At 48.4% G+C, this 241,222-nt stretch overlaps 15 protein-coding genes across 29 annotated transcripts; 6 read left to right on the forward strand and 9 right to left on the reverse strand.

Moving 5' to 3' along the window:
- Positions 1-11,841: 11,841 nt before the first annotated feature.
- On the reverse strand, positions 11,842-15,652 carry NEU1 (neuraminidase 1). The gene is made up of 6 exons (XM_081294152.1): positions 15,409-15,652; positions 14,790-14,982; positions 13,826-14,088; positions 13,091-13,273; positions 12,687-12,909; positions 11,842-12,584 (listed from the first exon to the last, which is right to left on the reverse strand). The coding sequence occupies exons 1-6, from the start codon at positions 15,568-15,570 to the stop codon at positions 12,358-12,360; spliced, it is 1,251 nt and encodes a 416-aa protein (XP_081150278.1). The 5' UTR covers positions 15,571-15,652; the 3' UTR covers positions 11,842-12,357.
- Positions 15,653-16,036: 384 nt separating this feature from the next.
- SLC44A4 (solute carrier family 44 member 4) lies at positions 16,037-35,833 on the reverse strand. Its single transcript, XM_081294126.1, has 21 exons — positions 35,662-35,833; positions 33,781-33,829; positions 33,025-33,098; positions 32,822-32,900; positions 31,913-32,012; positions 31,706-31,831; positions 31,415-31,475; positions 23,975-24,065; positions 23,807-23,890; positions 23,310-23,545; positions 23,115-23,214; positions 22,368-22,460; positions 21,997-22,099; positions 18,548-18,801; positions 18,365-18,459; positions 18,167-18,270; positions 17,984-18,057; positions 17,691-17,761; positions 17,491-17,585; positions 17,327-17,411; positions 16,037-16,227 (listed from the first exon to the last, which is right to left on the reverse strand). Exons 1-21 carry the CDS (start codon positions 35,693-35,695, stop codon positions 16,106-16,108), a joined length of 2,130 nt encoding a protein of 709 aa, XP_081150252.1. The 5' UTR covers positions 35,696-35,833; the 3' UTR covers positions 16,037-16,105.
- A 324-nt stretch (positions 35,834-36,157) lies between these two features.
- EHMT2 (euchromatic histone lysine methyltransferase 2) lies at positions 36,158-51,254 on the reverse strand. 5 transcript variants are annotated; one of them, XM_081294089.1, is made up of 28 exons: positions 51,180-51,254; positions 50,467-50,533; positions 50,166-50,372; positions 49,817-50,070; positions 47,739-47,823; positions 47,602-47,642; positions 47,190-47,345; positions 45,371-45,508; positions 45,166-45,280; positions 44,907-45,008; positions 44,547-44,695; positions 44,312-44,455; positions 43,993-44,228; positions 43,731-43,913; positions 43,537-43,619; positions 43,011-43,117; positions 42,791-42,913; positions 42,604-42,705; positions 41,511-41,615; positions 41,231-41,385; positions 40,973-41,140; positions 40,139-40,283; positions 39,772-39,849; positions 39,284-39,399; positions 39,082-39,168; positions 37,578-37,656; positions 37,241-37,416; positions 36,158-36,662 (listed from the first exon to the last, which is right to left on the reverse strand). In XM_081294089.1, the coding sequence occupies exons 1-28, from the start codon at positions 51,219-51,221 to the stop codon at positions 36,482-36,484; spliced, it is 3,624 nt and encodes a 1,207-aa protein (XP_081150215.1). In that variant the 5' UTR covers positions 51,222-51,254; the 3' UTR covers positions 36,158-36,481. The 5 variants fall into 5 exon arrangements, 4 of the variants coding, with proteins under 4 accessions (XP_081150215.1, XP_081150214.1, XP_081150212.1 ...); XM_081294088.1 differs by lacking the exon at positions 44,907-45,008 and having other exon boundaries at positions 51,180-51,250; XM_081294086.1 differs by lacking the exon at positions 51,180-51,254 and having other exon boundaries at positions 50,467-51,116.
- A 1,756-nt stretch (positions 51,255-53,010) lies between these two features.
- Positions 53,011-55,516, reverse strand: ZBTB12 (zinc finger and BTB domain containing 12). The gene is made up of 2 exons (XM_081294138.1): positions 55,230-55,516; positions 53,011-54,741 (listed from the first exon to the last, which is right to left on the reverse strand). The coding sequence occupies exon 2, from the start codon at positions 54,719-54,721 to the stop codon at positions 53,342-53,344; it is 1,380 nt and encodes a 459-aa protein (XP_081150264.1). The 5' UTR covers positions 54,722-54,741; positions 55,230-55,516; the 3' UTR covers positions 53,011-53,341.
- A 25,306-nt stretch (positions 55,517-80,822) lies between these two features.
- Positions 80,823-94,531, forward strand: C2 (complement C2). Its single transcript, XM_081294121.1, has 18 exons — positions 80,823-80,945; positions 81,108-81,323; positions 82,172-82,357; positions 83,932-84,105; positions 84,205-84,303; positions 84,472-84,605; positions 86,540-86,678; positions 87,240-87,380; positions 88,839-88,928; positions 92,141-92,281; positions 92,407-92,501; positions 92,596-92,707; positions 92,825-92,990; positions 93,092-93,168; positions 93,313-93,404; positions 93,596-93,722; positions 93,845-93,894; positions 94,061-94,531. Exons 1-18 carry the CDS (start codon positions 80,849-80,851, stop codon positions 94,235-94,237), a joined length of 2,313 nt encoding a protein of 770 aa, XP_081150247.1. The 5' UTR covers positions 80,823-80,848; the 3' UTR covers positions 94,238-94,531.
- Positions 94,532-94,895: 364 nt separating this feature from the next.
- Positions 94,896-100,741, forward strand: CFB (complement factor B). Of its 2 annotated transcripts, XM_081294122.1 has the most exons (18): positions 94,897-95,108; positions 95,197-95,427; positions 95,796-95,981; positions 96,089-96,262; positions 96,492-96,593; positions 96,686-96,822; positions 97,120-97,258; positions 97,563-97,694; positions 97,969-98,070; positions 98,146-98,283; positions 98,824-98,921; positions 99,042-99,159; positions 99,320-99,473; positions 99,583-99,659; positions 99,832-99,932; positions 100,021-100,153; positions 100,224-100,273; positions 100,572-100,741. In XM_081294122.1, exons 1-18 carry the CDS (start codon positions 95,045-95,047, stop codon positions 100,725-100,727), a joined length of 2,292 nt encoding a protein of 763 aa, XP_081150248.1. In that variant the 5' UTR covers positions 94,897-95,044; the 3' UTR covers positions 100,728-100,741. The 2 variants fall into 2 exon arrangements, with proteins under 2 accessions (XP_081150249.1, XP_081150248.1); XM_081294123.1 differs by lacking the exon at positions 95,197-95,427 and having other exon boundaries at positions 94,896-95,108.
- Positions 100,742-100,861: 120 nt separating this feature from the next.
- NELFE (negative elongation factor complex member E) lies at positions 100,862-106,852 on the reverse strand. Its single transcript, XM_081294160.1, has 11 exons — positions 106,796-106,852; positions 106,279-106,361; positions 104,761-104,830; positions 104,521-104,666; positions 103,800-103,874; positions 103,677-103,714; positions 103,180-103,499; positions 102,926-103,070; positions 102,718-102,772; positions 102,370-102,472; positions 100,862-101,092 (listed from the first exon to the last, which is right to left on the reverse strand). Exons 2-11 carry the CDS (start codon positions 106,351-106,353, stop codon positions 100,995-100,997), a joined length of 1,125 nt encoding a protein of 374 aa, XP_081150286.1. The 5' UTR covers positions 106,354-106,361; positions 106,796-106,852; the 3' UTR covers positions 100,862-100,994.
- Positions 106,853-106,998: 146 nt separating this feature from the next.
- SKIC2 (SKI2 subunit of superkiller complex) lies at positions 106,999-117,725 on the forward strand. 2 transcript variants are annotated; one of them, XM_081294094.1, is made up of 28 exons: positions 106,999-107,116; positions 107,195-107,298; positions 108,381-108,490; positions 108,589-108,706; positions 108,797-108,911; positions 109,026-109,100; positions 109,389-109,442; positions 109,528-109,718; positions 109,889-110,017; positions 110,245-110,390; positions 110,907-111,053; positions 111,168-111,252; positions 111,854-111,960; positions 112,232-112,378; positions 112,449-112,545; positions 112,725-112,937; positions 113,017-113,127; positions 114,097-114,327; positions 114,858-114,995; positions 115,148-115,285; positions 115,413-115,517; positions 115,829-115,976; positions 116,069-116,195; positions 116,365-116,575; positions 116,663-116,773; positions 116,853-117,071; positions 117,241-117,381; positions 117,476-117,725. In XM_081294094.1, exons 1-28 carry the CDS (start codon positions 107,095-107,097, stop codon positions 117,674-117,676), a joined length of 3,741 nt encoding a protein of 1,246 aa, XP_081150220.1. In that variant the 5' UTR covers positions 106,999-107,094; the 3' UTR covers positions 117,677-117,725. The 2 variants fall into 2 exon arrangements, with proteins under 2 accessions (XP_081150220.1, XP_081150221.1); XM_081294095.1 differs by lacking the exons at positions 106,999-107,116; positions 107,195-107,298; positions 108,381-108,490; positions 108,797-108,911.
- A 46-nt stretch (positions 117,726-117,771) lies between these two features.
- On the reverse strand, positions 117,772-120,130 carry DXO (decapping exoribonuclease). Of its 2 annotated transcripts, none has more exons than XM_081294154.1 (7): positions 119,727-120,130; positions 119,266-119,627; positions 118,877-119,112; positions 118,568-118,787; positions 118,310-118,445; positions 118,063-118,157; positions 117,772-117,978 (listed from the first exon to the last, which is right to left on the reverse strand). In XM_081294154.1, the coding sequence occupies exons 2-7, from the start codon at positions 119,619-119,621 to the stop codon at positions 117,828-117,830; spliced, it is 1,194 nt and encodes a 397-aa protein (XP_081150280.1). In that variant the 5' UTR covers positions 119,622-119,627; positions 119,727-120,130; the 3' UTR covers positions 117,772-117,827. The 2 variants fall into 2 exon arrangements, with proteins under 2 accessions (XP_081150280.1, XP_081150279.1); XM_081294153.1 differs by having other exon boundaries at positions 119,810-120,127.
- A 91-nt stretch (positions 120,131-120,221) lies between these two features.
- WHR1 (winged helix repair factor 1) lies at positions 120,222-126,450 on the forward strand. The gene is made up of 7 exons (XM_081294224.1): positions 120,222-120,407; positions 120,557-120,693; positions 124,451-124,546; positions 124,828-124,967; positions 125,519-125,616; positions 125,727-125,874; positions 126,074-126,450. Exons 1-7 carry the CDS (start codon positions 120,308-120,310, stop codon positions 126,117-126,119), a joined length of 765 nt encoding a protein of 254 aa, XP_081150350.1. The 5' UTR covers positions 120,222-120,307; the 3' UTR covers positions 126,120-126,450.
- Positions 126,451-127,075: 625 nt separating this feature from the next.
- On the forward strand, positions 127,076-140,705 carry LOC308648910 (complement C4-A). Its single transcript, XM_081294085.1, has 41 exons — positions 127,076-127,220; positions 127,348-127,546; positions 127,748-127,949; positions 128,126-128,196; positions 128,275-128,363; positions 128,586-128,668; positions 128,850-128,946; positions 129,083-129,188; positions 129,277-129,409; positions 130,193-130,308; positions 130,413-130,589; positions 130,713-130,898; positions 131,029-131,214; positions 131,375-131,533; positions 131,826-131,952; positions 132,105-132,179; positions 132,450-132,647; positions 132,736-132,847; positions 132,936-133,006; positions 133,220-133,359; positions 133,475-133,684; positions 133,930-133,981; positions 134,082-134,171; positions 134,280-134,489; positions 134,650-134,725; positions 134,836-134,992; positions 135,093-135,209; positions 135,304-135,475; positions 135,718-135,950; positions 136,028-136,195; positions 136,543-136,602; positions 137,565-137,658; positions 137,752-137,938; positions 138,075-138,165; positions 138,302-138,376; positions 139,126-139,228; positions 139,390-139,479; positions 139,561-139,659; positions 139,806-139,889; positions 140,140-140,272; positions 140,439-140,705. The coding sequence occupies exons 1-41, from the start codon at positions 127,156-127,158 to the stop codon at positions 140,578-140,580; spliced, it is 5,235 nt and encodes a 1,744-aa protein (XP_081150211.1). The 5' UTR covers positions 127,076-127,155; the 3' UTR covers positions 140,581-140,705.
- A 2,616-nt stretch (positions 140,706-143,321) lies between these two features.
- Positions 143,322-146,158, forward strand: CYP21A2 (cytochrome P450 family 21 subfamily A member 2; the record flags this gene model as incomplete). Its single annotated transcript, XM_081294139.1, has 10 exons — positions 143,322-143,801; positions 143,883-143,972; positions 144,086-144,240; positions 144,351-144,446; positions 144,543-144,644; positions 144,741-144,827; positions 144,977-145,177; positions 145,412-145,590; positions 145,669-145,772; positions 145,896-146,158. The coding sequence occupies exons 1-10, from the start codon at positions 143,600-143,602 to the stop codon at positions 146,156-146,158; spliced, it is 1,479 nt and encodes a 492-aa protein (XP_081150265.1). The 5' UTR covers positions 143,322-143,599.
- A 21-nt stretch (positions 146,159-146,179) lies between these two features.
- Positions 146,180-203,930, reverse strand: TNXB (tenascin XB). Of its 3 annotated transcripts, XM_081294077.1 has the most exons (43): positions 203,772-203,930; positions 196,035-196,424; positions 193,847-195,685; positions 193,293-193,408; positions 188,260-188,416; positions 187,813-188,076; positions 186,325-187,065; positions 184,848-185,216; positions 183,713-184,006; positions 181,723-182,013; positions 181,062-181,367; positions 179,133-179,465; positions 178,402-178,749; positions 172,177-172,485; positions 170,466-170,753; positions 169,919-170,215; positions 169,056-169,370; positions 168,615-168,938; positions 167,872-168,195; positions 165,928-166,224; positions 163,756-164,088; positions 163,013-163,336; positions 160,166-160,498; positions 157,873-158,190; positions 157,351-157,659; positions 155,072-155,389; positions 154,388-154,738; positions 153,540-153,827; positions 152,865-153,143; positions 151,161-151,448; positions 149,943-150,251; positions 149,352-149,687; positions 149,016-149,138; positions 148,752-148,895; positions 148,441-148,560; positions 148,207-148,350; positions 147,983-148,113; positions 147,732-147,864; positions 147,504-147,655; positions 147,296-147,392; positions 147,045-147,206; positions 146,807-146,970; positions 146,180-146,477 (listed from the first exon to the last, which is right to left on the reverse strand). In XM_081294077.1, the coding sequence occupies exons 2-43, from the start codon at positions 196,411-196,413 to the stop codon at positions 146,376-146,378; spliced, it is 12,849 nt and encodes a 4,282-aa protein (XP_081150203.1). In that variant the 5' UTR covers positions 196,414-196,424; positions 203,772-203,930; the 3' UTR covers positions 146,180-146,375. The 3 variants fall into 3 exon arrangements, with proteins under 3 accessions (XP_081150203.1, XP_081150204.1, XP_081150205.1); XM_081294078.1 differs by lacking the exon at positions 186,325-187,065; XM_081294079.1 differs by lacking the exons at positions 184,848-185,216; positions 186,325-187,065.
- On the reverse strand, positions 203,925-220,604 carry ATF6B (activating transcription factor 6 beta). 5 transcript variants are annotated; one of them, XM_081294131.1, is made up of 18 exons: positions 220,485-220,604; positions 220,025-220,104; positions 219,818-219,896; positions 219,458-219,549; positions 218,819-218,954; positions 215,100-215,185; positions 214,821-214,956; positions 214,603-214,734; positions 214,320-214,453; positions 213,382-213,567; positions 213,200-213,291; positions 211,819-211,998; positions 211,540-211,647; positions 211,265-211,346; positions 211,049-211,119; positions 210,741-210,803; positions 210,518-210,602; positions 203,925-203,949 (listed from the first exon to the last, which is right to left on the reverse strand). In XM_081294131.1, exons 1-17 carry the CDS (start codon positions 220,588-220,590, stop codon positions 210,539-210,541), a joined length of 1,827 nt encoding a protein of 608 aa, XP_081150257.1. In that variant the 5' UTR covers positions 220,591-220,604; the 3' UTR covers positions 203,925-203,949; positions 210,518-210,538. The 5 variants fall into 5 exon arrangements, with proteins under 5 accessions (XP_081150257.1, XP_081150256.1, XP_081150254.1 ...); XM_081294130.1 differs by lacking the exon at positions 203,925-203,949 and adding an exon at positions 203,960-203,978; XM_081294128.1 differs by lacking the exon at positions 203,925-203,949 and adding an exon at positions 209,224-209,987 and having other exon boundaries at positions 210,741-210,852; positions 220,428-220,486.
- A 462-nt stretch (positions 220,605-221,066) lies between these two features.
- Positions 221,067-222,602, reverse strand: FKBPL (FKBP prolyl isomerase like). 2 transcript variants are annotated; one of them, XM_081294172.1, is made up of 2 exons: positions 222,458-222,602; positions 221,067-222,171 (listed from the first exon to the last, which is right to left on the reverse strand). In XM_081294172.1, exons 1-2 carry the CDS (start codon positions 222,463-222,465, stop codon positions 221,085-221,087), a joined length of 1,095 nt encoding a protein of 364 aa, XP_081150298.1. In that variant the 5' UTR covers positions 222,466-222,602; the 3' UTR covers positions 221,067-221,084. The 2 variants fall into 2 exon arrangements, with proteins under 2 accessions (XP_081150298.1, XP_081150299.1); XM_081294173.1 differs by having other exon boundaries at positions 221,067-222,208.
- Positions 222,603-241,222: the final 18,620 nt, after the last annotated feature.

Genomic DNA, 241,222 nt, shown 5'->3' on the forward strand with positions numbered 1-241,222 from the left:
GGGAGAGAGAGCAGAGGGGGAGAGAGGAGAGAGGAGAGGAGGAGAAGGGGAGAGGGGAGAGTCTTATTTTTATTTTTTTAATGATGGAGATGGGCACAGTGGTGGACACCTGTAATCCCAGCAATGCAGGAGGCTAAGTCAGGAAAATCCTAAATTCAAGGCCAGCCTCAATAATTTATTGAGGCGCTGAGCAACTTGGTAAGACCCTGTATAAAAAATAAAAAGGGGAGGGGATGTAGCTCAGTGGGTAAAGTGTCTCTGGGTTCAATCCCCAGTACCATAAACAAACAAACAAATAAATAAATAGTGATGGGTCAGGAGCAGTGGGGCACACCTGTAACCCCATAACCCCAACAACTGAGAGGAAGATTGTCAATTTGAGACCAGCCGCAGTAATTCTTTTTTTAAATATTTTTTTAATTGTAGTTGGACTCAATATTTATTTATTTTATTTTTTATGGTGTTCAGGATCAAACCCAGCATCCTGCACCTGTCAGGTGAGTTGCTTTACCAGTAAGCCACAACCCCAGCTCTCAGCCTTAGTAATTTAAAAAGGCCTTAAGCAATTTAGGAAGACTTTGTCTAAAAAAAAAAAAAAGGCTGGAGATGTAATTTGGTGGTAAAGTGCCACTGGGTTAATTCCCCAGTATTAAAAATAAAGCAAAAGATAGTTGTCCAATTTATAGAGTTTGTCTTTACTGATCATGGGACAATATATCAGCCTTAAATAAATCTTCCACTGGATTTTCCTTAACATTGTCCTATTAAAAACAAACAAACAAATAAACAAACAAACAACCCAAGTCCTCCTAAAAACTCTCCATAAGGAAGGCCATTGTATTCTCACTATTAAAAAGAAAGAAAAGAACCAGAAAGAACCAGACATGGTGGCACAGACCTGTAATTCCACTGACTCAGGAGGCTGAGGCGGGAGGATGGTGAGTTCAAAGCCAGTCTTATGAATTTAACAAGACTCTGTCTCAAAATAAAATATAAAAAGGGCTAGGGATGTGGTTCAGTGGTTAAGCATCCTGGGTTCAATCCCTGGTATCAAAAAAGTAAATAAATAAATTCTCAAGCAAATATAGATTATTTAAGATTTCACAGATATTATTTTCATAAAGGGTTAAAGGACCCAAACTCTGTTTGTCTTTCCTTGCCTTTTGGGTATGTGATAAGAGTGGGCCTCTTGGGAAAGGATTGTGGCTCAGTGGTAGAGTACTTGCCTAGCATGCGTGAGGCACTGGATTCGATCCCTGGCACCATAAAGAAAATAAAATAAAAACAAGAAAATAAAGGTATGGTGTCCATCTACAACTAAAAATTTATATATATTTAAAAAAAAGACTGAGTTTATCTATGTGAGGAACCCTCAGAAGGAAAAAAAAAAAAAAGACTGAAAGGCTTCAGGGATCCCTAGAAGCAAGAATACCTCTCCTTATCAGAGGCTGGGAGGATGCTTCAACTACTGTTAATTTGTCAAGGAATGAGCCAGTTTATTCCTGCTAAGAGTAGACTGCCTCAGGAGTTAGGGAACCTCTCATGTAGATGGCAAAGTGTGGCCAATGCTGCCTAATCCAAGTTTAGTATGTTAATGTATAAATATCCTGAAAACCATAACATAAGTATTCTGATATGACAATATCTAAATCCAGGTTTAGGGACTCATGGAGTATCCAGTAAGAATTTTTAAAAAGTATCCTATTTTTTCTTTCTTTTCAGAAAGATTAAAGGGGAAGCTTTAAATTGTGTTTTTTTCAAGATTATGTATAATTCAATTCTATCCCTCCAAACTCACTCTTTGGGTGCATATTAAATAACTGGAATTATTTTAAGGAAAGGATTTGAAGAAAAAGAACTCGACTTTTCTCCATAATATGGCAAGACCCCAGTATAAATTAGAGAGTAGAGCTAGATGCACACTTGTAATCCCAGCAGCTCAGGAGGCAGAGGTGTGGGAAGCCATTCTAACACGTGATTGGGTGACTCCTGTTAAGGGCCTGAGGCGCTTTGGCTCTGTCGAAGCTTTCCCGACCCTTTCCTGATGAGAGAGCCCATCCGTGTGGGGGTGTGCCTGACCACTGACCCCGGGGACCCAATCACTGACCCTGACCTTGGAGTGCAGCCCCCCCTCAACCTTCATTGGATGGAATTCTCCCCTGAATCTCTTGTTCCCCAATAAAAGGCTACTCCCCGGCTTGTTCGCTGTCTCTCTCCTGCTAGCCCTGAGTAATCCTCGCTGCCCTGCTGGGCGGCTAGAGGTGGGAACCAGAGAGGTGAGCCGTCTCGGACCTAGCAATATAAATAAGGTAACTGGTCTGTGTGTTTTATTTCGATCTCTTCTAACTAACTTTATGCCTAGAACCTCATTAATGAAACCACTGCGCAGGCCGTGTGGTAGACAGAGGCAGGAAGATTGCATGTTTGAGGCCACCATCATCAAATTTAGTGAGACCCTCAGCAATTTAGTGAAACCCAGTCTCAAAATTAAAAATAAAAAACCCTTAGGGCTGGGGTCATAGTTCAGTGGTACAGCACTTGCCTAGCTTGTACGGGGCACTAGATTCGATTCTCAGCACTGCAGAAAAATAAATTTAAAAGATCCATTGACAACTAAAAAAATAAAAAAGGGCTGAGGGCCAGATGTGGTGGTCCATGCCTATAATCCCAATAGCCTCAGGATGTTGAGGCAGGAGTTCAAGTTCAAGGCCAGCCTCAACAATTTAGCAAGGCCCTAATGACTTAGTAAGACCCTGTCTCAAAAATTAAAAAATGAAAAGGGCTGGGGATGTGGCCAGTGATAAAGTGCCCCTGGGTTCAATCCCTAATACCAAACAATTTTTTAAAAATTAGATTGGAAAAACATGAAGACCCAAAAGAGGTAAAAATTTAGGCTTGAGAACAATTCCAGATATTTGCCTTAGCATTAGGCAACAGGCCTCTGCCCCTTCAGAGATTCCCAAAGGCTCCAAATGAAAAAGGGGGAAAAACTCAAGATCTTGAGGCAGATACCATTTCAGAGTACCTGAGCATGGACGGGATCAAGTCCTGTCCCAAACAGAGTTCACCCACACCTAGGTTATGGCCTCTCTGCATAAAAGGAAACCATTGGAGACATGATGGGCTGTCTGCTCCTATTATGGCTGCCCTGAAAGATTTAAAATCCTTGAAGTTTCTCAAAGCCCTATTTATTTGATCAACTGTTTATCACCTCAGAAGAACCTTGGGTAATTCTTTTTTTTTTTTTTTTTTTTTGGTGTGGGGGGAGGGGGTACTGGGGATTGAACTCAGGGGCATTTGACCACTGAGCCACATCCCCAGCCCTGTTTTATATTTGATTTAGAGACAGGGTCTTACTGAGTTGCTCAGCATCTTGCTTTTGCTGAGGTTGGCTCTGAACTTGTGATCCTCCTGCCTCAGTCTCCCAAGCTGCTGGGATTGCTGGGATTACAGGCATGTGTCACCACACCTGGCCAGCCTTGGGTAATTCTTGAGCTGGCAAGGATGTTAACTTGTTTTGGACACAGGAAATTTCTTTTCTGCCTTGTCTGAACCTCTTGGACGTCTTTCTAATCAAACTTGTAATTGGTGTTGACAGGATCCCTAAGGCCAAAAAATCAATATGGTAACAAGGTCCTTTTGGCTCCTGATAAACCAGCTCATACAACAAAAGTTCAATCTGGTGATAATGTCCTACTTAAAACTTAAAAAATGGACTTCTCCTTAATCAGCTCCTTCCAAAATGGAGCACTGCTAAGCAAGTTATTTTAAATGCACTCACTGCTATTAAATTATAAGGACATATTACATGGACTCATATGTCTAAAATTAAACCTATTCCTCTTAAGAATTTACAGGATCAGGAACTTAACAAGGTCTATAGTCGATATTTGTATGTCTGGAGGATCTATAGGTCCTATTCAAAAGGGAGAATGATCATGTTTAAATTCTTTTTTTTTTTTTGTACCAGGGATTGAACTCAGGGGCAGTTAACTACTGAGCCATATCCCCAGCCTTTTTTGTATTTTGTGTAAATACAGGGTCTTGCTGAGTTGCTTAGTGCCTCACAGTTGCTGAGGCTGGCTTTGAACTCTCTATCCTTCTGTCTCAGCCTCCCAAGCCACTGGAATTACGTATAAACAATGCATATCCAAGAGTTAAGGCCCCTAGATGCCTTCTTAATCTTTTGATAAAATTTGTGTCTTCCAGATTACAACACTTACATATTAAGATGATGGCAGTGCAAGGATTCCAACCCATCTCAACAATTGAATCCGCCTTTCCTATTACTCCTTTAGATGAGTCAGGTGGAGGCCTTTAATCCCTGGCTAGGCAGGGCCAACATTCCCTGTTAATGGACACAATACCTTTATTTTATTTGCTTTTTTTTTTTTTTAATGTGGTTCTGAGGATTGAACCCAGTGCCTCACACATGCTAGGCAAGTGCTCTACCACTGAGTCACAACCCCAGCTCACCCCTGTCATCTTGAAGCAGTTCTGGAATGTGGATCTTTGATCCTCATCCACCATTAAGAATTAAGAGATTAGGGGCTGGGGTTGTGGCTCAGTGGTAGAGCGCTTGCCTTGCACACATGAAGCACTGGGTTCAATCCTCAGCACCACATTAAAAAAAAAGTAAGTAAATAATTAAAACCAAATTATTAAAAAAATAAGAGTTCAAAGTGGAAGTGGGTGGCAATGAGGTAAAATAGAAGAAATGGTAGGCAGACAGGAGACAGGGAAGGAAAGGACTGTAACTTTAAATCTAAAAAGTCCATGGATGCTGAGAGCCACAGCCAAGTAGGAATGATGCATGGCATTTTTGGTTGAAAGGTGACGCCAGCAAGCCATTGAGATGATATGATTATGTTAAGATCTGCATTCAATTGAATATTAGACCCCTGCTGTCCGCCTCGGCCTGCTACTTTAGAGCTCTAGCAGGACTCCCGGAGAGTTCCCATTGGTTGGGGAAGTGCGGTAGGAGGGAATTCCGGAGGAGGGATTTCCTGTTGGAGTAGTGTGGCCCAGGAGAACGCCTCATGTGTGTGGTTCGGCATATTTCCCCAGAGTGTGCGTGGCATTGGCCGGAATTTCAGAAATAAAGTTTGTTCCTGCTTGAGTGGCTCATGATTTTGTGCCCAGCCAGACTGCAGCACATGGACATTCTCATCTTCACTCCACAGGACTGTTTAACTCCAGGCCTTTAGAGAGATTGTTATCTGGGTCCAGTCCAAGTGTTATTAAGCAGATGGCATCATCTTGAAGATTGAAAAGAATCAAACCACTGAGACCCGTTTTTGTGCTCCATGACCAAAAAGAGTGAGCTCATTAAACTGATGCCTCCCCACATACCTCTCATGCTCAGCATTTACAAAGTTTCCTTTAAAAGCAGGAGCCTGAGATCCCCAAAATACTTCTCCCTCTGGAACATGCACACTCCCTCTCCCTTTGACTGTGTTTCCTGTTCTATTGCTTGCTCTCCTGAATAAATCTCCTTATTTCCTAAATAACTATCTGCATGTTCCTCTGTGCCTCTTTTGACTCGTCCTGAAATTCCTTTTTTTTTTTTTTTTTTTTTAACCAGGGATTAAATTCAGCGGCACTCAACCACTGAGCCACATTCCCAGCCTTACTTTGTGTTTAATTTAGAGACAGGGTCTTACTGAGTTGCTTAGCAACTCAGAGTTGCTGAGGCTGGCTTTGAACTCCCTGTCCTTCTGTCTCAGCCTCCTGAACCACTGGGATTACAGGTATGAGCCACTGCGTCTGGCCTGGAATTTATTTCTGTGAATTTACCAGGCCAAGTTGAGGTCCCCTTCTCTCTTCTGGGGAACTTCGTGGACCACTAAGCTTTTGACTCATAGATTTGGTCTCAAATCTATAAGAAATGTGATTTCTGGTCCTTACACCAAGGGCCAGAAGTGTGAACCTGGACCAAGAATTTTCCAGACACTTTTCTTTGTTTTATCTGCTCCATCCAGAACAAAGACTGAGGCTAGTTCACCCACTGAGAATTTGGCCTTCTGATTTTATTTACATAAATAGTCAGACTGTGGGCTGTAGTTTGCCCATTACAGTTTTAGAAATATTGCATTAAAACATTATTTATATAGGTTCCTGAATTTTTGTTATCCTCTTAAATTCTGCACATGAGGCAGGCTTCTCTCTCAGTCCTGCTTTCTTAGGGGTAAAAGGGGTCCATTATCTTTATCTTCAAACTTATCTCAGGCCCCTGGCTCTGTGACATGACTGCAAATGTGATCTACTGGAACTCTGACCTAGCAGCCTCAGAGCTGGGCATTCTGTGAAACTGAGGCAGTACAAAGGCCCCTCTTTGAATCTGGATTCTTGTAAGTATGCCAGAAAGATTTCAGACATCATTCAGAGTAACAGGCATAAGTTTATCAGAAGGGACTGGAAAGGGGAAAGGGGGACACTCTCAAGGAAGAGAGTGGGTCATCTCAAAGAGAGGAAGGATGGCATGCCTCTCCTGACCTTCCCTTTTACTGGGGGCACCAGGAAAGTTTCTAGAGAGTCCCACCCAGTTCCACTTGACTTTTTATTTTATTTTAATTTTTAGTTGTAGATGGACACAATATCTTTATTTTGATTTATTTATATTTTTAATGTGGTGCTGAGGATCAAACCCAGTACCTCATGCTTGAGAGGCAAGTGCTCTACCACTGAGCTACAACCCCAGCCCCACTTCTTGACTTTTCACTGACATCAGGATGACATCAGTCTCTCAAGTCCCCACTGCCATGACAACTCTAGGTCACTTTGGCCCATGCTGACAAAGTGAAACCTGTTCTTATGGATTTTATGGTTAGGGGGAATTACCCGCCTCTCCCCAAGTTCTGGAATTTGGTCTATGGAATCTGGTCTATGGAATCTGGTCTACCCCTTTAGGGTAACTTTTGTTTTTCTTATTGGAACTTTGGGGCCTACATTTCTCCTTCGGACATAGGTAGTTTATTGAGGAATGTAATCTATCCTGTCAACATAAGTCAGATAGGGCTGCAGGTAATTTTTTTTTTTTTTTTTTTTTGGTATTGATAGTAAAAGCAAATGTGTCTCCATTTTTGTTTTGTGACTCCATTCTGTAAAACAACCATGCCAAGTACAAGTGTCATGACCGGGTCAAGATGTTCTTTTCCTTTTTCTATGTAAACCTTTAAGAACATGGAACTACCTAATGGGGCATTGTTTCTGTAATTAGGGTAACAGGACTCTGTTTCTGTAACTGGGGTGATTGGGCTAACTGTGATTGGTTAGGCTTCCCACCACTTGACTGCACTCTCCTGCTTCTGTAACCTGGCTTTGCTTGCATTGGCTAGACGCCGAACATCTCTTTTGTGGTTTTCAGGCTTATAAGGATCACCCTTGCAATTGTTCGGGGCTGATCAGGGGAACAGCTTTATGTTCTGGTCATTTGCCACTGGTGTGCTTCAATAAAGGCTTGATTCAATTATATGTGAGTGGTTTGGAAGTCAGTTTATGAAACCCTGGGACAAAGATTTAACTATAACAGTACTGGGGATTTAACGCAGAGGCACTTTACCACTGAGCTACATCCCAGCTCTTTTTATTTTTTAAGACAGGATGTCATTCAAGTTTTTGGGGCCTCACTAAATAGTTGGGCTGACTTCAACCTTGTGAGCTACTGGGATTATAGACATGCACCACCACATCCAAATTGGTAAATTGCTTTTTATTTATTTTTTATTTTTTTTTAAAGAGAGAGTGAGAGAGGGGGGAGAGAGAGAGAGAGAGAGAGAGAGAGAGAGAGAGAGAGAGAGAGAGAGATAATTTTTTTTAATATTTATTTTTCAGTTCTCGGTGGACACAACATGTTTGTTGGTATGTGGTGCTGAGGATCGAACCCCGGCCGCACGCATGCGCGCTACCACTTGAGCCACATCCCCAGCCCCGGTAAATTGCTTTTTAAAAGAGAAAGCATGTGAGGGTCAGCCCAATTGGTCCATTTCATGAAATTTTCCCTGTAACCTCATGTTTCCATTGCTCATGTCTGTTCCCCATCATAGGCGTCTCAGCTTGTCTGATGCCACAGAGCAAATGCCACTGGCTGCTCTGGGGCTTACCTGATTTTCTGGATTCTATTATTTATTGTTTTTGAGAATTTCCCTTATTTTTCTACTAGCTAAGCCTTGCATTAGAAATGGGTTTCGGGCTGGTGTTGTAGCTCAGCAGTAGAGCACTCGCTTAGCGCATGCAAGGCCCTGGGTTTGATCCTCAGCACCACATAAAAATAAATAAATAAAGATATTGAGTCCAACTACAACTAAAAAATAAATATTAAAAAAAGGGCGGGGCTGGAATTGTGGCTCAGCGGCAGCGCGCTTGCCTGGCACGTGTAAGGCACTGGGTTCAATTCTTAGCACCACAAATAAATAAATAAAGGTCTATCAACAATTAAAATAAATAAATAAAGAAATTAGAAAGAAAGAAAGAAAAGTTTTAAGGGGAGAAAAAAAAAAAAGAAATGGGTTTCTATTGTTTGTAATGGGTCATGTTATGTTGCCCAGGCTGTCCCTGAAGTAAGTCTCAATCCTCTTGCCTCAGCCTCACAAGTAGTTGGTACAAGAAATATATATATATATATTTGTTTTTGTACCAGGGATTGAACTCGGGGCATTTGATCACTGAGCCACATCCCCAGCCCTGTTTTTTTTTTTTTTTTTTTTTTTTTTCAAAGAGAGAGGTGAGAGAGAGAGAGACAGACAGAATTTCTAATATTTACCTTTTAGTTTTTTGGCGGACACAACATCTTTGTTTGTATGTGGTGCTAAGGATCGAACCCGGGCCGCACGCATGCCAGGCCAGCGCGCTACCGCTTGAGCCACATCCCCAGCCCCCCAGCCCTGTTTTGTATTTGATTTAGAGACAGAGTCTCACTGAATTGCTTAGCGCCTCACTTTTGCTGAGGCTGGCTTTGAACTCACAATCCTCCTGCTTCAGCTTCCTAAGTGGCTGAGATTATAAGCATTTGCCACCATGCCCACAAGAAATGTATTTTTAAAAAACATATCAGCTGGTCTCAGTGGCACACACTTGTAATCTCAGTGACTCCAGAAGCTGAGACAGGAGAATCACAAGTTTGAGCCTCAGCAACTTAGTGAGACCCTGTTTCAAATTAAAAGTAGTTTTTAAAAAAATACCACTTTTAGTGGTATTAGACATCTACGGTACTCCATCTTAGGTATGTTGATCTCCCATTCATATTCCCTCAGATTCTCTCCCTACTTCTTACAGGCCCATAGATAGGCCTGTGTGTGTGTGTCCTGTTGGGTAACTGTGGTTTACCGAACAAGTCAATGTATTACATCACTTTACCTTGAGAATGGTAATTTAAGGGTAAACTTTTGCATGTATCCTGCCTTTCCTATACAAACTATATTACAGGAACCAAAGCATTTGATGAGAGAAAGCTCCTTTTTTTGCTGAAAATTCAGCTAATAAATGAGGAAGAAACAACAGAATTTTAAAATCACCATTTTGCAACTCCTTTTGAAATAACTGAATTAGGCAACACTCATCTGTGGATGAAACTGATAGTTAGAACGTTGATGGTGGAAACTTACAAGGGAGGGGATCAGGCAATGGACATCTGAATCCACTGTTCCATCTCAGTTTATTCAGAGAGGGACAAACAGAGAGTGAATGTCCCATGGGGTACAGTAGGAAGCACACAGTACTTGGAAAGTCATCTTGCTCCTCTAAAATAGAATCTGAATCCAACCAAATCTTTGAAGGTTGAATAATTGGAAATACACAGGGCAGTGGAAGAAGTTAAATGACATTAAAAAAAAAAAAAAGACAAATTAGCCAGGTGCAGTGGCACATGCCTGTAATCCCAGAATTTGGGAGGCTAAGGCAGGAGGAACTTGAGTTCAAAGCCAGCCTCAGCAATTTAGTGAGGCCCTAAGCAACTCATTGAGACCCTGTCTCTAAATAAAATATTTTTTTTTAAAAGGCTGGGGGTTCTGGGGCTGTAGCTCAGTGGCAGAGCACTTGTCTCACACATGTGAGGTACTGGGTTTGATCCTCAGAACCACATAAAAATAAATAAAATAAAGGCATGCTGTCATCTACAACTATATATAAATAAATAACAAAACTAAACAAAACAAACAAAACCCCCCACAAATCCAGAGAATGGATTTTTTTTAAAGAAAGAGAGAGAGAGAGAGAGAGAGAGAATCTTTCAATATTTATTATTATTTTTTTTAGTTCTCGGCGGACACAATGTCATTGTTTGTATGTGGTGTTGAGGATCGAACCCGGGCCGCACGCATGCCAGGCGAGTGCACTACCGCTTGAGCCACATCCCCAGCCCCAAGAATGGATTTTTCTATAGGAGAAATAACTGTATGTCTAAATGGCATTTAAAAGAAATTAATAAGGAAAAAAGAGGAGAGGAAGAGGACTGCTGTAGATTAAAAGAGACTTAAGATTTGACATCAAAATATAATATCCAGCTAGGCACAGTGTCTCACACCTGTAATCCCAGTGGCTCAGGAGGCTGAGGCAGGAGGATTACGAGTTCAAAGCCAGCCTCAGCAATAGTGAGGCACTAAGCAACTCAGTGAAACCCTGTCTCTAAATAAAATATAAAATAGGGCTGGGGATGTGCCTCAGTGGTCAAGTGTCCCTGAGTTCAATCTCCAGTACCCCCCCAAAAAAAAACCCATATTTTGAGACATTTGATGAGATTTAAATATTTTCTGGGTATTAGATAATACCAGAGTTATTGTTAATTTTGGGGTGTGAAATGGCATCATGATTATGCAGTAAAATTTTCATTTTCAAAGAATGAAATGAATACCTAGTAATGTAGGGGTGAATGTCATGAAGTCTAGGCTTTGTTTTAAAATATTCAGCAAAGGAAAAGAAAATAGGAACATAAGAAGCAGAAACACAGAAGCAAATGTGGCAACATCTTGATAACTGTTAAAGCTAGACGCTGGCCAGGCATGGTGGCATATGCCCATAAACATAGCTACTCAGGAGGCTGACGCAGGAGGATCACCTAATCCTAAGAGTTTAAGACATGACTGGGTAACGTAGTAAGAACTTGTCTTAAAGTTTTGTGACATGGGAACTATTCCCACTCCATCCCCTGTCCCCCACTTTTGTTTTAAAAATGTTTATGAATTAAAAAAAATCTTAATATTAGTTAATATTATTATTTGCAGAGCTAGAGATTCAACTCTGCCACTGAACTAAGTTCTCAGCCTCTTAATATTGTTTTAAATTATTAATATTATTTATGGTGCTGGGAATTAAACCCTGGGTTTGGTCTTCCACTGACTACACTCCCAGCCCCCTCTGAACACTCTTAACATCCCACTGAGGTGTTGTATTTTCATTCCTCATGGAGTAAAGCTGTGGCTCTACCATTTACCAGAAGGCTGCTCTGCTCTTTCTGTAGTATCTGCCTCAGAATAAAGGTGCGATTTTGTCGAATAATTTGTTAAGGAAGTGCTTACTTCTCATCATGCTGGCCTGGAACAGTCTTCCCATCTGATTTTATAGACCTGCTCCCTATTTCATGGAGGAAAGTATTCCACCTCATCTTAGGAATACGAAACAGAGCAGGTTTTAAAATATCTTATGGAGTTCTCTCTCCTACTCCTCATTGCACCTATTAAGATCAACCTGTTTTCTGTGATGAGAGGGAATGTCAGAGGGAAAGGAAGGTTTGATTTGCCAAATTCAGGTTTTTCCAAGCAATAAGCACACTAGCTCCCTCCCCAAAATACTTCCCCAGTCTCACAATTGTACATGAGGATGTGCACTGAGAGAAACCAGACACTCTACAAATGTTCATTTTCTTTCATTAAAAATGTTAAGTTACAAAGATTTTCATTCATAAATAGTCAAAGGGTGGGGTACACCTGGTCCCTTACCCCGAAACCAAGTATCTTGCCCTCTAGGGACTTTCATAATCCTCTTTATCCCAACCCCTAAAAGAAAGCTCAGCCTTCTCCTAGTTCCCTGAGTTCACATTTGTTCAAATCTATGGGCCAACCCAGCCCTGCCCACAAAAAGAACCAGTCACTATCCTGGAAGGGCAGAAAGGGTAAGGGGACACCATACCCAGCGATATATAAAAGAAGTGCCCCCAGGTAAGGGCAGAACTTCCTGTGTGGGAGAGGAAGCTGGGCTTTTAGTCCTAACGGAGTGATTTCCCTGTCAAAAAGAATTTGATTTTGTAAAAAAGGCTAGAATCCAAAGGAAGATGGAACTGTCTTTTAGGTACTCCCAGCAGACTCTCTTAGATCCATGGTTCTGCAGGCAGAGTTAGGACCTTCTACCCCTGGGGTAGAGCACAGCTCAGAGTGTCCCATAGACACTGACTTTGGCCATGGAGATGCTCTCTGTGTAGTGATTCAGGCCTTTCTCATACAGGACATAGAGCTGGGGGGCCTGCTCCTCTCCATCAGCACTGCTCTCCAGGGCCGCCAAAGATGAGTAGCCACTGGGCCCTGGCCATAGCTGGACAGTCTTTTTCTGCCATGAAGTACCATTGCTGAAGCTCCAGCGCAGGGTCAGGTTCACTCCTGAGGAGAGTGACAAAGAGTCAGGGGGAGGAGGGTCTCTGCTCTGCAGGCCTTATCTAAATGCAGGTGCTCCCCCTGCTGAGCCCACCCTCAGGTACTCACGGAACTCTGGATGGGCTGGATTGGAGAAGAAGATAATGCCAGAGTTGGTAGCTATTGCTCCTGCAGCTACCACAGGGTCCACCAGTTCAGGGTCAAAGGTCACATCCCGTGGCCTTAGTGTATCACAGGCATCATAGCTGCGGAGGACAATCCGGCAGTGGCAGTGGTAGTTGTTCTGGTTCCGGGCATTAATGATGACTGAACCATCTGGGAGCTCATAGGGCTAAGAGGAGAGAACAGGGCCTCAGAAGGACCAGGGGAGGGGGCAGGGCAAATGCCTTTGTTTCTGAAGGGAGTAAGTTCAGGTGGCAGAGTTGGGCAGGCAGTCTTGGCTCTGTGGAGGGAATGGTGCTCTGGAGGATAGGGCAGGTTGAATGATGGGGAACTTCCCATGGACTCCTGACCTGGCATTCATCAGGGTTGAAATCATTTTCCCGCTTGGGCTGGCCATAGGGGATGCCGCTGACCCCACTCCCGTAGCGCCAGGAAGCGCCATGGTCATCACTAAGCAGACAGAAGACACCATCTCGCTCCAGTGTGCCATGGCCACACACGATAAGCCGGCCCTTCCGAGGCTCACGCTGTTTCTGTGGGAAGCAGAACTGGGTGTCTACAAAGGGGGACTCTGCAGGGGCTCAGAGGCACGGATAGGAGTTCACTACCTCACGGTGTGAGGACATGCTTGTCCCTTCAGTATGTCTTTCACTGACAGTTCCAGAATTCCACAAGCATAGACTAACGGAACCGAGAAGCCCTTCTTGGGTCATCAGGTCTACTGCTGGATATGTTGTGCATACTGGGGCCCCTGCTATGGAAGCTTAAACCCAAAATGAGCTCATTCACCAAGCTGTGAACTAACACAGGCTTAAGTCTGCCATAAGGAAGGGAATCCTTTTCTCTTTTGCATAAAGGTATCACATAGACTAGGGCAGTCCTATTCTCCAAGTGGGAAGCCAGAGGTAAAGTCCCGCCTTCCCTGGGCAGGATGTTCTTCCCAGGATGACCTTGTTACCTAAGAATCCCATCTGAGACAAAAAATCTGATTTCACAGGGTATTCCCTTTGGGAAAAAATCCACTTGGGGTCATCAGCTAGACTCTCCAATAGGCAGCCCCCTCCACCATATCCCAGGATGGATACCTGAATGCCAGAGCCTGGTCCAGGGGCAAACATTTCAGTGCCAATATCCAGGGAGAGATTCCGGGGTGGGCTCCAGGAAATGCCATCATCCTTGCTCCATATCAACATGGTGGAGGCCACCTGACAGTGGACCTTGTGAGCACAGAGAGTGTAGAAAAGAAACACTACTCCTGTCTCAACATCGCTCACCACTGCCCCCAGGTTCAGCCCATCAGCTGTTTCCCCATCATCCATAATGAATTTTGTGGAAGACCATGTGCTACCTATTAAAAAAAAAAAAAAAAAAGGAAGAAATGCAGAGTGAGTGCTCTGGACATACCTTTTCTATCACTTGTGTGTGTGTGTGTGTGTGTGTTGGGGGGTGGGGGTGTGCTGGGATTTAACTCAAGGGTACTCTACCACTGAGCCACATCCCCAGTCCTTTTTATTTTTTATTTTGAGACTGAGTGTTGCTAAGTTGTCCAGGCTGGCCTCAAAATTGCAAACTCCTGCCTCAGCATCCAGAGTAGACTGGTTTACAGGGGTGCACCACTAAGCCTGGCTTCATCACCATGCCTTTGCCCCATTTTTTCTCCATTGCTTTGATCACCTTTCCCCACATAAGAAACAAATTTATTTAATTATTATGTTTATTGCCTATCTCTTGCCAATAGAACGTAAGTCCTACGAAGATAGGGATTTTAGGTTGGTTTTGTTCATGGCTATATTCACAGAACCTAGACTAATGCCTGGTATACAGCCAGTGCTCAAACAAATGTTCACACTGGACAAATGTTCAACTCCTTGATAATCCCAACACCCAGATTACTGCCATGGGCACTTTTCCTCCTTAGGTTTCCCCCATCCCTGAGGAACTCCGACCTCATCCCTCCAAGTTCCCCTATCCTCAGGGGTCTTGGGATGAAAGGATCCTTCCAATCCACCCAACATAGCACCAGCTCTTTGGACTCAGACATCTTTATACCCTGGTCCGTGGACCTTCGCAGAGCAATGAACTTGGCCCCCTCATCAGATGCAGACTTTTTTCTGGCCTCAGCAAAAGCGAGAAGAGTCCCCTGAGGAGTGGCTGTGATGAGCGGAATGCGGAAGGTGTCCACTGAGCCGATCTGCCTCCCACTCACCCATAACAGCTGTTCCATTGTCACTATTGGTTGTACCTGCAAGGGAGGAGGAAGAGGCAAAAGAGACAAGCTTAACTTGTGGTTTTAGGACAGGTGGGTGGCAGCTTCAACTCAGGTTCCGACTAGAGGGAGAGTATTGGGGATCCTGAAAAGGGGTGGGGGACCAGAACAAGAAAGGGTAACCCGAAGGAGAGTTTGGAGTGAAGCTGATGGTTCGGAACAGGGAAGTGGAGATGGAACCCTTAGGTAAGGATGGAGACCCCCAAAAGGGAAGAGGCTCGAATGAGGAGGACAGAGACCCAGAGAGGACAAGAGTCTGGAAGCGGATTGAGAGAACAAGGTCTAGGAAAGGGGAAAAAGTCCCGCCGCGAAGAAGCGGCTCAGCAAACCGCCTCCCGGTGGACATGGGGTAGGGATCACCCGCGCGTGTCGAGGCCGGAGCTACGGAAAGCGGCGACTCACCAGACTGAAGTCATTCTTAGCCCCAGCCTCCAATACTGTCAGGGACAACAGCAGCTGGAAGAACCCGGCAAACAGCCGAAACCCACAACCTTCTCTGGAGCCCGGCATACGCGGTGTCCCGGGTCTGCCCCGGATCTCTGTGTCCGGTTGTTCCCTTGTCATAGCTCTCCACAGCAGCGGAGACCCTAGTCACAAATCAGCCCCGGCTCCAGTCTGTCAGCTGACCCCGGCTCTTTAAACACTCAGACCTCTCCTCCAAACCCGCCCCACACCGAGCGGCCCCGCGGCGCTTCCATGATTCTAATTGGTCCTCAGGCACTCTGACCCCTCTGTCAAGCCGCGCGCCTTGGAACTTGCCCTTCCGATTGGTCCGCTATGAAGGGCGTTAGCGCGTGACCCGGATGGGAAGTCCTTTTGGCCCTCGTGAGGAAGGCGGACTCACACCGTATCAACCTTGTGATTGGCTGAAGTTTAGGGAGGTGTAACAGGGACGGGGCCTAATTTAAAGGTACCGGCGGTGGGTGGGATGCGAGAGGCACCGTGTGGTCTTGGAGGGAATAAAAATAACAGAGTTATTGAGAAAAAAATAATCAATCTTTTAATAAAATCATTTAGCTACAAAATCGGGGTCTGTAAGGCATAATGTGACTGGGCGTCTGTGCAGGCGTGGTGCAGTACTGGGTCAGGGCCTGGTCTCTCATTTCTTCCTCTTCTTGTCGCCAGGGGGCGCCTGGTTCTTCTTGCCCAGAATCTTGAGGAGGCCCTTGGACATGTAGTAGGGACGGTCCAGGGAGCCATCGTTCCGTTCCAGGTCTTCCACTAGCCATAACATAGCGTTGTTAGAGTGAACCCTGGTGGGGCCATGCCCTGGGGGGAAATAATCTGGGACTGCTGGGACTGCGAAACTAGCCGCTTATTTCCAGTCCCGGGGGTATCACCGCCTGCTGATGTTTTTCAGGCAGATTTTGTGATCTATAGGGCAGGTTATGTAATCTCAGGAATGTATTTCATAGAGTCATAAAGATTAACCAGCATGTCACCTGCTTAGCGCATGGGTAGGGGTGTAGTTTAGTGGTAGAGCATGTGCTTTGTGTGCACAAGGCCCTGGATCCTATCTGCAGCAGATGCACACATGAATTGCTTAGGCATGTATCATCCCCGAAATAAACAAACAAACAAAAAAACCAAATAATACAAAAAATTAATAAAATGGATGTACTTTGTAGGATGAAAATACCCTCTCATTACAGCCACCTGCTGGGAAGTCTCTCTTGTGACTCCCCTGTCCTCCAACACTGGGGAATGAACCCAGGGTGTTCTACCATTGAGCTACATCATCCAGCCCTTTTTACTTATTATTATTTTTTAGTTGTTGATGGACCTTTATTTTATTCATTTATTTATATGTGGTGCTGAGAATCGGAATTGAACCCAGTGCCTCATGTGAGGCAAGCACTCTACCTACCACTGAGCCACAACCCCAACCCTTTATTTTTTATTTTGAGGCAAGTTTCCCAGACTGACCTGGATTTTTTTTTTTTTTTTTGTATTGGGGATTGAACCCCTAGGGGCACTTAACCACTGAGCCACATGCCCACCTTTTTAAATTTTTATTTTGAGTCAGGGTCTCTCTAAATTGCTGAGACTGACCTTAAATTTGCCGTTCTCCTACCTTAGCCTTCTGAGTTGCTGGGATTACAGGTGTGTGCCACCATGCGTGCCACATGGGAGAGCCCACCAGCCTGGGGATTCACTCTCTCCTTTGTTTCCCAAACCCCTGGCCTTAGGATTTCAGAAGAGGTTCCCTCTGGCTTCTTTAACTCACAAATTGCTGTTTCTAGAAGCACCAAATCTCCAAAAAAGCCTGGCAGTGGGTTACTGTTAGGTTGGGGAGAAGGTAGCTAGGGGTATCACTCACGAAAACAGAGGAAGAGCGTGTCCACACACATGCTGAAAACACTGAAGAAGCCACTGGCAATGACGTAGGCCCCCAGGATGGAGGTCTGGAAGACACAAGGCTGGTTGGAGCTACTGGGATTTTTTGGGAAGTTGGGTGTTGAGTCACAGAGGAGAGTCACTCACCATAATGGGTAGCCAGTAGTAGTTGAGGTGGGGGCTTTCGAAGTCTTTACCCAGCCCCTGAATTCGGCCAGAGAAGAAAAAGAAAGACAGGACCCCTGTGGGAGAGTTCCCAAGATCAGTGCTGCTCCTCTGAGGTCACCTTTCCAGCTCCCCAGCACGCCTCCAACCCCCACTCTGCAAATCCCAATCTTGGTCCTTACCAACACCTCCAACCACCAGCAGCTTCCCAAAGAACAACAGCAGGTCTGTGACTTTATCCAGGACAATCACCCTGTACCAGCAATTAGGGTAGGTTGTGGATGAGAGGCCTAGAAGAACAGCTGACTACATAATTTGCAGGGACTTGTTTGAAATCAAAGTTATTCCCATTTCAAAATGGCTATAACAAAGCATTAAACCAAGTTCGGGTCCTTCTGAATGCAGTGTGCTTAGGAAGCCAGACTAGGGTGGGAGACCTGAGAGGGAGCCACATGGCAGTGCAGGACAGCCTGACCTGACAATGTTCCTCATGAGCAGCATGAAGGCATTTTTGGCTGAGACACAGAAATTCTTCCCGTAGATGGCAATCTGAGGGGGTAGGAAGGTCAGTCACATGTGGTGGGCTTTCTTAGATTTGGCTTGGGGGCCTAGGCCAAGGGGTACCAGACCAAGGAGTTGCTTGCCCCTGGTAGCTCACCATGATATATGCATTGCGGTTCAGGAACTTGATGAACTTTTCCAGACACCAGAGGCAACACTTGAAGCAGCACATGATACAGCGGGCCATAGGGTTCTGGGCTCCTGGGAAGAAGGGAAACTCCTGTTTGGTCAATGCTTTTCCCCAAGGATCCAGCTGCTCAGCCCAGCCTTCCCCAGCTCTGGACTACAGGCTCACCTCTCAGTTTGTGGTCGATGTACTCCAAGATGATCCGAGCTATCTGCACAATGGTTAAGATGAGGGCTCCAAATGCCAATGAACCAGTGTGGTAACTGTAGAAGGAATTAGGAAATTAGTGGCAGCCCCAGGACTCCTGAGTCTCTATTGCTCATAGTTCCCAGGGTCCTTCCTCTAGCTCACCGGAGTGTGCGTATGAAGGCGGAGCTCAGGGGGAAGGTGGGGATGTCCCGGGGCTTGTGGAAGGCCCAGTAGAAGGAGGCAAAGGCCCCAGCCAAGACGCACTGGCCCAGGGCCAGTACCCAATTAAGGGTCCAGAAGAGCCCCAGGACCCCATAGATTTGCAGGTTGAAGAGAGAACGTTGTGCTAGGCCTGTGGATGCGTAGCTCTGGAAGACGCACATCAGCCCTGGGCAGGAGTAGTTCATGGACTGGTCCTGGGGGTGGTGAGGAGGACAGGTTGGTTCAGGTCCAGCTTTAGAGACTTCAATGCATAGCCCTGACCTCCACCAGTTCCCAGTAGCCTCCCTCAGTTAGGGAGACAGTTCCTTCTAGGAATCTTATCTCCAGGCTCAGACTGCATTCAGTCTGTTGTTTGGGTGTTAATTAGCTTCCTTGTCTCTGGACTGGCCCAAGAACATCCAGGTCTCTTGGGCCAAGCTAGTGGTGTGTGTGAAGTCCACATCTGTGTGAATTGAATATTCTGGGTATTTTGATATTAAGCAATTAGTTTTAATTCTGTTGGGTGTGATATTGACAGTGGTTATGCTTTTTTTTACTTTGAGACAGGATCTCACTAAATTGCTGAAGCTGGCCTTGCAATCCTTCTGCTCAGCCTCTTAAATTGGTGGGATTATAGGTGTGTATTACCACAACTGGTGTGGTTATGCTTTTTTTTTTTTTTGGTATTGGGGATTGAACCCAGGGATGCTTAACCACTGAGCAATATCCCCAGCCCTTTAAAAAAATATTTTTAGGGGCTGGGATTGTGGCTCAGTGGTAGAGCGCTTGCCTAGCACGGGTGGGACCCGGGTTCGATCCTCAGCACCACTTAAGAATAAAGGCATTGTGTTGTGTCCATCTACACCTAAAAAATAAAATAGAATATTAAAAAATATATTTTTAGGGCTGGAGCTATATAGCTCAGTGGCAGAGCTCTGCTTGCCTAGCATGCGTGAGGCACTGGGTTCGATCCTCAGCACCATATAAATAAAATAAAATAAAAGCATTCTGTCCATCTGCAACTACAATTTTTTTTAAATATATATTTTTATTTAGAGACAGGGTCTCACTGAGTTGCTTAGAGCCTCACTAAGTTGCTGAGAGTGGCTTTGAACTCTCAATCCTCCTGCCTCAGCCTCCCCAGCTGCTGGGATTATAGGCATGCACCACTACACCCAGATGTGGTTATGCTTTTTTAACAAAAAAAAATTTTTATATTGCTGGGGATAGAATTCAGGGCCTTGTGCATGCTAGGCAAACACTCTAGCCCTGAGCTACAGTCTTCATTATGTTTTTTATTTTTTGTTTATTTGGTACTCAAGATTGAACCCAGGAGCGCTTAACTACTGAGCCGCATCCCCAGCCCTTCTTATTTTTTATTTTGAGACAGAGTCTCACTAAGTTGCTAGGGCTGGCCTTGAATTTACAGTCCTGTCTTAGCCTCCTGAGTTGCTGAGATTACAGGGGTGAGCCTCCATACTAAAGTTATGCTTTTAAAACTCATCCTGACATATTTACATGATGTCCAGAATTTGCATTTATAAACTCCCTAAAGGTCTGGGGTGTAGTTAAGTGGTAGAGCACTTGCCCAGCAAGTGAAGGCCTTAGGTTTGCACTGCTAAACAACCAAAAAACAAAAGTTAGGGGAAAAAAATGTCATGAGGGCAGTGAGACAGGTAAAGTAAGAAGAGCAGAAAACAGGGTGGTGGACTCTGGGTAAAGGGATTCACCACTCTACTGTGAACCTACTTTGCATGCATTTGAAAATGTCCATAATGAAAAGTAAATGCATATATAAAAACTAAATCAGTCCAGCAAATGTGATCAAGAAAATATTGATAATTTCTGAAACTGGGTTTATGTTTGAAATTTTGTAATAAGAAAAAAATAATAATAATTCTGGGTACAGTGGCATATACCTGTAACCGTAGCAACTTGGGAGGCTGAGTAGGAGGATTGAAAATTTGAGGCCAGCCTCAACAATTTAGAGAAACCCTAAGCAATTTATCAAGAACTTGTCTTAAAATAAAAAATAAAAAGGGCTGGGTAATGTGGCTCACTGGTTAAGTGCTCCTGGATTCAACCCCCAGTATCAAAAAACAAACAAACAAAAAACATCCCCTACCCGCAAAGAACCAGAAAACAATTTTCCACTTTGTAGGTTACCAGGTTTGCGTCAGTTTTCACTGTAGATAGTAAGCAAGTTGCAAAGAGAAACCAGGGCATTCTGGGCTTTACATACCCAGTGCCCAGTGTGTCTTCTGCAAGTATAGCTGAGTTTTTTTTTTTTTTTTTTTTGTTTTTGTTTTTGTTTTTTGCTTGTTTTGGATTGAACCCATTGATGTTCTACCACTGAGTTACATCTCCAGGACTTCTTAAAAAAATTTTTTTTTTGAGACAGGGTCTTAAAATTGTTGGGTCTGGCCTTGACCTTGTGGTCCTCCTGTCTCAGCCTCTTAGGTTGCTTAGGATTACATGCATGTGTGAACCTGCCTGTTTTAATTTTTTTTTTTTTTTAATAGAATGGGCCCAAGGGCTGGGGATATAGCTCAGTTGGTAGTTCAGTCCCCAGCACCAAAAAATAAGTAAGTAAGTAAGTAAGTAAGTAAAATAAAAAGAGTGGGCCCAGTACCTTAAACTTGCAATCCTCCTGCCTCAGCCTCCAGAGTTGCTGGGATTACAGGTGTGCACTACTGTGTCTTGCTCCTTTTAAAATCCTTTATTTTGAGACAGGGTCTCACTAATTTGCCTAGGCTGGCCTGGATTTATGATTCTCCTGGCTCAGCTTTCAGAGTCTCTGGGATTACAGGTGTGCACCACCACACCCAGCTATGACGTGAAAGCTTTGAGGATAGTAAATTCCCAGCAGTGTAGTGCCATGCCCTAGAATCTCACAGGATAGTTTAAGGAAGTAGCTTCTCTTCCAGGCCCACCTCCAAGAATCTCACCTGTGAACAGCCTAGGACAGTGTTCAAGGGAAGTAGACTTAAATAGCAAAACAAAACAACCCCATCGCTTATAAGATCTCATCAGGTGCCAGGCATTGTACCAAGTACTTTAAGTTTCCAATGTCACTTAACCTTCTCAGCCACCCAGAAGGACAGGGTGAAGGACAGAGCTGAAGTGAGGTGAAGTAGTTAATAACCCTCGAGGCAGAGGAATATCCTGCTACCCAGCCCTCCCCTCTTCCACCTTTAGGCCATGATGTCTGTCATAGCCTCACTTTTTCATTATGTATAATGGGTGAGTCAGCATGAGGAATAGAGGGTGGTGGTAGATTATGTGAACTTGAGAGAGCCCCCTGCCCTCTCTGGCCTTAGTCACCTCTGCCCAATGAGGATCTGGGCTAATTAGTTCCTAAGGTCCCCTCAGCCCTCTTGAAGCCCCCTCCATGGTCCACCTTTCCTCACCATGGGGTCACACGATGTATTCACTGGCACGTTCTCACAGCCGGGTGCACTGACATTGGACACCCAGTATACGTACTGGGGTTGCCCAGACGTGGCCAGGTATCCAGAGGGGAGTCAAGGAAAGCATGGTTGCATGGTGCCTCCATAGGCCACTCCTCAGGGACTGTTCCTGGGGGCTGGTGCAGGTTGTATACAGTACAAAGGGGGCTAGAATTCAGCCTGTGCTCCCTTACCCAGTGCTGTCTAGCCACAGGGCTGTTGCTGCACAGAGAAAAGGGTACATCTGCCAAATGCTCTCTGACAGTATATGGGCAAGTACTTCTTTGCCCCTCAGCCCCGCACCCCAAGGCTTTACTGTGGACAAAGGATACAGAGCAGTCATGGCCCAGTAGGCAATGCAAATGACAAGGAGGACAAAGGTGACCAGTGGGTAGAACATGGTTGACATCATCTGACCCACAGCCCTGTGGAGAGACAAGAGCTGTCCACCAACCTGCCCCTAGCCCCACCCATCCTCTGAGAGGGCTGACTCTAGCATGGGCCCCTCAGCTGCCACAGCCAGAGTCGGCCTGGTGTCCCTGGGGTGGCAGCAGTAGGGCAGAAATTTCATCTTTCCTAGCACCAGTGCTTGGTGTGGGTGGGTACAAATCAGGTGCTCACTGAATGAACTGAAGGCAATATATCTTGCTTCTAGGGACCCTTAAAGGGGACTAGAATCACAGAAGCCACTTGAGCAAGCAAAGAGAAACACCAAAGTGTGGTCTCCTTGACAAGTTTGGTGGTTCCTGGTTGGCAGGAAGCTGCCGCTTCTCCTCCCTGCCTGGTCTCCTGCTGTTCCATCCACCACGGCCACTCCCACCCTTCTAGAGGCCTGCTAGTTTTAGGTACTTGGCATTCACCAATCCATTTAATCCTTATCACAACCCCCTAAGTAGCAACTGCTGATTCACCTATTTTACAGGTGGGAAACTGAGGCTCTGAGATCCTGTCATCCAGCAGTGTTACCCACTGCCCTAATACCCTTCTCCTCTGGAGCTCCCTACCACTTCCCTGGCATCCCCACCCCCAGGCCTGCACCCCAACCCTCAGCCCCATCTCCCTCCTAGACAGGCTCTGACTTGCTGGCCTCCTTCAGGAGGGCAATGGCGATGCGAATCCGTTGGCGCAGGAAGATGAGCAGGAGCAGCAGGATGCCTTCAAGCACAGCCAGCACAATCACTGCGGGAGATGGGGGAGACAGTGGGCATAGGGCTAGGGTCAGGCCAGGGCCAGGCTCTGATGGCTGGCAGCTGGAGAGCGGGTAGGGTACTTACCAGCAGCCAGCCAGGTCTCCTTCACACTCTGGTAGGCACTGAGGTTGGTGGTGAAGCCCAGCTGGGAGATAGAGGCGCCCTTGTCCCGCAGCACTCGGTACTCCTCCCAGCAGTGGTAGATGCCGTAGGCCATCACTCCAAGTACCCCTAGGATCAGCACCAGCACTAGGGGCCCAGCCACCAGACGCAGAAGCAGGATAAATAGCAGGCTCAGGATCAGAGCCACACCTAGGGCACTGTAGGCATAGTAACATAGGTGAGGGTCACTTCTGGCTCCCGAAATTGTTTTCCTTTCAGAGGTTTCCAAATACCTTTCCTTATGCCATCCAATGTCCCCAGATTTGACCCCCTTATAAATCCTGATGGGCATGGAGTCTATTCTGAGTTCTGGCTCTTTCTCTTCTCTCTTCCCTCTGTTTCTGACATGGGACTAGCAGGTAGAGAATCAGGGAGGGGAGAAGGGAAGGACAAGAGAGGAGGAGAGTGTGGTGACTCACACAAGAATCCAATACCAGGATTGGGCAAAATCTTCAAAGATCTTAACAGTGATGTCACGGGCATTGAGGCTGTCAAGAAAACCACTGTTGGGGAGAGACCAAATCAGATGGGGCTGCGGGCTGGAAAGTGGTGTGGGATAGATGCCGGTGGGGGGAAGCGATGCCTACCTGATTCCCTGAGTAATGGTGGTGTTGCTGATCCAGGGGAATTCAGGTAGTGTAAAGTTAGTATTGGGCAATGGAAAGCAGCGCCCCAGAGCTGGAAGAGAACAGGGATTGCCGGGTGTAAAGACTGTTCCCCCCACTAGCCCATAATGCCTCAGGGGATGGACTCTCCTCTCCTGGGACTAGGGGTGGGGGGTGCAGGTGCTGCTCTGGATTCCACAGCCAAGAGGGGGCTCTTGCCCTGTGGTGTCAAGGCTACCATCCATTCCTCTCTGCTGCTGCCCTGGTTCAGATCTCCTCTCCCCTGGATGGACCCCTGTGATACCCCAGTCTCAACTTCCATCCACCCTCTGTTAGGTTGGTGGTGGCAACTTGGCGACTTGGTGGCAACTTAGTGGTGACTTAGAACAAAGCAGCCCTCGAGGGAAAGGAACATCAATCAGATGCCTGCAGAAATGCCTGTCAATCAGCCAGATCTCCTGAATAATGCCTGTCAATCAGCAGGACTCCCTGGCCAATCCTGGAGTTCTGCCAACTCCCCTGACCAACTCCAAAGGGGCAAGGGACCCTAAAAACACCTTTTCCTGTCCCAAGCCCTTCCCTTCCTGCTGTAAGCCCCATAAAGGTCCAGTCCTGTCGAGCTTCCACACAGTTTCTCCTCAGACCCTTCCCCTGTCCCCTCTGTGGGTCTGATCGAGTTCCACCCAGGAGTGATATCTCAATAAAGCCTAGTTCAGCGGCCCTTTTAAATCTGCCTCCTTTGGTTGCTGCCCGCCTCACCCGATCTGACATCTTGGTGCCGAAACCCGGGAAGGGATCTTTGGGTTTCTCCCTCAGGGGATTGAAACCCATCCCTTCCCCCTTAAAACGAACCGGGAAATTTCTAAGCAGCTCTTTCCCTCTCCCTTTATCCAGGCCGACAGGAGTGGGGTAAGTTCCCATTTCTCCTGACCTTCCAAACCCTTTCTTTCTGTCTTTCCGCGGGGTCTATCCTTAAGTCACGCATGCTATAGGCCCTTCCCGTTCTGCTCAGGGCTCCAGGGAATGTGGAGACATCCCAGTCCTCCTGAGAACCGTGCACCCAACCAGGTTGGCCAACCGCTGGGGCGCGCGGAGGCTGTAGGGAACGCCTCAACCTCTGCCCTGGCCCGTATCTGTTCCGTAGGTGAGTGCAGACAGAATTTGGGATGCCTTCTTCTGCTCCCACTCACCCCCCCCCAGGATGCCAGAAGGTCATGGGAAACACAGAGTCCTCTCCTTAGACCCCAAAGTCCTTGGGTATCTATATTCAAATCCTGCCAAGTTAGGGCTCATTCAAGAACTGCCTGGTATTTTACTGCAGTTATACAATTGGTCACAATGGCCCCCAGAAGGAACTGTTGATTTTAAACCCTCACTGAATTGGACAATTTCTGTCACCAGACAGATTCGCTCCCGTCCTTCCCTCTGCTTTCCGCTCCCAATCTTCTCTCTGCTTTTTGCTCCTGTCCTTCTGTCTGCTCTCCCTCCCAGCGGTACCATGTCCCCTCCCCCTCCCTGCCGCTGCCGTGGCCCTGTCTGCACGCTTCCAGTCTGCCTGGCCACCAGACACATGTGCCCTTTCTCCCTCCCTCGCTGGCTCCTCTCGCAGGCCTCCCTTTGCCACCTGGTTCCAACGGGCAGGTAGGATGGATCCCACCTGGCTGCAATGGGTGGGATCTCTGGATCCCTCTGACCCTCCTCCTCTGCTATGCTCACCTCTTCTACTGACAAGCCCTTTCCCCTCCCCCCACTCATGCCTCTCTTCTCCTGTCAGTTCCGGCACCCAGTCCCACCAGGCCCTCCCACCAGCTAACCCATAGCTCCTTTGTCTTCTCAAGGAAATGGCTGCTGCTGAAGGGAACATTCGAATACACATCCCATTCTTACTTTAGGATCTTTCCCAGAATCCAGATGAAAATCCATCCTTATTTCTCAACTGCCTTACAGAGGCCCTAACCAAATACACTAGGCTGGATCTTGAGTCTCCCACCGGGGCTACAGTGTTAACAATCCATTTCATTACTCAGTCAGCTCATGATATTAGAAAAAGCTCAAATGAGCTGAGGAGGACCCTCAGACCCCTATCTGATATCTGGTGAAAATGGCCTTTAAAGCAGGCTCCATTGCAGAAAAAGGTAACACCCCAAACCCAGGCCTTGGCAGCGGCCCTGAGGCCTATGTCTCTAGCAAAAGCTTTCACGGGGAAAACCAGCATTCCTCTCTGCCAGGAGCTTGCCTCAAATGTGGATGCAAAGGTCACTGGGCTCGCTAATGCCCAAACCCATGGCCTCCTCCCAGGCTATCCCCCACCTGTAAGCAGACAGGACATTGGAAGATTGCCCCATGGCTGGCCCTTCCTAGGCGCCTCTATGCAGGAGTATGACCAGTCAGGCGGTCCCTTCTCTTGAACTATTGGGGTTTGCAGAAGACTGAAGAAGCCCAGATTCAAAGACCCCCGTCACCCTCTCTGAGCCCAGGGTAATGATGCTCCATGCAATGGGTAAGTCCCTAAGCTTCCTTGTGGACACGGGGGCTACCTATTCTGTCTTGCCTGCCCACTCTAGGCCTGTTTCATTCCCAGGTCTCAGTTATGGGGATTGATGACAAAGCCTCCTCCCCAAACCGAACTGCTAAGCTGGCCTGTGCCCTGGAGGGACACCCTTTCACACACTCTTTTCTGGTTATTCCATCCTGTCTAGTTCCTCTCCTAGGCAGAGATGTTTTCCAATTACTAGGAGCCACCCTCCAACTACACCCCAAGAATACTACTACCCATATCCTTCTGCCTCTAATTCTTATCCTCTCTAATGACCTGACCTAGTTGTCCCCAGATCTGGGACATCTCTACGCTGGTCATAGCCTCCCACCACAAGCCAGTCCCAACCCAGCTGAAACCCCAAACTAAATTTCCCTGAGTCCCTAAGACTCCCCCGCAACACTCCCATATTTTTGGTACGCAAACCCTCAGGCACCTATCACTTAGTCTAGGAACTCCACCTAATTAACGAGGCCATTATTCCCATCCACCCGGTGGTTTCCAACCCTCACGCTTTTCTTTCTCATATCCCCCCTTTGACCACTCACTTTACTATCCTGGATCTTAAAGCTGCCTTCTTTACAGTGCCTCTGCGTCCTGACTCTTATTACCTCTTTGCCTTCACACGGGAAGACCCTACATCTTTTAGGTCTCAACAGCTGACATGGACAGGCCTACCCCAAGGCTTCAGGGACAGTCCCTACCTCTTTGGTTAGGCCTTGACACAGGATTTAACTGTTTGTGGTTTGGGGATAGCACTCTCTTACAGTTTCCCTACCTCAAGGGAAACTGCTAACACCGTCCCCTCCATCCTCATTGAGCAGATCATTTCCAGATTTGGACTTCCTACCTCCATCCAGTCAGATAACGGTTCGACCTTCACTTCTCGGGTTGTTCAACTAGTCTCCAAAGGCCTCAACATTACTTGGAGGCTCCACATCTCCCAACGACCCCATACAGTCATACTTCCATGCTGGGGCCCACCAAACTGGAAGTTTCTTGCCAACCCTCTCCTTCTTTTACTAATCTTTAATCTCTCTAAAGCTTCTATCCCAACCCACAGATGGCGCTTCTACATCCAAGCGACATGGCAACAGGATGGCACCACCCGCTCTCAGTTTATGGGCCAAGGCGATTGCCCTTTCACTGGCTGTAATTGGGCCGTCACCCTTAATGTTACTGGATTCAACAAGGCCACCTCATCCCACTTATGTTCAGCAATGCTATGCTTCATATCAGACCAAACTGAGGAATTCTGTAAGCACTGGCCTGACACCTATGGCGGGTGCCCTTATAATTCATGAAAAAAACGCTTTCTAGATAAGCCTTGCTATGAGAATCTTGCATACACCAAATTGACTATTTGGGACCCATGGAGCCCAAAATGGGCTTCTGGTGTTGATGGTAAATTCTATTCGTGGGGTTTTGCCAAACAACCCTCAGCCTCTATCAGAATATGGAGAACTTATATACAAGTGCTCCCTCAAATTCACATAACCATCCAGGAGCAAGAGAAGGAACTCCAACACCAGCTGGATGCAGTTGCCCATCCTAAAGCTGACCCTTTCTCATAGGTGGCCCTAATATGTCAGGCCTTCAGCTTCTCAATTTGTCCAAAGTGAATAACATTTCAGACTATTTCCTTTGAGCAGGTTTGGATCATACTCCATTAACTGCGATTCCCATTGATTTTCCACTCAATACCTCAATTAGATCCCAAGGACCCCCCCTCCAGCCTTTGAGGAAGTACCTCTTTTTCGTAACTCATCAGGGAACTTCTCTTGCTGCTACGCTTCCTCAGGTTCTGCACCCTGTGACCAGATTGTTCGAATTTCTTAACCTTTGCTCCACCTGAGTTCTTTTTCTGGTGCAATGGTACCCTAACAAAAAATCTAAGCCTCAACATGCCATTTGCTTTTTGTGTTCCTTCCACCTTGCTCCCCCAATTAACTCTGTACAGTGAGGCTGAATTAACATAGCTTGTCACCACCTCCCTTTCCAGGACAAGAAGGGCCGTCTTTCTGCCAGTGGTAGTTGGACTCTCCCTGGCCTCCTCCCTTGCTGCCTCTGGACTTGGGGCAGGAGGACTTGGTTATGTAGTAACCGCTACTCAGAAGCTTGAACAACAACTTTGGGAAGCAGTAGAGGCATCAGCCGCTTATCTCGCTTCCCTACAAAGACAAATAACATCTCTTGCCCAAGTCCATTGCAGAACCATGGAGCCCTAGATCTTCTGATGACAGACAAAGGAAGAACCTGTCTGTTCCTAAAAGAAGAATGCTGCTACTATATCAATGAAACTGAATTGTTCGAAGAGAATGTTGACACCCTCCGTCGTTTGGGTGAAAGGCTTAAACTGCAACCATCGAACGACCCTTGGCCAGGCTGGCTAAACTCAACCCTCATTGCGTGGCTGACTCCCATTCTCACTCCTATATTAGTAATAGGTGCAATGGTACCCTAACAAAAAATCTAAGCCTCAACATGCCGTTTGCTTTTTGTGTCCCTTCCACCTTGGTCCCCCAATTAACCCTATACAGTGAAGCTGAATTAACATGGCTTGTCACCACCTCCCTTTCCAGGACAAGAAAGGCCGTCTTTCTACCAGTAGTAGTTGGACTCTCCATGGCCTCCTCGTGGTGCCTCTGGACTCGGGGCAGGAGGACTTGGTTATGCAGTAACTGCTACTCAGAAGCTTGAACAACTTCGGGAAGCAGTAGAGGCATCAGCCGCTTATCTCGCTTCCCTACAAAGGCAAATAACATCTCTTGCCCAAGTCTCATTGCAGAACCGTTGAGCTCTAAATCTTTTGACAGCAGATAAAGGAGGAACCTGTGTGTTCCTAAAAGAAGAATGCTGCTATTATATCAATGAAACTGGATTGGTCGAAGAGAATGCTGACACCCTACATCGTTTGGGTGCTTTCACTTAACCATCAAATGACCCTTGGCCAGGCTGGCTAAACTCAACTCTCATTGCGTGACTGACTCCCATTCTCACTCCTATATTAGTAATAGGACTTCTATTAATGATTGCTCCCTGCCTCCTCAGGTTCGTTCGAAAGCGAATGAGTGAAATTGCCAGCGTGACCTACAACCAGATGCTCCTACACCCCTACAGTTGCCTTCCCACAGAACCTAAACCCGAGCCACTCCCTTCTCATGATACCCCTAAACAAGCAGGAAGTAGCTAGATGAAATTCACAGCCCTGTATCTCCAAAAAGGCTGGAATGTTAGGTTGGTGGTGACAACTTAGAACAAAGCAGCTCGCGGGAAAGGAACATCAATCAGATGCCTGCAGAAATGCCTGTCAATCAGCCAGATCTCCTGACTAACACCTGTCAATCAGCAGGACTCCCTGGCCAATCCTGGAGTTCAGCCAACTCCCCTGACCAACTCCAAAGGGGCAAGGGACCCTAAAAACACCTTTTCCTGTCCCAAGCCCTTCCCTTCCTGCTGTAAGCCCCATAAAGGTCCAGTCCTGTAGAGCTTCCATGCGGTTTCTCCTCAGACCCTTCCCCTGTCCCCTCTGTGGGTCTGATCGAGTTCCACCAGGGAGTGACATCTCAATAAAGCCTAGTTCAGCGGCCCTTTTAAATCTGCTTCCTTTGCCTGACTCGCTTGACCTGACACCCTCTGCCTGTCTGTGGGCCAGGAAGACCAGGGCACAGCACGACCTCATCATTCCGGGCTCTATGTCCTTTGGCTTCTCAGATACCTTCAGAGGCTCTGCCTGGAAACCATCCAGGTTCCCTGGCCCAGCTTCTGGACTCTGCCTTCCATTGTCCCCTCACTCTACACCTACCTTCTTTGAAGTCCCCCCCCTCCTCTGGAACAGCTTTTGCTCAGTCTCACCTCCGCAGGAAGCTTTCTCACCCATCCCCATCTCCTGTGGTACTTGTTATGTACATGCAGAGCCATTTAATTCACCCTCACAATCTTGCCAGGAAGAGGCATTCTGTTATTTACATTACAAAGAAGAGGAAACCAGGTGCAGGGAGGTTAAGTAGCCCAGATCACTCAGCGGGGAAAGTGCTAGAATTTAAATCCAGATCTGACTTTGGAGCAATCTTTTGACACACTTCTTATTGTACTTACATTAAAAACTGTTTATCTTTACTCATGCTACAATTTAAGAAAATGTTTTACATTAAAAAAATGTATTAGGAGCTAGGCATGGTGAGGCATGCCTGTAATCCCAGCTACAGGGGAAGGCTGAGGCGGCAGGAAGATTGCAAGTTCAAGGCCAGCCTGAGCATCTTAGTGAGACTTTGTCTCAAAATGTAGTTTAAAAAGGGGCTGGGGGTAGCTTAGTGGTAGAGTGCCACTGGGCTCAAGCCCCAGTACTCCCTCCCTCCCCTATCACACGCACGTGTGTGTGTGTGTGTGTGTGTGTGTGTGTGTGTGTGTGTGTGTGTGTATTTGAGGTTGCAAAGGAAAACATACATGATAAAGGCCAATTGCAACCCCACCACCCACTCACATTCATTTGTAACAGCTGGGTGGATATCCTTCTAGTCTTTTCCCCTATTCAAAGGGGTAGCATGTATGTATAGATTCTTCCATGGGGTTTTCATGGGGTTCTCATACAGTCTCTATGACCATCTCTGATCTCTCCACCTACAATGTAGCTCAGGCCCAGAGCAATTTCTACCTTCCCCACATTTATCCCCAGTGCCTGGTACATAGTAGGTGCCCGAAAAACACTGATGGTCTGACTGTGGGGTCACATGGCAGAGAGAGAAATGGAGACCTGTTGCTCATTCCACTTGTGCCACTGACAAGCTGTGTGGTTTTACTCTCTTTACTCTCTGGTTTCCTCATTTGAGAAATAAAAAAAAAATATTGGAGGAGATGATGCCTGAGGAGGGAACTATGTTTCTCACCTGGAGTGGAGGGCAGGAGGAAACTGGGGCAGAATTCCTGTTGCAGGCTTTGGAGTACCGTCTGTGGGGTGGGGAAGGGAGAACAGACACACACACAGACATAGAACAGGATGGAGAAGTTGGGTCCCCTCACCGCCACTGCCACTGTTGCCACCACCACTACCACAGGGCTCAGCCGGTCCACCCTTCCCAGGAACGCCAATCAGTGATCCTCTACCCAACTTCCCCTGCTACTCCATCCTATTGTGGGCCCTCCTGAGTGACAATGATGATGTCGGGGGCAGTACTCACCATATTCCCAGGCACCCCTGGCAGACAAAAGTTCTTTTTTTCTTTATAGAAGACCTCTCCGACTGTCAGCGAGAACTGATCTTTTTCCACTGTCCATACAGCCTCCGGGCAGGAGGACACACATACCTGGGGAGCAGAGAATATACTAAGGGGCTAGTACCTGGGGCCCTGGGGACATGTGAGGCAGAGGCAGCCCTGGGCTCTGACCTGGGGCGTAGGGCACTGTAGTCCCTTCTGGGCGACTGTGATGATGTTGTTGGCCACTATGCAGCTGAAGATGTTGAAGTACAGGACATAGGGTTTATCTCTGCAGAAAGAGAGGAAGAGTGGGCTCAGGGCCTCATCTGGTGTTAGGGGAGGGGAGGATCTACTGAGGTCACTCCCCTAGAGTACAGTGGACCCCCTGTGGCCTAGAGGAGTCACATCCAGCACCTGGTCCTAGCTCCTCTGGGGAGGTAAGGGAGACACCTACATGATTTCCCAGAACAACTCCCATCACAACAGCTAAGGAATGGCTGAGGGCATCAATTCTGTAGCTTAATCCTTTCCTACTAGCTTTATGACTTTGAGCAAGTCACTAAACATCTCTCTGACTCAGATCTATCATCTATAAAATGATAGTATCTACATCATGAGGCGTTAAAGAGAGCATGTGTAAAGTATACTGCCTGCCTGGAACATAGTCAACACTATGTAAATGCTGGAGGGTTGATTATTTATTAAACATTTCCTGCCTGTGGAGACTGACAGCATCACTTCTATAATCATCCTTGTGTTTCAGATGAGGAAATCAAGCTCAGAGAAGTTAAGTAAGTTGTCGAAGGATATACAACCAAAACTTAAGCCAAATCTAAACAGCCATCTCTGAACTCTAAAACCATGCAATTTACCACGTTCTGGCTAAGTCCTCTCAGTTCTGGGGGACTCAAACTAAATGTCCAGCAAAGGGAGGGCTCTGGTGTGATCAGATTCAGAGAGGGTGGGGCTGGGGTGGGAACAACAGGGGAAGAGTGTAGAAGAGCATGATGGTTCTCTTGCCTGAGCTGGAGGATGGGAGGCTGTTGCCATCTCCTGCCCTTACCTCCCTCCTTTTACTCTTTCTATCTTTGTACTTACTTGTTCTGCCCCAACCCGCAGTAGGCACCTGTGGAGTTCCTGGGGTAGAGCACTTGCCGGGGGTCTCCATACACCCAAGCTGAAGACAGACATACACAGATGGATCATGGGAGGGCAGGAGCTTGCAGGGAGCAGCTATGGGGTGGTACCTCTGGGTTATCGCCCCCACCCACCATTCCAACGCTGCACAGATGGAAACTCACCCACGATCCCCACCACGATATAACCCAAAATAAAGAGCAAGAAGATGACACAGCAGATGACATCCGTGCAGCTCCTGGGAAAGAAATGAAGTCTGACTGGGGAGGCTTTGGGGAGGTATAATGGAGGGAGTTGGTGAGGGGAAGGGGACAGTCCCCAAGGGTCTGCTGGTGAGTTGGGAAAAGCTGGAGTGGGTATTAGCAGGTTTCATGTATTGTTTGAAGTACTGGTGATGAAACACAGGGACACTCTGCGGTTGAACTCCATCCCTGGCTCATTTTATTTTATATAATGAGATGAGCTCTGGCTGAATAGATGAGGCTGCCCCGGAATGTGCAATCCTTCTGCCTCTTTCTTGGGATTACAGGAATTCACCACTGTGCCCAGCTTATTTATTTATTTATTTTAAAAGAAAACCTCTTTGTGGGTATTTTTCTTCTAAAGTATGACAGAGAAAAGCACAACTCAGGGGCTGTGGGTATAGCTCAGGGGTAGAACATGAGCTGGGTTCAGTCCCCTGTACTGCACACAAAAAGGACAAGTCCTAAGTACTCAACTGGGTGAATTTCCCCCAAATGTACACCCCTGTATCACCAGTACCAGGAAGCTCCCTGCTGACCAGACACAACAAATACCCTGGGGTAGCATTTTTTCTTTCTTCTTCTTTTTTTTTCTTTATTTTTTTTTTACTGATATTTTAGCAAATACAAAATAAAGACCAGACTCCCCTGCCCCCCAGGGCAATGACCAGAACTCACCTGTTTTTGATGGGGCCTCGAAAGGAGGGGTCATATTTGGCAGGTTTCCCTGCGGGGCATGGAGAAAAGTGTGGAGAATGAGGCCCTGAAGGGGTTTCTCCTTTAGTCTGTTCCTCTGGAGTCCCTCCTGACCCTAGGATCCTGTCCAGGGCAGGGCTGGCAGGAGGGGAAATCTAGGGAGCAGGAACTGCAGAATCCAGGAATCCACGCCTGGTCAGCAGCTCAACTGCTCGCCTTAAACTCCACCCAGATGACAGGCAGGGGTGGGGAGGGGGACTTTCTGTTTCCAGATCAAGGCTCACACCTCAAGGCTGCCTGTCTGGGAAATAGCCTTGGTCCCCTGGCCCCATTTCTCTCAAGGCTCCCTCTAGCTGGTGGGAGGTGGGACACTTTGTCTCAAGGGCTCTCAGTCCCCACTCTTATCCTTCTCCTCTCTCTACATTCTGCTATGGACTTCCCAGGTCCAGAGCCCCTCAGGGAGGTGTCCCAGCCCCTTATACAGCTGCCCCAGAACCAATGCCTATCTTCACTCTCTGACCTGAAGCCATGGACAAAAAAAAAAATTGAGCCGAGGGTGTCAACCCCTGCAAGGGCCCGGGGATTGGAAAAAGAGGACCCCTATAGAGGGGACCCCACTTCAAAGGGACCTCAGTTCTCAGGCAGCCACCACAGAGCTCTGGGTGCCAGTCAGGGTGACACCTGAGCTGACTGGCTGTTGAGATTGTGGCCACGTCCTGTTCCTGGTCCTCCCTGAGTACACACATGGAGGAGGTGGGGCCAGGCAGCCAGGGTCTCACTGTGGGCACCAGGAGGGAGGGCAGAAGGCTGGGCCAGAGTCTGGGAAGGGGTGGGATCCTCTCTGCCCAGGTGCTCTGGACTCTGTCCCACCTTGGCTTATGGGCATGAGGTCAATGATTGATCCAAAGCTGCTCCAGGAAGTTTTCTGGGGAGTGTCCTGGGCCCCTTCCCCCACCTCTCTAGGGAACACCTGGTCCTCCAGGCTTCTCACTCAGGATTGTCTCCCCTCCAGACCTAAGGGGATCTCTGTGGGCAGGCTACAGCCCTTGCTGCTCACAGGAATCCTGGAGGCTGGTCCCCAGCTCCCTCCCTACTCCTAGCCCTTTTTCCTCGCAGATTCTGGAAGCCAGCTCCTGGCTCCTTCTCCCCTTGGCCCTTACTCTTCACAGGAATCCCAGTCCTGGTCCTACTCCTCAAAGTACTCCAGACAGACTCCCACTCCTTACTCCTAACAGAGACGCCAAGGCAGGTCACAGCGCCATTTCCATTAAGACCCTTATGCCCAACTATTCACAGGGATCCTAGCAGAACCCACTTCTCTTGCCATTCCTTGCAGAGATCTGCAAGTAGGTAGACCCCAGCCCACTCAACATCACATGCTCCCACTCCTCAGAGACTGCCTGGCAGGCCTTGGCACCTTTCGGCTTCAGAGACCCAGAGTCCACACTGACTCCTGGGCTCTTCCTCACAGAGGCTCCAGCCTCACCCACCAGGTTCAATAGCACATGACATTGCACCCCAAGCCCTGTTGTCTTGCTCATGACCCCAACCCTGCCACTTTTCATCTGGGCTTTGTTTGCCCATCCCTTCCCGACCCTCAGAGCCCAGAGTGCAAGCCTGAAATCCTGTCACCTCCTCCAGCTTCACTCCACAAATGCTCCCCAGCAATGGCCCTCAGGCTCTGAGCCCTATTCTCTCCCCAGGACCCTGATTCTACCTCCTTCCACCTGCTCCTGTTTCCAGGGCTCTTTCCTCAGGGACCCAGGACTTTCCTTAGTTCCTCTCCCTGGAGCCAGTCTCAGCCACTGTGTCCTGCCAGTTTCCCTCCCTCCACAGAGCCCCGGCTTCTCCCCTCAGTCTCACCATAGGCCTCGTCCTCATCCTGCTTTCCTCCCATGGCTCAGTCTCCCGGAGTGATTGCAGCCCAGGAGACCAGGCGTCTCACCTGCCGCCAGCCCCGCCTTCCCACACGTCACAGCTCCACCCCCGGCTGTGGTCCCCGACACACTCTAGTTCCTCCTTCGGAATCCACAATTCTGTGACCAGTGGGGCCAGGACGCTTGAGCCTGGAACCAGAGGATCAGAGGCTGCTTGCTCAGTGTCAAAGACAAGAGTGGGAAGGAACTGGCACGCGCCAATAAGAAATTTTGCAGTACCATAACTGGGGTATACCTGGGCCGACACCCTCCTAAGGATTAAATGTTAAGAATTGTCTTTATTTAAGTCCTTGACTAGACCAGTTATTCCTCCAGTCCCCCCCTCCCCTCCCGCTGCCTAGCTTGCTTCTCACCCTGCTCTGCCCCTTGGACCCACCATCCTTCTGGCTGAGTGCTTCAGATCCTTACAACAATCACCCAGTTTATTACCAAACCCAAAGTTTATTGAGAACAACAAAAAACCCAGTTGGCATAGAGGCCATATTTCAATTCATCAAACTTCAGCTGAGGATGGGAGATGGGGGTGCCCAGCCCTGAAGTCATGCTCCCAGGGAGGAACCAGCTCTGGGAGAGGGGCCATCAGACCTCCAGGGCCTGGCTGAAGTCTCTGGTTAAGGAATGTGTGAAGGGGAGTCGGCAGGAAAGGTGGCAGTGCCCCAGGTTTGGGCTGTGGGCAGCAGGTGGCAGAAGCAGCTGCTGAGCTGATGGCAATTGGGGCAGGGGAGAAACAAGGGTGTGGTCCATTTTCAGGAGTTGACAGGGGGCAAGGAGCCAAGCTCGGGCAGCAGCTCAGGGTGGGGATCCAGGCGGGCCAGGCGGCTCTGCTCTAGGGCGATGGCCTCGGCTGAGTGCTTACACTTCTCAGAGCCACACTGGCAGGTGAAATATTTGCTTTTGATGTCCCAGAAGCGGTCACCGTAATCAAACCTGTCAGAGGAGCACAGATGCTTGTATAATCTGGACTCGGGCACCCAGAGCCTTACTCTAAAGACTCTGAGGATGCCACTTCCCATGAAGGATTCAGGTCCCCAGCCCCATTTTGCCAGATACATTCTAAATCTTTTTAAGTTCTATGGACTTGCAGCTTTAGCACTGCCTTGGAACTGGTTAGAAATGTAGGCTCCTGGGGCCCCTCCCAAATCTAGTGAATCAGAATCTTGCTGATGCTCAGGACAGTTTTAACAAGCCCCCCAGTGCCAGGCACAGTGGAGCACACCTATAATCCTAGCAGCCCAGGAGACTGAAGCAGGAGGATTGAAAGTTCAAAGCAATTCAGCAAGGCCCTAAGCAACTTAGTGAGACCCCATCTCAAAAATAAAAAATAAAATAAGGGCTGGGGATGTGGCTCAGAGGTTAAGCTCAGGGTTCAATCCCTGGTACCAAACAAACAAATAAAAACCACAAGCAAGCTCTCTAGGGGACACTTTGTATGATAAAGTCTGAGAAGCTCCCTTCAATCCCTGCCTGATCCCCAACATTCCTGGCAGAGCCCAGAGATGCCTCACCCTAGCTCTTCCCCGGTCCGGATGTCTCGGGAACTGAAGAAGGCGATGCGTGGGAATCGCAGGTCTTGGTGAAGCATGAAGACCCGGACAGGGATGATGTTGGGGTCACATAGGTGGTTGATAAAGCGGCTGATGTTGCCATAGTAACGGGCATCAATGCAGTATACCTCTCCATCCTGAGGGGAAGGACATCACTCTTCATATCCATCCCCACCTTGCCTGCCCGGTCATCCCCTCTGCATTGACCATTCAGTCCTTCCTTCCCAGGTTTCCCTTTCCTAGGGGGCTCCAGAAACCTAGCCACTAGGAGCAGGGCTTTTAGAAGCTGCCTGCCTACCTTGTTGTCTAAATCGAAGAGGTAAGAATCATCCTCTCTCACATCAGCCTCAGCGTCAGAGATCAGTTCCCCAACATACCTGTTGCACAGGAAACAGTGATTCTAAAGGTGAGCAGGGCGGTCTCTCCTTACAACCTCACAGAATCCTCTTCTTTCATTCCTCAGATTCCCCATTACTATCTTTGGACCTCACAGATCAACACCGCTGGGGCTGTGGTGGGTGACCCAAGGCACAGCAGGTACACAGAGAAGCACACATTGCCTGGGACGGGTAGTGGGCAGTCCCCGGCTCTGGGGTGGGTGTTAAGAAGAGGAAGGGGGATATAGATAGGTATGTGAGGGCACAACCCAAGATACAATTCTGCCAGTTGGGGTCCCCACTGGAGAGCTGGAACAATAGGCAGGTAGGAGGGAAATCCCAGAAGCCTGTGGGCCCCAGAAGACCTGGAGAAACAGTGGTGGGAGGTGAGAAAAGGGCTAGAGCCTAGAGAGTGTGGAGACAGAGCTGGGCCTCTGTGGCTAAGGGCATTAGCACCCAGGGACAGCAGGCTCAGATGGGGAAGTTTATCTGGGTTTAGACACTGGGAGGTTTGTGTCCTAGAACCACAGGGCAGGTGGTGGGCGATGCAGGGCTGTGTGACAGAAGAGGGACTGGGCTGCAGGAAGAGAAGAAGCAATGAGGAACTTTGGGAGTGGCTTGGGGGTGAGAATGCCCACATTTGGACAGCAGGAGGAAATGGTAGATAGCAATTTTGGATGGGCTGGGCAGAGGTGAGGGCAGCATCACGGGATCAGGTAGTCTAATAGGAATGGGCAAATGCCAGAATAAGGACTGGGACACATATTGGGGGGAAGAGTGCAGCAGAATGACTGTGAGGTGGCTTCGGCTGCAGCAGAAGGTGAGGGTAAGAGCAGATTTTGGCAGGGACAGGCAGTGAGCAGATGGTGGGGGAGGATGGTCCAGGAGGAAGGGGAAGGGGCTACTTGTTTGAGAATTTGACAGAAGACATAATGGAGAGAAGCTCAATGGTCCCTTGAATAGGCAAACAAGGGTTCCCCCTACCAGGCCAAAGGAATAAGTTTGAGGGCCAGGGTATAGGGAGCCAGCTGGTAGAAGGCAGAGAAAGAAGCCATGGAGATAAACAGGCCCTTAAGTAGGTGGCAGGCTGCTGTTATCACTTCCATTTTACAGATAAGAAAATTAAAGCTCAGAGAGATTAAGCAACTTGCCCAAGGACATACAGAGACAGGGCAGGGAGAAGATGTGTGAGGTATGGAAATACACTGAGGTGGAGGGAAGGGAAAACAGGACAGTAGGGATGGATGGCCCTGCAGTGTGGGCAGAGTGGAGGTAGGCTCCGTCCTTAGCTGTGGGGTGGAGGTCAAAGATGGCTGGCTGAAGTGGGCAGAAGAGATGTGATCCATCAGGGAGGAGGGCAGAGGGAGGCTTGGAGTCAGAAGTGACTGTGCCCCACAGGTGCCAAGGTACCCCCAGCTGACTCACTCGCAGATAAAGGTCCCCTGGGGGATGGTCTGCAGGGCGCGAACACCCCAGCCCATCTTGGCTGTTCGGTAGAGCTGCAGTCGTACCCTAGGGGTGGGAGAGAGGGAGATACTAGGTGCAAGGACCTGGAAAAGCCCCAGGAGAGGAGATGGGGCAGTGAGTGGTAGGTGAGACCGGGTGATGGGGGCTGCAGGGGTATTACTTGATGCCGCTCTGCACCACTCGGTTCTTGCAGTTTCTCCAGCAGGAGCAGGCTTGGTTACACTCAAAGATCAGGGGGGGCTCGATCTTGTTAAATTCCTGGAGCAACCGCCCATCCTGGGGAGTAGACCCGAGGCGAGAACAGTGGTTTTTGTGTGGGACCCATCTTAGCTGCCCAAGACCCCCAACAAACACTACATAGAAAAACCCACTGCTGATCTCAACCCAGAGGCAGGGAGGTGTCGAGCAGGCCGCAGCATTGCTGAGGTCAGAGACCAGGAAACACAGGCATCACCCTTGATTTGCATATACCTAGGCAGAGGCCCAGATCTGCCCTGGAAGTGTCCCAGGAATCCTCAGCCTTGCCCTGCCCTCTCTATCACTTCCCTGACAGGTTGGGTGAAGAACAAGATCCCAGGGAATTGGTGCTATCAGCCAGCTCCTCTGGAACAATGGCAGAGCGTCTGGGTCCAGGTGAGGGGTATGTACCTTGTCATACCAGCAGCGGATGCTGAGCTGGCCGCATAGGCAGTTAGAACTGGAGCAGTCATCCACACACGTGCAGTGCTGGGGTGGGAGGCAGAAGGTCAACTTAACCCCGGATCGGCAATGGCCCAGCTCCCAGTGCTGTCTGCACCCCAGCACTGTTCTTTCTCTGGGACCCCATGTTTTAGGACAATGGTTTGTGATGGTCTCAGGTTGAGAGAAAATTAAGATATTACTAATAGGGGTGTCCCCAAAGCCACCATGAACTCCTATTTATGATACCTTCATGTAACCTAGAAAAGCACCCTACTTGCCCAACTGTACTTGGTGGCTCTGGTGGCTCTGTGGTGGACCCAGGGCTCTCACTTACCTGTAGATGGGTTATGTTGCGGTCAATGTTCATGGTAGATGTCTCACAGTTCTCTGAGATGTACTTATAATCCTCGGGGCAGGGCTCCCCATCCACACCATTAACACAGGGAATGGGCACATTCTCGTAGCCCCGTGCTACATCCCTGCAGAAGTGGGAGAGACAGGATAAGGACCAGGGGTGAAGAGCTCCCATAGATGCAAGAGGGGTAAAGAGGTTCCTTATGCATGGGGAAGGGGAGGTTCTGGGAGTAAGGATGCCAGATACAATCCAAGATACTCAGTTAAACTAGAATTTCAGATTAACAGGAATAACACTTTAGTATAATTTAGTCCCAAATATTTCATGGCACATTCTTTTTTTTTATATCAGGGATTGAACCCAGGGGTATGTAACCACTGAGCCATATCCCCAGACCCTTTTAATATTTTATTTAGAGACAGGGTCTCACTGAGTTGCTTAGGGCCTTGCTAAACTGCTGAGCTGAGGCTGGCTTTGAACTTGTGATCCCCTTGCCTCAGCCTCCTGAGCCACTGAGATTACAAGTGTGCGCCACCATGCCCAGCTGGGACATTCTCATGCTAAAAAAAAAAAAAAAAAAAGTATGCTACCTGGATTATAGGAGCTGCCCAGCTCCCATCTGAAATTCTAATCCAATCAGATTTTTTTTTTCTCTTTCTATTTGCTGTATTTGTCAACCCTAACAAGAGACCAACTAGAGTGAATATAAGGCTCGATGGGGGATGGGGAGGATTTGGGGGATGTTATAAGGGTGTAATGGGGCCTGGGAGAGGGCACACTGGTTGTTCAGGGTGCAGAGGGACTTAAGCTCACCGACAGATGATCTTCTCAGTGCGAATAGCCCGGTTTCCCACTCCAAGTCGGAGCTTGCGGTTGAGCTGGAGTGCAAACCACACGTCAGAGCGCTCAGGGGTCAGGTCCCATGCTGTGTCCCCCTCCTTGTTCCTCAGCTCAGGGTTGGCGCCACGTGACAGAAACAACCTAGGGAGGGAAAGGGAGCCTATGCATGGTATCCCTAGCTGTTGGAGGAGGGGCAGGAGTGTCAGGGGCCTGGGGTGGGCAGGTTCTCACAGCACGCAGTCGTGATAGCTCTCCCGAGCTGCAATGTGCAGGGGTGTGTCCCCATGGTAGTTGACAGCATGGAGGTCACAACGAGCATTCAGGAGAACCTCAGCGATGGCAGCACTGCCGGTGAAGGAAGCCCAGTGCAGGCAGATGTTTTCCTCCTATGGGTGAAAGAAAAGATGTGGTATGGGAGGCTGAATCCCTGAATGCAGCCTCCAATTTGCTCAGGGGCTTGAGGGTGTACCTGCTCCTGCCTTCTCCCAACCCTGACCAAATCCTTACTCACATTGTCAGTGAGAGTGACATCAGCTCCTCGTGTCAGCAGCATTCGGATCACATCAATGTGCTTGTGTTCTGCAGCCCAGATGATAGGCGTCCACCCGCCACTATCCTGTGGGTGAGAGGGAGTAAGAAGCGGGCCACTGTCCCTGCTCACCAGAGTACATATGGTCAAGAACACAAACTAAGAGGCCAGTCTGTGAATCCCAGCTCTACCCACAAGCTTGGAGAACATGGACAAGTCTCTTATCATGTGTGGGCCTCCTTGTCTATAAAATGGAATTAACAGTGCCTGTTGCCTAAGGCTGCAGAGAATTAAGTGATTTTTCTCCCTCAAAAACACACTATTAGCTGGGTGTGGTGGTGCATGCCTATAATCCCAGCAATTTGAGCGGCTGAGGCAGGATTTAGAATTCAAAGCCAGCCTTAGCAATGGCGAAGTGCTAAGCAACTCAGGCCTTGTCTCTAAATAAAATACAAAATAGGGCTGGGTATGTGGCTCCGTGGTTGAGTACCCTTGAGTTCAATCCCCAGTACCCCTCGAAAACAAACAAAAACATGCAATTTCAAGCTGGCCATGGAGGTGCATGCCTGTAATCCCCAGTGGTTTGGGAGGCTGAGGCAGGAAGACTGTGAGTTCAAAGCAAGCTTCCCCAATTTAACTTAGCCTCTAAGCAACTCAGTGAGACCCTATTTCTAAATAAAATACAAAAGGGAAGGGGATGTGGCCTGGTGGTTAAGTGTGTCCTGGATTCAATCCATGATACAAGCCCCCCCCCCAAAAAAAAACCCATCCACACTATTTCCTAGATCTGCCCATTACAAAGTCTTAGAAGTTGTGACAATTCAGCAGCAATAAACACCCCTAGGAAAACAGATTGTAATTACTACAAATTATTTCCCATGTAAAAAACAAAAGAATTTTTAGAGAAATTGAGTCTGGACAGGAAATGTGCTGAGAGGCCAAAAAGCTCTCAAAGGCTATGGGCCACATCAGAGAACATAGGAGCCTACTTCAAAGGGCTTTTCCTGGACAAAGCTGAAACATTTAGAGATGAACCCAGAGGGGCTGGGCAGGGTGTGCAGCCCAGGCTGCTGACCTGGGCGTTGACGTCCACCTGTCCTGTGCTGAGCAGCAGGCTGACCATCTCCAAGTTCCCAATTTTGGCAGCATGGTGGAGGCAGGTGGAACCATCCTCCTCCTGAGGGAGACATGGGCAGATAAGTCCTCTGGTTGGCACTCTGAGCCCAACCCTGGCTCCTAGAGGCCACTCCTTGCTGCTGCACCTTGCTGTAGACACAGCCACCACGCTGCACCATGTAGCGTGCCACCTCCAGGTGGTTGTTCACCACGGCTTCCATCAGCGGTGTCCGCTGCTGCTTGTCCACTGCATTAATGTTAGCTCCAGCCTGCGAGGAGGTGTAGTAGGGCTGGCACCATGCAAGGCTGGGCAGGGGAAGGGGTCCAAGACCTGGTCAATGAGGCAGAGGGCTGGGCTCTGCTAACCTGCAGCAGCACATGGCAGATCTCCACGGAGCCCTTCTGGGCGGCTGCGTGCAAGGGCGTGCGCTTGCTCTGCTGGTCACTCTGGAAGTTGGGGTCTAGGTTGTCCACTGCATGGAGAGCCCGCCATACCAGAAGAGGGAGGAACAAGTGGTAAGCAAGCTAGGAGGCAATGGTACCTCCTGTAGGAAGGCTCCTTAAGGCCCCCTGCTGGGCATCCTGTGTTTGCCTCTGTCAGGGCACTCAGCAGAGAGCCAGAGTTCCCTCAGGCTGGCCCTGCCCCTTGGTACTGCTGCACAATGGGTAAGGTACTTTGCTTCTGTGCCTTGATACTGGGAAGGTTTGAGTTAACATGTATAAACACGCAAAAGAGAACTTAGCACCCATGTCCCCACTTTCCTGGGTTATGGTCCTTCCCCAACCATGCTAAGTCCTTCAGGGTAAGGACTGAGCTTTGTGGCTGTCCTCCTGGCCCTGAGCCCAGGGCCTGATATAAAGGCGGTGTTCAGTGAGTAAGTGGCACACTCACATAGCATCAGGATCACCTTCTGCAACTCCCCCTGCTTCACTGACAGGTACAATTGCCGGGGGTGGAATCGGAGCTTCTTCCGCCTGCCGGAAGGAGGAGGGGGACAAGGTGGGTTGCTTAGAATTCAACATCAGCTGCAGTACCTGCTCCTCTGGTCCCAGCCCTGGCTGTCCTCAGAGTTAACACCCACTCACCTCTCTGATTCCTGGATGACCAGAGCCTTCTCCAGGGCCTCACGACCTGGCCCTGGTGGCAGTCCCACTGCCGAGAGACACCCCCCATTGGGCAGGGTCAGGGAAGGCCCTGAGCTGTCGATGGTGTCAGCCAGGGGATCACAGGGTGGGCGTCGGGGCTCCCCATGCCCTCGCATCCGGGCACTGTGAGAGGAGGTTTTAATGTCTAAGGGGCAGGAGGGATGGGGTAGGGAACAGGCAGAGGGAAGAGGGAGGCCAGTACCTGGGCTGGGAAGTATCAGCTCTTCCTGGGGCATCTTGGGCCAGGGGTGGGGGTGCAGGGGCTGCAGTACCAGCTGGTGGGGTTCCCCCATCACCCCGGGGGATAGTCACCTCCTGGGCCTCAGAAGCGTCTTCCCCACAGTGGGGACAGAAGACCATCCCATTGAGCTGGGACACACAGGCCTTGTGGAAGCGGTGGGCCACACGGAAATCTGGGTGGCATTCTAGGAAGGTACCCTGGGGCAGGCAGAGGACACAGTCAGGCTCCGAGAGCCCTCTCCCATGGGGCAGGCTGCCTGTCTGCACCACCGGTCACTCACCGCCGTACAGAAGTAGCCGCAGCCTGGGCAGCAGTGGTGTTTGACCATGCGGGCACGGTGGGTCTCACAGAGCACCATTAGTGCCACACGACTAGATGGCCTCATGGTCTCCCGCTTGAGGATGGCAGCATTGCAGCCAGACAACTGGGGTAGTGAAGATGGGTGAGAACAAAAGGTGAGTCTGGGGTTTGTTGCTGGCTCTCCAAGGACCTCTCCCACCAGCCCATGGGCCCACCTCTCCATCTATACTCTCGGTGGCCATGCACTTGTGCCCTGCTCGCTCACTGATTCGGTCAATCTTAGGTGCCTCCATGCGACAGCTGCAGAGGGGCAGCTCCTCAAAGCCTCGCTCAGTCTCCAGTGAAGATGTGTCATTGGACACCCCTTGGACAGAGGAAAAAGGAAGCTGAGGGAGGCCCTGTCCCTCACCCACTTTGAGGGTTCTCTCTTACCCACCCTACCTCTCCCTCCTTGCTCCAGAACCCCAAAGTCTGCCATGGATACCCCAGCGCTGGCAGGGGACCCCCCTCCTCCCCGTCCCTCCAGCCCTGTGGGCGCCCCCTAGTGGCTCCTTGTCCGGGCAATTGGCAATTACCAGCGTGGTTGGGGGACAGAGTCCCCTCGCTGGGCAGCTCCAGGGACCCCAGAGGGACCTCCATGTACTCACTGGGGCCTGAGGAGCCCACACCATTCACTCCTGACACAGAGACAGAGAGAGTGAGAGTGCGAGCTCACAGTGCCTGGACGTGTGGGTACATGCAGGTATACATGCATGAGCGTGTGCGTACGTGCGTGCTCTCTGGGGACGGGAGGGGGGCTGGAGGAGGGGATCCAAAGCAGAGGAGCCCCCTCACCTCGTGGCTCCTTGGCCCGGGCTGGCTCCCGCTTCCGACGTTTCCGAGATGGCTTCACCCACGGGCTGTCCTTCCGCCATTTCTTTTTGGCCTTGCGCCGGCCACTGGAGCCACTCTGTGAAGGAGGAAGGGTTAGGGGATCTGGCCCCAACCTTACACCCTGCTCCTCTGGCCCCACAGGCCTCCATTCCACATCTACTCTTACCCTGTCTGACTGATTGCCTGATTCCTCATCTTCCTCCTCTTCCTCTTCTTCTTCCTCCTCCTCCTCTTCTTCTTCCTCTTCTTCCTCCTCTTCTTCCTCCTCTTCACTCAGTTGTTCAGCCAGAGCTTCAACTTCAGACTGAGAGAGAAAAGTGGGGCTGGGGAAACATTGACCTCCAGGTCCTAGCCCTCCCCTGGGGAGAACTGGGCAGAGGTAGAACCCCAGGACTAAAGATGATACGGTAGGGTAAAGAAAAACACCACTATCACCGCATTACTCAAGATGGCTCCTTGGAAAAGGCAAATGTAGGCAGAAGAGAAGGGAAAGGGCTGGATAAAGATGGGAACATGGAATACTATACAGAAGGTAAAGGGTGCCATAGTTGCAAGTAAAAATGTAGTGTGAATTCTGGCAACATAATAGGAAATACAAAAAGGGAATTTCAGGAAACAAATACCATGTGATACTGCTTTTATGAAATTGGTACAACTGGTACAACTGTTAATGGCTGCTGAAAATTGGTACAATTGCTAATGGCTGCTGAAAACACTAGATGAAGAGTTAATCAATGTATAACTAATTAAAACAAATAAAAAAATTAAAAAAGTTAATGAGGTGCTCTATAATGAAGGAGTCAGGTTGACATCACCTGAACCTGCCACTGGTCAATGATAACGTCACTAATGTGAGGAAACAGGAAGAACCTGGGTGCACTATCAAAAGTCTTCTTACCAAAAAAAAAAAAAAAAAAAAAAAAAGTACAATCATGCTTCTAGAACTATCAGCTTAATCTGTTCACACAAAATAATAAGCCACTCCAAGTGTGAGGAATTCTGCTGGACAACTGATCTAGTTTCAACAAATAAATAGTGAAAAAATGAGGAACACAGCCAGATGTGGTGGAACATGTCTATAATCCTAGTTACTCAGGAGGCTGAGGCAGGAGGATTCCAAGATTGAGGCCAGCCTCAGCAACTTAGTGAGGCCCTGTCTCAAATAAAAAAAAAATAAAAAGGGCTGGGGATATAGCTGAATGGTAAAGGGCCCCTGGGTTCAATCCCCAGTACCAACATAAATAACAGTAAATAAATAACAGATGAGGAAATCTGTATCAAAAGAAATCTAAGACAAATGTCAATCAAATCAACATGTGGTCTACATTTGGATCTTGCCAAAAGCCCACTTTGAAACAACCAAATAAACTCAAACACTGACAGGATGTCTAATGGTGTTAAGATATTACTGCTAAGTTTTTTGGGGTGTGAAAATAGTAATTTTGTAATGTTAAAAAAATAAAAAGAGACTCTATACTTAGAGATACATGTGGAAACATTTCTACATGAAACAATATGATGCCTGAGACTTACTTTGAAACAATCCAGCCAGTGTGTGTATTGGGAGAGGTATAGATGAGCAGCTGTGTGTTGATAGCCACTGGAGTTGATGATGGGGGTTCCCTATTCTCCACTTTGTATATACTTGAAAGTTTCCATGATAAAATGTTAAATAAAAAGCAAAACCACATATAAACATGTGAGATAAAACTGAATAAAGAGCTAGAGAATAAGTAAACCACCAACAAACCACAAAATGGGATGTTAAAGCTGAAGTACAGGATGGGGGGGCATCTTGGTGGAGAGAGCAAGGGATAAAATGGGTTGGAGGAACACATTGGAAACAGAGGGAGATAGCATGGGGTCATGGATTAGCAGGTGTTGAGAAGATAAAAAGAAAGAAAAGGGGGAACAGGAAAAGACTGGAGAGCGAGCCCCGGACCAGGGGACTCCCTGGCTGCAGAGGGCAGGCTGCTCTGGCTCACCTTGCTGTCAGAGTCTACGCGCTCATCCACAGAGTAGGAGTCATAGTAGAGACTGAAGTCGTCGCCTACCACTGTCTCCCACTCCTCCAGGGACCTGGGGTTCCCCTTCTCCAGGGTCACTTCTCCTGAACCCCGGGCAGAACCCAATTCCTCTGACTAGAAAAAGATCAAAAAACTTGAGGCTACAGGCATCTTCCATCAATCCCCCACTTCTCTTTTCCCTCCTTTTTTTCTTTGCAGTGCTGGGGATCGAACTCAGGGCCTTGTGCATGCTAGGCAAGTGCTCTACCACTGAGCTACATTCCAACCCTTCACCCCCATTTCTCTTGAGGACAGGCTATAGCCCCAATTTCTAGGATCCTTTGGAACAGCCCCCCAGATGGAGAGACCCTGCTCCCTCCCTCTAGCTCACCAGGCCATTTCCAGAGTTCAGCTTCCTTCTTTTGGCCACATCTGTAATGAGAAAAAGAGTAAAACCTGTACTGTACACCCCAGGGATGGGCCACATCAAATCACGGAGGTGGGGGGGGGGTCAGGAAGGGCACTGACCTGAAGTCACCTTCCCCAGAGAGTGCACGTCATCACTCATACGAAAATGTTGTACTTCAGGAGGCCGTTTCTCGGGGACTGGGGGCTGGGGCGAGAGGAAACAGGCTTAGGATTGGAGTGAACCTGCAGTTTTGCCTGAGTTAGCTTGGAGCTCAAGTTCAGTGGGGCATGGTGAACCACTCCTCCAAAATTAAGCTCCAGAAACCAATAAGTGGCAAAAACAAGAACTGCTGTTTTCCAAGAGGAGGTGTGTGAAAACACAAACTCAGGAGGTTAAAAGGTCTCTGCCCACCTACAGTCACAGCAGCAGTATCCATAATAACTAAGATGTGAAAGCAACACAGGTGTCCATTTTTTGGGGGGTGGGGGTGCCAGGGATTAAACTCAAGGACACTCAAACACTTAGCTACATCCCCAGACCTTTTTTTGTATTTTTTTATTTAGAAACAGGGTCTCACTGTGTTGCTTAGCGCCTCGCTTTTGCTGAAGCTGGCTTTGAACTTGCGCTTCTCCTGCCTCAGCCTCCTAAGCCAATAGGATTATAGGCATGTACCACCAGGCCTGGCCTCAGGTGTCCACCGAATGATAAATGGACAAAGTAAAATGTGGTTCACAAAGTCAGCCTTCTGTATCTTCAAGTTCCACAAACTGAAGCCAAAAGATATTTAAAAAAAAATTTGCCTATACCGGACATGCAGTTTTTTTTTGTCATTACATTATAATGTAATAACTATTTATGAAGCACTTAAGTTGTACTAAAAATAACCCAGAGCTGACTTAAAGGATGATATGTGTACCTTAGAAGCAAATACTAAATTGTTTTATGTAAAGGACCTAAGCATTCAGGGACTTTTGCATCAATAAGGGGGCTTGGAATAAATCCCCCTTGGGATATCGAGGGATAATATGTATGAACAATGGAATATTATTCAGTCTTAAAAAGGGAGGAAATTCTGACACATATGACAACATGGAGGAATCTTGGAAACATTATGCTAAATGAAATGAGCCAGTCACAAAAAGAAAAATACTGAATAAGTGTACGGTATAAGGTAGTTAAGAGACACTCTTAGAATAGTGATTGCCAAGGGCTGGGGGAGGAGGGAATGGGGAGTTATTGTTTAATGGACATGTAGTTTTAAGTTTTACAGGGTAAAAAGGGTTATGAAGATTGATGGTTACACATTATGAATATTAACACCATTAAATTGTCCACTTAAAATGGATTATAAGGCAATTTTTATGTTATTTTTGGAATTCCGGGAGTCCTTAACCTTGTCATAGCCAGGCATGGGGCACACACCTATAATCACAACTACTCAAGAGGCGGAAGCAGGAGGATCACAAGTTTGAGACCAGCCTGGGCAATTTAGCAAGCCTCTGTCTCAAAATTTAAAAAATGGATAGGCATATAGCTCTGAGCTAGAATGTTATTGGGTTTAATCTTGAGTAACACAAAAACAAACAAGACCACCCCCCCCCAAAAAAATAATACCCCCAATCCAAAAAGCCCACCTTGTTGTAAATCTTCTAGGATTTGGGGACCCTTTTCACTTTCCTCTTCTGACATTTCTGTGGCCCTCATCTCCTTCTCAGGATAGATTCCCAGTAAAGACTTTATAAATAAACAGAGCTTGTGTATGTATGTATGTATGTGTATGTGTTTGTGTGTGTGGGGGTATAGAACAGGCAGTTCCAAGAAGGGATGAAAAATTTCCTGCAGGACTTGCTTTCAAGTAGAAAAGTAGAGAGGTTGGAACTTCCTTTACATAGTCATTATCATAAAAAGTAACTAGGATATAAACTATATAAATAAATCTTCAACATGCCTCTTTTCTATTCTTACCACCCTTCCCCCAAGAATACAAACTCCAGGAAGAGAGAATCAGTCAGATTAAGCCCAGCCCAACCTAATATTTAACACATAGCAGCCCTTTGGTAAATCTGTGAAAACCCGAAGGGGCCTGAAGCTAAACTATATTAACAACAAGAACAACAACAACAAAAAAAACCAAAACACACCTCTACCATGGATAACCTCATTTCCTCCCACTTCCACTCCATCCCCTCATCCTTACCTGTCCATTTCCTGGTTTGGACATGGTTTTCCTGGCCCGGTGTACCTTGGGCTGTCCCTCTGGGCTGGTGGTGGCTGGAGGGGGTTCAGGCCCTGCTGCTGCAGTTCCCTGGGCCCCTGGCATACTCAGTAGCCTCATAGCCAAGCTCTGGACTGATGGGGGCGATTTCCCTGCCCCTGTCATTGACATTTTGGCCCGACTGGGACAAGCACCTCCCTTGCTGGGGGATGAGGGGAATGACTTTGTGGCATGGCCTAGAAAAAGAGACAGGGAGATAGGCAGAGGCAAGATAAGAAGGCAGCAGAGTCATAGAACCCCACCCTCACTCCCTGACTCTCCTTCCTCTCACCCAGCAGAATTCGGCCCCCATCTCCCTCCAGGTTCTCGGGTTCATCCCCAATGAGTGGTGTAGCTCCTACAGGGGTGTCAGCCCCCTCATCACCAACAGTAACAGTGACAGAGGCCGGAGATGAGGGGCCAGCAGGTTCCAGGGAGTCGGTGTTGGCCTTGGGCAGGGTGTCCTCACTATGAGAGGTGTCCCCCAAAGAGCCATGAACTGTAGGGAAGAGAAAAAGTTCAGGGCTGAGGACTCTGGGGATCCTCTGTCAGTAAAGTGAAGGGCTAATTGGGCCCTTTTCCACCCCACTCACCTCTTTCGGTGGCTCCTCTAGGCTCCTTCTCCAGCAGCAGTGCCCCCATCTCAGCGGGGGCCTCCCCCTGGGAGGGGAGACAAGGGACAGGGGGGCTGGTCAGCCCGGTAGGGTGTTGGGGGGCCCAGGACGCCTGGGCCCTGGGAAGAGAGAGTAGGCTCCGGGGCCTACCTCTTCCTCTATGGGGGCCCCCTCTTCCTCGGCCTCGGCTGCCCGGAGGGGCCGCACGACCCCTCCCCCGGGCCCGCATCAGCCCCCGCCCTCTCGGTAGACCCCGCATCTCTGGGGCCGAGAGGAGAGGAGGGGGAGGGGGCGGGGCCTCAGCGCCCCGGCCCCGCCCCCTCCTCCCGGCTGCACGCGCCGCTCCCCCTTTGTCCCCCAGGCCGCGGGGACCCCGGGCACCAACCCCTCCAGCGCCCGCTGCCCCCCAGCCCGGTGGACGGCCCCTCGTGCCCCTCGCGCGTGCTCCCGGAGCCCCGGCGCCCGCCGCCCACTCAGGGGCAGCCGGCGGCTGCACGCGCGCCTCCGTGCCCACTCCCCCCACCTCCCACCCCCTGGTCCCCTCATCCGCCCCCGGTGTTGGCCCCCTGGATTGCTGCAAGTCCCGCCCGGGCCCCCCGGCCCCGTTGCACCCCCGGAGCATTGCACGGGCGCGCGCTTCCCCCGGGCGCGCGCGCGGGCATGCACCCGCCTCTCCCCCTCCCCTTCCGCACCTCGGCGGCTGCCGCCGCTGCAGCTCCCGCCGCCGCCGCCATCGCCGCTTGCGCGGGGGGCCGAGCCGGCGCGCGGCCGCCCCGGGTCACGTGGGCGAGGGAGGGGGGGCGAGGAGGAGGCTTAAAGGAGCCGCTACGAGCATTCTAGCCATTTTCCCCTGAGAGCGGCCTCGGAGATGGCAGTGGCTGTCCTAAACTGGGGACTGCGGGTCTGAATTCCTGTCTTTCCCAGCCTCAGCTCTGCAGAGAACTAAGGGTGAGGCAAGTCTGGATCCAGGTGTGGCTTCTCTATCCTCACTTGTAAAAGCAGAGTGTCTGTCCCTCCTGGCTTTCGGATTCTCTTGTGCTTCTCCTGACTCTGATTGCTTTTCTGTATTTTCTAGTTCTGGGCGACCTGATAGAAGGCTCGGCCTCATTTGGTCCTCGCCTGTCTATCGAGCAAGAAGGGAGCGTTAGGGACATGCGGAGGACACCTATACTATTGGCTGGCTCTAGCAGGCTGCTTCATGCCCCTTGGAGCGGCGTTCCCTTTTGAAAACCTGGGGCTAAATGTCTCTTCTGCTTATGCCAGGCGTGTTCCGCCACCATATGCGCTAGAGATCCAGGTAAACCCGGCGGCCCGAGAGAGTGACTACTGTAAGTAATCATTTTTCCTAAAGAATAGAGGCACTCCGTGGGTCATAGCTTAACTGACAGTTTATGTATGAATTGCACACATCAAGATACACAACTCTGATTTAGAGTGCCATCCCGGAAGGCATTACATCTTAGTCAAAGTTTGGAAATAAATGTATGGTTTCAAACAGTATTTGACACAGGCAGGTAGTTAAGGTATGGGGTATCTGAGGCCAATTCCAGGCCTTCTGGGAACTGTAGTTCTCTGGTTAAGAACTTTCCAGAGCTTTCTGGGAAATGTAGTTTTCCCCACATCCTATGCAAGTTTAGTGGGTTTTTAGTTTTCCCCAAGACATGAACCATTTCCCCCAGACAAAAATGCCAAAACACAGATGTGTATTTGCAATTTCAGTGGGTATAGCCACCTGCAGCCCATTATTGGTACTGATACCAAATCCAGCAGGTCGGGGAACAACTTGTGTATCACTACAGATGACAGTCACTTGTGCTATGAGGTATCTGGCTATAAGTTGAGGTTGCAGAACTGGAGGAGTGTATCTTCCTGGCCAGAGGTGCTCATTTGTCACAATCTATGTCCTGTGTAAAACTGGGATCCTTTGGGCATGGGACCTGTGTGAATTTGTGACTTTTGGTTACTGAGCACACAACATCAAAGAGAGAGGCTGTCTAGGGTGGACAGTTATATACACGCAGTTGCCAGAGTATAAAGAAAAAAAAATTTATTTCGTGGAAAACAAAGCAGAAAAACTAAAACCCCAACTCCAGAAAAAATCCTAAAAAATACGTTTTTTCTTAAAAAATACTGTATGTCTCTACTCCTCTTCCTCCCCGCTAACAGCCCTCCTTGTGTCCTTTTCCTATGTGCCCTGCCCCCCACCCCCTCCACTATTCGTTGTTCTTGCTATTGTACCCCCACTTCCCAATATCTACCCAGGATGCTCACCTTAGTTTTTTTACCTGGCACCTTACTTTGTTCTTCAATTTTGGTGAGCCTTGTACCCACAGTCCCATTTCCCCAGCATGCAAGAACTGTCTCCCCCGTTCCTTTTCTGGATTCAGTAACCGTTTCCCCTTACCACTCCCTCTCCCAAGATCTATTCTAAACAGGAGCAAGTAAATTGCCTCCTGCCAAATACCCTCCCAATTCCCACCCACCCACCCCTACCTCAACGAATGTTGGAACCTTCTCCTGGGCAGCCTTAGCCAGGAAAAAACATTTTCCAGTCTTTGCTTTTCCTTATTGTATAGGACCCTTCCCCTCCCTCCACATATCCATGCACCTCTACAAGAAGAAATCTTTCTTTGGGACCCTATATTCCCTTGGTGTTGTCAAAGAACCCTGTCCCCAGCTCCATCCTTTTCTTCTGCTGACAGGCAGGGTCTTCTTTCCAAGGAATCTCCTCCCTCCCTCCCTAGGGATGTGTCTGCCCCAGATTCCCCACCCCCCAATTCTCCTGGGCGTAAAACCCCTCTTCCCACCCAGCCCAGGGACCCCAGCCTCCTGGCCTCCACGCTGGCTCCGCTAGTTAGCGGATGAGGACGTTGATCTCAGCCACGCTGGCCTCCAGCACGTTCTCCGCAGTGGTCTTGCCGTGCTGTTCCTTGAGGTGCCGCCTAATGGCAGGCTTGTGGGCAAAGCGCACATCGCAGTAGGAGCAGCGATAGGGCCGCGCTCCCGAGTGCAGATTGAGGTGGTCGTGCAGTGTAGACTTCTGTGTGAAGCACTTGCCGCAGATGCCGCACGAGTGCGACTTGACGCCACGGTGCACGTTCATGTGGCGGTTGAGGTTGCTGCTGTGGTTGAACTGCTTGCCGCAGCGCGGGCACATGAAGATGAAGTGCTGCGCACGCATGTGGAAGACCAGCTTCTCCACGCCCTGGAACACTTCCGGGCACTTGGTGCACTTGATGTTCTTCAAGGGGTTTCCACCTGAGAAACCCCCTGGCAAGGGACCCCGGCTGCCCCCTGCCCCAAGGCTGCCCCCCGCCCCCCGGGCAGCCATGGCCACCGCTGCCGCTTCCACTAGGCCTGAGGTGGCCCCCACACTGGCCCGGCCTCCTGGGATCAACAGCAGGCCCTCCCCTTCTGCGTCCTCCGACAGGCTGTAGCAGGCTTTCACCACACCTTGTGGTGGGGCTACAGTGCTGGGGGCCACGCTACTCTGGGCCAACTCCCCAAGGTGGCTGCTTACAGAGCTCCCAATACCCAGACCCCCTCCCAGGCCTCCAGGGGGTTTGAGCCGGTGCGCCACCTCGAGGGCAGACTCCACCTTGACGATGCAGATGTCTGACACGTCCTCATCTTCGTCCTCATCCTCCTCTTCGGCCTTCAGCTCCAGGTCTTCATCAAGAGGGAACTCCAGCTTCACTGGCCGCAGGAGCGGAGGGGGTAGAGGAGGTGGGGGTGGGGGCTTAGGGGCTGGCTTTGGGGTCCTGGCTGGAGGGAGGAGGGACTTGGTGGCACTGACACTGCTCACGAGGCTAGCCTCACTGACCCCATCCTCTTTAAGGCCTATTTTGGGCTCAATAAACTGGCTGAGGGCGTTCCGGCATTTCTCCACCACGTGCTCCATTTGTAGGTAGGAGGCAGCCGTTAGGTAGTTGACGATGTCCCTGACTGCGAACTCGAGGGCACCAGTGTAGCAGGAAAGGAGCAGATCGGCTACGATGCGTGCACTGTGCATCAAGGAGACCTGCAGCTCAGAGCTGGGATTCAGTAAGAACTGGTCTCGTAGGAATGGCGAGCAGGCAGCCAGGATGACCTTGTGGCCACGGAACTTGAGGCTGTCGGCCACAATGGTCACGTCGCAGAACCGCTCCTCTGCGCGGAGCTGGTTCATGTTCCGTAGCGTAGCAGCCTCGTGGCCCGGCAGCTGGAAGCGCAGGACTTCCACCCCAGAGGCCATTGTGGCGGGAGTGGGCAACCCTGGTTGGGAAGGAAACCGGTCAGAGACAAAGGTCTCTGGCTCTCCGAAGCCAGGGGTCCAGGCCTCTCGCTCCCATTCTTGCTCGGCACCCCCAGCATCCAATCTCCCAGTCTTCAAGCCTTTTCCTCAGTTTCCCCGAACCCCCGGGAGGCGCTGGCCCTGGGAGAGGAGGGAGGCGTGGTTCCTGGGGGCGGGGCAGCGGTCCACACCCCCAGACCGGCGGCCCGCGACCCAGGGGCTAGCCCACGCGCCCAAGGGGAAGGAGGAAGAAAGGGGGACAGAATCCTGGGGCTCTGGACTCTAGGGTGACCAGGGTTGCACGCTCTTCTCACCCCGCCCCCTTTATCCGTTGCTTCCTTCCCTCTATCCCCCTTTACACGTCCTTCCCCGCCGCCTGCACGCGTCGTGCACGCCCCCCTCCCACGCTCAGAGCTCCGTGGCACGCCCCCCCCACCAGCCCACGACCCTGAGTGCACGCGTCTCTCACCTGGCCGAGTTCCGCGCGCTGTTTTTTTTCCCCCCTATTTCCCCCACCCCCCCGGGGCCGGCAGCGCCCCCCACACACACGGGCAGGGCCTGGGCAGCGCGCAGGCGCGGGGGGTGAACGGGGCGCGCGCGCGGGGCCGGCTCCGCGTGGGCGTAAGGGGGGAGGGGCGGGGGCAGCTCGTGCCGTGTGTTCCAGGCCCCGCGCTCGGCGGCGTCGGCGAGGACTCAGGGAGGAGGAAGAGGGGAGGGAATTAAAGGAGCAGGATCCCCCCCTTCCCGACCCCCCTTTCTCCACTGGCACCCCCACGCGGTTAAAGGGCCGGACAGCCGTGCCTCCCCTTTGGCCAGGATTATTTGTCCGCCAGAGCGGAAATACGTTCCACACCCCCCTCTTTTCTTGCTCCCCCTCCTCTCTGCCTCTGGGGCCCGCGGCCCATCTGCGCGTGCGTGCCAAGTGCCGCGCAGAGGCCCGCTTGTTCGGGCCCGCCCCCCGCTCCCGGCGGCCCGCGCTCGCTCCGCGCCCCCGCGCGCCCCTCCTGCTCCGCGCCCCCCCAGAGCGCGCGCTTGTGTCCCGGCTCTTCCTGGGCGGCTCTGCCACCTGCTCCCTAGGGGTGGTACACTCCCGTCCAGCTGTGCAGAGTGAGGCCCCGGGTACAGCTACAACTCCTCCCAGAGGTTCAGGCCAGCCCACGGCTATCAGTGCTTTTGGGTCGCTGTTGCCCTGTGTGCATCATGAGTATGTGCATAGTTCTCCCAATCACACTTCCAGACTTTTCCAAGTCTTCTGAAGCTAGTAATCATCTCAGCCTTCCTGGCCTAAAAGATGATTTCATTTCCCACAAAGCCAGATAATCCAGTACTCTCAGCTTTTCCCCATTTCAGGTCACAGATCACACCCGTCCTCCCCTCCATTTTCATAACTGAAATTATCTCCGTGCTGTCGACGACCTTGCCCAGTTCACCTTTACTATATAGGCAACCATAGAGGACTAATTCTTCTAATTATGCTATTATTTATATTAGTATGAATCTACTGTCGTTCCTCTGCACGAGTTCCTCCGATCCTTAGCCTCTTCTCCAGATGCTCCACTGCCTTAAACAAAACCTCCTCTCAGTTCTGCAGCTGGCCTTCTCTTTCTTTGGCACAGCTTCACCATCAGCACATTTTGTTCCTTTATTTAATTGTAGACGGACACAATATCTTTATTTTTATATTTATTTTTTTGTGGTGCTGAGGACTGAGCCCACGACCTCACGCGTGTGAGGCAAGCGCTCTACCACTGAGCTACAACCCCGTTTGTTTAAATATTTTTTAGTTGTCAGTGGACCTTTATTTTATTTATATGTGATGTCCAGAATCGAACGCAGTGCCTTACACATGCTAAGCTAGCAGTCTACCACTGAGCTACAACTCCAGCCCCCACCGTCAACACTTATCAGTGCTTTGAAAGCTGTCCTCAACCTCCCCTCTTTCTTATATCCACAATACCTACACTCACTTTCTCAACTAACTCCATGTGAAGACTTCTTACCAATTGCATTTATTACATCATCCAGGAGTTTAGCCGGCGGCCAGCACAGGCTTCATAGGTGAAGGGAGAAATCCAAAGGGAGTTTGAATTACCTTTAAACCAGCTCCAGGACTGCTTCTGTACCCCCAGCCTCAAGCTACCTATTAGAGTAGCGAGGTTTACTGAAGAGGCTAGCAAGAGAGAGAACACGACAGGGAGTGGACTTTTATTGGGTAACAAAAATTCTGGGGAAAATCCCTTCCAATGAAGATTAAGGGGGCCAGTGTCCCAAGGTCACGTGAGACCATTGGGTTTTCAGGGGTTGTGGTCAGGCACGCCTTTACACAGACAAGCCCTCGACCTGAGAGGGGTGGGGAAAGTTCTGGACACAAAGATGTGTCTAAGGGCCTCTCGCCTCTCGCCCAGCCAGGGAGGTAACTCACGTTGCCTCCCACATAGGAGAGAAGCACATTTTCCTTACAACTTAATTCTGATGTTTTTACATAAAGTACTCAATATGTGGTTTCCCCATGAGATGGTAAACTTCTTGATTATGAAAATTATGTTGTGAGTTATGTTTTGCAAATAAAAGTCATGCAATAAATGACTGGCTGTTGAAGTCATTCCTCTTCAGCTCAGCCAGCATCCACCCAAAGAAAGTTTATTCTTGATTTAAACTGCACACCCAAATTTAAGGGATGCTGTTTGAAGGTGTAGGCAGTGTTCAGATAATGTCTTGGCTTTTTGCCCTTTAAAATTCTCTGCCTTTTATGCCCCTGCCCAGTTCTCTCTATTCTAAAATAACCCCTTTGCAGAAATCTTATTTGTAGTCAGGTTAGTGGATTAAAGGAAGAACATATGCTTATAAACCTTGGCTCAAAGCCATATTCCACTCTGTACTATACAAGGGCTCTGGGCAAGTTACTTTATGCTCTCACAGTATCTTTATTTTTGAACTGAAGGTCCTAATTGCTCACAGGGCCAATGTAAAGTTTAAGTAAGCCTGGCATACAGTAGGTGCTGAATCAACAGTAGCTCTTTTCCGCTTTGCTACTTGGGAAACAGACTAACATTTTCTTTTTTGTGGTACTAGGGATTAAACCCAGGGCCTCAGGCACTTTAGCCAAGTTCTCTACCATTGCACTATATTCCAAGTCACCTCCCCTGCCTTTTTTTTTTTTTTTTTTTTGAGACATGGTCTGTCACTGGATTGGGTCCAAGGAGCTACCCTGGAAGGGGAAAAGGGAACCTCAAGTGAGCCCTGGCAGGTTCTTGACAGAAAGGAACTTCAGGACAAGTTAAAAAAGGCATAAGCAAAGACTTATTAAGAAAGTAAGAGGATTTATTTAGGACAACACACAATAGAGCAGGCTACACAGTCAAAGGGAGAGGGAGTCAAAAACAAAAGGAAGAGAGTGTGGACGCTTGAGATTGAGATGTGTTTTGGGGTTTTAGGCTTCTTATTTTCCTTCTACTCTATACCCCCCCCCCCACTAGGGAACTGAACCCAGAGGCGCTTTACCACAGAGCTATATCCCAGATCTTTTTATTTTTTCTTTTAAGACAGTATCTCATCAAATTGCTCAGTCTGGCTTTGAACTTGTCATCCTTCTACTTCAGCCTTTTGAGTTACTGGGAATACAGACCTGCTACTGTGCCCTGGTGGGGGCTGCTTCTTTTAAACTTTGTAAATAATGAGAATGGGAAGCATGCAGTGGCAGTGTCAGCCTAATGAACACGGTTCTCCTTCCTTCCTTCCTTCCTTCCTTCCTTCCTTCCTTCCTTCCTTCCTTCCTTCCTTCTCCCCCTCCCTCCTCCTCCTCCTCCCCCCCTCCCTCCTCCTCCTCCCCCCCTCCCTCCTCCTCCTCCCCCCCCTCCTCCTCCCCCCTCCTCCTCCTCCCCCCCCCTCCTCCTCCTCCTCCCCCTCCCCCTCAACCTCAACAATTTAGCAAGGCCCTAAGCAACTTAGTGTGACCTTGCCTTGGGAAAAATAAAAGGACTGGGGATGTGGCTCAGTGTTTAAAAAGCACCTTGGATCCAACCCCCAGTACACCCTGTCCCTCCATCCCCCCAAAAATATGCCAGCATGCCATTCTCCAAGTAGCCCACAGATTGCACCCTTGGGGTGACACATGTACCTGCTCACCACTCAGGGGCCTGGAATCCCCCGCTGTGCCTTTTCTGTCAGCCTCTCCCTACTTCCTCCTTCCCTATAGAGCAAGGCTGCCTGAGCCCTTTTCCCCACCAAGGGTCTTTCCTACCTTGTCTGCTCTTCTGAGAGTCGGGATTTACCACACTCCGATCTTATCTCTTGGTAGATGGCTATGCCTTCTCACTGAGCCTCCTTCAGCCCCCCTCTAATACTCATTTTTATTAAATTGCCCAGTTAAACCCAATTATCTTTGTAGCTGAGAAGTGACATCCTCCTTACAATAATATGTAGGTAATGAACATATGTATTTTTTTAGTGGAGCTGGGGATCGAACCCAGGACCTTGTGCATACTAAGCACATGCTCTACCACTGAGCTGCATCCCCAGCCTCCCCTTTCTTGACTACTTCTCAGATTCAGAGCTTGCTGAAAATCAGTCATTCCTACATCTCACTCCCAACTTTGCTCCATATCCCCATTACTGGTTCTGACTTTAGGTCTATAAACCCAGACAAGTATTTGCTGTATTTTTTATTTTTAATTCTTTGTCAATCTCAGCCCCTCTCTGCTGAGTCACATCTTACCTCCCCCTTGCCAGCTCAGCACTCTCCCCTCACACTCATCCTCCCTCCTAAAAATAGTGTGAGTAGACTGTACCCAAAGAAGAATGTATCAAATCAGCATGCAGAGGGAAAGGTGAATGGGGTACCTGACCCCAGTTTAAGAACTAAATTCCCAGGACCTTAGAGTGCCTTTGCAAAGACACCCCCCCACAAACAGGTGTCTTTGCTTCTGAATTTCTTACATAGACTTCCTTTGCTCATGGCCACAGCTTCACTCTCTATGTGCGCTGCAGGTGTTCCCAAACAGTATACTGTGCAGTGTTGCCCATTTGGTGTGTAGGCATGGATATCCCTGTAGTGCCAGAGGAATGTCCCAAGGCTACATGAACTTGGGTAGATTTAAGGGGATCGTTCTCAGATCTAACACTTCCCGTTGGATGTGGAGGGCCCCGAGAGAGAGATCCCTGTGAAGCTGGCACAGGTATCCCCTCCTCTTCCCCCACTCAGGCTTCCTTACCACGGAAAGAAGGCCCAAGACAGAATTTAGGAGGGTGGCAACATCCAGGGCACCAAAGGGGACAGTTTGAAAAATCTGTGTTAGTTTTGAGAAAGTGAATGCCTTTGTTATCAGGGAATAGGTACTTTCATTCTGTTTCCTTTCTACAAGTTGAAGGAGGATTCGTTATTATTATTTTTTAACTATTTTGGTTAAACAAAATTTCACAGAACATAAAATGAACCCTTTTTAAATGAACAATTCAGGCTGGGGTTGTGGCTCAGCGTAGAGCGCTCGCCTAGCATGTGCGAGACCCTGGGTTTGATCCTCAGCACCACATAAAAATAAATAAATAAAGGTATTGTGTCCCAGTACAAAAAAATATATAAAAAAAATAACTAAACAATTCAGTGATATTTAGTACAGTCCCAGTATTGCATGACCATCACCGCTATTTAGTTCCTAAACATTTCCATCATCCCAAAAGGATACCCTGTTCCTATTAAGCTGCAGCTCCCTATTCCCCTTCTTTCCCCAGGCCCTGGCAACCACCAATATATGTTCTGTCCCTGTGCATTTACCTATCCTGGACATTTAATATAAATGAAATCATAGAATATGGAGCTTTTTGTGTCTAGCTTTTTTCACTTGGCATGTTTTGGAGATGCATTTATCATGACTTTATTCCTTTTTAAAGGTTGGATAATATTCCATTGTGTGGATATGCCATAATTTGTTTTATTTATCTGTTGATGGACATTTAAGCTGTTTCTAGATGGTGTTGTTATGAGTATGTGTACACATGTATTTGTTTATCTGCAATTTGTATCTTATCAGTGTAGTTGCTGGATTATATGGTAACTGTGTTTATTTTATTTATTTATTTATTTTTGTGTGCTAAGAATTGAACCCAGGGCCTCAGTTCATGCTAGGTGTATGTTCTACCACTGAGCTGCATCCCCAATCCTTCTTTAATTATTATTATTATTATTATTATTTTGGATACTGGGGATTGAACTCAGGGGCACTCACTCACTGAGCTACATCCCAGCCCTATTTTGTATTTTATTTAAAGACAGGGTATTTTTTAAAATATATATATATATATATATTTATTTTTTGGTTGTAGGTGGAAACAATATCTTTATTTTATTTATTTATTTTTATGTGGTGCTGAGGATTGAACCCAGAGCCTCACATGTACTAGGCAAGTACTGTACCGCTGAGCCACAACCTCAACCCCTAGAGACAGGGTCTTACTGAGTTGCTTAGTGCCTTGCTTTTGCTGAGGCTGGCTTTGAACTCGGGATCCTCCTCTCTCAGCCTCCTGAGCTGTTGGGATTACAGGCATGGGCCACCACGCCCGGCTTTTAAAAAATTTTTGAGACAGTGCTTTGCTAAGTTATCTAGGCTGGCTTGAACTTGTGATGCTCCTACCTCAGTCTACCAAGTCTCTGGGATTATAGGAATGCGTTACTGTATCCAGCCAGTTGATCTTGAATGTTTTTTATTATTGAATTATAGTCACACATAGTATCAGTTTTTTTTAACATAATCATATATGCATTGAATATAATTCAGTTCCCAGAATTTCCTCTTTCCCTCTTCAACTCCCCCTCTTCCCTTTCCTCTACTGATTTTCCTTCTACTTACATATAGTTTTTAAAAATTAGAGCATTGTAGATTTACATCAAGGTGATATTCACTGTGGTATACTCATATATGTACATAGCATAACTTCATTCCACAGTTTCTCCTGTTTTTTTTTTTTTTTGGTCCTTCTTCCCTCCCCCTCAAGCTACTTCCTCTGCTCAATGGATCTTCTCTTCATTTTCATGGGATTCCACCTCACCCCATTTCTTCCTTACTGTGCTCTAGCTTCTACGTATAACAGAGACCTTTGATTTTCTGAGTCCCTTTCACTTAGCATGATGTTCTTCAGTTCCATCCATTTACCCAGGTGACTGATTTTTGATGATAGGTCACTATCATCAAATGTGATGTCAAAGAACGTAGTGACATCAATATGACAAAATGCTTTTCATTCCCACCTATAATATTTATAGGAACAAAAATTTCAGCTCTCACATCTATAAAAACGAAAGATAGGAATAGAATTTATGCTGAATCTTGTCTAATTCTAGCAATAAATAGTGCTCATCTATGGAGTACATGAACTAATTGAAAAGAAGTGACCCAACTACCCAACTATCTTATTTAGAACTATACTTCCAATATGATTTTTTTTTTTTTGTACTGGGGATTGAACCCAGGGATGCTCTCTACTGAGCCACATCTCCTGCTCATTTTTTAAAAAATCTATTTTAGTTGTTGATGGACTTTTATTTTACTTATTTTATGTGGTGGTGAGAATTGAACCCTGTGCCTCACACATGCTAGGCAAGCACTCTACTACTGAGCCACAACCCCAGCACCCCCAACCCATTTTTATATTTTATTTTGAGACAAGGTCTTGCTAAGTTACTTAGGGCCTTGCTAAGTTGCTAAGGCTGGCTTTGAATGCAGGATCCTCCTATCTCAGCTTCCTGTGTCAGTGTGCCATAGTACCCAGACCTCAAGTTATTTTGGTAAGTTAATTATAAATAATAGACACAAATATATTTGTTTTACTTATATATATAAATAAATGCAAACATATATTTATTATAACCCAGAAGGAAATTTTTAATACTTAGAGCCTTATGGCCATAGGAAATTTTTAAAATTCAGTTTTAATTTATGTACATGACTTTTTGCAGAAAATAGAAGGCTTTCTTTTTTAAAATTTTTAGTTGTAGACAGACACAATACCTTTATTTCTTTATTTTTTATGCGGTGCTGAGAATTGAACACAGTGCCTCGTGTGCTAGGCAAGTGCTCTACACCAAGCTACACCCCCAGCCCTAGAAGGCTTTCAAGCATAAAATATATTACATTAGGAAAATGTTTGGGGTATAAATAGAAATATGAATTCAGAAGAAATAGAACAGTGTGAAATTCTTGACTGTTAAAGAAGAGTATGAGGGCTGGGGATGTGGCTCAAGCGGTATCGCGCTCGCCTGGCATACGTGAGGCCCGGGTTCAATCCTCAGCACCACATACCAACAAAGATGTTGTGTCCGCCGAGAACTAAAAAATAAATATTAAAAATTCTCTCTCTCTCTCTCTCTCTTAAAAAAATTTAAAAAATAAAGAAGAGTATGATTTTTTTCTTTTCTTTTTTTGGTACCAGGGATTGAACCCAGGGGCACTTAAATACTGAGCCACATCCCCAGCCCTTTCTATTTTTTATTTGAGATCCGGTCTCACTAAATTGCTTAGGGCCTCACTAAATTTCTGAGGCTGGCTTTGAACTTGTGATCCTCCTGCCTCAACCTCCTGAGTTGCTGGGATTACAGGACTGTGCCATAATGCCCTACTTTAGAAGAATATGGCCAGGCATGGTGGCATACACCTGTAATCCCAGCGGGACAGGAGGCTGAGGCAAGAGGATCATGAGTTCAAAACCAGGCCTCAGGGGCTGGGGATGTGGCTCAAGCGGTAGCGCGCTCCTCTGGCATGCGTGCGGCCCGGGTTCGATCCTCAGCACCACATACCAACAAAGATGTTGTGTCCGCCGAGAACTAAAAAATAAATATTAAAAATTCTCTCTCTCTCTCTCCTCTCTCTTTTAAAAAAAAAAAAAAAAAAAAAAAAAAAAAAAACCTCCTCCAAGAAAAGCCCTAATGGTTAAAAAACAAAAAAACAAAAAACCAGGCCTCAGCAACGGCAAGGTACTAAGCAACTCTGTGAGACCCTGTCTTTAAATAAAATACAAAATAGGGCTGGGAATGTGGCTTAGTAGTTGAGTAGCCCCAAGTTCAATCTCTGATACCCCCTTACCACCCCCCAAAAGAAGAGAATAATCATGTACTTATGTTTTAAAAGAATTGTGAAAGGTATGGTAAATAATTTTTTTAATATTTATTTTTTAGTTGTAGTTGGACACAATATCTTTATTTATTTGTTTTTATGTGGTGCGGAGGATTGAACTCAGGGCCTCGCACGTGCTAGGCAAGCGCTCTACCGCTGAGCCACAACTTCAGCCCAAATAATACTTTTTTGAAAAGGTCAGTGTTCACAACACACTGGGCATGGCATCATTTTTGTTATTATCATCATTTTTATGTTTAATTAATACATATAAATTGTACATATTTATCAGGCATAGTAAAATTTCATTCTATGTATACAATGTATAATGATCAAGCAGAATGATTAGTATATCCATTACCTCAACCATTTATCGAGCTGGTCTCCAACTCCAGGCTTCAAATGATCCTCTTGTCTCATCCTCTGGGGTACAGGTGTGGTGGCCACACCTGACTGAGACCAACATTTTCAGTTTAAGTGAGAATGTGGTATTTGTCTGTCCATGAGTGGCTTATTTCACTTAACATAATGTCCTCTAGGCTCATTCATAAAATAATGTCCCATTGTCACTGGGCATGGTGGCACACGCCTGTAATCCCAGCCTCTTGGAAGGCTGAGGCAGGAGGATTTCGAGTTCAAAGTCAGTCTCAGCAACTTATAGAGGCAACTCAGTGAGACCCTGTCTCTAACAATATATATATATATTATATCACACACACACACACATACACATAAATAAAAGGTCTGGGGATATGGCTCAGTGGTTAAGCACCCCTGGGTTCAATCCCCAGTACCCGCCCCCCACAAAATTTCCATTGTCCACATTTTCTTTATCCATTCAGCATCCATTAATGGACAAATGGTAATCCCTCACCCCACACACACCTTTTTTTTTTTTTTTTGGTAGTACTGGGTATTGAACCCAGGGGCACTATAACACTGAGCTATGTCCCCAGCCCTTTCTATTTTGAGACTAGGCTGGCTTGAACTTGTGATCCTCCTGAGTAGTCAGGATAACAGGCACACACCACCATGTCTGGCTCCTTTTCTTGATTATTGTGAATAGTGCTGCAGTGAACACAGGATTGCAGATTTTTTTTGACATATTGATTTCCTTGTCTTCAGATATGTACCCCAAAGTGGGATTGCTGGATCATTAGGCAGTTTTATTTCTAGTTTTTTGAGAAGTCTTTATATTTTTTTCCCATAATGGTTGCACTAATTTGCATTTTTGCCAACACTATATAAGAGTTCCCCTTTCTGTACATTCTCCACAGCATTAAAAAAATGTTTTTTTTTTTTTTTTAAGAGAGAGAGAATTTTTCAAACATTTATTTATTTATTTATTTTTCAGTTTTTGGCGGACACAACATCTTTGTTGGTATGTGGTGCTGAGGATCGAACCCGGGCCACACGCATGCCAGGCGAGCGCACTACCGCTTGAGCCACATCCCCAGCCCCCAAAAAATGTTTTTGATACTAGCCATTCTAATTAGGATAAGGTGATGTCTCATTGTTTTTTTTTTTTGTTGTTGTTGTTGCTTACCTGTTAGGCAAGAGTTCTACCACAAGCTACATCCCTAACACTTTTTATTTTTGATTTTGAAACAGAGTCTTGTTCCATTCCTGAGACTGGCCTGGAAATTTCAATCCTTCTGTCTTAGCTTCCTAAGTTGCTGGGATCACAAGCACGTGCCACTGCTCCTGTCTTAATTGTAGTTTTGATTTGAGTTTCCCCAATGATTAGTGATATTTAGTATTCTTTTTCATATATTTGTGAGCAATTTGTATTTCTTGTTTAGTTTCTCCAAAGAAGCTTCCTGAGTAGTTAAGCTCTGACAGCATTTATAAAAGAGATTGTCTTTTTCTACAATGTGTATTGATGACTGTAGAAAATCAGTTGATTATAAATACAGAGATTTATTTTGAAGTTCTCTATTGCTTTGGTCTGTGTGTCTCTTTCTATGCCAGTGCTGTGCTGTTTGAGTTACTATAGCTTTGTGGTATGTTTACAATTAGGTCTTGTAACACTTCCAGCTTTGTTATTTAAATTTTTTTTTTTTTTGTAGTTGTAGATGTATACAATAACTTTATTTATTTATCTCTATGTGGTGCTGAGGATCAAACCCAGGTCTTCACACATGCTAGGCCAGCACTCTACCACTGAGCTACAACCCCAGCCCCAGCTTTGGCTATTTTTGATGAAGATGGCTTTGGTTATTCAGAATCTTTTGTGGATCTAAAATTCTGGGAATGCTTTTTCTATTTCTGCAGAGAATGTCATTGTTATTTTCATAGAGATTTTACTGAGTATGTAGATCACTTTGGGTAATATGGAATTTTTTTATATATTTTTATTTTTTAGTTGTAAATGGACACGATGCTTTTATTTTATTTATTTATTTTTATGTGGTGCTGAGGATCGAACCCAGGGCCTCACATGTGCTAGGCGAGCACTCTACCACTGAGCCACAACCCCAGGCCCTAATATGGACATTTTAACAATATTACTTTTTCTAATCCAGGAACATGAAGAATCTTTCAATTTTTTGAGTATTCTTTTCAATTTTTTTTCTCTAGTTTTCACTGTGGAGTTCTTTTGCCTCCTTGATTAAACTTACTACTATGTATTTTATTTATTTATTATTTATTATTTTTTGGTACTGGTTTAAACTCAGTGATATTTTACCCCTGAGCTACATTCCCAGCCTTTATTTTTTATTTATAGACATGCTATGATTTTTGTATGTTGTTCTTGTATTCTGCACTTTACTGGATTTCCTTATCAGTGCTAACATTTATTTTTGGAGGGGTATTGGGATTGAATTCAGGGGCACTCGACCACATCCCTAGCCCTATTTTGTATATTTTTCCCCTGTGAGTATTATTATTATTATTATTATTATTATTATTATTATTATTATTATTATTAGAGACAGGGTCTCACTGAGTTGCTTAGGGCCTCACTGTTGCTGAGGTTGGCTTTAAACTCTCCATACTCCTGTCTGAGCCTCCCAAGCCGCTGGTTGCTGGTACTACAGGCATGTGCCACCATGTTCAGTAGTGCTAATATATATATATATATATATATATATTTGTGTGTGTGTGTGTGTGTGTGTAATTTTTAGGTTTTCTTACAGGTAAGATCATGTCATCTGCAAACAGGAATTGTTTGACTTCCTCTTTCAGATTTGGATGCCCTCTATTTCTTTTTGTTGCTTAGTTGCATAAGTAGGACTTCCGAAATTACATCCTTTTGAAACTCTTTCAACATCTGGGAAAATTTTTAGATAGTATCATAAAAACATGCAAAGAGTACAGAATTTGCAAAATTCTTTTAACATGAGCGAGACAGTTTGAAGATTAAGTGCTTCTCAAACTTAATGTGCAGATGAATCACCTGGAGATTGGTTGCATTGCTGAATCTGAGTCAGTAGGCCTGGGTGGGGCCTGAGATTTCTGCATTTCTACAAGCTGCCAGTGAAGCTGAGGCTTCCCATCTGTGAGCCACATTTTGAGGTCAGCATCAGTATAGTCCTGTGAGTAGAACTGCTGCATGGTGAGATCTGTACACGTTCAGCTTCCTTGGCTAACTGTTTCCTAAAGCTGCTGAACAAATTTACATTCCCACCAGGAGTAGGAATGTTCCTGCTTGGGAAGAGATTTTTCCAGGCTTCCTGATTTCCAAATTGATCGGACACTCGATCAGCTTGTGACACATTGGACCACACTTGTTTGATTCACTGCTTTCCCCTGGATTTCATGATGCCTGTCTCGAGGTTCCCTCCTCTCTAGAACCTCACTCTTCTCTCACCCCTCACTCTCTTCCTTTGTCCACTTCCCTACCTCCCACCCCTCTACCCCAGTATTGGGGGTTTATCCTAGGGGTGGTCTATCACTGAGCTACATCCTCAGCCCTTTTGTATTTTTTTTTTTTTGAGAATTTTTAATATTTATTTTTTAGTTCTCGGCGGACACAACATCTTTGTTGGTATGTGGTGCTGAGGATCGAACCCGGGCCGCACGCATGCCAGGCGAGCGCACTACCGCTTGAGCCACATCCCCAGGGTCTTCCTAAGTTGCTGAACTTGGCCTTGAACTTGAGATTCTCCTGCCTCAGCCTCCTGAGTCACTGGGAACATAGGAGGGTGCCACTGTGCCAGATTTGATAATTAATTTTATATGTTGACTTGGTGGAAGCTATGGTGCCAGGTTATTTATTCAAACACTAGTCTAGATGTTTCTGTGAAGGTATTTCTTGATTAAAATCTACATCTCAGTCGTTGTGTGTGTGTGTGTGTGTATGTGTGTGTGGTGGGACCTTGTGCATGCTAGGTAAGTGCTCTATCGCTGAGAAACACTTCAGCCCCTCAATTGACTTTAAGTAAAGGAGATTGCCCTTAACAATGCAGGTGGACCTCATGTCATCCGTTAAAGGTCTTATGAGCAAAAACAGATTTCCAGAAAAAATTCTGCCTCGAGATTGTAATATTTAAGAAATTCTGCTTGAGTTTCTGGCCTGCCAGCCTGTCCTACAAATTCAGACTCAAGACTCTAACAGCTCTTCCCTCAATTTCCAGCTTGCTGGCCGGCTCTATGGATCTTGTTCTTGCCAGGTCTCACAAATGCACAAGCCAATTCCTTAAAATAAATCTCTATTATCCTACTGGTTCTCTTTCTCTAGATAATCCTGGCTGATACAGACTCTCAAGTTTTTATTTCATCCAGATGTTCTAAAGGTACTTAAAATGCAGTATGTCCTGAATAGGATCTGTTTCCTCCTCTACTCATAAGTAGGGGTGCCACCACCCATCCCGTCACCCAAGCTAAAACTCCTCTTTCCTCCTCCATCCTTCCTACATTCTTAGCCATCAAATTCTGTACACATCTGTTCAGTAAAAACATGAATAAGACACATATCCTACTCTCCAGAAGACTCTAGTGAACGCACAGGCAGTCACAGGACAACTATGTGACTGGGCATTATGAGATCCAGAGGGGGTTCAGACGGGGCTCCGAGGGGCAGCATGGGAATGCCTCAGTGTTGGTCCTGGCTCTCCTTCCCCACTTCTGTGCTTGTCTTCAGCTCCTGCTGTCTTGTCAGGACTATAAATATCTTCTCACTGGTCTTCCAGTCCCTCCACACTGATCCCAGAATAATATTTCTAAAATGCTAATCAAATCACTTCCTTGTCTAAAATACCACATAGCTAATTGCCTTACAAAACATACACCCTGGCTCCTTAAAAAGGCCTACTGTCTTCCATGGTCTAGTTCACCGTGGTCTCCCCTCCCTCCATCCCAAAATTTCCAGAACTGCTTCAGTTTCTTTAATGTACCCTGGGGATCCAGAGTCACCACCTCTACTCAGAGAACTGCTCTCTCTGTGTCGCTCTCTCTCTTTTTCAGGTGGTTAAACACTCATTTTTTTTTTTCATACTAGGGATTGAACCCAGAGGTGCTTTATCACTGAGCTACAACCCCAACCCAGTTTTATTTTTATTTTTTACTAATGCTGCTTGTTAGGATGCAGGAGTGATATTGGGAGACTCTGATCATGATGGTTGCTCAGGGATCCATATTTTAAAAGTTTCCATTTTTTAAAAAAGAGTGTTAGGGCTAGACCTCTGACTCGGTGGTAGAACACTTCCTTAGCATGCACCAGAAGATGCGGGGTTCAATCCCTGAAAAATAAAAGTGTTACTCTTATGTAGAATGTCTTAAAAAATTGTTCACCTGTAGGAATAGGAAGCAGGGGCATCGGCTCACCAATTGCCATTCTGTGACTGACAGCAGGTTGATGAGGACATTAGCTCCCCTGCTTTTTCTACCTGTGCCTGCCAATTGGGCACTGAGGCACAGAAGAATGCCTAGGCTGGCATGACTTAGCACAAGGTGAGTCTGAGCTCCTGAAGAGCCACACAACTTAGCCACAGCTGAAATCAGAGGTGGATGGAAGCCTTCTGATGCGGCTGCCCCATGGGCCCAACACTTATTGGATTAGCACTTTCTGCCAGCCCTTGTGTTGATGCTAATTTTTTTTTTTTTTTTTGTACCAAGGATTGAACTCAGGAGAACTTGACCACTGATCCACATCCCCAGCCCTATTTTGTATTTTATTTAGAGATAGGATCCCACTGAGTTGCTTAGCGCCTTGCTTTTGCTGAGGCTGGCTTTGAACTTGCGATCCTCCTGCCTCAGCCTCCTGAGCAACTGGGATTACAGGTGTGTGTCACCATGTCTGGTGGTATATAACAGGCAGCCCTTTACATTTACGTGGTCACTTTTCAAAAGGTCTGGTCCTTGGGCTCTTTGAACTCAGAATTGGGGTTTTAAAAATGCAGATATGACTGAGCTCCAAGGAAGTAACTCATGCTATTAAGACTCATGAAAAGCTAACGTACAAATGGCTCATTTGTTAATTTAGGTGGTGGATGTAACTTGCAAGATGATTTAGTCCTTTTGTTCCCTGAGTCTTATCCTTCATGCATTTGATATTTTTGGCAATTTTTATCGTTTGTCAGGCTCTTGTATCTTTTCTAGTCTTTTTATTTATTTAATCTTTGTCACTTAATGGTTTTGACTATTAAGTCAAAACTAACTTCCTTTGGGAAGCTAGAACATTTTCTTTTTTAAACTTTCTACTGTGAAAACTTTCAAACATACATAAAATTAAGGGGAATGGTATTCAGGCCCCCTCCAGTATAGATCACCTGTATAGAACTTTCCATCATTCACCAGCCTTGTTTCATCTGGCCCCTTCTTTTCCATTAGAGTATTTTAAAGCAAATCCAAGCTTTCAATACAGTCATATATAAATACTGATGTTTATATACTTAACATCAGAGGAAGTTGAAAACAATGTCACCCCAATGCCTTGATCAATTCTAACACAATAACCACAAGCAATAATAGCTGTAATGTAGCTTATGTTCAAATTTTCCTGATTGTCTCAGAAATGTGTTTTTAGAGATGGTTTGTTAGAATCAGGATCTAAGCAAGGGCCACACATTGTGTTGGGTCAGTATGACTCTAAAATCCTTCAGTCTATTATAATTCCTTTTCCACTTATTCATGGCAATTTGTGGAAGGTGCCAGATCTTTTGTTATTCTACATACTTTAAAAATAGAAGCAGAATGCTAATACAGAAAACAATAAGATATAAACTTAGAGTTCCAAAGAGGCATTTTATTTTGGGAAAAGCTAAGAAGTGAAAGAGAATATATTTTGAGAAAAATAAAAGAGTTGAGCTTTTACATATAATTTTTATAATAAAGTTACATTTTAATACTAAATAGTGAGAAGTGGAGTGGGAAGGGCACTAGACTGGGGACTGGGAATATTCCATGTCTTTATCTGGGAGGTGGTTACTCAGATGACAACTATACAAAAAAGTCAATGGGGCTAGGCATGCTGGCCCCCACAGTGGCTCCAAGAGGCTTATGAGACTGAGGCACATGGACTGTAAGTTCCAGGCCAGCTTCAATTACTTAGTGAGACCCTGTCTCATTATTAAAAAAAAAAAAAGAGGGGGAGATGGAGTTTAGGGATAGAGACCCCACCTTCCACCCTCACCCAAGGCTGTTTCACCTCCAGTGCTGTAAAAAAAAAAAAGTCAATGTACTTTACATATAGATTTGTCTATATGTCTACTTTACAGTGGTTCGGTGGTAGAACATTTGCCTAGTATTTGCAAGGCCCTGGGTTCTATCCCAAAAAAAAAAAAAAAAAAAAAAAAGATAATACAAATTTGTTTGTCAAAAGTGAAGCATTGTGGCTAGATCTGAACTGTCATCCAGAAGCTCATATGTTGAAGGTTTGGTCTCCAATGCAGCAGTGTTCAGGACCTGCAGGAGGTGATTGGAACATGAGGGCTCTGACTTCATCAATAGATTAATCCATTTATGGATTCATAGCTTAAGGGGTTTGGGCAAAGGAACTTTGCAATAAAAATGAGCTCTCTGTTTTCAGCCTCCATGAGCTGAGCAGCTTTGCTTCATGACATGCTCCCTGCTGTGATGTTTCACTTCACCACAGGCCCACAAAGAATGGAGACAAGTGACAATGGACTGAAATCTCTGAAACTAAGCCAAAGTAAATCTTTGCTTTTTAAGTTGATTTTCTCAGACATTTTGTCACAGTGGCAGAAAGCTGACTAACACATAGAGTGTGACATATTATTAAAAATGAATGTCATATGGTTGGTTTTCTAAAAATGTTCTGGGGGTTTAGCTCAGTGGTAGAGTGCTTGCCTAGCATGCACTAAAAATATAATTTATTTATTGTTGTGTTTTCATAACAGGAATCTTTTCCTTGTAGAGATATATACTGATGTATGTATACTTACAGGTGAAGTGTAATATAATGCCTTGAATTTATTTACATAAAACTCTAGAAGGAGAGGGTGGATGCGTAGAAGTGAACCTAGATCATCTGTACATTGATGATTGTTGAAGTTGGGGACAGGTGCACGGTGGTCCATTGTCCTATTCTCTCTACTTTTGCATATGTTTGAAATTTTACAAGATGAAACAATCTGCAGAGAGACTGTCTATAGGTCTCTTAGTCACAGTCCCACAAGATGTTTCTATGGCATAGTAGAAGATTAAGATGGACCTTCAAGTCACTTTGTCAAAGCTTTTACAGGATTTCTTCTGGGCAACAGATTGAGAACTCAAAGGAAGTGCTGACTTCCCCAAAGACCTCCCTCAAGAATCTTTCTGACTGGGTGTGGTGGCTCATGCCTGTAATCCCAGCAAGTTGGGAGGCTGAGGCAGGAGGATCACTTCTTTGATCAATTTAGCAAGTCCCTAAGAAACTCATCGAGACTCTGTCTCAAAATTAAAAAAAAAAAAGGTAGGGGGCCTGGGCTGGGGGTGTGGCTCAGTGGTACAGAGCTTGCTTCACATGTATGAGGCACTGGGTTCGATACTCAGCACCACATATAAATAAATGAATAACATAAAGGTCCATCAACAACTAAAATAAATAAATAAAAGAGCTGGGGACCTGACTCAGGGGTTAATCATCCCTCAGTTCAATCCCCAGTAACCGCCCCCCTCAAAAAAATGTCCTCTGCCTGGTTCCGCAGCTCTCTCCTTGCCCTCTTGTTTCCGTCCGTCTATTTGAATAGGTATCATGAGTGTGATAAAAAGCACAAGCAATAGCTAGGGCACAGCTCAGTGGTAGGGTGTGTGCTTAGCCTGCATGAGGCTCTGGGTTCAATCTGCAGCACCAAAAATAAATGAATTAATCTTTAAAAGTACTAACTGAAATAAAGGGGGATTTGGTGAAAAGTAAGTTACCCTCCTTGCCTATACCCTATTTTCCAGCCTCCAGTTCTCCCCAGAGGCAACTCTCCTACCCAGTTTCATATAAACCTGTGCAGAAAAATTAAACGCACATGAAACGTGTATATGGGGTCAACGGTGTAGCTCAGTGCTTGCCTAGGGAAGCCCTGAGTTCCATCCCCAGCACCACACAAAAGCAAAACACAACAAAACAAAAGACAAAAATTGTATATGTCTACCATCTCTTTCCTCCCATCCTTTTTTGCATAAATGGTGACATCCATACGTACTATTTTGAACATGTTTAGTTAAAAAGTGCATGTTTGTTATGTTTCATATAATATCTGAGACCTTTCACTCTGTAGATAAAATAGACCTCAAGCTTTCAGAGGCCCATTCTACTAGTGTCCACATGTCTCAGGCGCTGCCTTAGACCTCTGTTAGTGGAAGCAGGGTCTTTCCAAACGTGGTATGTCACATTTAGGGTAGTAGGTCCTTTCCTTTTGAGGTCTTAATTTAATTCTCAGAGGTGACTTTAAGGGGAGTGTTGCTTTTGGCTCTGCCTGTGACAGGTGATGAAATAGGGTGAGTGAGATTATGAAACAGCTAATCAATTTGCCAAACTGAACCTTAGATTCTAGGCTGTTTAAAGTCAAAGCCCAAATTCTTCTACCATTCTGCTGAGGGTATAACCTTTCATTTTCATCTGGGAGGAAAGTAAGGAACGAATATAAGTTCCTTGCATATGGAAAGTTTCACCCCGTCATTGTGGCATTGAGGGTCATTGTGGCATTGAGGGTCCTTGTGGCATTGTGGGCTTGGAAAGTCACAGTGCAAAGTGCTGGAGTGGGCTGAAGGGACATGGAGGGAGCTCTGAAGTCACTACAGACATGAAAGTTCCAGGCCTGTCCTGCTGGCTGTTACCAGGAACAGGAAAGGAGATGGAGCATCTCTTCACTTCCCCGTATGTGGAAGGAACATTAGGAAGGCACTGTGAATGAAAGGGCAGATGGAGGGCAGTCAGGTTCCCCCTCTCACTAAGGTCAAGTCCAGAACTGGAAGGCAGGGGACTTGTAAGGCAGGAGGCAGAGCAGTTGCAGCCACAGGCCATCCCTGCTGATGCCCTTTCCCATCTGGCTCTGTGACCCATGGCCATCATCCTCTCACCTGAGTAATTCTGGGCAGCCTTGCCCCCAGGTAGCAGGACGTGTGCCACTACCCCTAGGACAGCTAAGATGAGTCTTCTATTTCTTGGGAGGCCCACCTTACCCCTTAGTTGCTTGTTTAATTCTTAGGAATTATTTGTGCAATGGATGATGAGGACGGGAGGTTCAGTATACAATCTAGTGTTGGACCTGAAGGTGGCCCCTGGGCCCCAAGAGCCCGGAGAAGGTAGAGGCTGGATATATCCTTTCCTGGAGTCCCTAAATGTGATGCACGAAAAGGTTCCTCAAGGTCACAGTTGGGCAATTAGTTCAAAGTAATTAAATCAATGCCTGATGGAATGGGGGATTGTATGTATACCTAGTGACCTAGGAGTGGCCTGTGTTAGAGGAAGTGGGTGAGGCCTACCCAATGTGAATATAGTTATTAATAAAGAAATGGAAGAAATAAATAGAAACAACAGCCACTTCTGTTGCTGATCTAAAAGATACTATTTTCTTGAATGGAGAGAGACCTGGGGAAGGTGTTGGCCACAATCTTACTCATAGAGCTCATTATTTCAACAAAAACTCCTTGGATCCTTCCTCTGGGGAACTTGAGACAAGCATATGAATAACTCCAAGGCAGGGAGTGGCTGGATAGGTCCTGTTGGAGTCTGATGGATAAAGCATTTGAGAAGGATGCAGAAGAGAGTGTCACACAGTACGGGGAACAGGAGACAAAAGCCAACGGAGTCAGGGCATGGAAAGGCACAGTGCTTAGTACTGGGGTAGGCTGAAGGGACATGGAGAAAGTTCTGAAGTCACTACAGACATGAAAGGAAGAGGTGCCATTGCACTGTGGCTATCAGTGTAGACTCTGGAGCCATGAACTCTGCCACTTAGTGCCTATGTGAACCTGAAGCTCCTCACTTAACCTTTATGCAACTCAGTTTCCTCATCTGTAAAGTAGGAGTGATGAACAGAACCTCATTTGTTGCAAGGATTAAGTGAGTGCTTACATGGAAAGGGTTTAGAACAGTATTTGGCACGGAGCAGCTGCCATAAATATGAAGTCCTCCCCCACCCCCCAAGTAGATACAAACTCTGAGACAACCATTCAAACAGTGTGTTTGGAAGGTGATCTCAGGAAAGGTGGGTAGGGAAGTAGGAAAGCAGGTCAGAGAAGGAAACTAGTCAACAAAGGGTGCATTATCAAGGACTCTGCCAAGGCGGGGTGAGGGAGGTTAATCGGTTAATCTGCTGAGGAACCCTAGAGTGGTGCAGAACATGCAAATCAGGATTATCCCATGGTGGAGGGTAAGGGGGGGGTATTTATGTGCTAGTTCACTCATTGGTTCAGGGACCTTGATTCTCTGGTGTTTCCAGTTTTCTGTACACATGTAGGGCAGGACACAGACACACAGACACAGACACACACACACACACTCACACACACACACTCGCACACACAAAACTGACAAAAACAAAATCTCTTGGGCAAAGAGATGCTGCTGCTGGAAACCAGTGAAACATCCTGGTGATAAGGCCCAAGTTGGGGCCATCATGGATCTAGTATAACCACAAAGAGGCTTGTTAAACAATATCGACTTCCTAGCTAAAAATCACACAGTATGACTGTGACCCAGGCCAGGTCAGCCTACTTTACAAAATTAGGGGTTGATATGGGTTTAGGGATCAGGCCTACAGTTACCATAGAAAATTGAGGGGTGGCAGATCAAAGAATGTTAGCAAAGTTTATATCCAGGTGTCCAGATTGTAGAAGGCATAGGCCGTGGTCACTATGGTAGGCTTGGCCCATGCTATCTGCCATTTTTCCAGTGAAATTTTTAGCTGCAAGATATGGAGTGCTTCAGAAGAGTAGGGATCAGACTGAGAGGTCATCACATCACTATTTCCACTTTTTACCTGTGAGTAGGGGATGAGGTGTAGAAATTGGGGAATTGATTTCTTCTCTTTAAAATTGGCCCCCTCGGGCCTGGGGTTGTGGCTCAGTGGTAGAACTCTCCCCTAGCACGGGAGAGGCACTGGGTTCCATCTCAGCACCACATAAAGATAAATAAATAAAAGTATTGTGTCCATCTACAACTAAAGAATATTTTAAGAAATTGGCCCCCTGGAAGCAGACGTTAGAAACCTTGAATTCATAAAAAGAAATTTGAACAAGACAAAAGAATCTGGCATTATTCACCTCCTTCCTTCCATCTGGAGTGAAAAGCCCAGGTTGCACTTGTCAGGTTTTGTATGATGTAAGAAGTGGACAAGCCACCATCACCTTCACCCAATGAGGACCTTCTAAAAATCTACTCAGGAGCATAGAGGGGAATAAAGATGGTGCCTTTGGCTCCAAAGTCACTCAGGTCATGGTCCTGCCACATTGAATTGGGTGGGCTTCTCGGAGACCTGGAGCAGCTGACCAACTCTGTGGCCCAGTCTGTCTTGTTCATCTTGACTTGCCACTACACGAAGTGTCCCCACTGTGCAGTGCTTCCCATCAATGTCGGCCTCCTCTCGCACATTGCACTTTCTTTCCCCAAATCCATCTTCTTCTGGCATAGCATTAGAATTCCAGCTGCACACATGGTAGACAAAATAGAGGCCTCATTTCCCAGCCTTCTATATAACTGTGTTTTTGCGGATGGAATGTGAGTGGAATAGTTAGGTGGAATTTTCATGACACGACTTGCCCCCTATTTCCTCCCTCATTGGACTGGAATACAGACTTGATGGAGATTCTGTTTCAACCACATGGACAAGAACAATTCCCAATGGAAGAACCATAAGATGAAAGGGATCTAAAGTCCTGAGTGAGGGTGACATACAACTGTCATGCCATTCAGGGTCCCCATCAACTATCACCCTTGGCTGCTTATGCTGAGGATCTTTTATTGGTGAGAAGAAAGCCTCTCTGGTATATTTAGGTTTTTTCTTTATTTACAGTTCCTGAGTGTTGCCTTTGGCTCCCATTTGATTTCTGGCTAGGTGTGTTGTTAGATACAGACCTGTTGCTATGCCAAAGGTAGAGTAGCCTGGTGTTAAGTGGTTTGAGCATAAGCAGTACAAGACAGCCTACCAGTCCTGACAGCCCTACAGGTTTGGGAACAGGACTTCTTTAACTTTGTTGCTTTGTTGTCATCGACATGTGACTTCCATCTTGTGACTGGGTGACTGCTGCAATTTCCACCATTCTCTCCTCATTCCACCTAGTGGGAAGGGAGGAAGAAAATTGAGAAGCATATGCTTCTCTCCTTGAAAATATACTTTATAGATGTGGCAAAAACTGTGCAATCATTACTTAAGGAAGAAAAGAATGGATTCTGCCACACCCGGCCAAGTTGATTCAACTCAATAAATATTGGGTGAAATTATTAAAGAAAGACTCTTCCTATGAAAGTGGTTTGACAGGAGCTTGGTGGCTTAACAAGGCACCCAAAATTCAGTGGCTTCACCATTCAACCAGTCTACCACGCGACCTGCACAGTGGTTTCATTAATGAGGTTCTAGGCATTAAGTTAGTTAGAAGAGATCGAAATAAAACACACAAACCAGTACCTTATTTTACATTGCTAGGTCCGAGAGGGCTCACCTCCCTGGTTCCCGCCTCCAGCCGCCCAGCAGGGCAGCGAGGATTACTCTGGGCTAGCAGGAGAGAGAGAGAGCGAACACGCCGGGGAGTAGCCTTTTATTTGGGGGACAAGAGATTCAGGGGAGAATTCCATCCAATGAAGGTTGAGGGGGGGCTGTACTCCAAGGTCAGGGTCAGTGATTGGGTCTCCAGGGTCAGTGGTTACGCACACCCCCACACGGATGGGCTCTCTCATCAGGAAAGGGTCGGGATAACTCCGACACAGCCAGAGTGCCTCAGGCCCTTAACGGGAGTCACCCAATCACGTGTCAGAATGGCTCCCCACAAACCAGGTTCGGATTTATTTTGCTTTGGTGACAAAAAATCCCAAAGTATTTGATGCCATAGTAGTTAGCAAAATATGACTGCAAATCTCTTCTATTCTGGTATGCGTGCTCCCTGCAATGTGTCTTTGCCACTCCTTCCATCAAGAGGTAAAGTCTATTCCTGTACCCTTAAATCTGAGCTGGCCATGTGAAGTGCTTAGACTGATAGAATGTGGCACAAATATTGTCATATGACTTCTAGTAACACAAAAAATAACATAATAACTAAATAACTAAAATAACACAGGTGTGTTTTTGCTCATATGGTGTATCCTCTGTAGGTTGTATGTGGTTAGGCTTTTGCTGTCACCTAGAGATCTAGGCTGATGGAACGGTCATTGTATCAAACGTTGCCATACAGAAAAAAAGAAGGCTGCATTGGCTTTTAGAATGCCTGCCTGGGTGTGACACATATCAATGCTACTCACATTTCAGTGGCCAAAGTAAATGGATGGGGAAATTCAATCCCACCATGTGACCAGAAGGAGACAAAACCACAAAATCTGTGAACATCTCTAAATACCACCACCCTTAAGATAGTTTATTTTCCTCTTGTAGCAGGTGGGCAGGGCTCATCTGACACCAACACCATTGGGGGGGGGGGATGCGCAGCCTTCTGTGTTTGCCCTTCCATCCCCAGGACATTGCCCTCATCCTCACGGTGGTGACAGCTCTCTACTAAATTTATGTTCTAGCCCATGGGAATGGAAGGACATGCTCCTCTTTAATTTAGGGGCCTAAGTTGGAAGTTACAGCATCAGTTCTCCACTCACATCCTATTGGCCAGAACCGAGTAGTCTGACCTCTGGTTGCAAGGAAGGGTGGGGAATGGCCTTCAGCTGCGTGACTGTGTGTCATCTTAATCATCTTCCACTGTAGGGGAGAGAACAGATCCTGGGGCTGGGGGAAGCACCAGTAGCTCTGCCACATCAGCAGCGTGAGGGGACCCTTGACACCTGGGCTGTCATGGTTTTCTTGCACTCAGTCTTGTCCATTGTGAGTCCCACTTTGTGTATGTGTGTTGACAGAGATGAAATTACTTTTTTAAATAACTGGTTGAATACTGACAGTTTTACACAGTACAACTTAATTGATTGATAGTTACTTCCCTCAGCCCACTGTGGGTCAGATTATAAATATATTTATTCATAAATCAAAAGAGTTTTTGCAAATGTGAATTATCATTTCAGAAAGATTTCATCTTCATTTTTATTGATCTTATTTATTTATATCCCATATTTATTTGATATTCCAAAAAGTATTAAAGAGAGACTAGAGACTACTGTGGGACAGGGAGCCTAACACACAGGCTTAAAATTTCTTTTCTTTTTTTTTTTTTTAGAGAGAGAGAGAGAGAGAAATTTTTAATATTTATTTTTTAGTTCTCGGCGGACACAACATCTTTGTTTGTATGTAGTGCTGAGGATTGAACCCAGGCTGCACGCATGCCAGGCGAGCGCACTACCACTTGAGCCACATCCCCAGCCCTTAAAATTTCTTTACTTCCTTCATTTTATACAAGTGCAGGTTATGATTGAAAGGCACATCTTAAGCCCCAAATGCTTTTTTTTAAATATTTATTTTTTTAGTTGTAGTCAGACACAATACCTTTTTAAAAATTTTTAATTTTTATGTGGTGCTGAGGATCGAACCCAGGGCCCCACATGAGCTAGGTGAGCGCTCTACCACTGAGCCACAATCCCAGCCCCCCCAAATGCTTTTAATACTTCAAGTAACCAACTCCAAATTTATTTATTTTGCAAGTGGGGAATTTTTCTACTGGGCTTTCTGTAAAAATATTCTAAACATTTTTCCTGTCTCCACAAACAAATGCTAATTCTATTTTTTTCCCTAGATTCTCTCTTGGGAAGGATTGCAGGAAAGAAAAGGATTGTGAATCTTCCTATTAAGAAGTCTAAGAAGGGCTGGAGTTGTGGCTCAGTGGTAGAGCACTTGCCTTGCATGTGTGAGGCTCTGGGTTCCATCCTCAGCACCACATAAAAACAAATAAATAAAATGAAGGGATTGTGTCTATCTCCAACTTAAAAAAAAAGTCTAAGAAAATCAGTCTCAATCCTTTGCAAGTTTATATTCAAGAAGATCACACTCTCCCAGGCTCCCAGGAAATAAAATGCACTTGGCAAACCCGAAAAGAAAACAAAAACTTTGCTTCAAAAACATATTTGGCAAGATCTTGGATGGTTTGTGGGTTTGTGTGCTTTAGACTAGTTAGGTGAGAGCAAGTGCAAATGAGCACACGTGTGTAAGTGCAAGTGTGTGTGTGTGTGTGTTTGTGCATTTGTGTGTGCATGCCTGTGTTCCTGCATGCATGTGTGTTTATGGGTGTGTGTGGGTGTGTGTGTGGCACATGGCACTTGACATCAGTATGCAAAGTCTGTGGTGGTGATCTACTGACTATGGATATATCAGAATTAGGGAAGCAGGGCAAAGATTTTGCCTCTCAACCCAGTCCCCAACCCCTGCTTAGTGTTTTCTAACAGGAGGCCACCCCCCTTGCCACTCCCTAGCTTTCATTTTCTGTCAGTAAATGAAACAGCCAGCTTTGGTTTGCGGGAAGTCAGATGACCTTTTCCCTCTTCTGGCTTGGCTCTCCTTGCCCTGGGGTGGACACTATGGACCCACAGATGGCTCTCCTTTATCTGCTGCTCCTGGGCCCAGGTAGGAGGCAGGGGAGGGGGATGGTGGGCTCTGCAGGAAAGGCCAGTCCCCCCAGGCTGAGACCAGTCCCACCAAGGAAAGGGATGGTCTTTTGTTTCCCTTTTTCTCATCTGTGCTTTTCTTCTTTCCCCTCTCATTGTCTGTGTGTTCCCACACCCACAGGCCTGGCAGCTACCGTTCCTTCCTGTCCTCAGAACGTGAACATCTCTGGTGGCACTTTCACCCTCAGCCATGGCTGGGCACCCGGGAGCTTCCTTACCTACTCCTGCCCCCAGGGCAGTTACCCAGTCCCTGCATCACGACTGTGCAAGAGCAGTGGACGGTGGCAGACACCAGGATCCCCAAGATCTACCCGGCTCACTAAGGCTGTCTGCAGACGTGAGGCTCCCCCTGGGCTTTGCCCAGCATGCTCTGGCCAAGGGCCAGCCCAGAACTTCTATTTATGAGTTGCTCAGGATAGGCTGACCCTGATTAGGCGGTGTAGAGGGCTGGCCAGGCGGCTCTTGCAGAGGGCCCTCCAAAATACTTGGAAAATGTCAATTATCCATAGTAAGGAACTCAGGACAGGTTTTAATGGAGACTGTGGGGTACCAAAGATAGGGATGACTTTTTATGTACAATTGATTGTGTGGTGGTGATCATTCTGAATGGCTGCTGAATGGTCCCAGGATCTCCTGACATCTGAGAATGCCAGGAAAGGGGCCGGAGTGACCATGACCCACAGTGGGCTGAGGGAAGTAACTATCAATCAATTAAGTTGTACTGTGTAGAATTGTCAGTATTCAACCAGTTATCTTAAAAAGTAATTTCATCTCTGTCAACCTACTTTCTCAGAAAACGTGTGTGTGTGTGTGTGTGTGTGTGTGTGAGAGAGAGAGAGAGAGAGAGAGAGAGAGAGAGAGAGAGAGAGAGAAGAGAGAAGAGAGAAGAGAGAAGAGAGAGGGGAAGGGGAAGTGATATACTGGGAATTGAACCCAGGAGCTCTCCATCACTGAACTGCATCCCAGCCCCTTTTATCTTTTATCTTGAGTCAGTGTCTTGCTAAGTTACCGAGGCTGGTCTCCTGCTTCAGTCTCTCCAGTTGCTGGGATTGATCATGTTCAACTCTTTCAGTGTTTTGACAACCAGTTGATCATTCTTCTGTGTCCCAGAAGAATATCACTCACTTGATGTCCAGCCCAGGTGTCAGCCATCCACCCCTGTCTCCTCCACTTCTCTACCTCCAGCTGTTCGCTGTCCAGCCCCTGTTACCTTTGAGAATGGTGTGTACACTCCACGGCTGGGGTCCCACCCTGTGGGTGGCAATCTGAGTTTCATATGTGAGGACGGCTTCACACTGCGGGGCTCACCTGTGCGGCACTGTTGTCCCAATGGCATGTGGGATGGAGAGACGGCCGTGTGTGACAATGGGGGTGAGTAGTCTGACAGGGAGGGGGAGTTTGTGGAGGCCAGATGTGCCCAGGGAATCTCTGTTGGGGCCTGGTGTTCTAGACCGAAGAATATTCCTGGAATTGGGTAAGTTGAGATCCATAGGTCACCCATCACTGGTCTGCAGGGTGCCTGGCCCTTGGAAGTTGGTACTAAACTTCAGCTCCAACACAATGGCTCCACATACTCTGTCCATCTTTTCTAAATGCCTCAAGGCAACACTTAGTATTTGGGCCCCAGGAAGTATTGCTGGGAAAACATGATTGGAGAGAGTTAAGTATTGTGCTTAAGTGCCTTGCCTTCAGAGCCAGATTAGGATATTCCAAGCCAGATCTTAACAGTCTTTGGGCAGGTTATATAACCTCTTCATGCCTCAGTTTTCACATCTATCAAATGGCAGTAGTAAGAGTACTGATCTCATGGGATTTCCATGTGAGTTAAATGAGTTAATATTATTAAGCACCTAGAATAGCTGGAACTTGATAAACACCACATACACTTTTTTTTTTTAGTTGTAGGTCACAATACCTTTATTTTATTTATTTATGTGGTGCTGAGGATTGAACCCAGTGCCCCATACATGCAAGGCAAGCACTCTACCAGTGAGCCTCAACCCCAGCCCCACCACATATACTTTTTTTTAAAGTTATCGATGGACCTTTATTATTTATTTATTTATATATGGTACTGAGAATCGAACCCAGTATCTCATACATGCTAGGCAAGTGCTCTACCACTGCGCTGCAACCCCAGTCCCCCACCACATATACTTTTGTCATGGCTCTTACTGCCTCTGTGAATAGTGAGTGGCTCTGCTTGGCAGAAGTAGGACTTCCAGGATTACTCTGAGTCACAGCTGCCTGTGGCTTTCCATAACACAGAAGACAACACCTACCAGGCAGCAGGACTATACCCACACCCAGTGGCTCAGCTGATGGCTCCCTACTTCTGCCCTGCCCTGGAATTTTCCCCAAATAGGCTTTTTTTTTTTTTTTTTTTTTTTTTGGTACTAGGGAGTAAATCCAGGGGTACTTAACCACTGGCCACACCCCCACCCATTTTTTTGTATTTTATTTAGAGACAGGGCCTCACTGAGTTACTTAGAACCTTGCTAAGTTGCTGAGGCTAGCTTTGAACTCACGATCCTTCTGCCTCAGCCTCCAGAGCCACTGGGATTACAGGTGTGCCCCATCATGCTCGGCCCCCAAACAGCCATTTATTCAAATATAAATTTTATTTATTTAAAAATGTCCCTAGGTGCTGGGGAGTGAACCCAGTGGCCTCACACATGCTGGGCAAGCAGCTGTCCTCACACTACATCTTCTCTGGGGTTCTGGGTAGACACAGGTGAGACCTGGGTTGGAACTAGGATGCTTCAGCTGGCAACTGAGGCTGCCAAATTCTAAACCCTTCACCCTACTTAATGTTCTTCAAACTCACCCTGGTCTCACAGTTCTGTTTTCTCCCAAGGGACCCTTGCAGCTCTGAAGGTCTCTAGAGGAGCCTGGAGGGAGGGGTTGGTGGCTTGCTCATCTCTGTCTTTTTTATTCACTTGCAGCTGGCCACTGCCCCAACCCAGGCATTTCAGTGGGCGCAGTGCGGACGGGCTCCCGCTTTGGCCTTGGGGACAAGGTCAGCTATCGCTGCTCCTCAAATCTGGTGCTGACAGGGTCATCAGAGAGGGAGTGCCTGGGCAATGGGGTCTGGAGTGGGACAGAGCCCATCTGCCGTCGTGAGTAGCCATGCTGCCCTCCTGGGACTCCTGACCCCCCTGGCCCCTCCTGAGACTCCTGACACCCCTTGGCTGACCTCCAGGTGGTTCTTCCCACAGAACCCTATTCTTATGACTTTCCTGAGGATGTGGCCCCTGCCCTGTCCATCTCCTTGTCCCATGTGCTTGGAGCCACCAATCCCACCCAGAAGAAGAAGGGTGAGTGTTTTGAGGACGGGGTAGCCTGGGATGTTCCTGGGTGGAACAGGTCGGGGAGGGAAGCCTCCTGTGACTCAGTGACTGAAGGGGAGGCAGGGAGGCTGGACTCTCTCACCAAGAGCACAGGAAGGAGTGCGCATCTGAATCTCCCCTTGCACATTTCTCCAGAAAACCTGGGCCGTAAAATCCAGATCCAGCGCTCTGGTCACCTGAACTTCTACCTGCTCCTGGATGCCTCTCAGAGTGTGTCGAAAGATGACTTTGAGATCTTCAAGAAGAGTGCTTTCCTCATGGTGGACAGGGTCAGGAATTAGGAGTTTACAGGCTGAGAAGTCCTTCTTGGCTCTCTCGGTCTTCTTCCTGTGCTCAGAGCCTCTCTCACAGCCCGCCTCCTTCTAGATGTCCTCCAAGATTATATTCATGCCATGCAGGAATCATAAATTCAATTCACACGATCATTTTTAAAATTCCACAAATCCCTTTGGGGCACTTACAATGGGTCAGGCACCATGTTGGGTACTGGGGGTTAACAAAGATGAACAAGGCTGTGAGGTCTTCTCCCCAGAAATTCATTATCTAGAGCAGTGGTATCCACAGAGGGGTAACAAAATAATCCATGGGGGTGAGGCAGAAAATTACTGATGTCTCTGTTGAATAATCTTAATTAAATTAATGATATTTAATAATTTTCTCTTAAAACTTCAATATTTTGTGCAGTTTTAAAAATGTGTATATTTGAATAGTTCAATCCTATATAATTTATAAATGGGCCCAATGGCTTGTAATCCTGCTACTCAAGAAGCTGAGGCAGGATGATTGTGAGTTCAAGGCCAGCCTGGGCAATTTAGCAAGACTCTTTCTCAAAACAAAACAAGGGATGTAGCTTAGTGGTAGAATGCCTCTGGCTCAATCCCCAGGATTCCCCCCCACACACATAATCATAAATATATACACCTGTATTGAGGGATGTGTCCAAAATGTTTTTATTTTATTTATTTTTTTGATACCAGAGATTGAACTCAGGGGCCCTCAACCACTGAGCCACATCCCCAGCCCTATTTTGTATTTTATTTAGAGACTGGGAATCACTGAGTTGCTTAGTGCCTCACTTTTTCTGAGGCTGGCTTTGAACTCTTAGTCTTCCTGCCTCAGCCTTCTGAGCCACGGGGATTGCAGGCATGCATCTCTGTGCCTGGCCTCCAAAATGTTTTTGCTGACAGGAAGCATCACCAGAAGAGTTCGGATGCCACTGGTTTCAGTTCTTTGGTTCCTTGCCAGCCCTTTCTTTTGTATTATGCTTTTCACAGTAATTCGTGTAAATAGGTGGTTTTTCGCTTTCAGCTACATTTTTTATTATCTATTTTTTTTTTAGTTGTAGATGGACACAATACCTTTATTTTACTTATTTGCTTTTATGTGGTGCTGAGGATCAAATACAGTGCCCTACACATGTGAGGCAAGTGCTCTACCACTAAACCACAACCTCAGCCCTCAGCTACATTTTTGACTTTATTAAATTGTTGTTGCTGCTGCTGGGGATTGAATCTAGGGCTAAGCACACTTACCTGCACACCCCAGCCATTTTTTAAAGAGGGTTTCTTTATGTTTTCTGTAGAGTTTCTCTTAGGACTTAGAGTATATAATTAAATGGTGAGGTGATAAAATATACCAGTTAGAGAAATGACCTCAGAGTCATTTCCTAATGACTAATAAAGCCAAATCTTTTATTTTTTTATGAAAAAAATATATATATTGGTATTGGGGATTGAACCCTGGGGATATATCCCCAGTCCTTTTTATTTTTTATTTTGAAACAGGGTCTTATTAAGTTGCTGAGGGTCTTGTTGAGACTGACTTCAAACTTGTGATCCTCCTGCCTCAGCCTCCTGAGTCATTGGGATTACAGGTGGGCACCACTATGCCTGGCCAGACTCAAATCCTAATGCCACCTCTTACTAGTGGTGTGATCCAGGATGAGGTAATAAGCCTCCGTTTCCTAATCTATGAAATAGGGAGCATCAGGTCCCTCACTGATTTGATGTAAGGATGAGATGAGGAGCGAGTATGTTAAAGAGAATAGATGCTTGTTTTCCTGGCTTCTTCCTAGCTGCAGTTGCTTGCACCTGTCAGTCTCGGTGCAGGTTCTCTGCCTCTGCGAGGGCCTCTTACTTATTCTCTTACTACGTCCCCTTTGGTTTCCAGACTTCTCATTCCTCCTCTCACCTGCCCTCCTCAGCTCTTCAGCTTCGAGGTCAATGTCAGCGTTGCCATCATCACATTTGCCTCACGGCCCAAAACCATCATGTCTATCCTGAATGACAAATCCAGGGATGTGACCGAAGTGCTCTACAGTCTGCAAAATGCCAACTATAAAGGTATGGCTGTCATCAAATGAGGGCTGCCAGAGAGGAGAGGTCAGTACCTGTAGGTAGAGTCTGGAGAGTGAGGTCTCTTGGGGCCCTGGAGTCCTAAGGCTCTGGGGTATCTTCCAAGTCCAGGGTCACGGTGGAGGAGTCCCAGCTTCCCCTGGCTCATGGCTTACCCTGAAGTGCTGTTAATCTAAACGAATGGTGCAGATATTGGTTTTCAACTCCTTCTAGAGGGCCATGCTGTGTGGTTGAATTTCATAGCTCAGCACGGTAGTCTCCCATCATTATCCACCCGCACGCTGTGTAAAGAAAAATGATCAAACAATCCAAGTTCTTTGGAAACTCCATCCCTGAATCTTGGAACCTTACAGTGGTCTTGGATGCAGTGAGCATTCTAGGTAGAAAGACTGAACATTTGAACAGGCAACGATGTCAAATCATTAAAGGTCTGAGTTTATCAAAGCCTATTGATAACTTACGTTTCCGGTGGTTGTGAAAGAGTGATTCCTCACTCCCAGGTGGAGGTGGGAAGTTTCTAAGACAGTCTTTCGTTTTGGCATGTTCCAGATCATGAGAATGGAACTGGGACCAATATCTATGAAGCTCTAAATAGTGTCTACATCATGATGAATAACCAAATGCAACGCCTTGGCATAGTAACATCGGCCTGGAAGGAAATCAGACACGCCATCATCATTCTGACAGATGGTGGGTACTGCCATCTTTGTGAGGGGGTCTGGAATAGTGAAAGGGGCATCAATGTAGGGTCAGAAGACCTTTTGCATTCTGTTCCCCCCTTGGCTACTTCAGACCTCAGTTTCTTTCCTTTCCTTTTTTTTAAAAATACTTTCCATAGTAAAAGTGTTTTGAGGGGACAAGTTGAACCACAATGCAGTTGAACCAATGTAATGTTTTGTAAATTTTCCTGCAATCCTTGTTCAGGGGTCATGATAATCTTTGTTATCATCCTGATTTTTTTTTCTTTCTGGTACCAGGGTTTGAAGCCAGGGGTGCTTAACCACTGAGCCACATCCCCAGACATTCTAATTTTTTATTTTGAGACAGGGTCTTTCTAAGTTGCTTAGAGTCTTGCTAAATTTCTGAGGCTGGCCTCAAACTTGTGATCCTCTTACCTCTGCCTCCTGAGCTGCTGGGGTTACAGGCATGTGCCACCATGCCTGGCTTCATTCTGATTTTAATATATGTGCTGCTGAAACTATAATGAGCCTCAGTTTCTTATATATAAGATAGAAATAGTGTTATTTTTTAAAATATTTTTTTAATTTAGTTGTACACGTTTATTTTGTTTATTTATTTTTATGTGGTGTTGAGGTTCGAACCCAGGGCCTCGCGCATGCTAGGTGAGTGCTCTACCGTTGAGCCACAACCCCAGCCCCGAAATAGTGTTATTGATGATGATTGTAACAACAATGAGGATAATGATAACTACTCTCCTTTCCTTACATAATTTTTTTGGACAGAAACTTGAGTAGTATGTATAAAAGCATTCTATGATTAGAACATGTCAGTTCATGTTACCACCTGGAGGTAACCTGGTGCTCGATGGTGGAGATGTGGTTCTTGAACACGAACACGAGGAGCTGTCTGTATTGGATCTGGCCTCTGCCATTTATATATATATATATATATACACACACACACACACACACACACACACACACACACATACACTTTATTAAATTGTTGTTGCTGCTGCTGGGTATTGAACCTAGAATATATATAATATATATTATAGTTGTAGAACACAATACCTTTATTTTTATTTTATTTATTTACTTTTATGTGGTGCTGAGGATCAAACCCAGTGCCTCACCCGTGCAAGGCAGGTTGTCTACCACTGAGCCACAATCCCAGCCCTGTCATTTACATCTTGATTTTGTCCAAATTACATAGCCCCTCCAGGACTTGGTTTTCTCATCTATGAAATAAGGATATCCATACTTCCTGGGGTTTCATGAGAATTAAATGAGAAAGAGTATATGAAGTTCCTGGCCCAGTGCCTAGAATGTAGACAATTTCAGGAAACAAAATATTTTGAAATGGCTTTGTTAAGGTTTCCAGGCTGAATGCTTCTTCATGCTTCTGGGGCTCCAGAGGATTCAGAAACCCACGCAGATGGACAATTCTTTCCCTTCTCTGTTCTAGGAAAGTCCAACATGGGTGGTTCTCCCAAGCCAGCAATTGACAACATCAAAGAGATTGTGGATATCAAACAGAACAGGAATGACTATCTAGGTAAGCCTCTGCCTTCACCCACCCACCCAATCTGTGCTGCCCTGTGGACAGTATGGGGTCCTCAGCCAGAGTTCCAATGGGTCTTGGCTCTGGCCCAGAGCCACACAGTTTTCTCTCTGTTGTTTTGTTTGAGGGTAGCTGAGTATCACATGGAAGAGGGGAGGTGATATGCCCCTGGTCCCCACCTTGGTTTCACTTTTGGTGGGCTGGGATTGTGGGCAGTTTCTTCATCTGTAAAAGGGGAGCAGTACCAGGACCTCCCTCATAGGCCAAGAGAAGACGCTCAGGCAAATTTTGCCTAGCATAGAGAACTGCCATTGTCATCATTGGTGTGGTCATCACCACTGTCTCAAGTTTCAGGAAACTTTCCAGGAAGAAGGATCCTGGATTCCTCTAGACTCTCCCTGCTGTTTCTCTTTTAGCAATATAGACAGCTAACCAAGGTTTAGCAATTGCAGTCTATGAAGGAAAAGTTTCTCAGGTTCAGAGTAAACACAAATTGTACTGACCTTTGACCTGAAAAAGATTTTGGAGAGAGACACTCAGAGAGGGCAGCTGTTTTTGTTTTTTTCTGTTTCTTTCTTTCTTTTCCCGTTTTTTTTTTTTTTTGTTTTGTTTTTTGTTTTATACTGGGGTGCTTATCCACTGAGCCACTTCCCCAGCTCTTTTTATATTTTATTTAGGGACAGGCTCTCACTAAGTTGCTTAGGGCCTCACTAAGTTGCTGAGTCTGGCTTTGAACTTGTGATCCTCCTGCCTCAGCCTTCCAAGCAGGGATTACAGGCACGTGCTATCATACTTGGCTTAAAACTGGCCCAGTTTTAAAACTCCAAATTAATTTCCTTCCTCTTTAGCCTCTGAACCAGAGCCAGATGCTCAAAAAACACCTTAATAGCTGTGTGCAGTGGCACACGCTACTTGGGAGGTTGAGGCAGGAGACTAGAAAGTTGGAGGCCAGCCTGGAAAATTTAATAAGACCCTGTCTCAAAATACAAAAATAAAAAACAGGGTTGGGGCACTGGGATTGTGGCTCAGTTGGCATATGTGAGGCATTGGGTTTGATCCTCAGCGCCACATAAAAATAAATAGATAAAATAAAGGCATTGTGTCCATCTACAACTAAAAAAAATATATATTTAAAAAAATGTGACTAGTCCAAGTTGACATGTACTGTGATTTAAAAAACAAAACAAAACAAAAACCACAACAACAAAAACAAAAATGAGTGGGGATGTAGCTCAGTGGTAGAACATTTGTTTGGCAACAGCAAGGACCCTGGGTTCCATCCTCAGCACTGTAAAAGCAAGCAAACAAACAAATGGAAGCAGGAAACTGAAGGAATAGAGCTGAAGAAATCATTTTGTGGCTCTGCTATGCTTCTGTCCTGGGCATTGCTGATTGCTTCTGAGATTTCCCTCTGTCTTCCTGAGCTCCTTGATCCTTTTACACCAAAAGGGTGCAAAGAGTGGAAGCAGATGGACTCTGAGGGCCACCACAGGGTGGTTCTTCCAGGGATCCCTACTCCTAGGCCAGAACTGGCAGCTGTGTGGGTCCAGGGCCTCCAGTGTGAAGAGATGGCTTTAGGCCCTTCTCCCACAGCCTACTTTTCCAGAGGAAAACTATATCTGAAGCTCTGTCTCTGTGCTATGTTTATGAGTCTCTTTCATTCAGTCATTCATTTTAAAGTCTTTACTGAGAAACTCTCCTGAGCCAGGCACCATCCTGGGTGCTCGACAGACAAAAATGCCTGCTTGCACAGGACCGCCATTCCAGAGAGGACAACGTATATTAGTTTCCTAGGGCTGCTGTAACAAACTGCCCCAAACTTGGGTGGCTTGAAACACAAATTTATTCTTCCACAGTTCTGGAGGTCAGAAGTCTGAAATCACAGTGTGGCAAGGGCCAGCCTCCCTTTAAAGGCTGTAGGGAAGAATCCTTACATGCCTCTTCTAGTTTCTGGCAGCCCCAGGCATTCCTTGGCTTGTAGCAGCATAACCCAATCTTTACTTCTGTCCTTACTTAGCCTTCTTTCCTGTATAATCTCTGTATCATTACATGGTGTCCTGCTATCTGTGTGTTTGTTTCCAAAGTTCCTTATTATTTTTATTTATTAAACATTTTTTTTGCATTGCTCAGGATTGAACGCAGGGCCTCATACATGCTAAGCAGGTGCCCTACCACTTAGCTACACTGACAGCCCTTGCCTTTAGATTATGACCCACTTTAATCTAGTATGATCTCATCTTAACTTGATTAATTCTGCAAAGACCATTTTTCTGGACCACCTCTATCAGGTCCACTCTTGGCCTGTGAGAGCTTTCTCTTCTTACTTGAATAAATTCTACTCTTTACACTCAAAAAAAAAAAAAAAAAAAAAAAAAAAGAAGGAAGGAAGGAAGAAAAAGAATTACTGAGGATGTAATAATACCAATAAAAAGAAAAAATAATAAGACCCTGTTTCCAATTAAGTCCCCATCCATGGGTCCTGGGGGTTAAGACTTGAATATATCCTTTGGAGAACATGATTCTACCCACATTAGGTGATACTCAGGATAAATAAGGAATCCATATAGCATGCAGCTTGTAGGTAACTCATGACATGATATGAATGAGGCAGAGAGGGAATGGGAGGGTCTGGGGCATTGAAGTTTTAGACATTGAAGGTACATTTGTGCTAAGACTTAAACAGGTGTGAAAGTGAACCATGAGAACATCTGGGGATAATGACCCAGATGGGGTGAAGCTGGTGCAGAGGGTTGGAGGTGAGAGAGCGTCTGCAGATTTAAGAAACTTCAAGGGTTGGAGTTGTGGTTCAGTGGCAAAGAAGAACCAGGGGATCTGGGAGTTCTATGGTGATGATATAGTCTTGCAGAAGTTGGCCCAGAAAGTGAAAATGTCCACCCATGCTCATGCAAGGCACTGGGTTTGATCCTCAGCACCACATAAAATAAGTAAAATAAAGATATTGTGTCCAACTACAGCCAGAAAGCTTTTTTTTTTTTTTTTTTTTTTTTTTTAAAGAAACTTCAAGAAGGCTGTGCTGGAAGAGTGAGGGGCAGGGAGTTCTAGGAAACAGACAGGTGGCAGGGGTGAGGGAGGCTTGGATACAGCTCATGTAGATCTTCGTTGCCATAGTAGTTCAGATTCCAGCATTCTGTCTCACGGGATAGCCCCTCAGCCACAGGATTGGTGACTTCCCTCCTCCCCATCAGACATCTATGCCATCGGGGTGGGCAAGCTGGATGTGGACTGGAAAGAACTGAATGAGCTGGGGTCCAAAAAGGACGGTGAGCGGCATGCCTTCATTCTGCAGGACCCACAGGCTCTGCACCAGGCTTTTGAACACATGCTGGGTGAGTGAGTTTTGTCTTCCTGGTGTTGGGGAGAATGGTGGGGAGACAGTGGGGGGCCCATATTGGGAACCTGGGCACAATACCCCTCCCTTGCCTCCTTCTCAACCTGATCCTCACATTTACAGATGTCTCCAAGTTCACAGACACCATCTGTGGGGTGGGGAACATGTCAGCTAATGCCTCCGACCAGGAAAGGACACCTTGGCATGTCACTATTAAGGTACCAGGAAAGAGGGGTGGGCTTGGATCCCAGAGGTGAAAGCAGCTATAGGCCAGAGACACAGCAGTTTCTGAATATCACGTATTCCCTGCAGCCCAAGAACAACGAGGCCTGTCGGGGGGCTCTAGTCTCTGACCAGTGGGTTCTGACAGCAGCTCACTGCTTCCACAATGCTAAGGACCGCTCCCTGTGGAGGGTCAACGTGGGTAAGGCAGGGGCTTCACCAAGTTCCTGACCCCAAGGCCAGAGCGCTGGTTACCCATCCCCAGCCTCTGGCCCCTTCAGGAGCCCTGATTCAGCCTCATCCACCGTATCATTCCCAGGGGATCCCAACTCCCAGTGGGGCAAAGAATTCCTTATTGAGAAAGTCGAGATCTCCCCGGGATTTGATGTCTACGCAAAGAAGGACCAGGGGATACAGGAGTTCTATGGTGATGACATAGCCTTGCTGAAGTTGGCCCAGAGAGTGAAAATGTCCACCCATGCCAGGTGCTTGATCCTAGGACAGGAGGATGCCCTGCAGGGGAGAGTGCTCTGGGGAGCCCCAGGATACTGAGGATGGGCTGTGTGACACTCACCCTTCTCTCCAGGCCCATCTGCATTCCCTGCACAATGGAGGCCAACATGGCTCTGCGGAGACCCCAACGTAGTACCTGCCAGGACCATGGTGAATGCTGAGGTTTAGAGTTTGTAAAGAGCTGGGGCCAGAGCCTGGGGGTGCCAACAGGGACTAGACTTCTGTCTCCAAGCCAGAAGTCTGACTGGTGGGTAAAGGGACCTACAATCAACACCCCCTTCTCTTTGACGGCAGAGACAGAACTTCTGAACCAGCAGAGCATCCCTGCTCATTTTGTGGCCTTGAATGGGAGCAAACTGAACATTAACCTCAAGACAGGGGAAGAGGTGAGGGTCTTAGGTGGGGGGGGGTTCTGGGGTCCCACTCAAGCCAGATCACAGAATGGTGCTCTTCCTCCTCTAGCTCCGGCTGCTTTTTCCACCTCACTTAAGTCACCCCTCCTCCCAGGCTTAGTGTTCTGCCAAGTGTCCCTAGGCCACTCATTTCATTCTTCCTTCCTGCTCCACCTCTACTGCAGAGGTCAGACTGTATCAAGGTAGTCTCCCAAGACAAAAAAAAGTTCCCCAACTTGACGGATGTCAGTGAGGTGGTGACGGATCAGTTTCTATGCAGTGGGACCCAGGAGGATGACAATCCCTGTAAAGGTGAGCACCCCCCATGTCTGGATTTCCCAAGGAAGGGCCACAGTGTCCCTGTGGCCAGAATGCATGCCAGGACGCCAGCACCTGCCCTGGATGACACTGTCTCTTGTTCATCTTGCTGGCAGGAGAATCTGGGGGAGCAGTTTTCCTTGAGCGGAGGTTCAGGTTTTTCCAGGTGGGTACAGGGAAGCTCACAAGGCTGGCTACAGGAACTCAGCCTAGCTGGGGCAGGGGTGGTGATGGTGGTGGTGGTGGTGAGGGAGGTCTCTGAAGGAACCATGGGAGTCAGGGCTCAGAGCTGGGGCTGTGGCATCTTTCTACTTCATTTTCCTTTCTTTCAGGTGGGCCTGGTGAGCTGGGGTCTCTACAACCCCTGTTTTGGTGCTACCAACAAAAACTCCCGCAAAAAGCCTCCCCATGGTGCCCCACCACCCCGAGACTTCCACATTAACCTCTTCCGCCTACAACCCTGGCTGAGGCAGCATCTGGAGGGTGTTCTGAATTTCTTGCCCCTCTAATCATGGCCACCAATCCCTTGGCTATCTTGCCAGGATCTGCCTTCTCTCCTATCTCCTACCCCTGAACACCTACCCTCAGACCCTGTGGCCCATCCTTAATTCTAGCTGTGTGAATTCAGGAGCCCAGACACAGCAAGCACAAGCAGGAAGGTCCCCAGGGGTGCTGGCCAGTGTGTCTGCCCTCTGCACCCTCCCCTCCTGCTCCTGCTCAAATCCCTCCCCCTGGTAAACATAATGTGTTCCTTTCACTTTCACATGAAATTTCCCAGTTATGAAATTAATAAAAATTGATGATTTCCACATCTGTCTGTACCTCTGCCTGGGGGATGGGGAGGGCAGAATGATTCCAGGAAGGTCAGAGACCCTGCTGGACAAACAGCAGCTGGACTCTGCCCTATAACACAGTCAACAGGGGAACCAGCTGGGGGACTATTTCTGGTCTCTAGCTAGGGTGGTCTGGGATTGTTGGGGAGAACCTGGAAGCTGATATGAAGTGTCAAAGGGGAGAGTCCCAGACCTTGGGCAGCAAAGGGTGGGGCTTGTGTAGTTTCTGTTTCTTCAATTGGCAGCTCAGTGGGGCCCTCCTGCTTGAACATTCCCGGAAAGTGATGTGTATAGGGAAGGCTGGACAAGCTGCAGGTGCCAGAACAGATTGCATAAAAGGCTGGGGGTTGGTGGGGAAGGGAGTGCCACTAGACTTAGGTCTAGAGTTTCAGCTTGGACACTGAGCCAAGCAGGCACACAGAAGGAACCTGGAGAAGCCCTCCTGACCCCAGCTCGCCCACTTCTCTCCTGCCTTCTATCACCATGGGGTGCCATCTCAGCCCCCACCTCTGTCTGGTATCTTTGGTCTTGGGCCTCTTGCCCGGAGGTAAGAAAGGGTCACCCCCACCCTCCTGCTGCCCCCAGCATTCTTCCTTGACTTTGTAGGGCCAAGCTTCACCAGTATTTCTTTTCAGGTGTGAACACAATTCCATTGCTGGCCCAGCCCCAAGGCTCCTGCTCTCTGGAGGGGGTAGAGATCAAAGGTGGCTCCTTCCAACTTCTCCAAGAGGGCAAGACCCTGGAGTACATATGTCCCTCTGGCTTCTACCCATACCCTGTCCAGACACGCACCTGCAGATCCACAGGGTCCTGGAGTTCCCTAAAGACTCGAGACCAAAAGATTGTCAAGAAAGCAGAGTGCAGAGGTTAGAGGCAGTGAGAACAGGGATGTGCTGAGACAGGGGATGATGGGGCAGGTGGTAGCCAAGGTCAGCACCCCTTGGGTGAGATTAGAGCTGTGTTGAGGCCAGCAGCCCAACAGGTTTGGCTAAACAGGGTAAGGGGCAGCCCTAGGGGTGCAGGTAAAAATCTGGGAGGCAGGGGGGCTCACCTTCACTAAGCATTTGCCCTGTATCTGGCAGCTGTGGCAGTGAAGAGAATGCTCAGGAATTGGGAGCAGACCAGCAGACCAGGGACTTTGTGTTTCTCAGTGACAAGGTCTCTGAGAGCAAGAGGGATACCCTGAAGATAGCCCTTCTATCTTGATGACTTTTACTTGTCCTCCTCCCCAAAGCGATTTACTGCCCAAGACCTCAGGAATTTGAGAATGGGTACTACTGGCCCAGGTCTTCTTATTACAATGTGAGCGATGAGATCTCTTTCCAATGCTACCATGGATACATTCTCCGGGGCTCTGCCAATCGTACCTGCCAAGTAAATGGCCGGTGGGATGGGCAAACAGCAATCTGCGATGATGGAGGTGAGAAGCCTGCCTGCTCCTGTCGACCACACTCTCTCCCTTACACATCCATCCCCAAGGAACAGGCATCACAACTGTTCTCTGACCTGCCCTCTCGGCCTCTGCAGCGGGGTACTGCCCAAACCCGGGCATTCCCATTGGCACGAGGAAGGTGGGAAGCCAGTACCGCCTTGAAGACACAGTCACTTACCACTGCAGCCGGGGGCTTACCCTGCGTGGCTCCCAACAGCGAAAATGCCAGGAAGGTGGATCTTGGAGTGGGACAGAGCCTTCCTGCCAAGGTGAGTCTTGACTTGGGCTCCCAGGTCAGATCCTACTCTCCAGTCCTAATGTTCCCACAGCAAGGCACTGTTTCCTTCTCTCTTCAACCCAGCTTCTCCTCACTTCTTCCAAACTCTGTAGAGCTTTCTCACTTCCAAGCCCTTCCCATCCTAGAAACGCATCATCCTGTCTTTCTGGTCACTGTCCTTGACCCTTCAGCTATTTGACCTGAGTTCTGACCTTTCCCAGACACCTTCATGTATGACACCCCTCAAGAGGTGGCCGAAGCCTTCCTGTCTTCCCTGACAGAGACCATAGAAGGAGTTGATGCTGAGGACGGGCACAGCCCAGGTTTGAGCAGAGTTGGGAGGAAGAGCAGGGAATTGGGGGAGTTGCAGGAGAAACATGCATCCTGAAACCTGAGTCTCTCTGCTGGCATCCAGGGGAACAACAGAAGCGGAAGATTGTCCTGGATCCCTCAGGCTCCATGAACATCTACCTGGTGCTGGATGGATCTGACAGCATTGGGACCGGCAACTTCACAGGGGCTAAGAGGTGTCTCGCCAACTTAATTGAGAAGGTGGAATCCCCTTCCCCTTGAATGTGGGGATCCTGACTGGACCTTGCTGCCCTTCCAGGACTAAGTTCCTTTGTGCTCCCTGTCTCTCTGAACCACAGCATCCCAGTAAAATCTCCAGGTCTTATTCTGTCTTTCCTTTTAAGGTAAAGTGGTAATTTAATGCTTGACACAGCCTCCTCCATGAACTTCAGCCTGAGCTTCTTACTGTGGTCTTTCTGTCCTAAAAAAGGTGCTGAATTTTTCTAACTATAATATTGTACTTTCAATGCCATGACCTCTTACTCTTCTCATTCACAGATAGCAAGTTATGGGGTGAGGCCAAGATATGCTCTAGTGACATATGCCACAGAACCCAAAGTTGTGATCAGAGTGTCTGATCAAAAGAGCAGCGATGCAGACTGGGTCACAGAGAAACTCAACCAAATCAGTTACGAAGGTCAGAGGTTAAGAAAGGGAAGCTCTCAGGTTAACTGGGGGGTCAGAGAAGTCAGAAGCCTCAGAGATATTGTGGGGGAAGGGGTAGAGGGGGCAGGGGCGGGTACCACACATTGTAGTTAAAGATGGATGGCAGGGTTACTGGGTAATGGGGGTTAGTGGGGACATATTGGGTGCTGATAGGGCAATTTTGTAGTCAAAGGGATGACAATCCACCAAGATGAAGGATGTGGGATCTCAGCTGTGATAGGCTCAAGGATGGCTTGGAAGACCAGGTGAGGTGATGACCTTTTCCCTTTCTACAGACCACAAATTGAAGACAGGGACTAATACCAAGAGGGCCCTCCAGGCAGTGTACAACATGATGAACTGGGCAGGAGATGTCCCCCCTGAAGGCTGGAACCGTACCCGCCACGTCATCATCCTGATGACTGATGGTCAGAAGGGACCTTTTTCCTACCCAGACTCCCCACCCTCAAATCTACATGTAACACTTGAGTTGGGGTCCTGAACACTGCTCATAGCTGGCTGTTGAGTTTTCCAATGACCCTTTTAAAGGTGGGATCCTTCTCCCCAAGGCCTTCTATGATCTGTCACCTCCATCCCATCTCCAACCTGCTACTCAGCCATGTGTGTTGTCACTGCCTTCCCCAATTAATGTTTTTTGATTCTTTTCCTCTCCTGCCCACATGGTCCTTGTCTTCTCTGCAGGCTTGTACAACATGGGTGGGGATCCGGTCACTATTATTGGTGAGATCCGGGACTTGCTGGACATTGGCAGGGATCGCAAAAACCCAAGGGAGGATTATTTGGGTGAGTGACCTGCCAAAGACCTAGTATCATGCTTTCTCAGGGCCTGGACCCTTACTCTGCCTTTTCCTTCCTTAGATGTATATGTGTTTGGGGTTGGGCCTCTGGTGGACCAAGTGAACATCAATGCTTTGGCTTCCAAGAAGGACAATGAGCAGCATGTGTTCAAAGTCAAGGACATGGAAAATCTGGAGGATGTTTTCTACCAAATGATTGGTAAGAACATACAAAAGCATAAGACGAATATTAGGAAACTCAGATCTCATCAAGTTGCTCATTTCCCTCTACCTCCTCCTCCCTCCCTCCCTTCCTTCCTTTCTGGGGATAGAATCCAGGGCCTCACACATGCTAGACACGCATTCTACAACTGATACTTCCCAGACCTTGGAAACCTTTTCTCATTCCTCTATGTCACTATTCTTGTTTCTTGCCACTGTCCACTTCCTGATCTTAGAATTACAGCAACATCAGGACTTTCTACTTCATTTTACAAATGTGGTAATTGATACTAAGGGAAAGAAAGCTAGCAACAAAAGTGGGTCTGAAAACAGCAGGTCCCTGATTTGGTCCCAAGGCCTTTCACTACCCCAGTGTTTTCTTGTTTCCTAACATAACAAATGCTCTCAGCCTTTTTCTCTATGTGGGCTTCTGTTCCCCATAGACATGCGGGGTGGGGTGGGGGATTCCTTCTGAAATGGCTGCTGCCACTTGGGGATGAAGGGTCTCTAGCTTTCAGCACACTTTCCTTTCGGCTAGATGAAACCCAGACTCTGGGGCTCTGCGGCATGGTTTGGGAACACAGGAAAGGTACTGATTACCACAAGCAACCATGGCATGCCAAGATCTCAGTCACTGTAAGTATTATATCCTAGTAGGTACTTGTGAGAGGGGAGGTGGAAGGGGCAAAGAGGGCAGAGGAAGAACAAAATATGCACATCAGACTGGCTTTTCCCCCTTCACTGTTCTGTTCCCAGCGCCCTTTGAAGGGACATGAGAACTGTATGGGGGCTGTGGTGTCTGAGTACTTTGTGCTGACAGCGGCACACTGTTTCACTGTGGATGACCAAAAACACTCAATCAAGGTCAGCGTGGGTAAGGATGCAGCAGATGGGCCCTGTGCTCCGGCCATACCTCCCACTTCCTTGCCACCCTGAGCTCTGCCCTTCCCTCTAAAAAGTTGGGGGTAGGGAAAACCAGAAGTCAGGATGACACTGGGTCAGAGTCAGGAGGCTGCCCTCTCTTCCCCCATCAGGAGGGAAGAGGCAGGACCTGGAGATAGAAGAAGTCCTATTTCACCCCAACTACAACATCAATGGGAAAAAGGAAAAAGGAATTTCTGAATTTTATGACTATGACGTTGCCTTGATCAAGCTCAAGAATAAACTGAAGTACAGCCAGACTCTTAGGTGAGAGAATCTGGGTCCCTGAGGAAAGGAGGCTGGGGAAGGTGGGCTGGAGGACAGGGGTGCAGGGCAGGCCATTTGCTGCTCCTGACTGTCCTCACCTCTGTAACAGGCCCATTTGTCTGCCCTGCACCGAGGGAACAACTCGAGCTTTGCGACTCCCTCAGACAGCCACTTGCAAGCAACACAGTAAGGCATATTCTGGGATGGGACAAAGATAAGAATCCAGGAGATGCAAGGGGGAGGTGTAGTAGGAGCAAATGATGCCTAGCTCAGGAAGGGCTTGAAGGACATCTGTTAAGACAGAAGCAATGGGGTGGGAGGGGAGAACTGGAGTAACCCAGTCTGTCCACCTGTTCAGAGGAAGAGCTGCTCCCTGTCAAGGATGTCAAAGCAATGTTCGTTTCTGAGGAAGAGAAAAAGCTGACTCGAAAGGAGGTTTACATCAAGAATGGGGATAAGGTGAGGAATGAGGAAATCCTAAGGTCCTCTAGGCCTGTCTGAAGTCGGCTTTGTTCATCATCCCTTTCTCCCCCATGCTCCCCTTTAGAAAGCCAGCTGTGAGAGAGATGCTCAATATGCTCCAGGCTACGATAAAGTCAAGGATATCTCAGAAGTTGTCACCCCTAGGTTCCTCTGCACTGGAGGGGTATATCCCTATGCTGATCCCAATACTTGCAAAGGTGAGAGGACTCTGGTTCTTATAAGTTCCTGAGGCCCAATAGTCCTTTCCCTAAAGCTTCTCTCCTACAGGTGACTCTGGTGGTCCTTTGATTATTCACAAGAAAAGTCGCTTCATTCAAGTGAGTATTCCCTTTCCTATCTGTGGGGAGATGCTAAGTGGTCAGCATGGACCCCAAAGAAGGAAAGCTCACTGAACGTAGCTGGTAACAGAAGAACAGAGCCCGCCTAACCTCAGAGTTAGTCTCTGAACAGATCACTTTAGCGTTATGTGTCTGGCGTGCAAGGCAAGAACAGGGTTGAGCTGGATATCTAGTCTCATTCCCTTGGATCAGCTCAGATGCACTCGGGATAACCATGCTTCCTGACATCAGGATGAAACTCTACAAAATGATCCATAGCATCCCCTCACCTCTGCAGGTTGGTGTGATCAGCTGGGGAATAGTGGATGTCTGCAAAGACCACAGACTGCAACAACAGGTACCTGCTCACGCCCGGGACTTTCACGTCAATCTCTTCCAAGTGCTGCCCTGGCTCAAGGAGAAACTCAAAGATGAGGATCTGGGTTTTCTATGAGGGTTTTCCTGCTGGAAAGGGGCATGGGATCAAATTAAAACAGCTGCAATAATAACTGTGTTCCAGATCCTTGTGGGGTAAAGAAGCGGGGGATGTGTACTGACGATGTTAACTGAAATATAATCTGACAGCCGTTTTTAAAGGCTTAACCCCAATCCCAAGTGCTGAAAAACCAGAGGCTGAGGAAGGTGTGTGAGCTTCCACCTCAGTGTTTTACTGAGACCAGCATTGGGGGCGTATGAGGCACAAGGAATCCAGCTCCATTCCCTAGAAGTCATCCACAAGGTTTTCCTCATAGACATCATCATTGTAGACAATCTGGGTCCTCTTGTCCCGGTGGCAACCCTTAGGGCTATTCTGGACAGCTAGAGAGGGAAAAGAGTAACAATTAAGGTTTGAAGGAGATCATGAGTCAGACCTGAGGCCTAGAGCCTGACTACCTCACTCTGGCCTCTGTCCCCAGGAAGCCCAGTTCTCATGCTGCCCTCTGGTGGACAGGATGGCCTGTCTCCTCTTAGCTCCTTCAGGTTGGTTGTGGTCAACCTATCACAATCGAGAGTGTGATGTTATTGCAGAGCATGTGGCTATTGTGATGAATGTTTTGTTCTTAGAAAATCCTCAAATGTTATCATTACTGAGACATGTGAATGATGTTAACCTACTGCTTTTAGTCAATACATCAAAAATTAAAAATCAGAAATCTGTAGCCCTTTGTTGATCAATTCTGGATCCTTCCTAGTGTCTAAATCCTACCTCCTGCTTACTTCTTTCCCAGGAAAATCTATTTTCAGGTAAAATGGGTCATTCACAGTAAGAAATGTTACTGGCCCCACCGGAACTCCTTTAAGGGGTAACTTTGGCTCTCAGCATACTCTCTTGAGCCTCTGGTCCTTTTTTCCCTTTCTCTTTCTTTCCTTCATCAGACATGGTCCCTCTCTTCAAGGATTCCATCCCTCCTACCTGAGGGCTAGAGCAAGTCTCTCCACACCAACTCCCATTCTCTTGGGTCTCCTACCACTGACCACTTATCCCTCTTGAAGCCTGTGTCCTTTGGCTTTAGTGGCCTAGGGTCTCTGATGCTGTTCCTAGTGCTGGACACTTCTTGTTTTCTTTGCTGAATCCTCACCCTAACATGTCAGGGCTGCTATGGACATGTAGGGCACAAGGAGCCTGGTCCACCTTCCTAACATATTCCCTGAACAGTCCCCAAATTAGTCCTGGGTCACTCTTTCTCCAAAATCAGTTTTCCTAATGATACTATCATTTTGTAGCCATCCCAAGATGCAAATGACTAAACCATTTTTATTCCTCACTTCACATTTGAGTTCTGGACTCTTAATTTCAAAGTTTCATGAAGCCTGCTGTACTCCAGCTCAGAATGCACAAATCTCATGAACTGTTCATCTCCCTACTAACCTGACTTTGGCTCCCACTTTCTTCCCTGTTCCAGTCATTGCTTTGGTTTCAATACTCTTCTCTCCTCCCCTTACCCCTAGCTGATGGAGGGCCTGGCAATTCTCCTTTCTATTCCCATAGCCTCCATAAAAATTCTGACCACTACCACCTCTAAGGAACCCAGGGATATGCAAGGGAACAAAAAGGGATAGGTTGTGGGGGGAATGAGGAAGATTTCTGTTCTTACCAAGGGAGCCCCAGAGAGACTTGCCAGTAGCAGCATCCAGCATGGGCTGTTTTCGGGCTATGTTGACTTTGAGCTGTACGGACTCCACCTGGGTCCCGTTGAGCTGTAGTAGAAGATGATAGGATACAGAGGATAGGGGAAACGTTACAGATAACCCAGAGAAGCTATTCCAGGGGCTACTATCCTAGAAGCAGATAAATAAGGATCTGAAATTATAAGTTTTTCTGTGTGACTAGAAAGAGACTTCCTGTCAAAAGGAACCAATTTCCTCCTGGCTTTCAAGTATTTTAAGAAGAAAACATGAAGCTGGCAGAAGGGATGGGAAGAACAGATCTGGGAAGTCCCAACCTCGGCAACGGCCTGATCTGCTGACTCCATCTTTTCATAGGTGACGAAGGCACAGCTGGGATGAGAAAAAAACAGAGTCAGTACAAGGCCTCTGGGCTCTGCTGGACCCAACCAAACCCAGTGCTCACAGGCTGCTGGAAACAGGGCAGCTTCCTCCCCTAGGCCTTACATCCCAGGTCTTCTTATCATGCCCTGTGGCCATCCTTACTTTCTGGGTGGGTCCATGGAGAGGTCAATGATGTTTCCAAAGGGAGAGAAGGCCCCTCGGAGGAGAGTGGGTGTCATGTCTTCTCCATACACGTACAGAGTGTTCCCCTTCCGAGGGGCCCGGCGTTCAGGGAATGAGTCCGACCCTATGGGATTCGCAATCAGTCACAAGACAGTCCATTTCACCTTCCACCTTAGTGGCACCCACCCAAGTCTGAGCTGAGATCACCCATCCTGCCAGCCAAGATCACTCACTACGGAAAGGGCCCTCTCGGTCTCGGTCTCTATCCCTGTCCCGGTCTCGATCTCGATCCCTGTCTCTATCTCGATCTCGGTCTCTGTCTCGATCCCGGTCCCGATCTCGATCTCTGTCCCGCTCCCGATCTCGGTCTCTGTCCCGGTTCCTCTCGTGGCTTCGGTCCCGGCTTCGGGGAGGGGAGGTTGAGGAGCGAGCACTGCCACGTTCTTCATAGCCCCAGTCAAAGCTTCGAGGGGGACCATCACCAGACGCTGGGCCCTCTGCTTCTTCTCCATCTGGCCCTAGTTCCCAAAGTCTATCACTAGAAGATACAAAGCTGAAGAGAAACAGACAATATAATTCAAAGAGGGCCTTTACTTCCTCCTCCCAGACCCTGTGGAGACTCAACACACCCTCTACAACCTATTTTTTTTTTTTTAACTCCAGTCCCAACCATCCCAAGGACTAGGCAATCAACCCCCACACTGAGTGGGACCCAGTCTAGTTCTCTAACCTCTCATACAAAGATTTCCTCTGGGGACGTCTGGATGACTGAAAAAGAAACCAAGAATAGTTAATATGGGGTCTCTCGTCTTCCTCAATCCCCAGCTCAGGGATGGCAAATTGGAATCATTACCTCCTGCAGGTCATCGTCAGCAGATATGCTCCTCTGGAAGGGCTGGAAAGTAGGGACTGGCCCCTTCTCAGGGTCCTGAAGAGGTGGTAGAAGCCTATGTCAGTGTTGGAACAGGAGGCTGCCTAACCATGAGACAGAGGGGCTACTCTTCCCTCACTCTTTTCTTGACTTCTGATCTTTTCTTTTAATGCTACATATACTTCTTATCTGATTGTGTGTAGTTTTTAAAATAAATGACCTGACACACATGTAAAGTACCTGGTTTAACCGCTATCTTGAATCTGATGATGTTTTCAGCCTGTTCAACTTCTTGGAGCAACACATTTTAAGAGCTCTAACCTCACGTGGATTAGAATCACAGAATATATAAAACAGAGAAGACAATAGGAGTCACCTAGTTTTTTTTCACTTTACAAATAAGAAACCTAAGGCTCTTCCCACGTGTGGTGGGTCACACCTACAGTCCAGGTATTGGGAAGCTGAGGTGGGATCCCTTGTGCCCAAGAGTTCATATCAGCCTGGGCAACACAGGGAGACCCATCTCAGAGAGAAAAGAAAAGGAAAAAAAAAAAAAAAAAAAAGAAACTCCAAAGCTCAGTTGGTACAATAAGTTGCCCATGTCTAAATATGCATTGTTTTCCCCCTAAACCTATCTCCCTTCTAACTTGGAGAGATGCTCTCTGAAATCAAAGGTCCCAAGAACAATCCTGCTTGTGCACACCTTTAGCTTCCCCTCTAGGGTTCGAGAACGTTTGAAGCCTGAGTTCTTGGTCTCGGCTTTGATGGCACTGATAGCCCCTGACTTCACCAGTTGCTTTGCCTGCTCTGTTGCTGTAGCTGTGTCCACCACAGGCTGCTCTGACAGTGCTGGAGTAGTGAAGGAAACAGACATTACATTGGCTGCGGTACAGGTCAGGCCCACACTGCCCACTTCTAATCCTCTCCATTTCCTGTCACTCACAGCGTTTGACGCCACCTTGGCTGGCTGTGCTGCTGCTACTTTGCTTCTTCAGAGCCAGCAATGCCTTTTTCTGTGAATGGTGAGAAGACAGTGGTCAGTCAGGCCAAGTCTTTTCCCAAGGCCCCTGGGTACAACACTCCAGGGACACCTTCCTTGAAGAACACAATGCAAATGGTACCCCTGGAGTGGTGCATTGAGGCATCCCTGCCTCTCATATCTGATCCCCCAAATCATGTACAATACCAGCAATACTTAACCAAACCATGGTATCCAGAGGCTTTCCAGAGTCTCACATTTTTTAAGTTGATGAAAATGAATCCAGTCATGGATTGGAGCCCCAGGATATAAGTTGCAAGTAAGTATAAGCCTATGTGCCTTTGTGGGGGTGTTCACCTACCCATTCCTTACATATTTAAAGAAGTCCAGACATGACTTTGTAACAGAGATATACAGAAGTAAACACATGGTTCCTATGCTTAACAGTCCAGGAGATGAAATGACTAGACTGAATGCCAAGAATGATAGTAAAAGATGTAGATTACTTGTAGCTGAATACAAATAAGACTTTCTGATGCTTATGTGGCTACTAAACTGGGCCCCGAATAGAATCGAAGCCAACACAAATAGAAAAGTATTTTAGACAAAGATGCAGAGAAAAGACGGTTTCGGGGAATGAATTCTGAGTAGTAAACAGTTCTGCTTGATTAGACAGCAATGTCAACCTAAGGTTTTGGGGCTTTGTTGTATACATAATGTGAAATCACTCATGAATTTTGAAGACAAAATGGATCATTTTAATAGGAGTGAATGTTTGTTCAAAAAAAAAAAAAAAAAAAGACTGAAGACCATTCTAACAGCCTAGGTGCAACGGTGTGCAATGAGAAATTCATGGGAATGAATAAACAGGATAAATTACTTTGAAAGAAGAATCAAGAAGACTTGGCACACTGAACATGGTGGTGTGTGCCTGTAGTTCAGCAACTCAGGAGTCTGAGACAGGAGGGTCACTTAAGCCTAGGAATTGGAGACTAGCCCAGGCAACATAGTGAGACCCCAATCTCAAAAAGAAAAGGGGGAAAAAACTGTTTGGCTCTGCAAATGGTGCAGAAGTCAGAGATGAGATTTTTGAGTTCAAACACAAAAGAGTTGAACATAGTCAGTTCTATGTGCAAGAGCAAGAAAAAGGACTAGATTAGATAGGAAGATAATAATTTCAGTCTGGGTCCCTAAAGGTTATAAGTAAGGCAACAGATGCAACTGGAAAATCTAAACTTGGGAATTACCAGTCTGAAGTGTGGTGGTATTAAAAGCCCCAGAAAAAGATGACAATTCCATGAAAGACTGCATAGAAAAAGGAAAAAGTCACACCAAGACTTGAGAAAGCCCACCTTTTGAAGTTACACGGAGAGGTGATGTCTCCAGGTGTGAGCTGGAACCCCCCATCCCCTCACACTCACCCCGGTGTTCTTGGAGTGCTGAATCTGAAAGGTTGGGATATGCCCCCACACACTCCCTCACCTTTTTCTTGAGTTTGTTGAATTTCTTCTGCAGAGCCTCCTCCTCCTCGCTCAGTCCGGGGGGTATCACCAACATGGTGGCTCCTGGTTCAAGGGCAGGGCCCAAGACATCTTTCTCCACTTTCACCACCCGGGGTTCACACGCCGTCCACCCTATACTCCAACCCACCCTTCCAGGCCTGCCTACTTTTGCCTTTGGCCTTTCTCTACCCCTTGTTTAAACCAGGCTGTGGTCCAAGCTCCCGCTCGTTGTATCAACCAGCATTTCCTCTTGTCTCCAAGGATCAGACATCAGAGCCTTGGGGTACCACGTGGCTCAGGGAGGGAAAAACACCGACTCCGTCACCAAGGTGATGGCACCCGACCCCCCATCCCCATTTGAGTTAGTATGGCCAACAGCGGGGTCTGGACAGCAGAGGAGGCGGCTGAACCCGCGCAGCTCTCTTAATGCAAGAAAAAGGGGAAGAAAATAGAAAGGGCTCCGAAAAAAGGGGCGAGGGGTGAAGAGAAGACCTTACCTGAGGGGGCGGCAACTCGAGCCCCACGGTCTCGGGCGGCGCCAGCGCTGGCTGCTGAGAGCTGGCTCTAAGCGATGACGTAGCAGGGGCTGAGAACGCGGTAACCAAGGCGGCGGAGGCGCAGGCACTTCCGCCCGGCCTTCTCCTGTTCCAGGTCGGGCCCCTTGGCCGCGCTGGTCCACGCTCCCGGCGGGGGTGTGTACCGGAAGTCGCCTCTACTTCCGCCCATTTAGGGGCGGGACTTGCCTGCAACTACTCGCTGCCTTTCAAGGCTGCGGGCCGGCTGTCCTGGCTCCGGGATGTTGGAGACCGAGAGACTTGGTGAGGGGGAGGGAGGTGGAACCGAGTCGTAGACTGAGAATGACTCTTGACCTTTGACCTCTGACCTTTTCTCTCTAGTGCTTCCTTCCCCCGACCCCCTGAATCTGCCGCTTCGGACGGTGGAACTGGGATGCACGGGGCGCTGGGAGCTGCTGAACGTGCCTGGGACTCCAGAGAGCACCGTGAGTGACATTTGACCCCAAGCTTTGACCCGCATTGAGCCTAAAACTTCCTCCACCCTCCTCAGTAGGATCTAGCATGACCTCCCTGTCCTGTGTCTGGCCACTGTCATCTGGGCCCTGTGTCTGGCCACTGTCATCTGGGCCCCCTGCTGATGCCGGACAAACCTTAGCTCAGTGGACCTGTAGTGGGTCAGAGCCCATCTGAGGATGGAGCTGGGAGTGCTGGAAATGCCTTAGTTCTGAGAGACACTCTTTGAAATGTGTCCTTTTCTTGGAGTTCCCTGTCCTCAAGAACAAGTGCACTTTGTGGCTGAGATGCTATCTTTTGAGTCCCTGTCTCTTCATCCTTAGGTCTGGCATGCCTTTTCTAAAACTAATGATTATCAAGTTTAAGTGTGCTTCATGATTATCAGAAGAGCTTTTTAAGAATGCAACTCTTGGTGCTGGGGATGTGGCTCAAGCGGTAGCGCTCTCGCCTGGCATGCGTGCGGCCTGGGTTGGATCCTCAGCATCACATACAAAGATGTTGTGTCCGCCGAGAATTAAAAAATAAATATTAAAAAATTCTCTCTCTCTTTAAAAAAAAAAGAATGCAACTCTTGGGCTGGGGTTGTGGCTCAGCAGTAGAGAGCTTGCCTAGCACATGTAAGGCTCTGGGTTCGATCCTCAGCACCACATAAAAAAAATTAAATAAAACAAAATAAAGGTATTGTGTACAACTAAAAAAATAAATATTTGAAAAAAAAAAAGAATGCAACTTTTGGGTGGGAATGATTGTGAAATCCAAAGTCTGTACCCCAGATAATTTAGTAGCAGGTAGTGTTTTGACAACTTTTAGGAAACCTTGCTTCTGCCTAATGAACCTGGACTGTCTGGGACATCTACTATTTCTGACCTAAACACAAATCTTGTCATTTTTTTTCATGTTACTCTTTTTTTTTTTTTTTTTTTTTTTGGTGCTGGGGATTGAACCCAGGGGCTTGTACATGTGAGGCAAGCACTCTACCGATTGAATTATATCCCCAGCTCTTCATGTTACTCTTTTTCCTGACCTAATGCCTCTCATCTTACCTTGGTTTCAGCTTCCCCATGGCCTTCCTCCCTGTGCCCCAGATCTGCACCAAGAAGCAGAACAGTTGTTTCTGTCCTCTCCAGCCTGGTTGCCACTGCATGGTGTGGAGCATTCAGCTCGGTGAGGAGACTGGAGGGGTCAAGACTAGGGAGACGGGTCAGTGAAGGAAGCTGGGGCAGAGAGAGCGAAGACTTGAAAATTATTTCCTTTCTTTTCAGAAAATGGCAGAGGAAGACAGATCCCTGGTCACTCCTGGCTGCCCCGGGGGCTCCAGTTCCATCTGACCTTCAGGCCCAAAGACACCCAACAACAGGCCAGATCCTGGGCTACAAGGAGGTAAAAGATCAGGGGCTTCCAGAAATAGAATTGGGAGAAGATGGTCAGAGGCAAGCTCGGCCTCACTGGGGTTCTGATCTCTTACCTCAGGTCCTGCTGGAGAACACAAACCTGTCAGCCACAACCTCCTTATCTCTTCACCGGCCTCCAGGGCCAGTCTCCCAGTCTCTATGGGGGAACCCAACACAGTACCCTTTCTGGCCAGGTGACTGTTGTGGAGACAGGGTGGTAGGAGAGGGAGTCCTTAGTCTTCAGGGAAAGGTTCCCCACTCATCCTGTTTTACTCATTCCATGAATCCCTATCTGTCTACCCTCTCAGGTGGGATGGATGAGCCCACCATAACAGATCTGAGCACTCGTGAGGAGGCTGAGGAGGATATAGACTTTGAGAAAGGTGAGGCGAAGCTCTGCATCTGAGCTCCAAGGAAGAGGGGCCCAGGCAGCCCTGTCACTAGGCTGCTGGTAGCCCTTCCATGCTTTTGTGTTTTATGAAAGCTCTCCCTTGCCCCGACCAACAAACAAACAAAGGGAAAAGTGACCTTTCAATAACAACCTTTATTGTCATCTGTTGGGAAATGGTCACAACAGACATACCCATCTATAAACATCTGTATTGCAGATATCTGTTATCTATAACAGCATGCAGTGACCTTGATTCTGTCTCTTTACTCCTGGCTTCCAGATCTTCTCACCATTCCACCTGGCTTTAAGAAAGGCGTGAATTTTGCCCCCAAGGGTGAGTTTTATGAGGTTTTACAGTGGCACCCTTCAATGGATAGAGATGGATGTGACAAGGTTGCTCTTTTTGCTTTGCTTCTCAGATCACCCAGCTCCAGCTCCTGGGCTACTCAGCCTTAGCCGTCTGCTGGAGCCTCTAGATTTGGGAGTGGGTGATGAGGATGAGGGCGAGGCAAAGGGAGAGTCTGAAGGTCCCAGAGGGGACAGTGTTTCAGCCTCTACTTGCAGTGTTCCTCTGGCCCGGGCAAGCAGCTTGGAGGACCTAGTGTTAAAGGTTGGTGGTTCTGGGCAGTGGAGGCAAGAAAGAAGGGGCCTTGCCATAGGGAGGGTGGGATAGCTAGGTTGGGTCTAGGGGAGGAATGGAGCATCTTTGGGAAGAATGAAGTATCTCTGGGGAGGAGTGATCTTTGAGAGCTCTTTGGCTGTACCTTTTATCACTCCTAGGAAGCATCCACAGTCATATCCCCGCCAGAGCCTCCCAAACCTCCACCTCAGGAGCAGTGGGCCATTCCTGTAGATGTCACCTCCCCTGTTGGTGATTTCTATCGTCTTATTCCCCAGCCAGCCTTCCAGGTACTGAACCCCAGTCCTCACATGTTCTTTCATCTTTGGGTGACTCAGACTCTGGCCCTGTCTCCCAGCCTACCCCTTGTCTTCTTTCCCCACCAGAGGCCTTGTACCTCCAGACTGGTGTTAGTCCTCAGTCCCAGCTTTACCCCACTCTGAACTTTGTCCCTCTCTCCTGTATGTCCATGAGCAGAAGTCCTCTTCTTCAGCCCATCAATTTCTCTCTCTCACAGTGGGCATTTGAGCCAGATGTGTTTCAGAAACAAGCCATCCTGCACTTGGAACAACATGACTCTGTCTTTGTAGCAGCTCACACATCTGCGGGGAAGACAGTTGTGGCTGAATATGCCATTGCCCTGGCCCAAAAACACATGACACGGTATAAGTACCCTCCTCTCCCTTCACCAACCAGCCCTGTTTTTTCCTGCATCCTGTCTGGACCTCATCTCTCCCACACCTGTCTGCCTCATCCTTTATAAAGGAGGTTCAGGAAAGACTGAAATGGGGCCCAGAGAGAAATGAGAAGGTGTGGTGGGGAGAAAGTTTAGAAAGATGACCTGGGCTATAGGAAGAGATGGGAGACATTTTTTTTTTAAATATATTTTTCAGTTGTCAGTGGACCTTTATTTTTATTGATTTATTTATATGTGGTGCTGAGGCTCGACCCCAGTGCCTCACACATGCTAGGCAAGTGCTCCACCACTGAGCTACAGCCCCAGCCCAGGAGACTAAGTTTTTCTGGAGTCGTATCATGAAAGAATATGTGAGGGCATTTGGGTAAAGAAGGGGAGCATCACAGCCTCTGGGGTGTGGACTTGGGAGAGCTCAGCAAAGCAGAACAAGTGCTGACCATGGGTCTGTGTGAGACTCTGGCTGACTTTACACCTCTTCCCAGCACCATCTACACTTCACCTATCAAAGCCCTGAGCAATCAGAAGTTCCGGGACTTCCGAAACACATTTGGGGATGTGGGGCTTCTCACTGGGGATGTGCAGCTCCACCCAGAGGCCTCTTGCCTTATCATGACGACAGAGATCCTCCGGTGAGAAAGGGGCACCCAACATGGTGGGTTTTGGGTAGGTAGAGGAGGCTGCTCTAGAGAACAAAGGTGAAGATGGGAGCCTCTAAGGAGTCAGCTTTCTGCTCTTATTCCCAGCTCCATGCTGTACAGTGGCTCTGATGTCATTCGGGATCTGGAGTGGGTCATCTTTGATGAGGTTCACTATATTAATGATGCAGAGGTAAGAAACATGGGGTCTCCTGTGGGACTAGTGGAGAGTTCTCCTATTCCATATACCCTGAGGACTGCTGCAACACATGACTAAATCAGTCCGGATCACTCTAGGTAAATTGGGCTGGCACTAAATAAGCACACAGAGACAGAGAAAATACCTTTTTCTTGGGGTCCAATGACAGCTCCTCTGCTCTAGCTCCCACAAGGGAGGCCAGAGAGGCAGGCGAAAGAGAGAGAGAGAGCATGCCTGAAAACCTATTTATTGGGGGGAAGACATTCGAGAAAGTTCCACCCAAATGAGGGAAGGGTTTGGGTTTCAGGGGTGTGTAGCCCAGTCCATTGGGTGACACCCACTCCCAGAGCTATAATTCCTTGCCTAGAGAAGGTGAAATGCTTTCACACTTCTAGTGGAAGCCAGTTCCACACCTTCATTGTTCAAGGCTAAGGGTACATGCTCAGCTTCTATGTGCTCAGCTCCTGTTCATCGTGGCCCCAGACAGAGGACCTTACTGCTTTCTTTGCCCCCATGGACCCCTATGCCACATCTCTGGGGGCAGAAATTGGCCTCTCTGCGCTCCCTATGACCAGTCTTCCTTTTCCATACCTAGCGTGGGGTCGTGTGGGAGGAGGTGCTCATTATGCTCCCTGACCATGTCTCCATCATCCTTCTGAGTGCTACCGTCCCTAATGCCCTGGAGTTTGCTGACTGGATTGGGTGAGATGGGTGAAGGAACTGTAAAATTCCTTGATTGGGAGCTGGGGGTACTAAGGACACCACAGCAAAGAGAAGAGTCAGGCCTTGGGGGTGGCTGTGGAATTCCTCTTGGACCCAGAACACTTTGTATGTTGAGATGGGATTCTTGGGGACAACTTTCCATTCTGGGTCTCAGAGTGAGACTGGATAAAGTCAGAGGCGGTGGGGAAGGTGTTAGAGATGGGTGTTCCTTTCTGCACTCCCACTCTGACTTGCTCCCTCTTCCTTTCAGGAGACTGAAGCGTCGCCAGATCTATGTGATCAGCACTGTTGCTCGCCCTGTGCCCCTGGAGCACTATCTCTTCACAGGGAATAGCCCCAAGACCCAGGGAGAGCTCTTTCTGCTGCTGGACTCTCGAGGGGCCTTCCATACCAAGGGGTAAGTCCAGGGTTGGGTGAATCAGGTCTGGGCTCCAGCCAGATCTGATGGCTGCCCCTCTCTGCCACAGGTACTATGCAGCTGTAGAGGCCAAGAAGGAGAGAATGAGCAAACATGCCCAGACCTTTGGGGCCAAGCAGCCCACACACCAGGGGGGCCCTGCACAGGTGAGATTTGGGGGGGTTCCTATCTGCCAACATAGGTTTCTCTGCTATCCTTTTTTCCCTAGTCCTCTAGGAACTTGGTCTTGAACTTTGAACCCTGGCTGACTGATCACTATTTCACATCCTCCACTTTAGTTGCCTCTCAGGGACTCAACATCTACCCTTTATCCTTCCTTCTCCAGGACCGTGGGGTGTACCTGTCACTCCTGGCCTCCCTCCGTGCCCGGGCCCAGCTGCCTGTGGTAGTGTTTACCTTCTCCCGGGGCCGCTGTGATGAGCAAGCCTCAGGCCTCACCTCACTTGACCTTACCACGAGTTCAGAGAAGAGTGAGATTCACCTCTTTCTGCAGCGTTGCCTTGCTCGTCTCAGGGGCTCTGACCGCCAACTGCCTCAGGTGCATCTGTATGGAAATTGGTGAAATAAGGTGTTCAGAGACCCATCTCTGACTATGGGCCACTTCCCCACCCTCACAGGTCCTGCACATGTCTGAACTCCTGCACCGTGGCCTGGGTGTACACCACAGTGGCATCTTGCCCATTCTCAAGGAGATTGTGGAGATGCTCTTCAGCCGTGGCCTGGTCAAGGTACACATGATGGGGGAAGAGGAACTTCCACGGTACTAGGCATCACATTGCCGGCAGTCCCCAGGACAGAAGTATAGAAGTTTAGGCAAGACAGTGCAGAACCTGGGCTCTGGGTCCAGACCACCTGGGTTTGAATCTCAGCCTCACCATATCCTCCCTGTGTAACCTTGGACAAATTTCTTAACCTCCAAACCTCTAAACAGGGTCTTTGAGAGTCTTAGGTTTCCCATCTTAAAATGGGGATGCACAGGATGCTCAAACAAACGATCATCAGAAGAGAAACCCAAAAAACTAGGGACCATATGAAAAGTCACTAGAGCTGGGGATGTGGCTCAGTAGTAGAGCAGTTGCCTAGCATCTATGCCACCCTGGGTTGCATCCCCAGTGCTGAAAAAAAGGAAAAGGAAAGGAAAAAAGTTACTAGTAATCAGAGAAACATAAATTGAAATGCTTAGAAGATATGACTTTACAGCTATTAAATGTAAAATTTAGGAACCTGGCTAATATTAGCCAAGTATGGCCAGAGACATGGGAGACTAGGAGTTGTTGTACCACTTATACCAGTTTAGAATTCACCTGGCATTATATTTTTCACCCTGGCACTATTTAAGCCAATGAATGCCTAGCATGCATAAGCCCTGGGTTTGGTCCTCAATACTAAAAATAAATAAATATTTTTAAAAAATTACAAGTGCACAAAACAAGTCATGGTCTGAAATAACATATTCACCAAGATACTTGTTAAACACATTGGAATCATTGCAGTGGGATACGTGTGCAAAAGGAAAAAAATAGGTAAATACCTAAGCAAAATAAGGACAATGATAGCATCTGTCCTAAAGAGTTGCCTGGAGAGTTAAATGAGATCCTGTAAGAAATGACCTGGGACTGTACCTTGGCTACAAAGTGAGGTGGGTGTGACTTTTGCTGAGCACCTTTGTTGATCCTTGCTCTTCTCTGCTCTTCCAGGTCTTGTTTGCCACAGAGACCTTTGCCATGGGTGTAAACATGCCAGCACGTACAGTGGTGTTTGACTCCATGCGTAAGCATGATGGCTCCACTTTCCGGGACCTGCTACCTGGGGAGTATGTACAGATGGCTGGCCGGGCAGGCCGGAGGGGCTTGGACCCCACAGGCACTGTCATTCTTCTCTGTAAGGGTCGTGTGCCTGAGATGGCAGATCTGCACCGCATGATGATGGTGAGCAGGGGTGGTGTGAGGCCAAGACAGGCAGGGATCTGCTGAATTCCCTTTTCCAACCTTCTGCCTGTTTCCTCCCTAAAAAGCCTACCTCACTTTGTAGCCAGGGCACAGTCCCAGGTCATTTCTTAACAAGATCTCCAGGCAATTCTATAGGACAGGTACTAGCATTTTCCTCATTTTGCTTATGTAGTTACCTCTTTTTAGAGAAGAAATGGGCAAAATATTTGTTGGAGTTTTTTATTTTTCCTGGAAGAACCCAAGATGAGACTGAGAAAATCTAAGGAAGAGATTGGATTCCATCCATTCTAGTTTATTCCTGCTGTGAATACTGAGCTAGACAGGGCCTTTGAGAGTCTTTGTACTTCATTTTGTTCTTTCCTGTTACAGAAGAGGTGAGCAGGTGGTTTGTCTAAGATCCATGGTTACAGAGCTAGGACCAGATCTGAGTGGATACAGATCCCCATAGGACTGGCCAAGGAGTGGCAGGTCCCCACCTGATCTCATTGACCTCTCTGGCTTGGCTCCAGGGGAAGCCATCCCAGCTGCAGTCCCAGTTCCGCCTCACATACACTATGATTCTCAACCTGCTTCGGGTAGATGCCCTCAGGGTGGAGGACATGATGAAGAGGAGCTTCTCTGAGTTTCCATCCCGTAAAGACAGCAAGGTGAGGAGGCTGGGGTGACCAGTATACTGGACAGGAAGGTGGACAAGAGCAGGTTGAGAAGAGGTTGTTATACAGGCCAGCTGGGCGAAGGTGGGGGGTGTGGCAAGATGGGCCTGAGGGGCTTGCTTTACAACATCCCCTTTGCCACCCAGGCCCATGAACAGGCACTGGCTGAACTAACCAAGAGGCTGGGTGCCTTGGAGGAGCCTGATATGACTGGTCAATTGGTAGACCTACCAGAGTATTACAGCTGGGGGGAGGAACTGACAGAGACCCGGAACATGATCCAGGTAAATGCGTGCCAGTGGGGAGATGATGGGGTGAGGGAGTAAGAGATTGGGTCACCCTGGGTACTCCTGAACTTAGTCCCAGTGACACCTTCTACTATATCCCCTTGTGCATTTCCCTCTTTTTCAGCAACGCATCATAGAGTCGGTGAATGGGCTGAAATCTCTCTCGGCAGGAAGAGTGGTGGTTGTGAAGAATCAGGAGCATCACAATGCACTGGGTGTGATCCTGCAGGTGAGGACGATGGGTTGGGAACTCAGAAGGTGGGAAGGAATGAGGAAACAAACTCTAGCTCCGTCTTCCCTGGTTGGCTGGGGGGCAGGTTGCAGCCACCACAATGCTTTCATTTCCCCCCTTTTCCTTCCCACCAATACCTCATGTCCACCTTCCCACACAAAGAAATATGCTGGGTGGTTGGTTACCTCTCCATATTGGTAGGCTCTGCGTGGTTGTTCCCTGATCCCAGCCCAGGAGTGGGCTTCTGGTTTCTACTTTTGATGTCTATTCCTTATATTCCACTGTCCTGGGCTTTCTGCCTCCCTCAGGTCTCCTCAAACTCCACCAGCAGAATTTTCACAACCCTGGTCTTGTGTGATAAGCTTGTGTCTGAGGATCCACAGGACAAGGATCCAGCCACTCCAGATGTGCCCCACCCAGATGACCTAGTAGGCTTTAAGCTGTTCCTGCCTGAAGGTGAGTGAGGCAGATGTCTGGCTTCCTGACTGGTATGTGAGCTGGATGCCTGGCTCTATGGCAAGGACTGACCTACTTTTCCTTTTTCACAGGACCCTGTGACCATACTGTGGCCAAGCTTCAGCCAGGAGATGTGGCTGCCATCACCACCAAGGTGCTCCGGGTGAATGGTGAGAAGATCTTGGAGGACTTCAGCAAGAGGCAGCAACCAAAATTCAGGTCAGAGATGCTGGGGGGATCCTTTTCCCCAGAGGACATGAATTACCAGCTAGGGGAGTATACTTGAGAGATCCCCTCAGCCTGAGGGGGATCCCCTTATCCAGCCTAAAGAGGTTCCTATGGCAAAGAAGTCTCTTGCCTAGATCTCAAAAACATGCTCCCTCTTTAGGAAGGATCCTCCCCTTGCAGCTGTGACCACTGCTGTCCAGGAATTGCTTCGTCTGGCTCAAGCCTACCCAGCAGGACCTCCCACCCTTGACCCTGTTAATGACCTACAGCTCAAGGATGTGTCAGTGGTAGAGGGGGGGCTCCGGGCCCGGAAGCTGGAAGAGCTAATTCGGGGAGCCCAGTGTGTACACAGCCCCCGTTTTTCTGCCCAGGTAGCTCTCAAGTGAAGGGGGGACTTTTCCTTAACACCTCTGCTGAGTGGGAGAGGACTGAGGGCTCCTGCCTGTGACTCTCTGCAGTATTTGAAGCTGAGGGAACGAATGCAGATTCAGAAGGAGATGGAGCGGCTGCGCTTCCTACTGTCAGATCAGTCACTGCTGCTGCTCCCTGAGTATCACCAGCGAGTAGAGGTAGGAGCGGTGGGGATGGGGTTAGGAGGCTAATGTGGGAGAAAGTGGCAGACTCCCCATCACTAACCCTTTCTTGTAGGTACTCCGAACGCTGGGTTACGTGGACCAGGCAGGCACTGTGAAGTTGGCAGGGCGGGTGGCTTGTGCCATGAGCAGCCATGAATTGCTCCTCACTGAGCTCATGTTTGACAATGCACTGAGTGCCCTGCGACCTGAGGAGATCGCAGCCCTGCTTTCTGGCCTGGTCTGCCAGAGTCCCGGGGACCCTGGGGATCAGCTTCCAAGCACCCTCAAGCAGGTAAGGGATACTACCACTCTCCCTGGATTGTGGCATTCCCAACCCCTGATCTGGTTTCCCCAGGTGACCACAAGTGCCTCTAAAAATGCACATGGCCTCTTCCTTCACTTGGGCCTCCCTGGGCCTAGAGCAGGAAGACGGGCCTTGACTTCTTCTTTCCCTTCTGCAGGGAGTAGAACGCGTCCAAGCCGTGGCAAAGCGGATTGGTGAGGTCCAGGTGGCCTGTGGTCTGAACCAGACAGTGGAGGAATTTGTGGGGGAGCTGAATTTTGGACTTGTTGAGGTTGTGTACGAGTGGGCCCGGGGCATGGTGAGTACCTGGGGTTTGGGGTTTTGTGGCTGGCTGGCCGGTCAGAAGCTATCTGGGTCTGGCATCTTCAATCTTCACTCTGTTTTCCCCACAGCCCTTCTCTGAGTTGGCAGGGCTCTCGGGGACCCCTGAAGGCCTGGTGGTCCGCTGCATCCAGCGCCTGGCTGAGATGTGTCGCTCACTTCGAGGGGCAGCCCGCCTGGTAGGGGAGCCTGTGCTGGGAGCCAAGATGGAGACAGCAGCTACCCTGTTACGAAGGGACATTGTCTTTGCAGCTAGCCTTTACACCCAGTGAATGACTCCTGGGTGGAAGTGGAATAATAAAATAGCAAACCACCACATGTGCTTGGGGTATTGGGCAGGATGACTCAGCTCAGAAGACACAGCAGGGAGAGCCACTTAGAAAACCTTTATTATCTCTGCAGACGAATTGGCCCCTTGAAGTCTCACTCTGTCGGGGAGGGTGTCTTGGGAACTGATGGGAGGTCCTGTGTCATAGCTTCCACATACCACATAGGCAGGAAGGCATAGGGTGCATCTCGATGTACAGACACTGTGACTGGGCCACCAGGCTCCCAGGAGAAGAGGTGGACAAGCCTGGGGGCAGACGGGAGAGTGAGTTGAGGGCCAGAGACTGAGCTCCTGGGATCCAGAGGGGGTGCACAGAGCTGAATGCCTCACCTGGAGTCATCCTGGACAACTGTGCTCTGGGCAAAGCTAAGGAAGGCAGCACAGAAGTTCATGCACACAGAGGGATTCCAGCCATCACGGTCATTCTGGAGTGGACAAAGAAGGAGGAGGCAGAAGACTAGTGGTGAGGATGGGCTGGAAGAAGGGGAAGGCAGACTGCAGCCCTGGATGTTGGACCCGTGGTCTTGGTGCATGGGGTAGGCAAATATAAGTGGGAACTGTGATGTCATTGTCTTACCCTGACATGTTCAAACATCTCCATGGTAGGAAAGGTCTTGAGAGAACAGACGAAACCCTCTGGGTTACGGAAGCCAGCAACAACTTTTGGGACTCCTGGGAGGAATGACTGAGCCCACCATTTCAGAAGCTTGTGTCTGACAGGAAAGGCAAGGGGTCAGTGGGACCCTCTCCACCCTCTGTTCCTCCCTCACCTTTAGGTCTTATCATCCTCCCCAGTCCCCTTCCCAGTCCTTGCTCTGCCCACCCCATCCTGAACCTGTAGAAGCTCCTCCACTGTCCAGGGCTGTACATCTCCTTGGAGGTCTTGAGCTCCACATAACAGGTGGGGGGCTGTGTAGATGGGGCCTGGGGGTCTGTGCAGTCTACCTCCCCAGAAAAGAGCAGAGGGTGGTTTCCTAGGCGGCTGCGTAGCACAGAGCAGAAGGCGACGTTGGTGTTAACCTCCCCAGAGGGGTCTGGGGAGCCTCCGGGTTTGTCTGCACAAGGAGAGAAGCAGCAGCAGGGGTGGGGGCATCTCAATCTCTGGGGAAGGGGAAAGGGGCCACTGAGCAGGGGCAACTCTCACCTGCACACATATACTGCTCAAACTTGTACCCCATGTACATAAGCTCCCGGAGAAGGGGTGGCCGAGCAAGCCTCTGAGCTCGAGCAGCTGGGGTCTCCACTTCACTCAGGTACAGTGTCCCCTGGAACCTGGAGGCTGCCAACTGCCAGCCTTCCTGCCGCTCATATGGTGTTGTCAGCAACTTTGTCAAGTGTCCCCGCCATGTCACTATGGCCCCTGCCAGCCAGCCTGGACCTCTGAGAGGGAAGAGTTAAGAGACCAAAGGTCTGACACAGCATTAGCTCAGTTCATTTCCCCAAGAATCTAAAGACTGATTCCTGTTCCAGCTTTTGCCCTCCTAACTTTAGAAGGTACATTTAAGTCTCCAGATCTACTCTTGGTTGTCTCACCCCTCCAGCTGGCCTCGGTGTTCCAGGAGCCAGCGTAGCAAGTGGTCCAGCCCCTCTCGGACCTCCTCATCCCGGGGCAGGTATCGATCAGGGTATCCATCTCTCAAGTCAAATTCAGGGCCTGGACCATTGGTGGGGGGTGGGCTGTAGTAGCGGAGGGCTCGGGCATCTCCATGGTATTGGCGTTGTGCATCCAGAGAGAAGCAGCCTAGTTCAGAAGGGCGCCGGTAGAAAGGAAAGGGTCCAGAGTAGAGTGCAGGCTCTGTGGGTAGTGAGGATGTGGAATAGGCAAGTTTGTTCCGAGGGTCAGCTACCTCTAACTTTTCTGCTCTTCTCTTGGTCCCTCTGGGCTCCATAAAGTCCTAAGAGGGAAAAAGAGTGGGTCAGGACAAAGTGAGCTTCCAGACTACCAGATTTTGGCCTTGAAACTTGCAGGCCCCAGCCCCTCAAAGCCAGCCCACCTTTTTCTTTGCCCTATCTCCCAGGTTCTTTAAATGCAGTGAGGTCAGGAAGGAATCTGGACTCAGATGAAATATCTGGTTACCTTAGAGTCCCCAACCTTGTCTTCCGCAAGGCTATGACGTCAGGGGGGGCATATCAGAAGAAGAGCAATGCAAAAATTTTTTTTTTTTCTGTGCTTCCAATGATGCAACGATCCCGCTGCGGTGCCAGACAAATCCTCTGGAGGGGGTGGAGCGGGTGTGGGTAGCAGTGAGATTTACACCAGGAAATTGAGCCCAACGTGGCCACCGGTGAGGCTTAGCGCCATCCAACTGTTCCGGGACATGAGCGCTCTCGGCCAGAGCCAATCAGCGGCAGGCATAGGGCAGCTGCCCGGCGGAAGTGGTGCTGGTATCCGCCTCTCCTAGCAAAGGGCAAGACCAGTGGGACCCTTACGTCATCACGTTGTTTAAACCTTGGGGATAAGATCTCCATAGACTCCCAGAAAGGTCTACGTCACTACTCTGCGCCGGAAGACCCTGTTTCCACAAGCTCTTCCCTCAATTTCTGCCGCTTCCCTGGTACCTTAAAGTCCGGGGATATGAGCCGGAAGAGACACCGCTTGGCCCCGGAGACTTTTGCATTGAAGAAGCGGCGGGAGCGAGGGCCTGTAGAAGCGGATCCTTTGAGGGGTGAATCAGGTAGGCGTGGCAGCCCCGGGGCGGGGCTGTAGACCTAATTGGGAGGGACCTCACTTCCACTAGCCAGGTGTTTGGGGGAGACCCGCACCCCCATAGTTGTCCCTCAGCCCCGCTTAATTCTGTCTCAATGTCCCTGTCTCCCCAATCAGGGTCTGCGCGCGCGGCGGTCGAGGAGCTAGTGCAGCTGTTCCCGAGAGGTCTGTTCGAGGATGCGCTGCCTCCTATCGTGCTGAGGAGCCAAGTATATAGCCTCTTGCCGGACCGGACCGTGGCCGACCGGCAACTGGTGAGGGGCGTCAGGGCCACCACCGGAGGCCCCTTCCCTGCCTTGTGGGCACTCGCGAAGGCCAGCGTCAGACAGATCCTCAGTCGGTTCACCAGCCATCCAGCAAGCATTAGGCCAAATCAAGAAGACAGAAAAGTGAAACTTTTAGGGAAGCAGTCGTGGGGCATACATAGTACGAGCGTCCATCTCTGGGAATGCAGGCATACATCAGATCACAACAGGCTTGGTCTGTTTAGTGGTGCTATTTCAGTCATAATGAAGGCGTTGAGCTAGTAGAGCATGTTAAACAGGAGAGAGATGTGTAAATCAATGGAAGTGTAAAGGATGTGATTCAGCAATCTGTATACGGGGTAAAAATGGGAGTTCATAACCCACTTGAATCAAACTGTGAAATATGATATATCAAGAATTATGTAATGTTTTGAACGACCAACAATAAAAAAAGAAAAAAAATCAGGAGAGAGAATGGCGTATTGGGTGTATTTGAGGTAGTGCCATGCCTCCAAAGCTATTGCATCTGAGAACTGGGGAAGGCCTAACTTAGGGAAGTGTGGAAGGTAGGGGGAGTGTGAGTGAGGCTTTGTGGAGAGTGATGAAGAGGGAGGAATTCATGGTAACTCCCAGGTTTTCCAGATGGTTGGTGGAGTGAATACAGGAGGAGCACATTGAGCTTTGGGGAGCATATGATGCATTTAATTTTGTACAAGTTGAGTTGGAATGTTTGTGGATCATCCAAAGTTGTTGGAGAGAATGTGGAGCCAGTAATAATAGAATTAAAAGTCATAGAGGTATGGATAGTGGGTTCAGAACATGGATGTGAGTGAGATCCAGTAGGAAAAGGGAGTGATTTTTTTACAATGTTTGGAAGGTGGTGAAAGCAGTAGCTATTTCTTGCCAGAAAAATGCCTCTACAACAGACACACACATGCACACACAGTATTATGTATGATTTGTGGGGGAGTGTTTCACAGTTCCTCTGAGATCCAAGGTTAAAGACCCCAGGTTTAGAATGTAAGATACTAGGGCCATATCCACAATGCTGGCAACACCATTATTTAGGGCAGTGTTACTCAATGTAATACTATATGGCCTTATTTCTACCTATTCTAATTTCTGAATTAGCAGCCCAGAATCGTCTGGGTGCTAATTCAGAAATTAGAGGTTCTGGGATTTACCCAAGGTTAATGAATTAAGATATCTTGTAGGAGTGGGATGTAGGGATGTAGGAATCTACATTTTTAAATTACTGCTTCAGGTGATTCTTAATTTGCCTTAAAAATTGAGACCTACTAATGTAAGAGAAAAACAGAGGAAGAGAAATCTGTGAAAGAGGCTGAGAAGGAATTGCCAGTTAAGAAAAACCCAGGAAGAGGTCTAATGTGAAAGTAAAGAGGTATTCAAGGGGGCTGGGGATGTGGCTCAAGCGGTAGCGCGCTGGCCTGGCATGCGTGCGGACCGCGTTCAATCCCCAGCACCACATACAAAACAAGGATGTTGTGTCCGCCGATAACTAAAGAATAAATATTGAAATGCTCTCTCTCTCCCTGTCTCCCTCTCTCTTAAAAAAAAAAAAAAGAGGTATTCAAGGAGGTTGGAGTAGTTGGTGGTGTTAAAACCTGGAACTCAAAGAATTTTCTCTGAAGAGGTCTAGTAAAATAAAAGCTGAAATCTCTCCATTGGAGTTAGCTAGTCACAAAAGGAAAGAAGAAAAGGAGAATGGAGACTTGTACAGTCTGATGAGAAAGCAGGTCAGATGGAACTAATTCTTTAAAAAGTATTTGTGATTTTTAGCCAGATGTAGTGGTGACTCGGGAGGCTGAGGCAGGAGAATCGCAAGTTTGAGGACAGCCTTGGCAACTTAAGAAGACCTTGCCTTAAAATAAAAAATCAAAAGGACTAGGAATGTAAATCAGTGGTAGAATGCTCCTGGGTTCAATCCCTAGTACCACACACACACACACACACACACACACACACGTGCACACACACACAAAGTATTGTTGTTTTTAATTTATTTGTGTTAGCTTACATCTTTTATATTTTGAAAGAGTTTTAAAAATTACACAAAAGAAAATATAAATGTACACAGAGAATTTACAGAATGTTTATAAAGAAATACCTTGCCACCACCTAGGTCAAACTATAAAACATGGCCAATATTGTACATATCTTTCTCTGACCAAAATTCTTTACATCCTTGGGAGTTGGGAGTTGACCACCATTCAAACTGCTGTAATTGTTACCTTGGTGTTCTTTATATCACCTGTGTACGTATTCATAAATAACTGGCTTAATTTCCATCCCCCCCCCCCCCCCCCCGCCTTGTTTCACTCCTAGGGATTGAACCCAGGGGCCAATTTGAGGCCAGCTTCAGCCACTAAACAAGACCCTATCTCAAAATAAAAAATGACAAATGACTGTGGTAAAGTAACCCGAGTTCAATCCCTAATACCAACACAAAAGTAAATAAGTAAATAAACAAACAAATAAATAAAAGTGGATAGTCTTATTTTTACGTAGAGTAGTTGTATGCATTGATAGGATACAATATGACTTCTTTGATCCATGTATACAGTGTGTAACCATCATATTAGATAATGATCATTTTCTGCTTCATTTATAATTTTGTGTTGAAAACTTTCCAGTTCTTCTTTTCTAGTTCTTTTAAAAATTGTTTTCTGTATTATAGTTATCCTACCATGCTATAGAACAATTATTCTGTTTACCTAACTGTATTTTGATAGCCATTATAAAAGATTGTCTTTTTGATAATTCCACTATAAAAGTCTTGGTATGTTTCATTTGTTTCTTTTTTTTTGTTTCCTGTGGGCCCAGTTATTTTTGGCCATGTGTCCAACAGATTTGATTTAGATTAGCAAATGCTCTCCATGTCCCACTCCCACTGTGAGTTCTTGTTTCTGCTTAAATATTATATTAGGTCTGGTAATTTTTGTTATCTTTTGATCTCTTTAGTGTTTAAACAATTTTAAAATAATATTTAGTATTTTAGTTAATTTCCAAGTAGTTGTTTCGTTCTTGCTATATTCCTATAGACAGGAATTCTAGTTTTTTTTTTTGTTGTTGTTGTTGTTATTATCTTTAGTACTGGGAATTGAATTCAGAAAAACTCTACCACTGTGCTGTATCCCCTGTCCAGCTCTTTTTAATTTTTTTAATAGCTTTTTTATTTATTAACTTTTTTTTTAATGTGGTGCTGAGGATTGAACCCAGTGCCTCATCGTGCTAGGCAAGTGCTCTACCTTAGCCACAACCCCAACCCTATTTTAAAATTTTGAGAAAGGGTCTTGCTAAGTTGCCCAAGCTGGCCTCAAACTTGTGTTCCTTCTGACTCAGCCTCTGGAGGAGCTGGGACTACAGGCATGTACCACTGCACCTGGCTATTTTTACTTGTTTTAAACATTTTATCCAATACTTCTCCCCACCTTCTGCCATCTGATATCTAGACTGTGGATTTCTTGAGGGAAGGGCCTGTGTCTTAATCACTGTTTTATCTCACTGCTTGGCATAGAACTGGTCTTAGAAAATATATATTTTTTCACAGACAACTGATAAGACAGGTGACTGGGAAGGTGGGTAACTAGTTGAAAAAGGCTGCTTGGTGTACCACCTGATTATATCCCCACACATTAAAATTCCCCAATTCTGGCAAACAAAGACTCCCAGCCCCATTGTGCCCAGAGTATAACAACATCTTACCCTGAAATCCTTCTTTTCATTTCTATCTCTGTGGAGACAGAAGGAACTTCAAGAGCAGGGAGAAATCAGAATCATCCAGCTGGGCTTTGACTTGGATGCCCATGGAATTGTCTTCACTGAAGACTACAGGACCAGAGTATGTGTAGCTGTGTATGTGTGTGTCATGAGCAGGGGAGGGTGAGGAAATTGAGGAATGAAAAAATGATTTCCCTGATCCCATGTCCCATCAAGAGGGTTAGGGATCTGGTAAGTGGTAAAATGAGGGAGAGGGAATAGAGAAGGAGAGGAGGAGGAGGGGAAGGAGGAGGAGTGGAGGAAGGTCTTGAGTAAGAGGGAAATCAGGAAGAGAAATGCTGTCCTGGGAATGGAGATGGGTGGAGGGTAGGACTAGCCCATGTCTCTCACCTTTGGTTCTAGGTCCTCAAGGCCTGTGATGGCCGACCATACTCTGGGGCAGTACAGAAATTTCTGGCCTCCGTGCTTCCAGCCTGTGGGGACCTTAGTTTTCAGCAGGAACAAATGACACAGACCTTTGGCTTCAGGGATCCAGAGATCACGTGAGATTTGTAGGACCAACAGTCAAGCATCTGGTACCTCCCTGCCTTCTTCCAGTCCCATCCAACATATCTTTTTCTTCCAATAAACCTGCCAAAAAAGGCTGACTCTTTTATGTAATAAAATGATCTAAGTTTGTGCTCTTTCTTTCAAGAGAGGAGGCCTATCTTAACTTGGGGCTTTCGAAAGAACTCCAGACCAGAATTCAGGAGAGCTGAGTGACTTGACAAATACATGAGGGGGTTGGCAGAAACTATAGCTGTCTGATTTTATTCATGCTGGATCTAAGAGGATAGAGAATGGTATTAAATAACAGGAAAAGAATGGGCAGAAGGCAGTTCAGTATGGACAGTGGATTAAGCAAGGGCACAAAAACCTTAAATAGCATGCATGGTCTAAGCAGACACCTGCACCAGGTTGGGTTTTCTTATCTGGTCCCTGTTGCATGGTTCCCCATGTTTCTGGAAACTTGGTGCCCAAACATAAACAGATGGGGAGGACATATGGTTCTCAGAGTCCAGGCCGTGTCTCTTCTGACTTCCCCCTGCTGTAGGCACCTGGTGAAGGCCGGAGTCTTCACTGTCCGTGATGCTGGGAGCTGGTGGCTAGCTGTACCTGGAGCTGGGAGATTCATCAAGTACTTTGTTAAAGGTAACTTGTCTGCAACCAAGCCCTCAACCTCTCAAGAACATCCTTTGGTGGCTCCTCAGGCCTCTAGGCTTTATTCACCTTTTCTCTTTCCTGTACCACCTCTTCTCCAGGACGCCAGGCAGTCCTTGGCATGGTCCGGAAGGCCAAGTACCGGGAGCTTCTCCTGTCGGAGCTCTTGGGTCGGCGGGCACCTGCCACAGTGCGACTTGGCCTTGCCTACCATGTACATGACCTCATTGGAGCCCAGCTGGTCGACTGGTGAGTCTTGCCCCTGGCCTGGGAGATGAAAGAGCAATGACCCAAGGTTGGATTTCTTCCCAACACAAGCTTAATTCACTATTGAAGCCCAGTTTCTCTCCATTTTCTCTGGGACCCAGGAACACCCCTTACCAAGTTGAGTTCTTCTCATACCTTGGGCCTACACTGTTGGCTTTAGTCTTATCTTTCTCCTGTATAGTGTCTCCACCACTTCTGGAACCATCCTTCGCCTGCCAGAAACGTGAGGATTCTGCTTGTCATTGCACATCTCCCAGAGTGGGGTGAGGGTCCTGGGGATCCTGCCCAACAATGACTGATCCAGGGTCACCTTGGAAAGGCCTGGAAGCCAGGAATGCTGCCGTGTATGCTGCTGAGGTTCAAGCTTGGGTTCTTTCTTGTGGTAGGCTCTAGGCAATATTTATCTGCCCTTCCACAAATCTGGAGCCAGAAACTGTGCCAAGGCCACCATGGCCACTGCCTATCAGGAAAGAAGGTGCTATTGTTCTATGTTGGGACAGGAAGGTGGGATTGCTGGGGAGGCTGGGGAAAGAGGGGTCTTGTGCCCTATGTGTTGGATTGAAACTGCTAAATAAAATACTCTGCTTTCTGATATTTTCTGGATGTCCTTTATTTTGTGTGACACGATTGGGTGTCTTATTTTGGGGTAGAGATAGGTAAAGCCAACCTTAGTTCTGAGCTTTTCTCCATTGCTCAGAGAGAACAAGGGTTAACTCTGGTATTCAGGCCAGTTCTCCCTGTAGGGTGGTGAGGTTGCACCCCATCTCTTAAACCACAGGCTTTCTGTTAGGGCCTACAGAATGTGAAAGGCTGTAGAGGTTCAGTTTGTGTCAGGGTAAAAGTAAGAGGCAAGGGTCTTAGAAGCCCATCCTTGTTTTGTTAGGTGTGTACATCTAGGCCACATTGGGCCCTCACGGGCTCATGAAACGTGAGCACAATTACATGTGTACACACACAGGTATACCCAGTTAGAGGGCAGTGCCCAGGCACCAGGATGAGGAGGGTTAATAGGGAAGGCAAGATCCATCTCTAGGCCAAGATTTCTCCAGATTTCCTCAGACCTTGGTGTCCTGGCTGCCCCCAGTCCCCAACCCCCAACACCTGGGCCTGGGGCCAGTTGCATTTCTTGACTGTCACGTGGTTTCCCAGCTTAGCTGGGGTAAGGGAGGAGCAACATCCAGAGTCAACTCTGCCCTGAACCCTAAGTTGACCAGAAGGGAACAGACAGACAGACAGACCTGACTCCTCTTGGATTCTCCAGCCATGAGGCTCCTCTGGGGGCTGATCTGGGCGTCCAGCTTCTTTGTCTTATCTCTGCAGAAGCCCAGGTACTAAAGGCAATCAATATGCTGGGTGCTTGGGTGGAGGCACGGCTGGTGATAGAACCCAATTCTGGAGCGAGGGAAAGCTGGTGTGGAAGGGTCAGGGTCAAGTCTGTGACACCCCTCTCCTCAGGTTGCTTCTGTTCTCGCCTTCTGTGGTTCATCTGGGGGTCCCCCTGTCAGTGGGGGTGCAGCTCCAGGATGCCCCCCGGGGACAGGTAGTGAAAGGATCACTTTTCCTGAGAAATCCAAGCCGAAATAATCACCGCTGCTCCCCAAAGGAGGACTTTACCCTCAGCTCAGAAAAAGACTTTGTGCTCCTCAGTCTCCAGGTAACTGGCTCCCATCCTCTACTGCTGTTTCTGGGGGCCTCCCCAATGTTCCCCTCTATAATCATGCCAATGACTGGCTTCTTCACTGGCTTTCCTTCCTCTCTTCCCACCTCAGTGGTCTCCTTCCTGTTGCTGTGTTGTTCTCTCTGATATTTTTCTCTGTGTCTGTCTCTGACCTGCTCCTTCTCCTCCTTCTGACAGATCCCCCTGAATAATGCAAAGAGTTGTGGCCTCTTTGAACTACGTAGAAGCCCTGAGGTCCAGCTAGTGGCCCAGTCATCGTGGCTGAAGGACTCCCTGTCTAGAACAACAGATATTCAGGGTGTTAACCTGCTCTTCTCCTCTCGTCGGGGACACCTTTTTTTGCAGACTGACCAGCCCATTTACAACCCTGGCCAACGGGGTAAGCACAGGCCTCAGGCCCTCTACTTTAAGTCCCTCCCAACCCACTCAGGACATGTTTGGTTCCCCTTAATGTGAGGTAACCTGAAAGAAAGCGCCATTAGGCCTTTCCCTCCCTTTGGGCCTACCCTCCCTTTGCACACAGACTCCTGCTCATCTCTCATTCTGCATTCCCAGTTCGGTACCGGGTCTTGTCACTGGATCAAAAGATGCGCCCATCCACTGACACCCTCACAATCATGGTTGAGGTGAGTCCCCTGACTGGCCTTCTGACCCTGGCTTCCGATGTGACTTCCCACATGAGACCACTTCTATTCCCCTTGTAGAATTCTTTTGGCCTCCGTGTGCTCAAGAAGGAGGTCCGTGTTCCTTCACCCATCTTCCAGGATGACTTCACGATTCCAGACATCTCAGAGTGAGCTACCCCCACCTGGGAGTTATCCCCGTCTACACCACTCCAATTCCCATTTCCTTTTGGGCTGTCCACCTTCAACATGGTCACATCCCAAATGCCCTGGCCCTGGGCCTCCTGAGCCTCTGGTTTATCCCCTTAGACCTACTCCTAGGGAACCAGGCTGCTGGCTTTCTGTGGTTTTCCTGCATAGGTGAATTGAGTCCCTTCCTTGTCCATCCTCAGACCAGGGACCTGGAAGATCTCAGCCCGATTCTCAGACAGTCTGGAATCCAACAGAAGCACCCTGTTTGAGGTGAAGAAATATGGTGAGTGCTGGAGATATGAAGGACAGGTAGCTTCTTTCAAGAATGAAAAAAGGGGTAGAAGGAGAGATGGTGGGACAGGGCAGGACCAGGGAGGTATGGGCACTACAGACCAGAGGGGAGGGGGTCTTAGAAGGGTACTTTCACTAGGGTATGACCTGCTTACCCCTTTGTTCTGGGTCAGTCCTTCCCAACTTTGAGGTGAAGATCACCCCTGGAAAGCCCTACATCCTGACTGCACCTGGCTATCTTGGCGAAATTGAATTAGATATCCAGGCCAGGTAACAGCCCCTGCTCCTGCCAGGTCCTGTTCCCATGCAGAATGAACAGGGTATAGAGCCCCGCTTCCTTCCTTCCCAGATTATTATTTCTACCAGGCCTCAGCCTACCTTCTTCCTCTTCTCCCTTTGGTAATAGGTACATCTATGGGAAGCCAGTGCAGGGGGTAGCATATGTGCGCTTTGCCCTCCAGGATGAGGATGGTAAGAAGACTTTCCTCCGGGGGCTGGAGACTCAGAACAAGGTAGGAAAGAGGTGGGGAGAGGTGGGGAGCAGAGAAGTGGAGAACTCCAGTCTTACCCCATGTCCTGTTTTTTTACTCCATGCCCTAGTTGGTGGAAGGCCAGAGTCACATTTCCCTCTCAAAGGATAAGGTCCAGGGTACCCTGGAGAAGCTTAATATTGGTATTGCTGACCTCCAAGGACTGCGTCTGTATGTTGCAGCAGCCATCATTGAGTCTCCAGGTAGGTGACTCCCCAGTAAAATCTAGCCCCTTGTCTCTGACCTCTGAGCTGACTGTATTAATCATCATCCCATCATCCTAACCACTACCTGAGAGAGTCAGCTTATAAATACAGATTTGTTTTGGTTCCAGTTCATGATCAGTTGGCCCCTTTACTTTGGGCTTGTGGTGAGGCAGCACCTCCTGATAGGAGTGTATATTGAAGCAAAACTGCTCCATTCATGGCTGGGAAGCAAAAGAAAGGAAGAGTAAGGGTCCTGGGTCCCACTATCACCTTTGAGGGTGTGCCCCCAATAACCTGAAGTCTTCCCACTAGGCCTCACCTTATTAAGGTCCCACCACCTCCCACTATTGCCACACTGGGGACCAGTCCTTTTCCATATGGACCTTTGAGGGACATTCAAGATCCGAATTATAGCACTGATGTGTTCTCTGGCACCTGCACCACCCCGGACTTCTGCTACCTCATATCAGGCCTAAAGACAGGAAAGACCCAGAAGACCTTGTCTTTTTCCAACTTTGTCTTTGCATGGGTCTGCCCCTTTCCCCATCTTGGTTTATTTATTTATTGTTTTGCTCATTTGTTCATCAGCTCACTCATCCAGCGCACCTCTGTGTGCAGGTCCTTTGTTGGGCCTCAGCAAATGGAGATGAATACTGTTCAGCCTGGGTACTGAGGAGCTCATTGTCTTAGGGTGGGGCATGCTCAAGCTGTCCCCTCACCTTCCCATTCCTCTTTCCCAGAGCTCTGTCCTCCACATTCTCACTGCTATTTGTCTTGCAGGAGGGGAGTTGGAGGAGGCAGAGCTTACATCCTGGCGTTTTGTGTCATCTGCCTTCTCCTTGGATCTTAGCAAGACCAAGCGACACCTTGTACCTGGGGCCCCCTTCCTACTGCAGGTTGCTCCTGGGGAGGCAGGATTGGCGGGGAGTGAGTGTTGGTCAGGAGGGTCCTGTGTCTTGCTGACCACTCCCTTTTACCAGCCCCTTTCACCCCCACGTAGGCCCTGGTCCGTGAAATGTCAGGCTCCCCAGCTTCTGGCATTCCTGTAAAAGTTTCTGCCACTTTGTCTTCTGAGTCAGTTTCTAAAATTCAAGACTTTCAACAAAACACAGATGGGACTGGCCACGTCAGCATTCCCATCGTTGTCCCGAAGACTATCACAGAACTGCAGCTCTTGGTAGGGCTCCCCTGTCCCTTGGGGACAGTGGGGGAGGAGAGGAAGTGTCCACAGCCCAACTTGAGAGGAGTGGGGTACATGGGTTCTTGCCATTGACCTGTCCTGACCTGTCCCACTCTCCAGGTGTCTGCAGGCTCCCTCTATCCAGCCACAGCCAGGCTCACTGTGCGAGCCCCACCTTCAGGAGGTTCTGGCTTTCTGTCTATTGAGCGGCTGGATCCTCGACCCCCTCGTGTAGGGGACACTCTCAACTTGAACCTGCAAGCCATGGGCATCAGTGGGGACACCTTCTCTCATTACTACTACATGGTGTGCATAGCTGGGGAGTAGAGGAGGGCAGGGTGCAGGGAACAGCCCCCTAGACAGGTTGGGTGCAGCTTCAAGGGTGGGGATGTTCAATGAAGAGGAAACCACTCTTGTCCTCTTCTTCGTGGCCCAGATCCTATCCCGGGGAGAGATCGTGTCTGTGAATCGAGAAGACAGGAGGGCCCTGACCTCGGTCTCTGTGTTTGTGGACCATCGCCTGGCACCCTCCTTCTACTTCGTGGCCTTCTATTATCATCGAGGCCTCCCAGTGGCCAACTCCCTGCGAGTGGATGTCCAGGCTGAGGCCTGCGAGGGCAAGGTGACTGGGGTTGGAAGAGGTGTTGTGTGTTAACGGGATTAAGAAAGGAAGACAGGGTGATTGCTAGAAGGGCATGGATTTAGTTTGGGTACAGTGAGGTTGTGTGGGATTGAAAGAAGCTCTTCCTACTCTGACTGCCCCCACCGCCCATCTCTGCCAGCTGGAACTGAACCTGGATGGTGCCAAGGACTATCGTAATGGGGAGAATGTAAAGCTGCATCTGCAAACAGATTCTCAAGCCCTGGTGGCCCTGGGAGCTGTGGACACAGCTCTGTATGCTGTGGGTAGCAGGTCGTACAAGCCCCTGGACATGAGCAAGGTTTGTTGAGCCCTCTCCCCTGTCTTTTTGCCCCCTATGGCTCTTTCCCCTGCTTCCCTGAGCCCAAGTACTGAGCTCAGTTCCTAGATCTCACTTGAGCTCCTAACAGACCCTTCCCATTCTTCTCCCAGGTCTTGGACCTTGTCCATTTCTCCTCTTGGCCCCTGCTCTCTATTTTCCCGCTCTATATCTCTTTCATATTTGTCCATGTCCTGCCCTCTTGCTCATAGCCGAGTGGCTGATCTTGCCCCCCAGACACTCTTGCCTCCAGTTTCCTGCTTTTTCTTACCAGGTCTTTGAAGTTATGAATAGCTATGACCTTGGGTGTGGTGCTGGAGGTGGGGACAGTGCCCTTCAGGTGTTCCAGGCAGCGGGTCTGGCCTTTTCTGATGGAGAGAAGTTGACGTCCGTTAGAAAGAGTGAGAACAGTGGTGGAAAGAGAGTGGGTGAGGGGAAGATGAGGAAGGAGGAAGGGCCTGTGGGGTCAAGGAAGAAGAGGGGCAGGAGGGTTGGGCAGGGGAAGGGGAGGAGAGGAGAGGCAGGACTTGACTGTAGACTTGCTCTCTACCAGGTCTGAGCTGTCCCAAGGAGAATAAAATCCGGAAAAAGAGAAATGTGAACTTCCAAAAGGCGTTTAGTGAGAAGTGTGAGTTGGGGGCACCCATGAAGCAGCTTAAGCTGTCCACTTGTTTCTGGATCAGGGTAGGGATCTGTCTCTCTGCCCTTTTACTCCTCAGTGAGCCAGTAGGTGGTATGTGGGACCAAGAAACCAAGTTCTGGGGTTGAAGTAACTGGGTTGGTGGCTGTCTCCCCACATTTATGTTCTCGAGGCAAGTCCTTGTGGGTCTAGGGGTTGGGATGGGGGCTGAGGCGTGTCTGTTTTGGTCCCTTGCTCTTACCCTCACCTGGCCTGCAGTGGGCCAGTATTCTTCACCTGAAGCCAAGCGCTGCTGTCAGGATGGGCTGACACGGCTACCCATGGCACGCTCCTGTGAGCAGCGAGTAGCTCGTGTGTTGCAGCTGGCCTGCCGGGAGCCCTTCCTGTCCTGCTGCCAGTTTGCTGAGAGCCTGCGCAAGAAGAACAGGACAAGGGGCCAGGTGGGCCTCGCCCGAGGTGAGGGGCTAGGTGGGGTGGGGGACAGGCAGTGGTGCCTGGAAGGGCAGAAGGGTCCCTCCTCACTCCCATCCCCCATGGCCCCCAGCCCTGGAGGTCCTACAGGAAGAGGAACTGATGCATGAAGATGATATTGTGGTGCGCAGCTTCTTCCCAGAGAACTGGCTCTGGAGAGTGGAGACAGTGGACCGTTCCAAAATGTGAGGACCTGGGGGACCTTGCTTTTTCTCTGGGTTAGGTCTAGGACCAGCCCTGGGTGTGACAGGGCTTCTCCACCTCTCCTGCTAGATTGTCATTGTGGCTCCCTGACTCTCTGACCACGTGGGAGATCCATGGCGTGAGCTTGTCCAAAAGCACAGGTAAGGTTGCCCTGCCTGGGCCTCAGGCTGCCTTTCTCCCTTTGCTTAACCCTTTGCTCTCAGTAGAAGAAGGGGTTCCAGGGATCTGGGGAAGTCTCTATTAGCATGCACCTGGGTTGATTCTGAGAGAAGGGGCAGGCTAATGGCAGAGCTAGGTCATACCCTGCTCTCCACTGACCTGTGCTCCCCATGCCCAAATTCCCCATCCATCAGGTTTGTGTGTGGCTACACCAGTCCATCTCCGAGTGTTCCGCGAGTTCCACCTGCACCTCCGCCTGCCCGTCTCTGTCCGCCGCTTTGAGCAACTTGAGCTGCGGCCTGTCCTCTATAACTACCTGGATAAAAACTTGACTGTGAGGCCCCTTGGGAGCCTGAGCACATGGGGGTGGGTGGGGGAACCAGGGACAGATGGGGATGGAAACCCTAATTGGTCTGGGGCTCTGGCCATCCCCATTTTGTTGCCCCCAGGTGAGCGTCCATGTGTCCCCAGTGGAGGGGCTGTGCCTGGCTGGGGGTGGAGGGCTGGCCCAGCAGGTGCTGGTGCCTGCAGGCTCTGCCCGGCCCGTTGCCTTCTCTATGGTGCCCATGGCAGCAGCTGCTATGTCCCTGAAGGTGGTGGCTCGAGGATCCTTTGAATTCCCTGTAGGGGATGCAGTGTCCAAGGTTCTGCAAATTGAGGTGAATGGAGCAACCCCTGAATCCAAGTCCCCGGACTCCCAGATTTATCCCCCATCCTCAGTTCATCCTCTGCTGTCCAGACCAGTGTTCTTGTACCCCAAACCAATGTCTTGTTCCACTTATATCTTCTATTGTTGTGACCTAACACTCCCTGAAGTTGGAACAGTCCCAGGGGAGTTTGCAGTGGGGGAGGGGGAAGGCTATAGACCTATCTGATGTCTCACAGCCATGTTTCTCCGAGACAGAAGGAAGGGGCCATCCACAGGGAGGAGATTGTCTATGAACTCAACCCCCTGGGTGAGTGACCCCTACCCCAGTCATCAGTTTCCTAAGGAGATTGTGGGGTGATAGGGATGTGGATAGAAGGACCGACTGGTAACTTCTCCCATCTTCCCAGACCACCGAGGCCGGAGCTTGGAAATTCCTGGCAACTCTGATCCAAATATTATCCCTGATGGAGATTTCAGCAGCATCGTGAGAGTTACAGGTGGGGGTGACCTTCAGTCCCTTCCTAATGGGTCCACATGTGAAGCCTGTGGATCCCTGTTTTGACTCTAAGACCCACTCTCATCCTCAACCCTCTCTCTCTTCATAGCCTCGGATCCATTGGAGACCCTTGGCTCTGAGGGGGCTTTATCCCCAGGGGGCCTGGCCGCCCTCCTGAGGCTTCCCCATGGCTGTGCTGAACAAACCATGATCTACTTGGCTCCCACACTGGCAGCCTCCCACTATCTGGACAAGACAGAACAATGGAGCAAACTGCCCCCTGAGACCAAGGATCGTGCAGTGGATCTGATCCAGAAAGGTTCTGGGTGCAGGGTCAAGCAGGACTAGGGGTTGGGAGGGCAAGTAATAGAAGATGGGCAGCCCAGAAGGCTAGAGAAGGGAAGCAGGGGGAAGCATGGCCTCGGGCACAAACAGTGGAAGAATGTGTGACACCTTAGCAGCCCCCTCTCCTCTCTAAGGCTACATTCGAATCCAGCAGTTTCGGAAGACAGATGGTTCCTTTGGGGCTTGGTTACACAGGGACAGCAGCACCTGGTGAGATTGGAAGGGGGCCCTGGAGGTTGAATAATCAGATACACGGGGAAGTGGGTCTGTGTCTCCAGAGGGAACGCTCCTATCCCCATCTGTCCCTTCCTTCCCACTAGGCTCACAGCCTTTGTGCTGAAGGTTCTAAGTTTGGCTCAGGAGCAGGTGGGCGGCTCACCTGAAAAACTGCAGGAGACAGCCAGTTGGTTGCTGTCCCAGCAACAGGCAGATGGCTCATTCCAGGACCCATGTCCAGTTATCCACAGGGCCATGCAGGTGTGGATGTGCTGGGAGGCTGGGCCAAGGAGCACCTCCAGCAAAAACTGTCTCTGCCTCTTTCCCTCCTGAATGACATCTTCTTTTCTCCCCTCTCTAGGGGGGTTTGGTGGGAAATGATGAGACTGTGGCTCTTACTGCTTTCGTGGTCATTGCCCTTCAGCATGGGCTGGCCATCTTCCAGGACCAGAGTGCACAGCAATTGAAGCAGAGAGTGGTAAGGACACCTATGGGTTTTCCCATCACTGGAACCCAGGCATTCAGACCCAGTTCTCCCAGGAGTCCAGACCTTCCTCCTTGCTTTCTTCCAGGAAACCTCCATCTCAAAGGCAAACTCATTCTTGGGGGAGAAAGCAAGTGCTGGGCTCCTGGGTGCCCATGCAGCTGCCATCACGGCCTATGCCCTAACTCTGTCCAAGGCTTCCCAGAACCTGCGGGATGTTGCCCACAACAACCTTATGGCCATGGCCCAGGAGACTGGTGGTAAGGACAAGGGAGTTCTGGCAGTGACTCTGTTGGCTTGCGGGGGGAGGATGGTCCTTGTGATACCTGGATATATCTAGAAAGAGAGAGAATGGAGACCCTGAGAAGGAATTAAAGCATAAGCAGGGAGGATTTGGGAATAGAATCAGGAAAGCCTGACAGAAGGGAGTCAGAGGGCAGGTAACTGGGATCCTCTTCCTATCTGTTGCCCTATTTGCCTGTGGGTCTCCCTTCTTTTCCAGATTACCTGTACTGGGGCTCAGTCACTGGTTCTCAGAACAATGTTGTGTCACCCACCCTGGCTCCTCGCAGTCCAGCAGACCCCATGCCCCAGGCCCCAGCCCTGTGGATTGAAACCACAGCCTATGGCCTGCTGCACCTGCTGCTTCGAGAGGGCAAAGCAGAGCTGGCCAACCAGGTGGCATCCTGGCTCACCCATCAGGGCAGCTTCCAAGGGGGATTCCGCAGCACTCAGGTAGGAGTTGCCATGGGCTCTGGGGCTGGCTAGTCCTGAGACCAAGTGCTGAGTCCTACCTGGCCTAACCTCCTCAGGACACGGTGATTGCGCTGGATGCCCTGTCTGCATACTGGATCGCCGCCCACACCACTGAGGAGCGGGGACTTAATGTGACTCTCAGTTCCATAGGCCGCAGTGGGTTCAAATCCTATGTGCTTCAGCTGAACAACCACCAAATTAAAGGGATAGAGGAGGAGCTGCAGGTGAACACACTCACGCCTGGGTTGCCATGAAAACTGGGCCAGTCTAGAAGCCATCCCTACTGTCACCCTTCAGGAATCCCTGTGGCCCTCTTCCAGAGGTCCTCCTAGGAAGATTTTCTGTTTGTGTCACCAAACTTCTGAGCTTTGCTTTTCTCAGCTATAAATCATATATATGCGGAGTCTGTCCCACATGGTTTTAGGAGGCTCAAGTAAGAGAACACATACAAAGGTGGAGACTTTTAGAAATGTGAGGTGGGATATTTTAAGGGAAGAGGTAAATTATTAGAGCAACAACCTGATTTCCGTCTGTCCTTCTGATGTCTGTTTCTCTGTTTTGTTCCTGAAAGTTTTCCCTGAGCAACAAGATTAATGTGAAAGTGGGAGGAAACAGCAAGGGAACCTTGAAGGTAAGGCTGACGGTGCAAGTGCCCGGTCAGGGGAGAGGCAGAGCCCACAGAAGAGGGAGGAGCTGGTGGTGAGGGGTCCCTAGGGGCTGAACTTATAGTCAGGGGGAAGAAGAAGCCACCTCAGGGTTGGTGTCCCCTGCTTCCATCCTGGGCCTTTCCGTTTTGCTCTGGTCTCCGCCTTTTCTGGGCATTTGTCATTTCCTTTATCTTTTTATCTTGTTCCCAGCCAAGGTTCTATCTCCTGATCCAGAGGCTCAACACATTCCACAGTACCTCAGACATAGCAGGTCTCAAATCCCTTCTTTTCCTATGTCCCTTATCTGAGTGATGGGATCCCCTTCTGCCCAGGAGCCCAGCCACCACTCTAGATGCCATCTAGAAGTACCCAGAGCATCTCCTTATAGACTCTGTAACTCCTGCTCTGCTCCCCTGCCGTCTAGGGCCTTTTCACTTGTGTCCTAGAGCCCTTGTCACTTATGTCCTAGAGCCCTTGTTAAGATGGTCTTGGCCCTTCCTCCCATTTCTCCACTCTGATCCATTGTCCACATAGCAACGAGACTGACCTGAAAACACCAGTCAGATTCACCTAGAAAAAAGTCACACTGGGGTCCCTGCCTACCTTTCTGGCCAGACCACACATCCACACAGCTCTCCCTGCATATATGCACTCTCTCTGATCCCTGTACCATGGAACAAGCTCATTCTCCTCCTTCCAGCCTCAGCCAGAACCCTTTCCTGAGCTTTCTGTTCCAGCCTCCTGTGTGCCTTCTAGAGCGCTGACCTCCTTGGGCAGCCCTGCATCATCATCTCTGTCTCATGTCGTACCCAGCAGCCCATCTGGTGTCCACTTATGGTTGGACCATTAAGATGGGCTAGGGCTTTAGACCCCTCAGCCCAAGGTGATGCCCTTAGGTCTGTACCCCAAGCATTGTATGTCCTCTCTCTGCCCCTTGCTGAGCCAGGTCCTGCGTACCTACAATGTCCTGGATATGAAGAACACAACCTGTAAGGACCTTCAGATTGAGGTGTCAGTCATAGGCCATGTAGACTACACAAGTGAGTGTTGGAGTGGGGAGTCCTTGGGCCCTGAGGGGCTGATGTAGGGCTGAGTGGCTTCCCAGCCATTTCTCACCATGCTGCCCTGTGCAGGGGAAGCAAATGAGGATTATGAGGATTATGAGTATGAGGAATTTCCAGCCAGTGATGACCCAGGTGCCTATACCCAGCCTGTGACACCCCTGCAGCTGTTTGAGGGACGGAGGAACCGCCGTAGGAGGGAGGTGCCCAAGGTGGCAGAGGAACAGGAATCCAGAGTGCAGTATACTGTGTGCATCTGGTGCGTGCTGGGAGCTGCACAGACCATGTTGGGTGCAACCACTGGGCCAGGAGAATGGGGGTGGGACAGAAGCTGGGGCTGCACATCTGGAACAGAGTAACATGGAACCTAAGCATCAGGCCACATTTCTCCACAGGCGAAATGGCAAGGTGGGGCTGTCTGGCATGGCCATTGCGGATATTACTCTTCTGAGTGGATTCCACGCCCTGCGGGCTGACCTAGAGAAGGTATGGTCAGCTACCCAGACCATTCCTCTCTGCCCTCAGGAACCCTGCTCCATCCCTGTAGTACCACCAGATGCTAAGCCCTGGCTTGTTTGAGGCCTAGGGCCACTGACCTGAAACTGTCTCCCCTTCTCCACAGCTGACCTCCCTCTCTGACCGTTATGTGAGTCACTTTGAGATGGATGGACCCCATGTCTTACTGTACTTTGACTCGGTGAGTGGGGAGGGGTGATACAGGAAGGGAATTGATGGCACTGGGGTTACTGAATTTGTTATGAAGTTTCAGGGGCAGTTGTGTCAGCAGCTCTTGAGAACCTAGAATGTAAGCAGGGAGCCAGGACAAAAATGAGACCCACATGAGCCACAGCAGAATTAGAGGCAGTCTTTTTAGGTTATGGCAGATAACAGAGGCCCTAGTTATATTGGTAACGAGGACAAGGCTGTCAGGAGTGTGGCTTGAGGGCAGTTAGAGTGCCTTGGAGGACGAGTCCTGCCACAATCCCAATGCAAGAATGGTACTGAAAGTCCAGTTTGAGAATCATCAACCTGGAAGGGTTTGTTGGGAGTCAGCGATAGAGAAACCCTTAGGATTACAAAGGAGGGAAGAAGGTGGGCTCAGGCCTAGGAAGGAAAAGAGAAAAAAGGACTTTCCAGATGGAACCAGAGATAGTTCAGAAGCTTATTCTCAGTTTAGGGAGTCTTGCAGAGAATGTGTCCATAATTTAAGACTGCAGAGGGATTGGGACAAATAGTACTGGGGCAAGGTCACCATAAGTACAGTAAAGTTTATCAGAGACCTTGGGGATCAGTTTTTAGAGTTCTGGTGGCCGGAAGGTAACAGAATGTGAAGGATGGTAGAGATAAGATCAATAGCAATGGAATAGAAACAGGCCAAGTAAAGGCAGCCGGAAGCCTGCAGGCTGGGGAGTGATTCCCTGACCTTCCTTCCCCACCCGGTGCCAGGTCCCCACCTCCCGGGAGTGTGTGGGCTTTGGAGCTGTGCAGGAGGTGGCCGTGGGGCTGGTGCAGCCAGCTAGCGCCGTCCTATATGACTACTACAGCCCTGGTGAGCACTTGGGGACCACGTGGCATTTGGGGAGGTTTGGGTCAGCACCCTTATTTGGGATGCCAGGAACCAGCAGAGTGAAAGGTGGAAGGGGGCTCCCTGAGATGGGGCGGTGTGGAGGAGGGACATGTGCCTTAACTCCACTCTTTGTTTTTCTCCAGAGCACAAATGTTCTGTGTTTTATGGGGCACCAACTAAGAGCAAACTTCTGTCCACGTTGTGTTCTGCTGATGTCTGCCAGTGTGCTGAGGGTAAGAGGCAAGGTCTGGGCTAGGGCTGGGAAGATGAGCTGCTGGGGCAAATGCACCCCTCATCTGGGCCTTCCACCTCAGGGAAATGCCCTCGACAGCGTCGCGCCCTGGAGCGGGGGCTGCAGGATGAGGATGGTTATAGGATGAAGTTTGCCTGCTACTATCCCCGTGTGGAATATGGTTAGTCTTTTCCCTCAGGGACCAGCTGTCTTGGTCTCTCTGGATTGTCTGTTCCTCTCACAGGCCCATGTGTGGCCTCTTTGCTGTCTGGGGTCTCTCAGCCTCGGCTGACCTACCTGCCTTCCCTTCCCCTCACCCTTGCCTAGGCTTCCAGGTTCATGTTCTCCGAGAAGATAGCAGAACTGCTTTCCGCCTCTTTGAAACCAGGATCACCCAAGTCCTGCACTTCAGTAGGAAGGGAGCCAAAGAGGCGGGCAACTGGGGGAGGCAGGGAGGTTTAGGTGTGGGGTCTGGCCAGCTGGAATCATGAAAGTTCAGACTGAGCACACGTTCTTAGCAACCTGAGCTTGCCTATAAGTGGGGAGTAATAGCACATGCCTATCAGGGACAGTAAGGGTTAAATGATAGCTGTGCAGAGCCCTGTGCTGCCCTTGGCCTTCCCTACCTCTCTAATGGCTCTTGCACCTATTATCCCTTCAGCCAAGGATTCCAAGGCTGCTGCTGGTCAGACCCGCAACTTCCTGGTTCGAGCTTCTTGCCGCCTTCGCTTGGAGCCTGAGAAAGAATATTTGATCATGGGTCTGGATGGGGCCACATATGACCTCAAAGGAGAGTGAGTTATCTGGTCCCTTCTGTCTTGTTTTCCTCACATCGATGACCTTCCTTAGGGAACACCTCCCTGGCACCCATCCCTGTCCCTCAGAAGCCAAGGCCTTATGCTCTCTATTCTGCATGCCCATCCTCCTGACCTCTGCTGACAGCCCCTTTGTTCCCTGCAGCCCCCAATACCTGCTGGACTCAAATAGCTGGATTGAAGAAATGCCCTCTGAACGCCTGTGCCGGAGCACCCGCCAGCGGGCAGCCTGTGCCCAGCTCAGTGACTTCCTCCAGGAGTATGGCACCCAGGGGTGCCAAGTGTGAGGGCTTCTCCTCTCTGCTTCCCAGGTGGAGCCTGAGCTGGAGAAAGGTGACGCTTGGCAGTGCAGCAACTCCTTGGCCTCTGAACACAGCCAGGGACAGGGTCACAATAAAGCCTTTTGCCAAAGTGTCAGTGTGTATCTCTAGGATTGAGAGCAGCTACCATTCTGGGTTCTGGGGGGCCAAGGCCAGGTTTGTATAATCTTGGACTCTCAGAGCCTGGGGACCCTTGGACTGGCCACCTCTGCCAGAACCCACCCTGATGATGACTCACTAGGCCTTAGTACATCATGGGACCACCTCAAGCAGAACTGTGACCCAACAACCTGTTCCTCAAGGACCAGAGTATACCCCGAGATGTTCCCAAGGAGCTCCATCGCCCAGTGTCATCAGTCACCTGGGCCTTGGGCAGGGTTTGTGCTCAGTTGACACATCACCTCTTGCCAGATGAGCTGTGTCCAGTCCTGTGTTCCTACTCTGACCTTGTGCAGTTGGCAGTCCTGGGGTCTGTTGAATTTAGCTGAGTCCTGGTCTGTTGAAATCTTGTTGACCCTTGATCCTGTTATCAATAGCATTAGGTATCTTAAGTTGTGCAATCTGATGATGATGTCTTCATCTGGACACTGATTTTAAACAAGCCCAAAGGCTAACTATGATGTATTTGTTAATACTCTGAAGGAAATGATTATTCTACTGGGGCCAACCCACTCTACTCTGTTTGCCTAGCTTTCTCCCACTTTGGTTGCACCCTTGGGATCTTAAGCTGTGACCTTAGAAATCCACCCAGGGGAATTTACTGAGATCAGTTTTGATGCCAACTGAGACAGTCCAGCAGCCCACCATTCAATCATTCAACAGAAATTCACAGAACTCTTAATTCCATGCCATGCCCTGTGCCAGATGCCAGAAATATAGCCATCTGTTCCTCCTGTGCCAGAGCACCCACCAGTGTGCAGCCTGTGGCCAGCTCACTGTTGGAGGAAGCAGAAATGAGAATGAACACTCCCCATCCTTTGAAAAGTGTGATGTTAGGGAGCAGTGTGGTCCTGTGGGGCATCCAATCCAGTAAAGGAGAGTGCCAGAGGACCAGGGAAGGCTTCCTAGAAGAGGTGACACAGAAATTATGTTCTGAAGGTTGAGAAGGAGTGCATGTCATTCATCATATTTGGGAGTTGGAGTTGGGGTGGAGATGTCCACCAGTGTGTCAGCTTTCTACATCAGTCTCTTTTCAAATGGAGCCCCCCTCTTCTTCCATGCAACATCAAGCAGTTCTGACCTTCCTTAGCACTTCAGCACTTTCTTGGATTCTGCTTAAGTGACCCTCTTGTTGCCATTTCATCTCTCCCAAAGCCATTCTGCATGATGGCAGCATAAACTCATTTGCCAGTAGCTGCAATTGTGACAAGACACAGCTCGGGCCCAGGAGGTGGACCATGAAGAGGACGGCAGCTGTCACTGCCAACTTCAGAAGTCCCACCCTTCTAGTCTCCCTTCAGGACAAGGCATGAATCCAGGCTAAGCCTGAGCCTCTTTTAGGACCCCAAACAGCAGGGAAGGTCAGGATAGTAGGTGGCACTGCTGGAATTTCAACTGGGGCTCTCTAGCAGCACAGCCTGTGCTCTGGATAAACCCCCAGGGGAGAGGGACCCCCTGGGTCCCAGGAGCTATCTGCAGAGCTAGGGAGTTGGGGGAAAGCCTAAGCTCTCACTTCCCAGGCAGCCCTCTTTTCTAAGCCCCCAATTACCTTCTCACAAAAGTAGTCCCTGATAGTTACTTGATCCAGTGAAAATCCATCCCTTAAGACTACAATTCCAGAAGAGGAGTAGCCCCTGGTCAGTTTTGGCTATTGTGCTGCTTCCTGGACTTTGGTATTGATGCTCAGTAATGCTGGGAATCCACACTCTTCTTGGTCTGACCCAGTAACCTGTGGACCCTGGCACCAACAGCAACCCCTCTCTGCCTGCCTGGAAGCATGTCTCTCCTCTGCCAGCAGGGGAGAGAGGGGAGGAGTGACAGAGGAGGCAACTGCCACCAACAGGAATTTTTTTTTTTCTGCCTCCTATTCCTGGTCTTCAAGGCCAGAGATCCCTTCCTTGCTTTCCTATTGTTGGGTTCTGCAAAACATCTCTGTATTTGTATGACAATTCTTATTTTTATCACACATGAATTTAGGTGTGTTATTTTTCTTTGGGACCAAAGAGAGATGCCACTAGCTGTTAAAGGTACAGATTATGCAGCCTGATCACAAGCCTGAATGCTGCCTCTACCACTTTCTGATTGTTCTGGTTTTTGGGGAAGCCACTCAGCCTCTCATCTTAGGTTCCTTATCTATAAAATGGGAACAATACTAGTGTTCTATGTATAGCATGTCTGTGAAGGGTTGCTTTATACAGGGAAAGCACATAGAACAGAGTCTGCTACATGCTAGGTGCTCTAAATGATGACCCCTATAATTCTTTGCCTCCTGGACACTTCTGATAGTGCAAGAGGCTCTATTAATAATTTCGCAGGGACTACAGGTATATATTTGGATGCCCCAGACAAACTAGGCCATATGGCCACCCTATCTAAAAGTAAAAACAAAGAAAACCCTATTTTCATCTCATTTTGTCCTTCAAACAATCCTGGAGGGACACAGTAGGCAGGGACTGTTATTTTTCTCTTGGAGACAAATTTAAACCAGTAAAATTGTCCAAGGTGGGTATGGAGGGTGAGGGCCTGGGCTGGGGATGGACACATTGACCTGCATGGCTGACATGGAACTGGAAAGCTGATTCTGGATGAAAAAGGTCAGGGTTTTGTTTCCCTTCCTATCTTCTTGATAGATGGTATGTCCTTTGAAATGTGATATCTCCAAGGTCTGTAAGACTGTCACCATCCTGGGAATGTGTCACTCTGTGGGTAGGACAGTGGGAAGGGTCATGAAGGTGGGGGCTGGAAGGCTGCCAAATGACCCAAGCAACAAGGTGGGGGCTCAAGAGTTATAAGTGGTTGTGACAGGGCCTTGCACAGGTCTCCAGCCATGCTGTTTCTTGGGCTGTTGTTGCTGCTGACACTATTGGCTGGCAGCCGCCTGCTGTGGGGCCAGAGGAAACTCAGGGGCTTCCACCTCCCTCCTCGTGCCCCAGGCTTCCTGCACTTTCTGCAACCCAACCTCCCCATCTATCTGCTCAGCCTCACTCGGAAACTCGGGCCCATCTACAGGCTCCGCTTGGGGCTTCAGGGTGAGCGTTCACTCCCTCCTTGTCCCATAGGAGGTTAGGTGGGGTCCTGCCCTACCTGACACCTGCTTGGGCTCCCCCCAGATGTCGTGGTGCTGAACTCCACCAGGGCCATCGAGGAAGCCATGGTCAGAAAGTGGGTGGACTTCGCTGGCAGACCCCGGGTACCATCCTGTAAGAGCTGGGGTCATTCTTGAGGGAGAAAGGGACTTGGGAGGCAGGAGAAGTTCAGGTCCTTGGCTTCTATGGTCAGTTCTTACCATCCATCCCTGTGATTCCCACTGCAGACAAGCTGGTGTCTCACAACCATCCAGACCTGTCACTAGGGGACTACTCCCTGCTCTGGAAGGCCCATAAGAAACTTGCCCGCTCAGCCCTGCTACTGGGTGTCCGTGAATCCATGGAGTCCCTGCTGAAGCAGCTGACTCAGGAGTTCTGTGAGGTGAAGCTGGGCTCCTGCAGCCCAGCCCTTCCCATGGGTCAGGCTCCCCTCTCTCATAGTGCCCCTTTGCTCCCCTGCCAGCCTGTGTAGCTCCTGCTCTTCCCCCACAGCACCTCAGAGTCCAGGCCAGTGCCCCCCTGGCCATCCAGAAGGAGTTTTCTTTCTTTGCCTGTAACATCATCTGCTGCCTCACCTTTGGAAAAAAGGTAAAGGTTGCCCTCCCTTCCCCTTTATCCTCCCCCTCAATCCTTCCCTGACCCTTCCTTGGTCCCAAACTGAAAGTATTCCTTCGTTTCTGGCAGGATGACACCCTGGGACATGCCATTTATAACTGTGTTCAGGATGTCATGAAAGCTTGGAACCACTGGTCCGTCCAAATTTTGGACTTGGTTCCTTTCCTCAAGGTGAGGAGGTGGAGTCCAGACATGTAGGTGGGGGCTAGAGGAATAGGCCTCCTTCTCAGCAGCTCACTCTTGCCTCCCCCTTCTACCCTTGCCCAGTTCTTCCCCAATCCAGGGGTCTGGAAGCTGAAGAAGATCATGGAAAAAAGGGACAAAATTGTAGCGCAGCAGCTGAGGCAGCACAAGGTGGGAGTGACATGAGTGGACCAGGCTCCCTTCAGCCCAGGCCGGTGATGCTACTGCCTCAGCATCACTGCTGGGTCCACCTTTGGACCTGCTGCCCCCACACATCCCTCCCTGAGCTGGGAACTCAGTCACTCCCCCACTTTCTGTAGGAGAGTTTGGTGACAGGCCAGTGGAGAGACATGATAGACTACATGCTCCAAGAGCTGGGGCGGCCGAGAGAGGACAGTGGTTCTGGACAGCTCCTTGAAGGGCACGTGCACATGGCCGTGGTGGACCTTTTCATCGGTGGCACTGAGACCACAGCGACCACCCTCTCCTGGGCTGTGGCTTTCTTGCTTCACCACCCTGAGGTGTGCGCCAGGGGCAGGCAAAAGGTTCCTTCCTGTCAGCTTGGCCAGGGTCAGAAGAACCCAGCTCCCTCTTCTCTTAGTGCTGCACCCTGGGCGGGGGGGGGGGCTACATTCATCAAAAAGAACACAATGGCTCAGCCAGGTATCTGGAGGGAGTGGCTGGAGGTCAGGCAGTTGTGAGTGGGCAGCAGCGGAGCTTAGTCCCTGGTCTCCAGGCTTACCCTTGCCTCACAGGTTCAGCATCGACTGCAGAAGGAGCTGGACCTCCAACTGGGGCCCGGGGCTTCAAGCTCCCACGTCCTATATAAGGACCGAATGCAACTGCCCTTGCTCAATGCCACCATCTCAGAGGTGTTACGCCTTCGGCCTGTGGTGCCCTTGGCCTTACCCCACCGCACCATCCGGCCCAGCAGGTGAGTCCCAAGGGTTAGGGATGAGTGAGGAAGGCCTGAGCAGGGTCCTGGTCAGCCTCTAACTCCACCTTCCCTCAGCATCCTTGGCTACGACATCCCTGAGGATACAATCATCATCCCTAACCTCCAAGGTGCCAACCTTGACGAGATGGTCTGGGAGCGGCCACAGGAGTTCTGGCCTGGTATGTGGGGGGCCAGGTGCCAGGCATGGAGGTGAAGGAGGAAATGGAGGAGGCAGAAGAGGAGGTGGAGGAGGCTCATAACTGCTAAAAACCTCCCTGTCCCATCCACCCATCTGCTCACAGACCGATTCCTGAAGCCTGGCAAGAACCCCAAAGTGACATCCTTTGGCTGTGGGGCACGCGTGTGCCTAGGAGAACCGCTGGCGCGTGTGGAACTCTTCATGGTGCTGGCCAACCTGCTCCAGGCCTTCACGCTGCTGCCTGAGGGTGCCCTGCCCTCTCTGCAGCCCCAGCCCTACAGTGGTGTGAACCTTCTGATGCAGCCTTTCCAGGTGCGGCTGCAGCCCCGGGACCTGGGGGCCCCAGGGCATGACCAGTGCCAGTGATGGGGCAGGATCAGTGCCAGCCAGGTGCCTCAGTTTCTCCTTTATTGCTCCCATAGAAACCCCTCCCCCTCCCCCCTGTAAACATGATGCTGTGAGGTCACAGGCAGAGAAGGCTTCCTCTGGTGGCTGGGAGGTGGAGGCATCCCTGGCTCTTCTCTGGGTGTGACCCCTCAGTGCTCGGCAGTCATACTGGGGTGTGAGAGAGGTGGGCAGCAGCTCAGCCTCCCCCTACAGGGGACCGATAGCTTCTTGGTCTTAGCTTCATTTCCGTAAAGGGTACAGAGAACTCGAAGCCCTTCCAGTGGTACCAGCTCACTCCCTGGGAAAGTTTGTCAAGAGTCAAATCTGGATATCTCATCTGTCCCTACCCTTGCCCCTTTAGGAAGTGATTCCCAGAGATCTATCTACTCTCCCGGTACCCTGCCCTGCTTCCATTGCAATCCTCAGCTGCCCACGACTGAGGTTTAATCCTGAGCTGGCCTTTTTCACCCAATAAATCATCTTATTGGGATAACTCAGCAAGGTTGACATTATTATCCCATTTCACAGATGGGGCCCTGAGGCATGAGCAACTCTGTCACATCCTGGGCTTCACCCAAGGAACCAAGCCCCAATCACTGCAGCCCTGCTGCCTCCCCAGCCTCTCACCTGGTGGTCCACTGTGCTCCCATAGAGTCCATTGAGGTTGGCATAGTGGCAGTTCCTGTACCACCATGCCCCACGGTAGGAGACAGCGCAGGAAATGAGCAAGTTGTTGGGGTCTCGATCACGGGCCGAAAAGACACTGCCACTGTGGTAGCTCATGGAGTCCCCTGGGCAGGGCATGGGAAGGAATGGTGAGGTCACTCCTTCCCACTCCCTCTCCCAGGCCTGGGCCTGCTCTTACCTGCGGTGCCATGGTAGCCCTCCAGGTGGAGGCGGTAGTTCTCAGCAGCTGATCCTACTCGGAAGGAGTCATACTGGGCGAACACAGCCTCATCCCCAGCCCGCAGGTCCACACGCATGGAGTAATCACCAGCCTGTGTCAGGCTGTGTAGGGCCTCATTGCCTGGGGGTAGGGGTGGGTGCTTCATCAGAGACCACATGTCCACAGGGCCTTCATCCCCTCCCTAGTTCCCCAATCCCTGAGGCACTGACCCAGCCAGAACTCCCTGGAGATGTTCCCAAAGCCATGGGCATAATCCTCCCAATCCCTCCAGAAGTCTGTCTGTCCGTCCATGCGGCGCTGGAACACCTGGGAGGCGGATGGGAACAGCATTAGTCTCTGGCTTCAGGGGCAGCAGTCTCTGCCCTACACAGATCCCTGGGGTGTGAAAGAGGAGGGCAGCCACCAGCTGGCACCCACCAGCCAGCCGCCCCCATCGGTCTCCATGTCACAAAACACATTCAGGGGCCGCTCTCGATTGCCATTGAGGAAGATGGTGGTGGTTCTCGAGGTGCTGGGCCCATTCTGCATCTCCTCCCCACAGTCCCTGGGGAAGGGGATCCGCAGTCCACCTGGGGAGAGGAGCGTGAGAAACCTGTCCTTTTTCCAAACCTTAGCCCACCCAGTGCGGGCCCCAGTTCTGGGTACCAGTGGTGAAGGAGGTGGATACTGGTGGTGTGAGGCTTTGGCCCCACACAGCCTGGAGCCGTGCATTATAGTAGGTAGAAGGGAAGAGGCCAAGGAGCCGGTGTGAGGTGATTCCCGAGGGGAGCAGGATCTCCTGTGGGACAGACAAGACATAGGTCACGGGAGGGAGAGACCTCCTGAGGAAGCCAGAGCCAGCACCTCCGAATCAATCCAGGGAGAGGAGGTAGCCAACAGGGTAGGGGTGCGGGCACCTGAGTCTGTCCACCAGGGGTGTCAAAGCTGAGCAGGTAGCCTGTGGGTAGGACTTGGGGCTCAGTCCAAGTGAGCAGCGCTGTTCGGGGAGTCACTTCCTTGGTTTCCAAGTCCAGGGGAGCCTTCAACCCTGGGAGGGGAAGATGGAAAGAGATAATGGGGATGAGGCCTGCCCGGCTCCTTTGCCCTTCTCCTTACCCATTTCACATACCCCAGGCTGTACCTGTGGTGAAGGTGATGCTGGCTGGGGAGGTGAAGTTGGGTCCCCGGAGGCCGTGCACAGTGGCAGTGTAGTTGGTGTGGAGTACCAGGTCGCGCAGGGGGTAGTCCACAGCACTGCCCGGGGCGGAGTCCTGCAGAGATGGGGCTGGGAATGGGGGTGGGTGTCAGCTCCTGCCACTCTCTGCTCTCCTACCCCCAACAATCCCATGTAGAGGGAGTCTTCAGCTCTGCTCACCCCCTGGGGCTGTAACCTGGACGTTGTATTTGTCCACGGGGTTCTGGGGGGGCTTCCAGTGCAGCAGAGTGGATCCCTCAGTCAAGTTCAGTGCACGCAGCTCAGTGGGGCCATCAGGAACTGGGAGAGGGGAAGGGCTCAGAGGGGTCTCCAGCACTGTCCCTACTCCTAACCTTCCTGAACTCACTGGCTACTCCCTTGTCCACAGAGCTCCAGTGCCTCCCCTCCCTTCCCCTTGGGTTCCTTCCAGGCTCCTGCCCACACCTCATTTTCTCTCCCTCCACCTGCTGTGCTGGCCCAGTCCCTCTCACCAGTGGTGAGGAAGCCTGTGAGAGGCTCACTCTCCTCAAAGCCGCGGACAGAGACCACTGTCACCTCGTAGCGAGCACCTGGGATCAGCCCCTGAATTTTCTGGGTCTGAGCCCGGCCATCCACCTGCACACTCTGCGGTTCCCCTGAAAACATATTGGGGGCTAGGAGGTTACCCAGGGAACTCCATAGCAACTGGGGGTGGACAGAGGGCAGGGGCAGGAGAGATGAGAGAGCAGATGAGGACATGGGCAGAAAAGCGTTACCTCCATCTGCCAGCTGGTAGGAAACTTTGAAGCTGTCCACCCTGGATGGTGGTGGCACCCAGCTGACCATGGCCGAGGTCTCCCCAATTTCGCTGAATTGGAGGTCACGTGGACTCTCCAGAACTGAGGATGGGATCAAGGGATGATGGTGAGGGCAGGGGCAGGGAGGTTCCCTCCCTTTCTCTTGGGCCTCCTGGCTCCAAAAGTGCCCACCACACCTTTCCTTAGGAATGGAAATTGCTCTCAAGAATCCTCCATGCCTCCTACGCACTCCCCAGCCTCCCTCTGGCTGAGGTACCAGGTCCATTTTAGTGGGTGCCTCAAATGGGGCCTTACTTGGGCTGAGGGTCCGGGCAGTGCCTTGGATGCTGTCAGCCTTGTGAGGCCCTCGTAGCCCATAGAGAGTAAGGCTGTACAGGGTCCCAGGGCGCAGGTCTCGGAGCACCGCTGAGCGCCTCGTCCCAGGCACCATCAGCTCCCGTTGCAGCAGAGGACGTGGACGTGGCTCCAGGGTGCTTGGTGATGGAACCCCAAAGCGGAGTAGGAAGGAATCAAAGGCTCCAAGTGGGGCCTCCCAGTTGAGCCGTAGCGAACTGGTGGTCACATCAGTCACTGACAGATGAGACAGGCGGGGCCCTGGGTCTCCTGGGGTCAGACCAGCAGGAGGAGGCCCTGGGAGGAACAGATGGGAAAGAAAGGTTGGAGACAGATACACACCAGCCCAGTGGCCTTCTGCCACTGCCCTGGCATATTTCTCTGACAACAGTAGAGCTGGTAAAGGACTCCTTTAGTGGCTGCGGGTAGGAGCAGAGCAAAGAGCTGCCCTAGAGTCCATTGGCCTGCCTTCTCCTGGGCACCACCTCAAGCCCTCAAGTGATCCCCATTTCTGGGGGTCCCCTTACCCGGCTCAACCCAAGCCTGGCCCACCTGTGGTGCCCTCTGTGGAGATGGGCCCTCGACGCATCCCTTCATGGAGACCATAGAGGGAGAACTGGTAAGAGGTGTTGGGCTCCAGGCCTGAGATGAGGACCTTGTTCTGATCACCATCCACAAGCAGGGCCTGGGGCTGCCCATCTGTGTCCAGATACTGGACCACAAAGGAGTCAAAGGGGCCCTGGACCACACTCCACGACAGGCGCAGTGAGTCTGGGGTTGCCTCGGTCACAGCCAGCACCCCCAGCTTCGGTGCTTCAGAGGGCTCAGGGGCTTCTGGGGCTGGTGTGTCCTCTTCTGGGGCTGTGGGTGGGGGGAGCCCAGAGAAGAAGTTAAGTGGAAGTGCCACGGGGCTCTGCTTTTTCCATCTTGCTGGCCCAAGGCCGGGGTGGGGACTTTATAGTTCTGATTAGGCTATCAAGTAGAGAGAAGAGAGGGGCTAAGTTCTTCTAGGACTTTCTATCTCTTAATTCTGACTTATTCCTGACATGCCTGAGGCTTGTTCCCTGATTGGAAAGCTGCTCTGACCTCATCCTCCTTCCAGGTATCCTGTGCTATGTCTGGATCAAGTACGTATTTTCCCCTTCCCTACCCAATCCCATCCAGCCTCTCCTCTAGCTGTCTGCACAGGCTCCACCCTGTACTGACTGCCTGGCAATCATGGGGCTTGGGGCTTGGGACACATGGTATTCTTTCTGAGAACAGCTGAGGGTGGGCCGGGTTGTGATAGGCCAGTCATACCAGCTGCCTCTAACCTGGCAGATCTGATGTGGATGTCAGTGACCTCTGGAAGAGGAGCCTGCCCCACAAAAGCAGTCACATCTACTGGCTTCTGTGTCCCTCATCTGTTGTGTTTCCCAGTGATTTTCCATTTGAGGAAATGCTCCTGCCTCATCCATGGCAGGAAAGTTTGCCCCATTCTGGAGGTTAACAGATACCCCAACAGAGTAGTGGGGGGAAGCCACATGATGGAGCAAAAACTGGGGTCAGCAAGTAAGGGAACCACCACCAAGACCTTTCCTTCTCGCATGTCCTGGGTCCGCTTTTGTCTAACTCTGTAATCAATGGCAGCCTGACTTAGTGGCAAACTTTCCTTTTCCTTGGGCCCTGGTCAAGGCTCCCTCTCCTGGCCTGTCCACTCCTGTCAGTCTTTAGCACAAAGGTGCAAGGAAGCTACCTGCTAGTGCCAAGCAGGACAGCCTTAGGCCTCACCTGTCATTCCCAGGACGGAGACTGGGCCCAGGCGCTTTCCTCCAACTAGTCCATAGAGCAGAAACTTGTATTTCCTGCCAGGTTTCAGGCCCTCTATGGTGACTTCAAGCTGGTCTGCGGCCACAGGCACTGCCTGGGACTGCCCATTGGTGTCCTTATACTGGACCAGGAAGGAGTCAAAGGGGCCCTGGGCCACAGTCCAGGACAGGCGCAGGGAGTCTGAGGTCTCCTCAGTCACTGCTAGTTCCCCTAGGCGTGGTGGGGGCTGCCGGGTTTTCTCCAGGGGAGCTGTGGAGAGCATAAGGGAGAATCCTTGTTAAGACCAGCCTGACCCCAAGCCCTGGCAATTCCTGGGAGGTATAAGGGTCTTGGAAAGGTCCCAAGGTGGTCTCTGGAACAGCCACCTAAGGATGAATAGGCCTGCTCTGCAGGATGAGGGATAGCAGCCCTGTCCTCCCTCTGGAGGCCACTGCACCCCCCTTCCCATCTCTGCTCCCTCCCTGCTGTGTTCAAGGGGACAGTAAACATAAAAGATCATCTCACCAGAGAAGGGTGGTACAGAGGGGGACCTTAATTTCCTCTGACCTCTAGCCTCTGAGCAGGGCTGTGGTCAGAGCTGAGAGACTCTCAGAGGGTGTCTGGATTGTCAGACACCCCCATGTGGGAGACCTGGGTTGGGCAGCCAGGCAGCTCACAGCTTCTATCACTGCTCAGCCTTATGTCCTGCCATGGCCATCAGCCTGAACCATCCCCCCACCTGCTTCCCCAGTCCCAAACTAATCCTACTGGACCAGGGCAGCTGGGGTAGGGCAGAGCTGGAAGAACAAAGAACAGAGAAAAGGAAACTCTCCCATATGGGGATGGCTATTGATAGAGATCAGAGGAACCTATATGTAGTCTCCAAGTGAGAGTTTGGGGTAAAGAAAAATGGAATCTGGTTGGGCACAGTGGCACATGCCTATAAGCCCAGCAGCTCAGGAGGCTGAGGCAAGAAGATCATGAGTTCAAAGCCAGCCTCAGCAACAGTGAGGCACTAAGCAACTCAGTGAGACCCTGTCTCTAAATAAAGTACAAAATAGTGCTGGACATGTGGCTCAGTGGTTGAGTGCCCCTGAGTTCAATCCCCAGTACCCCCCCCCCAAAATAATAATGGAGTGTGGGGCCCCAAGCCCTGACTGGCTGGCCAGGGTGACTCATGGTCCTGGGAGTGGGTAAGGGTCAGTGACCCACTCCACCCTTTTCTCAGGGGGCTGAGTCATGGGCTCAAGGATACCAGATTTTTCCAGTCTTTCTTCAGCCAAGCCCTCTCTTACTTTCCACCTCTTGCCTCAGGGTTGGGATTGGAAGAAGAAGGATGGGCAAACTCAGTGCCAGTGGGGATTATTCATCACCATCATGCAGTTGAGGTAGCCAATGTCCATGGCCACATGGCTGGAGAGGGCTGAAGTTGGAATCTGAACACAGGTCGGCCCAAAGCCTACTTCTTAATCCTTCAGCAGCAGTTTATGAATGAAGGTAATAGTGCATATGAAATGCTCACAATTGTGTTTAGCACACAGTAGGGACTTTCTTTTGGTGTTATGGTTGCTATGCCCAGGCTGAAGAGAGAATATATTTCCTGGGAAGGCCATGCTGTCAACTCTGGGCTCTCAAATAAGAGGCAGCTCTGGAAAGGGCAGGAGGCAGGGCCAGGGGCTTGCTTACCTGTGGTGCCATCAGCAGAGAGGGGGCCCAGCCGCTTCCTGCCTGCCAGGCCATACAGTAGGAACTTGTATTTCCTATTTGGCTCCAGGCTGGGGATGGTAACCTTACGTTGGTCTACGGCCACAGGAACCACCTGGGGCTGCCCATCCCTGTCCTTGTACTGGATCACAAAGGAGTCAAATTCGCCTTCAGGGACCGTCCATGAGAGGCCCATGGAGTCAGGGGTCACATCTGTCACTGTCAGCTCTCCCAGGCGGGGAGAGGGTTTCTTGTCTGGGACTGGAAAAGAGAGGGAGCTGTATGGAGAGTGATGGCCACAGAGATGGAAGCAGAGAGACTACTGGGTGTGTGTGTGTGCTATGCTCTATGGTTATGGAGGACATGAGGGAGCAAATGGACCAGGAATAGGTATAAAAGCACTGAAAAAAAAAAGTCAGCAAAGAAACTAAGGGTCTCCTGGAATGGGATGTAAGCAGGGTAGGGATAAGGATGGGAGTGGTGTGGGGGAAGAGAAGCTCAGGGTCTGGATTTCAATAAACCTGATAAATAAATGGGTCCTGAGGTCCTAAGGTCTGGAGTGTGAGGCACAGAAATATGAAATCCCAACAGTCACCACAAGGGGGCGGAGCAGGCCACAAGCTCCAGGGACAAAGGTGGCCTCTGTCCTCCACTCACGGGTCTTGGCATCCACAGAGACTGGGCCATGGCGCTTCCCATCCAGGAGTCCAAAGAGCAAGAACCTGTACTTGCGGGCGGGGTCCAGACCCGAGACAGTAACCTCACGGAGTTCTCTATTCACGGGAACTGCCTGGAGCTGCCCCTGTGCATCCTTGTACTGGACCAGGAAGGAGTCAAAGGGACCCTGGGCCACGGTCCATGAGAGGTGCACAGTGTCCAAGGTCACAGTTGCCACAGCCAGGTCCCCAAGGTGGGGCTCCACGGGAGTCTGGGTAGGGAGGGAGGCTGGAAGAGAGCAGAAGAGGCTGAGGATAGAGGCAGGAACTGCTCAAGGGAGATGGTTCTTTCCCCCATAACCTCTTCCCTGTATCCCAGGCTTTGCTGTAAGCAGTTCACACCCGAGAGTGCACCTAACTCCCAACAAAGTGCTAATAAAATTACCACCCCATACTGCAGGATCTGAGGCCACAGGGGTTAAGAAAAGCTTGCAAAATCACAGTTAGTACACTTGGAGGCAGATTCAAATCTACAAAGTCCAAACCTGGAGCACATTTGGAGTCAATAAAATATCCAGTCATGGAACCTGAGGGTGCAGTTAATGAGAAATAGAGTGACTTAGAAGTTCTGGATAATGGTGGGAGGAGGGAAGCCACAATAAATGGGGCATGGACCACATGCCCATTTCACCACAAATGAAGTGATAAATAATATTCAATTCAAGGACAAGCAACATCATTAGTAATATTTAAGAAAATAGGAACCAAGAGGTCCAGTGATAAGGTGTTGATATCCAAAAAAGAAAAAAACAGAGGGACCCCAGAGTGAAGGGCCCACCCCTTACTTACAGGTCACCCCGACAGCAGATGCAGGACCCACGCGGTGGCCCTGGTGGAGTCCATACAGGTGCATCTTGTACTTGCGTCCAGGCTCCAGGTCCCCCACAGTGGCCTCTCTCTCCTCTCCTCCAACTCGTACCACCTGGGGCTGCCCATCCCTGTCCTTGTATTGGATGGTGAAGGAGTCAAAGTGGCCCTGGGGCACAGTCCAGGAGAGGCTCAGGGAGTCAGGGGAGGCGCCTGTCACTGTCAGCTCCCCCAGGAGTGGCTCCTCAGTGGACTCTGGGGCCTCTGTGCTGGGTTCTGTGGGCCTGGGGGTCTCCTCCACCTCTGTGGGGCTGGGGGTCTCCTCTACTGCAGCTGAGAAGGAGAGACAGAGAAGGTGAAGCAGGTTCTCTAGGAGATGCATTCAGGTCTTGGGGAGAAAGAGAGAGAAGCCATGGCCACCACTGGGGGTACTGAGGTCAGTTTAGACAAGCCCAAGTTCATCCTTGGGGCTGAGAGGCCCTGCTCAGCTGACAAGCATGCCCAAGCTCAAGGTCAGCTGGATGGAACTGGGGGCAGCTCCCAGGACAGCACAAGTCCCTGCGGTTATTCCCTGCCCAGGACAACTGTTCCCTGCTCAGCTGTTACCCAAGAATGAGAGTCAACCTCCCACTGGGTCCCACCCTGGGGCTCCCAGCATCCACTCACTTGTCACCCCAGTGACAGAGACGGGGCCTGTGCGCTGGCCACTGTGGAAGCCATACAGGTGCATCTTGTACTTGTGGTCTGGCTCCAGCCCTGAGATGGTGACCTCGTCCTCATGCCCTGGCACCCGCACCACCTTGGGCTGCCCGTCCCCATTCTTGTACTGGACCAGGAAGTGGTCAAACTGTCCTTCAGGGACTGTCCAGGAGAGGCTCAGGGAGTCAGGGGTAGCATCTGTCACAGTCAGCTGCCCTAGGCGTGGCCTGAGAGGAGGCTCGGGGGTTGTGGTGGGTGTTACTTGCGTGGTCATTGCTTCATCCTCTGCAGAGGGACACACACACATACAGGGACAGTGAGATCTCCTCAGCCTTCTCAGTTCAGCAGCCAAAGCAGCACTTACAACAAATAAAGCACCAAGGAGCAGAGTGATGCTGGCCATGGCACCACTGACATGTCCCCTTCCTGCTCCTTCCACATCCCCGTTCCTAGCCCTCACCCACCATCTACCAACTGCCACCATCTATCAACACCCACATAACTTCTCCTCCCTCCAGCACCTGCCTCTTGAGAAGGGCCCACTTGGTCACTGTACCCTGGGCCTCCCTCCACTGGGGTCTCCTGGCCACCTCCTCATCTGCCTGGATCAGGTCTTTGTTCCCAAAGAACCTCAGAACACTCCTCCCAAGCCAGAAACTGGGGAGTGCCCTGGACCTGTCCCTCTCCCAGCTGCCATCACACGAGTGGCTCAGACTGTCCCAGACTCCTTCCTAAGTTCCTCTAGCTGCAGGCCCTGGGGTGGCCACTGTCTCTTCTCACTTGGTTTTTTTCCTCCCTACTGCCCTTCATGACTCTGGGCTCACCTGCACCCACCATATTTAACATGGCCTGAGCTTAGTATGTTCACATCAGATGCCAACATTCGGCAGAGAACTGGGCAACCATACCCCTCAGGCCTCCTAAGCTTCTCCCATCTCTCCACCCACACCTCAGGGCCATCCCTGTACCTTGAAGACATCTTACAAAATCCTCTCTTGTGTGCCATGCTCTCTCTATCCTCATGGTCTCTGCACCAGTTGGGACATTTACCTGATATCCACTTTCTAAAGCTGTTGCCAGGCTAATGCCTGATAAGTTTCAGCTCCCTGTAGGCATGTTAGCTTGGGAGTCCCTGCCCCATTCAGACTCATCCCCCTCTACTATACTTTCTGGCTTTCTGCCTGTCACCCTGAATGTGAGCCCAACAAAAATGTGAACTTGTATATGTATCTTTCAAAACTTTACCCTGAGAGAGAAAAAAGCAGCAATGTGAGCTAACAATGTGAGCTGCCCACTCTCTCAGCTGACCTTGCTTGCTCAAAGCTGGCCTGGCACAGCTCAGTCCTGTGTGGTCCAGTTGAGCATAGATAGTTTCATGGGTCATCCTCATAGACATCTGTCACCAGAATAGCTTAAAAACAGAGCCAGCCTGGAATCATGTCTCCACACATAAACTTGAACATTCACCAAACCACAGACATGACCCAACAGCCCCATCCAGCTAATCTGAGTGATGGCTGCAGATAGAGTCCCAGCTTTGGCCTCCCTCTAGAGACCTCCCCACAGATAAGACTTGGTAAGATTCCCAGTGATAAAGTTGAGCCCTCTTCCTGACAGCATCCAATTTGGAGCCAAACCTGCCTCCTAGTCTCTCACAAGTCACCTAACACCTAGCATGTATCCTAAACCATTTCTTTCCCAACACTCTTACAGAATGACTCACTATCCTGCTCCACAAGCAGCATAAATTCATTCATGCATCACAGGTGAATGAACTCCACAGTGCCTGGATAAGGGCATGAAATTCACTGTGGAATAAACAGTATACCCATAGACCAAAGGTCTGTCAGTATCCTACAATGGGATTACAGGTGCACAGAGAAGATGCTGTGCCCCTTTACCTTCCCTCTTTCTTCATGGCTTCCAGGAAACTCCACAGAGGTGGAGCCTCTCTGAGGAATCAGGGATGCAAGCAAAATTCTCAGCAATGAATTGCAAGGGACAATCACATTGCTCTGTTGTGAGGAGGTATACCAAGGCACAAGAGGCAACAAACCTTGATAGGAATGTAGAATATCAGGCTCCAGCCCCAACCTGATGAATACAAATCTGCAAATGCACAAGGCACTCAGATATGCACAAGCAGCATTGCTGCTGGGAACGTTTTGTTTTTGTAAAGCTGGTGGAGAATCAAACAACTTCCAACACTGCTCTTCCCTGCCCAGCCCCTCCCCACTTTCACTCACCAGTGACACCCACGGTGGACATGGGACCCACACGGTGGCCCTGGTGGAGTCCATACAGGTGCATCTTGTACTTGCGTCCAGGCTTCAGGTCCCCCACAGTGGCCTCTCTCTCCTCTCCTCCAACTCGTACCACCTGGGGCTGCCCATCCCTGTCCTTGTACTGGATGGTGAAGGAGTCAAACTGGCCCTGGGGCACAGTCCAGGAGAGGCTCAGGGAGTCAGGGGAGGCGCCTGTCACTGTCAGCTCCCCCAGGAGTGGCTCCTCAGTGGGCTCTGGGGCCTCCATGCTGGGTTCTGTGGGGCTGGGGGCTGAAGGGAAGAGAGAGAGAGGGTGAAGCAGGTTTCCTGGGAAGTGTCCTCAGGTCAAGAGCAGCTGGGTGGCAATGGGAGCAGCTCCCAACACAGCACAAGTCCCTGCGGTTATTCCCTGCCCAGGACAACTGTTCCCTGCTCAGCTGTTACCCAAGAATGAGAGTCAACCTCCCACTGGGTCCCACCCTGGGGCTCCCAGCATCCACTCACTTGTCACCCCAGTGACAGAGACGGGGCCTGTGCGCTGGCCACTGTGGAAGCCATACAGGTGCATCTTGTACTTGTGGTCTGGCTCCAGCCCTGAGATGGTGACCTCGTCCTCATGCCCTGGCACCCGCACCACCTTGGGCTGCCCGTCCCCATTCTTGTACTGGACCAGGAAGTGGTCAAACTGTCCTTCAGGGACTGTCCAGGAGAGGCTCAGGGAGTCAGGGGTAGCATCTGTCACAGTCAGCTGCCCTAGGCGTGGCCTGAGAGGAGGCTCGGGGGTTGTGGTGGGTGTTACTTGCGTGGTCATTGCTTCATCCTCTGCAGAGGGACACACACACATACAGGGACAGTGAGATCTCCTCAGCCTTCTCAGTTCAGCAGCCAAAGCAGCACTTACAACAAATAAAGCACCAAGGAGCAGAGTGATGCTGGCCATGGCACCACTGACATGTCCCCTTCCTGCTCCTTCCACATCCCCGTTCCTAGCCCTCACCCACCATCTACCAACTGCCACCATCTATCAACACCCACATAACTTCTCCTCCCTCCAGCACCTGCCTCTTGAGAAGGGCCCACTTGGTCACTGTACCCTGGGCCTCCCTCCACTGGGGTCTCCTGGCCACCTCCTCATCTGCCTGGATCAGGTCTTTGTTCCCAAAGAACCTCAGAACACTCCTCCCAAGCCAGAAACTGGAGAGTGCCCTGAACCTGTCCCTCTCCCAGCTGCCATCAGACTTAGAGAGTGTCCCTCCCAGCCTCTTTCCTAATTCCTCCTTGCTGCCTCACTCCCCTTCCTCCAGTTGCAGGGCTCTAGAGTGGCACTGTCTCCTGTCACCAGGATTACTACCTCCCTACTCGCTTCTCTACCTCAAAGCTCACACCAGGTCTTGGCTGTTCCTGGTATTTGGGGACATGCTGGCTTAGGAGTCCCTGCCTGGTCCTGGCCTGTCCTCCAGGCTTCCCTATCACAAAATCATCTCCTTGCTGTACTTTCTTGTTTATGGCCTGCCTCCCCACTGCTCCCCATTACTCAGGAATTTGTCAGTCTGCCATTTTCAAGGTCTCATCCAACCTCCTCAGGGCCTGGATCCTGCCACCCACAGGTTTGGTGATCTATTGGAGACATAAGTCTGATGATACCTGGACCATGAAGTTTTGGGGTGTACAGTGAAGGAGATGCCCTGGGTACCTGCCCCCTTTCCTCATGGCCCCCAGTCAACTTCACTAGAGACCCAAAAGAAATCTCCACAAGATTCCTCTGAAAGGAATCAGGGATGCAAGCAGAATTCTTAGCAAAAATTCCAAGAGAAGATCTTATCACTTTGTTTTGAGGAATTTGCTACTCAAGGGCTGACCCAGAGACCTACAATGTCAGCATCAGGAGCACTGCTCTAGTCTGGATCTTGAATGCTCCCCAATGGCCCGCATATCAAAGAATTGGTCCTCAGGGTGGTGACACTAGAAGGTAGAACCTTTAAGAGATGGTCCCTGGCTGTGGGGTGTCCTCATGTCATCGGGTGTGCCCTTGAAGGGGATACTGGTGCCCCAGCCATTCCTTTCTGTTTTGCTTCCTGGCCATCAGGTAAGAGGTTTTGCACTGCCATTCTCTCCCACCATGATCTGCTGACCCACCTCAGAACTGAAAACAATGGGCGAACTGAATGTAGACTAGAACATCCAAAACTGTGAGCCAAAATAATCTTTTCTCTTTGTAACTGATTATCTCTGGTACTTGTTGTAGTAGCAAAAATCTAACAAGTATCTTTTTTTTTTTCCTTTCTGGAAATGGGGATTGATCCCAGGGGTGCTCTACCTTTTCGATATCTCCTGGTGTTTTTAAAAAATATGTTTTTGATGTTGATGGACCTTTATTTTATTAATATATTTAGATCCAGTGCTGAAAAATCGAACTCATAGCCTCACACATGCTAAGCAAGTGCTCTACCACTGAGCCACAGCCTTTTCTGTTTTTTTTATCTTGAGATAGGGTCTGGATAAGTTGCCCAAGCTGGACTGGAACTTGTGATCCTCCTGCCTCAGTCTCCAAAACAGAATGGCTGGGATTAGAGACATGCACTATAGCACTCAGTTCTAATACAAGGACTTTGATAGAAATGCAGAATATCAGGCTCCATCACCAACCTGATGAATACAAATCTGCTTTTCAACAAGATGAACAGGCTTTCACAAGTGGCATTCCCGCAGGAATATTTTGTTTTTGTGAAGCTGGTGGAGAATCAAACAACTTCCAGCACTGCTCTTCCCTGTCCTGCCCCATCCTACACTCACTCACCAGTCATGCCCACAGTGGATATGGGGCCCACACGGTGGCCCTGGTGGAGCCCATACAGGTGCATCTTGTACTTGTGTCCAGGCTCCAAGTCCTCAACAGTGGCTTCTCTCTCCTCTCCTCCAACATGTACCACCTGGGGCCGCCCATCCCTGTCTTTGTACTGGATGGTGAAGGAGTCAAAATGGCCCTGGGTTACAATCCATGAGAGGCTCAGGGAGTCAGGGGAGGAGCCTGTCACTGTCAGCTCCCCCAGGAGTGGCTCCTCGGTGGGTTCTGGGGCTTCCATGCTGGGTTCTGTGGGGCTGGGAGTCTCCTCCACAACCTTCCGTGGGGCTAAAAGAAGAGACAGAAGCAAAGGTGACTTACTTCACTAGTGTCATTGATACATATGGAGAAGTAAATCCAGGAGATATGCTTCTCAAGTCAAAGGCTCAGAGGCTTGGGTAGCCTTTGGTATTAGCCATCCAGTCATTCATAGTTGGAGGGAGCTGAGCCAGCCCCCACGCCTGTCCTGTCCTGTTGGCAGTGGTGCATGGTTACAAATTTTCAGAAAACAAATGGGACATAGGTGTCAGGAGCCAAAATAGTACTCATTTCCTTTGACCCAATAATCCCATCCTGGGCATCTGTCCTAAGAAAATTATTAAAAGCAGGAAAAAGTTATAGCATGGAAGAATTCATAATGGGATTATTCATGGCAGCAAAATGTGTCAGGAAACCAAATGACCTGGAAAAGATGATTAATTTTGGTACAGAGATTTCACCACAAAGCATCAAATAACCATTAAAATGATGATTAATAAAGGTTGTGTAGCTGCCAGGTAAATGATTACAATGTAACTGTGTACAAAAAATTAAGAGCCAAAATTTAAATGAATATTCTTGACTGCAACTTCAAAACACATACTTGTATGCAAAATGCAGAAAGGGAATATGTATTATACACATAGTTTTTGGTTTGTTTGGAGGGGGGCTCATGCATGCTAGGCAAATGCTCACACTGTTATTTACAGCAGTTATTGGGTCAAAGGTAGGATTATGAGTTTTTTCCTATTTTTCCATAATGCTGCTACAGTTCTTTTCACTATAAAAATGTAGATTTAGAAAGAAATTCTGCTTGAGTATGGTAACGCATGCCTATAACCCCAGCAACTAGGGAGGATGCCACAGGAGGATGGCAAATTGGAGGGTGACCTTAACAACTTAGGAAGACCTTGTCTCAGAATGAAAACTAAAAAGGTCTGGGGATGTAGCTCAGTGGTAAAGCACCCTGGATTCAAAAGAAAAAAAATTAAAAAAAAATTAAAAGAGAAATTTTGTATTATAAAAAGTAATAATTGAGGGCTGAGGTTGTGGCTCAGTGGTAGAGCACTTGCCTTGAATGTGTGAGGCACTGGGTTCAATTATCAGCACCACATAAATAAAACACAAAGGTTCATCAACAACTGAAATAAATAAATAAATAAAATTTTAAAGAAATAATAATTGAGAAGGGGGTGGGATTGAAGAGCAATGCAGATAGAACAGGAAGGCAGGGGACATGGACCCCTTACACTGCCCCCTCTTCCTAGGGAATGCTGTGATTTGCCAGGTTAGGGGATAAGAAAATACACAACTGATGGTGCACGAGAATTAACAGCTTAGTGCAAATTTTTCTGATGTTCATTTTCCAATGACTCCTCTGTTCTCCTTGTCCTCCCACTCCACACACAGATGATCTGCTGAATACACGTATAAGAACAAGGCCTGTCCCCATGGGCAGGGAGCCTGAGGAATAACAGTTCCTTCCTCTAGATGATCAACAGGACATGAGAGTACCTGTCCTAAACCACAGTTCTGGGGCAAAGAGGCAGCCACCTGCCCTCCACAAGATGACTCTCAGAGGGTGGGGCCTTCCAGATCTGGGAAACTCTTAAGAAATAATCTGAGGCAGGCATCAGAATCTGGCTGAGAATGATTTGGAAAAGGCAGCCTGATGCCCTGTGGGATTCCAATTCACCTTGTGATTTGTTCCTCACTTTCTTATGGACTGAATTTAACTTTCTCATAATTAGAAATGAAGTAAGTTTCCAGAGTGACAGGGAAGAAGACAGATGGAATTCAAAAAGAAGACATTGTATTTCTCTGCTTTTTTCTGATTATTAAAAAAATGCCTAGAGAAAGAAAAAAGAAATGCCTTCATTTAAGAAAATTTGGACAATGCAGAAAAGAATAAAATAGAAAAATAAAACATGCTGGAACACTCCATTCTGTCTAACAAATCATATACCCGTGGGATGTATTTCTTCCCAGTCTTCTTGCCATGCCTGCTATTTTCGAATAGCTGTGATTAGCATCTTTACAAAAATTTGGGCCTCTGTGTTTTCAATGGAACATAATAAAGTCATTGTTTTATGTAAAACATTTTCAATGGCAGTATAATAGCTCATTTTAAAGCTATTCACTAAGTTATTCAGTCATCCCAATGTGGCTTGATGTTGGGTTGTTTCTTTTGTGTGTGTGTGTGTGTGTGTGTGTGTGTGTGTGTGTGTAGTTATAACAAAGAATCCCATAATTAAGATGGAAAGAAAAGAAAATTCTGGTAAATCCAGCTTGGCCTGTGCCTGACATATATCACTGTTGGAGGTGGCAAAGGTTGTCTGTCAGAGAGAGCCCGCAACAAAGTGAAAATGGCTGAAAGTGAGCAAAGGTCAAACCAATAGGTATAGGCCATGGACAAGGATAATGGAGGAAGGACATGAGAGGGTGGCCAAGGCTCTGGCCCACAGGAGTTGTTGAAAAAATACAACAGTCAAACAGATATCCACAGGGAAAGAAAGATAACCCCTCAGTCCCTTCCTCACTTACCAGTCATTCCCAAAGTAGACACGGGGCCCACACGGCGGCCCTGATGGAGGCCATACAGGTGCATCTTGTACTTGCGTCCAGGCTCCAGGTCCCCCACAGTGGCCTCTCTCTCCTCTCCTCCAACACGCACCACCTGGGGCCGCCCATCCCTGTCCTTGTATTGGATGGTGAAGGAGTCAAAGTGGCCCTGGGGCACAGTCCAGGAGAGGCTCAGGGAGTCAGGGGAGGAGCCTGTCACTGTCAGCTCCCCAAGGAGTGGCTCCTCAGTGGGCTCTGGGGCCTCCATGCTGGGTTCTGTGGGGCTGGGGGTCTCCTCCTCTGCAGCTGAGAAGGAGAAAGAGAGAGAGTGAGGCAGGCTTCCTGGGAAGTGTGCTCAGGTCTTGGGGAGAAGAAGGGAGGAGCCACAGCCACCACTGGGGGAACTGAGGTCGGTTTAGATAAGCCCAAGTTCATCCTTGGGGCTGGGAGGCCCTGCTCAGCTGACAAGCATGCCCAAGCTCAAAATCAGCTGGGTGGAACTGGGGGCAGCTTCCAGCACAGCGCAAGTTCCTATGGCCCTTCCCTTTCCAGAAGGAGACAGAGGTCAACCCCAGGAGAGACACAAAGGGGGCCATAGCCTCACCCAAGAGCAGGCCTGTGGTTCCTGACCAAGCCTCTGCCACTGTTCCCTGCTTAGCTGTTACCCAAGAGTTAGAGTCAACCTCCCACTGGGCCCCACCCCGGGGCTCCCAGCATCCACTCACTTGTCACCCCAATGACAGAGACGGGGCCTGTGCGCTGGCCACTGTGGAAGCCATACAGGTGCATCTTGTACTTGTGGTCTGGCTCCAGCCCTGAGATGGTGACCTCGTCCTCATGCCCTGGCACCCGCACCACCTTGGGCTGCCCGTCCCCATTCTTGTACTGGACCAGGAAGTGGTCAAACTGTCCTTCAGGGACTGTCCAGGAGAGGCTCAGGGAGTCAGGGGTGGCCTCTGTCACGATCAGCTCCCCCAGGCGTGGCTTGATAGAAGGCTCAGGGGTTGTGGTTGGTGGTTCTGTCAGAGTTGCGGTAAGTATTTCATCCTTTTCTGGGTCTGGATCATGAGAAAAAAAATTGGTGGACATATTTGGTAGGATTCCTTCTAGCCAAGGGATTTTAGGAGTTCTCTCAGAAGGGTTATGCAGGTCCTCTGGTTTGAATATTCAGTTACCAGGGAGAAAGCACAGACTTGTGCAAAGTTGCAATGCAGTCCCTTAGGAGTTGCCAAATCCCATCTGTTTAGTGTGTTAGATACAACATTTTATGACAAAACCCAACATTACAGGAAAGTTATATTGGGAGCTACATCCTCTTGGGATTGGGACTCCTATTTTACAAGTATTTTCCTTTAATGTCCCTTCTGGTTTACAATATTTTCCCAAGCATTTTTAGAAGCCAATTTTGATTTCACCACTGAGGGTAAGGAGATGAGAGACTGAGGTCATTTTTGCAATCAGGTATTTTCTAGACCTTAACAGGGGTTCTGCTAACTTAGGACAAAGATTCCACTCCACTGAGACCAGCTCTTTGGGCCTCTGTGAGATCATGTGCTTTGTTTTTATTAACCTTTTCTGTTCTTATAGGGTTTCATCTGCCTTGAGAATTGAATCACAAAATCACCATGTTCATTTGTTCTGTTTGGGAAAGCATCTTATACCTCAGGGGTAGCAGCGACATAAGGCCTAATAAAAGCATCAGTGACCATGTTACAGAGTGACTGGTGAAAGGAAAACGCCTTGTTAAGTTGCACACATGACTAATATTAAATAGTAAAACAATGTACAGGATTCAGTGTTGGTTCAGCATAAGTGGTATCAATTTGGGGGCTTAGGAAACATCTATAATTTTTCCTACTGAAATCAATGATAATAGGTCTGTCCTAAGGAGTTTCTTAAAAAATATTTTTTAGTTGTTTAATTGTAGATGGACACATACCTTATCTTATTTTTATTTATTTTCTTATGTGGTGTTGAAGATCAAACCCAGTGCCTCACATATGCTAGACAGCACTCTATCACTGAGCCACAACTCTAGCCTCTGTCCTAAGGAGTCTTTAAGAACGAATTACCTTCAAGGGGAAGTGGTTACTTTTCACACTGTGTGAGCCCAGTCATACCCCACCCACCCTTTAAGATGTGTGGCTATTCCTTCTTTGAAGAGGAAAGGGAAGCCCAGAGAGGCTGAGTGATTCTTTTGAGTTTGAATGGGCTGAGGTTAAGGTCAACCCAGGCTGTGCCTGAATCCGTTCTTTCCCTGGTATCTTGCCTCTTCAAGGACCCAAAATATCCCTGTGTAAAGGATAAGAGAGCTGAGGCAACATCAAAGGTTTGGAGTGAAGACAAGAGCGGAACCAATCCTAGAAGCTCAGGAGGCTCAGTCTCAAGGAGTAAAATAAAAACACCCAAGCAGGGCATGGTAAGACATACCTGAAATCCCAGCAACTCAGGAGGCTGAGGCCCTAAGCAACTTAGCAATACCCTTTCTCTAAGTAAAAAGATGAAATGGACTAGGGTTCTAGCCCATTAGTAAGGTTCCCTGAGGTTCATCTCTAATATAAAAATAACAACAACAACCGGGTGTGGTGGCACATGCCTGTAATCCCAGTGACTCAGAAGGCTGAGGCAGTAGGATCGCAAATTCAAAACCAGTCTCAGCAACTTAGTAAGGCCCTTAGCAACTTACTGAGACCCTGTCTCTAAATAAAATTCAAAAAGGGATGGGGATGTGGATCAGTGGCTAAGTGCCCCTGGGTTCAATCCCACATACAAAAAAAAAAAAAAAAGAAAACAAACCCAAATCAAACCAAAACAACAACAACAAAACAAAATACTAACAGTAAAAGGAAAACTGGATCCAACCTGGGGCAGGGCCCAGTATCTTTCTATCCACTCACCAGTTGAACCGACAGCAGAGACAGGGCCCATGCGCTGGTTACCGTGGAAGCCATACAGGTGCATCTTGTATTTATGGTCTGGCTCTAGGCCTGAAATGGTTATACTATCTTTGTGCCCTGGCACCCGCACAGCCTTGGGCTGCCCATCCCCATTCTTATACTGGAGCAGGAAGTGGTCAAATTGTCCCTCAGGGACTGTCCAGGAGAGGCTCAGGGTGTCGGAAGTGGCATCTGTCACGGTCAGCTCCTCCAAGCGTGGCTTCAGAGGAGGGGCATCAGAAGGCTCCTCTTCAGGGGCTAGAGATATAAACAGAATATTTCTTGTTGCTGGAAGGAGGTGTTGAAGTCCCAGCTTTCTTGGATCCAGGTCAGAAGGTGGACTAGCTCTGGCCTTAGAATCTATTTCTGATTATGATCACCAAAGTCTTTCTGTGGTCTCTTTACAGTCCACAAACATGCCAGGCAGCCTCCTACATCAGGGCCTTTGCATGACTGTTCACTTCTCCTGAAGACTTTCTCCAGATGTACGAATGGCTCATGTCTATTCTTTCTTTAAATCTTTGCTCAAATATCACCTCCTATTGGAGGCCTTTCTTGACTATTCTAATCAAAATTCCAATTCTTTTGATTTCTTTCTTTTTAATATTTATTTTTTAGTTATAGGTGGACACAATATCTTTATTTTATTTCTGTGTGGTGCTGGGGATTGAACCCAGTGCCTCACGAATGGTAGGTGAGCGCTCTACCTCTGAGCCACAGCCCCAACCCAATTCTTTTGATTTCAATGGTTTTCCTTATTTGGACCTGGCTCTAGCAATAAATTGCAAAGCAACAGATATGAGATCTGGATAACTGACCATAGTAAGAAATGATTGTTACGATTTTTTAAAGTATGGTAATTGCATTGTGGATATTTTTTAAAAATAGCCTATTTGTGTGTTTATTTCCTTTTGCTGTGCCAGGGATTGAACCCAGATCCTTGCACATGCTAGGCTACCACTCAACCACTGAGCTATACCACCAGCCTATAAAAATAGCCTTTTTAAAAAGAAAGATATGTTTACATATTTATTAAAAATATAGTGTGTCCAAGATTAGTTTTAAAATACTGCAGTGAATAAACCTCAAAAACATCATGCTCAGTGAAAGTCAAACTGTCCCTGGGACACAGTGAAAGAAGTCAGACCCCCAAAAACATGAATTATATAATTATATTTGTATAATTCTAGAAAAGGCAAATCTCCTGAGTCATATAGATAAGTGGGGAAGGAGGGATGGGGATAGAAACGCATCTGAAGTTAAAATTTCTTTTTGGGATGGTGAAAAAGTTTTGAAAATAGACAGTGGTGATGGTTGCAAACTAGGTAAATGTACCAAAATGGATAAGCTGCACCCTTAAAACAGGTGAATTTTATGGCACATAAATTTTATAGTGAAAAAAATCACTAATAAAGAACATTCTAGTAGGAGAGGGTGGGAAGGGGCAGGGCAAAAATTAACCAGACTGGCCAGGAGTTGACATTTAATTGAAGCAGGGTGACAAATATACCAGTGGTCATCATATTATTCTTTCTCATTGCATATATGATTGAAATTTTGCTTCATCATGATGTGTTAAAGGAATAAATTAATATTTCATGGAATTTGTCCCAATCATACAAAAAGAAATTTCTCTAGAATTTTCTCTGAGGGAAAGGAGAGAGCCACAAACTGGCTGTGAATCACTGTCTTAGAGGCCTCAGTCTCCAGGGCTCTCACCCAGATAGGTCTGACTAGCTCTCCCTGCTCTCCCTGCCCCCAGATCACACCTGTCTTAAGGCACTACAGGATGGGGTGGGGGGATTAGAGGCCTAGGGGCTCTGGGGACCTGGGTCTTTAGCAGAGGAAACACTGGAGACTCCACTTCCCTGAGATCAACCTAAAGACCCCTTGACCTTCACTTACCAGTCACTCCCAGAGTAGACACAGGGCCCACACGGCGGCCCTGATGGAGGCCATACAGGTGCATCTTGTACTTGCGTCCAGGCTCCAGGTCCCCCACAGTGGCCTCTCTCTCCTCTCCTCCAACACGCACCACCTGGGGCCGCCCATCCCTGTCCTTGTATTGGATGGTGAAGGAGTCAAAGTGGCCCTGGGGCACAGTCCAGAAGAGGCTCAGAGAGTCAGGGGAGGAGCCTGTCACTGTCAGCTCCCCAAGGAGTGGCTCCTCAGTGGGCTCTGGGGCCTCTGTGCTGGGTTCTGTGGGGCTGGGGGTCTCCTCCACTGCAGCTGAGAAGGTGAAAGAGAGAGGGTGAGGCAGGTTCCCTGAGAAGTGTGCTCAGGTCTTGGGGAGAAGAAGGGAGGAGCCACAGCCACCACTGGGGGAACTGAGGTCGGTTTAGATAAGCCCAAGTTCATCCTTGGGGCTGGGAGGCCCTGCTCAGCTGACAAGCATGCCCAAGCTCAAAATCAGCTGGGTGGAACTGGGGGCAGCTTCCAGCACAGCGCAAGTTCCTATGGCCCTTCCCTTTCCAGAAGGAGACAGAGGTCAACCCCAGGAGAGACACAAAGGGGGCCATAGCCTCACCCAAGAGCAGGCCTGTGGTTCCTGACCAAGCCTCTGCCACTGTTCCCTGCTTAGCTGTTACCCAAGAGTTAGAGTCAACCTCCCACTGGGCCCCACCCCGGGGCTCCCAGCATCCACTCACTTGTCACCCCAATGACAGAGACGGGGCCTGTGCGCTGGCCACTGTGGAAGCCATACAGGTGCATCTTGTACTTGTGGTCTGGCTCCAGCCCTGAGATGGTGACCTCGTCCTCATGCCCTGGCACCCGCACCACCTTGGGCTGCCCATCCCCATTCTTGTACTGGACCAGGAAGTGGTCAAACTGTCCTTCAGGGACTGTCCAGGAGAGGCTCAGGGAGTCAGGGGTGGCATCTGTCACAGTCAGCTCCCCTAGGCGTGGCCTGAGTGGAGGCTCAGGGGTCATGGTGGGTACTTCTGATGGCTCATTCTCTTCCTCCTGAGGCACTGAATATGAAGAGAGAGAAGGCTTGAAAGAGAGGCCATGTTTGCAGGACCTTTACTCTCCTTTGGACCCCCTAGTCATTTGGAAGGGAGCAGAGTGGCAGAGTTCCTCTCACTCACCTGTCAGGGCTTCTATGTGGGTAGAATCCACACGCTGACCATCATGGAAGCCATATAGGGTCACCAGATATCTGTGATTTGATTCCAGACCAGTGAGGGTAATATCACTCTGGTCTCCCCCAGTACTGACCACTTGGAGTTGACCATCTCTATCTTCATACTGGACCTCAAAGGAGTCGAATTCTCCATTGGTCACCAACCAGGAGAGATGCAGGCTGTGAGGAGTGGCCTCCTCCACCATTAGTTCCCCCAGGTGGGGCTCAGCTGTCGGAGGGCTTGGGGTGGGGATATCACCTTCAATTTTTTCCCTAGGGGCTGGTTTAGAGAGATAGGGAGAGATGGGTGACTGGTCTGCCACTGAACAAATCTCTCAAGAGGAGGGTGGGAAAGAAGGAGATAAGGGCAAGAGATCAGCAATGAAAGAGTCAACTTTTCATACATGTAGCTGAATTTCAAAAACTTTATGCAAATTCAAGAATCCAAACCCAAGACAACATGTATTGTATGATGCTGTTAAAACAAAATGCAAAAAAGGCAAAACTAAAATGATAGAAAGTAGATCAATGGATGCCAAGGGTTGGGAGTGAGGGCGTTGGCTGCAAAGGGGTACAAGGAAATTTGGATAGATGCCAATGCTTTATATTTCCCTTGTGGCAATGGTTTCGTGACTTACACATTCACCAAAACTCAATGATACTGTGTAATCACAGTACCATTGTGATGATTTAATGATGCCTTTAAATACTGAGGCATTCTTTCCCCAAAAGAAGGGAAACAGAAAGCTGAGAGACCTTATGGCTCAGTGAGACCAGGAGAGCCAGGAGGAAAAGAAACACAGGGTGTTCTGGTCACCACACACTTACCAGTCATGGCAATGGCAGAAAGGGGACCCACACGCTTGCTGTTGTGCAGCCCATAGAGCAGCAGCTTGTACCTGCGGTCAGGGTCCAGGCCTGAGACATTGACCTCCCTGAGGCTGCTGTTCACAGGCACCACCTGGGGCTGCCCATCCCTGTCTTTGTACTGGACCACAAAGGAGTCAAATTGCCCCTCAGGGACTGTCCATGAGAGGCCCACAGAGTCAGAGGTCACGCCAGTCACTTGCAGTTCCTCCCCTAGTTGGGGTTTTATTCCAGTATGGTCCACAGAACTCGGGCTCACTGAGATGGAGAAATGGAGAAGAAATGGCTAATGTGTTTCTGGAAAGCTGGTGACCTCAAAGGGAAGGATGGAGAGATCTGGAGACAGGGCTTTGTAAAGGACTGGTGCTACAGGCTCATGCAAGGGCTCAGGGGAGCTGGATCTGAGACCAAGTGGTTGGGGTCAAATAATGTTAATGGCAGCTATCCAAGTGACTGCCTGCTGCCCCAGGGCCTTAAAGGATCAGGCTCTGCAGGGGATTCCCCTCACCTGTGGTGGCATCAGCACTGAGGGGGCCAAGGCGCTTCTTGCCTAGGAGGCCATAGAGAAGGAATCTGTACTTGCGGCCGGCGTCCAGAGAGGTGATGGTGGCTGAGCGCTCATGGCCCTCCACGGGCACCACCTGGGGCCCATCCTTGCTCTTGTACTGGACCACAAAAGAGTCAAAGTGGCCCTCGGGGACTGTCCAGGAGAGGCGCAGTGACTCTGGGGTGGTATCCGTCACCCATAGCTCCCCAAGGCGAGGTAGAGCCCCTGGGCTGGCGTCACTTCGGGCAGCTGACAGAGAGGAAAAGTTCCTGTGATTATTTTTTTCTGAAATGATTCTTTGACTGTCTCTTTTTATGGCTGGAAATCCCCAGAACTTCCCAAGTGGTCAATGCTTCCCTCAGAGTATTTCCATCAGCCTCCATCCTTGCCACCATCTCTAACTGGCCTGAGCTTCTCTTTACTAGACCAACGTGGGAAGAGTCTTCTGCCCTGTGTTATTCCTGGGAAGAAATTCCCTAGTTCCCCTCTCCATCTTACCCTTTCTGCTGTCTAGACTCTTCCCATCTCTGAGAGACTATTTCCCCAGCAGAGGGCATCTTATCACGGACTTGGTCTCTATTTCCTTTGACCCAGGAGCCCACACTTTGTGATCTGACTGGCCCCTGAGGAAATCCAAGTGGGGCACAGGTTCCCTAATGGGGGCAGACAGCAGTGGGGGAAGAGAGATGTTATGACAGGGGTGGTCCTTGCACGTCTCTGTTCCCTTTCTTTTTTTTTTTTTTTAAAGAGAGAGGAGAGGGGGAGAGAGGGGGGGGGGGGAGAGAGAGAGAGAGAGAGAGAGAGAGAGAGAGAGAGAGAGAGAGAGAATTTATTTATTTATTTTAGTTCTCAGCGGACACAACATCTTTGTTTGTATGTGGTGCTGAGGATCGAACCCAGGCCCCACGCATGTCAGGCGAGCGCGCTACCGCTTGAGCCACATCCCCAGCCCCTCCCTTTCTTATTCTGCACCAGCTGGACTCAGGAGCACTGAGAATCCCATAGGGCCTAGAGGAATGGGGGGTTGTCTGTGCCTGGGGGTGTTGCAGGAATTGAAGGGTAAAGTGGGAGAACTGAGATGGGGAAAGCATCTGATATCTGCCAAAGGAGCCATTCGGGGGCCTGGGAAGGAGCTGGCCTGCTGCCTTCCTGGACGGCAAAGACACTGACGGCATCGTTATTGCGAGAGGTTTCTGGCAATAGGAAGCCCCAGGGGCAGAGAAGGGCCTGGACTGAACCCCAAAATAGGGCACATTTGGGTTGGACTCCTCTGGTTCCCAGTTCCCAAGGCTTCAGGAGGACAGAGGAGGAAGAAAATCCTTTATGGGAGGCAGATGAGGGGCCAGATGGGTGAGGAGGGTGAAAGTTGGAGGGAAAGGGTGAAACTCTCAAGATGTGAGAAACCCACAAGGCCTAGGGAGGCAGGATGGTGACCACTACCCTTCTCCCAGCAGCCCCAGTCTCCCATAGTCCATCTTCCAGGAAGGGGCTTCCCCCATTCAACAGAAGCAGAAATGTTGAAAAGAGAGGAAAGACCAGCAGGAGGTAATCGGACCCAAGAACTGGTCCTTGTCTGCTTTGGACTGGGGCAGGCAGTATAAATTTTTAAACCAAACAGAAGCAGGCGGGAAGGCTGAGGCCCAAGGCCTGGCTACACGGGGGACCCTCTCACCTGTTTTTGCCTCCACAGAGACTGGGCTGCGTCGTTTCCCATCCTGGATCCCAAAAAGCAGGAACTTGTACTTGCGGGAGGGCTCCAGGCCAGGGATGGTAACCTCCCGTTGGTCTGCAGTCACTGGCACCACCTGGGGTTGCCCATGCCTGTCCTTATACTGGACCATGAAGGAGTCAAATTCGCCTTCAGGAACTGTCCACAAGAGGCCCACGGAGTCAGGGGTCACATCTGTCACTGTCAGCTCCCCCAGGCGTGGCTCCAGGGGGCGGTCAGGGGTTTCAGTGGCCTGGGTGGTTGGGAAGGGATCTAGAATCCAAAAGACACAGAACATGCCTGTTCTACAAAGGGGAGAAATCCTGGGCTCTGCTGGTTCCAAGGGAATCAAGAACTAAAATGGGGAACAGTTATAGTCCCTTCAATGATGAAGATAGGAAGCCAAATATTGTAGAATTAACAATACTTGTGAGTTTGCCATCAAGAGAAAGCTGAGATGCTTTCATATTACCTTAGAGCTACTTCAGAAGCTTCAAAATTTTACTTACATTCATCACTACTTCTAAGTGTGGTAGTTTACTAAACATGCCACAAAGACTTGCTATTTAATGAACTAATGAAGAAGTCCGGTATTACCAAATCACAAATGTGAGTTTTTAAGAAATATTTTGGTAACTGTCCCACAGAATCAAAAGAGGTTTGTTTCTAAGACCCTTCACAGCTAATAAAATCCAAGGATGCTCAAGTCCCTTATATAAAATGGTGTAGTATTTACATATAATCTATGAACATCATCTCCAAATATAGTCCAACACACTACTTATGTAGTTGTCCCACTGCACCCAGTCAGGACAAGTGCATTTAAAAAAAATACTTAATGCCGAATGTGATGATATACCCCTGTAATACCAGCGACTGGGGAGTCTGAGGTAGGAGGATTCCAAGTTTGAGACCAGCCTTAATAATTTAGTGAGCCCCTAAGCAACTTAGTGAGACCCTAATTCACAATGAAAAATAAAAAGGTTCATGCCCCTGGGTTCAGTCCCTGGTATAAAAACAACAACAAGCCTTCAGATCCATAGTTGGTTGTGAAACCTGCAGAAACAGAAGACATGCTGTATGTCAATATAATTGGTGTCCTTTTTAATCCTATACATTCTATTTTCTAGATTTTAAAACAATGCTCAGAGAAGGGATAGGGATTTCACCATGTGCCTTGGCACAAAAATTGTGGCAAACCAATGCCCAGGAAGCCATGAGGGGCAGGAGGGTCCAAGGGAGAGGGCAGCCTGTGGAAGGATGAGACTAGCATGGATCAGCAGGGAATGCAACTCAGGCCAGATGGCTGGGATCTCTGAGAAGATATTCAGGTATGTGTATCATTTAACCCCAATAAAAACAGGCAGAAGAGGGCCAGGTGCGGTAGGATTCCTGTAATGCCAGCTAACTTGGGAAGCTAAAGCAGAAGGGTCCCAACTTGGAGGTCAGCCTCAGCAACTTAGCAAGACTCTGTCTCAAAAAATAAAGAGCTGGACTGGGGATGTAGCTCAGTGGTAGAGCATTTGCCTAGCATGTGTGAGGCCCTGGGTTCTATCCTTAGTACCATACACATTAAAAAAAGAAAAGAAAGGAAAAAAAAAGTGGGGGAAGAGGGGGGAGGTGGCAGCCGCATCCAAGTCACAGGGTTGTAAAAGAGATGGGGAGGAAACAGCTGTGGACAATCAGAGAGGGTGGAAGAGAGAGAGAGAGACTGGATTTAGGCCAAATGGAAGGATGACATCATTCTGGCCTGCTGAGGGCTGGAGATGGGGAAGGCACTGAAGGGTGGGAAAGTTCTAGCTCCAGGGAGAGGCTAAGGGGTCGGAGAACAGACTAAGATGTCTGGGAGGCTGGAAAGGGACCTGCAGAGTCACTGAGGCACAGCCTGAGCGGCCTAACTCCTCAGTGAGGGATGGTGGCTTAGAGAAGGGTCTTAGGGGGCAGCTCTGGATAATAGGAATGAGAACTGCCTCACTCCCACTTACTCACCCATCACAGCTACCACAGAGATAGGGGGGCCATGTGTTCCTTGCCATGTAACCCACAGTAGTTCATCTTGTATTTTCCTGTAGGCTCTAGGTTGGGGATGGTGACCTTAAGCTGGTCTGCAGCCACAAGGACCTTCTGGGGTTGCCCATCCCTGTCCTTGTATTGAACCATAAAGGAGTAAAACTGGCCTTCAGGGACAGTCCAGGAGAGGAATTGGGGGCCACATCTGTCACTGTTAATTCCCCCAAGGCATGGTTCCAGGGGGGTTTGGTAGTTAGAGGGGTTGCTTCTTCTGGTTATGGGGCTGGGACAGAGTTGGCAGGGGACTGTTAGGAAAGGACCTTTCTGTTGCTTTTGTGCACCCATGGGGTAGTTTTGATGTAAAACTGCATTGATTAACAACATCTCTCTGGCCAACTATCCTTCACTAAGTCCCTGCCAGATGTCTGAGATTGTGCTTGCTCGGGGAGGGGGATCAATTGTCATCAAGATTGGAAAAATGGCTGAAATCCCATCAGTAGGTCAGTGACAAAATTTATATCCTGTCAGAAACTTCCTCTATCCCCCAGAGTCATGTCTATTCAACATCTTCCTTGGATACATCGTTGGTCTCAAATGCAACAAGTCAAAACCAAGTTCCTGAGCTTCCCCTGACACCTGTGCCCTCTTCAGCCTTCCCACCTCAGTCAAACAACAACCTTGTTCTTCTAGCTGCTCTGGTCAAAATCTATGGTGTCATCCCCATGTTCTTTCTTACCTCCCACATTGTCCCAAGGGTAAGTCCTATTTTCACTTTCTTAAGGATCTGGCTCCTCCTTACCTCCACCACCATCATCTCTAAACACCATGGGCTCTTACTGGGTCATCACGACAGTCTCCCCATCACCTCTTTCTTTCAGCCCTAACCGCCTTTGATCTGCTGGATCTACAGCCAGAGGGGAGAGACCATCTCACAGTGGCTTCCTGCTTACTTAAAGTAAAAGCCAACTTCTTAAAATGGCTCCCAACTACCTATGTGTTCATGTCTCATGCAGTCCCCTATTGCCTGCCTTTCCCTGACTCTATCCAAATCATGCTGAGCTCCCTGCTGGTTCAGACATTTGGGGCCTCTTGCCACCTGCCAGTCTCTGCATTTGCTTTTCCCTCTGTCTGGGACACATTTTCCCAAAGATCAATGTGGCGTTCTCTCCCCTCCTTCAGGTCCTTCCTTAGATACTGTGTAGCAAGGTCCTTACCACCTTTACCTACTGGCTTTGTTTTCCCCCACAGATTTTGTTCCCATCACAAATGGCACCGCTGACATTATTTGTCCAAGTGGTTTCCTGTTCTCCTCTTCTAGACTGTGAGCTCCACAGGCAGCAGTTTTGCACTGTTCACACTGCTGTGTCCCAGTGCCCAGCACACAGAGGGTCCCCAGCAAATGCTTGTTAAATACACAAGTGGTGTACTGGTCTGGGATAGGAAGACTGAGCTCAGGACCTGCCTATCCCCAGTGCTCCAGAGAAAGCCGAGTCTGGCAGAGAGGTATTTCATTAGTGACCAAACTAGAAGGTGGTGCCAAGAGGCAAACTGGTGGAGAGAGTGGCTGGCTGGGTGGGACTCCCAAGAGCTTGTTTCTCTGACTTCCATGGGAGGATAAGACTACACTCCAGACAAGTGAAATCTGCTTAAAATGGACCAGGAACCAAGCTTCAGGCAGACAAAAGTGAGTGTGGGTGAGAAGGGCAGGAACAGAGGTAGCTGAAGGGGGTGAGGGGACCAGAGCAATCAGCATATATTAAACATCTTCCTTGTACAGTTACCAGGCCTGGCATTTTCTTTCGTTTCACTTGCCTTTTGACCTTATTGGTTCCTGTAAAATCCGTTTCCTGCTTGTTTCTGCCTTCTCTGTACTTCTTTCCATCAGGGAAGAAATTGACCCTCATCATCAAGCCTGATTGTTAATAATTCGGCTTAACTGGAAAAGGTGACATTATAACTATTCATGTATATGACAGTCTCCACGCTGCATCAAGGATAGTCTTTTGCCAAATTAGAAGTGTTTCTAACTAGCTCCATGCAATGCTTCTCCTGGCAACGGTACAGCACGTGCTGTGTGCCAGGCACAGCCCTCAGCCTACTCAACAGGCTCCAGCTGCTTCAGTTCCTTGCTGCCCTGATGGTAAACATTCTGTCCCATTCTCTTTTTAAAGGGCCACTTCTATATTATCCAAACATGTAAAGTACATGTTTTAAAATATCTAGCATCTGCTGGGCGCCATGGCGCATACCTGTAATCCCAGCAGCTTTAGGAGGCGGAAGCAGGAGGATCACAAGTTCACAGCCAGTCTCAGCAACTTAAGAGAGGTTTTAAGCAACTTGGTGAAACCCTATCTCCTGGGTTCAATCCCCAATTCCAGAAAAGAAAAAAAATTCTAGCATTAGAACACGGACATACAGTGATCTTTCTATAGAAGGGTCTGAGAAAAAGTCAAATGAGCTGAGAAATCAGCACCTCTCACACTTACAACAAGGTGGACCATGTTTCTCCATCTTGAAGATGAGGAAGCTGAGGTTCCAGGAGAGGAGGTAAATTTCATAAGATCAAGCTAAGAATGGGAAAGCCAAGAATGGAAATGGGTTTATCAGATTTCAAAACTCAATCTTCCTCTATTGCACCACTTTAGTCACTACCTGAAAGGGCTCACCCTTACCCCACAGACCAAGGACAAGGCCACACAAAGCCTAGTGTGGCTCCCTGGGACAGAGGGACGGGCCAACAGTCACCCCAGGAGAGACCTCGGCAGCAGGCTCTGGGCATGGCACAACCCTCTACTTCACTACATCAGGTGATGAGGAGGGTAACTGAGGTGGTTCCTCCTCTTCAGAGGCAAAGAAAAGAATTTGGGAGTAGAAGGCTCTAGAAACTAAATAATCCAAGTAATTATGAAGTTGAGCCTTGTGCAAGTACAGAAACCATGTTCTAGAAACCTATTTGTTTCTCTGTCTTTTAAGTTTTTAATATTTTCTCTTATAGCAAAAGCTGTTTTTAAAACATTTGTGCCTATGTTTCAGTAATCAAAGGGAAAAAGAGACATCCTTCACTGTGACCAAGCTGGGCAGGTCAGCAGAAGGGTCCCAGAGGCATCCTCAGCCTTGTTGGATGAGGCTCTGCAGACAAAGTGCCCAGGATAGGTCCTTATGCTGGCCAATGTGGCCCCATAATTGGCCTGAGACAAAGGGTGGGAGAAATATTCTTTTTTGCTGTAAAGTCACTTGCTGGATGATCATTAAAGAAAGTTTCGAGGGCTGGGGTCGTGGCTCAGTGGTAGAGCACTCACTTTGCATATGTGAGGCACTGGGTTTGATTCTCAGCACCACATATAAATTAATTAATTAAAGGTCCATCGATAACTAAAAACGTATTTCAAAAAAAGAAAAATTTTGAGTGGCGCTGATGAATAGCCCACTGTCTGACACACGTTATTACCAATTAAGTAGCTGACCCAGCCAGGGGAACAAAGCAGATCCCAGAGTAGGGATAATTATGACCATAGCAAGAAACCCAACACCATGTTTAATTGGTCTGCCAGGCCCATTCTTTATTTTTGGCACTGAAGATTGAACCCGGAAGTGTTTAACCACTGAGCCATATCCCCAGCCCTTCTTATTTTTAATTTGAGACAGGGTCTCAATAAATTGCTTAGGGCCTCGTTAAGTTGCTGAAGCTGGCTTTAGACTTTGTAATCCTCCTGCCTCAGCCTCCTGAGCCTCTGGGATCATAGGCATGCACCACCACACCCAGTCCCATTTTTTAAAAAATACCTTTATTTTGTTTATTTATTTTTATGTGGTGCTGAGGATTGAACCCAGGGCCTCGCACGTGCTAGGTGAGCGCTCTACTGCTGAGCCACAACCCCAGCCCCGCAGCTCCATTCTTAATACTTGCTATTTGTTAACTCATTTAATCCTCACAATATTTCCATGAAGTAGGTATTATCTGCTTTTTAAGACAAAGAAACAAAGGAAACAAAACTGGTAGATAGTCACAAAAACTGGTTGTAGCCCCAATAGATGTAGCCCCAATTCCCACCATGACCTGCTCTTACTAGGTCTTCCCAAGAGGCAGAAACTCGTGGCCTCACTGGAATGAGAGCAACTGGCTACAGAAAGTCAGGATCAGCTGTGAGAGGGAACTGAGTCAGACCCTTCCTCACTTACCAGTCACGCCCAGAGTAGACACGGGGCCCACACGGTGGCCCTGGTGGAGCCCATACAGGTGCATCTTGTACTTGCGTCCAGGCTCCAGGTCCCCCACAGTGGCCTCTCTCTCCTCTCCTCCAACACGCACCACCTGGGGCTGCCCATCCCTGTCTTTATACTGGATGGTGAAGGAGTCAAACTGGCCTTGGGGCACAGTCCAGGAGAGGCTCAGGGAGTCAGGGGAGGTTCCTGTCACCATCAGCTCCCCCAGCAGTTGCTCCTCGGTGGGCTCTGGGGCCTCCGTGCTGGGTTCTGTGGGGCTGGGGGTCTCCACCTCTATAGAGCTGGGGGATTCTTCCACTGCAGCTGAGAAGGAGAGAGAGAGGGGGTGAGGCAGGCTCTCTAAGAGATGTGCCCAGGTCTTGAGGAAGGAGTGAGAAGCTATGGTCCCCATTGGCAGACCTGAGGTCATCCTTGGGGCTCCAAGGCCTTGCTCTGCTGAAAACTGAAAGTATGCCCAAGCTCCTGGTCAGCTGTAGGGAACTGGGGAAGCCCCCAGCATAGCACAGGTCCCTTTGGTGCCTCCCTTCCCAGGAGGAGACAGAGGTCAACCCCAGGGGAAGCACACAGGGGACCACAGTTTCAGCTACAAGCAGACCTGTGTGGTTACTCAACTAAGCCCCTGCCACCATGTCCTGTTCAATTATCACCAAAGAGTTAGAGGGTCAACTTCCCACCAGATCACTCACTTGTCACCCCAGTGGCAGACATGGGGCCCACACGTTGGCCACTGTGGAAGCCATACAGGTGCATCTTGTACTTGTGATCTGGCTCCAGCCCTGAGATGGTGACCTCATCTTCATACCCTGGCACCCGCACTACCTTGGACTGTCCATCCCCATTCTTGTACTGGACCAGAAAGTGGTCAAACTGTCCTTCGGGCACTGTCCAGGAGAGGCTCAGGGAGTCAGGGGTGGAGTCTGTCACAGTCAGCTCCCCAAGGCGTGGCTGCTCAGGTGTTTCCAGGATTTCCATACTGGGTTTTGTAGGACTGGGGATCTCATCTACAACCTCCCGTGGGGCTGAGAAAAGAGATAGGGGCACACAGGCATTAAGGGTGACTTGGTTTGCCATCAATGGGAACAATGCAGTACATCCAGCCTACAGATATGCTCCTCCAGCCAAGGTACATAGGGGCTTGTGTAGCCTTTGGTATTAGCCACCCAGGTACTCATGGATGGAGAAGGATCAGCCTGTCTGCTGGTGGGAGTGTGTTGGTGGTTCAGAAAGAAGCTGATTCGAAAAGACAGGACCCCTTTGAGGATCCTTCCAGATCCTATCCCTGACAGTACTGACCTCAGAAAACAGAGGGATGGGGAGGATTTTTACCACCTTGTCCACTCACAGGGTGCTTTGGCAGCCCCATCCCTCTTACCAAAATGAGACCATGGAATGAGTTCTTGGTAAGGCTTCCTCTCCAGGCCTCCTCCTCTCTCCCCTAGAGCCCTTAGATTGAACTGCTAAGGTAGGGCTCCGGCCAAGAGTAGGGGAAAGATTCAGATGGGCAGGGGCTGGGGAGGGACCTGCTCTTCCTTGGTTGGCTCTGAAATCACATCCCCACCCACAGTCCCCTCCAAGGAAGTCTCTGCAGGGCTCAATGGACTAGGGAGACTGTGGCACAAGGGAAACCAGCCTTTCTGTGACCCCTCCTTGGTTCAGGGGCGCTATGTAAGGGAAAGGAGACTGAGCAGGAAGCAGGCAAGAATTAGAACCCAGGCAAGGATGGGAAGGCAGGGAGGAGAGGAGAAAAAGGAGGTTACTAGAAAGAGCAAGAGCAATGAGGAACAGCCCCAGTCTCCATGGGTCAGACACCACTCCAGGTACTGAATGCATGTTCACTGTATTTTCTAACAACTCTGTGTAGTGGTCACCATGTTACCTCCATTTTACAGAAAGGAAAGCTGGGGCTCAGAGAGGTTAAGTAACTTGCACACAGTCCCCTGGCAGGAAGTTGCAAAGCTGGTATTCAGAACCAGTTGGTTCCAGAGTCCATGCTCCAAACCACTTTGCCACACCACTTGTTGGCAGTGGCATCTTGGGCTGTGATCATGGCATCCAACAGAGAGGAGCTGGGGATGCAGAGGAACAGGCTGGGATGCAGGGCTGAAAGTGAGTCCTTTGCTCCCCTGCAAGATGGTTGGGAATCAGGGAGGTGGGTTGGGAAGAGTCCTCTCCATGCACGAGGAGGCCAGGGAAACATGATTTCCTTATCTCCTGGATCTGCCACCTCTGTACAGAACAGCAATGCACTGAATAGTGACACAAGTGCAGAAGTGACTAGGTTCTAGCTGAGGCCCAGAAGGATCCCACAGTAAAAAAAGAGAGGTGAGAATACAGTGGTTTCAGGTAAAGGCAGCCTGGGGTGGAGGGATGAGTCCAGATACTTGGAATGAGTTAAACTGGGGCCTGCTCTGAGATGGAGAAACAAGGCTAAGAAAGAGATTAGGAGCTAGAGGCTGGAAGAGGAGTTCTGGAATGTGGAGGACAGAAGAGCAGAGGGGAAGGAAGACAGTAGAGGCTTTGTCAAAAGAGGAGCTGAGAAAAAGAAGGTGGAGCTGGCCAGGTCCCACTCAGAGTTCGGGGGTAAGCAGGGAGGGAGGCCTGTGCAGCTGACTCACCCGTCTTGGCTACTACAGACACGGGCCCCACACGATGCCTGCCATGAAGCCCGTAGAGGTTCATCTTATACTTCCGGTTGGACTCCAGGCCAGGGACTGTGACTTCATTTTCATCTCCCCTGACAGGTACTGCCTGAGGCTGCCCCTGCACATCCTTGTACTGGACCACGAAGGAGTCAAAGGGGCCCTGGGCCACAGTCCAAGACAGGCGCAGGGAGTCTGGGGTCACGCCAGTCACTGTTAATTCCCCCAGAAGGGGCTGCTCAAGGGACTCAGGGCGAGGGGGCTCTTCTTGCCTCTCTGGGGCTGTAAACAAGAGGATTCAACCAGATGCTGAGTTGGAAGCCTTGGATTGAGGTTTGGGGTTTAAACATAGTACCTGAGGGGGGAGGTGTCACTACTCTATTAGTATTAGAGCTGAACTCCTGGGAAGTCTAGTACAGCCAGAGTATGACACACCTTCTGGGCCTTGGGGAGTAGCTGAATGGAATGGATGAAGCCCAGCAGTGTGGGAGAGGCTGGCTGCCCCTCAGCCTGGGAGCAGGGCCAGGATGGTGGAGTCAGCCACCTTTCTGGGAGGCCCCAGCTGGCTCCTAGCTGACGGTAAGTGTGCAGAGAGAGAGAGAGGGGTCATGTGGGGGGCTTTGGTGGCGATACTCACCAGTAGTGCCATCAGCCATAAGGGGGCCATACCGCTTCTTATCGGCAATCCCAAAGAGAGTGAATCTGTACTTGTGATCAGAGTCCAAGGGGGAGATGATGACTGATCGCTCAGGTCCTTCCACAGGTACCACCTGGGGCCGTCCATCCTTGTCCTTATACTGGACTATGAAGGAGTCAAACTGACCCTCAGGGACAGTCCAGGAGAGGTGCAGTGAGTCTGGAGTAGGGTCTGTTACCCATAGCTTTCCCAGACGGGGTGGGGTTTCTGGACTGGGATCACTCTGAGGCACTAGGAAGACAAGGTTGAGAGAAGGTGGGTCTCAGCAGAAGGGGGAACCCATCTCCCACATAGGAATGTTGTATGATATTGGGCAGGCTATTCAATGCACAAAGGTGCATGACCTAGGGAGTACAAGGGCACTGAAATCCAACCATCACTCTGCTTGCCGAGCTAAGTACCCTGCAGAGCAGGTTTGTTCACTTAAAAAAGGGTGCCATCATCTAAATGGCACAAAATCCCTGTGGATGCAGTGCTGACTTTGTCACAACCAAGGGGTTCAGAAAGTGGGGCACCCAGCCAGGCCTTCCCTTATCTCCACAGCCAGGAAAACTTCCCCAGTGCAACCTTCACTGCTTCCAAGCCTAACTCATAGCTGGTTTCTCCTTGAAGAGAAAAGGATAGATCCTTGGGAAATTGTCGGTATCAGAGGGTGGCACTATGTGCTCTGGACCCTCCTCCTTGGGGCTTCAACTCACCTGCCATCCCCACTCTGTATCACCAGCCCCTGACTCCCTACCAATGTGGCCTTCAATATTTAAACATGCTCTTGTCCCTCACCCCCACATTCTGCCTGCATTTTTCTCTAACCTCTACCTTCCCTCTTTGCTTTCTATTCCCAGCCTAGATTTCCAAAAGCCACACTAACTGCAACCATGTCCCAACCCAGCTCCACCTCTCTGTCAGGCAGCTCCATGGTGCCAGTGTGACCTTACCATTTCTAATTGCCATTCAGTAGCCCCTGAATCACTCTTCCAGAATCTGGACCTACTGACCACACCCTCTTTCCTGGCATCCAGGACACCACTCTCCTCCCTGGTTCTGCCCATCCCTGACAGTCACCCCTCAGGCTACCCCATGGGATCCTCTTCCTCTGCTCCTGCTTGGAATGTTTTTGTCCCCAGAGTTCCATTGGCTCACCTCTCCTCTCTCTGGCTCCTGCCTTCAGACACTGATGCCCAGGCCCCTCAGCAGGCCTTCTCTCTCCTCTCTAGGCCCACCAGGGCAGCAATTGGAGGCCCTGGCCATTTTCTACTTGGGTGACCTCCCCTCCCTGTGCTTGATTCTCCTCATCCATGAAGTGGGCATGCCTTGCTAGGCTGCTCTAAACAGTAAGTATGATCATTCACTTAGAACATCTTGAAGGCATCTGACTCAATAAATGTTCAAAAGGTGTTTATGGAAGCGTCCCATGCTACATTGTTCCCCAGCTGCTGCTCCCTGCCTCAGGGAACAGAACTGATCTGGGAACCCAGGGTTTGCTTGGGCCTCTTTGCTTTCCTTCACTTTCGACATCCACCCCACTGCCATCATCCCAGCCAGGCCCCCATGCCTCACCAGCTGACTCACTCTCCAGTCAGCCTCTACAGCAGTCACAGTACTATTTGTGAGATAAACACCTAATCACCCCAGAGGTTCCCTGGGGTCCTCAAATGAGGTCCACACCCTTCACACAGCAAAAGAGCTATAGACCAGGCCCTTGAACTCCCCACATGCCTTGCTCTCCAGCCAGAGGAAACAGTGACATTGATTCTCCTAGGGACCACTCCCTCCCGCTGCCCCATACTGCTTTCCCTTTGGGATGCAGTTCAGGCCTTGCTGCCTGTAGCAAGCCTTCCTGAGCCCCTGGGGAGGCAGCTTCCCAGAGCATGAAGAAGGCCTCTTTTATGATGGTACAGTGGGCAGGTATGGGGTGTTTCTTCTCACTCACAGATCTTAGCTTCGGCCACTAAGGGACCATGCCTCTTCTTGTTGACGAGCCCATACAGGACAAATTTGTACTTTCGGCCAGGTTCCAGGGATGTGATGGGGGCTGAGCGCTGAGGCCCCTCCACTGGCATCACCTGGGGCCCATCTCTGTCTTTGTACTGGATCACAAAGGAGTCAAATTCCCCCTCAGGGACTGTCCAACGCAGGAGCAGGGAGTCAGAGGTCACGTCGGTCACTGTCAGCTCACCCAGGCGTGGTGGACCTAAGGACTTCCTAGGCTTCTCTCCATCCCTGTCTGGGGTTATGGTGGGGGCAAAAGCAAAGCATGGTGGACTCAAACCATTTCCTTATCCCCCTTCTCCCTCCCTCTTCTCTGCCTACTTTATTCCATCCTAGCACTGCGTCCCTTGGAAACCTCCATCTACCTATCCCTCAGCCCTTTATGACCAACCCTCTTGGGAAGAGGAATAGTTCCCCCCTCAATTTCTATTCCCTCCCTTGTGACAATTTCCCCACCTCTCACAAAGCTTAGCTCCTCTGCACACCAGGATTTTGGTGGGAGTTTCAGTTCTCCTTTGGTTCTGCCCGAGTTTTTAACCACCCCACTGTTGCTCCAGAAGAGTGTGAAGGCTCCCTGGCCCATCTGAGCTGCTCTCTCCCCTGCCATCCCTCTCCCAGTGGTCAGCTTGACTTAGAGTTGAGGTAAAAGTCAGCCACCCTTGTCCCATAGTGAGGACCAAAAGGGATGTGAGCCAGGTACCCCAGCCCTGTCTTTCACTGGTCCTGAAAATATCCCCCATCTCTGAAGTCCTGATGGCTGAGGAGTTCCAGCCCTCAAGGAGCCTCCAACCCCAGCAGAATATAGCTGATGGAACCATAGGGTTCTGTCCACAGCAAGCCAGACTCCCAGGGAGGAGGTATCATGGGCTGAGGGTCAGTATCCTAAGGGCCAGAGGTCTCTTCAAGTCCATGTCTTCCCTCTGAACCCAGAATCCTTTTTTCTCCTACAACCCAGCCCCCAACATCAGCTCTTTCCTTCACCGGCTCCAGAATCCCCATCTCATTTCTGAAGTTCTGACTGCCCCCGTTTCTCCCCCAATCTTAGGACATTGATCTGAGCAGAGTTCAGGAAGTACCCATAACGCCTTGGTAGGTGATGGGAACAGAGGGCTTGCCCCCAGGGGGGATCCCATGAAGTAACAGCTTGTAGGGGGCTCCAGGAGGGGGCGGGGGCATCAGAGCCTGGCGGGCGTCCCCTGGCAGCAGTTCTTCATGTGCCCCCGGGCCCTCGGGCACCTGCAGGCGCAGCTGGAAGTGGGCAAAGGTGTCGGGCTGGGCAGTCCAGGTCACACGGAGGCGCCCTGTCTTGTCTCTGCCCAGCACCCTCAACTCTCCCAGCTCCTGGGGGCGCTGCTGCAGGAGAGGGGCCTCAGCCCCTTGGGTCGTCGAGGGGCCTGAGGGAGGAGGCTCATCAGTAGCCCCTGAGAGGCCCGAGGGTGAGGACCCTGGGAAGGGGCAGAGCAGGGCAAGAAAAACAGGAGAGTGGAACATGAGAACCAGAAAGGAATTCTCAGCCTTTTATATTCCTGGGGAACCTCCCCTTTTATATTCCTGGTCCCCCCCCCACATCCTCCCAGAGTTTTTTTCTGTCTTTCAAGCACCCCCATCCACAATTTTCCTGAGCAGACAGGCTTGTACTTAGGGCAGGTAGTAAATAGATAAAGCCTGCCATCCAACTCCTCATAAGGCTTCCATGCCCTCTATGTCCCTCCCCACCCACTTCCCTCTCCCCTCTGAGTGGAGGTCCGGCTTCCATTAGTGCTGCAGTGAGAAGCCTGGAAGAAAGTAGGGGACCGTGGTGTTAGGGAGGGAGGATGCAAGAAGAGAATGGGCAGTAGAAGAGAGGAAAGAGAGCATGGGGGTAGACGTCCAGGTCAAGTGGCATCTGAGCCCTATGGGGGAAGAAGAGTACCACCCCTACCCCTCCACACACACCCACTGCAGCCATAGAGCACCCTTTCCCCCAGCCCAGACATGGTTCCTGTGGGAGAGACAAGCGTGTAGTGAGCCAGGAAGACTGAAAACACAGCTTAATAAGCAGTGGTTTCACCCCTACATACACATGCTGCCTGATGGCTTCATGGACACCCTCAAGCAGTTCTCAAATGTCCCTTCATAGTCAAGGCCAAGTTGTGGGAAATAACCACAGGCCACAGTCTTTCATCACCCTCACCACAGTAAATCAGAGAATCACTGGTTTCAACCCACGCCACTCAGAGCAGGATAGGCTGTACAAGCCATTATCCCAGATACCCCTTTCATTACCTAGGACAGCAATCCTGGTCTAGGTGGGAACCCAGATGCAAACAAGGGAACCCCAAAGGCCATAGGATGATACCAGAGCTCTGGGGTGAGGGTGGTTTCCAGGGACACTGGAGGGTGTGCTTTGTAGGGGTGAGGGGAGTGGTCCCCTAGTGCCTGGGCCAGGGAGGGCCAGAAAGTAGAAGGGTGTGGTGGTGGGGGTTGGCAGTCATAGAAGTGAGGCTGCAGGCTCCAAGGCAGGTGGCGCTGGGGACAGGAGATGGGTGGTCCCGCCGCCCCAGCCCACACTACCTGTGGTTGTGATGAAGGCGTAGGACTTGGAAGTCTGCCCTGCCCGCACCCCGTGGACCTCCACGTGGTAGGTGGTGCCAGGCCTGAGATCGGGTAGGCTGACTGTGCGCGTGGTGCCCGGCACAGTCAGCTCCCCGCTGGGGCCCTCTGCAGGCAGCTGGGGCCGCCAGCGCAGCACCACGCGCTCGAACTGGCCGCGGAGCCCATCAAGCGACACCAGGAGCGCGCCGTCAGCTGAACTGCCCAGCACCTCAGGCTTGGGGTGGCGAGGCGCGGCCAACCGGTCGACGCCTTCAGGGGAGAGGCCGTAGATGCCCTGGTTGGAGTCCCGCTTCCAGGTGCCCGCAGCGGGGCTGGCGGTAGGGTGGGGGTGACGGGGCTGGGGGGCCGGGGAGCCGGCGGGGGCGGCGGCCGCCCGACGCCGCTGCAGGTATTCATGGATGTGGCGCGCCACGGACGTGTAGGTCTGGTTGGCGCGAAGTGGGTAGCCGTGAGCCCGCAGGTGGCGCTCCAGGTCCTGCACCGTGCCGCGGAAGCGGCCCAGTTCGGTGGTCAGGTTGCCCCACGCCCGCCGCGAGGGCTGAGGCAGGTTGGGCCCCGGGCGGGACCCCTCCTCACCCTCCTCTGCTGGCCCCGAGGGCGGAGCTGGCCGCAGAGGCCGAGAGGCAGGGGCAGGACGGGGACGGGGCTTGGGGGGCGGGGCTGGGGGGTGCACCTCCGGGTAACTGTAGTGGCCTGGTGCTGCCAGGGATGAAAAAGGGGTAGGGGAGAGCTGGTCAGTGGCAGCTCCCCGCACCCTGCACTCCTCTCCACCGCGGCTCCTCCCCCTCCCGTCCCCATCAGAGCCAGAGGCCTCTCCCCTGAGTCCCAGCCCCACCTGGAAACAGAACCAGAGCAATGAGTCAGTTCCCCTCACCCTCCAAGCCCACCACTGTTGGTGCCCTAGAAAGAAAAGAGAAGCCAGCAGGCGGGGCCCTGTATCTGAAGGAGAGAAAGGGGAGTAAGAAGAGAATGTGAGCTACAGCGAAGTGAGCGTCCCCCTGTCACAGGAAAAGAAAAGAAAGATCCAGGCATCTGTTAAGAAACTTTGAGGGTTAGTGGAAAATTACGGCGGAGAGACCCAACTCCTGGAGACCAAAATCCTGAAGTCAGCAGGACTGCTGATTTATAATCTGCCTGAATCCAGTTCCTACAAGATCTGACTTTCAGCACCACTGCTTCAGTACCTAAGTTAGGATAAGAACCTTCCTTATCTGGGTGGATCAGAGAGCATCTCCTTTCCATGGGGTAGTTCCTTCCATAGTCTAACCTGCAGCCTTGCTATAGGACTCTAAGCAACTGTGTCCTCAGTGACTTCAGAACAGAGCAACAGGTGTTTGGGGATTGCCACACACCCTGCCAAATGCATTCAGAGGAGACTGTGAACCTTAGACCTGGGCTCCCTGTCTTGGAAATTAGGGCCCTTCCCTAACCCCTGGCTGGCCATACCTGTGTTGGCCCTGACAGAAGCTGGGTAGCTGACTGCCCGACCCCGTTCTGCAGTGACAGTCACCACATATTCCACGCCTGGCATCAGGTCGGTAAGCAGTGTCCCATCCGCTTCGGGTGGAACTTCCAGCCGTACCCTCTGGTTTCCAGCACTGACATAGGAGACCACAAATCGGTCCACCTCAGCCTGGGGTCGTAGCCAGCTGAGCTCCAGGGTGGTCGGTGTCACAGCCACTACGCGGAGGTCCTGGGGACCATCGATCACTAGTTGAGTTGGAGAGAGGAGGGCTCATGTGGGATTCTGATTCTTCAGTCATCAGCTTTCCTTCCAAGACCCGAGCCCCCATCCCGCCCCATCCCTCTGCCTCCCACAGGACAGGCCTACAGCTGTCCCTCTCAAACCCAGACTTCCACCCAGGACCCTGCCCCCACAGTTCCAGCTCTCACTGGTGGTGATGGTCTTAGAAGCAGGAGGACCCCAGCTGGTCCCTCGAAGGGCACGGACAGTGACCTGGTACTCCTGACCAGGGGCCAGTCCTCTCTGGTCATAGGCTGAGGCAGAACTGGGCACCCGCGCTGTGAATGGGGGGCTCGCCCCCTCTGTCTGTGAGAGAGAGTACCAGGTGGATCAGAGGCTGGTACTCTTGCCCAATTCCCCTATATCTCTTCTTTTTCCAATTCTGAACAGTGCCGGCATGGGACTGTGTGGAACTTGGCCCTGTATAAGCTGGGAGCAGGCAAGTAACAGCAAACATGTCCAGAGCCTTACTTCCTACTAGCTGCTATTCTAGGCAATTTACAAACATGAACTCACTTAATTCTTTTTTGTTGTTGTTGTTTTGGTACTGAACCCAGAGGCATTTTACCACTGAACTACATTTCTAGCCCTTTTTAATAATTTTCATTTTTGAAACAGAGTCTCACTAAGTTGTTCAGGGTCTTACTAAGTTGCTGAGGCTGAGCTCAAACTTGCAACCCTCCTGCCTTGGGCTCCCAAATTGCTGGGATTATAGGCATAAGCCACCATGCTAGGCAAACTCACTTAATTCTTGCAACAGCTCTGTGAGATAGGTCCTATTGGTCCCATTTTACAGATGAGGAAACTGAGAATGATAAGTATCTTATCACTCAAATCAAGATAGTGGCAAAGACTTGAGCCCAGGCAGTGTGAACCCAGGTTTGCTCTTCCTGGGCATTCTTTGTTTTGTTCATCTACCAGAATCCCACCTGACAATCCTGCTGGCTTTCCCCTGGCAACCCTAACTACCTGAGTAGGAGGAGGCTTCTCCTAAACTTGTTCCTTTCAGAACAAATGAAGTAGACTAACAATCCCCTTTGAGTCTCACTTCCTCCTTCAAGTGTCTACTCAGCCTGAATCTCCAGCAGATGCCTGCCCTGGCTGTGTAATTTGGTTGTGGCCTGTATCATGATATTTCTTTTTAGGACTTTTGTCTTCAGCATGCTTCTAGACCCCTTTACAACAAGGCCTATGGGCTCAAAGTTCTAGAAATGTTTTTCTTTCTTTCTTTTTTGATAGCAGGAGCATATAATCACTGAACCACATCCCCAGCCCATTTTTTACTTTTGAGACAGAGTGTCACTAAATTGATTTAGGGCCTCACTAAGTTGCTGGGGCTGGCTTTGAATTTGTGCTCCTTCTGCCTCAGCCTCCTGAGCTGCTGGGATTACAGGCATGGATACCATAGCCGGCCCACAAATGTTTCTTCATTGCTGATTTTGAACCTGAAATCATGCTCAGTAATGGAGACACAAAAATACAGTTCCTGTCCTTGGGCAGCTCATATTCTAGTAGCTAAATATAGATCTCCACATAAATCTCTTTGTATAGTAAATGAGTTTGAGAAAACAACCCTTCTCTAAGTGTATATTTAAGGTAGTGTGATTGTATATGGTGGCCTCACAGGAAATTTGGGCTGCTGCTTTAGACAGAGTCTTCAGAGTGCCAGTCTCTGGGGAGGCTGGAAGAGCTGGACATTTGTGAGCATTCTAACATCCCTGCATTTCACTGGGTTATCCAGCTAGGATAGCTGCTGAGGACACTGTGTTCTGCTTAGCTATGTTGGCCGTGATGGGGATGCCTCCATTCAGCCAAGTAGGATTGGAAATTTCTAAAGGTACTCTCCTAAACCAAGAGACTTGTGGGGAAATCAACATAGTAAATACCAAAGTATAAAACCAGATGAGAAGGCCACGTAGAGATTTCTTGTGGAGGATGAAATAAAGCTTTGTCAGAGTTTTCTGGGTTGAAAAGCTTTCCTGGACACACACGATCCCTGTTCCTGTCCTACTCAGGCTGCTCTCGGATATCCCAGGCTAGGAAACCTTGGATTGGCCCTCACTCAATACCTGTAACGTCTCACCCTTCCCAGAACCCACTTGCCCATTACTCTCACCCCTACTTTCTCTTGTCTCTGTCTCTTTTGTTTTTTCTTTCTCTCCTCTCCCTCCCCCCACCCCACACTTGGGTGCTCCCTGATTAAGCCTGGTTCTTTCATTAAGGCAAGCCTATCCCCAGGGTTTTCCTTCACTCTGTGGAATAGCCTGTCTATATTCTGTAGACACCATTTGGTTTCTCCTGAGATAGATTTGGGAACAGTCCCCTGAAAGTTCCACGGTCAGCCTAACCCATGTGTCCCAGCACCATCTTGCTGGCTGGAGGCAGATTCTGGCAGCTAACTCTGCCCCTTGGTAAAGCTTGGTTCCCTCAGCAATTGTTCTTGATGAATTTTTAACTTTATTCTCAATGTCAACCTCCCTCAAAGGGAGGACTCTATCTTGACTGGTCCCTCACTCTCCCTTTTCAGACAAGACCCATGCAAAAACTCTTCTGTGTGTGCACTCTTGTTTCAAGCCAACACTTGGCCTAGTCTGTTTCCAGGCTGCAGAATACACCCAGACCAGGAATACCTGAACCTCTTTCTGAGGCAGGGATCACCTCCCTTAGGATGCCATGCTTTCTCTCACAGTCTCATAACAGCCAACATTTTGGAAAATAGCAGCATTTCTTAAGTAATGATCCTCAGATTTGAGGCCATCAGAATCACCTGGGGGACCTGTTAAAACATAGGTTACTTAGATCCATTTGCAGACTTTCTGGAGCAGAGAGCTGGGGTAGAGTCTGATATACCATATGTTTCTAACAAGTTCCCAAGGTAATGTTGATGTTGAGGACCAGGGAGCACTGAATACACTTTGAGGCCCACTGAGTCACAATAACAATGCCACATATGCAAGAAGAAGAGGGACATTCTTCTTCTGTGTTCTGAAAATAATTCCAATAACTAGGTGTGCCCTGTGGCCAAGAATAGCAGAGTTTGGATTTTGAGAGAGAAGTACTTCCAGAAAGAGGGAGGGGATGAAGTAGAGACAGGCTTCAAGGAAAATGGCAGAGGTCAGAGGACAGTGAGCTACTGAACACTGTCCCATGCCAACAGAAATGGACAGAGAGCAGTGGCCAAAACAGAAGACTCAAGTGTAGAGGTCAGCTACACAAAGAAAGGACTGGGAGCACAGGCTGGTGTAGAATCCAAGAGGGGTGTTTAGGGACCAATTAACAGGAGCTTCTTTCACACCCAGGCCCACAAGGGATCCACAATATGACAGAGTTCCATATCCAGAGCAGAGTAGATGAACTGAGACCAGGACCACGCCTGGAGCAGGCCGGCTCAGCACCACCCTGTCTCAGAGTAAAGGGCAAAGCCTAGGGCTTTGGCTGGCAAGCTGCACCCCCTGACAACACCCAAGGATAAATCTGTATTTATTCAGAGCAGGAGACTCTGAAAGCTTCTCTTATCTCCAGTGTTTATTTTAATTCTTCTTTCTCTGAAGTTTCTTAGGAAAATTCCTTTTAAAAGTCCCACCCTCTTTGGATTAGAGCTATGTAAATAATGTACACATAGAAGAAGAGAGTGGGAGAAACACTTTAAAATGTTAGCAGTGCTTGTTTTAGTGTGGAGCAGCCAAGAATTATTTGTTTTTCTTTAGCTGCCAAGTTCTTGTCTCGTGATTAAATTATTTTTATCACAAATTTTTCTTTTAAACAGAAGAAAAAACCCAAGATACCTTGGTTGTATCACAAACTAGGGATTTCTGCCTCTTCTTTGGCCTGAGAGTGAGAAGAGATAGGACATGGTGGGGGGGTCTGGCCTGGGGGACATAATGAGACCAGGCAAAGGGGGGCAAGGATGACAGCTAATATCTCTGAGCTATCCCTTCTGTCCTAGTGCCTGACCAGGCTTTAGGCCCAGAGAGTTATTTATTTTTCCAGAGTCCTGGTTAAGCTGATGGAGATGAGGGTGACATGGCACATCCCTTGTGGCATTTGGGGATGATGCAGGAAAACATGAGTTGGATGCTAGAAATGTCAGATGATTTAGAGCTGGGAAACAGCCATATCCTAAAAGCTCAATTCACAGAAAGGGAAGGCCCTAATAATAGGCCATAGGCTTTGCCCCTATTGTGCTCCCCAAATGTTTTAACGGCAAGTTGGAGGCAGGCAGAGAAAGAATGCTTTGCAATGTGCTGGCGTCATGAAGGTGAAAGAACAAGTCCACAGACTCAAATTATTGCAACAGCCTAGACAGCTTGGCCTAAACCAAGAAAGATAACATTGAACAGCGTCAAAGGCAAAGACCTATATTTAGACTAAAAAGTGTATATAGTTGAATGTTGTCTTCTCTCTTTCCTTCCTGCCTTCCTCCCTTTTTTCTTTTTTCCTTGCTTATCTGTATTTTCTACATTTTATGCACTTGGCCCAGATGACTTTTATAATTAAAAGACACTTAAAAGAATTATGATCAAAATGCTGACAGTATTGTGACTACAAGTTAATATATGCCAACTCTGAGAAAAGTGCTGGTGCATCCAGAGTTAGCCAATGGGCTCCTCTCTGATGCCATTTTTGGGGAACATACAAAATGCAGGAAGCACAGGAATGTAATGAATTCAAACAACAAAAACTTAGGGGGAAGGGGTGAAGAAACTGAAGGGTTTTGCCTGGGGAGAATGAAATATAATTGATGGCTGATGTTGCCAAATATCTGGAAGCCTATGGTACAGGACACAGAAAAAGCAAAAAATATTCCAGCAGCTGGTGCATGCTCAGCTGGGCCAATGGATGGATGGTAGAATTTGGGCAAATTTGGATTCACCAACAAAATGAACTGACCAGCCTTGATGGCCAACAGTGGACTGTATAGCCTCAGGAAGTACTGAGCTCACTATCACTAGAAGTGTTCCAACTGCACTAGACCAATGCTTGCTGGAGATGTCGCAGAGGCCACCAGGCCTGGTATGGCGCAGGATAAGAAGGCCTGTACAGCAGCTTCAGGATTCCAGCCATCTGGGCTTAACCACTCATTACATGAACTTTTTGCATGAGGTGAGGACCCCCTCCCTTGCCACACATACTGCCAGTGCCACTCAGTCAGCTCACTCCTGGAGCTTGGCCCCCTTCTCACCATGGGGATGAATTGAATTTCATAGGCATCCACAGAGCCAGGAGCCCGGGTCCATTCTGTCCGAACTGTTGTCTCCTCCAGGAGATGCATCCTCATGTTTTCAATGGCTGGCACCTCTGCCCAGGAGAACAGGGTAGGAAAAGCTGGTTAGCCCCAGGAAGCCACCCCCACAGCCCCTCTTAAGGCCACACCAAGAGGCCATCCAACCTTCCCCTGCTCTCTGTAGGTGGGGAAAAGCTGGTAGAGGCTGGAACAGGGCCTGGGTCTCCCTCATCTTCCCATCTCCAGAAACACAGAATCTCTTTACAAGCAGCTAAAGGGAGCCCCAATCTGCTCCTCAGAGATCTGAAGCCCAGTCTCACCTGCTGACTGCCCCCCCCCCCAATAGTTCTGCTTTTCTTGCTGGACTCTGGCTCCTCTGACTCCCACCCCTCTAACACCTACACCATCTCCCTCCAGGTCTTGGGCACCCAAGGCTTTAGGTTTTCTGGATGGCTCTTGGTCCTAGAATCCCAGTCCTTGCCCAAACATATTGGAGAAGACTGCCTACTCACCTTCCCCACAGTCCTCCCCGGCATAGCCATCTTGGCAGAAGCAGCTACCCTGGCGACACTCTCCACGGCCATGACAGTCCCCAGGGCATATCTGGATAGCACAGTCAGGGCCTCGGAAGCCCTCAACGCATACACATTGACCTGCGCGGCACAGTTCCCTGGGCCCGCAGCCCCCTGGGCAGGCGCTGGCGGGAGGCTCTTCCTGCCCACAATCCTCGCCGCCATAGCCCGTGTGGCATATGCACACTCCTTGAACACAGCGCCCACGACCCCGGCAGTCAGCTGGGCAGGTGCGGGTGGCACACACGGGGCCGGTGTATCCTGGGTCGCACACACAGCGTCCGTCCTCACAGCGGCCACGTCCATGGCAATTGGAGGGGCAGGTGCGGATGCTGCAGTCCTCGCCTGCGTAACCCTCCCAGCAGGTGCATACACCGTCCTGGCACACACCGTGTTGGCTGCAGTCTCGTGGGCACCGCCTTACACCGCAGTCCTCGCCGGAGTAGCCGTCGTCACACACGCAGCGCCCATCTAGGCATTGGCCGCGCCCTCGACAGCCCCCAGGGCAACTGCGTGTACTGCAGTCCTCGCCTGAGTAACCCGCATCGCACACACACACGCCATCCTCGCATCGGCCATGTCCGCGGCAGTCTCCAGGACACCGACGGCTCCCACAGTCCTCGCCAGTAAAGCCTGGGTTGCACACACAGCGGCCGTCCACGCAGCGCCCCCTCCCGCGACAGTCTCCAGGACAGGCACGCGTGCCACAGTCCCGGCCCGTGTATCCGGGCCAACACACGCAACGGCCACTCTCGCAGCGGCCACGACCACGACAGTCCCCAGGACAGCTGCGCACACCGCAATCCTCACCGCTGTAACCCGTGTTGCACACACACACACCGTTCTCACAGCGCCCACGGCCTCTACAGTCGCGCGGGCAGGCACGGGCGCTACAGTCAGGCCCCGTATAACCCGGCCAGCACACACAGCGGCCATCCTCACAGCGGCCCCTTTGGTTGCAGTCGCCAGGGCAGCTACGCACGCCGCAATCGTCCCCGCTGTAGCCTGCGTCGCAGATGCATTCGCCATCCTCACAGCGCCCACGTCCCCGGCAGTTGCGAGGACAAGTTCGGGTGCTACAGTCCTCGCCTGCATACCCGGGCCAGCACACACAGCGGCCGTCCACGCAGCGCCCTCCCTCACCACAGTCCCAAGGGCAGCTCCTCACGCCGCAGTCTTCTCCAGTGTAGCCAGGGTCACAGATGCAGCGTCCGTCCTCACAACGCCCTCTCTGGCTGCAGCCTCGAGGGCAGCTTTTCACCCCACAGTCCTCACCAGAGTAGCCAGGGTTGCACACACAGCGCCCATTCTCACAACGCCCTCTCTGGCTGCAGCCTCGAGGGCAGCTTTTCACACCACAGTCCTCACCAGTGTAACCTGGGTCGCACACACAGCGTCCGTCCTCGCAGCGTCCTCTCTGGCTGCAGCTCCGAGGGCAGGAGCGCTGGCCACAGTCGGGGCCTGAGAAGCCTGCCCTGCAGACGCACACACCTTGCACACAGCGCCCTCGGCCTTGGCAATCCCCTGGGCAAGAAGGCCAACCACAACTTGGGCCGGTATAGCCAGGGAAACACACGCAGCGACCTCGGATGCAGCGACCCTGATCGTTGCAGTCATCAGGACAAGACCCGGATTCTGCAGGAGGGGAGGAGGGGGACATCCCAGACTCTGTGGGGTCAGAGCAGGTGGGTCCACCCCACCCTGGCTCACAGGAACAGGCACAACGGCTCAGGTCAAACACACCATGAAGGCTGCAAAGGCTACGAACATCTGTCTGGCCTAAAGTGGGAGAGAGAAAGAGACAGGCCTCAGTCTCTCTGCAGGGAGAGAGACTGAGCCTACATAGTGCTCCTGTGCCCTCCTCCAGCAGGGCCAGCCTCATTTCATAAGGCCAACTTAGTTTCCAGTTGCTTAATGACCTTATCAAATGCTTGGGTTGACATCTAGCCCAGCTCTACTCCCCAAGTTGTGCCCTGGGCTGCATCCACCCCTCCTAATAGCAAGGAAGGGGTGCCTTTTTGTAATTCATACCAAGATCCAAGATCTTTTATGGACTAATGATGCCACCCAACCCTAACCCTCTTCTCCACCCTCTCTTCTGTGCCTCCTCTTGTGATGACCAGCTCACCTGTGCCAGCCTGGGCAGCAGCAGGACAACATCCCCCAGTGCACTGTTCCTTGAGCCCCTTCACCAACTCCTCCAAGATCTCTAGCCGGATTCTCAGGGCCTGCACCTCTGAGGCAGGGACAGGGGGCTCAGTGCCTGGGGGACAGCCACAGCCAGCAGAGGGGGGCAGATTAATGCGATGGGTGAACACCACTTGCTTTTCCCCTCCTTCCACAGTATGCTCGTAAAGTTGAGAAGAGGGGCTTCCTCCCCCTGGTTGGGGAGGGGGCCGTGGAGCTGGGAGTGTGACATTCGACCGTGGAGAGAAGGGACCTGCGCTGGCTGTGCCCAGCAGTACCAGGAAGGTCAGACTGGAGGTTAAAGGACATTGGGCTGGCATCGTTCAGGAGGCTGCAGGGAGAGAGGGCAAGTACGAGAGCAGCTTCAAAAGGAAGGAGACAAAATGCATCACCCCCTCTTCCCCAACACACCAGCAGTCCCACCACTCACAATTAATCTACCCAACTCACATATTTGTGAAAATTCACATTCAGCCCAACCCCAAAAGATACTTTCCTGGGCATTATCTGGTCTCTACCACTCTTTGTAATGTCATTTGGTTACCTTGTTCCCCTTTATAAAAACTGTGTTCTCCCTTCACAGGCAGAGTGATCTTTTATTTGTCACAAGTGCTCGAAGTTTACACTAGCCTAAGGGCTTTGCACTGTTATCTTCCCTCTGTCTAGGATGCTCTTCACTCAATTTAATTTTGTTTTTGTTTTTACCACTGAGCTACATCCCCAGCTGGCCACTTCTAGTTCAAATCTTAATTCATGTGTCATTGACCCTGAGAGTCCTTCCTTATGCTGGGTCAGTAGTCTTCATCTCAATGGCCTGTTTATGTTCCTCATGGCATTTTCTGTTGCCTTGTTTTCTTGTTCTTTTGTCTTTTCCCACTACTATAATGGGTGCCCCTTTGGAACAGGGATCTTGACTATCCTAGCACTGCTGTATCCCTGTCCCTAACAAATTAATGTGTTGGTAAATGTGCCACCCAATACATAGACATTGAATGAAATTAGCAGATGAGTATCTAGGGCCAGTCCTTCACCAAGCACCTGGATCCCAGCTCCTGTAGTCTTTCAGAATCCTTAAGGTATAGATTATTTTCCCTTCTACATTCTCAACTAGATCTTTCCCATCAGTTTTTTTTAATAAGTTCATATATCTCCCATTAAAAAAAAAGCCTCTTCCTTGGGACTTACATTATCAAGTGCCAAGATTTATTATAAAGTTGCAAGAATAGTCACATGGAAGAGAATAAGAGCCAGAAAAGACCCAAGCACACATGGTCACCTGATTAATGACAAAAATGCCTTTGCAATTAAGGAAAAAGGGGTTGGGGGTGTAGTTCAGTGGTAGAGCGCTTGTCTAGAATGTGTGAGGCTGTGGGTTTGATCTCTAACCCTGGAAAGGAAGGAAGGAAGGAAGGAAGGAAGGAAGGAAGGAAGGAAGGAAGGAAGGAAGGAAGGAAAGAAATAATGGTTGTTTAATGATGGTCTTTTTAATGAATGGTGCTGAGTGGATTGAAGTACCATGCAGAAAAAAATCAATCTCCACTTCATATCCATATTTAGAGGCTAAAGTGAGATGGATTGTGAACTTAAATATGAAAGGTAAAGCAATGCTTTTCCTAACAATACCTTATAGAAAAAAAAAATACAAGAAACCCTTTATGACTTTGGAGTAAGTTAAGATTTCTTAAATGGGACACACAAAAAACCTAACCATAAAAGAAATAAACACAGTGGATCTCACTGAGAATTGATAACTTCTGGTCATCAATTGACACTAGTAAAAATAAGAAGGCAAGCCACAGGATGGGATAAAATCTCTCCCTGCCCCCCCACCTCTCTCTCTCTCTCTCTCTCTCTCTCTCTCTCTCTCTCTCTCTCACACACACACACACACACACACACACAAATCTAATAAAGAACAGAAAGCCAAATTTTTTTTAACTGGCAAAAGACTTAAATAAGTACTCCAAAAAAGAATGTATCCAAAGAGCCAATAAACATGAAAAGGTGTACATCATTAGTCATCAGGAAAAATGCAAATTCACACTACAATGAGATGCCACTAAATAACCACCAGAATGGCTAAACTTAAAAGGACTGTTTGATATGGGCAAGAATATGAAGCAACTGAAATTCTCACATGTTGTAAGCAGAGCATAGATTAGTGTGGGCACTTTGGAAAACTGGTAGTATCTACTAAAGCATATAGCCACCAGGTGAGTAGTGCATCTATGTTATCCCAGAGACTCAGAAGGCTGAGATAGGAGGATTTTAAAAAAATATTTATTTTTTAGCTGGGCACAATATCTTTATTTTATTTATTTTTATGTGGTGCTAAGGATAGAACTCAGGGCCTCACACATGCTAGGCGGGTGCTCTACCACTGAGCCACAACCCCAGCCCAGGAGGATCTTAAGTTCAAGGACAACCTTCACAACTGAGGGAGACCCTGCTTCAAAATAAAAAATAAAACAATTAAAGGGATGGGGGTATAACTCAGTGATAGAGGACCCTGGGTTCAATCCCCAGTGCCACACACACACACACACAGAGACAAAAAAAAAAAAAAAAAAAAAAAAAAAACATAGGAAGGAAGGAAAACAAAACAATAACTGAGCTGTTCATTTAACATTTGTACATTTCACTGTCTGAAAATTAAACCCTAAAATAAAGAAATTTTTAAAATCTTCCCTGATATCACACTCCTTCCAGCCACCACCACATATTTTTTTTGCACTTAGTTCATGGTCAGAGTTGGCAAAATATTTATCTGCACTTGTCTCCACTTCCCCATATCCCACACATGACTCAATCCACTCTTGTCTGGCTTCACACAACCCCTTTAACCAACCAAACAACACTCCTGAAATATCCCAATGATCTTGGTGTCACAAAATTCAAGGGACCATTTGTCTTTGTCTTACTTCGCCTCTCTCAAAATCAAATACAGTTGATCACATCTCCCATTTTAAAACATTCTATGTCTGAGATTTTTAGTATGGAAGCCAGAAGAAGTATGTGACTATTGAACACTCGAGATGTGGCTGAGTGAGGAAGGAGCCAAGTTTTATTTAGCATTTTTAAAAAGCTCCCCAAATAATGGTAATCTGCAGTAAAGAACTCCTGCTCTTGTCACCCACCTAATTACCATCATCCAGACTTTTACTGTAATTTCAAAACTATATGCCAATTTGTAAAGCCAGCCCAGACATCTCTTACCTCCACAACAATATATCTTACAGCCTCCTTGGCATCTTCTCTGAAACTGAACTCATGATTGTCTTTCCCATATCCCTTCCCTCCCAATGCACAGGCTCTATTATTCATCCAGCTCTATTAGCAGAAACCCAACTCTCATTCAATGCCACCATATTTCATCATACTTATCCACATTTTCTTATAAACATCTCTTTAATCATTTCTTTCTTTCCCTCTTACCATCATTATAGTCCAAGCTAGTATCCACCTCTTGCCTAACAATGGCCATTGACTTCTAGCTGATCTTCCACAACCCTGCAAAGGCAACCAGATGTCCCTATTCTCCTTGGAACTCTTAAGTGTCTCCCCTCCAAATTATCTCAGAACAATGATAAACAGCCTTGCATCACCTGGCCGCTGTTGACTTATCTTACCTCATCTCCCTTCTTCTTTCCACTCCAGTTCCACTTGCCTTCTTTAGGTCCCTCATATTCCTTGTGCTTCTTCCTTATCCCAGATCTTCATATACACTGTTCCCTCTATGTGGATTACTCTTCCCTTCTCTCTTGGCTTCCAGATCCTTCAAATCTCAGCCCTATATCATTTCCTCATGAAAGCCTTTCTGAACAAGTCAGGTCCCCCATCATGTGATATCACAGTACCATATAATTCCCACTTGCAGCATTTATAACAATTTGTGATCATATACAAATAGATATATGATGGGATTATTTTATTACTTTCTTGCCTATTCTCAATCTTCCCATTAGACCATAAGGTCTATGGGGCAGTCATAGTAACTGTTCCCCCGACCTTGTCAGCTGTATCCTTGCACCAAGCACATATCAGGTGCTCAATAAATATTTATTCACTATAGGAATGAATGAAAATTTCAATTTAAGCTCAGGACTAGCATTAAGGCTGAAGTCAAGAATAGGACCAAGGTCAGGGCTAGGACCACGGACAGTGTCTGTGAATAGAAGTTAGTTAGAAAGCAGTAGCCAGGGTAGACCAGTCAGAGACCAGAGTTGGATGGATCCTGGAAGGACCAGATGGTATAAGCACTTTAGAAAACTGTTTGGCTGAATTTACTTGATTTAATAAAGCTGAACATATGTAAACCCCATGACCTTGCAATTCCAATCCTAGGAATACAACCAACATAGCACTACTACCCAGAATAGTTTCAAACTGGGAGCTACCCACATGCTTCACATCAGCAGAACGGATTAAATAATTGTGATTCATTCTTACAGTAGAATAAAATAAGCAATGAGAAGAAACTACAGCTAAATGTAGTAATATAGATGAATCTTACTAAAAGCTTGAGCAAATGAAGCCAGACACACAAGAGAACATGGTGAATAATTCTATTTAAATGAAGTTCAAGAAGAGAGGATGGTAATCTACAGTGTTCTGAGTCATGAATATGGTGCTCATGGTTCGGGTAATGACCAGATGGGACATGGTGGGAGAATACAGAGTGTTGAGAATTAACTAATCAATTAATGGTACTGGGACTGAACCTAGGGTTTGGTGCATACTAGGCAAATGCTTTACCACCAAGCTACACTCCCCGATACTTTTAAAAAACATATACTATATATATAAAAAACAGTGCTGGTAATCGAGCCCAGGGAAATCTTATTTCTTAATCTGGGTAATGGTTATTCACTGTGGCAAGCGCTGGGACATAAAGGAGATAGGGGTTTGAGAGGCAAGGAGGGAGGGAGGGTTCTGGAGAATGAGGGAGTACAGAGGAGTGAGTCAAGCTTCAGTTCAGGTAAAAGTTGAGGAGTAATGTTGGCAGGTGTCAGCTCTTCTAGACTAGAGGGACTGGAGACAGGAGGGCAGAGTAGGCATCGGAAAAATGAACTAGTAAGGGAAGGTGTCACAGCTGAGGAGGCAAGGGACTGACCCCCCCTCCCTCAATTTACAAATTTCCTGCCTGCCTCTGAGTCAGAGAAAAATGAGTTTTCAGGGCTACAAGCCCCCGCAGTCCCCCATCAGCCATCAAGACACAGAGGGGAACTGGACACCAGAGACAGTGTTTCCACAAGGAGAGGCACCTCACCTCAGGTAGCCAAGGCAGACAAATCTGAATGTAGACAGCCACCCTTTTTTGTGCCCCAGCCCTTCTCAGGTAGAGGTGTAGCTTTGGGTATCAGGTGGGTTCTGGCTTAAACTACCTGTCACTCTGTGTCTAAAGCTGTGCAAATCATCCACACACCAACTATGATGGTGCATGCACAAATATGTAACACAAATAAAGATATTCACACGTGTTCATCCACAAATACAAATATGAACATGCTTGTGCATAAAATACTTACATCCACCTATAAAGCCTGAATCTGTGCAGGCACGTGTACACAGTACATACCATACTCACACTCAGACACACAACCTCCCCTCTACCTAGCCATTGAGTGATGACTAAGAAAGTTGATTTCTTGCTGTCTCAAAGGGCAGCTGTGAAAATGAAGAACTGAATTGAATAGAAGGGAACTGCACTCCTAGGACTCTTCCGAAGTGGGAGGCGGGGGATACATGGTCCCTCTTGTATTCTCCGACACTGCTGAAGGCCTCTGGGAATTCTCCAGTCCCTTTCCCATCCCCCAACCCCCACAGGATTCAGTCTCTTTCCCCATGGGCATGGAAGGGAGTCTCTGTAGCAGGAAGGAGTATACAGAATCCATTGCCTTCCCTGGAAAACTGGTCTAGAAGACAGGTGCAACCCCCATAAACCATTCCCAGAGCCTCCTTCCCAGTTCCCTCCCCTTCCCTTCCATGGCCACCCCTCTAGCTACCCACTCCAATTCTTGGAAAATTTTGACTATTCTCTTAGCAATGGGCAAGCAAAGAATTTGGGTATCTCTTGTGTCTCCCCTCTGTCTCTCCCAAGTGTGGCAGGTTGGGGGCAATGTGGCCTCACCCTCTTGACATTCTTCCCACAGTTGGAGGACTGGTAGGGGTAGGGGCATCTTCCCAAACTGTGACTCAGCATCCCTGGTATTTGGTTTTGTGGCCAACTTTGACACTTTGCTCATCACGGACTCTAGAACCCATGGGGTGTGGAGGGGATGGGTTTCTATGAGGGATGTGTCAGAGACTGGGGGGGGGTTCTGATCCCATCCTAATTCCTCCCTCTGCCCCTCCTGTCACACCCCCAGCTGAATTTGGCAATGAGGGGTAAAGGCAGAAGGAGTCTAAGAGTGAGAAAGGAGGGAAGGAGCACAGGAGCCTGAGATATTGGATAAGAAGCAGGTGGGAAGAGAGTACTGGTAAGGGAGAGTTGGGGACCTAGCTGCCCCTTATCCTATAGAGTCAGCTGATGGGCCAGGAGAATGGAAAAACTAAGACAAAAGGATTTCCGGATCCCTAGTGGGAAAGGTCAGGAGGACAGTGAGAGACAGGAAGGCGAGTTCTGGTTCTACATTAGTGGCCAGGATTTAAGCAGAAGGAAGTTTGAGGAATTGAGGTGCTGGATCTCAAGGGATTGGAGATAGGGCCAGGGAAAGAGGGGAGGGGGCTGGAGGTCTCGGAAGTGGAGAAGGGTGGGGCAGGCGGCAGCTGCGGTGTTTCCTAGTTGCTTCCCAGTAGTTCCCCTCAGTTCCGCTTCCAGTTGTTTCTAAGCCATTAAATTCTTTCCAGGCGAGATAAGAGGCCTGCCCGCCCCACCCAGGGTGTGTCACGTGCATAAGGGGGTGAGTGGGACGATTCCGACTGAGCAGAAGGAGACTAGAAGGGGACGGCAGAGTGAAGACAAGAGTCCTGTGCCCCTCCAGGCACATCACTCAGCCATTGCAGCCGCGCTGAACTGTGAGTCATGGGTGCAGCGCACCCGGCCAAGAACAAGCTTCAGGATCATCTCTGTAGGCTTTGTGCCTTTCCCAAACCTGAGAGTCCTCACTTTGCTCCATTTCAGCATTTCCCAAAGGCTTAAGACTCCCTAGGGCTCCCTCCCAGGTTGTGAAACCTCCGTGCTGTCATCTGGGGAGTCCCCGTCTGGATGCCCAAAGCTCCCTCTGGCACCTCCGGATCTGGCTCAGCCACTACAGTCCCGGCAGTTGGGATTTCACCCACACTTTCCTCCTGAGGTTCAGCTGTTCACCAGATCAGCCCAGCCTTGTCTTCTCGGCAGCCTCAGCACCTCACTGATAATCACCTTCACCGTGGTACTATTCCCCGAGTCCCTGGGTTTGTTCCCAATTCCTTTCACATGCCTGTATGGGAACCATCCAAACCCTGGCACCCCCCACCTCCCACAATCACACTGTCTCACCCTCCAGATATATCCTCTACAAGGAGTCTGATCCCAGTGGATGCCCCTATTCCCTCTGTCCTGAACAAAAGTCCCTGTCCTAGGAGAGACTCTGAGAGCTCTCCTGCCACACCTTTGCTGGGGTGTTTCCGACAGATAGAAGTGAAATCCCTATCTGTCTACTCCTCATCGGTGTCTCCCTAGGGCTCTGTTCCTTACCTGGGCAATAGGGCAGCTGCTGTGCCTCTGCACCTGCTCTGTCTCCAATCCTGGGAAAGAAGTGTCTCAGAGCAGGCCAGGGGGGGCTCCCTTTGGCAGCCCTAGACTCCCCGGAGGTCCCCCTCACTTGTCCCCTGCAGCAGAGGCTCACCAAGCCTGGACCAGACTGACTGTCGATCTGGGCAGCGACAGAGAGAAGGAGGGAGCCTGCAGTGAGCAGGGGGAGGAGAAGGGGAGGACCAGCATGAGGTCAGGGAGGGGAGCGGAGATAGGGCAGGTCCTCCCACCCCTCCTAGACACCACCCCTCCTGTCCTCCTGCCATCATCCTGGCCCCCTCCCTGTCCAGGACCACAGAGTCCCACCATACCCTTGTCTCACCCACTTCATCCTGTCTCAACTTCTCACGTTCTTTCCCCATCCTATTTTAAACTCCTCCCCACCCTAAGTTTTGCCCAACCTGACATTCCCTATTCTTCCTGCTAGTTCTTTATTCCCCATCCTTTCCCCACCTGTGGCCCCTTTTCTCAGACCCGGTTTCTTTTCTCTGCCAACACTGTTCCTCATGACCAGTCCCTCTCCTGCTCCTTCCCCAAATTCCTTTTCCACTTCTTCCCAGATGCTGCTCCAATTGGAATCTCACCCTATCTGTTGCTAGCACAGGCTCCTTCATCCCCTCAACTATTCTCCACTGGCCATGCAGGGTAGGGAGCAGAGGTAGGAACAGGAGATAGGAGGCAACCTCCCCTTTAACCCTAAAACCTCTGCCATGAGAGACCATCCGTGGGGTTCCACATCCACCCCACCTGCTTCCATTGCTCCCACCTGTTCCCTCTTCCCCAGCTTACACTGTCACCAAGCTGCCTTTCTGTCTGCTCTGACCAGTCCCTTTCCTGTTCTCATTTTCCCACCTCAGCAAATCCCTAGAGAAATGTGTGAGACTAACTAGGCAAGCGCTTGACTGAACATCAGGGTATATGTGACGTGGGAAGAAGTAGGGTTTGAGGGGAAGACAGGGAAGGAAAACCTGAGGTTAGGGGCAAGTAAAAGGATGAAGAAAAGAGCTAGAGCAGGGGGCACATATGGGTGATGTTGTGGAAATGGAGAGGTGATGTTGTGGAAGGCAGAATGGAAGGGAATTAATGCCTGGGGAGCAGGGAAGGGAGAGAAACAGGGGCTGGAGGAAAAGGGCATGTTGGTCTCAGGCGAGACAGAAAGACTGATCAAGCAAACACACCCCACATTAAGTCTGTTGGGTGTTTCTCTGGCCTCATTTTCCCAGTGCTGCCCTGTTAATGGGCTAAAAATGGGACTTCCGTCACAGAGAACTGTTCACACTGAGGAAGAACCCAACCCAGGCTCTATGGAGGATAGACTCCTCTCCACCCCTCACCAAAAAGGTGTACCTTGGCCAAGTAATAGGTGATAGTGAAGGAACTTAGAACAGGCATGTGTTGGATGCCACATGTGATTTGAGGCACAGGTGTCTGCACCTCAGGTCAGAGATCTAGTCACAGATGTACTGGGTACCTGGGTCTGGGTATACTGGCACAGCATGTGGCTGTGGCCACTGCCCACTCAGCTTTGCGTGGCTGAGAGCAGAAGCACACATGGGCTCTCTCATGGGTGTCCCCGTGTATGTCCGTGTGCCTGGGTGTATGTGGCTGTTTTTTTCCTGGCTTTGATGGGAAGGATGAAGTCAGCATCTTGGATAGAGCTGGACTAAGCTTCCTTCCTCTGTTTTGGCCTGAACCCTCAGAGCCATGAGTAGGTACCACCTTCTCCCAGATCTCCCAGCAAGCAGTGGGGAAGACAAATCAAAGGCAAGGGAGGGTCTTGAAATTGCACCACCTGGGGAGAGCAGATTGTAGAGTATGGGTTTTTCCTCTTGACACCCTCCAATTTCTATGGTTATATCCATTCACCCACCCCACCAGGCCCTGTCTTCTTTTCAGTATTTAGAAAGTATGGTTATTTAGTCCAGAGAGTGGTCATGAGACTCTGGAGAGAAGCAAAAACCAGAAGTATGGCCCTAGGATGTTTTGGAAGCCCACCTCTGGGGACCGGATGCTGGGGTCTGAGACAGGAACATGGGGTTCCAGATGTTGACAAGCTTATGAGGCATTTGGGAAAGCCACTGGAAGCTTGATATAGTTCCAGGTTCCAAAATAATAACTGTCTAAATCTTGACTCACCTCCTGCATTTCAGTCTCCCAGGAGTCCAGGCCTTATAAACATTTTGCTTCTCTTCAGAAAAGCACTGAGCCTTGCACAGCACAGGTGACCAATAAATGCTCGTCAATATTGAATTGTGAAAGGACTATGGGGAGCAAGTGTTTGGCAGGGAACCACAGGTGTGAGGGCAGGGAAGCCCTCTGGTCAGGTGTTGGGTTGGCTTCACTGAGGTGTCCTGGGTGGTAGGTGGAGAGGTCATGGTGTTTTCCAAAACTGTCCGTGTGCTCTGACTGTTCTCAAGGTCTTCAGCTGGTATCTTCAGCTCTGAGCCTCCATCCTTGAATGATCCTCCAACTTTCTGCCCTGACCTCAGGAGGTTATAGAATAAAAGATATACATAGAAGAAAAGGGAAAAGAGAAAGAAAAGGAAGGGCAATTGAGGGCAAGGGCTTGAAGGACAGAGAAGGAAATGAAGAAGGGAGGCCAAGGAGGCTGTGAGCTAAGGAATCAGTCCCAGAGAAGGAAAGATAGGAAACATTTGTACTGGGCTTCCGTTTACAAAGCAGTTTCCTACACAGGCATTTTATGAATCCCACTTTGTAAATGAGGAAATGGAGGCTCATAGACATTATGTGGCTTGTCCAGGAGAATTTGCTAGTAGTGAAAGTGGGCCTCCCCCCAGTTTTCTGATTCCAAAGCCTACATTCTCCCCCACTTCCCCAACAGCTCCAGGAAAGGAAGGGGTTGAAAACATAAACAAGCAAAGTAGCTTCTTGAAGAACTTGAGGAAGAAAGCGTAAAGAAGCTGGATTTTTAAAACTTCTTTCTGTATCCAGTTATTGTATAGATTCAGGGAGAAGAAACTGCCTAAATTGCATATGGGGTAGGATGTCCAACATTTATTACAGGGAATTGAAGGCTGGGAGATGAGGATGGGAATATAGAAAACAGCCTGAGATGGGAGAGAACTAAGAGGCCAAGGATGAACAGGGGGCTAGAGAGTCATGGAAAGAAGGGTCTGGACCCTTAAAACTTCCTTTGCCCAGAGACATGGGTGTGGGGAGAAGGGAGGAGGGAAGACATTTCTATCTCGTGACAAAAGAAAGTCACACAATTGTTTTGTTCTCTGCTCTGGGGCGGGTGGGCGCCTGTATTTACCAGAGGGACTGAGGTCGCTGTGGCAACCACACATCTGGGCCCCGGAATCCAGATGTGCTGTATCGAGAAGCCATAGCAGAACGATGAGGCAAACATTAGGCTCCCCAGTCCTGGCCCCCACAGCTGGGAAGAGGACAGAGGACTGGAGCAGGAAAATGAAGAGAGAAGGGGGGAGGAGAAGACTGCAGCGGGGGAGAAGAGAGGAAGTAATGGAAAGGGGCAAGGAATGTGGACAAAGGAATGGAAAGGGAAATGGGGGGGTGGCATGAAAAAGGGAGGAGGCATGCACGGGGTCAGCAGCAGGAGACCAGAAGACCAAGAAAAAATAAGAGGAAGAAAGACAGTAAAGCAGAGGGAGAGAAGGGGAAAAACAAAATGCAAAACAAAAAACAAAACAGGAATAAAGGGTCAAAAGATGTGATAATTTGTGCTGCGGTGGAGGGCCAAAAAAAAAAAAAAAAAAGCAGGCAAGAAAGAAGCAGAGAAAAGAGGAAGGGAGGGACAATGGTGTCAGGGAGTCAGGGACCACAGAGAACAAAAGGTGGGGATCCAGAGGGAGGAAGCAGGAGGTGGTAGCCCCAAAAAGCAAAACTGATCAAGAGGGACTAAGACAGGAAGGGAGCAATGAAGTGCAGCAGTGACAGTGGCCTGGCATGCTGAGGTAGCCTTGGAAGGGGCTATGGACAAAGGAAATGGAAACCCACACGGGCTTGGAGGGCAGCAGCCAGGAGCCTGCCTTCACCCCACCCCAGGCATACCCAGTCTCCACAGTTCTCCATCCTCCCTGCTACTCCACTCCCTCAGCCAAGAGGTATGAGGCCTGGTTCACACCAGAGTGCCAGCTATCCTTGGCCACTTAGTGGAGGGGCAGCATGCCCCATCCTATAGCCTCCAGCATGAGATGCCAGTGCTTGAAGCACTTTCTCCAACTGGAGTCAGGAAGGAGGAGGAGCTGTAGGACAGTTGAACAGTGATGGACCCAGACGGGATAAAATGAGAATAGAGGGGGGAAAGGCAATGTAAATGGGGAGAGAAAGAAGTAAGGCCAGAGGGAACGGTGTGTCTACTATGGAGTGAACACTGAAAATATCATCTTTCATCCTCACCCCACCAGAAGATGTAGGTAGGAGTATCACATCTCTCAGATGAGGACCCTGAGGACAGTGTTTCAGGACATCCACTAATAAAAGGCAAAGCAGGAGGAGCCCAACTCAGGTGATCTACTTCCAAAATCCTGGTTCTCATGGAACTTACTGCCTCTGTAGGGCTTGATAAGGCTCTAGGGACCCTGGTGCAGGAAGCACAGCTGAGGACCAGGGCTGCCCTCTGGAGGGAGGAGAGGTCTAGTTCCTGGGAGCCCCAGTTCCAGGTTGCCATAGTTATCCAGTCTGTTTTCACCCCAAACACAGTATGGGCGGGTGGTAGGGAGGAGGGAGAGCCTGGCTGGACACGTGAGGTTCTTCCTCCCTCCTTCAGGCCTGGGCTTATGGCCCAGGCAGCCCCTGTCCAGTCATCTGGGCGTGGAGCCCAAGCCCAGCTCACACCCTCCAGTTGACCCAGGACACTCCTGCAGGGTCAGGCCTGAGGCACTGCTGGATAGGGGCAGCTGGAGGGGGATTTCTCCAAGTTGGGCTCAGACTCAACTCCTCACTTTGTCCCTCCTCCTAATTAGAATACACAGTCTTTTCTGACCTCCCCACCAACCCCCTCATCTGAACCCTCAGATCCCAGTCCCTCTGATTTAGGGCTAAGAGGATGCCAGAAACATGCCCCTTTCCTCCCAAATAGCACCCCTTTCTCCAATGTGGCCCCTCCTTCCTGGGCTCAGGGCCCTCTGGCCCCAGCTCCTGTTGTTTGTGTGAGCTGCTCATCCTGGAAAGCAAGGGGAGGGAGAACCTGCTGGAGAGCAGGGGACCCTGAAGGGCGTGGGGCCCCCTGTCCTTCCTGTTTACTCAGACACATTCCAGGGATCTGCATCCTCTAGTCTGTCACGCCATAGACATCCCTGCGAGACACAGACATACCCCAGAGTTACAGGGGTGGGGCAAGGGGATGACATGAGGTCTGCGATCCCACACCCACCCCACCACCAGCAGTGTCTTCAGTGCTTGGTTTTGTGATGCTGGCTCTACAGAAGCCACTTTTCCCAAAACTCCCCATCATGAGCCAGGAAGGCAATCATCATTCCTTCAACTCCCTCCAAGTTGTTTATTTAATAACAAAAAAGAAGATATGCACACACATAAATCTAATCTCCCTCTACCAACCTTCCTTTACTCCCAGTAACTAGCTCCAAAATGTAAAAATGTCCCTTGTCCCACCTGGGGACTAAATTCCCACTTGTACCCTCAAACAGAGAAACAAAAGAACAGAACATGCAGCAGCCCACCCACCCCAAAACTGAACATCATTCAATACTCTCAGAGAAAGAAGCAGGGACTAGGGGTTCATGGGAATGAGAGAAGCCCTATATTCTGAAGTGGGGTGAGAAGAGAGATGAACCACCCAGCCCCCAAATAAGTGCTTAGCCCCCATACCCTGTCTTTCATTTACCAGCTGCCGCCAAACCCGGGGATCAGGGGAATTTGAAACAGTCCCAATTGGTCACACTGTACCCCCCACCCCACCCCCAATTCTTAGTGTGAGTTACAGAGGTCAGGGATGATTGAGGTAGAGGGGCTGGTGGGAGGCCTGGTGGGCCTGGCTGGCTGCAGAAGCTGGCAAGGGGCCACCTGTGGCATTGCCCGAGGTTGGGGACGGCTGTTTTCGGAGCGAGGGGGGCACCGTGGAGGTCTTGATGTGAATCACCCTGGTGTCCATGACCTCACACTCGATCTGCATCATTTCCTCATAGTCCCCTGGGGCCCCCCGGCCTGATAGGGTCTCTGTGAGAAGGGGAGAGTCAGGAAAGAGGAGAAAGGGGAGGCAAATGCGGGGCAGAGGTGTGGTCAGAAAAGTTATGGTGAGTAGGGAGGAAAGGAAAAGGCAATGGTACAGAGGTGGACCCGTAACAGGGGTGAAACGGGATGGCAGGGATGGAGTTTGGTGCAGGGAGGAGGAAAGGGGTAGGAAAAGAAAATTATATTGATGGGGGAGGGGGCCATAAAAGAGAGGATGTCAAGAGGAAAAAAAGGACATGAGTCTAGCAGGTTCCCAGCCCATGCCCTCTGCCCAGCCACCTGCCCAAGCACCTTCACCAAGGAGCACCCACCCTTAGCTTCCTCCCATTATAATCTTCTGAGTTTTGATTTTCTCTCCACTTACTTCCTGCTTCTTCTCACCTCTGAGCTTAGCATCTCTCAATGTCCCACTCTTCTTCCCTTCTCCCTCAGCTGCCCTGCTGGATCTCCCTATCAGAACTTCCTCCTTCCTTGGTTTCAGGACCCCTCCCTACATCCCAGAGGGAAAGAATTACCATTGGGGGCCATGGCAGGCATCACCAGGGACATCTTGGGCCGAGAGGTCTTGTTGTGGCTGATTGCTGGTAGCAGCAAGTGGTCCTAGGGAACAGAGGGGCCAGGCTGGGAGGTGGAAGAGAAGATGCCAGAAAACAGGCACTCCAGCTTTACTCTTTATCTTCGCATTGAAGACAGGTTGCTAGAGAGTCTGGGATGACAGACAGGGGCAGGAGTACTCACCCTTCGGAAAGAGACAACATAAAATGTATCTTCCCGGCGGTCAATCGCATCCAGGAACTCTGGCTGTGAACGATCTGGGTGTCGATAAATCTGCAGTTGGCCCACAGAATCCCTAGGCAGGTGGGGAAACAGGATTTGGGAGGAGTTAAACCCAATGCCCACATCCCACTGGGCCAGGATGAAAGAGTATGAGAGACAGAACCTCAGAGGATAAGTGGAGGATAATCTCATTGGTGACAATGCTGACAAGCACAGTATGGCTCTTTAGAGTGGAACCTCACTTAATAAATAAGCACTCCAGTACTTACCTTTCTGGGAGGTCAGGAGGTTGGGTGGGGACTGCCTTAACTGGAAGTGACTTCTTCCGTAGCTGAGACTTCTAGAAGAAGAACAGGTGGCCCCCATCTCACGCCCATTCCTCCACTTCCCCAAACAATTCCTGAAACCTCCACAACAAGATGTCTCCCCAGAACAGTTAGCCCTTTTCTTCAAGTGGCCTCCTTGAACAATCTTACCCATCCTACCTGTCTCTCCTGGGTTTTCTGAGGGACCTTCCGCCGGCCCCTCTCATGGCGCTGGACCCAGCCACTCAGCTCATCGGCAAGCCTAGAGAAGCACAGCAGGGTAAACATGTCTGGGCCAGGCCTAGATGCCCTAGATGCTTTTCTGTCCTGCACACAGGAGTGAGAAGATAAGGCAGGGGAGCTGGTGCTTCAGTACATGAGGAGAACCAGGAAGTGGAGAGCCTCTGAGCTTAGCATCTCTCTGTAGTCAGAGCCTAGCCCTGACTCCCCCATACCTTAGGGATTCGGTTCGGTTGAAATGCCGACAGTCAGAGGAGAGAAACAGCTGGTCTAGGTCTCTCAGTAGTAGTTCCTTGGCACCCCCAGGGAAGGCTGTCAGGTTCCTGGAGTGAGGCATGGATGAAGCACCCATCAGAGACTTCCCAGTACACCCACATCAACGAGGAAGGTACCAGTGGCAAGAGAGCAGCTTTGGCTCCCTCTTCAAGCAAAAGTGCTTTTAGAGAGAATACTTGCTTACACCCACAAAGGAGATGCAGCTTCTTTCTCCTTACCTGAAACTGGGCAAGCCTTTTGAGCTAGGCTGCAGCTCCTCAGGGGCCTGGGAGGATCCCTGGAGGGGTTCAACTCCATGAACTGGCTCATGCTCTGAGAACTCCAGCAAGTGTCTCTGGGGTCGAGGCTCCTCTCCGCTCATTCGAGGAGAGATGGGAGCTGGAGGAGGCTCACTGATACTATGGACAAAGAAGGAAAGAGCAGGATAAAGAAGTCCAGCTTATCAAGTATCTACTTAAGAGTAAGGGCTTGGAGCTGGAGTTGTGGCTCAATGGTAGAGCACTCATCTAGCACATGCGAGGCACTAGGTTTGATCCTCAGCACCATAAAAAATAAATAAGTAAATGTCCAACTACAAGTAAAAAATATAAATATATTAAAAAAAAAAAAAAGAGTAAGGGCTTGAGGGCTGGGGTTGTGCCTCAGTGGTAGAGAGCTCACCTAGCATGTGCAAGTCCCTGGGTTCGATCCTCAGCACCACATAAAAATAAAATAAAGATATTGTGTCTATGTACAACTAAAATAATAATAATAATAAAATATTTAAAAAAAAGAGTAAGAGCTTGTGGCTAGGGTTGTAGCTCATTCATAGAATGCTTGCCTAGCACATATGAGGCACTGGGTTCAATCCCCAGTACCATATAAAAATAAATAAATTAAATAAAGGTATTGTGTCTGTCTACAACTAAAAAAAAGTAAGGGCTTGCCAGATGTGGCGCATGCCTATAATCCTAATGGCTCAGGAGGCTGAGGCAGGAGGATCACAAGTTTGAGGCCAGCCTCAGCAACTTAGCAATGCCCTCAACAACTTAGCAAGACCCTGTCTAGGGGCTAGAGATGTGGTTCAGTGGTTAAGTGCCCCTGGGTTCAATCCCTGGTACCAAAAATAAAGAGTAAGGGCTTTGTAGTCAGATTGCCTGAATTCCAGTAAGACCAAGTCACTTCATCTTAAGATGGGAATAGGAACCATCTTTACCTCATAGGTCCAGAAAACAAGAAAAAGAATGCTTAGCTTTGAGCCTAGAACTCAGTAAGCCCTTAACAGTCACTGTTTTGTTTGTTTCTTTGTTTGGTGGTTAATAGAGATCAAATCCAGAGCTCTGAACATCTCAGGCAAGTACTCTACCCATTGAACTACATTCCCAGTTCAATATGGATTATTTTTATCAATATTATCACCAACATCTATCTATTGTACAATGTGCCATCCATGAAGGAAACAGTGGAACAAAAAGACTGCTGGATATACCACCATTGCTGAGGACACCAGAACTGTTTGTGTACAAGTGGAAGGAAACAGACTTGGCCAAAGCAGGCAATCTGACAGTTGTGAGGGTCAGCTCCACCAAGAGGGTTCTAGGGAAATGAGTAGGATCTCACCTGACAGGTCCAAAGTTGAAGGCAATAAAGAGAAGGAAGACCATGATGCAGACCACCTTCCTGTTTCCAGATCCTAACTTGAGCTCGCTGTTCTAAGGTGCAGAAGGAGAAACAAAAGAGACAGGATGTCATTGCGTGGAGCCTGTGTTGCAACCCATCTCCCAAGGACAGTCCAATCTGACCTCAGCCAGCAGGGCCTCCAACCGCCGCCGGAGGGCAGCATTCTCCCTACGCAGCTGCTGGTTGTCTGCCAGCACTGCCTGCAGCCGCGCTTCCAGCCCCTGCAGATACTCTTTCTTCTTCCTACGGGACTGGCAGGCAGACTCCCTGTTCTTGATCATTCGCTGTTGTCGCTTCAGCAACTTTGCCTAGGCACCCAGAGAGGAGGAGGCAAAAAGAAAATGATAGATGAACTGGAAAGGGGGACCAATGCCCCTAGGCCTCAGGGACTAATTACACAAATCTCCCAAGGGCCATTCCTACCTTCCACCTCCTCAGCCAGAGGGGCTTCCTCCTCTACTAAAACATTCCAGGGAAGGAACCCTTCTCTCAACCATTCCCTGTTCCCTCTGTCACTCAGAGGAGGGAGAAATTAAGACTGCAGGAAGAATTTCCTCCATCCTGGTAAAACCTCTTTACTTGGTGGGCCTTCCTTCTTCCCAGCCCTTGTTTACAGAGACCAAGTTTAGCCTTGCACTTGCACAAAGTTTAGCCTTGCACTCTGACCTCCAGGATCATCTATAGGTCTACATCTTCACTTTCTGCTCCCATATCTTAACTCCCTCCTCATCCACCATTCTCTCCAAGAGAGACTTCCCTTATCACCGTGGGGGGGGGGGGGGGGCGGGAGCAGGGTACTGGGGATTGAACCCAGGACCTGTGCATGCAAGGCAAGCATTCTACCATCTAAGCTACATCCCCAGTCCTCCCTCATCCCTTTCTTTCCTTTTCCTTTAAAAAAAAAATATTCTTTAGTTTTAAGTTTTTATGTGGTGCTGAGGATCATACCCAGGGCTTCATGCATGCTAGGTGAGTACTCTACCACTAAGCCACAACCCTAGCCCCTTCTCTCTCGTCCCTTTCTATCACTAGCTCTACTCCTCTTCTTCCCAATACTTACATCCACTTCAGGCGGGCAAGAGTTCCCAGGCATAGGAGCTGGAACAATGCTTTTCCTCTCAGGCCGTGGAACAGTGGGGGCTGGCCCTTCAGGCTGGACTCGAATAGCACCTTGGATGAGGACAACTGGGGACACTGGGGCAAGTGAACAGGACGTCAGAGAGCTATGAGTTACATGGGGTCCTCTGTCTATCCCTGCACCAAAGCACCCAAGGACTGGGTGCTTCCATGGCTGGGAGCTCTCTGACCAGGTCAATCCAGCCTGCCTCCTCCCTCTTTGGTACCTGCGGGTGGCTGGACAAGAGGTTGTAGAAGGACAGTGGTGCTAGGAGGCACGGCTCTGGGTGGCATCTGGACGGTGGTTAGCACCACAGGTTTGGGCTGCAGTGGTGGCTTCCTTGTGGGTGGGGTTTTGCCTAAAGGAAGGTGAAAGAGAGAAAGATGGAATTTCAGGACTCTGGACCTCTTACCAAGGACCCCAGGGGTCAAGAGGCCCCATTACCTGAGGAACTATCAGGGGATGGACCCATGCTGATCTGGACAGCTCCAAGTGAGGGGGCTGGAACATCCCATAGGAGGCACCCTGAAGGGGATGGGGACTCTGTCTTCACTTCCAGCACCTCCTCTCCTATAAAAGCCTATGTGGGGCAGTCCAGAGAGATGTTAGTCAGGAGGAGTATCAGATATGTCAAGGAGAAGGAGCTGAAGAGAGAAAAGCTCTCACAGCCATGAAGCAGGAAGAGCTCAGAGGAGCTCCAGGAGGAAAGGAAGTTATACTTACCTGGCTGGGGGAGTCTGCCGACAGCAGTGAAGCCTCAGAGTTAACAGAGGAAGATGGAGAGACTGGTTCTACCTTGGTTTGGATATCTGTGGGGTTGCAGGAAGAAATAAAAGCAATAAACTTAAACAAAATAAAAAGAAATAAATTTACCTAATATTATCTGGTAAATATTGAAGAGGAAGTGGAAGAGGGTTCAGATGGAGAAATGAGTTATTTCTCGTTCTACCTATGATACTACTCTGGCCAGAGGCAGGCAATTCAGAAGGGGCCAGAAGCTGCTACCCTGATGATTCGTCTTCTACCTTTCTTCAGTACTCTTTCTCCTTCAGTAGTTTCTCTAATTTTTCTTATTACTGCTAGTTCTTCTCAAGGTTATTCTTGCTATTCTCTCTTTCTTTTTCACAAATCTTGTTCATTCACATAGCAGAGACCCAAACAGAGTCTCCAGTATTTACATGGCCCATGTTCCTGTCTTGCCGTATTTCCACCCAACCTGGCCTATAGTACCTCCCACACTAAGAACTACCCAGCTTGCAAGTGATCTATCACTTGCACCCAATCCTCACTTGCAAGCTGACTTCTGGTCACTTACATCTTCATGCTCCCATGTACCCAAATTCAACTGGCCTTAAATGAGGCTCACTGCTTTTCCTTCATACTAGTTCCCTTTTGATATCTGTTAGCTTCCCAGCCACTAAATTACAAAGCCTCAGGCACTTCTGAGCCTCCATAGCTTCTGTTAAATCTCTTCATATTTTGTTGATAACTCCAGGAAAACAAATGTAGGACCCACATGGCTGAAATGAAACCCAGATTCAGGTCAAAGGGCAACAGTTCACCACTACCTCTGTTCATACCACTTGTTTGCTACTGGTAAATTATGATTGCTAATACTGCTATTTAAAGTTTACAATTTATATTTTGGATACTTAATAGTCATATGATATACATTCCAAAAAAACAAAGGGGAATTCAGTGAAAATTAAATTTCCTTCCCTTCTCTGTCTCCTACCCACCCAACGTCCCTCCTCGGAGACCACTGCTATCATTATTATTTCTGCTGCTGTTATTATTTTTGGCACTGAGAATTAAACCCAGGGGTGCTTTACCTCTGAGCTACTTCCCAGTCCTTTTTAATTTTTTTTTTACTTTGACACAGAATCTTGCTAAGGTGCCCAAGCTGGCCTAGAACTTGGGATCCTCTTCCCTTAGTGCCCCCAAGTATCTGGGATTACAAGTATGTACCACCTGAATCCATGAGGTGACCACTATTATTTGTGTGCTATAGCCCTCACAAAGCTCTCCAAATGCTGGGACTATGCTCCTATCATAGTAATGGATAAAGTATAGGACCTTGAAAATACCTAAAAAATAGGGAAGAATCTGACTTCAATAACAAGTCACAGACAATCTTTGCTGCTAAAGTCTTTCAATTCTTATTGTGTGTGCCCTATTTGTAACATTTAATAGTCTGCTAGATATGATCTGTTTGTCTCTCTAAACTACTCTCTACCCTTCCTTGAACTGATGAGGTCCAGGAAGAAAATCTAAATGGATTGCAGCAGTGGACTCCCTTGCTCTCTAGCTTCTTGTTGGAGTTCAACCAGGCAAAAGGCACTTTGAAATAAAAAGTCATCATGTCCAACATTGAATTAATCCTCTTCCCTGATCGCTTCTTGGCCAAGATCAAGTGTAGTATCATCTTCCTTGACCAGAAAATTCCTGCCTTTGCAGTCTCCATCCTGCAAACAGTACCCTCAAGCACTGGTACCTGGCAAGTCAGAAACCGAGGCACCCTCTTTGAATCCTACCTCTCTTCAATGCCAAGGATCACTGAAGTTCATCCCTTTCATTTCATTCTTTCTCAAATCTGTCTTCTTCTCAGCATTGGAATGTTTTCTCTTGATTAATGGCATGAGTTTCTTCCTTAGTCCATCTCACTATAGTCTTGCCTCTCTACAATCCATTCCTCTTTATTTTACTTTTATTTATTTATTTATTTATTTGTGTGGTGCTGGGGATTGAACCCAGGGCCTTGTACATGTGAGGCAAGCACTCTACCAACTGAGCTGTCTCCAGGCCCCAGAGACATCTTTATAATCCTATGCCTTCCCCCTCACTTAGTTGTTCAAAGGCTCCCAACTGCCTTTGAACAAGAGGCCCCTTGCCCACTTGGTCCCCTAGCCTCTGTAGGTCTTCACCTTACTTACATCCACTCCAAAGAGCTGCAGGGTCCTCAAATACTCACAAGTCAACCCTCTCATCCATCTGGTTTATTTCCATCTGTCCTTCAAAACTCAGCTCAGTTCCCAAACATGAAAATGATAATATTTGAGGAGATGAAAATGCTAACTACGGGCTGGAGATGTGGCTCAAGCGGTAATCGCGCTCGCCTGGCATGCATGCGGCCCGGGTTCGATCCTCAGCACCACATACAAACAAAGATGTTGTGTCTGCCAAAAACTAAAAAATAAATTTAAAAAATTCTCTCTCTCTCTCTCCTTTCTCTCTCTTTAAAAAAAAAAAATGCTAACTACCCTGATCTGATCATTATACATTGTATACATGTATTATACTATACTCCATAAATAATTTATGTCCATTAATTTATGTCCATTAAAAACCAAAACAACAAAAAAGGATAAAGTAAAACAAAACAAAATCTCAGCTCAGGAAACCTTTCTTCAGGAGCAAGTCCCACATCCAGCCCCATTTCGGTTAAGCAGCCCTCTCTCATGAACTTTCCTCCTACCATCCAAAGATCTTTATGCTGGAATGACCACAGCTATACTGACTCATATTTGTCTTTCTCTCTACTATATTACAGAACTCTTAAGTCAGTGTGGTGGTCACATCTTTTTCATCTTTGCTTTCCCAACATGCTGTCCAGTATCTAATATGAATTAGGTACTAGATAAATATTTGCTAAATGTGCTTTTGAATAATAAACTTAAAAATCACCAAAAAAATAGCACAAATGAGGTTAACTGTAGAATCTAGGGGTTAGATATATGGTACTCCAACCTTTCTGTATGTTTGAAAATTTTTATAATTAAATATTGGAAGAAGATGGGTAGAATGGTGCTCTGGAGGCTGAGGCAGGAGGATTGCTTGGGGCCAGGAGTTCAAGGTTTGCTTGGGCAACACAGCGAGACTTCAGCTCAAAAAAATAAAAATAAAACAGTTGGGGTAAAAATAACACAAATAAATATGTCCTAAATTGTCCACAGTTTTTTTTAAATGCAAATTAATGGTAAGTTGAATAATACAACAGGACACTAAGAACAAGAAAAAGAGAAATCATCGATATCAACACCTTTGCTTCAGTTTCTGAAAATTCTCCCTTTCATTCCTGGCCCTTTTCCTTGCTACCTGCTGTTTTCCCACCCCACCTTGTTGTTCCTGTCCTATTGCCTACACCCACTTTTCTATCTTTACACATACACAGAAGTAGACTACCTTGGTAAAGCCCCAAAACTATGGCAGCTGCCCCCTACTCCTCCTGCTTTTACCAAGCTGGGGATGGAACCCAGGGCTTCATATACACTAGGTAAGTACTCTACTGCTGAGCTATATCCACAGTTCTTTTTATTTTGAGATAGTGTCTCCCTAAGTTGCTGAGTCTAGCCTTAAACTTGTGACCCTCCTGCCTCAGCCTCCCAAGTAACTGAGATTACAAGCATGGGCTACCATGCCCCTCAGTGGCAGGTTGTTATTACCTGAGGGATCATCAGAGGTGGAGCCCACGGTAATCTGGACAGTTTCAAATGGGGAAGTTGAATCATCTCCCAGGAGGCGTAGTGGGGGTGCTAAAGACTCTGTCTTCACAGGCAGAACTTCCCCTACTCCAGGGACCTAGATGAAAATCGGGGTGGAACAGGGAAGCAGAAAAGAGGAAAGAAAACAAGGAAGGTGTTGAGAGTAAGAGCAAAAACAGAAGTTTTAGAGCTTGTCAATTATCTGACAATTATTGTGGTCTGAATGGTACTGAGCATCTCTCTAAGCTATCTCTTGTCCTTTGCTTTTTCTTTCTACTTTCTTCCTGGGAAGGCTGATAAAATTTCATGATTTGGAATATTGCTATATAGTAGACAACTTGGGCAAGAATAGCTCCAGAATTCTCAGCAGTGACACCTCTCTTCTTCCCAGCCCCACATCACTGCTGCCACATATCTCTGTATATAAAAAGACTCCATTTTCACTTCTAGACAACTAGAAAGGAATATGGAAAATGCAGAGGCAGAAGAAGACACCTCCCTCCACTTCATGACTCAGAGCAAATCATTTCCTCAGCATCCATGGGTAAAGGGAATGGAGAAAAGTCCCTGCAACACAGAGTAGGAAGACTGTTCTCTCACCTGGCTGGAGGGCTCGGAGGAGAGATGTGATGATTCCGAGCTGAGGGAGGAGGAAGAGCAGGGGGAGGATGGCTCAGACTTCACCTGAAGATCTGGAGGAAAAGGGGTTAGATAATAACCAGGAAGCAAAGCCTGAGAAGAGTCTAAAAAGCGTTGAGGGACATGGCAGGTGGGGAGGTGGTAGAGATATCTCCACAAGAGCATGGAGGAAGGAACACACAGAAGGGATCAAAGGAAAAAAGAGTGCACAGGCACTTATGGGGAGGAGGTGTGAGGACTCAGGGGATGACATAGTTTCTAGAAAACGGTGGGAAGATAAGGGATTCTGGAAGGCTGAAGCAACCACAAAGACTATCTTACCTGGAAAGATAGGCAGTGGGTCCCATGGGGGCTCAGGGGGGCTGGCATCCATCCCCACATCCAGGGAGCTGCTGTCAAACTGAATAAAGGGGGATATCAGAGAGAAGGAATGTAAGAAAATAGGGATGACTCTGGTCTTGAAACAAGTCATAATTCTGGGTCCACTCCCACCCACCAAGGGTTAGAGAAAGGCTAGGGGAGCAATACCGGGACATCCTGCTCCACACAACGGAAGAGCTGCGTCGGCTCCTCGGCCACTTCATCCAGGCCAGTATACAAGGGGCTGTCTGCAAGCAGTGCGGAGTGTCAGGAGGGTCGTCCAACCGCCCAGCCTACCGATCGCACACAAGCCCCCGCCCCATCCCTCATTGGCTCTGCCCGGCCAGACCCACCGCCCGCCCACTTGAAAAGTGATGCAGCCAAAGAACTTCAGCCCCTCCTTCCCCCGACCCCGGAACAACTCGACATTCCCGTTGGGAACGGAGGTCTTCCCCAACTCCTTCATCTCCCGAAACCACGATTCCCCCCCCCCCTGCTCCGCCCTCCTTCGGACGGTGGATTCCGTATTCGCCCAGCCTTTCTCTTTGGCCTTCGCTTCCTTCCCGCGTGCCTCAGGGACACAGTTGGCCATAGCCGTCTTCCCTCCCCGACGCCTCACTCCGCACACCCCAGTCCTCCGGGCTCAGCAGGTTGTCAGTGAAGAAACGTGTCGGGTCTGCAATCTCGCTGAGGAGCATCAGCTCCGCCATCTTACCCCCCCACCCCCCGACCATGAGACGGTTCCCAAGGCCCGCCTCTCCCCATCACCAACTAATCAGTTGACTATTTTAAAAAAGGGGGGCGTCCCGGAAGTCCTACCGACCAGTAAAAGACCTGGATGCTGAGCACATGAATTGAGAAAAGAAATGGCTGTACAGGCAGGGCCAATGAGAGCACGGCGGTGGAAGTAGTAGTTCCACGGTAGATGGCTGTAAAACTGACGCACGCGCCAAACAGGCCCCAGCGACAAGGAGCCTGGGACATGTAGTTCCCAGGATTTAAAGGTCTAGCATCTCCCCCAGCCAGTCCTAAGTTTAGACTTGAGATAGCTTCTCGACATCTTCGGAGATAAATATGCTCCCCCAAGATTGTCTGAGAACACTGCTATCTCCCCCAGCAAGGCAAAAAAATTGTAAATAAGATATGGGCTGAAACCCTCCCACTGGGCCCCTAAAAATCTCACAGAATAGACACAATTCACAGGTTCCTGTCTTTTTTTAACTTTTAATCAGACAAACATCTTGCGCAGACCCTGAGCCAGCCCTGCATCCTGTTTCTTCCCCTGAATGACCACCTTCCCCAACTCTTCCTGGGCTGCTCGGTTTTTGGGGTCTACTGCCAACACTTTCTTGAGGTCAGCAGTTGCTTTTTCCAGGTTACCAAGGGCAGCCTGGGCAACCCCTCTACGGTATAAAGCCTTTAAATGGCCAGGATCCCGCTCCAGCACCCGATCACAGCTCTGGGCTGCCAGCTGGGGCTGCCCGAGCAGCAACTGACAGGCAGCAAGATTGGCATGAAGAGCAGTTCGTTCTGGAGGACCAGGTGGGGGTAAAGTCAGCAGCAGCCGAAGAGCCCGTCCATAGCATCGGGCAGCCCCTTCAGGGTTTCCAGCCCGAAATAGTTCTGAGCCCCTTGCATGTTCTTCTTTGGCCAGAGCCTCCTTCTCGCTGATCTCCAATTCCCAGGAGTCCCGGCCCTGAGTGAAGGAGTCCAGTGTGAGCCTGAAAGGAGGCCCAGAGTGCCCAGGTAGCTGAAGTTCTGCTTCCTCACCTTGACACATGGACTCTAAGCATTTCTCTATGAGTTCTCCCCAAGTTTTCTCCCTCCAAGGCCCAACACCCACAGTTAGCTCTGTCCAGCCTTCTGGCAACCCTGACCCTAAAGGGAACCCCAAAATGAGTACCCGGCAGCGGGAACCTAGCTTGGGTTTGTCCAAGCCTTGGCCACGGATTATGATCTTCTTGATAAAGCTCCCATCAGGACAGTACCAGACATCAGAAGCTTGAAGGAACTCTGGCATCTCACGAGTTGATTCATGAGATTTATCAGAGTCTCCTTCAAGTCTAGTGACCAGTTTTTCAGTCCCTTGAGGATTCTCTATAAATTGGCTGGCTGGATCTGAACTCATTTTCAGCTCAAGAGTTTCAGTAGGAAGGTTTTGGGTCTGCTGCCTAAACTCAGTAGTTGAATCAAAGTTTTCCTGGGGGTTCCTTTCCCATTGTTGCTTCAGTTGAGAGGTGTCCTTCTCTCCCGTTGGATTTACTGATGGTGTCTCCATTTGTCTGCCTGGTCCCTTCCACTGTGAATGAACAGTTCTGATTTGAAAGGAACAGATCAGGTTCAGGTCAGCAACTGAAAAGAAAATCATAACAATGCTAATTGCTGGAGTCCTAATTTAGACTCCGACTCGTTCTTTCTCATCTGAGACCGAGGCTCCTAGTCTGAAAGTATCCCCTCCTCCGCTTTTATTCCCCCGCTCCCAAAATCTCTTGTCTTCATCAAGCTTCGGTTCCACCCAGACCAGATTCAGAACTATAAATTCCACAATTCCCTACGGTTCTAGTAGCTTCCCTACGGACACCCGATGAGGTAAAAAACTACCTGAACATCCAAAACACTTAGCATGGTGGTAAGAGCCGGATTACTCGAATCTTCTCTCCTTCCGAAGCTAAGTGCTTACTGATTATTGTCCTCGGAGTCTAGTGCTGGACTCTGAGGACTGCCTAGAAGCTAGGAGCAGCTGATACTGACAACTAACGCTGGAGCCCGCGAGACTTGCGTAACCAAATTTCTGGCAGCCAATCGGGAGCGAGGATGAACCTGTTTGGCCCGCCTACTGGGCATGACATCATTTCCTCCGCAACCACGATGCTCCGGGCCTTAGCAACTGAAGCAGGCCAAAGCAACTTAACAAGGGAAAATTGAACCGACCCCGCTGGTCTGTTTACTCAAAGTGGGAAGAAAACCTGGAGTGGGAAACCCGGAAGATTGAAGATAGAATAGAGAATGGGAGTGGTGATGGGGAATGAGAGTGGCAGCAGTCCTTTTATCCAGCAACCTCAGGCCCTTCTGTGCTATTATTCCTAAGTTCGGGGATCCCAGCAGAGGTCAACTCCTACCGGGTTCTTTGCCCCTTCCATCCAAGATAAACCCTCCGGCCTCTTTCTCTCCCACCGGCATGATTCCCTTAGGGGACCACTTGAGGCTTTTCCTTACCTTTTACATTATATTCATCATTGCCTTTCCTAAGTTTCATTTAATCAAGAAATCAGTGCTTTTCAAACTTTAAGGTGAATACACGTCAACTGAAGAAGCTGTTAAATTGCAGATTCTGATTTAGGAAGTCTAAGATGAGGATTGTGATTCTGCATTTCCACAAGCAACCAGGTGATGCTCCTGCTGGTTCAACCACTCTTGAATGATTCCAAAATAACTTCATCCCATTCTCTTTACCCCTTGCTCTGTGCCCCTTCAGCTTGTTCTACATTTTGCATATATAACTGGTATAACTTGCTCCATTGAATGTAGCAGGGGGAAACTGGTCCTCCTTGTTTGAGTAGGTGTAAGTTTCTTTTGTGATTTCATCCTTGCTTGGCCAGCTACCTGCACAGGCTGGGCCACCACAACTCTTCAGGGGGAAGGAATCCTTTTCATATCTCACTTTGACTCCCTCTTCAGTTTGTCTCATTGTGCCTTGGACTACAAGGACCATGCAAGGATAGTGTATGTGTGTGCTGTGCATTGGTTTCATCATTAACTACAGAGTTGAGTTGAAACAGCCCTCTCCTGTTTTGTGCTGAGCCTCAGGTCACTAACTTAGACATTCTTTTTTTAAAATTTTTTAGTTGTAGTTGGACACAATACCTTTATTTTATTTATTTATTTTTATGTGGTGCTCAGGATTGAACTCACTGCCTTGTACCTGCTAGGTGAGCGCTCTGCCGCTGAGCCACAACCCCAGCCCCAATCTAGACATTATTTACCCTTGATTTTTATTTCTGGGTTCTGAGCCAGAGTAAGCTTAGTCAACACTGCTTCCACCCCATGGCTAACTACTTTGATTCTGGAATCCCTGGGATCCTATTGAAAATTAATCCATCTCTTCTTCCTCCCTCTTCCTCTTTTGATTTCAGGGATTTCAAGGCAGTCTAAAGCAAGTCACAAAGGAATGACACCCTACCAGGTATAGGGGGCATGCCAGTAATCCCAGCAAATCTGGAGACTGAGGCAGGAAGATCACAAATTCGAGGCTACCCTCAGCAATTTAGCAAGGCCCTAAGCTACTTTGTGATACCCTGTCTCAAAGAATAAAAAGGGCTGAGGATGTTGCTCAGTGGTTAGGCACCCTTGTGTTCAATCCCTGGTACCCACCTAAAAAATAAAATAAAAAATCACACCTAATCTCTGGATAGAGATCAGTTTCTCTCAAAAGAAATTGCTCCCTGCTACGAATCTGTGTTTTGAAATATTTTCTCTTATTGCTGTTTATCTGTACATTTCAGATTCCACAGGGTTGTGATTGTGTATGTGTGTGTGTGTGTGTGTGTAGTGTGTGTGTGTTATATCTTCTCCATCCATTCAATAAGTATTTGTTGATCACCTGCTATATGCCAAGCAACATGCTATGAACTGGGAATACATAGATGCACAAGACAGGCCTAGTTATTGCCTTCATGAAACTTATAGTCAGGCCAAGGAAAGTCAGTAATTACAATGATAGGAAGAGAAGTGTGTGATGCTATGGGAGAGAATGATGAGGGATGAGGGAACATTCTTTGACACTGAGAAATTTTTACTGATATTATAAGAATGAATTGGAGCTGAACCTCAGAGAATAGACATTTAGGCTATATACTGAAAAACACTGAATTAAATAGTCTACTTTGTTTTTTAGTCGATCCTTTCTTGCTATTGTGATGCAAATGTAAACGTAGTGCAAACCTCTTTAAAAATAAGTGCTTACTTTTGCACACATATACTAAAATGGGAATGATACAGAGAAGATTAGCATGGCCCCTGTGCAAGCAAATTCATAAAGTATTCCATATTTTTATTGTTTTATGCCCTAAAAATAAGTAAAATAAAACTAATTTAAATCATGAATGAAAGCATTTTTTAAAAATGTTTTTGGTTGTTGATGGACCGTTATTTTTTATTTATATGTGATACTGAGGATCAAACCCAGTGCCTCACGCATGCTAGGCAACCCTAGCCCTGAATTAAAGCATTTTATTTTTAAAAGATAACCCCCCTAAAAAATGAAAAAAAAAATACAGGACTAGGAGTGTAGCTCAGTAGTAAAGCACTTGAGTAACATGCATGAGGCCCTGGATTCCATCCCTACCATCATACAGACACACTGAATTTTACATTTTTGAGAGAGGACTCAGAGGTCCCCAGGGAAGACATCCATGGACCCATAAATTCTTCCAGGCCTCAACATGTGTAGGTAAAGAAATGGGGAAAAGTATAGGCTCTCCCCTAATGCATAGGTACTGCCTGAATGTTGACTGACTCACTGTGCTTGCTCTCTCCCAGTTGTGCCTCATTATATTCTCTGGGGGTAGTCACCAAGGAACCATGACAAAGGAAAGAAACAAGCCAGGAGAATTACACCCCCAGGCCTGGCTATAGAACATGGGATCTGAAGAAGACATAAAAAGACACAGGTGAAAAATTACTTTCTTGGGAGAGAGGCTTGGACTGTGGAATGAGGGAAGAATGATGTCTCTGCCCTCTCTTTCCCTTAGAGATTTGAGAGTGTAAAGGGATGCAGTGACATGCACCTGTAGCCCCAGTTACTGGGGAGGCTGAGGCAGGAGGATCTCTTGAGCCGAGGAGTTTGGGGGCCAACTTGGGCAACATAGTGAGACTTCATCTCACACACACAAAAAAGATACTATATAGGACTGGTGTAGCTCAGTGGTGGATGGCTTGCCTGCATGTAGGAGGCTCTGGGTTCAATCTCCAACATACAAACAAAAATTCTTAACCAAGTACTCAGAACTCGTCGATTAAATATGAAAATGTGGTGGATTCCCACCAGTCATCTAATAAATGTAAAGAATCATATTATGAAATGCTCCAGGGGGAAAAAATTAAGTGGCAAGGAAGTTATTTTAATCAGGGATGAACTGATCTGAAAAATCTTCATGGAGGGGTTTAGAGTCGAACCTTAAAAGATGGCCAGCCATAGTTTTGACCTGTGAAGACTGAAGAGATTTTTTTTAATATTTATTTTTCAGTTTTTGGTGGACACAACATCTTTATTTTATTTTATGTGGTGCTGAGGATTGAACCCAGCGCCCCGCGCATGCCAAGTGAGCGCGCTACCGCTTGAGCCACATCCCCAGCCCATGAAGAAATTTATTGTAGATGCAGAAGAAACACAAGACAGGAGAGATAAGTAAAGGGAAACTAATTTACCCCCAGCATTATTCATGTCCAGCTTGTCAATCTCAATTTTCCCAGGCTATTCCAATACCTATTTGTGCTGCCGTGTCACCAGGCAAGGAGCTGGCTGCAAGTTTTTATACTCTCAACATTCCTTTGCATTCCACATTCACCACATGGAACCATATGCTACACTAACACTCTGCCATTTAGCATCAGCATGAGAGACAAAAATTCTAGCTTTCCAAAGGTTAAATAAATTTCCCCTTCTGTTTAGTTTTGGTTTCTGTGGTTGGTTTTTAGTTCTGCTGGGATTTGTGTCAAAATTTTTCCTCCCTTCTCCCAAAGCAGTTTGTGCTTCTCTGTAGGCAGAGTTTTTAGGCAGGATGAGACAGTGAAAGGCAGACTTTTTTTTTTTTTTTTGCAATAAAGTGTGTAATATGAACTGCTCTTTGGCCAACACTGACCATGCAGTATGACTGTAATACTAGTCACTGTGCTAAGTGTCTCACATACATTATCCCATTTGCTCCTCGCACAGTTCTATGAGTTACTTATTCAGTAAGTTATTCAACAAATTATTTTTTCTTTGGTGGTACCAGAGATCAAACCCAGGGCCTTAGGCATGCTAGGCAAATACTCTACCATTGAGCTACACTCCCAGTCCCTGGTTCAACAAATCTTTATTCAAAGTTTCCTTTGTTCTAAGCATTGTGCCAGGGGCTGGATATAAGGCAGTGAAATAGAAGCCCTGATTGCTTCGTGTAGTTTACATTTGAGGGAAGATGATAGTCAATAAAAGTCAATCCAGGGGCTGGGGAGGTAGCTCATCTGGTAGAGTGCGTGCCTACCACGCATAAGGCCCTGGTTTGTGGGAGACCAACCTTGCATGTGACTGAGTCACATTCCCCGGCTGGGTGCTGAGGCACTCAGTCACAGAAATGTGGCAGAGCTTTCCCCACCCTTCTGGGTTCGAGGGTTGGTGTCTTGTGCATGGGTGTGTCTTGCTGCAGCCCCATGGGTGAAGCTATGCTCACCTGTTCCTTTGTAATATTACCCCTTGCCCTGTTTAGGATAGAATCTTCCACGGAAGTGCCTTGTGTGTGTCCCCTTCTCTTACTGTGCCCTTGGGTGTGGCCTACCCAGGTGTCAACCAGCTGACAGTGGACATCATGAAGATAGACTCAGCCCCCTGAAACCTCACCCCTTGCCTCATTTGAATAGCTTCTCCTCAATAAAAGGGGTCAGCGCGTGCTCTTGCTCTCTTTCTTCCTGCGGACCCTTAAGGTCAGAGGAGCCGTCACAGCCGTCACATTTGAATCTCTTGTGTGGTTATTTTGCTCAGCCCAGTCAGCCCAGTTTTCCTGGAGTGACCCCTGAGCCTTTTAGTTGTAAGAACAGAAACCTGGCACTGGTTCAATCCTAGAAAGAAGAAAGAAAGAGAGAGAGAGAGAGAGAGAGAGAGAGAGAGAGAGAGAGAGAGAGAGAGAGAGAGGAAAGAAGGAAGGAAGAAAGTCAGTCAACCCATAAAATATGATACAATGTTAGGCACAATATGAACACAATAAAGAAGGGTAAGGGAATAGGTGGAAAATCCAGGTATATGTGGTGCTATTTTTAATTTTAATCCTGTGATGAGGGTGGAGGTGATATTTATGCAATGACATAACTGATGTAAGGGAGTAGCCATGCAGGTATCTTGAGGAAGAATGTCTGGGGAGTGAAAAAGGAAGTGAAAAGGCCATAAGGCAGGAAGGAATTGGAGCTTTATGTTAAATCATTACAACTGGAAGAACAGAAAGGAGATCAGAGTGGGTGGGACAGAGGGGATGAAGTCAGAAGTAGGGAGGAACAACGTCAGGCCTCATAGGCCATGGTGTGGACTTAATATTTTGTTTTATAGGGACATAAATGTGAATTCCCCTTTCATCGACCATCATAAGGGTCATGGGTCAATAGCTTATAACAAGAGTTAGATTAACAAGAGAAAAAGTTATCAGATTTATTTAATCAAAGTTTTATAAGACACAGGAATCTTCAGAAATGACAACCCAAAGACCAGGGAAAATTGTCCATTTTTCTGCTTGGATCTGGTGAAGAATGAATAGTGTAGAAATGTAATTGGACAAAAAGAGTATGACCTAATGGAAACAGAAGAGAGGCACTCAGCAAGGTCTACGTGTTCAGATTCTTCTTGGCCTGAATAGCATTTGTTCCTCCTGGATAAGGGGCAAGACCTCTTTGGGAACAAGGGTCTTATGATCTTCTATCCGATAAGGCAAGTCAGAGCATTTCTTTTCTTTTCTTTTCCTTTCTCCCTTCCTTCCTTCCTTCCTTCCTTCCTTCCTTCCTTCCTTCCTTCCTTCCTTCCTTCCTTCCTTTCAGTATGGAATGCTTCATGAATGTGTGTATCATCCTTGAGCAGGGGCTATGCTGATTTTAGTGTATGTCTGCCAAAGTGAGCGCTAGAACATTTCTTCATAGGCCACTCTTATACAAAAAAAAGACAGTAGAGGATAGTATAATCTCTCTAGATTTTATAGCTGGCTTTGGGAGAGAGGGTTTCTAGTTTCTATGGTTGGCCTTGCAGGAGAAAAGGGAGGAGAAAAAAGGGTAGGCACAAAACTAAAAGGTCTTGCTTCTGAGTTTCTTTTCCTTCAGTGCAAGTTATTCAGCAAGACAAGGTAGCATAATTTGAGATAGTGTGTCCTGAACCTCAATAGTTGGGTGGACAGGAGCCAGCAGAGGATTAAGCAGGTGAATGATATTTGGTAATTTTAAAAAATCACTCTGATAGCTGGGTGTGATGGCTCATGCTTGTAATCCCAGCAGCTCAGGAGGCTGAGGCAGGAGGATGGAGAGTTCAAAGTCAGACTCAGCAACTTAGTGAGGCCCTAAGCAAATCAGTGAGACCCTGTCTCTAAATAAAATACAAAAAAGGTCTGGGGATGTGGCTCAGTGGTTGAGTGCCTCTGGATTCAATCCCTGTATAAAAAAAATTACTATGATTTCTGCATAAGAGATAGATTATATCAGTCAAGAATGGAAGCAGGGCTGGGGTTGCAGTTCAGTGGTAGAGCGCTTGCCTCTCATGCTTGAGGCACTGGGTTTGATCCTCAGCACCACATAAATAAATAAAATATATTGTGTCCATCTACAACTAAAAATAAATATATATTTTTAAAAAGAATGGAAGCAAAGAATCCAGTTAAGGGACAATGGTTGCATAGGAGCTTGGTTTAAAGTTAAGAAGAGGTCCATGTATAGACTCCTGAGGCCATCTAATATTTAGGGGTCTAAAAAATGAAAAGGAGGTTTGATCAATGAAACTGAGAAGGAACAGAAAATAAGAAACTAGGGTGCTCTTCCCGCCCTCCCTTCTTTCCACTCCTCCTCCTTCTCCTCCTTCTTTTTCTTCTTTCACTGCTAGGAATCAAATCCAAGGCCTTGTGCTTGCTAAATAGATATGTTAAAGCCCCAGCCCAGGAACACTCTTTATTTGGATCCAGAAAGAGTATTTTTTAATATACATATATTTTTAGTTGTAGATTGACAAAATAACTTTATTTTATTTATTTATCTTTATGTGGTGCTGAGGGCCTCACATGAGCTAGGCAAGCACTCTACTGCAGAGCTACAACCCCAACCCAATAAAGTATTTGAGCCAGGCAGGTGGTACATGCCTGTAATCCCAGATTCTTAGGAGGCTAAAGCAAGAGGATCACTTAACAAGACCTTGTCTAAAAAGAAAAAAAAAATTAAAAAGCCTGGAGATGTAACTAAATGGTAAAACATTCTTGAGTTTAATTCTCAGAAATGGAAATATAAAATACAACAAAAAGAAAGAGTGAATTGAAGTAAGCATTTCAAGGAGTGATCAACTGTGTCAATGTTGCTAATAATCAGAGACTAAGTTTTTCTTTTTTTTTTTAAGAGAGAGTGAAAGAGGAGAGAGAGAGAGAGAGAGAGAGAGTTTTAATATTTTTTTTTTTTTTTTTTTTTTTTTTTTTAGTTCTCGGCGGACACAACATCTTTGTTGGTATGTGGTGCTGAGGATCGAACCTGGGTCGCACGCATGCCAGGTGAGCGCGCTACCGCTTGAGCCACATCCCCAGCCCCGAAACTAAGCTTTTTCAATCTCAGCATTAATTTAAATTTTGGGACTGACAATTCTTTTTTGTGTCCTGCACATTGTAGGATGTTTAGCACCATGCCTGATCTCTGCTCACTAGCTGCTAGGGGCACTTCATCAGTTGAGATGATCCAAAGTGTCTCTAGACATTGCCAAATGTCTCTGGGGGGTGGGAAGATCACTCTTGAAAACTGCTGCTCAAGATATTCCCCAGGAGATATTTGGCAAGACAAAGTACATGTCCGTCTTCCACAATAAAGAGTCATCTAGAGGCTGGGGTTGTGACTCAGTGGTAAAGCATTTGCCTAGCATGTGTGAGACACTGGGTTCAATCCTCAGCGCCACATAAAAAAATTTAAAAATAAATAAAATAAAGATATTGTGTCTATCTACAACTAACAACAACAACAAAAAGTTATCTGGCCCAGCTGGGGATAAAGCTTAGCAGTAGAGCACTTGCTTAGCATGAGCAAGGCCCTGGGCTTGATTCCCAGCACTGAGAAAAAGAAAAGGATATGAAGAATTATCTGGCCCAAAGTGTCAATAGTTCCCAAATTGAGAAACTCTGATTAAGACTCTAGTTGAGATGAGGGGCTGAGTGAATGTGCTGAACATGTTCAAGACCCTGAATTCTATCCCCAGTACTGCAAAAATAATAAAGAAGTAAATGTAGAGATAGGGTGTAGCTTAGTGGTAGAACACTAGCCAAACATGCACAAGGTCTCAATTCTATCCTAAGTACCACAACAAATAAATAAATGTAAATTATCTCATACCAAGTTATAATACATGTGGATATGTGCTTATATACAACAAAGAATAATTAAATATCACGAAGCTTAAGAAGTCAAAATTTAACTGGCTCAATTACCCATACCTGTTACTCAGGAGGCTGAGGCAGGAAGATCTAAAGTTTGAGGCCAGCTTGGGCAACTTAATGAGAAAGACTCTGTCTCAAAATAAAAAAAAAATTGAGAAATGACTGGGGATGTAGTTCAGGGATAGAGCACTTGATTAGCATGTACCAGGCCTTGGCTTCAATTCCCAGTATTGTTTTCCTTTTTAAAAAGGAGTAAAATGTTCCCAGTATTGCTAAAACCCCTTGCATGTCTCATTCTTATCAGAATTCCCTGCCTGCCAAGTGATAAGACATAAGCACTATTATGAATATTGTATTTTTATGCATAGTTAAGTAATATATATATTTTTTTTTTGGTATTGGGGATTAGAACTCAGGGCAGTTGACCACTGAGCCACATCCCCAGCCCTAATTTATGTTTTATATTTATTTATTTTTTTTAAGTGAGAGAGGAGAGAGAGAGAGAGAGAGAGAGAGAGAGAGAGAGAGAGAGAGAGAGGGAGAATTTTTAATATTTATTTTTTGGTTCTCGGCGGACACAACATCTTTGTTGGTATGTGGTGCTGAGGATCGAACCCGGGCCGCACGCATGCCAGGCGAGCACGCTACCGCTTGAGACACATCCCCAGCCCTGTGTTTTATATTTAGAGTCAAGGCTTCACTGAGTTGCCTAGAGCCTCCTCACCTTTGCTTAGGCTGGCTTTGAATTTGCTATCCTCCTGCCTTGGCCTCCAGACCTGCTGAGATTACAGGTGTGAGTCATCATGACCTACCCTAAAGATTATTTTTTCTTTTTAAAGAAGAAGATTTTAGGGGCTGAGGCTGTAGCTCAGTGGTAAAGTGCTTGCTTCGCATGTATGAGGCACTGGGTTCAATCCTCAGCACCACATAAAAATAAATAAAGATACTGTGTGTTCATTTACAGCTAAATAAATATAAAAAAAGATTTTTATTATAGCATGTTTGTACCACAATGGAAATGTTTTCACAAAATGGGGAGTACTGATTATTCTGAAAAGATAGGCGATAATTTCAGGAGTCCTGTTTCTAAACAGGTGAAAAGGAACAGAATCTTGGGGCTCAGATGAAGTGGGGACCAGGAGTAGGTCAGTCTCTCTGCAGTAGAAATGCAGGCAGGCTAGTGGATTTGGGGTGAGACCATGAGGGGTTTCTTTTCTGAAAGTTTCTGGTTTTTTTTTTTTTTTTTTTTTTCACTGAAATAGGAAGAAAGGTTATCATCTTGTGAAATTGTGGTCTCAGACTAAGGAAGGTGAATTGACTCAAGAAATGTAAGATAGCAGGCCACACTGAAGGCCCATAGGAAGTGGAACCAGCCAGTATGACTATGTGTTTTTCCCCAGCTAAATTCAGCTGTTGAATGCAGTGTGAAGCCCTTAGAGTGTGATTTAACCAGGGACAAATGTAAATGTAAATAAATGTTTACAAGACGAGGGGCCAAATCTACAAGATGAGGGCTGAGAGGTGACCATAATGTTGAACCTCAGAAGGAAACTGAATAATGAGGAAATTAAGAAATTGAGGAAATCAATAAAACAATAATAAAAAGTGATGGGTTTTAAAAAATGATAGGTAGCTGGGTGTGGTGGTGCATACCTATAATTCTAGTGACTTGGGAGGCTGAGGCAGGAAGTTTGCAATTTTGAGGCCAGCCTTAGCAACTTAGTGAGACTGGTCTCAAAAAATTATCCCATGAAATAGAAAAGGAGATAACACTGTCACATTCATTTTATAAAGCCACTATCACCCTAATACCAAAACCAGAAAAACACACATCAAGGAAAAAAAACTTCAGACTACTATCCCTGATGAACACAGATGCAAAATTCTTAATAAAATATTGTCAAACTGCATTCAAAAACATGTTAAGAAGATAGTGCACCATGATCAAGTGGATTTCATTCCAGGGATGCAAGGTTGGTTCAACATATGCAAATCAATAAATATAATTCACCACATAAATAGAATTAAGGACAAGAATCATATGATTAGATCAATAGATGCAGAAAATGCATTTGACAAAGTACAGCATCCATTCATGTTTAAAACACTAGAGAGGGGCTGGGGATGTGGCTCAAGCGGTAGCACGCTAGCCTGGCATGCGTGCGGCCCGGGTTCGATCCTCAGCACCACATACAGACAAAGATGTTGTGTCCACTGAAAACTAAAAAATAAATATTAAAAAAAAAAAACACTAGAGAAACTAGGAATAGAAGGAGTTTACTTCAGATAAACTCAAGGCCAACGTCATAGGGAACAGAGAAAAACTGAAAGCATTAACTCTAAAAACAGGAACAAGACAAAGATATCCACTCTCAACATTCCTATTTGACATAATCTTTAAAGAAATTTTAAAAGCATAATCTTAAAACTCTAGCTAGGGCAGTCAGGTAAGAGAAGGAAATTAAAGGGATACAAAGAGAAAAAGAAGAAGTCAAATTATCTCTGCTGAGGACATGATCCTATATTTAGAAGACCCAAAAACTCCACCAGAAGCCTTTCTAGAGTTGATAAACAAATTTAGCAAAGTGGCAGGATGCAAGACTAACATGCCTAAATCAATTGCTTTCCTATGCTCCAATAATTAATTTTCTGAGAAAGAATTCAGGAAAACTACCCCATTCACAATAACCAAAAAAATACTTAAGAATAATCTAACCAAGGAGGTGAAAGATCTCTACAATGAAAATATTAGGAAGAAATTGAACAAGACCTTAGAAGATGGAAAGACCTTCCATATTCTTGGATAGAGCTGGGGTTGTAGCTCAGTGGTAGAGTGCTTGCCAAGCATATATGAGGCACTGGCATCGATCATCAGCACCACATAAAAATAAAATAGATTGTGTCCAACCAAAACTAAAATAAATAAATATATTCTTAAAAATGGCCAAACTACCAAGAGAAGTATACAGAGTCAATGCAATCTCCATTAAAATGCCAATGCCATTCTTCACAGAACTAGGAAAAAAAAAAACAGTTCTAATACTCATTTGAAATAATAAGAGATCCAGTATAGCAAAAGCAAATCTGAGCAAAAGAGCAAGGCCAGAGGCATCACAATATCAGACCTCAAATTATCCTATAGAACCATAGTAACAAAAACAGCATGGTATTAGCATCAAAACAGACACAAAAACCCATGGAATAGAATAGAAGAAACAGAGATGAGCCCATAGTCATCTGATACTCAACAAAGTTTCCAAAAACAACTTTGGAGAAAAGATAGTCTTATGGTACTAGGATAACTGGATATCCATATGTAAAAGAACAAAACTGGATCCCTCTCTCTCTTACCTTGCACAAAAGTTAAATCAAGGGGCATCAAATTCATAGGAATTAGATTAGAAACTCTGCAACTGCTAGAAGAAAATGTAGGCCCAACACTCCAACATATTAGAACAGGCATCAACTTCCTTAACAAGACTCTAAAACTCGAGAAATAAAACCAAAAATCAATAAGTGGGATGGCATCAAATTAAAAAGCATCTGTTCAACAAAGGAAACAAGAGCATGAAGAGAACCTACACAATGGGGGAAGATCTTTGCTACCTGCTCCTTACATAGGGGATTAATATCCATAATATATAAAGAACTCAAAACCCTTAATACCAAAGAAACAAATAACCTAATTAATAAATGGGTAAAAGAACTAAAGAGACACCTCTCAAAAGAAGAAATACAAATGGCCAAGAAATATATGAAAAAGTGTTCAACATCTCTAGCAATTGGGAAAATGTAAATAAAACTACATTGAGATTTCATCTCACCCCAGTCAGAATGGCAATTATCAAGAATACAAATAAATGTTGGCTGAGATGCAGGGAAAAAAAGGTACACTTATACATTGTTGGTGGGAATGCAAATTAGTACAAGCACTCTGGAAAGCAGTGTGGAGATTCTTCAAACAATTTAGGAATGGAACCACCATATGACCAGCTACCTTGCCCCTTTGTATACATCTAAAAGATCTAAAATCAACATATATATGGTGCAGTCACATCAATGTTTATAGCAGCACAATTTATAGTAGCAAGCTAGGTGCCTGTCAACAGACAAATGGATAAAAAAAATGCACACGTACACGAAGGAGTTTTACTGAGCCATAAAGGAGAATGAAATTATGGCATTTGCTTATAAATGGAACTGGAGAATACCATGCTAAGTGAAATAAGCCAGACTCAGAAAGTCAGGGCTTGAATGTTTTCTGTCATATGCAGAAGTTAGGCCAAAATTAAGGAAAATAGAAAAGTGGAGGAGATCCCCTGAAAATAGAAGAGGGATCAATTGAGGAGAAGAAGAGGACTCAGGGCGAGGGAGGAGGGATGGGAAAGGGGAGGAAGGGTGGAATGAATCTGACCTAATTTTCCTATATACATATATGAATGTACCATGGTAGATTTGATTTCACCTTTATTTAGTAATTTTTTATATGAATGGCACAATTTTTTAAATAATTTTTTATTTTATTTATTTACTTTTATGTGGTGCTGAGGATGGAACTCAGGGCCTTGCATGTGTGAGGCGAGCGCTCTACCGCTGAGCCATAACCCCAGCCCACAATGCACTAATTTTTAAAACTACAAATAAATAGAATAAAGATCAATAGAGTAGAGGAAAGGAAACAGGGGGAAGGAGGAGGAGATAGAAAGGGGAAGTACTGGGAATGGAATTGGAGAAAATTATATTCCACGCTTATATAATTATATCAAAATTAACCCCAATGTTATGTATAACTGAAGAATATGGAAACGACAGCCTGAAATGACAACCCCCAAGGAGTGTGTGACCCAGGAGGAGGGAGGGAGGGAGAAGCCAAAACATTGATTCTTCCCCAATAAATTCTTTCCCAGTGACAAAACAAACCCTGGAAAGGAGATAACCATCAATCCAAAAATAGCAGTCCCTGGGAAGAGGACAAGTATTGATCCTCTCCCAAGTAAATTCTCTCCTAATGGCAGTGAAACTGCACATTAATCCTGTCCCTGTGACAATACAATGACTCCTGGAGGAAAAGATAAGCATTTGAACACTGTAAAAACATTGCTTAGTGGGACTGGGGCTGTGGCTCAGTTGTAGAGCCCTTGCCTAGCATATGTGAGGCACTGGATTTCTATCCACAGCACCACATAAAAATAAACAAATAAAATAAAGTGTCCATCTACAACTAAAAATATTTTTTTAAAAAAACCAAAAAACCAAAAACCCACTATCCAGTAAAAACAGTGCCCAGCAAAAACAAGTCCCAAAAGTTAGCAACCTTTTGCCCATGTCCTGTTAAGTTACCTCCCAATGTAACCTGTATAAACCCATACTTTTCCTGGGGGCCATTTTCTAAAAAACTGAGCCCCTCCGATGCTTGACTGATTGACTCTGCTGCTGAGTAAAAGGCATAGCTGATCCATGAAGTCTGTTCCCATCTTAATTGTTTGTGCTTTCATTATGGTGCTGAAACTGTTTTGGTTATTTTTGCTTACAATAACTATAACAAACTAATTTACAAAAGGGAGGCTGAGGATATAGGAATGTAGCTCAGTAGTACAGCTCCTCTTGGTTCAATCTCTTCTCCACACAAAAGTAATGCATAAAGTGATTCAATGCATGGGAAGTCCAGAAGGCATTGAGTGGGATACTGGGGGTTGGCATGAAAAAATTGTGGATTAAATTTTTGGAAATTTGGTTGTTATTGGTGGCAACCAAGTTGAAGGTATGATACAGGGGAATGGTGGAGAGCAGGGACAATCAGATTGTCAGAGGCAAGGAAGGTCAGGAATTGGCCAGAGAACTGAATGATCTACATGGATATTGAAGACATTAAAAATAATGAAATGAGGGCTGAGGATGTGGCTCAGTAGCCGAGGGCTCCTGAGTTCAATCCCTGGTATCCCCTGCCCCGCCTCCCACCAAAAAAGAAGAAGAAGAAGGAGAAGGAGAAGGAGAAGGAGAAAAAAAAGAAAGAAAGAAAAAAGAAAAGAAATGAGAGACTGAGAGACTGGGGATATAGCTCTTTGGTAGAGTATTTGGTATGAGTGTGACTCTAGGTTCAATCCCCAGCATCACACACACACACACACACACACACACACACACACACACACAGTGTGGAGTTAGAAGACAGTGAGTCATGAGCCAGGTGCCAATATATTTTTTTTTCTTTTCTTTTTGTAGTACTAGGGATTGTGAAGCAGCAACCCCTTCCTAAGATGTTTCTTTTCTTTTTATCTCTGTTAATAACTGCAACCTCCTAGTTACCACTTCTGTAATCATGCTTGCTCAGCAGCTGTGGCAGGAACCAGAGCTGCCTGGAAAGAGGGAAAAAGGGATCAAGGCTACTTGTGTGAGATAGTCTTGAGACCGGAAAGTGTGTACTATATAAAAGATACTGAGAGGAAAAAAAAAAAGATACTGAGAACAGCCAAGCGTGGTGGTGCATGCCTATAATCCCAATGGCTTGGGAGGCTGAGGAAGGAGGATCATGAATTCCAAGCTAGCCTCAGCAATTTAGTGAGGCCCTAAGCAAATTAGTGAGACCCTGTCTCTATATAAAATATTAAAAAGAGCTGGGGATGTGGTTCAGGGGTTAAGTGTCCCTGAGTTCAATCCCTGGTACTTAATACTGAGAACAAAAGCCTGTGCTAAGCCTTTGGAAAAGACTCCTCTGAGCCTGCATGGGTACAGAATAAACCTTGCTCTCTACATTTCCAAGCACCGAGTGTCTCTTTCCAGTGCCATGATTTCCTGTATTTTCCATAATAATTGAACCCAGGGCCTCATGCATTCTACACAAGCACTGTACCATGGAATTACAACCTTAGCCCTTTTTATTTATCTTGAGACAGAATCTCCTTAAGTTGCCCATGCTCTCCTCAAACTTGAGATCCTCCTGCCTCAGCCTTCTGAGTAGCTAATAGTTAATATTTTCCTTAAGGTTAAGGAAAATATTAAAGATCCTCCCTGTCCATGTGCCTGCTGTGACTTTGTGCATCCTTGATGGAACATCTATAGAATACTGAATTATTGGTGGGACTGGCTTACTCATGACAACTCAGAAATATTCACTTATTTCAAGGCTAAATTCCCTCCCTTCAGGGATCTCTCCAGTCCTTGGAGGTTGAAGTGTCCTTGAGGAGATCACTAGCTTATGTAGGTTGTTAGAATAGAGGTTTCTTTGTTCTAGTTGTATTTAAAGAGCCCACTGGGAATAAGGCTTTGGAGTCTCAGCAGTGGAGAGGATGCTCTGCCTGAGAAGTTCTCAGTTGGGACCTTGAAAAGTTGCTCTGGGACTCCCCAACTAATTGACCTCAGGTGTTTCCCCTGATCTGGTGATGTATTTTCTTCTCTTTCTCTCTCATCTTTGCTTTTGCTTTCATATTATTGATAAAACAAATGCTATCTAATATCAAGAGAGTGTTTTATTATCTATCAGATCTGACCTGCCAAATTCAGCGGCTGCATGCATGCAGAACATTACTGGATTGATTACAGGATCCACACTCAATATGTGCCAAATTCTCAATGAGTGAATGGGAATGCTGACCCAGAATCTAGTCATGGGGGAATCAGAACACCCAAGTAGATGTGAAAGGGGGTCAGACTCTCTCCTGGAGGATGGAATCTGTCAGTAGGGGTACAAGAGTAAAGGGCCTCATGTGCAGACAGAGTTAAAGTTAGGTGGGAGTAGAATCGAATTGGAATACCATTTTTTATTTCCTCTCCAGGGAGGAGTTTAGGTGAGGTGAAGAGATCTGGGAGAAGTCATGTTTACTCATTTCTCCTTCTGCCTAATTACTTTCAATGCAATTGAATTCTAAGATTAGTAAAACAGATTTTATCAGATGAGGAACTGAAAACCAGAGATGAACAAGATTTCGTTCCTGCCTTTGAGTAGTTCACAAGATAAGGTGTGTTATATATCAAAAAAACAGGTGGGGCTCAGGTGTGGTGGTGCATGCCTGCAATTCAATTGGCTCAGGAGGCTGAGGCAGGAAAATTGCAACTTTGAGGCTAGGCTCAACAACTTATGGAGACTCTGTTTCAAAATAAAAATTAATAATGATAAAAAGGGCTGGGATGTGGCTCAGTGGGTAAGCACCCCTGGGTTCAATCCCCAGTACCAAAACCAATCAAACAAAAAAAAAACAATACCACCAAAAACAGGTAGAATGGGAAGGTTTCAGACCTAGAGACTTTTCTCCTAAAGAAAGTTGCCTTGACTCAAGCTACGTTTTGGCCTCTCCCCTCTTCCTAAGTAGCTCCTGAGATGACTTGAAGCCCGTGATTCTCAACCCTGGCTGCCCTTTGGAGTCATCTGGGGATGTCTTTAAAAGACATCGACTATTACTAACTGCCACCAGGCATGGTGGTGCACTCCTATAATCCCAGATTGGGAGGCTCAGGGAAGAGGATCATAAGTAGGAGGCCAGCTTCAGCGTGAACAACTTGCCTAGACCCTGAGTCCCATCCCCAGAGATTCTGATTTAATTGGTTTAGTGAGCTTTGGGATTTTTAAATGCTCCCTAGATGATTCTAATGTGAATCTGGCTCTAAAAATTGCTCCAAGGAGTTCCTGGGGCTCTGTTTAGAAATCCACTTCTTTAAGACAGGAGTGGGGTGGTGCACACTTGTAATCCCAGCAGCTCTGGAGGCTGAGGCGGGAGGATTCTGAGTTCAAAGCCAGCCTCAGCAATTTAGTGAGACACTGGGTCTAAATAAAATATTTAAAAGGCCTGGGGATGTGGCTCAGTGGTTAATTACCCCTGGGAAGGAAAGAGAGAGAGAGAGAGAGAGAGAGAGAGAGAGAGAGAGAGAGAGAGAGAGACCGACCCACTGCTTTAATCCAGCCCAGAGGACTGAGACCTTTTTGCTGGTGGGGTGGGGTGGGATGGGGTGGTAAATTGATCTGGGCCTTGAAGGGCAGGAAAATCTTGACCCCAAGTAGAGAGGCAGATGTGAAAGGGGAAGAACATGATAAGAAAAAGTCTAGAAGTGGTCTGAAACTCATGGCAAGCTGCAGTTTGTTTTATAATAGAGATTGGAGGAGGAGGTCTAAGATTTGAGTACAGCTGGGTAAAGACCTGGGGGTGGGAATGATGAATAATTCATTTTGGTTGCAAATGAGGTTGAACAGAGAAAGCTCAATGATTTTAAGTATGGAAGTAATTGAAGGCTAGACTGAAAATTTATAAATAATTGAATAAACAATCCACAATCATGCAGGACATATAATTATGACTGTGATTATTATTTTGAACTGCTGGGCCTTGGGCACCCAAGGTAAGTACTCTGCCACTGAATTACACCCTCTCCCTTCCCCCACTTTTTTGAGGTGAGATCTTGCTATGTTGCCCAGGCTGGTTTCAAACTCCCAGGTTCAAGACATCCTCCTGCCTCCTGAGTAGCTGAGACTACAGGCATATGCCACTGTGCTAGCTTTTCAAAAGACTGTTGAGCAATGCAGTTATATCTAATAGCAGAGTTGAGAGAGACTTGAAGTAGAGAGACACGTAGGAAGTAGGAAGAGATGCTGGGGAGCTGTTGAGATGATCCTAGATGAGGTAATGTTTTTGGCAAGGACTGGGGAAAAGTGGATTCAAAATATATTGTGGCTGTAGAATTTACTCAACTTGACAACACACCAAAAGTAAGGCAGGAGAATGATGAAGGCAGCAAGTTTTCAGGCAAGGAAGGGTGACTGACAAGATGATGCTATTAAAGGAGATGGGGGTTTTGGTGGCATTTCATCAACTTGGTTTGGAACATGTTGAGTTTAGATAACCAGCAGCATGGTCCATGTGACTATGTTCCTCAGACACTGGAGGAATGTCTGTTTGTACAGGACAGGTTGGAGCAGCATTTGGTTTGAGATGATGGCTAGAATTGGAATCTCTGGGGTGAGGAGCTTGGGGGAATAGCATGTGTTTAGCTTAAAGCCCTGGGTTCAATCCTCAGCACCAAAACAAACACACAC

This window comes from Spermophilus citellus (assembly GCF_964194105.1).
Source record: "Spermophilus citellus genome assembly, chromosome: 5".
Taxonomy (NCBI): Eukaryota; Metazoa; Chordata; class Mammalia; order Rodentia; family Sciuridae; genus Spermophilus; species Spermophilus citellus.

What these genes read in the sequence shown, in the direction of transcription:
- SLC44A4 (XM_081294126.1), bottom strand. Translation starts at nt 35,695, where the DNA reads ATGGGAGGAAAGCAGGATGAGGACGAGGCCTATG. An exon ending in CGAGGCCCCATCAAAAACAG is followed by an intron (nt 33,099 to 33,780) that starts GTGAGTTCTGGT and finishes TTTCTTTCCCAG; the next exon opens with GAGCTGCACGGATGTCATCT. An exon ending in CCTCCTGCCCTCCACTCCAG is followed by an intron (nt 24,066 to 31,414) that starts GTGAGAAACATA and finishes GTTCTCTTCCAG; the next exon opens with CTCTGGGGCGCTGCTTTCCA.
- NELFE (XM_081294160.1), bottom strand. Translation starts at nt 106,353, where the DNA reads ATGTTGGTGATACCCCCCGGACTGAGCGAGGAGGAGGAGGCTCTGCAG. An exon ending in CCCTAGAGGGGAAGCTAAAG is followed by an intron (nt 103,875 to 104,520) that starts GTGTGCACAAGC and finishes CCACCTCTTCAG; the next exon opens with GACCCTGAGAAGGGGCCAGT. An exon ending in CCGAGAGGGCCCTTTCCGTA is followed by an intron (nt 103,071 to 103,179) that starts GTGAGTGATCTT and finishes CGAATCCCATAG; the next exon opens with GGTCGGACTCATTCCCTGAA.
- C2 (XM_081294121.1), top strand. Translation starts at nt 80,849, where the DNA reads ATGACCTTTTCCCTCTTCTGGCTTGGCTCTCCTTGCCCTGGGGTGGAC. An exon ending in GGCCGTGTGTGACAATGGGG is followed by an intron (nt 82,358 to 83,931) that starts GTGAGTAGTCTG and finishes ATTCACTTGCAG; the next exon opens with CTGGCCACTGCCCCAACCCA. An exon ending in GGATGACAATCCCTGTAAAG is followed by an intron (nt 93,723 to 93,844) that starts GTGAGCACCCCC and finishes TCTTGCTGGCAG; the next exon opens with GAGAATCTGGGGGAGCAGTT.
- SKIC2 (XM_081294094.1), top strand. Translation starts at nt 107,095, where the DNA reads ATGTTGGAGACCGAGAGACTTG. An exon ending in ATGACGACAGAGATCCTCCG is followed by an intron (nt 111,054 to 111,167) that starts GTGAGAAAGGGG and finishes TCTTATTCCCAG; the next exon opens with CTCCATGCTGTACAGTGGCT. An exon ending in AGACCCGGAACATGATCCAG is followed by an intron (nt 115,286 to 115,412) that starts GTAAATGCGTGC and finishes CCTCTTTTTCAG; the next exon opens with CAACGCATCATAGAGTCGGT.
- EHMT2 (XM_081294086.1), bottom strand. Translation starts at nt 51,109, where the DNA reads ATGCTCCGGGGGTGCAACGGGGCCGGGGGGCCCGGGCGGGACTTGCAG. An exon ending in TGAACTCTGGAAATGGCCTG is followed by an intron (nt 47,346 to 47,601) that starts GTGAGCTAGAGG and finishes ATCTTTTTCTAG; the next exon opens with TCAGAGGAATTGGGTTCTGC. An exon ending in CAGGGGACCTTTATCTGCGA is followed by an intron (nt 37,657 to 39,081) that starts GTGAGTCAGCTG and finishes CCTGTGCAACAG; the next exon opens with GTATGTTGGGGAACTGATCT.
- DXO (XM_081294154.1), bottom strand. Translation starts at nt 119,621, where the DNA reads ATGGAGCCCAGAGGGACCAAGAGAAGAGCAGAAAAGTTAGAGGTAGCT. An exon ending in TGAGCAGTATATGTGTGCAG is followed by an intron (nt 118,788 to 118,876) that starts GTGAGAGTTGCC and finishes CTCCTTGTGCAG; the next exon opens with ACAAACCCGGAGGCTCCCCA. An exon ending in CAGTGGAGGAGCTTCTACAG is followed by an intron (nt 118,446 to 118,567) that starts GTTCAGGATGGG and finishes CTTTCCTGTCAG; the next exon opens with ACACAAGCTTCTGAAATGGT.
- CFB (XM_081294122.1), top strand. Translation starts at nt 95,045, where the DNA reads ATGGGGTGCCATCTCAGCCCCCACCTCTGTCTGGTATCTTTGGTCTTG. An exon ending in AAGTACAGCCAGACTCTTAG is followed by an intron (nt 99,474 to 99,582) that starts GTGAGAGAATCT and finishes CCTCTGTAACAG; the next exon opens with GCCCATTTGTCTGCCCTGCA. An exon ending in AGCCACTTGCAAGCAACACA is followed by an intron (nt 99,660 to 99,831) that starts GTAAGGCATATT and finishes CCACCTGTTCAG; the next exon opens with AGGAAGAGCTGCTCCCTGTC.
- NEU1 (XM_081294152.1), bottom strand. Translation starts at nt 15,570, where the DNA reads ATGACAAGGGAACAACCGGACACAGAGATCCGGGGCAGACCCGGGACA. An exon ending in CTAAGAATGACTTCAGTCTG is followed by an intron (nt 14,983 to 15,408) that starts GTGAGTCGCCGC and finishes CCTCCCTTGCAG; the next exon opens with GTACAACCAATAGTGACAAT. An exon ending in GACCAGGCTCTGGCATTCAG is followed by an intron (nt 13,274 to 13,825) that starts GTATCCATCCTG and finishes TGCTTCCCACAG; the next exon opens with AAACAGCGTGAGCCTCGGAA.
- TNXB (XM_081294077.1), bottom strand. Translation starts at nt 196,413, where the DNA reads ATGCCAGCCCAATGTCCTTTAACCTCCAGTCTGACCTTCCTGGTACTG. An exon ending in TTCTGTCAGGGCCAACACAG is followed by an intron (nt 187,066 to 187,812) that starts GTATGGCCAGCC and finishes CATCCCTGGCAG; the next exon opens with CACCAGGCCACTACAGTTAC. An exon ending in CTACCAGCTGGCAGATGGAG is followed by an intron (nt 148,896 to 149,015) that starts GTAACGCTTTTC and finishes ATATGTTTTCAG; the next exon opens with GGGAACCGCAGAGTGTGCAG.
- WHR1 (XM_081294224.1), top strand. Translation starts at nt 120,308, where the DNA reads ATGAGCCGGAAGAGACACCGCTTGGCCCCGGAGACTTTTGCATTGAAG. An exon ending in TCCTTTGAGGGGTGAATCAG is followed by an intron (nt 120,408 to 120,556) that starts GTAGGCGTGGCA and finishes CTCCCCAATCAG; the next exon opens with GGTCTGCGCGCGCGGCGGTC. An exon ending in CCGTGGCCGACCGGCAACTG is followed by an intron (nt 120,694 to 124,450) that starts GTGAGGGGCGTC and finishes CTGTGGAGACAG; the next exon opens with AAGGAACTTCAAGAGCAGGG.
- ZBTB12 (XM_081294138.1), bottom strand. Translation starts at nt 54,721, where the DNA reads ATGGCCTCTGGGGTGGAAGTCCTGCGCTTCCAGCTGCCGGGCCACGAG.
- LOC308648910 (XM_081294085.1), top strand. Translation starts at nt 127,156, where the DNA reads ATGAGGCTCCTCTGGGGGCTGATCTGGGCGTCCAGCTTCTTTGTCTTA. An exon ending in AGCCCCTGGACATGAGCAAG is followed by an intron (nt 131,534 to 131,825) that starts GTTTGTTGAGCC and finishes TTTTCTTACCAG; the next exon opens with GTCTTTGAAGTTATGAATAG. An exon ending in CATGGCCCAGGAGACTGGTG is followed by an intron (nt 135,476 to 135,717) that starts GTAAGGACAAGG and finishes CTTCTTTTCCAG; the next exon opens with ATTACCTGTACTGGGGCTCA.
- ATF6B (XM_081294127.1), bottom strand. Translation starts at nt 220,590, where the DNA reads ATGGTCGGGGGGTGGGGGGGTAAGATGGCGGAGCTGATGCTCCTCAGC. An exon ending in GCTGAGCCCGGAGGACTGGG is followed by an intron (nt 220,105 to 220,484) that starts GTGTGCGGAGTG and finishes CACTGCTTGCAG; the next exon opens with ACAGCCCCTTGTATACTGGC. An exon ending in CCTCCGAGCCCTCCAGCCAG is followed by an intron (nt 218,955 to 219,457) that starts GTGAGAGAACAG and finishes ATTTTCATCTAG; the next exon opens with GTCCCTGGAGTAGGGGAAGT.